Raw genomic sequence first — 243,793 nt, forward strand, 5'->3', positions numbered from 1 at the left:
TCAACTTTTTCTTTCTTTTTGTGAAACGAGCATATTCAGAGGTTACTGGTTTCTTTTTTTTTTCTGTTTATTTCTTTTTATCATGCACGCTCAAATCTGTGTGCGGAGACCGAAGCTGCACTTTCTCTTCTTGTTGCAAAATCACGAGCACTTATCGTTCCTTAATCCAGTTATACTGCACTTAACGCTTGTGCTTAGCGGTCCTTTAGTGCTATGCGAATGGACAGCTAGGATGACAGCAACCGCAGTCAAGAACGCAGCTGGGATCCAACTCTCACCTTGAAGAAGAAAAAAAACATTCTTTTTTCCGTTGTTCGTAGCTAGCATTATGTTTGGCCTCTCACGCGCTTCGTTCGTCCTCCATGAGACGCACTTGCCTTCTGTTTACTCTCTCACTCATAGCTTCCTTTGGTTTTGGTTTTCTTCGGTCTCGCATCTTCTTTTTTTTCTTCCGCCAGGGAACTAATCAATTTCCACTGAAAATAAGGTAAATCGTATTACCACTTTGCACTGCACCATCTCGTTCGGAAAGGTAGTAGCTAGGTGGTAAAATAAAACTGATATTTCTTGCTCTCTCGTTGCCATCGGGTCCGATTCAGTAAGGCGGATTCTCACCATAAGCAGACACTCGTGTCCAAACTTCAGTTTGGCACACAACTACCTTACCTACTTTCAGTTGGCCATTTCCGGATCGGCGTTTGCATCCGAAGCGGACGCCCGCAAATACGCGCTTAAAACAAGCTCACTCCTTTCCAACGACAGCATCAGTTACCCAGTACGTTCTTTGCCGCAATACACAACAGCCTAAGGAGAAGCACGCTTTACAGAACAAATCGGGAAAACACGAACTAGGCGGCATTTGGGAATGAAATACGTAACGAAGTTGCTTTTCTCACCCGCTCCAACTCAACGTTTTCCTTGCAAGAGCAAACCAGTGCCTGCAGTAAGCACCTTCGCGTAGCCACCCGTGATTTTAAAGCCTTTATTAGATTACTTTGTATTCGAAAAACTTTCAGAGCTGGATTGTGTAGCTTGTCAAATAAGACGCACAAGCAGCTCCAACACGTGCATTATTGTTAAATGACATCTGGGTGTATCCACAATTGACTATCACGACTCAAAACTAGGCACAGTAAGAAGGAGCGATAGGGTGATAAATAAACAAGTAAGAAAATAATACAACGTGCCGCGCTTCGCCCCTTGCGCTCCAGATCGAGGATTTTACTATTTATCGTCGACCGGTTGTGTTTCACAAAGGCACCAAAAGCCTACAGAAAGAGAGAGAAAGGGCAGGCTCCAAATGATACCCTACACTCCCAGATTCGCTCAGATGTTCAAGACGAGCGCCACACTAACAGCAAGTAGGCTCCAACTCAGCCTCGCCATTCGCTCTGAAAAATAAACGCGAATAACGCGTGTGCGTATCACCGCGGCACGTTCCGTTTACTTTCCGATCCCCGGCTACCGGCCCCCTTCATCCGGCCGAGAGCCGCGCGCTGCATAGTACATCACCCTGGCCACCCGAACGGCGATGGACGTCGGGCCGGCTCCAAGCGCGTGGCTTCCCAGTTATTTCCGTCGCCTTATCAGCTGCGTTCTTCCTGCTTTCCTTTTTTTTTTAACACGCCTGACCACCCCAACGGGGATATATGACCAGCAGCGTATTTTCTTCACGCAGTGGCCGAACTATTTTAACCACAGCTGCCGGCGGGGAGCCTTAAGGGAACAAACAATTTGGCAAGAAACGGCGCTGGCGCCTTTCGCTAACCAGGAACGAGCAGCGGTGGCAGGTTTCCTTTTCGTGACTGCGCTACCATGACCGATGAGCACTGCAAACAAACAACAAACGCAAAAAAGAAAACGCGCCGATTCGCTCCAACACGAGAAGCCGAACGCTGTCGGGCCAAACAGCCACGCTGTCCAGTTTAATGCGCGCTCCGTCTGCGCGCTGCTTGTTATTAGAAAACAATATTATAAACCTAAACGACGTAACGCAATAGCGAAGACAAGAGGAATGCTTCGAGAGAAACGAAAATGCTATAGGGACTGTATACACGTTGGCTATGACAGCACATCGCGAAAACGCTGACGAACGAAGAAGGGCAACAGCTCGCAGTTCGTGCGAGCGCTATAGTCACTGCCAGAAGCACCTGCAGCGTTGGGCAATCGAATGACGCGACGACTTAGGCGTGCCATAGATTACTTCTGATACCACCACCACCACCACCACCACCACCACCACCACCACCACCACCATCATCATCATCATCATCATCCTCATCATCATCCTCATCATCATCCCAAGATGAAGAACCTCCTCCCATGCCGCCCAAACCGGAAACACAAAAATAGCGCCAAATCCTGAAAGAAAAAAAACTCAACTGGGAAAACACGATTCCTTCACAATAACCATCTTGAATTTTATCTCCTGATTGGCAAATACTATTATAACAAACATAATTATTTCCTTTCAGCTGGCGCTTGTCCTATCGTACAAGGATAGAAACGAAAGACCACGCTTTACCAAAACGGCACTGCCGACAAGCGCCCAATACGCCTGAGAACACAGGTGCATCGCAGGGAAAGTATGAACACCGGCGATAAAAGAAGCGAGGCTGCCGGTGACGCCGTAATGCGAGCACATTATTCTTGGGAAGAGCAAACTTCTCGGCCAATCTTGACAACAAAAAGTGCCAACGGAGACGACGCGTGAACGAGTGCTTACCGGCCTCTGCGAGACACGAGAGATGAAGTGTCTGTCGGACCTGGCTCCAGCACGGCAGCTATACAGCGGAGGGTCGACGCTCCCACATCGGACACCTATATCGTAAATTACCGCGCCACACTGCGTCGTTTCCCGCGACCGCTGGAGACGCGTCGCTATGGCAAACGAGGCAGCCGCGTGTTTCCGATTCGGTGACGCTACACTGTGTAGCTTTCTGTATACTCGCAGCCCATGCCACCGCTGCCACTTGGCCCATTGAGGAGCGGATTCTTTCTCTTTCAATTTCTTTTTTCTTTCTGCTCTTCTAAACACTACCGTGTAAAGATATCTAAAAATACAATTTGTATAATTTAAGTCACAATCCTTTAGACACTACAAACTCGGGCACTCTGGCACACTTCTTCGAATCACAGGTATTCGTGGCCATATGATGATGATGATGATGATGATGATGATGATGATGATGATGATGATGATGATGATGATGATGATGATGATGATGCTGCTGATGATGATGATGATGATGATGATGATGATGATGATGATGATGATGATGATGATGATGATGATGATGATGATGATAGCAGGCGAAGCATTCGAAGTCACGTCCGGACATTATAGATTAAATTTGGGGTTGTCGCAACAAGCTATCTCTCCCTCTCTCTCACTTTTAACGGTTTAAATCGTTAGCACCTCCCTAAATAAATAATAAAGGTACATTCCCAACTTTCACCGCTGCCTTAATGTGATCGAAGCTGACACTTCGAGCGAACAGAGACGGTCGTTATTATTGGTGGTATATAGCACCGTTACACTCACATGCAAGTACACAGCACACCTCTCACATTTCTCGAGATTCAATTCACTTCCTTTTTTTTCTTTTCTCTTTTTTTTTGCATGCCTATACGCTTTGGCACAGCGGTGCAAGCGAGTTCAAGGAGCCGTGCGCATCTAACCCTGTTCCTCAGACAGTATAGCGAGACACCCAAGTTCGCGGGTCACGCAAGCGACATCTGGACAAGAGCTCTCATCCGAGCCGCTCGTTTACTCTTGAGCTTTATCCGAGTGCAGCGATAATCGCTCTACTGCCAACTTTCACAAGAGGGGCAGCAAAGGGAGGAGATTAGGCCGCGGATGGAGAACTAATGCAGCTGTATTAACGAAGTCGGCACACGTAGAAATGCGGGCTGCAGCCGATCGTCGTGTTTCGCGCGGCGTCAGCATGAGAGCAAAGTGGGCAGAACGAAAAAAAAAAAAAGAAATGAGGGAACTCGAGAACAGTAACCAGATGGTGCACGGCCGAACGAAGGAGGATCTCGCAGCCCGAGAGAGAAAGACCCACGGCCCCCTTTTTTTTCTGTTTCCTGGTCGAAAGCGAGGAAAAACAAAATAATCGCCTAAACGCGCGCTGGCTTTAGACAGGCGTCATCGTGGGCGACAGCTGTCTAAAACAGAACTTCGCGTCGCCGTTACCATCCGCAACACATGCGTTTTCGTAAGAGGGAAGTGCAAAGGACGCCACAAAGCCGTTTCCTTTATTCTGTGACGGCGCCGCATAGCCGCACGCTATTCGCGATGTGTACGTAGAACAGGTAGCTTTAGCTATCCCGTGCGCGACCAAAGCAGACGGAGCTTTGGTGTCGTCGCAGTTATCCGCGCAAGGCGTCGTGTCTCACAATATGCCGACATCGCACATTCATAACATCGAAAGCGGGTGAACAACAGGCTACGTGTCGACACGGCGACCTAAAGGGGCAAGGAGGGGGGATAACGCCGCGTGCACTGGTAAACAGCAGCAGGCATCAGAAGCAGCGGCAAGCGTCACAAGCAGCGGCAACAGCGCCGGCGGCGACTGGCCGGCCACGACACATCTGCGGCGACCGGAACGCGCTCCTCGCCCTCGCCGCAGCCCGGGCTGACACTCCGACCGAGAGACTCCTCGTTGCCATGGCGACGAGACGCGCCCAGAATCTAGGGAGGTGCTGGCCGCACGCGAGGACAGGGTCGAGAATAGGCGTGGACACAACGGAAAACTCTGGAGGCTTCCGTCGTCTCAGCATGTCTTAAGGTGTATTTCTCCCCACTGACCCGCGTTCGACGCCGCTGTTGTTGTTCGGACGCCTAAACAGGCTTTTCATATCTATGCAACGACGTCGCCCGCGCTTGTCATTTTATCTTTACTCTATTGCAGGTATTACAAACAGAGTACGACCAAGCATATGCGAGCGCGTCGGATCGTTGCCACATATGCCCCAATGAAAAACATAGCACTGTGACCTGGCAAATGGCAAAAGATGTTATTCAAGTCTACTGCGAATTCAGTGCAGTTCCACCCGCAGAGTTTTCTCAAACGTTTGTGCAGCACTGTTTAGCATGATGGAAAGATAAAGCAGTTACATTTTCAGTCCCATTGAAATATATATCATCGTAACCAAAACCACAAATATTGCTTGGGGGATACAAGAATGCCTCAGTACGCGTGCTTAACTTATAAACAATTGTAAGACTCGACTATCAAACAGTTATTTTTTTTATAATAAGTCATGAGTGCCTCTCCTGCCAACCATGTAAAGAAGAAAGTGCACTGAAGTATTTGAGTGCCTGCTACACATTCAAGAGCTTTCAAAGGCAGAAGTTTTCTTCTTTCTTTTTCAGGGGGAGCGATACCTCATTACCTGTTTTGCAGTGACACTTGTAACATTGAGCACGGTAACAAGCAAGCATATGCAAACTGCCAACTGCAGTGCCACCGAATTTCCTTACAGACATGTGGAATTTTCTTATGAAGTTATTCACTGTAACACGTACACATATAATGTACATGGAACAAAGCAGAGAGTTATCGTTTCCCAAGGCCTTGTCGTTCAGCGCACACTCGCATAACTGTGACGTTATGTGAGAAAAAGGTGCTCCGAGTCAAATGAGTTCGCTATACAAGATATAACTGATAGAAATGTGGACTTTTCTAAACATAACATTTGCAATTATGACTGGTCTTTCCTATAAGAAATAAGTGATGTAAATGTCGCATATTCCAAATTTATTTCTGCATTACCACAAACTTACAGCACACATTTCCCTTTATAATAGATTAGGCAAACTAAAAAGATAAGAAAGCCCTGGATCACACAGGAACTATTCAATATGATAAAACACAAAGATAAACGGCACCACAGATTTCTTACTACGTGCTCGCCTGAGGTGCTGACACTGTTTAAAAAGTATAGAAACAAACTAAATACGGAATTCAGATGCACTAAGAATGCTTATCACGACCGTCTGTTTGCAGACGCCACGAGTAAACATCCTGACACCTTGTGGAGCATTATCAATAAGGTTTTTTGGTAGCAAAAAGCATTCTACTTCACCAGACAAGACAATCTACAATAAAAATGAAATCTCAGGTTTAGCACTTGTAAACCATTTCAATAAGTACTTTGCAAGTATAACCATGCCACAGCAAGCACAGCAAACTCCACCTGATATGTCATCATTTCTTTCCATGGCAAACAGTTTATTTTAAATTCCCACTAATGAAGCTGAAGTATTTACCACTTCTATGAACCTTAAATATAATAAAACTCTTGACACTGATGATATACAGATAAAACTTATAAAGTATGTTTTAGATTACATCACTCCAGCTTTAATGCATATCTTTGATCTAGCTTTATAGTTTGGGATGTTTCTAGAAAAAATGAAAATGAGTAGGGTAACTGTACTCTTTAGAGGACGCAACAAAAACAATGTGTCAAATTACCGACATATCTCAATCCTTCCAGTATTTTCCAAAGGATTAGAAAAGCTCACTTTTTCTCGCGTGTAAAATTTTTTCAGCAGACAAAACATTCCATCTAGTGCTCAGTTTGGCATTCATAAAGGCAGCTCAATGGAAACTGCTTTGCTCACACTCGACGAACATATACTAAATAATACAGAAAGAAATCTCTTCACCTTGGCACTATTAACTGATTTTAGCAAGGCATTCGATTGTATAAACAATAAAATTTTGCTATGGAAGTTATCACAGAATAGAGGTACTCCATTAATGTTATTTGAGTCTTAACTTACTGATCAGAAACAATCAGTATGCATAAAACACGTGAAGTCATGTTTTCTTCCTTTACTAAATGGTGTGCCACAAGGGAGCATACTAGGTCTTTTGTTTTTTAACCTCTACATTAACGACATTATAAATATTGATACAACTGTAAAATTTATTGTATACACCAATGACACTACTCTTCTTATTTCTGGTCTAAATTCACAAAAATTAATGGGAAAATGTAACGATCTACTCACTAAGCTATCTGAATGTTCAATTGCCAAATGCCTAAAGATAAGCCCATTGAAAACTAATGTTATTTCTCTCAAAAATAAAGCTCCTACTAGTAATCAAACTTTAGTGTGTGCTGGTAAAGAACTGAAAATTCTTGATGAACATAAAATATTAGACATCACTTTTTCTTCGCACTTTACTTGGGATAAACATATTGAAGATATCTGAAAAAAAAAACTGTCTGCTATCACAGGTGTTTGGTCTCGATGTCGGTGTCTTCTCCCACCCAAAGCAAAACTGAAAATTTATTATGCCTTATTTTCTTCCCATTTAAATTACTGTAGCTTAGTGTGGGCGACCACAGGAAATACGAATATTATGAAAATCCTTTTTTTGCAGAAGAAGATGATTTGATACATTGACAACATGGATTTTCCGGAGACAACACGGCCAGCTTTCTTAAAGTATAAAATCATCAAAATAGAATATTTCTATACTTTTCGCCTTCTAAATTCTTTTTACTTCTCAAGTATTGCCTTCAAAAATTTCCTAGTGTCTACTGCATCTTTGACACCAAAATCCATTTCTGCCAATATGAGAAATAGTGATATATGGTATGTTCCGTGGTTTCATAATAAATACAGCCTACAGTCACTACAACATAATCTGCCATAAACTTTAAATAAATATCAAGGTATAAATACTTCCTCATCCAAGGAACTTCGAATACATTTTGTAAACATGTGATGACCGATTGTTTATTGTTTATCAGAGCCAATTGTGTTACCTTTTTGTAAAACTTACATACATACATTTCTTTCTTCTGATGTATCAAATATATTTTCTTTTAGTCCATACCTTATTTTCAGTCTTATTTTCGTTGGGATGCCCACTATGACTTAACAATGACTATATGACAACTACATGACTAAATGACAACTATTAGATTTAAAGACAGGGTATCAAGGAAAGGGAACCGCAGTCGAGGACAGCAGAAGATTAGGTGCAGTGATGAAATTAGGAAATTCAAGGCGAAAGTTGGAATCAGCTAGCACAAGACAGGGGTAATTGGAGATCGCTGGGAGAGGCTTTTGTCCTGCAGTGGGCATAAAAATAGGCTGATGAAGATGATGACATCGATGTCACGACAATTCTGAAATAATCATAATATATGACACCAGCATGACAACAACGGGATAATGGCACTGGCATGACAGCGGTGGAATGACCCAAAGTATGACAACTGTATGATGACGATGGCACGGCGACAATGGAATGACAATGCTATGACTATGACTGCATGACGACAACATGGCGTTGCTGTAATGATGACCATTGAGCAACCACAATGGCACAACAATGAAAGTATGATGAGTGCATGACACTGACATGGCAAAGCTGGAATGATGATGATCATCTAAAGCAAGTGATTCTGTGGGCAGCCATCATGTTTGATGGACAGTCAGAAATTGTGTCATTCCAGAGGAGGCGAAACTGAAGAAGAAAACTTATCTGGAAAGCATCCTGAAAAAGAAGCTTCACCCTTGGACAATGAAGCGAGCACTTTTCAAACAAAGAATTTGTCTTTCAACAAAACTCTGTGCCTTCCTACAAAGCCAAGACAGTGGAGGAGTGGTGCAGAAACATATTTCCTTATTTCATTGCTGCACAGGATCGCCCTTCAAACTCACCTGATCTCAATTCGATAGACTATGCTGCATGGAGGTATTCAGAGAGCAAGGCCTGCAGCACCCCCCATCACAATCTGACGTTCCCCAAGATTTCACTCATGAAGGAATGGTTCAAAATTCCCAATGACTAAATCAATTCTGTAGTAAACGCTTTCCCAAGCATCTAAGGGCTTGTGCTGCAGCTAAAGGGGGGAATTCTTGAAATGCGACATGCATATATTGTTGTTTTGTTTATGTCGAAGCATAGCCATAACGTCTTTGCTTTTTCATAAATGTTATGTTTTTGATGGTTCAATAAAGATGATCTAGAACGTTTGATGCACATGGTACATGATTACCTTTCTCTACTACAGTATTGACATCCTGTAGCCTCCAAAGTAGATCCCCACACATCCCCACTCTGTTTGAATGGCACACGAAACCCTACAAAAACTGCCATATGCAAATAGTGAGCAATTGCTCAGTAGTTAGCACATTGAGCTCCTAACTGCATATTACCACAAGGCCCGAGTTCAATCCCCAGTATCGGTAGTGGACAAAGACACGGACCCTTCACCATAAGGTCAAGATGAGAAGGCGGATTGATAACGATACATTAAAGGGGCCCTGAAACACTTTTCTAATTAATCATAAAATGACCTTACTATTAAATTACATCGCCTCATGAATCTCCTGCCACAACTTTTTTTATCTTTCAAGTATATGCAAGCAAGACATAGTTAATGCACCGATGAGTGGCTTTCTCGCTCATTTCATCTCCACTGGTGCACTGGAAACTACACAGATACAGAGGGGAGAAGCCAAAGGGGCAAAGCTCCACCCACTAGATCAGCATCTCTGCAGCGAGAGGGCTCGTCATGGCACACCGTGATGGCCACGGTAGACTACACTATACAGCATGCCGCTGCTACCTCAGAAGCCAAATGCAGTAGATGCAGCTACACGTAACTGTCATGTGTAGACCGGCAATGCACCGACAGTGCACTTTTCAGTCTTTTTGAGATCGTAGATGTAGTATATATTTTTCATTTGTTTAACTCAAGATTATCAATTATACTATTACTGAGAATGTTCTCGCAATAGCTCTTGCTGGGTCCAGCTGCTTGCAATGATGCTGCATGACGACAATGAGGAGGCGAGAGCAAGCAATCTTTCACCGTTCTTGTTTTTTTGGCAAGAGACTGTAAATTCCCTGATGCATGCAGTGCTATAATATTTGGCTCACATGATAACTGGTGTGAAACACCAGATGCGCAACAATCACAGAAAGAAGACGAGAAAGAAAAGGCTCACATGTTCGCAAGAACCTCTTGTACATATTGGCAATGTTCTCTTACCATGTTCAAAAGATGTTAGAATCCCTTTATTTACAACACGATGACAACGGCAGTGACGCATGATGACGATGGCAAAACGAAAAGTACAGGTGGACAGATAGGCATAGCAAACCCAGTTTAGAGTTTTAAATACTGTTGCTGTAAAACAGAGTGCACAGTTAAGGCATACGTATTTGTGTGAAGTGATGCGAGACAACTTACTTCACCACAATGTTTCAACACTGCACGTCAACTCATGCAATCCTTTCACAACTTCCTGCATCAAAATTAAAAGTGCAACTGTTTACTTAGGAATAAAAGCATAGTTGTTCCTAGCGTTCTGAGATACTAGAAAGCTTTAATATAACATAAAACACTTGGGTTAGCAGTGCGCCTGCGACGCAGCACTGACATCTAGTTTGTGCACTGCGTGACACCAACTAGTCCTTTAGAATAGTGCAACGGAGCGGAACATTAACGCTGACGGAAACATATACAGTGCCATCTAGATATATATAACAGAGCAATGGAAATTCAAAACCATGCGAAATGTCAAGCTAATCCAATGCTGAATATGCAAGTGAGTCCCTAAGTCTGTGAAACGCACATGCATCATGCCCAAAGCATCAACCACACTTTACTTTGTCTTACTGCAGAAAACACGAGATCTCTCAGCTTGATTTGTGGCTGCATCCTTTGGAACAAGCGAATGAACTAAAAACTAGATACAAGCTTTGGGGCCATGTTGACACGGCTACAGCAAACACGAGCCAACTCTCTCATTATGCCTATGAGCCATTAATCGAGCACGAATCTCGAAAACCGCATTCATTTGTCACCAGCACGCCACTGTCAAAACATCATTACAAAATTCCAAAGAAAACAGAAGCATTAATGGTGAACAAATGAGCAGAACAGTACAGGTCAACAATTCAACAAATCCAAAGCACGCAGAGCCGCCATGTTAGCCTACATAAAGCTCCCCTTGCGTGTGTTAGTGCTGAACACTAAATCCCGAAAATAGCCATTGAGCATATAGCCTCAGCACTGCTTAAATACAGCGCACGAGCAGTGTGACGCACACAACGTTAATGCTAACTCTTTGTGTTTGCTGTTATACGTTTTGCAAAAACTGCCTATTGTCCTTCCTTTGGCACCACATCCCAGGACCTCAGTGATAATCCCTAATAAGCCTTATAGACCTTAATGTACCGTATCTACTTGCATAATGATCGCACTTTTTTGTCAAAAAAATTGCCGCAAAGTCAGGGGTGCGATCATTGCGCGGGTTAAATTTCCCATGAAGACACATTTTTTTTTTTCATCCTGCATTTGCTGCGGGATGACAACAGGTCAACAAACAGGCGGCTGCTGCTGTAACAGTGCAGGACACCAAAACAAAATGACGGCCGGCGAAGCAAGCCAAACGCGCCAAACGCGATTTTTTTTTTTTTCTTTTCGTAAGTATATTACGTGCACTGAAACAGTTTCTTCCATATCATTGATGAATAATATTGACACGTGTACTTATCTTTATCGGGCGACCACGTTTCGCCACCTAACAAATGTAATCGCACAGCGCGGGACGCGCCTGCATGTATCCGAAGTTTCTGGAAAGTTATCGATGCTTCTACCCGGCTGTCTGTTGTCGCCGAACGTTGTGTTATCTGATTTCATCGCGTGACGCGAATGGTGTAGAACTTTGTGGAAGGTACGCGGGTCCGAACGATTAGTCTGGAACATTCGACGACTGCTGTATAAAAGCCGACGCGCTTGACTCGCTGATCAGATTTCCGACGATCGCCGACCGTGTTCGCCGCTATCGTTCTGCTATAAGTGTAGCCTGTTTTTGTGGGCACAGGTTCGGCAAATAAAAGCTAGTTTTGTATTCCACCGTATTGCTACTTTCTTCACCGTCACTACCACGTGACAATATCATTAATATCGGTAAGTCTGTGGCGATGCCGTAGCCATGTCCACTTTGAGGGGACAGAAACAGAGATGGGCATGCTTAGCTGCCAGTGACATAGAAACACATGGCGGGTATGCTGCGGAAACTGCGGCATTTGTCTTCACTACTATCTTAATACGGCACGTTTCCGCTAAAGGTTGGCGAATATCTTAGCTGTGTTACAAGCGTCGGCATATAAGTAGGGTACAATTCTAACGTATCAGTGTAAACGTGGCTACTATCATTGCCGCTCGCGATTTGTTGCGTGCCCACGAGTGCAGACGAGAAGAATCGAAAGACACCTCTTTTGTTATTGTTGTTGACCACAACCATTATAAAGCCTACAAATAATAAAGCCAAGGCAAGTTTGGCTGTAGCTTTTTTTGTTTTTCATGGAAGTGTGGAAAGTGATGAAAGGAATAAAATGGGGCATCTACTTTAGAATGTTTGGTGCGTGCAGACCCCTTGGTATATCTTGATGAGTCGTTCATGTAGCAGTCGACAGAATTCGACAGATGGTAAGTACAATCATCCTTAGCTAGACTTGGCACCCGACATATCGCTGCGGCAAGTTCGCGGTGTGATCATTAAGCGGGAAAAAAAAATTCGAATTTTGACGACAAAATTCAGGGGTGAGATCATTACGTGAGTGTAATCATTATGCAAGTAAATACGGTAGTACACAGAAATGGCAGTGATAGTGACGTGAAAACTTGGAAAAAAATTGACATGGAAACAAGAGCTAGATGCAAAAAGAAGTATCCTGTTATGCTTTTACTTCATTGAATGATGAAATAAGCTACAAATCATTAAGAACAGTTCATTTCACACAGATAGCAAAAGGGTGGATTTTGAGGTGGGCTAATCCCTCCAACCAGCACTGACAGCTTTCTACGCCACCTCTTCAAGGCAACAGCGAAGCCTGAACTTTCTATTTCAACAGTGAAGAGTAAAGCACCTTGATCCCTGCAATAATCTTTTGTCTGCAGAGGGACATGGAGCGCCTGTTCTGCTTTATGTCACATACATCTTCTTTTGGATTACTTTGTCTTCATAGAATTGTGACTGTTAGTTTGGAGAGTTCAAAGAAGCACCAGAAGCAGCAGAAGAAATAAAGGCAGTGCATCTAGCAATCAAGTAAAAGTGAAGCTTAAGTGAAAGAGTAAGAAGAGGCCCTAATATCATTTTGAGTCCTTTCAATATTGTAATATTGGCTTTTGTGTTTGTTTCAAGCACGGTGAAGCTGAAAAACAAAGAAAATGTTGTTTTTCTTTAGATTCTTTGGTAAAGCTGAGAAATGTGACAACTACACTTGGATGATAGCTAAAACGGCATCTCACATGCACCCTTCTGGCTTCAACCGACAAATAGCACTCTGTGCTGTTGCAGCTGGTGCAGAATATGGAATTCTGAAGCAGACTAAAGTTTCAATTTTAGCATTGCCCCAAGAGAGCGGAATAACGTCAACAGGCTTCATTGAATGCAAAAACAGAAGTTGCATGTTCAAATAGCCTTTTTGGCCCCTTTAACAGACATCCAGAATGATTGAGGCCTATCCAGATACACCAGAAACGAGAAGCATGAAGCCACAAGTCATCCTTTTATGTTAGTCAAGCTGCTGCCTACATATTCACATGCTCATTCCCCTCTCTCCCCTCTGCCCCACATTTTCAAGTGTCTACAAAGCAATGATACATCCAGTAATGCTATACAGAAGTGAAACTACTCCAATGAAAACAGGCTAATGCTCAGAAAATACAAGCAGCTAAGGAAAGAACACTGAGACAGATGTCTCAAACAATAAAGTGAGGGAGAGTTCAGAACAATTACATCCCAGGATAATTCAAAGTCACTGCCACAATGTTCAACAGGGAATTTTGTCAAATTAAGTGGGATATGCATTACCACATTTACACCATAGTGCAGATACGACCATGATATCAGCATGTTTGTGCATCTCGAATGTTGTAGCCACATGAAGGAAAACTGGCCCATCCTATATGATTGTACACCTGAGCATGTTCTCAAACTTAAGTGGATATATCAACACCACCTTGAATGTACAATGATGCCCCTATAAGTAGGGGACAGCGACATCTCCAAATCGTTTGATATGGTGATCACGAACATACTTATTGCTATCAGCACTGTTGAAGAAGTATATTTAAGTAATGCCCAGCCTTTACGGACTACATGCATCAAGACAGCTCTATGTGCACAGATCGAGCTCTGGCGCACATAACCGCAATGTTTCAACATGCTCTATTTTCATAAAGAAAAGCAGCACACCATACAAACCCAGAAGAGGAACATTAACCCATTCAGGGTCAATGACGTAAATATGCGGTGCCGCGAACAAGTCCAAAATCGTCGATGCCATATATTTATGGGGAGGGGAGGCTCGTGAAATCTATAACTGGCTCTGGTTGGCGATAACATGAATTAGCAGAAGTTTGTCACACGTTTCGCTTTCTTGACGGGCACACAACCACACAGTTTTCTTGAGTTCGCTCATCTACAGTACGCAGTTCGATTACGCTATGGACGTAAACAGTGCAAGAGCAGGAACATTTGAGACTTGCAAAATATTCTCGTGTGCGCATTTTCTAAGCCTTCAACTATGTGTATAACAATGCATCAAATGTTTCATTCTTAAAAGCTTATTTTCTTTTTTTATTGTTGTTATTCATGAATAAAGAGTACATAAATACCAACACAAAATATTTTTTTCTCACCCTAGAAAAATTACGGCAAATTTTTTTCGAAATAGGCCTCTCAGAAGAATTGAAATCTGCAATAAAAAAAATCTACCCTGGGCGGTCGCATAAGGCAAAAAGAATCGACCCTGAAAGGGTTAATAGTTTTCTAATCAAAGTCATTGAAAGCCTCACACTTCAGTACATTGGTGAAAAGGTTGGCCACTTTCTGCACAAATAGTTTCTTGTTGAAATAACTGTAACATCCCGATGCCCACTTCTGCATGCGGCAGCATGAAGCAAACATAGCATTCACTATCCTCCTGTACATTGGGTCACCACGCATCAGCTGAACAAAGGCAGCTGGCATGACGCCCACAATACAAATATTGTGGGGGTCAACCTAACAAGTGTGCGCATCAAGATAATGTATCCAACTAAAACCTATGCACACAAACTTCTACTGCGAATTTTTTTGTTGCAAGATACCTGAACATACAGACCGAATTAATGATAGCACATGAACATTGTATGCTCCTCCGGCCCCCACCTGATAAAGGTGCTCATAAAGTACTGATGAGAATGCATGAAGCAAAACAGCTCTATCTTTAAAACAAATAGGTTTCTTTGGCTCTTCTGGCCATTTTTGTGGTCATTGGTTGGCAGTCGGAGGTTGGTGTTGAAGGCTGCAGGTTGGAGGTTGGAACAAAAATGCCAACACAAAAGGCGCCCATGCGCATTTTGTAGGGCATATTTGTTGCCAAACGACAGCTGTCATAGACAGCTCATTTAGATGCTTGCACTGTCGACTTTGTAGCACGCTACTACATGCCACAATGGTCCCGTCACAAAAGACGACAACGGCACGCCTAGCATGCTGAAAGTGTGCGAGCAGTGGAACCGGAGGAATCAGGCTTTCACCTGATTGAGTGGGTTCGGCTAAAATATATTTTGTGGACACCAGGCACCATCGTCTGTATGGTTTTTCTTCACCCACAAATTGGCAACTTCAGACTTCGTGTCATCACTCTCCCCTCCAGGTGCCTTAGCCACTTCACTGGGCCTACCGCCGCAAGGAGCTCAAGCCCTGCCTTCTTTGAAGTGCGCTTTCTATCCAGTCAGCTATGGCCTCAGATTCTCCCGATAATGTACTGCCGTCAGTGCCACTACCCCGCAATCCCAAGGTCTCCACTCTTGAGCTCCCGGAGTTCTGGTCGTCGCACTTGGAACTTTGATTCATTAACACCAAATCCTTGTTCTGTTGCCACTGCCTCATTTCGCAGTTGACTATGTTTGACCACGTTGTTGGAGTGCTTCCACCTACTGCTGCAATTGTTCGCAATGTTCTACGCTCCCCGCCCATCGACCGCCCTTATGACCACCTTTAAGGGGCCCTAAACCACTTTTTATCGTAGTGGAGAAAGGCGTTTGAAGTGAAAATAGGCTCCAAGAGAAATACTTTGCAGCAAGAGGTACTTCAATGCGTTCAGCAGAAACAGTGTTATTGGCAATCAAACATGGCTTCCACTGTGCTCCCATTCCTTCTTCAATGCCTTGCACTGCGAAGGCTACGGCGCAGTGGGGCATGCCCACAAGGCTCAGCCTTCTAAATGTCACGGTGGCGCGCAGTTCAAATTTCATTTTAAAGACACCATGACTTCCGCTTTTGGTGCCTACGATGCACTAAACATAAGCCAAACGCAGTTGTACTCAGCGAGCCACAGTGCACTTAGTCAGTGGACTGGTGGCGGCACTCCGCGGCAGCCATGGTATCTACGCCATGTAGCCAACTGCAGCTTATGTCAGCTATCGGCCAATAGCAGCTATCTAAGAGAATGATGAAATAGTGCGTCTATAAGAGAGTGAGGACACGGCTTTCTGTTGAAAAGAGAGCATTTGAGAGAGAGGTGGCTTCGCAATCCGCTTGCGAGCTCCACGCACTGCGTACGACAGCAACACTTGGCTGAGATGTTCACAGCAGCATATGCTACCCGTGGACTATGCTATTTCACCAAGCCCGAGGGGTGGTTCAGGGCCCCTTTAAGGCAACACTCATGCAGCGCATCATTGAAATGGAGCAGCACTGATTACAGCAACTTCTTACATTAGAGGACCTCGGCAAAAGCAAACCTACCGACTTACTGCATGGCATGCAAGCCTTGGCTGCTGATTCAGCACCTTCAACTGACAGCACACTTCTCCGGGAACTTTTCCTGCAGCGTCTTCCACTGCAGGTGCACATGATCCTGACCGCATCTTCATTCTCAATGTTGGAATCTCTGGCCCACTTGGCCGACAAGACCGACAACCTACATTACCGCAAGATTTGTGCTGACTAATGGCTCTGTTCTCTACAGAATTAACCAATGAAACAACAAATGCTACCTGCATAGATTCACTACAACAAATATATGTCATCAAGTGCACCATTTGTTTTAATAAGGCGAATAGCTTTTTGGAGCGTTCCACTATTTGCTTACATTGACAATCTTCGTAGATGGTTCCTGCTCAAATGTTATTTATTTCAACCTTTGAACTTGTACTAGTTCCAACTCTCGACACCAAGACCAATATGAAAAACAAAATTTAGATACAGAATTACAATAACATTGATGTTAGTGAAGTGCAGTGTTCCGTCAATAGTTTTCTTACCAGAAGTGAAACCACTTTGCAAGGAGTATCGTATTTACTTGAATATAACGCGCACTTTTTTCTGATAAAACAAGTCCAAAAATTGCATGCACGTTAGAATCGAGTACAACCTTAAATCTGTGTTACCATATCACCATCAGCATTTCAATATGGCCGCATCGTAAGTGCTTTGAGCCTAGCTACCTTAGCTGTAGCTTCCTCCAAGCACTGTAGTATATCTGCTTAGGTTAGTCCACCACCTGTCTTCCCGTTTTCTGTGTTTGCTCTATCAGCATGGAAGTGCTGACTGCAAAGACACGCCGAGTTCAGCATGATACCGCAACAAATGGAAAGTTATCACGTGTGCGGAGACAGGCGAAAATCAGGCCGCATCACGGGCGTTCGGAGTTCCCGAAACTTGTGTGCAAGACTGGCGCAAACAGGAGAGGCGTTTTTCTCTGGTGGCTGCTGCGTAGGCACGGCCGCGCAGCCCCTATCATGAAAGCTATCTATGATGGAGACAGTCTACGCATCTAGGCGCACTGCGCTGTGTTCTCGTAGCTTAGTTCACGTTGAAGCGTGAGGCTGCACAAAGGACAATTCGCTTGCTCCTGCTACCACACTTTCTCACTACAGCGTTCTGATAAAATGTTTCCGCGGTCATTGAGTGAGAGGTGTTCATGTTTGCTTGTGTGTGCATGACACCATGCTTGTTAATTTAGCTAGTAAGCGAATGTTTAAAAGTTTATACAGCCAATAAACTACTATACTTCCTTTGCATAACTGTGTACTAATTTTCTATCGCAATCGATGCTTTGCTTTCGGGCAAAACTGCAAGTTTTTTTTATTTATCACAATTTATAGTGAATTGGGAGTAAATCTTTGTTTTTCCAGATGAGATAAAATTGTATTTCTCTATGAAAGAATGAGGTGTGTGGTACTGTAAAGGACATTTATTTTATTTAGGCTGTGGCAGACAGGTGCGCATTACAATCGATGGAGCATTATAATCGAGTCAATATGGTATGCCAACTCTCAGTTCCAGCTGTACAGCTCAGTGGCAGTCTGAAAGGGAGAATGACGGGGCGATCGCACCTCCCCTCCCCCCCCCCCTGAGAACGTTTTCACTTTTCATGCCACCATCACTACACGTACAAATGGACACAATGAGCGCTGCTGACATTTGGGTGCGCGAGAAAAGTAGGGGAAAGGTCTGTGGAGTGCAGACAGCCACAGTTTCAGCAAGAATAACTATTCAACAACATGCCAGTGTCAGAGACCGGCGAGGAGGGTTTGTGCAATGCAAAAGCTCCTTGCTTGTTGCCGCCGCATGGATGAAGTTGTGCAGTTTGTGTTTCTTGGCATGGATGGTTGTCTGATAAGCAGATTGACCCAAGGATGATGCATCGACCACAAAGCTAAGTGCTTCAGTCGCCCGGGACTCCAAGAAAGCAAGAATGCCCTGCCTGTAGCAGTAGAACATTGTGGTCCCACCCAAGCCACACTTCTCCCACTTTCTGGATTATGTTTAATCAGTCTCAGTACAGTGATCATGACACTGCATGCTGAAGGAACTCCATTAAAAGGAGGAGGAAGCAGGAATATAGAGGGAAAGACAGGGAGGTTAGCCAGTTCTCAGACCGGCTGCCTACCCTGTGGAACTCCGTGAAGTGCTCATTACAGAAAGCACTTAATTTGGCCGATCATTGCCGTAGGTGCTCATGCACCGCGCAGTTTCAAAGCACCCATTGCTCCGGCAGCTCCAGAGGCAGCTTAATAGAGGAAGCGTTCTGAATCAAAAAAGCTGTGATAGGTGTGAAAGCACCCCCCCTGATTCTCACCAAGAAAGAGTGTTTGTATCTCGAAATTAACCTGTCCATCAATCTGTTCCTATAGCTCTTGTGTTGGAGGGTGGAAGGGGAAAAATGAATGTTGCTTCCATGTGTAGAGATTCTGGGCATCCCATCCCATGAATCCTACGCTTCCGTGTAGTAAAAATTTCAGAGGTTCTATAATGAGCACCAACTAGCCGAACTGTCTTCTCTAGTTCGGCTAAGTGAATAATAGGAGGCACTGTTGCTCACCATAAAGCCCTTGTCAAGGAGCTGTTGGTCAAGCCATCGCACCTAACTGTGGCATGAGGAACTGTGCATTTCAGTGCTTGACTCTCATTCACAGAGTGCACTTCTCCCCCTGAGTGTGGCCCTCATCCCACAAGGAAGAAGCGTGAGCACAAAAGCTTTTCGAGAATTACTCAAAATTTTGTCATAGTTGCCCCACACATGACAACCGAGAGGGAATGTATTGTCGTCAAGTAGTCTTTTACTATACCACTGAACCCTCACATAATAGAGAGGTCTGCCGGTGATAAAGGCAAAGCTGCTGAATGGCAACAATACTTTGTTCTACTACTATGTAGATGGGAGAGTATTTTAGTCAGGAAATACCTTTCTCACGCATGTGCAGAATATTCCTGCAAGTGGTTCATTTACTTGTATGAATACAGAAAAGGAAAAAAAGAAAAGAAATTTGCTGATGGAGAGCCCATTCTAATGAAACAACTCTGAACTGTTCTGAACTCTGAAACAACTCTGAAACAACGCTTCAGAACAACCATAACATTAGGCAAGAGCAGGCGTTAACAGACAGTACACCTGCTTCAAATGGTCAGCCTCATCGATTCCCAAGTGTGAACAAACAACAATAAGTGTTGTGTGATGAGGACTTGTATGGGCCAACTACAAAGCCATGATTGCCAGTTCCATATAAACGTCTCTCTAGCGATAAAGGATGCTAAGTTGATCAGGCAGCAGATCACTGAAAGTGAGAGAAACTTGCATATGATACTACAGAAATTCTGATGCAAAGCTTCACTGCTGTATTCTAAATGCAGAAGCAACATAGCATGCACACTACTAGGACAGATGATTGAGTACAATCAAACCCACTTATAGCAATATTCGAGTGCCCAGAAAATTCCATTGTTATAACCGATAAATGTTAGAACCGGGTTGCATGTGTGGAGATGCTCGATGCTCGCGCATCCCCTGATATTTTGCGTCTTCTGTAATCTGGCTTCTCCGCATAGCTATGCACCGGTCGCGGTTGGTGTAGTTGCAGCATATTACAAGAGATGGTGCGAGTGTTGCGCTGCTAACACCGCCTAACGGCGGGGTTGCTCGGGCAAGAAAGGGAGTAGGTTTCCCTCTTTGGCTTGCAGTCAACGAGCGACGCGGACGTTTCACGAGCTCACCCACTATTCGTGGCACTATCCTGGAAAAGGCATGGAAGCAGGACAACAGAATGGATGAACACAATCGTTCAAATGCAACACCGTTTGCGTTACTGTATAGACCGTTTTTTCGTAGGCGCCGCCATATTGTGAACACAGTGGCGCCGCCTATAAGCAGCGCCATACTGGCTTGGGTGAAAGCGGTCTTTTGCATGGCAGGTATACGCTCGGCGGTAGGTTCTGGCGTTTGTTTTCGCGGTCGTGCGGTCTGTTTAGTATGACATGCGTCTTCTACGTGGTAAACGGTCCTGTGAGACATGCTGAAGTGGTTTAAGGCGTCATGGCCGGAATTTCTGCTGGCGTTGAGGTGGACGGAACACGCAGCGCGATGTGTGTGCGTATATTTGAGCCTACAATCAGCCTCGGAGATCAATTGTGTATTTCTGAATGTTTCAATCACTAATGTGACCTTATTGCAGTATTATCTTCTATTTCTAAGCTGCGGTTTAGGAGCCATGACACATACGCGACGATCGTAACAGTGTGGGTACCGTTCTACTACGATAGGAGCTGTGCTGTTATACTTTGACAAGCATTCAAACTGTTCACTGCAGGTTACACTGCGTGACTACTTGGTTCGATGGATGAGGTTTCCACCTATGAATAAAAGTTTTGGCTAGTAATAGCATCATACCTTACAGTCTGAATTAAGCTTGTCCAGCAAAGCGACCGTTTACGAACTGCACGAGCGTCCTAAGCAGTAGTAGGTGCTGAATTACAGATATCTTTGTTCTATATAGCGCATGGTCCAAGCATACGGCATCAGCGGTTATATATTTATAAAAGTTGTGCAGCGTTAGCCCGTTTTCTCTTGCTTTTTAGAGAAAGAGGATGATAACCAAATTTTTCTTGCAGTTGTGTTCGTTCAGTTCTCTACGACGCACTCACACGTATTAGGGAAATCTTGCGCTCAAAAATAGCCATCGCATTCTTTTTATGCGAACCCTCTCATATATCATATGGCTGTATACAGGCCAAAAGGGCAATGCCGAAGCACACAGCTTATATATATGTATCGTGCTGGCTCACCAACCGCAGTGATCGCTGTGTTGAGCAGCGCCATGGGCCACATGCAGCAAGGCTAGCGTAGACATATGGTAATTTCAAGTGTACTAGACTTGAAATGCGTGAGAACGATGCCAGTGTATCACAAATATTTGATAGCGCTTGCCGCTCAGATATTTCGTGGTTGCCTTAGGTTGGCCGTGCACAGCACGCGCTCTTATGTTTTACTCCCTATGCCAATCGATCAGACAGTGAGCTGATTTACCATTTAATGCTGGTAATACAGACACGCCGGTTTCCTTTGTTGATTTAAAATCGATATAAACAAAATAGTAAAAAACACATACACGCACAGCGACTGATAATGCGCGTACACCGCGGCTGATTATGTGCGTCACATTTTTGCGCCCCCCAAGACATAATTCCGCCTATAGTAGTTACCGATGCACCGAAAGGCTTCCCTGATGACCCTATATGAACGAACATGACGTAAATTTCACAAAGTAAGATCTAAAACATCTCGAAATCGTTCCGCAGCACGCGACAGCAATACTTTCAAGCAGCGCCGCACCGGATCGCCCAAGCCAGAGAGGAGGAAAGGCTCTCCACGCGCCCTATCCTCCTCGCCTGATGAAACGGTCTATATGCGAACAATTAGGTGTGGATGTCTAACCTGGGAGCCAACGTATTCGCTCGCTATCCGGTCACAGTGAGTTGGGCTCCCTCGATTTGTTGCGCGCCTGTTGGCATGTTTGATTTGGCTAGCAGGCACTAGTGTATCAAAGGTGCAATAAATGCCCTTGTGATTGTTTGCCCTACCATGTTGTCGTTCCTTTGCCCCAAGAGCACCTGTGAGACTGCACACATGAAAAAAGGCAATATAGGGGGATGGCAGAGCTGTTGTGAAAAAACCATAATGGCAGGGAGGGCAGCGCCCCTCCCCACCGCCTTCCTCCATCCAGCTGCTGATTGTGTTGACTCATTTAACTGTTTAGCTCTGCTTCCTGCACACTCCAATCGCATGTAACAAGCTGCGGCTGTTGGCATTCAAGAATGGCACTGCTATAACAACTGCAAAGAGGGGCCACAGGTGGCAAGTGACATGCAAGCTCTGCCGAGGCATCGCTTAGGTGACCCCAAAAGGGGCCTTTTAAAAAATGTGAGAAGGTTGCCACGGCAGCTTCTCAGCTTGAGAAACCTAGAAGAAATGCTGGGATGAGATTGCCACAAGCATCTCGGCACGTACTTCTTACTAGCTTGCATGAGAAAACCCTATGTCTGTCAGCCTTGCTTGCTTTAGACGAAGCTTGCCGACATCCTTCTCTAAGGCATCCACGTGCTGCACATAGTGCAGCGGAAGGTCCATCGTGAAAACAAAACAACGGAGTGAAAGAATCAATTGCAGCACCTCCTGTGAGAACAACGTTGAGGCAGCCTGCCCTACTGCATGATCACTGCCGTCATTGCCATCACTGTTGCCGTTGCTATCCGATGCATGCATGCTTGAGACGACCGCCTCATCAGTTATTTGTGATGTTTCTAATGTGTCGTCCGCATGTAGAAACTCCTCGAGTCCTGAAGCATCCTCGTCAACTGTGCACCAAAGTTCAATCATCACTTCGTCAGTGGGAGCTTCGCAGGCTTCCTATTAATCACTATTGCCTCAGACAAAGCACGCTTTGCTAAAGCAGTTCAGCATGATAAAAGCGCTTATGTCAAACCAGACACTAAAGATAAGCTGCATGGCTATCAATAAATTGATCTTCAAGTCTAGTTGCTCCCTGTTTGTCCATGTGGCCATGTCCATCAACAAGACTAACTTGTTCAGGATGTGGCGAAGATACATGGCCTTAAACTTGGTGATCACGCTGCCATCCATGGGCTGCAAGCCTGCTGTCGTGTTCAGCAGCAGGAAAAGAAACTTCCATGCTTGAGGGCTTAGGCAAGGAGCGGTGGGCCCTACAATTACCTAGGATGAGCGCCACCTTCCTTTTAGATAGCTCGAAACATTGATCAACTCCAAGAGCCACTCATGGAAAAATTCTTACGTCATCCATGCCTTGCGGTTGTGACAGCAGCATACCGGTATCCTGGCAGCAATGCGGAAGCAGCAAGGATTTTTTATTTCCTGATCACGACTTGTCGCTCCCGTCCATGTTGGCACACAAAATCACAGTGAGGCGCAGCTTGCTGTTTTTGCTGCCCTTACACGTGTCTCCTTTGAGTGCATGCATCTTGGACGTCAACATCTGGAAGAACAGTCCTGTTTCGTCGCCATTATATACGTCGGTGTTAATGTAGTTGTCAAGGATGCGGGGCAGCATTTCTTCCACCCACTTCTGCTTCGCCTTCACGTCAAGCGAAGTTCCTTTGCTGGTGGCGGCTTTGTAAACAATGCTGTGCCTCTCTTTGAAGCACTGTACCCAGCTGCCGCCTGGCTGGAAGTCCACGTTATTGATGAGTAGGACAAACTGCTTTGCCTCTGTGGCCAGAATTGGCCCGGTGATGAGCACGTTGATGGCCTGGGCACCAAGAAACCACTTGTAGAGGGCCTCTTCCACATCTTTATAGGCACCTTGTCGAATGTGTTTGCGTTTGCGTCTGCTGTCTGCCAAGCACTTTTCTTTATCAAACTCCTCTGCTGAGCAGATGATTGTCGAAACTTTCACTTGCAAAAGTCCATACTTTTTCGCCAAGTCACACACATTTTTACCGTCTTTGTAGTCCTTCATGATAGTACACTTCGTTTCCAAACCTAAAGCAGTGGGCCTTCTTTTCACAGGCAACATTGTGCATTGCCAATGATCAGCGGGCAGATCAGCCATCTTCCATTTCAGCGGCAAGTCAAACGAGGCGGAGAAACCATGTGGCCAGGAACGAATTCGACGCAACAAACAAAGATGAGCACGAGCGACTTAACCCATTGGCAGAATTGTGCAGAATAAGGGGCCAACTAGCAATCTGGGAGCAGCGCTGTCAGCACAGTTGACGTGGTCCATTCGTGTTTCAGAGGGTGGTGTGGCATAGAGCAATGGGCGGAGCCCATTCATGTTCGGAGGAGTGGAAGGGCAACAGAAGAGAGGCACGGGAGGCTGACAATGCGGAGAAGGCTGGAAAATAGATTCTATTGTATGAGCAAGCAATGGCCGTCGTGGCGGCGGGCGAGAGTGCAGTGGCTCGAATTTCTCTTTTTTTTTTTTTTTTTCAAGGATTTTGCATTCCATTACTTTTCGACGCGGACACCCAGCAGCCAGACTTCATCATTATAACCGATAATGCAGCATAGGGGCATTGTAGTAAGCAGGTTATTTCACCATAGAAAACATACAACAGCTGACGGTGCAGCAGCTCATAATTGTTATAATCACTATATCGTTAAAACCGGTATCATTATAAGTGTGTTCGACTGTAATTAGGGAATACAAACAATCAGGGCCACAATGGATTACATTGTTCACGATGAGCTCATGAATGCTTCTTCTTATATAAATACATAAATGCAGCAAGTCGTAAGCAAAATGCTGCCGTGTTTCCTCTTCAAAGAAAAAGTTTTGCTCTTGCTAGCTTTTGTCCTCTCCAAAAGCAATGTCAGGGACCGTTGCTGTGTACAAACCTCATAAGGCGAGGCTCTGTGTTGTGAATGAGTGCATGGGCTATAGCGAAAGCAGCCATGGCAAGAAAGTACACAGGCCCAAGAAGCCTTACCTCTGTGCTGTTGGAATGTGTGCCTGTGATAGGTGGACTGTTTTCCCACTTGCAAGCAATCTGTAGGGTCTCGGCTGTCTTCTGTTGAATGCTCTTCGTGTCGTCCAGCAAAGTGATCTCGTAGAATTCTTGGATGTCTGCAAGGGGTGGGAATTAGACAATATAAGTGAAACAAAATTCACAGAGAAATTACGACAGTTTATACACGACGGGGGCAAATTCAACTAATAAATTCAATACCAACATTTAGCAACATTTGCAAAATTATTACAATGCCCTAGTAATGAGATGTCCTGCAACAGATGCTGCTGACACAGAAATGAAACCACTTCAAGATGACATGCTTATTTATCGTTGTCCAACATCTATGCTTCATTGTTGGCAGTAAGTCCTTGTTGCAAAAGTGACTGAAAGATGCCTGAAGAAAAAATAATACAAAGTTGACATGCAGCTTTGGGATAATTGTTCAGTAGTTAAGGCCCTGATCATAATGATGCAATGATGACTTAAAAAAGAAAAAAGAAAGGACAACGACATGCATCCTATCAATTTAAGCTTGCACTTGGTTTGCCTGTGCAGGCTGCCTTTCTGCAATACCACACGACACAAACAGCCATGGCAGCGGCAACATTGAAACACGGTGAAACACAGTGAAATGCACATGTACCCATCACTTGAACTGGCCATGCCCAGAAGGTGGCGCTGACACTACAGTCAGCCCCGCACACTGCTGTTTATGTTTTAGTTATTCCCAATGGCACAATTCACTTCCAATTATTCAATGTCGGAATTTTTGCAGCATTGGTTATTATTATACAGCTGCAAAAACCATTCAAGATGTTTGTGAAGGTAAGCAAATAGCTTCCATGGACTGCAGAAATCAAGTGGACACACTACCAATACTTGCAAAGTACCTTGCTAGCGTCTATAGCAGTGTTTCATGATGGCAACACAAATTATGTCATGTTTTGGTAAACAGAATGAGAGCGTGATGGCAACGCTAGTGGTGGCATGAAGATGATTATGGGAAGACGACAGAGATGATGACAGCATAATGATGGCACCATGACCAAGACAGCATGACAACAATGGCATGCCAACGGCTGCACACCTGCACTTTCTTGTTCGCTCATTTACTCCACAAAGGCCAGATACTCCTCCAACCACTCACTTTAAACATGCAGATCACATGCACTGTCGGAGTCGGTCTAAGTAAAGCTGTGGTGAGCGAGCAAGACGAAACAGCGTATCTTGACAAGAGGCACAGCAGACTTCAGCGACAAACACACCCCGCAACACTGTCAGCTCAGACAGCTGAGAAATGCGACACAGCGCCGCTACCAACCACAGCATATAAACCTTCAGATGCCATATAGCTCTCGTACAACAGCAAATGCGTCTATGAGAGCTAGCTGGCAGTCGGAGATGAACATGCCTAGCAATTCAGTTGCACAAAAGCATGCGCCTTCGCATCACCTGAGGAAGTTTAGCCGCTGACCACTAGAAAATGGGTGAAATGGCCAAAGAGGGCTTTTGCTTTAAAATGGTTTAAAAGCCCCAAAAGGCTCACAAACTTTCGCATGAACAAGCTCTTTTCTTTGTTTTACTGACGTGACAAACATTGAAAAATTTTAACATAGAGTAACCGCCAACAGAAAGGCAGATTGTTAGCACATATTGTGCCAAATGTGTGAATGGGAATATTTTCTATTCAATTTGTGAGGCATATAATGCCAACACTCCAATAATGCCCCTGGCCTTATGCATAGAGAAGGAAAACAAAACCTGAATGATTAGAATACAAGAAAACAGAGGAGGACAATGGCAGGAAGGGAGAATATGAGATGCTAGCAGGCAAGAACAGCACATTAGCATGGTCTTGTTAAAAGGCTTCTTTTTAATGAAGGCAATATTTTGTATTTCTAAACCCTTCCACCTTGTCAACAGTATATGTACAATTGCGGCAGACTGAACTGAACTTAAAATTAGAAACAGGACTTGGACTATGGCAGGATAGTTCTTTGCATAAGATGTGACCAGGCTTTATAGTGTACACTGACATAATGAGGCTGTCAGTACAGCCCTTGCCTCCAAGAACAAGTGCTGATGACCATCACAAGATGCTTCAAATAAAGAAAAGCTAAGCAGAACACATTATTTAATTCAAACATGAGGTAAACTGATTTCGGCTATCCACCACAGGTCAAATTAACAGGATTCAACAGTACCATATTTTTGAATTCCTAATGACAATGTATGAGAACACTTCGGATGAAAACTACGATCTGTTGACTGGAGTTATTGTGGCATCCTAATAAATAATTACAAGTGAACATTGGTAACTGTTGGTCCTGTGGCTAGTTTCAAAATTTCTGAATAGTACTTGTTCAAGTCTTGTAGCAAACATGCCTGCCTCTGGTCTTCACACTTAATGTCTAACTGTCAACCACCATTTCTTTTCTTACTCCAAAACACAAAACTCCATGGCACATATGCCATGTTACTCTTTGCAGTAATGCTGTCCTATGATGTGCATTAGGATAGCACTGCTTTCACATGCCCATAGTCATAATAGCACTCCCAGAAGACGTAGTTAGTAGCCAACCACACTAGTACTTGCAACATCAAAGCTGCCAAAAAAACAGACTTCACAAGGGCAGATGGAGGCACGGATGTAGCAGCTGGAAGAATGCTTTGTAGAGAAGATAAAGCTGACAAGTTCTAGAGGTCAATGAGCTTGACCTTGTCAATCACCAAATTGTTTGCATATCCAATGATGAAGACCACAGGTGTATTCTTGGTTCAGTGTGACATCTTCACGAAGCCATCATAAGGTGGCATAAGGTAAGGCCAGATACCTTCATTATGCATAAGGTTGTGGGCTTGCTGTTGGAAGGGCTTTGCTAATGAAAACATCCAGCGGTAATAGAAGTGGGGCACAGGTGGTTGAAGAAAATGTGAAGGTGGTCGACATAGCCGTGAGGAGTTTGAGTGGAAAAAGGAGTTTGCACTAGAGTGCACCAAATAAATGGCAGATGACAGTGAATGTGATGGTTGCTAAAGGTTTAATGACTCAAAGCTGCACTTGGGCTATGAGAGACACTGCAGTGGAGTGCTTTGAATTTCACAACCTAGGGTTCTACAAAAGGCACCGAAAGCTAAGTACATGAGCATTTTGGTATTCTTTTCAAATGAGAATGCAGCTGCTGCAGCCGCCAATCAACACTGTCATTTCTTGCTCACTGGGAGAAAGTCATACCCACTGAGACTCCGCAGTTGTTTGTATGTTCATTCAGTGTACAACTTGACACAAATGGTCACATAAAACTAGTTCCTCTATCCCCACACTCTCAGTTGCACCAGACTTGCAGCCAGCTGGCTCGCACAACTTCGGAGCTACAAGACATCGACAGGCAAGCGGCTGAAGCACAAGAGCCTCACCACACAAGGCAGTCTGTTGTGATGCATTCACAGATGTCATATTAGGTATCAATAGCATTACCTCATCATTGAATATTTGCTCCAATACATTAGCGGCTGCTGTCACATAGTTGTTGCATTGTAGCATGTCTCAACTAGCATCACTAGCCTTCATTCTCACTGTGGAGAAGTCCCATGTCCGAACACCACCTGGCTGGTCCCAGCCTGTCCTGCACCCCACTACATTCTCTTTCATGGTAGCCATGTCTATGCTGCTGTTCGGCGCATGGGCTTGAGGTGGGCACAAGTTCCCACACTGCCCCTCCTTCTGTGATGACAGTGGTGGCTTCCGGCGAACGACTGTGCTATGACACCTTGCTGGGTTCCTGCTTACTAGGAACACTCAGTCAGATGCTGCCAGGATGAGGTCTTCCAAGTGCGCTGAGGCCCTTAACCAATCTAGCTGCCAGGACACACTCCTCGACGCATGCGACACCTTACCAGCCAACGTCGAAAGCAAGGTGCCATCCAGAAAAGGTGACCAGTCATGGTTGTACATCCTCAGTTTAAGCGGCTCCCCACCACTAACAGGAAGCATGCAGCTGCAGTTCGCCAAACTCAGTGCAAAGCTCACATGACAGCCAATGCATTCTTTCGGTCAAGAGCAGTTGTGAAGAATGGGGGTACTGCACCTCTTGTGCATAGCTTGCTGTCCTAAGTGCAGTAAGTATCTACTACAAAGCTGCCACGATGTTGCGCAAGGAACAACAGGTCATCAGCAACTCAAAGAAAGCAGCAGCTTTGTGCTGCTCATCAGACAGTCCCTACACACAGTCCCATTCAGAAACTTTTGGACTCTTCAACCATGGCTGCCACTGTTTTCAGCTAGCTGGTCCCTGCCCATCCTATGCTCCACTTCAGCCTCTTCCTTTGCAGCGATGTTGATGCTGCTGTTCGGTCCACTGGCTTGAGTGGACACAAGTTACCACAACACAAACCACACGAAAACAGTACATTTTCTTTAGTGTCTAACATCAAGCTGTGAACCTCTAAGCCAAATGTGGTCTCTCAAAACGTGCAAACAACTGATAAAGGCAACGTTGAAAATCCTTGTGCTCTGCAACCAGCAACTTGTCACCATGCTATGATGCCTTTGGCACGTTAAAACACTCATGCCTATTGTTGGTGAGATTTATGGCTAGCAAATGAATGAGCTCACCAGACAGGATTGAAAAGTTAGCAAGAAAGACTATATATGAGATGGACAGTGGATGCTGTTGACACGCAAGCATTAAATGTACAGCAGGGTAGTACATAACTGAAGTTAGCACAGTGTTCTGAATTTGGCCGGTGGTGCAACTCAAACAGAAAATGAATCAAGAAAAGGAGTGGGAGGCGGGGCACCTGGACTGCTATAAACTATGTATAATCACATTCCTAATTTATTGCTGTTAAGAAAACGTTTTGCAATCAGTGCCATGCTATTTTTAATATGCTGCTGTTTAATTAAGGAAGTGTTTCAGGGTTCCTTAAATTTTTGTCACTTGTCTGGTATGCATACTTGCCAACACCACATTTTCCTGAAAATGAAATGAAAACTGTGAGACCTTAGCGATTCCTGGAGCTTAGAATTCATTTACTCAACAGCAGCAGGCTCCCAGAGCAGTCATCACAATCTTCTCATGAAGAACTTCTCCTCTGCAATACACACCATGTCGTGCTCATCTCATTTGGTATTGCCTGCTGTGGCTTCCAAAATAGATTTTTCGCGTGCGACGCTCTACCAATTCAGCTACCGCGGCGCAGTTTCCCCATCCACTTTCTTGGGTATTTATGTGTCCTAGTAGAACCCTGAGAGTGTTAGCCAGCACCACCACTCAAAGACCTTGGCAGCGGACGTGGAACGTCCTTTTTGCCGCAGACGTCACGAGACCGTGATCTTTTTGGGTGAAGGCAACTGGTCAATAAACCCACACATGCTACCTGAAGGCATCAATGATGCCAGATTCGAGACCCAAGAAACATTGGCCAAGAAACATTGAGCAACACAATTTCCTGCTTGCACTTCAGCCAGAGCCCTGTATTTTCTGTCAAGAATTCTGGTTATGAAGTTATGGGCTTTTGAACTTATATGCAGCCATTGCAGTTTCTCACTGGCTCTTGCTACCCTCCCAGCATGATAACAGCATGTGCAGAATGCACATGTTCATTTGAAATGTGTTTGAGGTATTGGCAGTGGTTAGAAACCATCTAACCTATACTGTCTACTTGTGCTTACTATAAGTGTTTTCGGTGGAAACACAAATGATGAGTGTGCTGCCTGTCATTTCTTCTTTTACTGCTGCACAGTAGTATGTACCAGTGTTGACAATGTAGTTTGGCAGTGAGAAACATGCTGCTGAAGAATGACAACAAAAAGCTGCTTTGCATTCTTCCTTACTCCACACTTGTTCAATGAGCTCACAGGCAGTAATGGCAGTTTCATACACCACTAAGAAACCTAAACTGTGATTTACACCAAGCAATGTTTGCTTCAACAGACCCTTTAGAAATCCACAGCACAGGAACTGTAACCACATTGTCATGGGTCACCTTTGGCCTTCCAGTACAGTCTGTTATACATCATCATCACCATCATCATCATCATCATCAACAACAACAACACCTTATTTTATGTCTACTGCAGGACGAAGGCCTCTCCCAGCGATCTGCAATAATGCCTCTCTTGAACCAGCTTACTCTATCTTCTGCCTGCAGACTTCGTAATCTTCTGGTGCCCTCGACTGCATTTCCCTTCCAATAGCACCCACTCTGTAACTCTTATAGACCTCAGGGTACCTGTTCTATGAATTACATGACCTGCCCAACTCCATTTCTTTCTATTAATCTCAACAAACATATATATGTGCAACCCACGTATGCTACCTAATCTAAACCACTGCCTTACTGTCTTTTAACGTTTCACCTATAATTTTTCATTCGATCACTCGTTGCGCGGTCCTTAAAGGAACACTAAAGGAAAATATTAAGCCGAGTTATTTCAACAGCTTATCTGTCCAGAAGTCAATCATCGTTTTTTTAATCCAAATATATGACTTAGAGACCTGGATTGGGAAGAATTGGGGATAAGAGTTAATGGAGAATACCTTAGTAACTTGCGATTCGCTTATGATATTGCTTTGCTTAGTAACTAAGGGGACCAACTGCAATGCATGCTCACTGACCTGGAGAGGCAAAGCCGAAGGGTGGGTCTAAAAATTAATCTGCAGAAAAATAAAGTAATGTTTAACAGTCTCGGAAGAGAACAGCAGTTTACGATAGGTAGCGAGGCACTGGAAGTGGTAAGGGAATACATCTACTTAGGACAGGTAGTGACTGCGGATCCGGATCATGAGACTGAAATAATCAGAAGAATAAGAATGGGCTGTGGTGCGTTTGGCAGGCATTCTCAGATCATGAACAGCAGGTTGCCATTATCCCTCAAGAGAAAAGTCTTGCCAGTACTCACTTACGGGGCAGAAACCTGGAGGCTTAAGAAAAGGGTTCTACTTAAATTGAGGACGACGCAACAAGCTATGGAAAGAATGATAGGTGTAACGTTAAGGGATAAGAAAAGAGCAGATTGGGTGAGGGAACAAATGAGAGTTAATGACATCTTAGTTGAAATCAAGAAAAATAAATGGGCATGGGCAGGACATGTAATGAGGAGGGAAGATAACCGATGGTCATTAAGGGTTACGGACTGTATTCCAAGGGAAGGGAAGCGTAGCAGGGGGCGGGGCAGAAAGTTAGGTGGGCGGATGAGATTAAGAAGTTTGCAGGGACAACATGGCCACAATTAGTACATGACCGGGGTAGTTGGAGAAGTATGGGAGAGGCCTTTGCCCTGCAGTGGGCGTAACCAGGCGGATGATGATGATGATGATGATGATATCACTTAGTTGCGTAGAGAACTGCCACCAAATGTCCTACTGCCATTCCTCAATTTGAATCGCCCATGCCACAAATGAGGCCATGACTTTATCTCCACGTCACTACCTCTGCCGCTATGTGCCAATCAGTCACTCCTCTTTCAACTCGCATTGGCGGCATTTCTTGAACTGCCCGCCTCCCTCTTCAGCTCAGTGTCCTGGCTAGCGGGCAGCACCAGCCTGCCGGTGCCCTGACATCGCACCACGCATCACACAAGAGAGGTACCATACTCCATGACAGGTGGTGCCACTAGGATTTTCTATTTTCATCGTTTTCTTACTCAAAAAAGCCCTGTTCTCGCTACGAGTGATGAATTCGTTATTACAGAAGCTTAATCTTTCAATCTAGATCGACTTAATATTAATGTGTTAACATTCTTTGGGTACCTTACACATCTTCAGGGGTTATCTATTTATCTGTGTATATATGTTCGTACCTAACTGTTTTCCCACCTACCTGGGTCACTGATCGAATCGAATGATCGAATGGTTAGCTTATCAGGCTGCTGAGGTAGCAGGGTTAGAATCCAACCATCGGATCATGTTGGTTCACCAAGTTCGTGCCAATGTGTACATACATGCCTCACTTCAACTAAGTTCTCTCAAGCCGACATGGGTCACTGTAGAAATGGGACTGGGTAGGCACCGCTGTTCGGAGAAACTCCTTTATGCTTACTTGTAATACTGGGTATGTGCCACTCAGTCTGTGCTGGTCTTCAATGAACATCTTGGGACGCCAACTTCGGTAACTAGGTATGTGCCACTGGGAACGTGCTACTCTACAAAGACAAGATCCCTTAAATTTTCCTGATGCTGAACGGAATTAAAGCCCCATCACAAGGGTTCCTCAAGGACAACAACCTGAGGCATTAGCAGGCCGCGTCATGAATGCACTGGGTATGTGCCGCTCTTCAATGAACCTTTTGCCAACTTGGGTCACTGAGTATGTGCCACTGAGTATGAAGCAAGAGACGGAATGAGCCTCAGCATTTGCAGACGCCGACATGCCACATTTCTTGTTTTGCAGGCAAAGCGCAGAGTTCTCAGGAGTGCCACTAGATGGCACAGCATGTCCGGAAGTGCATGTGCTTGCTGTGGTAAAGCTAGGGAAGCTATGGAGCATGTTTTATTAGAATGTGAAGGCATCTACCCAGTGGTCGATTTAGGCACCACTGGCCTCCTTGAAGCCCTTGGGTTCAGCGGGAGCAGTGGTAAAGTAAACATGTCCGCAATAGGGATTAGTAAGAGGCGATTGGAGGATTGGTGGAAGAAAAGTAGGGAAACCACAAAAAATGGAGACGTACAAAAGCACAGTTCGCACTAGGGGATCAGAAAATGTAGTTGTGGGAGTTCATAGTGTCTTTTTTTTTTTTTAATTGTTTAACGTAGGTAGGACATTAGGCAGTATAATAGCAAGAGCTTGGTGGCGCAACCCGCCGCCCCGTACCAAAGGGGACGCTCATAACGTCCATCCATCCATCCATGCAAGAGAGAAGCCTGGTTGTCGCATGACATGTTTTTCAGCATTTGCGTGCACCAGCATGCCATGCATTTTGGAGGCATTGCAGCAGCAGCACTAAATGGTGCCGAGTGTTCTTAGGGAAACATGAAAGGGGAGTCCCGCTGTAGTAAACTCCTCATACATAACCCGTTTTGCCGGTGGCAATGCATTGTATCGATATAGCCGTCGACAGCCATCATGAGGTGGGTTCTGGCGCAATTCTTTTTCCTTTAGAGTCCCTTTAACTTCTTGTCCAGCTTTTGTTGACCTCAAAGTTTTTTTCCCATATGTTAGTAACAGTAGGATGCAATGATTGACCCTTTTCATATTGAGGATAGCAGCAAGTGGCCAGTCACAACTTGATAATTGCCTGCTGTATGTGCTCCAACCCATTTTTACTTTTCTGCACATATCGTTCTCATGATCCAGGTCCCCTGTGACTGAATGCCTAAATAAACATATTCTGGCACAGATGATGAAGAAATAGAACAGTTTTATGAATATGTTGAATCAGCGATGCGAAAAGTGCAAACTCAGTATACTGTAGTTATGGGAGACTTCAATGCAAAAGTGCGGAAAAGCAGGCTGGTGAACAAGCAATTGGCAACTACGGCTTTGATTCTATGAACGCTAGAGGAGAGATGCTGGTACAATTCGCAGAAAGGAATAAGCTGCGAATAATGAACACCTTTTTCGGGAAACATAGTAACAGGAAGTGGACCTGGAAAAGCCCTAATGGTGAAATAAGAAATTAAATTGATTTCATACTTTCTGCCGATCCCAGCATAGTGCAGGATGTAGAAGTGCTAGGTAGGGTAAAGTGCAGTGATCATAGGTTAGTGAGGGCTAGGATTCACCTCAATTTGAAGACAGAAAGAGTAAAATTGGTCAAGAAGAAACAGGCCAACCTAGATGCAGTAAGGGTAAAAGCAGACCAATTCAGGTTGGCACTTGCAAACAAATATGCAGCCTTAGAACAGAGAGATGAAGATGACATAGAGGCAATCAATGAAACAGTAACTAGGCTGGCTTCAAGAGCAGCAAGTGAAGTGGGAGGTAAGGCACCAAGGCAACCAGTAGGCATGCTCTCCCAAGTAACAAAGGACCTAATAAAGAAACGACAAAGAATGAAAGTGTCCAACTCAAGAGATAAGATAAAATTCGCGGAACTATCAAAACTAATCAACCAGGAGAAAATGAGGGATATTCGAAATTATAATGTGTTAAGAATGGCCGTATGGGGTGGCAACGTGCCACCTTCAGCCCGCTGCACGTGTTCCAAGGCCACCAGACGGGGCGCCCTTCGGAGAACTGCGAAGGGCCGGCAGCCACGTGGCGCACGATCAACTCAGGAAATTGGTACTTGGCCGAGCCACCCGGGGCAAAGCAAAGTTCTACGAAGCCCTCTGACGTCGGCACTGAAAGCTGGGCGGTACCGAGAACTGTCCGGCCTTTTCACCTGTGTGTATGTGCGGCACGTATATGTGAGCCCTCATCCTCCAAGTCGACACACCTCATCCTCCAAAAAGGCGGGTCATCTTGAATGACGTCGAACTATGACGTCGAGCAAGGGCTTATAAGCAGCGTTTGCCGGCTGCTAGGGTGTGCTCGTGTCGTGCTCGTTGTCGGGAGCTGAGTGCTCTGTCATACTAGAAATGTACTAGTGAGCTGTGTGCTCGTAAACTGTTTGCTGTATGTTAGTTTTGCGGGCTCCATATGGGAGTCGCGCTAGTCTGGCAATGTATCCTGCTTAAACTGTTAATATGTAAATAAATCCTGTTCACCGAGTTCCTGTCTACGACCTTCATCTCCTTCAAATGGTGGCAGCGGCGAGTTAGTCCGACGACTCCTACATCTGGTCGACAGCGGTAGGATCGCCTGTCAAATCCAATAAATGTGAGAAAGACTGAGGAAGCAGTAAAATATGGACACAGCCTGAAATCAGTGAGAAGGAAACTTGGCATAGGACAAACCAAGATGTATGCACTGAAAAATAAGCAAGGTAATGTCATCAGCAATCTCGAACATATAGTAAAAGCGACAGAAGAATTCTATATTGACCTGTACAGTACCTAAAGCAGCCACAATACCTCCATACGAAGTAGTAATGAACAGGGTACAGCTCCTTCTATAACTAGCGATGAAGTTAGAAGAGCTTCGCAAGACATGAAACAGGGAAAAGCAGCAGGAGTAGATTGGCTACCAGTCGATTTAATCAAAGATGGAGGAGACATAATGCTTGAAAAACTAGCAGCCCTTTATACGAACTGTCTATCGACTTCAAAGGTTCCAGAGAACTGGAAGAACGCCAACATTATACCAATCCACAAAAATGGAGACGTTAGAGAATTGAAAAATTATATGCCCATTAGTTTACATCCAGTATTACATAAAATATTCACCAAGATAATCTCCAATAGAATATGGCCAACAGTGGACTTTAGTCAACCAAGGGAACAGGCAGGTTTCAGGAAGGAATAGTCTACAATGGATCACATCCATGTCATAAATCAGGTAATCAAAAAATTCACAGAGTACAATCAGCCTCTTTAGATGGCTTTCATAGATTACGAAAAGGCATTTGATTGAGTAAAGACACCAGCAGTCATAGAGGTATTATGTAACGAAGGAGTACAGGACGCTTACGTAAATGTCTTGGAAAGTATCTACAGAGATCCCACAGCTACCTTAAATCTCCCCAAGAAAAGTAGGAAGATACCTATAAAGAAAGGGGTTAAACAAGGAGACACAATCTCTCCAATGCTATTCACTGCGTGCTTGGAAGAAGTATTCAAGCTATTAAACTGGGAAGGCTAAGGAGTAAGGATCAATGCCGAATATCTCAGCAACCTTCGATTTGCAGATGACATTTTCCTGTTCAGCAACACTGGGGACGAGTCGCAACAAATGAATGAGGACCTTAACAGCGAGAGTATAAGACTGGGGTTGAAGATTAATATTGTCACAAGCCTTCAGAAGTCGTCTTAGGGGTTTAATAAACCGCAGAGCAGCTGGCTCCTGGAAAACGCATCCGTCGGGGTTGGCTCGCGAGCAGCGTAGAGAAGCATGGTCTTCTTTGTTCTTTTCGGCTCGACCCACACTTGCCCTCTACCCACAACCTACATGTGGCATTATCCCCTCTTCCGAACAAAAGCATCGTCTCGATGCTGCAAAATAGGCGTAAGCAATAGAAACAAAACGAACAAAAAACACAACGCAGACAAAACGAAAGTACAAAAAGAGAAGAAATGTGCAGCTGGCACAGTGAATGAACAGAGAGGGAAGCTCAAGAACATAAATGAAAAGCAGAAACAAAGAAGGGTGAATGAGCAAAAAAAAAAATTATGAACGTGCAGTGTACGGCTTCATGCGCATAACATGAACTATGTCCAAGCTCGGTTGTGTGCGGGTCTGTGTCTGTGATGCTGTGTCCGGTACCACTTCGTAGTTAATGTCACTGATGCGGCGTAGTACTTTACATGGACCAAAATACCAGCTCAGCAACTTTTTACAGAGGCCACGGCAGCGAACAGGGGTCCACACCCAAACTTGGTCTCCGGGGTTGTAGGACACGTCCCTGTGGCGGATGTTGTAGTGTTGTGCGTCCGTATGCTGCCGCTAGCCGATGTGCAGCTGCCCGAGCTGCCGAGCTGCCGAGCTTCCTCGACACGCTCAGCAAATTCATGGTTACCAGTTGTCAAGTGGTCGGTGTCTTGACGTGGCAGCATAGCATCCAGCATCGTCTGGACTTCGTGACTGTAGAAAAGGTGAAATGGTGTTAATCGCGTCATCTCTTGCACGGTGGTGCTTTATGCACGAAGGTCATGTTAGGCAAGATCCGATACCATGTTTTGTGTTGAACGCCGATGTACATGGCTCTGAAGTCGTGGCTCATGGGATGGCCTGTGTCTCAGCATAATGTGTTGAATAATCAGTCGCGACGTTCACGCATTTGTTGCCGTCTGCAGAAAGAGGAAACGGTCCGAGAATGTTCATGCCGACTTGGTCGAAAGACAAGTGAGGTGCTTTGAATGGGCAAACGAAGCCAGCCGGCTTAACGGAATATGTCTTTCGGTGCTGGCATTCACGACAGCTTTTAACATACTGTTTGACGTTTGGCAAAAGCCCGGGCCAATAGTACATCTCGCTTACTCTAGCGAGTGTTCGTGAGAAGCCTAAATGTCCAGATGTGGGTTCGTCATGGCAAGCAAAGAGGACGTCATCTTGCATGTCTCTTGGAACCACCAGGAGGTAAGCATGGCTGTTCGAACGGGCATTCTTCTTATACAGCACACTGTCTCGTAGACAGAAGGATGTCAACGAGAGGGACAGATGGCATGGTATGGCTGTGCCATGGCCCTCTAAATGATCGATAATCAGTCGAACCTCAGCCCAGGAAGCTGTCATCATCCTCTGTTTCCTGACTGACAGTGTATCAGCATCTTTGTGCTTACGGCCAGACTTATAAACGATAGTGACATCAAATTCCTGTAGCCTCAAGCTCCACTGTGCCAGTCGTCCTGAAGGGTCATGCATGCTTGCCAACCAACAGAGGGCAAGGTGGTCCGTCACTACTCTGAAGGGACAACCACAGAGGTAGGCGCGAAACTTGATAATCACCCACACGACTGCGAGGCACTCTTTCTCTGTAGTTGAATAATTCACCTCGGCACGGGACAGTGAGCGGCTGGCATAGGCTATAACTCTTTCCACTCCATCTTGGCATTGGACGAGCACTGTGCCAAGGCCAATGCTACTGGCGTCGATACAGAGGTATGCACCTCTGTATCGGCATCATGAACAAAATATGCAAGAACGGGTGCCGACTGTAGGCGATGTCGTAATTCAGCAAAAGCTGCCTGTTGCTCATTATGCAAGACAAATGGCGTGTCGTCCCTTGTAAGGCGAGTCAGAGGCTTCGCTATCTTCCAAAAGCCATTCATAAACCAGTGACAGTAGGCGCACAAGCCCAGAAAGCACTGGATGGAATTTTTATCAGCAGGAGCTGGAAATGCGGCCACAGCGGCAAGCTTTGTCTGGATATAGTTGGACCACTTTGGCGCTTACTACATATCCGAGGAATTTGAGTTCTTCATAACTGAAGTGGCACTTTTCCGACCAATCGGATGGCTTCTAGCACACTCCGCAGACGGAGAAGAAGCTGCTCGAACATTTCAGAAAATACGGCCACATCATCAAGGTACACAAGACAAGTCTGCCACTTCAGTCCAGTGAGGACAGTGTCCATCATTCGCTAGAAAGTAGGCAAGGCTGAGCACTAGCCAAAAGGAAGGGCTTGAAATTCGTAGAGACTATCTGGAGTCACAAAGGCTGCTTTCTTGCAGTCTCATTCGTCTACCTCGATTTGCCAGTAGCCACTTTTTAAATAGAGAGAAGAAAAATAGTGGCCACGCCATAGCCTATCTAACGAGTTGTCAATACATGGCAGCGGGTACACACCCTTTTTAGTCAGATTGTTAAGCTACTGGTAGTCAACACAGAAGCGGGGTGTTCCGTCTTTTTTTTTGACAAGAACGACCGGACACGACCACGGCCTCTTGGAAGGCTCGATGATGCCATCGTCAAGCATCTCCCGAACCTGCGTACCTATGGCTTCACATTCTTTTGCTGACATGCAGTAAGGCTGCTGGTTTATCGGGCGTGCGTCCTCAAACGTGATGATCTTGTGTCTAGTGATGGGAGTCTGGCATACCTTTGAAGAACTCGCAAAGCAGGTCCGAAATTCAAGCAAGCGCTTGAGCAGTGCTGTCTGGCTATCAGCGCACAATCCAGAATTGATGTCGATATGGCCTAGAGCCATGTCTGCTGTCTCCACTACTTCCGACGTGAAACAGTTGTTAACGTTTGCTACTTCATCTGCAAATGCTATCGAAGCGTCGCGGAAAAGGTGTCGATGCTCGTTGCTAAAGTTATATATATCAAAAAGTTTATTTTAAAAAAAAAGTGCAGAAAGCGAGTGGGTGGCACTCCTAGTCCAGGGCCCCCGTGCCTGGTCGAGGAGTGCTAGCTGCATCTCCCGATCCTCGCTGGTGAGCCAAGTCTCCCACTGCTCCCTTCCGGAAAGTTTACTGGCTATTTTCGGTGTATTAATTTTGGATGGCCTGTTCTGGCAATCCCACGTAATGTGGGCAAGAGTTGGCCGGCCTCCGCACCACAGACAGTGAACGCTGTACAGCATTGGGTGAATGGCATGTTTCAAATAAAGATTTGGAAATGTGTACGTCTGTATTCGGTGCCAGTCATAAGAGTCACGCCTGGATAGGCAGGGTGTGGTGGACTGTACTTTCTTCACTCGCGCCGTTGGTGCTCAAGGATGTCTCGTGGTAAGAAGGGGTTTTCGTCAGAGTAGTCGGCCGCTCGGTTGACAAAAGCCCGAGCTGCACCGTCCGCTCTCTCATTGCCCTCGAGTCCTGCATGACCCGGGCACTAGATGATCATGTGTTTCTGCGTTAGGTTCGATCCTAATAGGTGAGTGGTAAGTTGGTAACAAGCAATTGGGCCATCACGAAGCTGTATAACACTTCTAGCCACTTAAACACCTTGCTTTAGGAGGTGTTCCAAATTAGTTTCGGCCACCGCTATGCCATCGCGTAAGCCACAGCATGCAACATTGATGAGGACACTGGCTCGTGGAGGAAGCGTTACACTGTCTCCAGAAACACGAAGTACGTCGGCATGCTGTTGATCATTTTGTACTTAGATTGCTCAGTCGGCTGAGAATGTGATACGACGCTCTTGAAGATTAATAATAGTGCCATACTCCTGCACGAATTCAATGCCAAGAATAATGTCACAGGGGCATTTGCGCAAGACAAGGCAACACGCAACGAATGTAGATCCCTGAATTTCAACTCTAGTCATGCAGGCGCCCAGTGGGGTAACGACGTGGCCGCCAGCCATGCGAATCTGCGAGCTATACCAGGGCGTGATTACTTTCTTCAGCCGCGTTGCTGTTTTGCAGCTTAATATAGAGTAGTCTGCGCCGGTCTCCACTAAAGCACTAATGGCGTAACGGTCAATAGTCACTGCTATATCGAGAGAAAGCAGGTCGTCCTGTTCAGCTGCAGGTGGTGTCGGATCGAGATCTGTCCATGACTTCATCGATCGGGGGTCTTCAGCACTTCAATCATCAACGACCTCGCCCTCAAAGATCCCTTTACTTAGTTTTCCAGGCAGGGACTGGGTGACCGTGCGGTAGAATACCGCTGGGGTGGAGGTGAAAATCGTCTCGGAGACGGTGACTACAACTGCTGCCTGGCAGGCGGTGGAAAGCGCTGCTGAGAGAGGTAGTCCTCAACGTCCCGAGGTCGCTGGCTGTATCGAGGCAACAGCAAGTATGCGGAAAAGCCGCGAAGTCCGAGGTGCCGGTATGGGCACTGGCGGTACAGGTGGTCAGCTTCACCGCAGTGGAAGCACAGAGGCCGGCGATCGGGTGTGCGCCAAATATCCGACTTCCAGAAGATGTGCGTCTATCATTGATGTAGTCGAACGGTTACTCCGGACGATGGGCAACTGGAGCGGCATGGGCAAAGGGCGGTGGCGTGTACCCAGCTTCGCAGTACGACATCGGCTGTGCCGACTGATGTGACACTGTAGGAGGAGCACGAACGAACAGCAACAGAGAGGAAGCAGGGTGCCTTATGGCTTCCACGTAGGTCGCTCGGCGGTATTCAATAGGTCCAGCCACAGCATTATCAGGAGGCAATGTTTCATGGAGGGCCTGGTGCAGCTCGTCTTTGATAACGCTTGTAAGAGAGCTTACCGTAGGGTGCGATGTTGGTGTGACGCTGGCCTTTTGCAACACTTCACGCACTACAGAGTGGATGAGCTCTCGCAGACAGTCACTGTTGTTTCCGAAGGTCGTGAAAATGTCAGCAGATTACATGCTGTTCACTTGCTGCTCATACAGGTTGGACCGATGCAGAAGCATCTTTTCCATGGTCATGGCCTCAAACAAGAACTCCACAACCATCTTCGGAGGGCTCCGCACGAGACCAGCAAAGAGCTGCTCCTTGACTCCGCGTATCAGCTGACGTAACTTCTCCTCCGTCGTTCCTGGGTCAGCTCGTCTGAAGAAGCATGTCACATCTTCGATGTATGTGGTCAAAGTTTTGTTTGGCAACTGGACGTGGGGCTGAATTGCTCGTTCCGCTCGTTCGTGGCGATCAGCACTGGTGTAGGTCTCCAGAAGCCGACGACAAAATTCCTGCCATGATGTCGGTTGCTCCTCACGGTTCCGAAACCATGTATGCGCGCCATCCTCTAGGTAGAAGTAGACGTGTCTCGGTTTTGCCGCATCATCGCAATGGTTCAAGGTGGCCCTGCGCTCGAAGTCGACCATCCAGTCTTCAACATCTTCGAACACTGCACCATGGAACGTCGTCGGGATCAATGGGCTCTCAAGTGTATACCGATTCAACATCGTCCTCTCCGTACTGGTTGAGGCGGGTTGAGCTGAATTACTGGTCATACTGTTTGAAGTGGTGGGAACCGTAGCAGCAGCGACTTCCGAGGCTAGTCGCCTGATCCTGCGGCTGGCCTGATGCACGGGAGTCGACTGGCACTGGATTCATAGTACGGACCCTTGGAGCAGTTTGCAACATCCGTGAGGGCTACCCCACACCTCCACCAGTTTGTCACAAGCTTTCAGAAGAACCTCTTGGGGGTTTAATAAGCCGCAGAGCAGCTGGCTCATGGAAAATGCATCCGTCGAAGTTGGCTTGCGAGCAGGGAAGACCAGCACAGTCTTCTTTGTTCTTTTGGGCTCAACCCACTATTGCCCTTGACCCACTACCTACATGTGGCAATATGCAGAAGACAAAGATAATGATCAATAGCCGGGCAAGGGAACAAGAGTTCAGGATCGCCAGTCAGTCTCTAGAGTCTGTGAAGGAGTACGTTTACCTAGGTCAATTACTCACAGGAGACCACGATCATGAGAAGGAAATTTACAGAAGAATAAAAACGGGTTGGAGCACATTTGACAGACATTGTGAGATCCTGACTGGAAGCTTACCATTACCATTAAAAAGAAAGGTGTACAATCAATGCATTCTACCGGTTCTGAAATATGGGACAGAAACTTGGAGACTGGCAAAGAAATTCGAAAACAAGTTAAGGAATGCGCAAAGAGCAATGGAACGAAGGATGTTAGGCATGACGTTAAGAGACGGGAAGAGAGCGGTGTGGACCAGAGAGCAAACAATGATAGCCGATATTCTAATTGACATTAAGAGTGTGCAGGTCATGTAATGCGTAGGTCAGATAACTGGTGGACCATTAGGGTTACAGAATGGGTGCCAAAAGAAGGGAAGCACAGTTGAGGACGACGAAAGACTAGGTGGGGTGATGAAATTTATAAATTCACAGGTGTTAGCTGGAATCGGTTGGTGCAGGCCAAGGGTAATTGGAGATCGCAGGGAGAGGCTTTCACCCTGCTGTGGACATAAAATAGGCTGCTGCTGCTGCTGCTGATGATGATGATGATGGCACAGATTCTAGAAGCTGACTGCCAATCATGAATTCCAGCTCTCTTGCCAGGCTACTGAACGTTACCTCTGTATTCGGCATATTAATCTTCAAACTTCAGGCTTTATGGGCTAATGTCCTCAGTCATTTATCGCACGCCAGTACACAACATGGAACTGAATTTGGTCAAGTGCGATTTCTAAAACACAGCAATGACTCAGTGCAGTTGTAGACACAGCAACAGAAATGTGAACAAAGAATTTCAGTGCCCAGGCATGACTGGGACTTGTGCAGGAGCCACTAGAGACACTGCGGCTCCCATATGAGTCTTGATCACACCTTGTAGACCTGCTTGCCTCTAAAAAAAATGCTGAATTAACTGTACTGCCTAAGTGAGTCCGACACTAGAGAGAGCTCTGCCATGATGCATATAAGCAGGGCTTTCACTCCACTGAGTTCTTTTGAAATTCTTGACATTCATTTCCCAAAATATGTAGGAGCCATAGGAGGCTGCACTAAGGCTTTGACACACAGTCACAAGAAGGCAAGGCACTAGGAAGAGGAGACATGAAACATCAAAAGTGAAAAAATTCTGAGGGAGGTTATGAATTGTACCACAGTTACAATGTTGTTGAGGTGTATCACATGAACAACAAGAAATAGTCAGGACGGTCAAGAACACACAGTAAAAGAACAAACGTCTATCTTACAAGAAAAACATGCAGGCCATAAGAATCCTGAAGAACTAGAAATTAAAATGTTTAGAGAAGGTTGCCTACCTAGCAAAGCCTGGAAGAGCCGACTCTTGAAGATGCGGATCACACGCTCAATGGCATTGCGTAGCTGCTTGTCCTGTGGCTTGTTCAGCCTGCTGTGGTACTCTTCCAAGAGCTCCAGTGCCCTGTGGGCTTCTGCAAATAATATGAGTGTGTTAAAATCGCTGACAAATAGAAGAAACTCAAGAAAAATATTTGCTAGAACACTTCTTACAAAAATTTCCAAGTCGTATAACTGATAGCAGACATCTGTAGGCCAGTAATAGGGAAGGCGGCAAGCACCCTCTTAACAAATTCCTCCACAAGGTTTTTCAAAATCGTTTACTTTGGTGGCCTGTAACACCACCAGCAACAGCTTTCACTGGTCAGCATGCTTTCTTTTTCTCTTTTTAACAAGACTAGCAGGAAACTGTGGTATATGTTACAAACTGGCATCTGTTTGAAGAACTACATATGCTGATCGCATAGGCAAAACGCCTCCTGAAACTTTCAATCTGCCATGTAATAGTCGTCCGTATCAGATCCCCATAGTGGGCCGATGCTGCAAAAACCTTTCCCGAAATAAAATTCTGGCTATGCTTGTGTCCATATGCTCATTAATCGTGTTATTCATAATTCAGTGGCAGAACTTGCTGTAACTAGCAGCTTGGTGCTGCAAGTGAAAGATTTATTTCATATGCAAAGGCCTCATATGCTTTCTGCAATTATGACTGCTGATGCTGCTCTGCAGAAAGGAGGCCCTCCTTATGCGGCCACACACAGCATGCTTCTGCTGTGGCACAATTTGACAGATGAAATGCTGCCAATGCACTGGTGTGAAATGCTTCTATCAAGTTTGAACCATGCTGTATGCCACAACTGCTTTGAATAGCCTGTTCTTGTTTTCACAGTGGCAGGGCCCGCTTTATATAAGCAGTAAAAATAAACAATGTAATACTGAAACGTCCAAAAATGTGCTGTTACAACTCGCCGGAAATGACACAGTACCCAGAACATTGAGAACCAGCATGGCTCCTTGGTATGACCTCTAAGATTAGGCAGCACCGCACATCACGCTGTAAATTATGGAGGCCATGGTCTTGGATTTGTGTCATAACTGCTAACCATCACATACTCGTGTTGTCTGCTTAGGTGCTATTTCAAGGCTGTTAATAAGAAGGTTAGACAATTACTAGCCCTGAAGTTTTCCCAAGACTGTTTTGAGAGGCACGAATAAAATTATACAAGAGGTGCAGGGTACCTCATTAAAGCTGTGCATCCAATATATGTATCCAATAGGCATGCAATACTGCAAAGTTGGCCAGCTCTGGAAAGCTGCTTTCCAGCCAAAATTTTTTGTTCACAGACTTAGTTCTATGATACATTCAAGAAAAACATGGGATTGACATCTGGCCCTTATAAATCGATTGCCATTTCCTTTACTGAGAACTAAGAACACTCTTTCTCTTACAAGGAGGTGTGAGATAATTTAGTAGGTGTAAGGGAAATTTACTGATTATAATGCACAAAAAACATCAGGGAAGTGCAATACATTCTAGCTAAGTTACACTTTTCTGTACCTACCCTCTCACACTTTCCCTCTGAGTGGTCCACACTTAGATATCTTACTCACAGGCAAGAGATCTCAGTTGGAAAACAGCAAGGCAGCATAGTTGACTTACACAGATAGCAAGTGAGGAACAGTATAAACGCCACCCTAACATTCAAAGCCCTCACTATCTGCAAAGTGATTCAAAAATATCGGAAATTTCAAACAATCACTGTCACCTCAACGTCAACACAACAAACAGAATACAAGAATGTGTATGATTGACTTTAAGAAATTTGCTAAAATTCCCACACCTGTAGCTTTTAAGGTGTTAAAGCATCACAACTAATAAGCCAACGAAGTTACGACGCAGCGATACAACAGGTATTATTGACGAACACAATATCATTGATGCATCATGCGCTAACACCTGCAAAGTCTATACGGATGCTGCCATTCTCCCAGACGGCGGAAGGACATCATTCCTGAGTACTATGCATAATTTCATCAGCGGCCACCAGCGCTATTTATCTACGGAAGCCAGCGCTCTAGTAATGGAACTTCAAGCCATCCACGACGCTGTGCAACATGCGACATCTAAGCTGCCTACCATCAAGCAACTAGATATCTTCACTGATTCTTTAACGGCTATTCAGGAACTCAAGAAGGTTGATAAGACGATGGAAATCTGCGAGACAATACACACTATGAATAGTAAAACAGCTACTTGCGTCAAGGTACACTGGATTCAAGGCCATTCAGCGAACCCTCACAACATTGCTGCTGACCAGCAGGCACACTGCCCTCATAATCCTGATCTTCTGCCTATTCCCCTCCCACCTCAACCCCTTAACTCGTTCCGAGCCCGTAAAAATTTTCTCCGGCAGGACACACGCGCTCTTATCCCACCGTGTGTCTGCTCCCTCCCCCTTCACATTACTAGGGCGGAGGAAGTTGTGCTTAGGAGGCTTCGAGCCGAGGTGGCCCTTACACTGGCTGTTATCTCAAGGTGGAACTGGTCGCATTTACCACTGGGTGCTACGTGTCCATACTACTCCGTTCCTGTGATGGAAGCAGATGCATACCACCTAATATGGACATGTACTGGTTTAAAATCGGAACGCTCGCGTTTCCTACTGCAAGCCGGCCTCCGCTACAGTGTGACAACCAGCTATGACCGCTGGATACATGACAACAGATTCCACAAAACACTGCTTCAATTCATACACAACACAGGCCTCACAGCACACATATAATACACATATACGCACCAAGAATTATGCCTTAAAGGCAAGTCTTTATCACAATAAAAGAAAAAGGTGTTAAAGAAATAGGGGACCCAAACTTGAGAGATGCTATCGGCTGTGCATATGAGAGAAAGCAAAAAGTGTGCAAGGGCTCTTAAGGGGAGTTTGGGTTTTTATGTATGCCAAGCTGCTTGGGTGCACTATTTCTAAAACTCGTTACTAATGGTGGCACACTTTCGCACAGCTGTGTCTGTCACAGTGACACTGCCATTTGTTCTCAAATGCATGCACCATTACTGTAAAATTCACATTAGGAACAAAGATGACATTGCAGGTATAATATATTCCACAAGAACTGATGTACAGCTCTACAGAAAGCGAAGGAGTGATGAGCACAGCTGTGGGGAGGGATGTATTTATTGTGGACAAAAATAAGTTTACATGAACAAATGAAAAGTATACAAAACTGATAACAAATATCAGAATAAAAAGACTTCAAATGGTGAAGATAAATCAAGATGAATATAGGAAACATATATGCATGCTTAACAAAAATTCATACATTCAAGCTGGAGGATGAGCACAGCTAATTTGCCCTACAGCTATGTATGGCTAAAACATGACCCACTTATTCCCAAGTGAATATGACTGACTACTTAAAGTAGTTCACTATCAAATTTGAAACTGTTGATGAGGTAGTAACTGAGACCATAAAGATAACCCAGTTATGTCAAAGCTCTACATGGAAAATCTTGGCTGGGGCATATGTACACCATAGTGCACATGAAGTGAGGTGACTTACAGCATAAGCTGAAATTCTTTATTTTTAATATATTTATAGTGTATTAACTGACAAATGAACATGCCGCCAAATTTCTGTGGACGTATTTGCCACAGAGAAAAGGAAGCGAGAAATCTTTTAGCCTTTCTGGCCACAAACGTAAACTGTAAGGAAGGAAAGTAAATATTCTTGTGTTATACTTTCACTGCGTGTTCCAGGCTGTCACAAGCTGTATTTATAATTATCCCCGATATTTAGGCTCATAAAATAATAAAATGTTGCATAATGTACTTACACTACCTCAAGACATAATTTAATGCATGGAGCTTGTGGACATGTGTGCAGGGTCACTGACTCTACTCTCTTTAGGCACTTTAACTGCCTTGCATCTGGTATATTCAAAATTATTCACTCATTCATGAGCACAGGAAATGATAGTGCTTGTAGACTGTGCAAGCATCAAGCTTTCTTGTTACAGTAAGTCTACGAGTAAAATAAAGAACTTTGCTCGAGAGAATAGTAAGCCTTGACAGTGAAGTGCCCTGGAATGAGAATTACAAGTATTGGCATTAATAAAATAGCAGTAATTACTTTATTTTTTTTTCATCTTCGTGTGCACACATGAAAGCCACTATCTTGATTTTTTTTTCTTTCCTTTTTTTTCCACCTCCCGAGCCGAGTTACAAACTAGAATAAACAAGGTGCGTCCCTCCGTGGAAGGGGAGAGAGAACAAAAAAGCGTGAATATGAAGCTGAAAAACCCTTCTATCTGCACCAAGGAATGAAAACAAACAGAAGTCGTCAAACGTAAACAAGAAAATGAGAAGAATAAAACACGAACAGCCGAAAGCGCGCACAGCTTTCCTGTCCATCAATTCTGACGAGTTAGTTGTACACAAACGTGCACTATTTATACGCAGCTGTCAGAACTCCCAACCTTCTGTGTGTCATCACTTTGGCTCGTGACGCAACGTGCGGGGCAACCCCCACTGAGCGCACCGCGGTAATGTCAATTTCCAGCACTAAGCATCAATAGAGCTAATGCAAATTGATGTTTTGTTATTTCCTTCAGCGAATCGTCTGCTATTTATCCCTTTCATCAGGTAGTGCAACCCATTGCAGCGTCCGAAGAGGCCCTGCTCCAATCCGCATGCGTCAGTAGTGTCATTCGATCGGCAGCCCGCGTCTAGCTTTACACGGCCGCCAAGCACATAACATTTCGCAGCGGTGCCTACACGAAATCAAACCTAAATGCAGCCTCAACAATTTCCAACCTTTTCTGGCACTGCAAACGAGCACATACCGCTGCACTACTGCAGGTCAGAACGGCGGCGGCGGCGCGCCCACCGCCGTACGTCAAGGGCCGTGCGCGACCGATTAGTCGCGCTTCGAGCGCACCTATCTACATCTGAGCCACCGTTATCGCTACAACCTGCGCGGCGGAGCACACAAATGATGCGACAGACTGAGCGGGAGTCGCAGCAGCGTCTGTCAGCGATAAGCCGCAGCCTCCGGGCGCGCAACCACTGCTCGAGCCGCGGATTCAGCGGCAGCGTGCGAGCGCCGCGCATTCCGCCGCTACTGACCCATGTTCGCTGGCCGTCGGCTGTTATCCGCTGGCTCTGCAGTGGTATCGCGCACACAAGGGAGCCTCACCGTCGATGTGCATCGTGGAGACACCGGTCGAAACACAGCACAAACCACGCAGCCTCCTCCAGCGAGCAGAGCACAACAAATCCTGCGGCACGGAAGCGTGTTTCCCTTTTTTTCTTTTTTTCTTTTCTCCTGGGGAGTGACAAATCGGGCACTCTAGGCGGGAGAGGGAAGCGAAAACCCGCAAAGCTCTTCGGCGAAGTCAGTCGGACGGCGCTTTGCTCTCAGACACTGCGGGCACGATTCATCGAAGAGTAAATTAAACCTACTACTGAAATGATCTTACCACCTTGTTTACGGACTGGCATGGCCGTTGTCAAAGCAGCAGCCGCGGACTAGCGTCGGTATCCAGCGAAACACCTTCGTGATTCCTCCGCAAACAACTGATGGAAGAGAGCCGACTCCAGTGCAAACAACGAAGCAGCACAAAAAGGGGTGACCGAATATTTTCGGCTAAAAAACACGGCAGCAGCAAGTGGTTATTTTCAACACCACCGACGAACGCAGAGGATACCGCACCGCGAAATGAAATCAAACGATACACACACTCTCTCAGCGGCGCGGCGGCGGCGCTACAAACCAATATGGCGGCACCCAAGTTGCCTTAGTGTCACGTGGGCAAATTTGACCAATGGGATAAAAACAATAATAATTTATTCGTTTTTCATTGGACCTCGAATATACGCGGCAGTTTGACTGCGGTACACGGAGGAAGGAAACTAAGGAGAGGCCCTGACGTCACTCTTTGTGAAGCAAAAGTGAAGCCGGAATTTGGCGTTGCTCATGGCGATGCTCCGCCTTTTGGGCCACCCTCCTCTCTTGTTTACATCTCTCGCGAAACCACGCGGCGCTGCGCGTGGTGTCGCGCGCGGAGCGCGCGCGCTCGCGCAACATCTGGCAGAACACAGCGCAGGTAACACAGCGCAACAAGACACGGTGACTAACGCAAACCCGCCCACTCAGCGCCTTTGCCACGGCCCGAAACCTACCAGAGCAACACGTGTGAGCGCTCAAAACTATAACAACGCCGCCATTGTGGCCCAAAAGGCGTGGCCATACAACAAAAAAAAATAAAAAGGCAGCAAAAAAAATGAGAACCTACTACGTCATTTCCGCCACACTTTTCTCCTAGCGCGCGGAGGGGGTAGGGCCTCTCCTTAGTTTCCTTCCTCCGTGCTGCGGTAGAACGCGCGCGAAACGAAATGTCCATCCGTCAGCCTTCGAGTTCATTGTACATTTGCGTGGGTTTCTTGCGTTGCGTCGTCCACGACGCTTTTGTAAATGAACGCGTTTTTTTTTTTTCGCTGTATGAGAAACAGTACAGGGGTATTGCGTCAAGGGACGCACTGAAACATGTTATCAAAATACACGCACGAAAACAATTATCCAATTCCTTCCACATAAATATTCTTCCATAACACGCATTTTTCAGAGAAAAATAATTTAAATATGTCAGACTGCAATTAGCGTTGCAGCTCTCGCACAATCGAATATTATCGTCGAATTCGCGTTTGGACCGAACTGGAAAATCTGAAATTCCAGGCAACATCCAAAAACTTTTGAAAACTGCAAACATACAGCCTGAAACCTGTTGAAGTCATAAAATATCCTGTCACATTCGCCTTGCGATCCTGTGAACAGTAAACAAAAACTTACAAATTCATCTCTAGCTTCGTTTGTTTCTTTTTTATTTATTTCTTTCCGCGGTTAAACCTAGCTCTGCTATAGCCGTCCGCTTTATTGAGGACAAGTTGGCGGACAATTTATTACTGCCAATCAATGGCGTCACTATTGGAGGAGGAGGGGGGGAGGGAACCAACCTGGGTGCAGGGCTGGGCGGTATCGAAGATAGCATATGTATATTAGACACTACCTTAAAGGGACACTCAAGTGAAAATTGATTTCTTCTGCATCAGTAAATTACCGTTCTACAACACCAAAAACACCACTCTTACAACGATAAGACGGTTGGTAAGCCAGAAAAAGCGCAAGAACGAAATACGGGTGGCGACGCCTACATAAGTTCCCGCACCTGGGGGCTGTGACGTCTTGGATTTTTTGATACATCTTCTACGGCCTACTAAACATATATAGCGGTACAGATTGACTACATTGTGTTCTAAAGGAACCAAATATTAAACATGGCAAGTTTCGTTAACCTTTACTCAGCCAACGCGGCCCAAATGCGAAAACATACTTTAGGATACCTGACGTCACGCTGACGTACCGGCGCTGGGGTGTCGGCGCGAAATTCAAATACTGAGACTTGGACCTTCATTATCTCATCTAATAATCAAACTATTTTTTTGAAATGACTGCCTGCAGGGTTCTCAAACAATGCTTCATTAGTCTAAACTAATTTATTGTTTCGCTTTAGTGTCCCTTTAAGATACCTTTGGGTGTCTTGTATGTGCATCATGGTACCTGACACAGATGCAAGATAAACCTGTGGCAAAAGCCACAGTAACACTCAGAGTCATTGACAGCAGTTCAAATTTATTCTGAGGCGACACTTTTATGCTAACTCATTCTTCTAACAACCAAATACGATTGAGAAAAGCAAATACTGTGCGTCACTAGTATTAATAATAAACTTCTTAATTATACTCGTTATGTAGAATGTTCTAACCGCACAATGGAAGTCAAGCCGGTGCTTACAACATACCGTTTTGTTGTAAGCTTCAACAAAATAGAACTAGTTCAAAAGAACAAAAGAACCGGCTTCAAGAAATGCAGACTGAACACGTGTCGTGAACTGCTGTTCCGACTACAGTTTTACATGCAGTGCTTTCTTTACATACAGAAACAAACATAGCATCTGCGACAGCAATGCAAATCACTGTAGATTTTTAAGTACTCTGATTGTACTTTACGGGCGCCTGATCAAGCCACTAGCTGCTAAATACCTGCACCGACGAATCAAAAGCTGCAATAGGAGGCGCTAAAGATCGCCACTTTTACCCGAAGGTGGAGCAGTTGATGCGATAGCTGCAGGTTGCCCTGAAGGCATCTCCGAACGCTGCCGTGACGAGCGCGCCAGCGGCGTTGCAGGTGTCGCGCCTCGGTGGTGAACGAGAGAGAGAAAGAGAGAGAGAGAGAGAATAAACTTTATTCAAGAACCCCGGTCCGGGTTCGCCCGCTTTGTTCTAGTTGTCTGCGAAGCCGAGCGTCGTGATGAGCTCGATCATGGCACGTACGTAGTCGGAGGAGGAGTCCGCCAGCCACTCCTCAAGTGTCTTAGGTTTACGGGTGGGTGAGCGAGGCTGAAAGGAAAACCGTCGGCGTTGATCAGCGTCCAAAGGAAGGAATACACATATTTAGCTTGACGTTCGCCACGATGTGGTGTGCGCGCGGCTGAACAGCGCGAACGCCACATGAGTGTGCGCATGCAAGCTGATGCGTGCAGTGGAAGCCAGCAGAACGCTAGCCCTAGATCCGGATAAAACCGCCTGAACTGGGCGTGAAATTTGCGTTCACTTGTGGTTTTGTCGCTTTTGCAACAAAACGCGCTGCGCTCCTCTGGTGGCCTGCTAATTCTCTACACGCAGGCCGCGCGCTGCGTCGTCAATAGCAGGACGGCTTGACGCGATGGCGCGAATGTGCCTCGAGCGTTAGTTTAACTGCTATCGCAAATAACAGAGAGCCTTATTTTACTGTATACTTATTCTGCGCGCAGTAATCGCCCTGCCGCCGCCCTCGCACGTCTCTCTCTACATCGGCCTGCTGTCTGAAGTCGCGTGATGTAAGAAACACTATATTTGCCGCGTTATTTCACGGTTGCTGCACGAAATTTGGTTAACAGTGCACCATTCGGAATGACCTGTATATAATGTGAGTCAGAACAGTTTGGCGCCTGTCACAATTAGAGAGCAGCCTGAGAAGAGAGAGTAGGACGCGGAGCCTGCTGTCGTTCTGATGTCTTTGTGCTGACTGTATAACTCCAGCCGTCTTTTGCTATTTTCCACCGCAGGCTGACTTGCTTTTCTTTCCCCTGATATTGCCTTTAAACTAAAGAGAAAACAATGTCAGCTGCATTAGTAAGTTATCCTTGTAAAAAAAAAAAAAAAACGATCCGCTCTTATATATATAATACCGTGAGAAAAGGCTTAGTTAAAGGACACAAAACCGAAAGACGAGTGGCGACGCTGCCGTGGAGTTCCCGCACCAGCTAGGCGTGACGTCGTGGATTTTCACCTCGTTTACTTGGACGTAGTCAGTTTCTTTTATAGACAAAGAAGGACTGCATTGCGTTCTAAAGCAGCCAAGGACAGGGTTTAATTTAGCAAGCTTGAAGAACTGTTACTGAGCTGTTTTGATTCATTCTGCTCTCTTTTGATTTCATTCTTTGGTCTGCGTTATAGTTCCATGGCTGGCTTTCGTGGTACTTGTTGCACCCCACCCCCCACACACGCACATACCTCTCTCTCTCTCTCTCTCTCACTCTGTCTCTCTAAGAAAAAATGCAGGGGACAATGGCAGTATATAGCTGGACAGTTTGTCCTAAAAAAGGGCGCTTTCGTCCCTCAATGGACTAACTGCAGCAGTGTACGTGCCGTGTACAAATTTTGGAGAGTAGCGTTTAGTCCCCGGTCGGAACGAGAAAAACGAGATGACAAACGACAACAGTTACTCCCCATGCACTCCTCTGTTTTCCTCCGTGTGCGGCGAAAACGGTATTGTCTATTAAATTGTCAATAGTTTGACGTTCGTGCAGTGTCTATTGAACTACGTGAAAAGCATCACTTTTCCTCTTCGTGAAAAAAGTACGTGAAATTTAAAAGGTGGAGTGTAAAGAGCCATGTGCTTCACGTGCACACCATGCGTGAATGGTGCACATTAAAGGGACTGTTAACTGGCCAGAATGTTATGTGAGACGTTGATGGAAATGATATGACCATAATTCATAGTGATAACAATCCAGCAGGCTGTTCGCGATTTAAGTAAGAATTATAATTTTAAATTGTCAAAGAAACTCTCGAAAACCAGTATGTGGCGAGACCTGGTGGTGAAATCATGGTACTTCGGATGTATTCTATGATATTACTGTACGTAAGTTGACTGTTATTAGGCACATCATAATTATTGCTTAAAACTACAGTTGCTATATTATTAGACACTCGCACATTATTCTATGCTTCGGAAATCAAAAACGCACGCGTGGCTACGGCAACACGCTGTACTCCGTATCACGTGTAAAGGCGTCATTTCATTTTCGATCCGATTGGTTTCGTTCAATTGACTGGTTAAATACCAAAGCAGTTGGACAGGAAACCACGAGAACACGTAGCTATTATCGCAGAAATCATTTAATTCGGAAAACATGAATCGCGGGAACATCGACTTGATAAACAAAATCATACTTTGTAACAGCACGGCCACACTTATCGTCTGCCTCCCACTAACGCCGGCGAATAATCACTATCGCGCTAACCTATGACCGTTTTCAGCAGGCTTTCAGTGAACGACTACATCCTCATTGCAGATCGAAAAATTCTAATAAAAATGTTCCATGGCGTTTTCCAGAGAGAGAGAGAGAGAGAGAGGGCTCTTTATTAGAAAAACAGAGAATTTTGCCGGCGCGTATATAACCGCTGGCATGCTACTCTGTATAGGGATGGGAAATGGGATCAAAAGATTCCAGAAAAGAGTGGGAGAAAAAAAGGATAAAAGTAAATATGAAATGTCCGAGTGGACCTGATACTAATATTTACAGGTGACATGGCGGGTAAATTTAGGCTTTTGTATAGGAAGGATGCAATTTTTAAAGCTTTCCTATTTGACCAATTTCTGTCAGGTATTTGAACAATAAATCCAAAACCCGTCGCTGTTTCGAAGGGCCGGGCATTGGACCTAAGATGCTCGGTAACGTTAACGGTTCGTGGCAAATCATGTCCATTTGGTGCTCTAAAAATTGTCTCTCGTCGCGGTACGCGGGGCATTCTAGTAATATGTGCTCAATTGTCTCTAAGTTGCGACAGTTATCACAGTATGGGTTAGTGGTTAATCCTATGCGGTACAGATAATTGTTCGTGTATGCCACGTTCAGTCGAAGACGATGGTATAATCTCTCTAAGTGTCGAGGAAGTGGTCGTGGAATTTTTGGTCTCATATCTGGGTCAATGTAACGTAGGAAGTTATCTTGGTGAAGCGGCAGATTCAAGATGCGGTCTTTTTCTTGATAGGCATATTTTTTTGCCATGTTTGAAGCGTCGGCTTTTGTAAAATATGTTCTTTTGAACTTGCGGTATTGGAGTCCATTTCTGGCAGCTTCGTCCGCTCTTTCATTTCCCGAAATGCCGGCATGGCCAGGTATCCACTGAAACTTTATGCAATGCCCAGCAATCTTAGCCCTGTGGTGAAGATAAGCAATGTCAAATGCTGATGGTTGATTATTGCAACGCTTGTGCCTGTTCCACATACTTTGTAGGACTGCTTTTGAGTCTGTGAAAATCACCCATGTCTTTGGCGGTTGCTGTCGAAGTACATACACAAGGGCCTCCTTAATGCCATATAGCTCCGCTGAAGTAGATGATGTCGCTCGCTCAAGACGAAACGAGAATCGTTGTCCTGTAGAGGGAACAAAAAGTCCGCATGATGAACGATGTGGAGTTGTAGAGCCATCTGTGAAAATGTGCGTTGCGGCTGCGTATTCTTTGTGCATATATGCTAAAGCTATCTGATAAGTTGCTGCTTGAGGCATTTTCTTTTTCGCACCGATTCCAGGTATATATGGCACGATTTCCAGTGGGGACAGTGTCCATGGTGAAATGTTTCACGGCATAATTTGTGACGCCTGAGCAGGAATCGAAATAGATATGCTTCCGACGGCCTGCCCAAAGCTAGATGTAGCACGGGTTCTGGAAATATCCTTTAAAAAGTGAGTCTTCGTATGAATGACGTGCCGGAGGTGTATCCGAAGTGTCTCCTGCGAACATAGCACTTCCAGAGGCAGGCATCCAGCTTCTGCTACAGTCCCTGAGCGGGACGACCCTTTCGGAAGGCCAAGACATACGCGAAGGCAGTTGTTTCGTGCTGCCTCTAGTTTTCTCTTGCTTGTGGGAGATATTTTGTGCAGGATCGGGAGGTAATATCGTAGTGTTCCGTCGACGTAGGCCTTATGGAGGAGCACCATTGATCTACAGTTGCTGCCCCACTGTGATCCGGCTAAAAATCGGAATACATGCGACGCCGAGGAAATCTTCTCACTCAGTTTTTTCACTTGGGGCGACCATGTGAGGTTCCTATCGATCGTCACTCCAAGAAACCTTTGCGTCTTGACGTATGGAAGGGCACGACCACCCAACACTAGTGGGTATTTTTCCATACACCTCCGCGTGAAAGCCATGGCAACGCTTTTGTCGGGGGACAATTTCAGACCCCTTGGATTTAGGTAGGCCGATATATTTGCTAGCGTTCTCTGGAGGCGTTGTTGGGTGGTACTGCGGGAACGTGCTGCACTCCAAATGCAGATGTCGTCCGCATACAGTGTGATTTTGACGCCAGGGGGCAGGTTTCTTTTCAGATGGATGAGGACTAAATTAAATAATACTGGGCTTAACACAGCTCCTTGTGGCACTCCCTTCTCGACGGCATAAAGCGCCGTGGGGCCATCCGGGGTACACATGAAAAGTTGGCGTCCTTGAAGATAGTCTTCAATCCATGCGTAGAGCCGTCCTCCTAGACCAAGGGTTTCCAAAGCGTCAAGTATTGCTTTATGATAGACCGAATCATATGCTGCCTTAATGTCTAAGAATAATGCAGTAGGTATGTTGCCAGAGACCAATTCCTCTTCAATTGATGAGACCAAGGCAACGACATTATCAATTGCGGATCTATTTTGCCGGAAGCCATTCATTTCCTCCGGGTAAACTTTTGCAGTTTTCAGGAACCAATTTAGTCGTTTGTAGATCATTTTTTCGAATAGCTTCCCTACGCAGCTAAGCAGAGATATGGGTCTGAAGGAGGCGTAATTTGTTGGCTGCTTCGCTGGTTTCAATATAGGAATGACTTTCGTAAGCTTCCATTCCGTAGGAACCTCCCCAGTTATCCATGAGGTGTTGTAGTACTCCAGAAGGCGTAGGCGAGATGTGTGGCATAGATTTGCGAGCGCTTCATAACTCACGCCGTCATGGCCGGGTGATGATCGCTTGTTTACGTCGCCGATTGCTGCCGTGAGCTCTTCGATGGTGAATGGTAACTCTAAGTCAGGAAGGGTAGCTCGAGGTGGACTAGGCTGACGACTTGCAATTTGCCGCAAAGGTTGTGCCCCGTTGGAAAGGAGCCTGCAGTACTGCTCTGCCACCTCTTTCAGGGATGCGCGCTCATGTAATGAGAGGGCGATAAAAGGATAAAGCTGTTGCGGCTCCTTGCGAATGCCTCTGACGACTCGCCAGATTTTGCTCAGCGGTTGTCGTATGTCCAGTGTCCCACAAAAGTCCCTCCACCTTTTTCGGTCCAGTTTGGTGAGGTAACGTCGTATATGTCTTTGTGCCCGTCGACAAGTTCTGAGGTCTTCGATATTCTTAGTACGTAGAGCGTTTTCCACGTTAGCACTTCATGATAAGACACTCTGCCCGGTAAGCTTTCCATTGCACTAAAAGAATGAGTACCATGAAAATCGTTTGTCAGTCCCTTTAAACGCGCAAGTCTTTGGTGCACTGCCAGATGTTCTTGGTCCATAAAACCTAAGTTCATTCCGTTCCAAGGACATTGAAAACTTAAGCGATGTGTAGCTCAAACGGTGGCCTTCACTTGGCCCCGTCTGCGCTCGCTAGACGTAGAGTGCTCACGGAATGAAACGCGACAGGGAGCATTTAGTAGAACCCTGCATATGCGCAAAGTACTCGAGAGTACCATGCCATGTTGCTAGGAATCTGATCACCAAAGGTGCCGCGGACTCGGATCTAAGTGTACGTGCCAAAATTACGTCGATGTGACATGAACTGCAGCCGGTGGACACGAAAGTGTGCGCATTAGTTAGCCTTAAATTGACGCGTTTCATTCCGTGAGCACTGCACGTCACGTAATGTGTATCAGTTTAAATCATGCTAAGAATGCTCGAGCAGCTATCTTTTTGCTGTCGCTTATGGTTGCAAGTACACGCAACGTTAGACTCTCCCTGCATAGCGTATACAGAAAATGCCGAGTACCTTTTGTATATCCGCACCGGCGTTCAGATGCTTAACATATGGTCTCATTATCCTCTCTCGTCAACCTAGTTGCCGTGTTGCAGTGGTTAGAGTACCTGACTTGCGAACGTGGAGACGTGAGTTTCGTATGAAAGAGCGAAAGTGGAGCGCGGATGAAAGACGGCGAAAGGAATTAAAGCGCGAGGAGGAAAGTGGAGGAGGAGGGCACAGCGGAACCACGAGGTGGAAAGCGGAGGAGGAGGGTATGGCAAAAGCGTGAGAATAAAAGCGTAGTGCCGCGAAAGACAGGCTTTGCGGCGACAATGGCTACGAGATGGCGCCAGAGTAGCGCGCGTCGTCTGTTCACCGATGACGCCACCGATACCGTATATGGAAACAAAGCGCTGCGTGATCGGAGGTCTGTCTGCGGCGGCTGCTGAGAATCGCGCCCCCGCGTCACCCACGCGTCACCTACGCGCTGCCTCTCGCGATCTCCCGATTAGCGAGGCAGTCGCCCCACACTTCGCTTCGTTTGCAACGTGCCGCACGAGACAGATTGTCCGCACCAGCCAATATATAGCAAAATTATGGGCTCAAATTTCGCAATTAGGGAGTATCGTAATCCTAAGTGAACTTTATCTTTTTTTTCAGCTCAACTATTTTTATCAGTGTATAAATGGCTGATTTCGTTAATTACTTTTTGAGGAGCATCGGAAGAGAGCAACTGCCAGACCCTGAAGGAGTAACCGCATGGAGAGTAACAATTCATCCGGTTGCAGTTGCACCCCAAAAGGACGAATGGTTGTGGCAGATCAGTGACTCCCCTAAAAGAGTGATGATGATGATCAGTGGCGTAGCTAGGTCGTCTCGCACCCGGGGCCCTTAGCTCTTCTGTCACTCCCCCCCCCCCCCCCCCCCCCGGGTGTAATCGAGGAAGGCGAGGATATCGACAATTTTCGGGTGTCTTCAGACGTATATGACACCCCCCCCCCCCCCCTACTGACCCCGTGCACCCTGGGCCCACGGCCCCCCGGCCCCCCCTGTTGCTACGCCACTGATGATGATGCCTTTGATGAGTTTGGAAACCTCGATACCCTATTTCGTCCTTTTATTTCTTTAGTGCACACACACACGCGCGCGCATGCAAGGAAATGCATTGGCGTTCCAATCACTCTTATGCTTAAATGCATCAAACAGCGTTATCCTTAAAAAATAAGTGAAACAACAGCGCATCTTTATCACAAGTTTGACGGTGCATATCTGGAAACCGGTGCCAACCTCAGAATTCGTTCTAAGTCGATTTGCCTTGCGTACTCACTAACTAAAATTCGTAGATTGAAGTATTTTCCATAAAGTAAGTTTTAAGAAAGTTAATTAGCACATTTATGTTAATTGTACAATTAATCACTTTGATTTCTTGTAGAAGTAATGGCTGCCTCATCGAGTAATTTAGAACAATATTTAGAATTGTGCTATCTGCCACAGGCAACTTTTAAGAATTTGGTGCATCTAAAAAAACACCCTTTGTGTGTGTGTATGTGTGCATATATATATATATATATATATATATATATATATATATATATAGAGAGAGAGAGAGAGAGAGAGAGAGAGAGAGACTCACTCCAGCACCTTTGTTCACTGAGCACACAGAAATGAGGGCGCTTCGTAGACAGCGGTTGTCACGCTTGACTCAAGGTGGCGCGTCTTGATTTCTGGGATTAGAGTTACTGTATATGCTACCGTAGGTATATGCTACATACAGTAACTCTATCTGGGATGACCCCGCAGTTAGCTGAAGCGGCTGTCACACGTCGGTGGCGGTTACCGGGGTCCGTGAGGGAACGCTGTAGGACACCCTTTTCCAGGAGATTCTTGCTCCCATTGGGCCGGTAGGCGACAGTGAACCAACAAACAATATTCGGTCGGCCAAACGTGTCTCGCCCGGCTGGCGCCATAAGTCTGTCCAAGGAGGTCGCATTGTTGGCTTCACGAAGCGATTCGCCGCAGCGGCGCAGGAAAGGCTAGAAGGTCACTACCCCCGCTGGCCCATCGTAACAAGGGGTAATTGGAGATCGCAGGGAGAGGCCTTCGTCCTGCAGTGGACTTAAGAATAGGCTGATGATGATGACGAGAAATGAACATCAAGATAGCCTGTGTTAGTAAATTACACTTTGGCGGTAACGCGAAGCGGATAAGAGGACTGGTAAGAAAGTGCAGGGCTGCATGAAAGGTGTAATAGCGCAACATGGGTGGCGAAGCACCCTTTATGTTACCCGCGCCAGCTCGACGAGACGACATGCATGATCAAATTTTGAAGTACGTTTGGATCTTGATAAACGTGTATTGGTAAAGACGCACATTGCATTCTGAAGAAATAATAGACTCAACCTGAGAAGTTTCCACTTCTACTGCGTCAAAAATTTTCAAATACGAGAAGATACCTTGAAATCCATGACGTCACACTGACGTATCAATCATTGAGGTTCTGGCGCAAATTTTAAATAAGTCTGACCTTCAGGTTGATTAGTATCTTAGTATAAACAATCACTTCCCGCCAAATGAATGAAAATATAGCTTTTAAAGAACACTCTACCAGACCACAATTGAGTTAGTCTTTAGTGCCTCTTAGGTGCGCCGTTGCGCACATAACGGAAACCAGCTGTCGAATTCATAACTGCTTTCTTTTCGTTCCTTCTTCTTTTTTTTTTTGCCGTACAAGAATGGCAGGATTAATTGATATCAAATTGGTTCAAAACGGTTTAAAACACTGGTTAGCACCTATACAGGGTACTTAATTGTTTGCATGTGACTGATAATTTCGCACGCCAACGTAGTGTTCTCAAACGAGCGCGAAAGCTCTGGCGTAGTATGTGTGACGATGTTGCCGAGTGTTGCTATGATGTTTCTCTTGCATGAAGGAAACCTTGCGGTGAAACTAGGATGAACTTAATTAAATAAACTGATACTCTGTAGAAATGAATGAAAATTCGGTATTCAGAAAAATAAAAGTTTATTAATTACATCTGTAATCACAGGTGTGTAGCATGAACAAGGAGGTCCCGTAGTCGAAAGTTGCACTGAGACATCCTTTCAACGTCATCACGCCCTTATATGGTGATTACTATTTAGGAAATTTCGCTCTACTATTAACACGCTTTCACAGACAAGTTAGTCGACGTTCTGAGCAAACAAGGGAAATAAATATGTCGCTTACTGACGTCACGTGAAAATCGTCAATAATAAAGGACCCTCAATAGTCCGGAGACAAGCTTCTCTGCATTACGCACAGTCTTCGGCAAAATGAAGTATCTTAAGAGTGCAATACTTTCCCTTGTATCTATTCCTAGGCTTCGAGGTCATCCCTGTTCGAGGTCATCCATGTCCGTCACGCTTCGCTATTTGCGCGAACGCGCATGTGGCTCCCGCTGGCGGAGGCAGAAGCAGTTCTGCGCATCCGCGCTGGGAGGAGCAACCGCTCCACGCCTATTGCTGCGCAGCTCCCCTCTCACCCCCCCCCCCCCCCCCCAACCTTCCTTTCCTCACGAATTCGCGTTTCAGCTTAGCTATGCGGTAATCGGAATGTATGGCGTTTAGTTCTCCTATTTTTCGTCTGTCGGCGCCGGCGTGCAGTGTTCGGGCCCCGTCAACCACGGGCACCGTGTTGCAGCTCGAAGTGCACGCGACTGCGTTTCCTTGAAGACGGTGCTGAACAGTGAAGTCGCCGAGTTGCGCCTTCGCAGACTTGCGCATCAGGCCATCGGAAGGCTGGCTTTTCGCAATCCTTAGACGTGTGGTGGCAAAGCTCGCTGCACCTTAAATTAAAATTCTGGGGTTCTGCGTGCCGACACCGCAATATGATTATGAGGCACGCCATAGTTGGCGATTCCGGGTTAATTTCGACCACCTGAGGGGTTCTTTACCGTGCCCCCAATGCACAGTACGCGGGCGTTTTTTGCATTTATCCCCCATCGAAATGGGGTCGAAATTCGGTCGGGATTTGATTCCACACCCTGGGGCTCAGCATCGTTGCATCTTGAAAAGGGGAATTGTAGCCCAAGTTTTGTAGCCCCAGGTTTCCGTATAGGTACTTCATCAGCCTATTAATTCTCTTTTTACAAAAATGACCGCTGATTCACTCCCATGAAGGTGGTTGGTCAGCGAAGCTGTAGATATGTTGCGCATATAATGTAGGGCAACTTGTCAAACACCGATCCCATGATGTGCGCCCATTACGCACATTGCTCTTCAAAGTAATATATTGCACAAACACACGTTTCAGTGCAGTTTAAAATACCTTTATTTTATCCATTACTTTGAAATGACTGGTATAACTGCTTTGTGGTCGCTATGACACACACTGATGTTTTCCGTTCTTATTTGAGGAATGTTTGCGGTCAAAGTTACATCGATGCATGACCCGTGTACGCTGGTTGGTTGACTCGGATCGTTCGAGTAAGCGAGGCCAAACTGTTCCACAAAGTGGTTCAGCCACTGCTTTGTTACCCGTTTTGAGATGCCTACGTTAAGTTCTCCGACAACGACCACCGGCGAGGGATCGGCGGCAACGTATACACCTTGATCAACACGTTAGTGCGCGCGCCTCGTCATTAATCATGTGGTTTGACGGCTTTCTTTATTTGTGCGTTTCGTGTTGAAACGAACGGCGTGCTGTATGAGCGCTTCACGCCTCTGCCTTGCGGGGGTAAGAGCCATTGCTCCTGGCCCTGCACTGCCACCGGGATCGGCCTCGGTTTTCTGTCGACGTGACGGACGCGAAAGAAACCCGGGATCCTAACCACAGACAGCTTCGCTTTAAGAGAGTTCGCGCTACATTCGCGCAGATACTGCAAATTTTCCTCCGCGTGGCAGTTATATACGTATGTCAATCCCGGATTCACCTTCGGAAGTAACACTGCAGTCTGGTGACTAAAATAAGAAACGCAGAAAGAAACGGAAGCTCGCTCCCCGTGGGTGCACGAAAGGAGCACATGTTTATTATTGCAATCGCCATTCGGCGTCATTCTGCAGTGCGCGGAAGAGGCGCACCGCACGCGTGCATGGACCAGCCGATGGTGGGTGGATCATCCGGTGGCGGTCCAGACGGAGCAGCTCCGGACCGGGTTCATGGGCGAACCCTTCTTGCAGCCGTAGACGCGAGCGAAGTGCTCCGAGTTCCTCAGCGGCACGTTCACCTGCGTTCGTTTACGTGGCAGGTAAACACAACTGATCGCGCACCAGTTTCCGCTACATGTTAAGGTCAGCGAAAATTACGATATACACCGCACGACGACTCCAAGCTCACGGTTCACGTTTAGCATCAGTTAATGTGTCGCTTGGTACAGCAGCTCCTTGAGTTCCGAAGCTCAAATATTGCTTGTGCAGCTTCAAAAAACACATCCTTTCCAGATGTATGCCAATCTGAGCCACCGACACACCAAGATATAGAAAGATTTTATTTACAGGAAAGGCAGACAGGTCGATCTGAGCTTGGCGCGCTCTAGTCTGCTACTCTGCACTGGGAAATCGGGAACGGTAGTGGAAAGTATAGGGAACAAGTAACATGTATAGTAAGGTGATGTATGACGATGAGGGGAAGAGGAGGAATGAATGCTTGAAGAACCACTCGTTTAGTCTATAGGCTGCATGCACTGCAGTACTACGAGACCATGCCGTCCGCTTTCACCCACCGCCACAGTCGCGCAGACTCCGATAACTGACCGGTAACACTCGACGTTAGAAACAAAAAATTCACCGACGATTTGACAGTGTCTTTTGACTCAAATCGCAGTTTCGTTGTTACCAGTGTATTTGTGAAGGCGCTAGGAATCACCCGATACCCAACTTTCAACGTAAGGCAATGACATTCACGACATTCACCAAGACATTCACGACATTCACCAAGACAATCACCGACCGTTTCATAGCAATTGAACAGACGTGCCAGCAATTAACTACCACAGTACAGAATTTGGCAACGCAAATGGCTAACTTTCTGCAAACATGGATAGGACATCAACCACCGCAGCCACAACAGCAGTGAAAGGCCTCCTGGTCTGGCATTCGAATTGCAACGGTTTTGCTGGGAAAAAGGCTGTACTTCAGCAACACTTAGAACAAGTATCAAGAAAGCCAGATATTATCATGTTGCAAGAGACCCTCATTGAGGAAGTAAAACTCTCAGGTTACCGGTCCCACGCCAGCCCACCAAGCCTCCGGACCGCGGCCGGCAGTAACGGCAGGGGAGTTTGCACCTTGGTGAGAAAAGGCATCACGTACGTCGAGCACGAGTTATTGAGCAAAAGCTCAATCGAGCACACCATGGTAAAGGTGGTTACCGGGAAAAAGCAGAAGGAAAGCACTTTTCTGGTAAACGTGTACAGTAGCCCGTCACACGGAAAGCAGAAATTCAAAGCACTGTTACACAAAGCGTGCAACGTCGCGGGGCCCGACAACAGGCTGGTAATCTGCGGGGACTTTAACGCGCCGAATCAAGCCTGGGGTTACCCCAAAACATTGGCAAAGGGCAGGGAATGCAAGATGCTACCGACTTGGGACTAAATCTAATCACCGACCCAGCATACCCTACAAGAATCGGCAACTCGATCACCCGAGACACAACGCCCGATCTCACTTTCGTCAGGAGTAATGGCGGTGGTATGGCGGACTTCGAATGGCGAAACACGGGCCACGAATTGGGAAGTGACCATTACATTGTGGAGGTCGCTGTCCCGCTCGGTGGTAACGACGAAGTTGGCAGAAGCTTTCGGAAACATAGATTTACTGACTGGGACGCGTTTCGAGGATTGTTGCCCGAGGAGCAACCCGAAATTACGGACATCGAGGAGTAGTCCACCGAGATTGTAAACAAGGTTGAAAAGGCCGCCAAGGAAGTCGAGACGGACGAGCGTGTCCACAGGGTCGACAGCCACCTCGCCCACCTCATCGCAGCCAAGCAGTCCATCCTGTCAAGGTGGAAGACGCAGAGGACAAAGAGAAAGCTACGCAAGAAGGTCGCCGAACTCAACCGCGAGATCGAGTCCCACAGCCGAGTGCTATGCACACAGCAATGGAATGAGGTTTGTAACGCAGCGGACGGCCAGATGCACTGCGGCAAGACGTGGAGTGTGCTGGGGCATCTTTTGGATGCGACCACGACCAAGTCTCACCAGCACCACAACTTGGCCAAGATCATCCACAGGGCGCTGACCGAGCACGGGGAAGACGAAGTGAAGAAACGCCTCGACGACAAGTGCCTCCCGGTCACTCCCACAAAGACGCACCCGGACTACCTAGGCGAAGCAAACGAGTGGCTAGATCGAGACATTGAAGTATGGGAAGTAAGGGTTGCCCTGCACGATCTCAAGAGCAACTCCGCCGCTGGTCCCGACCGCGTTACGAACAGAGCGCTAAAAAATCTTAACGAAGCGGCCATCGAGAACCTCACGGCATACTTCAACACTTGCTGGCGAGCCGAGTCATTACCCCGGCAGTGGAAAGCAGCCAAGACCATCCTGATTCCCAAGCCGGGCAAGCCACCCAACATTGAGAACCTCCGGCCGATCTCGCTTACGTCCTGTGTGGGCAAAGCGTTGGAGCATGTACTCATGAACAGGTGGCAGAGGTACCTGGAAGATTCGGGGCTCTACCCAAACACCGTCATCGGGTTCCGAAACAAGCTCGGAACTCAGGACGCCATGATACAACTGAAAAATGAAATCCTCGATGACACTACTAACACGAAAGACAAGCGAGCCATCTTGGGTTTGGACCTGCAGGGCGCTTTTGACAAAGTGAGACACTCTGCGATTCTGGCCCAGGTGTCACGGCTAAACATGGGCAAGAGAACATATGCGTACATCAAGGATTTTTTGACGGAGCGGACTACCGAAATCATCGCCGGTGACCTGCGGCTCCAAAAGAAGAAGCTCGGCAGTGTCGGGACCCCCCAGGGCTCAGTCATCTCGCCATTACTTTTCAACCTTGTAATGATAGGGGTGCCCGAGTGCCTCTCACGAGTCGCGCGGGTCCGACACACCATCTATTCCGACGACATAACGCTCTGGGTCCCAGGAGGAAGCGACGAACACATCGAGAATACATTGCAAGAGGCGGTTGACGCTATCGACGAGCAGCTGGACGGGTCTGGGCTCGTCTGCTCCCCAAGCAAGTCTGAGCTGTTGGTGATTCCTCCGAAAAGGGCAGCTAGGAAGACGAAAGGCAACGAACCTGCGAGAGAGCAAGACACAATAAAGATCAAGACGAGCGGTGGTCACATGATCCCGGTTGTCGAGAAGATCCGAGTGCTGGGGATGCTGATTGAGCGCAAAAGAGTCAACGGAGAGACGGTCAACCGTCTGGCGGCCAAAGTCACCACGGCCATCCGCCTCATTAAGAGGGTGTCGCACAGAACAGCAGGCATGAAGGAAGAAAGCCTCACCCGGCTAGTGGAATCCTTCGCTATAAGCCACATTACATACGTTGCTGCTTTCCACAACTGGAGGCAGTGCGAACGAAATAAGATCAATGCGCTCATACGCAAAGCGTACAAGGCTGCAATCGGACTTCTCGACTACACAAGCACCGACAAGTTCCTGGCCCTGGGAGTGCATAACACCCTGGAGGAAATCGCCGAGGCGCAGAGGACCGCTCAGCTCGCGCGGCTATCGGAAACAAGAACGGGCAGACAAGTGCTGCGTGACCTACGCCTGGGACCAAAGGAAAGGGGAGCCGAAAATACAGAAGTGTCTGTACCGGACGCAATTAGTAGACGGCTACGGGTATGTCCGGTGCCAAGAAATATGAACCCTGAGTTCCACAAAGAGCGGCGGGCGGCGAGGGCCAAGGCGCTCATCGATCTCCATGCCAAAGACAGGGGTGCCGTGTTTGTGGACGCGGCAGAGTATCCACGTGACAGAAAGGCATTCGCTGCTGCAGTCGTCGGGGCATCGACCGGTGCAACGAGAACAGCGGCGAGTGTGCGGACTCGAGGGGTGCATCAAGCCGAGGAGGTGGCCATTGCTCTGGCCATCGCCGACCCCGAGTGCACGACTGTGCTCTGTGATTCTAGGACGGCAGTGAAAAATTACGCCAGAGCCAGGCTGTGTGGTGAAGCCCCGCGTGTGTTGCGTGTGGTCGATCTCGCGAATGAAAGTCGGTGTGTGGTGATAAAGTGGTTTCCGGCCCACATGGGCAGTGATGTGTCGGATCGCGGCAACGCTAACCACAACGAGACGGCGAACGCGGCGGCGCGAGGACTAACCAACCGTGCCGCTGCTACTATAATAGTATACAGCCGACCCGTCGTGGTGGTGGGAAACCAAGGACAAAATGACTTCCTACAACGAAATTGTGAAATGGTACCGACTAGAGCGAAGGACTATGCCGCCACCTCATCCGGGCTCGACCCGTAAGGAGGCGGTTTTATATCGACAACTTCAAACGGGGTCGTTATTCACCCCGGTGCTGATGAGGCACGTGTGTCCAAGTGTTTATGAAAGTGATCTGTGTTGTGTGTGCCGAAAGGAAAGAGCCACTGCAGCTCACATCCTTTGGGACTGTGCTAAGAATCCGCATGAAGCTGCAACGATAACGACGATCCCGCCGCGGCTCGAGGCCGCAACGAGGTGCTATGACCAAGATGTCCAAACCCAGGCCGTCCAGCAGATCACGGCGGCCCTCGAAATGCAACGACCGAGCGAAACCGGAGGGAGGCTGCCACCCCAAAAGAGGGGCAGGCGCGGTCGACCAAAGGGAATAGTGCGGCCGCGGCCGAAGTAGAGGCGCCACACGCCGCGAGGACGTCATGGCCGCGTCACGGTAACGCCTCCCTAAAGAAGGCTAACCGTTCTACAGGCGTTCACAACAAAGTTTCTTCACTCACTCACTCACCGACGATTACGATATTCCCTAATGAGAAAATTTTAGCGCAGCACTATACGTGTTTTCATTTCGCGATATATTGGCTGGCGCGGACAATCTGTCTCGTGCGGCACGTTGCAAACGGAGTGAAGTGTGGCGCGACTACCTCGCTAATCTGGAGATCGCGAGAGCCAGCGTGTGGGTGACGCGTGGGCGCGATTCACAGCAGCCGCCGCCGACAGTGCGACTTAGCGTTAAGTACGACTTGCACACAAGCTGCAGGCACGGTATACCTTCACATTGTTATTCGAATATACGAGAACACATAAATATGTTATGCGGAAACGGAAAGATAAAGCCCTTTTCCAGCTGCCGTTTGAGGTCTGTCTGAGTGACCGCGGGCTCTAGGTACAGTAAGGGCAGCATACACCCAAATTCTTGTAGGCCCTCGAATATAGCGCAAGTGCTTTATAGAACTAGTTGAATTTCTGAAAGTGTAACGCGTCAGACAATTCGTAAAGTACGACTTGACATGATAGACATGATAGCATCGGATTGTAATTCGAATATACCAAAAAAAAACATAATTCTGTACGCTGAAACTCAAACACAACGCTTTCCAGCCGCCGTTTGTTTTTGGGTGAGCCCGCCACGACAAATCCTGACCAACTAGAGGCTAACAGTTTCGCCGTAAAGACCGCGCAAGGAAGTTGCTATATGTACGAGTGATGTATGCAGGCTGCGCTGCAGCCTGCGTTGGGGTCATACCTGCACCGTCATGTATACCGTTGGGGTCATGCCTGCACCTCCAACGCGTAGAATGTGACTTGAGAAACAAAAATAATGGATTACTGGTTAGTAAAATCGCGCATATAAGTGTCTGTATCGCGTCTACTAGACTGAGATATGACATATAAGTTACTTCTACATTCCCCTCTGCCCGTGCTGCTAGAAGCACATAGGAAGCGGAATGATCGCCGCATAGACGAGCGTATAAGTGCACGATATGACACAGGCACGTCAAGGATGACCGTGTTGTCCCGCCGACAGTGATGGGTGTTAAAAAAAGTATGTGTACTAATAAGCGAACAGTTAAATGTGCGCTGACGGCGCGTGGCTTTCAGGTGTGGCCGAGTTAACGTAAAAGAAACGTAGACTTCGCTCCACCTACAGACGCTTGCTGCGTCTGCTAAGCTCACAAAGTATACGCTAACCCTACGGTTAGCGTATACTTAAGTGTCGGCAACAAAAACCAACCCTCCAATTAAAAAAAAAAAAGAAGCCAGGCAAGAGGTGCAGTATAGGTCTCATGGAGACTTTCTCCTATAGAATCAAAGTCCCACAGCAGCCCATATGTGTGGACGCGGTGACTTGAAAATAGCGCATATATAGTTCGAACAACGTACCCCCGGCACGAAAGCCCGCGCACGGCTTGTATGAATCGAGCTTCGCTAACTGCAGGTTTGTTCGATTCAGAAAAAGGTGCACGGCACCTCAAACGAAAAAGTGCAGGGGGTGCCGGGCTGCACCCACCCGCTGCAAGGTTCAATGGTGCAGTGCACCGCGGCGGCACCTTGCATTGCACACCGTTCAATCGAGCACGGGGGTGCAGGGTGCACTGCTGCACCTTGGGGAATCGAGGGTCTAGGTGCAGTGCACCGTGAATAGGTGCAAAAGGTGCAGAGAAACTTGGCTGAATCGAATAGACCTTGCGTGTCATGTCCGCAGATAAATTACCGATTCTGCCCGCGCATATAAATACAACAGACCGCGAACCTTGAACTTGGCCGGCAGCCGCTCTCGGAAAAGGATCTGGCGGGCGGCGGTGCCGTTTCGCGCCGCGGTCGCCGGCTGGTCGCACTGCCCGAGGGCGAAATTGACGAAGAACAGCTCGTCGGTGGACAGGGCGCGCAGCGTGGGCAGGCGGAACAGCGCCGGCCGTCCCTCGCGCAGCGGGAACGAGCGGACGTAGACGCGGTACAGGGGCTCGAGCACCGCGTTGTCCTCCACGATTTCGGCCAGGAAGTCGTCGGTGACGCCGCCGGCGGGCGAGCCGGCCTCGGCCGACAGCACCTCGCCGTACTGCCGCAGGAAGCACCACGACAGGTGCGCGAACCGCAGCGACGTGGCGCGGCTCCACGACGGCCGATCGTCGTGCACGGTCTGCATGTATATGTGCATGTATACAAGGCGGGCGCGGTCAGTTGTGCTTCTTAAAAGAAATTAGGTTTCTTATAGTGCCACCGGAGCTGACGCTGTATATATAATGCCCGCGAGCAATCCGACTGAGCACCATACGTGTCACGCACTTCCGTCTTTCGCAACATAAATCGCAACAGCGAGTGCGCGAGTATATACTGCACGCATACCTGCATGTCGGCGACGGCGGCGAACAGTCCCCGCAGGGCGTAGGGCAGGAATCGGGGCACGTGCATGGGAAGCACGTCTTGCACGCGTGCCAGGAAGCCCAGCACGCCGTAGGGCAGCAGCACGCTGTTGCGCTCCGGATCGTGCCTGCATTGCGCCACCGCGTGCAGATCTCATTGTATCGCGAGCGAAATAAAGACAACGTGAAAGCTCGGTCTATTAATGAGCACCAATTAACTCGCCCGGACTTTAGTACGTCTTCGGGCATTCCGTGTTTTAAGAGCGAAGACGTGCATAACTGCGGAAACCAATCGTTTACGCCGATGGCACCTCGCAGTGCAAAACGAAGTCTGTACAATGCGCCTAACCGGTCCCAGATGGGGACAGGTGCCGTCATCACGTAATAAGTGTATACAGACCTCCAACACACGTTATGGGAACTGATTAGGACATTTAAAGATCGCGCACGCTGCATGTAGTTATACCAGGAGCATTAGAGTAAAGGGCACAAAGTGTGCAAGCGTAATTTTTTTTAGCAATATAGCAGAAACCATAAAATACGCAACGCGCGTATCAGCAATTTTCGCTAAGCCTTCCGACGAAAGGAGGCGGACACGATGGCAAAATATGGGAGGGCGTATACCTGTACGCGAGGTCGAAGCTGCTGACGTCGTGCAAGCCTGCTGCAGCGCCGTTATTCCAGGCCCCATCGCGGGCCGCTGCAGAGCTGTTCCGGCGCACTCGCTGCAGCGCGGACCAGTAGCGACGCTGCACGGCGGTCTTCATGTGGAAGTAGCTCTCGAGCAGGCTGCGCTCGTTCAGCATGGGCACGTCCACGAACAGGTGTCCCAGCTCGGACTCGCCCGGCTGCTCGCGGGGCACGCCCAGCGACAGCGACGTCTGCGACAGCCGCGACAGCGTCGCGTTCACGTCCTCCGCTGACAGCCACGGAGCCTGCGTGGTGCGAAAGGTACCGTTGCAACTCCGCAATGCCGAGAGAGAGACGCCTGGCGGGCACTCTGGCAATCGGGGATGGTGCGAGCAGTTGTTAGTGTTTTACTTGAACGCTGTAAAGGGCGATTGGAGTAATTGCCTCGAAGCGTGAAAAATTAATATATTATTGTGTTCACGTCCTGTTCACCATGCTAGCAAGTTTTCTCGCAATGCTGAAGACTCTTCGTCACATAATCAGTCATGCATTGTCAGCGCGAAGTTAAGGAGGTAGTCTTGCCAGCCACTAAACACATCGAGACAACAACGGAAATACGCGTATATTCTGCGGCGACACGGCCGAACGGAAAAAGCACGCATACTTTCTTGATGCAATGGTCGCGACGTTTAATCTTGCAACGATGTTCGTTTCCGATTTATTCGCGATGGAACGCCCAAAGTTGCGGCACCCCTTTAAACAGTGCCACACAAAGCACAACCGAAATGGCACGTCTGAGCACGTGATCATGGAATACAACCAGCGCGTGTGGGCGCAGTGAAATCCTCGCGCATATAATAGCAGCAGCGCGGAGGCGAGCAATAAGACGGCGGACCTTCTTGATGAAGTGTGCCATGGCGTCGGCGGCGCTGTGGGCGAGGCCGAGCATTTTGCGCGCCGTGTCCGATTGGCTGAGGAAGGGCGTGGCGTGGCGCAGCATGACGGTGAGTGCGGCGCCGAACACCTTCTCCACCAACTGGACGCACGCCTGCAGCCGCTCCATGCCGGGGATGCGGCGGCCCTCCACCGACAGGGAAACCTGGACAGGGCGACGACAGGCGGGTGAGCTACCCGCGGGACTGCGCCGGAGGCGCAAGAAGCAGTCGCCAGTACGTGGTACTTCGCGTGCTCAAATTCTCCTCTGTGAAAGCCGCGATAACCTCTTGCCCGAGAAAAACTCGAATAATGACAAAATCGTTGAAGTGGGCTACTGGGTTATCATGTGGTCTCAGAAGGAGATATATGAAGGATTCGATCCAGTAGCAGATGGAGTGCGCTATATATATATACCGTAATACGGTAGAATGAACAAAGAGTGCATACCACATCAGACGTGGTACTTATGCGTTCTAGTCAGCTCGGTGCCACACTGAAAACGATGGATTGCCGGCAACCACTTTATGGAGGAGTAGCTTCCCTGTCCCATATTTGGCGCAGTTTCAAGGAGTTCTACCGCTCAACGACAGTGCTTTTATTCTGCATGCTTATGCGCTCTTGAGTAAAATGCCTCACTGAAGAAAGCAAGGTGAACATACACAGTCGCCCACAAAAGGTTTGCGCCACACAGGATTTACGAAAAAAACTGAATACTCTCAAAGCTTGGGCACATTGCTTCGAATTGAATGTTTCTATAAGTAGTAGTTTTTGCAACCTACGTATAGTGCTTCATTAAATTAGAACCGCGTGCCTTAAGAGACCAGACATTCACATTTGTCGTGGAACTCGTGCCCCGCAAACTTTTGCGGTTGACCTTATACTTCATCGCGTAGGTCTAGAACAACGAATGTGCAGTTACACACGGGCAAGCAAGTTACTCCAGCAGACAAAAAGAAATATCAGAATTCAGTCTCTGCTTGGAGCACAATGAAACTCCGACGAGGTGCGTTGACCATTACTAATAATAGTGATTATAACGTTAGCACATCAAGTTCACGCAGTTCACCGGTTGAGACCGAGCGTTCCCGCGTACCAGATGTTCACCAGTGGGTCCCGGCAGGAAGGGCGCCATGGCGACCATGAGGCGGTAGCCGACGTAGTTGAGCAGCACCGCGGTCGGAGTGGCCTGCGTGAGCCTGGCCAGCCGCTGCAGGTACAGCATGGAGCGCACGGCCACGGGCTGTATGGCCGCGGCTGCCGCGCTGCCCTTCAGCACGCCGTTCATGAACAGCACCCAGTCCCAGCGGGAGCCGCCCGGCACGCTGCCTAGGGACACCTGAGCAAGGCGCAGACACGCGCTCGAGAGGGGCAGCCTAGAGCTCTCCGTTAATAGCGCGCGAATGCATAACCGTGCATAACGCACAATGCTGACTGTAGAATCTACCCCACAAGTGGTTTGCAGCGCTGCCGAAGGTATGCTACGAGGCGTACACAGGCAATATCCTTGCGCAGCGGAATGTAGTTCCGGCCGTAACTGTCTGATTAGACAGGATTAGAGTGTCTTGCATTTGTTTGGTACATGATACGTACATGAACGCGCATGTATACATCGTGCTACCGCGAATCCGGCAGCCGCTGAGCGGACGACGGGGCGCGGATGAATATGTCTCGAGCAGCATTCGGCCTTCCTATTGGCTAAGGAGTCCTCTAGCTTTCACAGTGCTGTAAACGACTTGTGAGACGGAGTATATAGAAAACCATCTCCATTGAGATATACAAAAAGACAATATGTTCGGTAAGGAGTACTGCACTGCTTTACCACAAGTACGGGGGGGGGGGGGGGTAGAAAAGGAGGGGGGCAGCGTGAGGTTAGAGTTTGGAGCGGAAGGGAAAGAATTTGGTCAGAATAGAGACAGCAGGCGAAGCAGATGGAGAGAGGGAGGAGTGTGGGTATAGTTTAACAATTTATTTAGCCTGATTCTACACCTTTACTTTAGGGGTGCGCGAATATTCGAAACTTTCCAATAACCAATCGAATAGTGTCCCATTCGATTCTATCGATTTGGTACCTTAGAATTGAATAGGCACTTTTTGTAAGTACGAATATTTTTCGAAGATCTTTCGAATACATTAAAACGTGAAATGTGCGTAATCGAATGTAAAATGGGGAAAAAAGAAAGGAGTACGATAAATGGGGCGGGGGGGGGGGGGGCGTAATCTCTGTGGGCATCAAGCTCTATTCGTGCTTTTAATAAACAGAGCTTCATACCGTGCATGCAATTTAATGAAAAAAAAATCGCTAACGTTGTGAATACTAGGATATGACCATCGTTTTGCCCCATTTCTGTAAACGGCTGTTCGTTATTCGAAAACTTCTTGATATTCGACTGGATTCGGTTCTGGCACTATTCTATTCGTATTCGAATTCAGTCTCAAATATTACTTTTCGCACGCACGCTTACTCCCGAATCCCGAAAAAAAAAGAAGATAAGTAGCTGGAACATAATCGTCACATATTACACCGGCAATAGTGATTTTACCATACGCGTCATTGATATCACAAACCCGGGAACCACCCCGGCTACGGGAATGGCCCCTTTTAGATCTTCCGCGAGGCAGTTCGCCAAGCCAATGGCGGTGCAGTCATTTTTGCAATCAGCGCGCACAAGCACATGTGGCTTGCTTGCCTTAATTATGGTATAACAAACGTGTACGTTGCTTTCGCGATGAATACATGCGCAAGAAACAAGCCTCAACGCATGCGCAGCTATAGCACTTCGTCTTCGTTTGTACCATGCCCGGTCGCCATTAGTTAGGCAGATAACGCACAGAAGCGTACATGCAAATCATAAGGCGTTATGCGGTCTGCCATGCCTGTGTCTCGCAAGTCACTGGGGAGATCATTTTAAACATGATTAATTAGTAAGCATGCTATGACGTTAAAGTTAAGGGCAATTGGAGAAAGAAAGTTGTCTTATCCTAGTTTCGGTTATCCCACTACTCATTTGGAACATCAGTGCTCTGGGACCGTCGTAACATTAGATTTAAGCGTCGTTCCACTGGTTGATTATGCGAGTATGACAAAAGAGAACTGCGACAATGTGATCTTGCGTTACATATGGTGAAAGAAAAAGAAAGTGATGCGCTTCGTTTGCAACCCGGATGAAGAAATGCTGAGCTAAGCGTGAAAATTTCATAAACAAATAGAGTGCCATGACAACCCCTTTTCGCGGTATTGACTGCTTGACCCATGCATAACTTGTTTGCCCTATGCGTAACTTCACTTTGGAGCGTACTTACACCGCTCATTTCCCAACTAAGTACGCTCACCGAGCAAACGCTGTCCATCGGCTATTACGAACTTCCTTCCGAAATATGGTGGTAAATAAAGAAGGTGACAGCACTTTTTTTTTTTTTTTTTGCGCGAGTGTAGAGCGCACAGTCGTAAACATGCTCAGGTCTTTCCGCGACAACAGGTAGCTGTAGCTGCTGCTCAGCGTGTCATCATAGCGCGGCCTAAATATCACAGCTTACGCGGTTGTCACACGGCGCAATTTCGATCGCGATCGAGCCTGACAGGGATCGAATTTCTTAGTCGCGATTGGCTCCTTTGCGCAAGCTGCGGAAGGATCGAAGCCAATGACGGGTCGAGAATGTCGACCCAGATCAGGCTCGATCGCGATCGAAAGTGGCCATGCATGTGACGCCGGTGTCATATACTGCACACACAGCGCACATCAAGAGGCAAGATAACGAAGCGAAATCTGGGCTTCGTGAAAAGCGCGATACAAAGAAGCGCCAGTAAATGAAGAAAAAAAAACTGTAGCGCTAAAATAAGCCCGCCATCCCACAGAAAGCGTGGCAGAAAAATAGAGGCATATACTGCAGTGCCATCGGAAGATGTGGACGTCCAAAACTATATCGAAAGCGTCAACCTTGTATTTTCGTAACTGCCAACGGTACACTTATATAAGCACCCCTGCCGTTCAGAGGGAGGAAGAGACTGCGTCGGCTGTCGTGTATGAGCCGATGTCGTAGTGGGACTTTATATATAAAGTGTTGTGCGGCAAAGCATTGATACTTGGTGCTGAAGTAGGAGAGAGCTAACTCGAGTGAATGCGAATGGAGCACGGGTGATGTGACAGCACGTGTAGCGATGGCATTCACTCTACTTGAGTTTTTTTTTAAATCTTTATTTATTATTATTAAATTGTGCGTTTGAAATAAAGCTGGACTGTCATTAGGTCCTCTGCTGCATGTTGAAAGAATACTTCTTGGCAGCCACTGCACCGAATTTGATGAGGTTTCTTACATTTAAAAGAAAATGTTAAAATCGAATTACTGTTGTAAGCGGATTTATTGTTTAGGTCGTCATTTTTTTATTTAAATAAATGTTATAAGAATTTCAAAACTAAAAAAAGAAAGAAAGTACGAAATATAGAGTTGCCACTGTGTAACTCAGAGATGAAACAACGATATCACAATTCTGCAAACTGCGCTTAATAATAAATATAAAGCGGACAAAATTGATGTATTACATATCGCGCTGAAATATACCACTAATTAGTGAGTAGGACTTTTGCAAGAAAGTCCTTACGGACATGCTAACAAATTCATGTCAGCTGTAAATTCATATATCAAGCCTGACCGCTTATAGTCTGACCTCTCTGACGATGCAATTTACAGTATTGCGTGTTTGATTTGGGTGTAGGGTGACAGATTTGCAAACTTCGTGTTTGTATTTCTTCTTGAGCTTAGGAAATGTCGGCAATTTGTGTTAAGAAAAGAAAATATCCAGACCCCAAATCAGAATTCTGCTGTTACAGTCACTAAATTCAACTTTCTCTCTCAAATGCAACACAAATTATTCGAATTGGACCAGGGGTTGTCCCATAAAAGCACTTCTGCATTTTACAACTATTTGCATAGGCGGCCTCGGAGCTGGCCCCGAGCTAAATAAAGCCATCCTCTTAGGGAAGATAGTCCGGTGGATTTGATAATCGCTTCAGCGGTCTGCGGTGTTCAGTAATGGGTATACCGCTAATGGACAACCAGTTTCGAACGGAATTTCAGCGGGCTCTTCGCGCAACGTGTAAAAAAATCGACGCGAACATGCCGGCAAAAGTAGCCGCACGAGTCGCATTTCCGACGTATTTCCGGCAATTACTCGCCGCGTCTACTTCGCGCCGGGCTACGACGCTTCATGTGATTGTGACTTAAATATAGCATACAGAAAGCAGTTAAAAGCTTCGTTACACACCATCAGCATCACGTAGACGAGAACCATACGCAGCAGCGATGGCATGCTGAAAATTCGTCGGAAATACTTTTATATGCTATCTTCGATTTCCACTTAAAGCAGTCTTCGCCAGTTACCCTGAAGAACAGCGGTGGCTTGCGCGACGGCTGGCTCTCGATGGAGCGAGCGAGGCCTGCCTCGAGCTCCACGATGGCGTCGATGATCTTGGTGTCCTCGCGACCTTTGTAGAAGAACTTGAGCGCGCGACCCACGACCTCCCGGTACCAGTCCATGGCGCGGCTCCCGTCCATGTGTTCGTGGGATGACAGCAGAAGCTGCGCCTGCGACCGAGTGTGTATATAGGACACCGAACTCCGTTTCAGCTCTTGCGATTGTAACTCTTGGGTCGCGCGATTTTAGATCGCCCTCCAACAAACCTGGCTAGAGCTTTATTTTGTCCGACGAGTAAATCTCAATGTAATATACAATGGCGAGAACTCTATACACAGACGTCTCCTTTAGACCATGCAGCGAGGAGAAGGAGGACACTAGATGTCTGACCTTTTTTTGAGTAAAGTACGCGCGTTTCCCCCCGGTTTTATTTGTCGGAAATTTTGAATGCGGTGCATTTGCGGCACGCAACCGATAGTACTGAGGACTATTTTTGAACGCTTTCGTTATTGTCCGACTGCTGTTTTTGAACACTGGAGTAAATTATAGAATGATCAATGACTGACAAGCGACCCGAGTAACTGCTGCGCTTGCAGCACATGCTATGTCATTTACGAACGGACGGAGGGACAGATGAACTGAGGTCACTGACAGATCAGCCCCGTCCGAGGCTATATCGCCTGTTTGAATATTTGAACGAATCAACACAGCACAACGTGTGCGAATCAGCATGTCACGATTCACGTGCGTGCAGGGCCACCTAAGCGCGCGAAGTTGTCCCGGCGCCATGCCTATATATAGGCGGACAGAAAACGTGCAGGAGGAAAGAGCACTGCGACAGCACCTGTCCGAGGACAACCAGAAGCCTCTCTCTGGGTGGTTGGCGCTGCTGGTCGTCGCGGAGAGAAGGCAGCCGCTCGAGGCCCACGGTGACGAACGGGAAGATGGCCAGCGAGCCGGCCACTTTGCCCGCGATGTGGGCCACATTCTTGCGGCCCCTGGGCGTCACGTCGAAAGGCCAGCCCTCGAGGTCCAGGTACCGCAGCACGCTCGTGAGAGAGTCCGTCTCGCGCGACGTCCGCGAGGACTCCTGCGTGAGCGCAGACACTATATACGTCGCTGTCGCGGCGTACATCGCTACGTTTCACAACGAGGTTGCGCGACAACCGAATTTCCGCCGTTGCCGAAGGGCGACGGCAGAAATTATTCGGAGCTTTTGCAGGCAACTGGAAGTGAATCCACAAAGCTTTCGCATGGTTCTATCGTAGGAACTGTAAGAGTACGGGCTATACGTATAGGTAGCGAAAATATACGGTGGGGAGCAAGTTTTAGGAGGCGTCAATTGGTGGAGTCCAACAAGTGTTTGCGCTGTTCCATCCCTTTTGTCTAGCTGTCAGCTGTAAAAGAACAACAAGCGCCCAGGCGACTGTTTGTGAATCCCGCATTGCAACACTTGTAGCAGGTGGCCTCACTTATAGACGTGTAAGCTACAGTGCTTTTATGTTGAATGTGCTAAGCACCAACGCTCAATAACAGTGCATGAGAAGCTTTCCTATAAAAAAAAAAAGAAAAACATTTTCATTTTCTTTTTCTGGCAGTGAGGGACGAGAAGCACTGCCGTCGCGTGCACTACACTAACCTTCGCGCAGGATGCGACGAACAGCAGGATCTGGTGGCCGAAGTGGTGCCTGTTCTGGTGCACCCGGTCGGCGTCCTGCGCCACGTAGGCGGCGGCCAGCTCGTGCAGCGCCTGGTACGCGTAGCCGGGGCTTTGGCTGGCGTACGGCGCGGAGCGCAGGTCGGCGCCCCCGATCAGCCGCTGCCAGTGGGACGAGCACACGTGCGCGTAGTAGTCGTCGCACGGAGACACCGCCGAGTCGAGCTTGTCGTCGAAGTAGTGCGCCTCGGCGTGGCACACCGAGTCGTTGCACAGGTACAGCGCGGTGCCGACGGAGCCCGACGAGCGCCACGCAATCGTCTGTGCGTACAAGAGACGCGCGTTCGCCATGTGCTGGCAGGGAACGGCAAGACCAGTAGCACAGGCCCGAAGTCAACGGAACGAGTCGCTGTTATGGGCCCAGCCTACATCGCGTCCTTCGCGTTTCAGCGGGCCTCAAGCCCCTTGTTGCTTAAGAAGTCGTCCCCGTTCTTATATATCTTGCATTAAGCAAGCAAGCTCGAAAGCTATCGTTTACCTCGTTGCTTCGGATTATTTCTTATTGCGCCCGGTTTAAGCACACCCACACCTTTTCGATATCCCCCACCCCCCTTGTATACGGGAACTGCGAACGAAGAGTGGCAAGGATTTTATTCACTCGTTTAGCGACTACGTCGGTTCTACCAGAGTCATTCAATGCTTTTCATTCGTGCATTGAAAGACTCTGGTTCTACCCATTCTCTGCACCCTCGCCCCCTTTTCTCTGCCAGTCTATCTAGCTTCTGCCTGCACTAGAAAGGTAAGCGCTGCAATTTTCTGCAATGCTTTTGCGGGGGGTCACGGATAATTACAGCTGTCAAGAAGCTAATGTGGCGACGTCCAAGGAGCTCCAGAGGGCACTGCGCACAGTCGACGCGGCGCAGAGATCCAAACGAGTATGTCGCGTCGCCTTTTCTCTGTGCCGCGCGCCTGTCATGTACACACACAGGCTCTGAACCCCTCTTCCCCCCCCCCCACCCACCCTGGAGTGGTGTGCCAGATAGCAGCAGCAGCAGAAGTGAGAAAGCCGAAGGAAGAGGCAGAGAAAGCTTCGCGTTAAAGGAAAAAAAGAGTTAGAGAGAGAAAAGAAAATAAAACCGCAAAGCGACGCACTTTTCCGGAGACGAGAATCGCGACCATGGGCACAGTAAGCAGGGCGGCGGCCAGCGCGGCCGACAGCACTATCGCCAGGCGTCTCGACCCCTGCAGGCGGCTGAGCAGCTGGGGAATAACCCGCCGTCCGGGCCTGGGCGGGGGCACCAGGTTGAGGTCACCGCACTCGGACGAGGCCTGGCTGCTGGGAGCCGGACTGGAGGCCGGCGCCGGTCGCGTTCCTCCCTCCGTCTCCTGAGCACCACTCGCACCGCGCGCACGCACAAGCGGAGCTGGCGGCTGCGACGCCGACGTTGTCCTGGCCGACGACGTGCCCCCAACCGACGACCGGTTGGTCGACGTTGCGGCTGGACAAGTAGCGAATTCGGACTTCTTGGCGCGCTTACAGGCGGCGAATAATGACGCGATCGGAAAACACGCGCGAACACGTATATGCGCAGCCTTTTGCGAAAGTACAGACGACATACATACGGGCCGCGCACTGACGCTTCCGTGACACTTCTGCCTATCTGTCTTGTCAACTGAAATTCAAAACCCTTTATTATTAGCTAGATACGTGGCTAATTACCTGTCAGCGATTCTTTTACGTGCGAATCACAACCATCACTCGATCTTACGGGCACTCACGTCAGGCGTACCGCGCGGCGTGGTTCTGGAGCCATTTGTTTCTGCAATCAATATTAAGTATCCATAGCATCGAACGTGTCGGCCGTTCATCCGAATTTTGCGCCATTTACCGCTCCGCTGACAACTTTACAGATACTAATACACTTCAGTCCGACCTTCATTGCCTAATAAATTGATACGCCACTTCGCTCGTGTCTTTGCACACCAAGAAAACAAGGCGTATGTTCCTGCATGCTTTACTAGCTCTATACCGACGCCGGCTGCACGTTATTGCCAATGCGCTGGTCAGACGGCCACTATACATACGAGGCTCCGACGCAGGTTGAATTGATTGATATTTGATACAGCAACATGCTGCCGCACGAGATCCGTCGTGGAACTCCCCTGTTACGGCACGAACATACTCATCGCCAAAAGATCCCAGACGTGGTACCCCTCATATAAATTACCTCCAGACGTCGAGCCGTGTAAACGCGACGTGAGAAGCGAAAATTGCGAATTTCTTGCCAATATAAACAGCACGAAAAGAAGTCGTTGTCTGTTCGCGTGAGGCATATGCGCAAAGTAACATTTATTCTATAACTACTGGCGTATAATTATGTTTCAAAGCAGATTCAGAGCTCTGATGGCGGCTGCGTTTTACTGGCTGTTCTACGATTATTCACATTTGATTGCGACCACACCGCCGCACGAAAACCGTTTCGGAAGTTTTTTAACTGCTTCACTGTAACAAACCAAATAAATATCCTTGGTACAGTCTATTGTTAGGTCTCCTGCAGATGTTCTAGGTGCAGCGCCGCAGTATGATCCTTTATGTGGAAAAGCCAACATTTGAAGCTCGTCTTTAGGTCAAATGCTTACTGCATACATGCATTGGAAGCCAAAGCGCATTCTTGCAAACCGCGTGGCATTTCCATTTACCGCATTAGTAGCGGCGACCTGGCACAACCTTGTATAGTGGCTACATCAACCACGACATGGCGCTGTGAGCACATGTTTACGTATGGCGCATAGTGTTGGTTAAATCTATACGTATAACTTATTAGCAGTGTCTTGCTCTCGATAAAATCTTGTACGACGCCTCGCGCGAGGCTTTCCGTGATCACTCATCTCGCCTTCGATTGGTCATTTCAGAGCGCTTCGGCTGCTCTACACAGCCGTAAACGACAGCATTTGAACTCTTATTACACGAGGATAATCGAGCTCTGACACCGACACATATACACGTGCGAAGCCCAGCTTACGTTTTAGAGACATTTTTAGACTCGCAGTAAAACTTATTTTTACTTTCACGAGCTTCGCAGCGCTGTTTCAGCGCTATTAAACATGTCGAAGGTAGTTGCAAGTAGAGCCTTGTCCCGTCCCCATACGCGTCACGTTTTCTTGCGTCACGTGCGTGCGCGCTGCAGAATTACCGAATAATACCACACGGATCATGTAACGCATCGAGAAATGAATAACCCTTACTGCACACGTCTCGCGCGTTTTCAAGTTAACCAAGTACAGACGACACGCCTGATATACAGGGTGTCCCAGCTAACTTTAGCCAGAGCTTAAAAATATGCGAATACCACGTAGCTGGACAGAACCAAAGTAATGTTGTTTGCCGTCGCTTGGAGATACTCAGATTATTCGTTCATTCTGCCTAATTACAAAATTAGTCTAATTAATTTGCCAACTTGTCAAATATTATAATTAGATGAAAAGTGTCAATGAGAAAATTGTAGAGCGACACGAAAAACTCCCGATACAGCATTCTGCTGCTCAATACGTGTTACATAAAAGTGTTTTTCCGTGCGTGAAAGAAGCCCGCGAATACACGCAAAGTGCCTCGGGCGGCCAGTCAACAAACAAACAAACAAACAAACAAACAAACAAACAAACAAACAAACAAACAAACAAACAAACAATTATAATAATAACCACAATAATACGTTTATTGCTTGCATGTGCGTGATATGCTGACATAAAATACCGCAGACATATTTGTGTGCATCGCATTATATAAATACCTTCTTTTCTCGTCCACAACTACCTTTCGGTGCCGGGGCTACGCGGCAACCGAATACTTTTCCGCACCTACAATGTCGTTACTCTGTTCTCCAAGGCAGTATGGCCGCCCTCGGTCACGTGTACTCGTACGTTATCGCAGGGCACGGACGTTCCCCATTTCGCCAACGCTACAGTTACTGTATATGCTACCGAAAGTCTGACACCCCCTACCTGCTCAATTCCCATGCTTAAGAAGAAGCTTTAGGTTGAGAACTCCTGTCTCTAAATACATGAGAACGGGGAAATTATTTTTCTCGGCAACCGCTGCACCTACTTTGATGATGTTCGTTGCGTCTAAAAGAAAAAGGTGAAACCTTTTGCACTCTTACTCATTTGCCTCCGGAATATGCACTCACTGCATATCCCGGAGGCAAATTTATGCATGAAGAAAGATTCTCTCTGCTCGCGTGCACGGGTGCGTTGGAAAGCAGACTGCAAGGGCAGGACGCTCACGCGTTCAAAGGTGTGATCTGCCATTCGAACGTGCCTGTTGAAGGGTAGATTCGGGAAACTTTTCACATGCACGCGGTGATTGTTGAACCGCAGGCGAAAAGGGGTCTCTGTTTGTCCAATGTATTCCTGCTTACACACCTAGCATCGGATTTTGTACACGACGCTACTGGAATCACGATCAAAAGTTTCGTTAATTTTATGTACGAAGGACGAGTTCGATGCCTCAGCTGTGTCTGTTGTGATGTGACGACATACCTCGCAACGAAGATTCCGACACGGTCGACAACCCTTGGGCGCGTTTGGCTTCTGTGTCCTCGCCCTGACTAACAAATCCCTTAAATTTTTGTTTCTTCTGTATACTACATCAGGCGGACGCTTGAGGATAGTAGCGAATGCGATGCTCTGTCTCATGATGTTAAAATGACGGTTGACAATGGCAATGACCTTGAAGCACCGGTAGTGTATATGAGGACCAAATTCGGATCTGATTGCGTATTGGTATTGCTCCCCCTTTCTCCCATTATATGTGCTCGATGTAAGCTGCTGGCGCGTTCAATGGCATTGTCGACTACTTATGGAGGATATTTTTGGCGTACAAGAGCGGATTTCAGTTCCTCCGCGTCTCTCTCAGATTGTGCAGATTCGGAACAGATTCTTCTGTATCTGTGAGCCTGGGAGTAGGGGATGCTTGTTTTGTTTCCAGTGGTGGGGGTGCCTATTATAGAAATGCAGATATTACAGACGATCTGTCGGCTTTATGTATAGGGACGTGGAAATGCGACCGCCACTGAGTGACAAAGTGACGTATTGGGAGAAGTTGTTGGAAAAGCTCATTAATGGGTGCAAAGAATTGGAATTAGAAATGAAGTGCAAGAGACTTTGTTCACTGCCGGCACACACAAAGAAGATATCAACCAAGAATCGCTTGTAAAATATTGGTTTTATGGCTGAATTTGCGAAGAAGGGGATTTCTGACGACGCCATAAAGATATTTGCCTAATTTCGCGCCACATTCGTTCCCATGGCGGTTCTGCTGATTTGCAGATAATGCTTGTTGTCGAACTCGAAATGATTATATTTAAGTACAAATTTAGAAGAGTCTCAACTGTATGTTTCTCTAATTGGCTAGGTTGGCTGGAGCCAGCGTAAGCTGAAACTGTGGAAGCTATGCCCTCGGCGTGGGGTATGCTGGGTATTATATATATATATATATATATATATATATAGATTAGCTTTCATATTTTCTGAACATTTTTAAATAAATTTAGGGGCCTAAATAGAAATTCTGCCTCACTAGAATTGAACCTTTTCTTTTAAGTGCAATAAATGTCATACAAATCTGTTATGCCGCTGTCTCATAAAACCATTTCCACGTTTTACATGCATTCGAATAGTGGAAGGAAACGCTTCAGGCAAGAAGTTTCCATAAGGTGGGATGAGTGCGATCGTTCCTTGTCGCCTCGCCGCGTTATTTTATCGCTGCAGTTGTTCTTCCAAGGCGGTGCAGTGAGGTGACCTGTTCTAGGGTCTTTATAGATAAAACAAACTTGTTTACTTGCTTTATCTACGGACCTTAACATCATCTCGCCTGCTCACGGCCACTCATAAAGCTAACTGCAGGCTGATCCCTTCCAAGTGGCCTGGCGCGAAGGGTATATTGCACACTGCACGTGCCATGCTCTTCCTCGCCGCCCTGCAGGTCCGTCCGGTAGATCGAAAGATTTGCCCGGCTCTACAGGGCTCTGCTCGACGATGCATGTTTGCGGGGCTTTACTCCGATTCATAGCGATCCTTTCTTCGAAGTTGCCACTGGCAACTTCGAACACACGACCCAGCGGACACACGACCCAGCGCAGACACACGACCCTTGTTGGATCTGGAGGACAATCCCAATTGCTGTTCCCCCAGATTTTTGGACCTTGCCGTTGGGTGCGGGAGTTGGCCGAGGTTGAGGAGGACGTCGGCATGAAAACTGGAGGTTTATTTACATTATTTACAGTGAGAGTACAAAGAAATTAACAGTCATAAAGTCATTACGGTCCAGCAGCAACTCGGACGCTGCGGCCTGTGGCAAGAAGCTCGAAAGAGAGGAATGAAGGAATGCTCCCTTGCTGCTCCCGGCCTCTGGCTTTTAACCCCTTCGGTGTCTCGAAGTCACGTCCCGTTCGGCCAATCGGCGAGCCCGCTCAGGTGGCGTCATTTTTGGCCAATCGGCGAGCCGGCTCAGGTGTCGTCATTTTCGGCCAATGGTAGGCGCCACTCCTTGGGCTCCAACTGTCCGAGGGATTATTTGTCTGCGGTATTGCCTTCCCGGTTTGCAACTACCATCACAAAGGCGGACGGGGGGGGGATTGCTCCCAAGGCTTCACGGTGCATTACGGCCGTCGTTACCTCGCGGCTTGCAAGGGGCTGTCTTCGAGCGAACTTTCAGAGCTGCAAAGCAGCTTTCCTCGGGACCCACGTTACCTGAAACAGTGCCAGGCTCCTGCTACACTTTCGGGAAGAGTCAAGCAGTGGGACAACAGCTCCACATGCGGCGCACGAGTGGTTGATGTAGCCACTATACAAGGTTGTACCAGGTCGCCGCTGCTGATGCGGTAAATGGAAATGCCACGCGGTTGGCGAGAATGCGCTTTGGCTTCCAATGCGTGTATGCAGTAAGCATTTGACCTAAAGACGAGCTTCCAATGTTGGCTCGATCCTCCACATAAAGGATCATATTGCGGCGCTGCACCTAGAACATCTGCAGGAGACCTAACAAGTTGGGGGACGCCAACTTGTTTGCACGTGCCGCGCCTCGGGAACGTGGTGGATGTGCTTCTGCGCTCCTTAATTAGCGGTGACGCGATTCGATGTGGCCTAGTGAACTCGAAGGAGCCTCAGGAAAAGGTCCCGTATCTAACACCCTCGTCGTGCGGCGGCCGATCTCGGTATCTGCCATTCTTTCTACGCACAGCGTGCTTACATTACGTGGTTCGCTGTTCTCACACGTCATACAGGGCCTTAATTATCACTTGAAGGGTCCGTGGTTAGAAACTGGTTGCAGTCTCCGATTAAAAAAAAAATATTGTTCTTTTTATCATTGATGTCACGGTGATGACTACCGTTACAAGGGAGCCCATACTGTGATGGCGAAAGCATCGACGCAAATGCCATGTCTCTGTAACATTTATCGCTATAAACTTATTTTAATTTGTCAAGGTATGAGGCGTGCTTGGTAACAGCGATCGTGGAGAACAGTAAACACGTTGATATCTTGTGGAATCTGGATGGCAATAACATTCGCAGCCACATCTCCAGTTGAGCGCTATATATACGTATTGCAAATCATTGTTGTTTGGTGGTAGAAGGGCACTCAATAACCGTGCTAATTTTCTGAGGCTAAACGTACGCTGCAGGTTGTGAAAATGAAATGTTTATATGACGTTGCATAGTAAGAGAGGATGATTACGTAGGATTTTACATTGTTAGAGTATGTTAAGGTATGTATTATGTACCTACGTATACACATCTCTTGGCACAACTACTCAATGTCCATCCGTTCATTGATTGTGGTTTCGGCCGTGCCTTGACCGGCGATATCACTAGTGGATTCACTAGCTAGGGCGGAGTAAGCGCAATGTACGTTACTGCGACATCATTGCGCACTTGCGGAAGAACCCAGATGCGCTACGCCTAGAATCCGAGAGCGGATGTGCCAAGCGATAAGCGATGGCCTGCTATTAGCACGCAGTCGAATGCAGAATGCTATCAGCAATCTATCTTATCGTTGGTGAGTAATTGTTGATATGTTTTATATAATGTTTGTTGTGAAAGGCTGCATGTGCCCAGTGGCAATGTCCTGTGAACCAAGTTGGCGTCAAGGAGGTCCACTGAAGAGCGACACAGTGGCGCATGCCTATAGTGCCAAAAGTTGGTGTGAAAGAGGTTCAAGGAAGAGCAACACATGCCCAGTGACACAAGTTAGGCCAATGGTTGGTTTTTAAAGCGGCTCCCACAGCACATCAGCCCGATGCTCTGTCCATATGATCATGGAACAGCTAGGGTAATCATAAGGTAATTGCCGCTAATGTATAAGGTATGTTCACCATATATACTGCTTGGTAGGGACGTAGGGCCGTCCGGTAATTTCGTAACAGTGTTGCCAAACGTAGGGTAATTACCCTACTATGGGTTATTTTCAGCCTTTCGGTTGCCTTGTAGGGCCACCCGGATTTTCCTACAAAGTGTAGGGTAATTTTGTAAGCCACAGTATTTTTGATGGAGTTTGGAAGCCCTGGTAAAAGTAAGAAAAATCACAAAAATCTGGCCAGCTGTGCAAGCTAAAATAACGGGTGCGACGTACTTATCACAACAGATGTTTTCCGTTTAGTCATAGAAGAATAGGATACTCCGAGACTCTCTCTCCGAGGTGCTAAACGCCTCTTCTCGCGGTGTCAGTTTTCGACTGAGCTACCGCACAGGATGCGCTTCCCTACTTTCTTTACTTTGGGCAAGGATCACACCGAGACAAGTACAGGTCGCGAAGACAATGCTTCCTTCTCAAAGCAATCCACCTTTTCCGAATAAAGTCCGCAAATCATCCGCTTTCGTGCGACTCGCGCACTAACATTTTCCTTCTCTTGTCCACAAAGGACCCGCACTAATGAAATAAAAACAACAAAAATGTTGCATAAATTACGCGCTCCAATCTACACGAAGATTGGAGCCTAAGCGATACTCAAAACGCTGCCGTCTTATGAATACCCGTGCGAGACACCTGAAAGGGACAGTACTAACATGTTCTAAATTGTGGGGTTAACAACGGCTCCTCTAAATACGCGTCAAAGAGAGAGCAAGAATATTCTTAGGACCCTGTTGCAGAAGTTCGCACAACCGATGTAGTGCAATAGAAATTAGTGACATAGACCCCATATGTACCCACAAGTCTTGCTGCCATTAAACAATGCCTACTTTTGAGACGAACACAAGCGCTGCATAGCATGCATGTACTGAAGGAGGCAAGCAAACTGAAGTACATGACATCCGCGTTAGCTGTCAGATGCCTTATCGGCCAGTTGTCCTCAAAATCAAGCCAAGATTCACGGTCTCCGGCTTGTCTTTTCACGAGGCCACGTCCACAGCGCCAGCAACTGCTCTCAGTGTAGAGGCCAGAATGGAAATGTCAGTGCTGCCCACAATTGAGAAGCGTTATGCTCGCTTGCTGCCGGATACCGGAAGAATTGAAGTGGAGTGGCGAGCTTCCTTTTCCTACATTAAAAGCAACGAGAAATACACCCTGGTAAAAAAAAAACAAAAGAAAACGCATCATTCGGACAGATATGGGAGAGAGAAACGTATGATAGCATGGAAGAATTCAAGAATATCCCGACGGTGGCACAACTGATATTATCTTTACCACACTCTAACGCAAAGAGTAAAAGGGTGTTCTCGAGTATGACTAATGCAAAAAAATATATTTAAAACAATAAAAAAGATAGATATACTTGGAGAGAACGCCGCCCTAGTAATGAAGTCAGCCTTAGCAGTGACTGGCAGGAACTGTGTAAATATGGGCGTTGAAAATTGGCATTATGAACTAGCTGCATGGTGTTAGATCTGACGGATGATCCCAATTGCTGTCACCCAGATTTTGGACCTTGCCGTTGGGTGCGGGAGTTGGCCGAGGTTGAGGAGGACTTTGAGATGAAAACTGGAGGTTTATTTACATTATTTACAGTGAGAGTACAAAGAAATTAACAGTCATAAAGTCATTATGGGCCGGCAGCAACTCGGACGCTGCGGCCCGTGGCAAGAAGCTCGAAAGAGATGAATGAAGGAATGCTCTCTTGCTGCTCCCGGTCTCTGGATTTTAAGCCCTTCGGTGTCTCGAAGTCACGGCACGTTCAGCCAATCGGCGAGCCCGCACAGGCGACGCCATTTTCGGCCAATCGGTGAGCCCGCTCAGGTGTCGTCATTTTCGGTCAATGGTAGGCGCCCGTGCGATTGTGTCACACCCGGCGCAGAGGGCCGCTCCTTGGGCTCCAATTGTCCGAGGGCTTACTTCTCTCTGCGGTATTGCCTTGCTGGCTTGCAAGCGCCGTCACAATAGGCGGAAGGGGGCGGTGTTCAGTGCTGCAAAGCAGCTTTGCTCGGGACCTGCGTTACCTGGAACCGTGCCAGGCTCCTGCTACAGTTTCGGGAAAAGTCAAGCAGTGAAAAGCTCCACCTGCGGCGCACGAGGTGGGGGACGCCAACTCGTTTGCACGTGCCGCGCCTCGGGAACGGGGTAGATGTGCTTCTGCGCTCCTTAATTAGCTGTGGCGCGATTCGATGTGGTCTGGTGAACTCGAAGGAGGCTCAGGAAAAGGTCCCGTATCTAATGGGAAATGAAATGTACTAAACAGAGACAATTGGTGATGTTTTAACAGAGTTTAAACAGATGTTTTCGCTTGCGTTGTCTGTTCGTGTTCGTTATAGTTGTGCAAGACACCACAATTTTAAGAATGAAGTGCTAATAAATAACATATTGGGCTCTGTTGATTGTTACCAGACTCCGAACTTATTTATTTTTATTCTTGTATTGCTATCCTCAAAGCAATATTGTGTAGGTGACATTGAAGCTGTTACCTCAAAGATTCAATTTTAGCTATAGAAGACTGCTTGGCAAACGTAATATGTAAAAAAACCTGCATGAAACTTCCTTAGACAAATTAAATTGCACATTTCGATTACCTTACGGTTTCGGCCCACTATATATATATATATATATATATATATATATATATATATATATATATATATATATATATATATATATATATATATATATATATATGTGTGTGTGTTTGTGTGTGTGTGTGTGTTGGCGGCACGTTATATTTACTATTAACATTCTTATTACTTAAAGGCCAACTGTGACGAAATTTTAATTAGGCTAAATTGACTTTAAATGCATAGCATATTCCATCAGCGTAATCTTGACAAAGCCACAGGGATGGTAATTGTCTAATCTTCTTATTAGCAGCCTTTAAATAGCGTCTAAGCAGAAGACGCGTGCGCCCGCGGTGATGCGATAATGGCGAAACACCCAGAACCGTATACGCGACTGCTCATCTCTCTGCAGTTGCAGCTGGATGCCCAGAAGGGATGACCGGTGACCCCTAGTGAATCACTGTACAGTTAAGCGAGAAGAAAGGGGGTTAACCGAGGGGCCCGATTTTTATTAGACATATCATAAGAAGCCAACAAACACTGTGGGTTCGGTTCCCACCTGCGGCAAGTTGTTTTTTCATGCACTTTAATTTCCATTAATTTATCGTTTCTTTATTTCATTTATTAAGCACAAGTAATTTCCCCTATGTTGTCCTTGGTGTCAGTGTTCGTTGGCTTCTTATTATATGTACAGTTAAGAAGAAATAAGAAAAAATGGCAATAGTGAAAGGTTAAGTCCAACTAAATTATGCAGGAAATTGCAATATGCAAAGGGGGAAAAGAAAATTACTAGCTTAGGTTTCTGAATCACACGCTTTTTTCTACAGAGCAAACGCTTGAGATGTATGGGTGACAACCGACGCCTTCTTCGAATGGCCACACAACTACTAGTGCATGCGAGAATAGACGCTCGGTCGCTAGAGATAAGCTGGAATCGACAAGAACTATGTCGAATACATGCTCCGAACCGGTGCGCATGTGTTTTGGTGTTTTCTTACATAACTTCAAGTTCTGTCACATGATATATCGCAATGCTCACCGCTTGAAGTGATGTTGGTTTTCCTGTCTGTCGCGGTCCTTCGCGCAGCCAGCGCGGTGTTCGGTGGAAACGAGCTACCGGTGGTTGGTGTCGCAGACGAAACACTTTGAGCCATTTTTATCCACCTAAAGCAGTTCAACGGCGTTGGAATAGCCTATGGCGGCAGCCAGGAACGTGCGACCTTTCAACGTGCCGCGCGCCTGCGCGAGCAGAAAGATTCACGAGGTCCCCAGCTTTGGGCACATTAGATCATGTCGGTGAATTCGGCTACCGTAGTTCTTGCGTTTAAGGGCGAATAAGTTGACGCAAATTTACTTTACAGACGGCCGGCATTTCAACTAATTTCGAGCACCGCCGAGCAGGAGAGACCGCACCGCACCAGTACGCACATATTTTCAACGCCAGGTTTAGCGCAGTGCTTTCTCTACATCGGCTAACACTGATCCATAAACATGGCGGCGCCCCGTGAAAACTAAACCAGTGTGTTAATGGTGTTACGAAAGTTCACAAGAACTAAAATTGCGTCTGAGTTGCCTTAGCAGTATTTTTAGAATGTCGCAATCTGTGAAGAAAACATGCGACTCACTGAGTCCCCTGACTGACCGTTCAACGGGTTTGGTAACTTTCACATCACGAAGTAATGCTCCGCCGGGCGCCGTGTTGCTGACCAAGGAAAAGGCGCTGAAGCATCAGTTGGAACTTTTCGCTCAGTGGAAACCAACACGTGATGTGTGAGCATGAGTACTTCTATTTCTCCGTGTTCACGCATCCATGAGTATTACTAATAAAAAAAAAAGCTGTGCAGAAACGTTCGGTGGTGTTATGGCATGCTCTGTAACTCGTGTCATTGCCATTTTCTGTCAGTATTTTTCTAATCTGTGTTTGTCTCATATACGCACCATGCATGTGGGATTGGCCAAGAATCGGGTAGATGAAGCAAAATGATAATAGAAATTAAATGTCGTTTGCAAGCTTCTAGCATTGCTGAAGAGTAAAAGCCGTGGGTACGGCTAAGTTGCATGCATGTATAATAGGCATAAAAGTACGCGCGCGGGGGAGGTCTCAGTAGCTTGCGTATGGCAAAATTAAGAATATAAACCAAAGTTATGAACTGAAATGTATGAAAAACGAGGGAGGAAAAGATATTGTGCACAAATCATGGACAATGAAAAAAAAAAAAAAATCGAAACGCCGAACGCTTCAAGAAGGCTCAAGAAAGGGTCGATGCTGCACTTGAAGACATATTTGTTATAGTGAGGACATTTAGCTAGCGTTTGTTGTTCATTGCGTAATTTCGGCGCTTTTGTTCCAACCTCCGATCGCCAGCCACCGACCACGAAAACGGACGAAAAAGCCCAAGAAGGCTATTAGCTTTAAAATGAACAGAATAATCGGTCCGCTTTGTTATTTTTGTTGGAAATATGAGATTCTAGAAATGAATGACTCGTTCTTTTCGAACCTATAGCCATATTAAATGCGAAGCATTTCTTGGCGAACATTTTCCACTTTGACAGCATCTACTTATCTTGCCGCCTACGTCTTGGTACTCTCATGGTCGTTTCGTTAACTCGGCATGCTACAAAATTGGCGTCGTATGACAAGAGTGTATGACGAACATAAATGATAGGTCATTATGAATGTCATGACATGCGTGTCATATAGGTCATGAAACAGCCGCCTACGTCTGGGTGCTCTCATGGTCTTTTTATCAACTTGGTAGGCTCCCCGCACACTGCTTCGCATAATATCGATTCTCACAGGGCGTGGGATCAGCCGGCTTTTTGTTTCTTTCGTTTGTTTGTAAATAAAGTCCGATTCATTTAATTTTTACGCCTTCAATGGCTTATTTCTTTATTCTCATTATAATATATGTTCGTTTTTTTTACGTCTCATTTCTAAACATATATACACTAAAATTCTAAATTATTCATTTCTGATGCCCGATTCTTGGAATATTCCGCAGAGTGATTGAGTGCCAATGACCTAAAGGCACATGCTACCACTACTACCATCACATACCAGTAATGAGTGAATTTAGAACATTTCTTCTTAACATGACATGTTTTATTTCAAAGGAAAAGGACCCCTCTCGAAAGCTTGGCCTTGACTCTTCTGGTGTCCTTTCGTTTGGTGCGATCACTCTTGGTTTTAACCACATTTTTGTGAATTCCGCTATAATGAGTGATTATTAGAAGAGACAATGAAGGTCAAAGTTTCATATTTTTTTTTTCGCACGTGAATCCCGCGCCGGTACATCACAGGTTTCAGTTTATCTTTCTTCCTTTTTTTTGTTGTATTTGGGTTGTGTCATCCCAGTAAACGTTCCAGAAACCTGCCATGTTCAGTCTTTGGCTCCATTAGAGCACAATGTAGTCCACTTTTGCCGATAAACAAATAACTAGGCCCCAGCAGACGCCGTCGAAATCCGTGACGTCACGTCGAGCTATTGCGGCAACTTCAGCGTCGCCACCTTTTCCTTTCCATGCCTTCTCCGATTTACCAAGCCTCTTCTCGTGATAAAAGTGTTTTTCACATTGTAGAAGGGTAGTTATTTAATACAGGTGAAACCTAGGTAGTTTTCTCTTCAGTGTACCTTTAAAGTCTGTGCAGTTAAAGTCCCTATAGTAATTAGATTCATTTTCTTATAGTTACAAAAATTGATAGTATATTTTGGACCCATCCTACCGCCCAATTCCTTGCTAATTGCCCATGCACCATATTACGGTGAGAAACAACTGATAAGGAAATCTTGGGTCGTGGCGCTAACATCCCCATGGCTGAACCTGAGTCGAGGCTCTAAAAGAAAGTATAAATAACAGGGATTGTCAACTCCAGGCAAAGCCTTAAATTCTCTTGTTTGATCATGAATCATGGCATGTGGCTTTTCTATTTTGTCACCATTAAAATAACTCTTATTTGCGTCGACTCGGGCTCCGCAGGGTACTGAAAGTTTTTACCTTGGGATGGTTTTGGCATAATTTTGCACTCGGAATAATGAACGTGGGTTACCTTTAGTTTGTGTGCAGAAGTGACTGGTTGCATTGCAAGAGTTAGATTTTAAACTAATTAATGTTATTAAGAATGACCAGCTGACACAGATATTTAGATAACTGTAGGTAAAGAATTGTCAGCATGCTTATATCTTTTGCTTCCTTTTTACGCACTTTTTAAAAATCATCTCGATCAAAAGGTGAAAGCGTTGGTGCTTTAAAAACACTCATTAATCCTTCATGTTTATATGCAATGAATGTCGGATCTTTTGTACACACAGGTGCTTGTGTAGCGTGCCAGCTGCAGCTTTGTGCGTGCATGCACACTTCTAGCAACTAGTATAAAAGAGCAGTGGAATTCAAGTGAATCTACAGTACTGGCACAACTCAAGATTGGTCCTTATCCGCCTTTTTTTTTTTTTACTTTGTCCATCAGGTGGCCTGTCACATACGGCGCTGCAGTATCTGGAATTGCAGCAGCATTTGGCGGCGTTGTGCTGAATGCCATATTCAGGAAGCATTATGTGTTGCGAAGTATTGGCCTGGCAGCCACAACTTTACCCAACTTCGCCTTGCCCGGTCTGCTTGCATACATTGGAAGTACTCAAGCAATGCACAACATCATTGTCATGGACACTCAGTGTGTTGTATGCACGCAGACAAAAGCTATGGCATTGCAGCTAGGTTTCGGAGCCATCTACCCATGCATCATGGCTCCACTGGCTTGCCTGACCATTGCTGCACGCTCATTTACTTATCCAGTGCCCCCCTACAGAACACACTACAAGGACATCCTTGCCGACATTTACAGAACCTTCAGGAAGCACAGGATTACGCTGGCTGGCTTAGCAGCCCTCCAGTGCATTGTTGCCTTTGGCCTGATCCACATGCAGATGGATTCCGTGATCATGGTGCAGAGGAAGCTTGCGGAACTGTGAGCTCTGCTCATGATCCCAATAATAGAATGTAGTTTTCTATTTTTCAGTGAACAGAACTGCTCATTGCCATGAAAGAATGTAGATATATGTAAGGACGTGTGTTTGTACAAATGAGTTGATGTAAGCGCAATGCCGATTGCCAACAAACGGAATGCTCGTCAGCTGCTTAACGACTCTTTATTTACTGTGTACAAGATGCTTCTCACCATCAGCAATTCTGTAATATTGTGCAGCTGTGTGTTTAATCGAAAATATTAAATAAGGTACCTAAAGATACAGCGATTTTTGCATTATGCCTTGACAGCCAGTGCTATGCAACAATGCTTAGAAGAACAAAATTATGTTGCAGCATTGTTACTCTGTAGTTCTATTAAAGGCTTCTCCGTATGTGCCCATCTTTGGAAGATATACACACAGATGTAAGTTTTGGCAATTTCTATAACATGCCCGAAAGGTTCCACTGCAGTCACTATTAGCCTGGATGAACAGAACAATGCTGCACTGATTGGCATTTAGCTCTTCCATGAAAGTATAGCAAAGGCTACAAAAAAGAGAGCTTTTGTGGACACCACTTTAGCTGTGTGTTTGACGATGACACAAAATCCCGACTTGCTGCTGGAATTTGAATACTAGCACGACAGCTTGCTCAACAGACCGATCTCGTCACACCATGTTCCAAGTGCGTGAACATAGGTTATGCAGATGCCAGGATGCCTGCAGTTTTCTCCGACCTTATGCTGTGCCAAAGCTTCAACACAATCTTGACTACCGCGCTTAGGCTAACTATATTCAGTTTTGCCAGTAGATTATACATGGATGGTGTTTATAGCAGTGTGGTGGAAGAACCAGTAAAACAAAAGTTTCATAATTGTTGCCTTTATGGTGATGGCAGTGAAAATAGCTGAGGGATGCATCTGCTTATAAGCAAACAAATGGGTGATCACTAGGGTATCTATGCCAGGGATCAGGGATCATCTGCAATGTTGCTAGCAAGCCTTTTCTTTTACACCTCTAGTGAGCTGCAGTTTTCTGCCACCTCGGTTTGCATTTAAAGGCTGCTGGGTAATTATTATATTTATTCAAACATGGATTGACCTTTTTTCTATCCCTGAACATGTTACCCAAAACAAGCAGTCAACCTATATTCACGACCAAAGAATTTTGACCTATATTTGTGAGCAAAGCTAGCAGAAGTACTGAGCTAATAAGTTCCTCTTTCGCATTTACCGTATAGCCAGTCTGGTGATTAGCCAATGCACAGAGGACAGCTGCAAGGCATCCAATCGGGGTGCAGCTTGTGGCATAGACTAGCTAGGTTTAGTAGCCGAGCTTGCAGTAAATAAATGTGCGTCATGTTCTGAAGCTTTTCAATTTTCTAGAGAGATATTGGTCAAACTGCATTAAACATTTTTTTTCTATTGCTCGGCAAGTCCAATATACAGGGTTCAGCCTATATTCGTGCTAGACCCATTTTTAAGTAAATACGGTAATCCCTTTGCAGCAGTGGTTCGTGAGAGGCCTATTCTTGCAGCAGGTGGGTTTAAACAGTCATTTTTCAAAAGAATGTTTTGTCACTGTTAAAGATGTGGCATCATGGCAACATTCTCATCTGGCATACTCCTGCCACAGTGGGTACTTCCCTTTAAAGAAGCAACTGCATAAGAGAACTCCATGCATCTCGGCCAGTTATTTGCAGATTTAGTAGCACTTGCCTCCGTATTTCTTCCCAAAAGAAATGGTACCAAATTTCAATTACATGCCTATTTTGTTTAGTTTGCTAAATAGTTTCATATATACATAAGTTCATATATACAAAAGTTTACATTTTAAACTTTTGTATATATGAACCTAGTTGTTATGCAGTGTCTCTAAAGTAAAACTTAATGGCCTAGCATGTTAGACATACTTGGACCCTTGAGGGCTATACCCCTCGCAGGTCCAAGCAAAGCTGAAAATATATTGCAAAGGGTCCACTGGGTTCAACTTAACGTCTTTTTTAAAGTAGCAGAGGCACAGGGCTTCCTACCAAGTGCCAAGTACTCGCATCATACTGGAAGCGTGCTCACATATGCACCTCCTTGGGCACTTCACCTTCCATTACATTTTTCTGTGCTTCGTGTATGCAACTGCACCAAGTTTCTTTAGCATCTATACTTAGTGCTCTGTGCAAAGCCCAACCAATATACGCTTGCTATTTTTTGCCAAGGCATGGAGACACGTCCTCTCAGAGTCAGTCTGTGCATGATGAAAGGGAACATTTTGTTTAGTGGAGAGGGGCAGTGGGTGGGCACTGCATATTTTCAGTGCAGTGTCTGCATTCTTCACTAGGCAGTGACTGCAGTGCATACGTGCATTGCAGGGCTGATGTGAAAACCATAAGATAGCTAAGTGCACTCATGTTCAAGCCCTGCTGACCTACATTGTGGAGACATATTCAAGAGTGTCCATTGCATCTTAATAAAAAAAAGGAAGACACAGGTAGAACTACATTGTGCACAAAAAAGCACTTCTTTTGCATCTAACCACCTTGTTCAAACACAGGAGAGTCCAAGACAGAGTTGCTTCTTGCCTTGTGCAGACAAGAATACACACGTCAAGAGAATCCGTCATTTTATTAATACTGGCACATCCTAATCATTCACATTACTTCAAGCTTGGCATGCTATGTCTGAACTATGAAACTGTAAGCATCTTTTTTAATTAGTTCCAGTAAAGTGTGCTGCATACAGGCTCCATGACTGTACAGAACTTCAGACCCAATTTATGAATGGAGATTGCACAATGATACAATGTTCGCACAGAGAAGCAACATAGTGGGGGCCCCTCTTCCCACGATAACATTTCCATTTCTATCAAAACAAAAGTTCAACGAGCTGAACAGTGACAAGCACAGATAACATGCGTCACATCTTCCGATTGCTACTCAAACCAGCTCAGCTCAAAGTCTGAAATGGATTTCTTTGGCCCTTGACAAGCTCTTAGTTTTCAGCGAAGGCATGAATAAGCCACCAAAACATGCACACCATTGGGGACTGCACCAGCAAAATCTATCGCATCATTACTATGCCTTAAACTTAGCAGCTTTCTCACGCACTCCCTTAGTTCTTCTCTTGACCACAAGTAAAGCCATGCAAGTGAACCCTATCAATACAAGGCCAAATGTGTTTTCACTCACAGCAGAGAACGTCAAAAGACAAATAAACTCGTGTTCAATGGCCAAAATTAAAGTACACATAGTTCCAAGCAACGTGTACTAAAGCTTGCACTAGCTATTTGCATGTTGCTGACTAAGCACTAGAGACTGCTTTCTCCCTTGAATTAGAGTAAGAAAAAGAAAATTCAACAATTGCAATACTCCCCAATGCAAATTTTGAGCGCAGCTTTTAACGCATTTTTAATTCGCAACATATTTCAGCAAAGAATTTGATTCTGAACAACAGAGTCCTCTTGGCGGTGGCGCTGTGCCTCTTGCTCCGGCAGCTCATTTAACAGCAGACAAAGCATTTCCACTGGTTGCATCGCTCATTGTTCAGAAAGAAAGCGTTAACACAGGGAACGCGGCGCTCGCACGGAGTGCATTCTCCAACGGCGGCAGCGCAGGCAAAGTAGCACATACACAGTAGGTCTAAAGCCCACAGCACCACCGTTTCCATGTATGGTATCGGTGGACACACTCGCCGTGTGCTTGGTCGCCGCCGTGAAGCACGTCTCGTGCAGCACTCCACTTTCCCCTCACCCTTTTGCCATATTTTCTTCCTCCGTGCTCGCTCATTCAGTTAAGCCAAGGGACGCCAACGCTCAATGCAGGAATGAGCGCCTATGAGCTGCGCTCTAAAAACAAAGATGACTTCCCTCAAGTTTCCATATAATGTCAATACACACAGCTAAGGAAAGTACTCATGTGCAAACAATCCCGTAGGTATTTTTTTTTTACACAGCAAGAAATGCACCTCATGGAAGAGGCCCCCATCCCCACTTTCTAGAACCTTCAGTTTCAACTAACCTTCTGCACAACAATCCCACTAACCACAAATTAAATGGAACAGACATTTGAAGTCGACGGCACGTGCACATTTCAACATATGTGTGCTATCCTCTGAATCTGCTCTTCACACCTCTTTACAATTGTTAGAGATGACCTATTATCAATGAACATTGAATAATACATGCATGTGTGTGTGTGTATATATATATATATGTATATATATGTAGCATGCCTTCCCATTGCCAGACAGCAGCAACACGAACTGGTGCATCACTCAAATTACCTACAAGTGGGGAAAAAAGAATTAAAGCACTGTTATACAGATGTGCATGCTTGGCATTATCTGGTCATTCTTATGCAGTCAAGTTTTTTTTTCATGTGGATTTTGCATTTTCCATTTTTTTTTTGTTATTTTATTTACAGTAGAAAAAAATAGGCGGAGGCAATGTCACTGCAAACAATTTCGAAGTATTGTGCGCTTGCAGAGACACCCTTTCCCAAAGTTAGGAAAGCCAGCAGTGCCCCGCAAGGTTACACGGCCTGCAACCACGTTTCTCGCCTATCCACAAGCACACGTCATAAAAACAAAAACAAAAAAACATAGAAAGCACTGATAATCAGTTGTTCACTTGCAAAGTCAGAAAGGCCATGCTGCCATCTTCAGGCAGCTGATGAAGTACCGAAGGTAATAAGCAGTTGCAAGTAAATGTACCCGAAGTCGCACAGGAAAAAATTCACAGTCGCCAGTTTTATAAAGCAGCCTTGATTGAATTATACAGGAAAAAAGACAGCAACTGCCCCAATTTGTATCATAGGATTCAGACAGATTAACTTCTCCATACATGAATGTTACTGCAGAGCACAACATATATCAGTATTTAAAGCCATCGGTTGCACCATTCATTAATCTTCCTGTAAAGACATTAAAGACAAACATTAAACCAGTCTAAACCATCAAAACTAAACCTTCCGTAGACACCTCTCAACATTGGCTTTGTGCAAAGTCGTGGCTTTATTGCAGAGAAAATCGCACCCAAAGAAGTCACCTCTCACAAGGTCAAGTTCTGCAGATTGCTACTGCCTGCTTCTAGTCCCGCGGCTGCATAGATGATGAATTTGTTGTCTTCTAGCGCAAAGGACAAGTATGGCCAAAGAGCGCCAGTGCACAGATGAGGCACCACAAAATTTTGAAACAGCAGCATTGGCAAATCCTGCAGGACAAGCTAACAAAACCAGCCGAACTCAATTTTCTTTCAAGCTGAAAGAAAATGTATGTATTTCATATCTGGGAACAATTAGTTGTCAATTTAAAAGGGGACATCGTATGTCGCCAGGAGGTGGTGTTTTCTTCCCTCCCACTTTTCGCTTGGATCACTCCCTTGCTTGCTAACACTCTGATCTTGGTAAAGGTGAAACTTCAGACATTTCAGAGCACCAATCTTATATCATACTGACTCAGCTTAATGTTTGGCTTTACCGTCCCAAGACTTCCCTCATACTTTCCGGTTCCTTGAGCCTTGCAGTGTGGGAGGTTTCAAGCGGCAGAGGGCATGAAAGGAGGCAGTTGCCCCTAATGACAGGACACAACAGTAGAGAAGTCGTGGCTGCCCCTGTCCCGTCTGCCTCCGACACTGCTAGTAGGCAAAAGGCTAACTGGCAATGGGTAGAACCACATTTGAAGTCCTCTTCCCAAAAGCAATGCAACATATAAACACTGCTACACTTGTCGTTGAACAAAATATTTTAAAATACTATCAAGACACCCAACAACCTCCACTGTTCACATTTTGTCTTTAACCAGCCTGGCAAATGCAGTTCGTAAAGTTCAGAACTGTATGTCACTGAAAGACAAAGATATGACCAAGAACTTTTTTTCATACACGAGTGATTTAGGAAGTGCTCAAAGACCCATCATCATTTTTGCATTAATATAGCAGCTTTCTTGTTATGTAGTGAAGATGCGGTGTTCAGAATCGGCCTCCGAAAATAGTGTCATAGTCCAACACAAACTAGTGTCATGCTAGCCTATTCGGCAGCAACAGCAAGCACAGTTCAGCATTAAAGGAACTCTCAAGAGAAATAGCAAGTTAGATTAAAAGATTACAGTCCCAATATGCCAAATGGGTGTCTAATTATGATCCAACAAATGGTTAACGAAGAAGGGTGCTAGCAGAAAAACTACAAACGATGGTGGTGACCCCAGCATGAAGTTCCCTTAGCAGCTCCTTGCTACCTCACCGACTGACAGCTTCTGCTCGGGGGTAATATTTTTTCTTTGCCAATGAATAAAGCTGGCATCGCATTCGAAAGGAAAGCAAGGAATACGTCTAGGCTGGGATAGTGCAGTGTCTAATTCAATGCTGTTTCGTTTCGCGATTTGTCAGTGGTCAGAGCAGTGCTCGACATATCACAGGGACTGGCCGGTCGAGAGCGGTGGACGATCAGAAAGGAATAGAATCGAGCGAAAGGAAGCCTTACACCATCCCTGCTATAATCATTCTCAAGAGCATTTCCAGTGTGTAGAACGGCTGTAATAAGCAGCAAGAGTGTGAAATCAATGTCACAATGACAAAAGTGCCATGACTTGTGCATGTAATTCAATGAGGGAAGTTTGGGCTTCCTTTTCGACATCGTTAATATACCTTTCTCCACCAACAGAAACATGATCTCAGCTCTTAAACAGCACTTTCCCAGACTCAAAATGGTTTAGTTTCCCGTTAGTCTCCCTTCAAACAGTATGGCAGCAGTCGAGATGCCTGCATAGCTACTGACGAAGACTAAAACAGGAACTAAGCAAAAGGAAAATTGCACCCGTTTCTAGTTTTTTTTTCCCACGACAGCCCGTAGGTGCTGTTATAAACATAGTCAATGTTGCTGCAGGCAGCTCACACTGCACTCCTGAAATGAACGGAGCACAGTTGGCAGTGAGTCGCAGTTATTTTTTTGTCGTTTTAAGCTGCCACAGTGTGCAGAATGAAAGCACAGCAAGCATGAAAATTCTAATTTCTAATTTTTGTATGCTAAGAAGTGTGAAAAGAAAGTGAAAAATTTACAATAAAATCCAACTGCGCTTGCAGTCTTCACACTAGCACTCTCTCAACACAGAACGTGCTGTAGTATCACTGATTAGCAACTTGCAGTTTCGAGACAACTAAGCTATCACCCCCACAGAAGTGTATTGTACAGCCACTTGATTACCTAGCAAGACGTATGACTTTGTCCATGTATTAAGGGGAAATCAACTCTATTAGTATTCAGTTCATGTAACTTCAGCAGTAGTATTTTATGGGGAAGAAAATGGCCACCAGGACCTGTTCAGCAGATATCTAATTGAAATGTTGCTCTACAGGCCTTTAGGCCAAATATCCACAGCTGTGAGCACTCTGATACCAATGAAGTGTCTCCCCCAAAAGTTGACAACCCAGTAGAACATCAAAAAAAAATACTTAATTCTAATGAAATGAGCTTTCATGGCATACTGCTGTCCAAACACTTTACGTCAAGGTTTTTAAAACCCATCTCACTTTCACAGGTGGCATGTATACTTGTTACGTGCATGTGTGAATGCTAGCGTGCAAGATCCCCCTCCAGTTAGCCCACCTCCAGTTACATGTCACACCTTGAAAACCTCATGAAAAAGCACTTGAGACACTTACAAAAAATAATTATGGCTTGTGTATGTTCACAATCTGGCAGTGTGATTTTCAACATCTCCTCACAAGTGCAACCAACATGAAGGAAGTTCATGTGATGGCATTCCCTAGTTAGAACGCTAGTTAGAACGCAACTGTTACCACAAAGGGGGCTCGAGTACAGTGGAGTGCACTGCAATGTGCTACCAAGAATACACCACAGCCTTACGCCACATTATAAAGAGGGTCCATCAAAGGCTATGCTAAGTACTGAAAGGGCTGAAAGTGCACTCAGCATTATATCTTCTTTTCTTTCTACCGCATAGTGGCAAAATGCATGCCAACCAAAAAAGAAAGGGACCCAGTGTTCCCCAAGGCATTTATCCCAAACTCGGCATAGAAAACCTGAAGTTGGAGTGCCTTTTCTTTTTGTTTCATACCACTTAAGCACGACAAAAATAGACCAGAAATTAAAGTTTACAGCAGATTCCAGGCACTGACATATTCAAACAGCTCTTTATGGAAGAGCTGCTATAAACAAAGCAAAATGCAGATTGCTCACTTTCCAGAAAAATTCCGGAACCAAGTACAACTCCAGACTCTGCTGAATGACAGTAGGCAAGAAAGAACTTGTGTCCAGAGAAAGATGCCAATGACAACACAACATGAAGTGGGAAAAGGGGGAGAGAAACAAGAAGAGAAATGGAGCAAGCATTTAAACTATAGCAGCACCAAAGCCGAAATACGTTACCACAGTTTCCAAAAACAGCATTGATCAACACCGACACCAGGCAACTCAAATTTCTCTTTAAACAGCGCCGCCCGATCACAAGCAGCTCAGGCGATTACAATGTGCATGACTGACGAGGTGCCCACATCATATATGCCCAGATTAAACTTCCACTTAACTTCATTCAACAGCCTAACTTGCCTCATGCACAACAAAAAGAAACGATGAGGACAGTGTGGCCAACAATAAGGATGAAATATCTGGAAGATGGGAGCAGGAGAAATGGAGCCTCAACAGTAACATGAAAAAGAAGTGCACACACAAAAGAAAGGACCATTCTTCCTTGTAGCACAAGATACCTCCCACATGACAACAGAGCATGGCACCTTGCCTCTCCACTGTGACATCAAACACCACTGGCTTCTTGAAATGCCCGTCTAAGCAAGTGCACGATCCAAAGATGTCAGTGGAAGGGTGAATGGAGGCTGGAAAAGCATTACAAGATTACCGCTGCATCTTAACTAAAAACAGACTGTTCAGTAAGACAGGCACAGAACAAGACGCAAGTGTACTTTTTAGGATGTGTAGCTGCTGCAGAAGAACAAAGTACAATCTGATCAACACTACAGCTGCGCGGCACCATGCAGCCAGCTTGGTCCAGGCAAATGTCATATGTCCATATTAGGACAGAGAAAAAAGAAAAAAAAAGCATTCATGCCTCTATATAAGTTGAAGCTTGATGAGAATGGCGACAGAGAAGCATAAATCACATTGACTGTTTCAACACAGTATTCACAAGAAGGAATTACTGGAACGCAAACAGCAGTCCCCTCTCTTTCAAAAGCCTGAGACCGAAAAAAGGGGCTTACTGCAATGAAATACTTAACACCTGATCCTTGAACAGGAGAAGTAACAAACAAGCAAAACAAACAGCGTATGAAGAAAAGTCGTAATTCACAATAGACAGAAGCTGGATGCACGGTTACCTCATTCTGTGCAGTGCAATACACTCCTTGAAGGCCACCTTGGCACCTTACTCACCAAATAATGGAGCTGCTACAACGCTGTAATGCAAAGCACGTCAATAATGCACTGCAAAATCCCATCTTCCACCAGCTCAAGCTTCCCAAGACATTGCACTACAGCAGCCTCTCTATACTTGCTGAACAGTTGCAAATACATGAAAACACTGTAGACAACAAGCAAACGCCAAGTACGCAATTGCTTGTCAGTCACCAGTGGCCTATCACAGCGACCCAGACAAACCTATCAAGGCATCCGAAGAAACAATGGCAAACAAAAAAGAGTGCCCCATTTCTCCATGTTAAGGAAGCTTGCAGTAACAAGGTACAGCTTGGGGCAAACAAGCCTGTCAGAATCCTCTCTTTCAGTCCTACACATAAATCTGTCTGTCCTGTGTCAAGGCCAGCCCAGCGTTGAGGCAGTGCACTACTTCCAACCAAGTCGTGACACACACACATATACTACATACAACCAGGTCAGAGACAATGAATGCCTTACAGGTAGTGTGCAAGACCATAAAAATCAGGGCCCATGCAAGTTCTAAGCAAAAGGCCTTTTCAGACACATGAAGACAAAACAGCCTCCCAGGTCTCCACAGCTGCCATCCACTGCCTCTCTGCCTGGACATGACCACTGGCGAGCAACCAACCCAATGCAAAACAACCTATATCAACCAACAAGAAAACTAGCAGATGGGACAACATTGAGGGCAAAGAACAGCAGCTGCAGCACAGTGGTGTCATGGCAGCACCACAGGGTGGGAGCAACGGGGACAGAGGGAGGGGGTAGCACTAGGCACAGTTGGCAGCAAACTTGAAAATGCAGGGGAGGGGATTCACAAGAAAGGGAGAAGGGCGCAGGAGAAGGCTGATGTGGCTTGGAGATAGGCTTCCGTGGAAGTGCAAAGTCGCCGTTAACTTGTCCAGGAGAAGAGAGGCTAAAGGCCCCACCACCGGGGCTAGCACTGGCGGTTCCTCCAAAAGTCCCGGTACTCCTGGTAGCTAATGGAGACCTTCTCACTCTGGTAGCGTGTCAGGTGGATTGACTTCCGCATGTCGTTGGAAATGGAGCCCTTGTAGCCACCCTTGCGCAGCAGAGAGTCTATTGTCTGCACATGGTCCCAGCCTGACAGGAAAGAAATCAACAAAACATGGTGCATTGCAACCTCAGCTTGGCGTGAACACTTACATGGACATCACACCTAAAAACATGTTGCACTATTTGCTGAAGGGGTGGTGCAACACTTTTTGAACATGGTAAGAAAACGTTTGCATACTGGAGACATTTCTGCCATGAACATGCAAGCCAAACATGATTCCATGCATACAGCAAAGAGCCTAGACTCTCGCATAAATGATCCCTTGCACTTTCCAGTTGCATTTGATGCTCCCTATATTAGGTATGTCCCATCAATGAAATGACAGACCTGCTGAATAGCCCATAGGCGCCAGTCATTGGGCGATTGTTCATGATCTTGAGTTACCCCACACACTTTTGCACACCCCTATGCATCTCGCACATCTTGTAACCTCTCTTTTGTCCTTCTCCAGCACCTTTCACAAAAGCCAAGCTGAAACTATTACCATAAGTGCACCATGGAAAGAAAAAGAAAGGAGCAACAAGCAGGACATTGCTATCAGTTCCACCTTAACTGACAGGGAACATTGTAAGGATCAACGAGAAAATGAAATATTGCCCACTTTATACCTTCTTTATTATGATATTTTCAAAAATTTCTGTGAGAATATGTTTACTGAAAAGTACTGGAATCAAGTGCATTCTGAGTTTTGATTAGTAGGCGCTACAAGGCCCCTTTAAAGACTTCAGATATGCAGTCCTAGCTATTAATGTCTTCTGGAGATCCAATTTCATCACAAAGCTACTGCACCTAGCATATGAATGCAAACTTGCTAAACACGATTCAGCTCCACCCAGTAGCACATGTTTGGTGTCCATTGTGCGGAGTGAAAAATTGAATAAAATCACCTCAATGTTCAGATGAGCCATGTGGGTACAACTAATCGTTGCCAATACAGTAAGCTTTCATTAATTCGACTCCAGTTAATTCAACACCAGGACCTCATGTTGGCCAGGTCCTGGCCAATACCCATCAATTTCTATGGGACCAAACCTTTTATTTCGATTCTGAAGTTCACCTTCACCAGATAATTCGAATTTCGCTAGTCATCATGCAGGCATTCCACCCCTATGCTGACCTTAGTGGCTACGTCAATAGCGGCAGTGTCCGTCTTGTCAGTGTGCTTAGGGTGCAAGGAATCCGTTGAACATGTCTCATCGCCCTTTGCAAACTCTTATTTTCGGTCGGCCAAAGAAAGATATAAAGTAAAAATGGTAGCTCACAATAGATTATTACAGTATTTACTCCATTCTAATGTACACTTTTTTCCCCAGTAAAGTCAGTCCGAATATTGCTTGGGCAGTGCTATCCGATACAAAACCAAAACCGCAGTCATAGCATTCGTATGCTTTACCATACAATGACGTATTATGGCAAAGCTGACTTTCTAAAGTGGTGTGGTGAAGTTAACTTTAGGAAACCGGATGCCTTTGTGCAACACATATTAGACCCTCGCCCATTTTTCTTACTATGAAATCAAATGCATGTTAAATTTCTAATTCGTTTAGGACCTTTAATGTCATTTCTACATTCATTTTCTACTTTGGATACAAGGAAGCTGGCATGCATTTGATTCGGGGGGGGGGGGGGGGGGGGTGTTGGAATTGGGTAAATATTGTCAAATCACTCCGCTGTGCGTTTTGGAATTTTTTGTGCATCTTGCTTAATTTGACATGCTGGATAATTCAACCAATTTTATTGGTCCCATCAGGGTCGAATTAATGGAAGTATACCGTACAAATATACAGCAGAACCTCATTGACACGACGCCATTACGTACTACGATTTCCCGTCGCGACCACTTCTGATCGAGAACACAAAAAATGACCCAATAGAGTTAAGCTTTATTTCTTACTGGTTCATTTGTTCTCAGAAAACACGATCTTTCGGCACCAAAGTTCAGTACATCGCCAAAATGCGATCGCATGTTACATTCTCTGGTACTAGATCCAATGTTAAAAAAGAAAACGTGCAAGGCGCTCACAATCGAGAACATCATATAGCTGCCCGCCATGGCAGCTTCACTGCATTACTTGCTTCGTCCATTCCACGTGAAAACGTCGGCGCGCACTCAGTTTCTTATTCTGGTACCGGCAAACCTCCTGGGTCGTCGAGCGCCTTATTCACAACTATTGCCGCCAAACCTATTGCAATAAGCATCTTCACTTATCTGTTTTTACAGCATGTAGGGCGTAGTGCTGTGGGTAGCGTAAAGGGGTTGTATTCTGCAACGATCCACTTCGGTTGTGCTACCGCATTGGACATGCGTTGGTCATCAGGTGCACGCTGATTAAATGGTTAAGCAAAATTGGATGAGCTGATTGAGCATAAGTCATCCAATTTTGCTCAGCCAGCCAATCAGCATGTGCCTGACAGCGATGCTATTGCAGAGGCACCACTGTTACCAAAAGTATTTGTCACAGAATACTTCCCCTGCATGCGTTTAGTAGGCGGTAATCCAACTGCGCCGCCATTTCCTGCTACAAGCGGCACGATGTGAGCGTCATGTTTCGCTTCAGTGGTATCTGACATCAGCCACCAGCTCGATTTTGTTTCAGTTTTCCATCGCAGCCTTAAAAGGACAGGGCAAGCCCTATTCAGCAAGATTTTAAACTGTACAAGGAAGACAGCATTTGAACAGGAACACAGACGCACACACAAAGCACATACTTCCAACTACCTTTATTTCGTGAAGGCAGAGAATTTATAAGGTTCTACACAATAGAAAAACAAGGAACAATCGCAAAGAAATCGTGCATGAGACAACACGAGAAGCCCTATACTTCCCGTTACCATTTACTTTTGGGCATATTGTGGTGCACTCTTTTCAGCAACTAATAGAGATATTGACTACATGTTTGCACCATTTTGTTCAGTACTTTATCTTCTATCTACCGAACCAAAAGTCCTTTATTATTATGCAAGAAAGTGGATTATTAACGATGTTTTTCTTCCATACATTATTTTATACGAATTTTTGTACATTTTCTTATCATCAAGCAAAAACTATTCATTGTACAGCCTTAATTTTGGTTGTGTATTTTGCCACATAACCATTCGGTATGCGCACAAAAAATCAGTGTGCTGTCCTGTCATACTGAAAATAATGGTACCAACATAATGAAAAAACTTGTTTTGAGCAAACTGAATTCAAAGTAAACAATAACTTCAATCCCATGTTTTTCACTCTGCCAAAATTTTTTGGCCCATTTTAGAATGAAGTGTGGTACTGGAAAAGATGCAGAAAACAATTTACAATCATATATATAAAAAAAAAAATTCTCCCATAATTTTCGCTTACCCTGTCCCCTGGAAACACTACACACCAGGAAACATTACAAAACCTACGTGTCTCGGGCTGGTGAAGCCCCACCAGCTTGATGCGCATCAGCGTCTCGCACACAACACCTCGCGTTATGTAAATGACAACTAAAGTTGATTGAGTCAGTCAAATTTTTTAGTGACTTCGGATTATACGTTTTCTTGGTTAGTACGTCTTTTCTCTACTTTTTTTTTCCTTCCCCAGAACGTATGAACGAGGTTATACTGTATATCGTACGAAATATTTTTGCAGCGAAGTTTACACATGGCCATCATATTAGCCACACAAATGCTAACCTGCAAAGTGAGTAGCAATCAACTATATTTTATTGCTTCCACCGTTTTGTCTAATAAAATACAAATGTATCATGCAATGGCAATCACAGTACTAGACGAAAATCAAGCCCCTATCTTCTCAAGTGCAACAGAAAAATTCGGGCACAATCCATCTCATGTGTCTGGCGCAGCATGGCCTTAGTTGCCTTTGTGCCATTAAGCCCAAACTAACCAACCAACAAATCCATCTCAGTATGACCGCCGCCATTAATGCGATTAGCATTGAAGCAATGTAGCAACACTGTATTGCTACCATCGGAATGCATCATGTATGAGGCATGTTGCAGCCGAGCTTCTTTTTAGTGCTTCCCTCTGGACATGTTGCACCATTTAGCGTGGCTGCCACAAAGCCCGCACGTGGAGTGTGAATGAATATGTATGACACAGGTTCAATCTTGCCCAGCACTTAAGATATTTAAAAGATATTGTAAAATATATATTTTTTTTCGTTCAAGCACAGCACATACCCAGGGACTCAAGTTGTCGTCAAAGAGGTTCAGTGGAGGGGGCACATATCCAGCAACATAAGAAGGCATGAAACAGGTCCACTGAAAAGTGGCACATACCCAGCGACCCAAGTTGGTCCAACAGTTGGTTTCAAACCTGGTTCCCTCAGCACAGCAGCCTGATGCTCTACCCGTTAGACCATGGACTACCCAGTGACCCAAGTTCGAGTGAAAGAGGTTAGATATGGATGGAACATACCAAGAATTGCACGAAGCTCCCATAAAATGCTAATCGCATTAAAAGCGTTTTCATTCTTTTACCTAGGAGCCACCCACAACAGTACTGCTGAAGAAAAGACATGTCTCATGCAAGATGTGACTTTTAACTGCATTTCTGTGACACTGGACATGAATATTCAGCAAAACAGCTCTAAACAGCAAACCCTACAAAGCTGACTGGTGCCTGCACATGAACCAGCTAATTCTACAAACATCACAATAACAGCAAAGCTATAAATGACACCCTAATAGTTTCAGAGCATTTCACGGGGATCAAACATGAACACGAAAACACCCTCAAAGCTAAACTTAGTATATGTAACTTTGCCTGAGTAAGTTCATTCTTTATGTGAACTGTACTTACAGATGTATGCCTCACCCCCGAGTGCATGCACTCAGCACTTGACTGGCCAGCAGATGTTCCGATCTCAAACCAGCATAGCTATTTCGACGCACAGAGAGTTGCAGCTAGCTTGAGCCCAGTGCACACAGGTTTAATAAAGCTTCAAGCCTGCTAGGTGAAGAGATTACAGCATGCCTTGGTGTAAAGGAAAGGCCACAACAAATGTTTAGTGTAATGATTCTCAATGCCGCTGCCACACTTGACGACCATTTACTTGCACTTAGCACAAGACTAACAAAGTAATGATGAAGTCATCATACAGAAAGTCCCTTCATGGAGACTAGCTTACCTTGCTCAGGGGCTACTTCGGGAAGGTAAGTGGCAGTGCGTTTTGAGCCTTTCTCAGTCAAAAACTCTATTCTGATACCGTGAATACCAATCTGCAAGAGAACCATGAGGTTTATGCAACTACACACACAATAAAATGCTGCAACACACTGAAAATCTTTGTGTCCAAAAATTAGGCAGTGCAAAGTTTTGCACTGCCATAGCAACGCCAGCCAACTGCCACTTATGGTGCGTACAGTCCAACTGGGTACTTAACAATCCCAGATAAAGCAAATCATTCTCTTTCTCAAACATGGGAAGCTTACTGACTGATACTCTTGCAAAATAACTCGCTCATAATTAACTGGACACTGGATATGTCAAACCTGGGGCCTTTACAGCCAGGCGAGGGATCTCCTTACCCAATGCTTCAAAGTGCACTTTACATGGCGGATGTGCTGCGCTGGTGCTGTGTTGACACAGGGGAAGTGGACTGGAGCTAGGGAACTGTCGAATCTCACATTGCTGTCACATTTGCAATCTTGTCGGCTATGATTGGCCGAACACATCACAAAAGTTTGTTTCAGTCCCTTATAGGAGAGTTTGGGTAATAATGAATTACCCGATATATTGAACTATTTTTGTGCACAAGCCTGTTTGTTATAGGTGGGCTCGACCGTACACCCCCACAGATGATGCATAGTGACAACAGTACATACACCTATACAGATAGGAACCAGATATTCATCTAGTTACGCTCTACGTTGAGTACAGCTACTACTAATATAGCATGGAAATACAGCAAGGATATTTGTTGTTTTGTACACTGGCACAACAAGAAAACACTAGCAGAACCTGAGCTGCCCTACCATTGCCTTGATCAATTAAAGCGAACATTTTGTCATTATGGTATGCAAGAACACAAGCCTTCCAGCAGAGTAGTGAAACAATGTTATGCATACAGGTGCTCCTTCTTAAGAGAACTTTTTTAGATCAACAACAATCAATGCCTTAATGGTTGGAATACGCATTACTGATGCAGATCTCATAATATAATGCACCTTCAATTCTTGTATGTATCCAAAATAAAATAAAGAGCTGTTAACAGAATGAATACAGGAATACACAAAGGGAACACACACATGACAACCTACCTCCCAGTCCATGTAGTCATTGCCGTCTTCAAAGTGCCGAAGAATGGAAACAGAGACGTGGAGTTTGTTGAATTCGTCCCTTGTGATTGGGCTGAAGCGGCTGTCCTTGAATGCACTGACACATCCATCACAAGCAGTAGAACCAGGAGAAAAACAAAAGTAGGCAAATAATGACGCGCAAATATCTATAATAAATCACAAAATATGTCTACCCCCCCCACACACACACACGCACATATATAAAAAAGGCAATGGTTTTCCAGAGCGGGCCTTTTGGCTTAGCTGAAGCTTTGCCTCACTGCATGCACCTAGTTTAAAGCTCTAAGCAATAACTTAATAGCTGAAGTTGAGCAGATGGAGAGCACGTTCCACTAGGCAGCATTCCCCTTAGACAGTGCAGGCATCAATACACAAACTAGTGTGCCATGATAAACTGCTATGCCAATGTAAAGATGTTTGCACACCAAAAACAACAAAATTGAAAGGAGTAAAAGGAACTCTACAACCCACCTGGTGACGGCGTACTCCCTCAGACCTGAGTGCAAGTGCATCGCATTGAAGGTACCAATGCAGCCTCTCAGCCTCTTGTCTTTACCGATGTTCCAAGTCACAAATAGCGGGCTTTGAAGGGGGAAAGAGAGTCCCAGATTGTTCAATTACACAAATAAGGGAGGGGGAGGGGAATCAGAAAGAACATCCCCTACACAAGGGCAAATAAACGAAACTAATGCCCTCGTAATTTTGGTTTGGCCTCTCAGATTTGAAAGTGACCATTCTGCCAGCAACTGGCATCAATGCCCTCCTAGTGGGAACCTCTCGCATACATGGTTCACAAGAAACCTTGTGAGCAACATATATGCACATTTAGGTTGCATGAACAGGTGTACATTCCAAGAGAATGATGTGCTCCAAATCAACAACTCTTAAAACCTGCTACAAAAGAACAAAACATGCAACCCACATATTGCTTTGTGCAAGTATTTAAGCTTAGTAACTCGTGGTCATGAGATGCATGAATACTTCTTTAGCATCAGTGATATGTCTTGCCCAGTATGAACATTTCCAAATGCTGGCATTACAAATGCAAGTGTGCATGCATCATTTGTAATTAAGTAGCCATAGACAGGTGCCGCCAGCACGATGGTGCAACATAAGCAAAAGTAAGGGAACAGACATGCAAATGTTAGCATGTACTCCCTCACAAAAGAAAATGCCGGCTGCTAGCAGAATAGGTGCATGCATTTTTTTAGGTGACACAGTGACCATGTCACAAAGCATTAACAGCTGACCTTACATGAAAAAGCTGTAAGGAAAGAAATTCATGGGCTCAGTGAGGCTTGGTTATCACTTTTGGCTGCAACAATTCAAGAAACCATAGCAACTACATTGCAGGCCAGTTACAACCATGTGTGATAACCCAAGTGAAAGAACCCACAAATGTAAATTGTTACAAAATGTTCACTTTTTACTGCACAATTTTTCGGGGATGTGGGGGGCATGAACATACTAATCTGGGACAAAAGTACAGATAGGTGTCTGTGTTCATGTTTAGATGGCCAGTCAAGCACGAAGATGACATCTGAGAAAGAAACAAAAGAAGTGGCAGCAGTGTGAATTCTGCGTCCATCTGCAACAATGCTTCGTCCTATGGGTAGGGCATGTAAGCATGAAATGCACTATGGTTCTGCTTGGTAAAAGTATTAACTGCCTTTGCGTTATCGGCTTTCCAAGGCGTTTTCACAGTACCAAGTGACAAACAGCCGAGTACTATCGTAACCTAACGTTTTGCAGTACCTCGCACTTGGACGACACCATGCGTTTACAAAGGTGCACTTCGGTGGCAGTGAATCGGATACATGAAGAAACGCTAATCTGTATTCCCACATTATGCACGATGCTTGCTCTTCGAGGTTCATAGAATTAAAAAATATATATATAATAATAATATCGACGAACCGTGGTCTAAAGCCTTGTGAAAGGCGAAACCATTTGACAAGCCAGACTATCGCATAAAAAATAAAGCGTTAATTGCTTACGGGCTTTATCACAGCGCGGTTGCGTGATTTCACCCTCACTCGGGTCAATCGATCGTGAGTGAACAATCAACTACCTCTACTGTCAGGTCTCAAAACGCTAGCATATGCGGATGTGTTTTCTTCGAAGCAGGGCCATTAGGAAACACGACAAGGTGGTATTTCGGGAGCCTAGCAACACGAAGGGCGAGGACCTTTGCTTTGCAGACAGCCAACAGAACCAATAAAACAACAAAGCATGGCAGGACGTGAGCGTACCGAGGCTATGTTGCGACATGAAGCACAACCAGGCTTCTCATCGACTTATGTTTCGGCACACTTCTGCCACCGTTATGCCCCGTTTCCCAAACAATGAAAAATGTGATGCGCTCATACTCCGCGAACCTAAATTTAAGCCTACGACCTGACAAATTGGACAAAATCGGAAAAAATAGACAAAAAACCACGAGCTACTTCAATGAAAACTCGTGGTGCGAACTGCTAGCGACCAACTTTTGCTGTGGTAATGTGATCAGAAAGTCATAAGAGGGGGGCAAAAAGATGTTAAAAGCTTTGTTTCACAAGTAATGTCGCCACGAAACAGCTGGTGGCGAGAGTAATGCCTTTGTTTGGAGGTAAAATCAGCTGACAACTGTGTTACCTGGCCCACGCAAGCTCGTGGCTTAGCGCATTGGGAACGGATTTATAACGATGAAGAGAGCCACAGACGGCATTATTACGGATAAACACACGCTCAGGACACAAAGGAAACATACTCACTAGCATTCGTTTGGGAAATTGGGCGGCTTGGGCGGCTCGTACTGATTGAGATGGCAGTAAAGCACATCGAAGCAAAAGAAACACATTTCTACACAGACTACCATGCCATTCTTGTAGTGGCTGGGGTGGAAGTGATTCGGATGCACAATTGTCCCATTACAACATGGGGATGAATTGTTATTCATTTTTTGCTTCTTGGCTCCACAACAGCCAGCCGCCATGGCTTCGCCCTAAACTTCACCGCTCGTCTGCTGAGAGGCGCTGGCTACGGAAGCGTGTGGCCTCGGCTACAACTGCTTTTTGCTTGGTCGCGATCACGTGAACCTTGGGCGGCTTTCTATTGGTCGAGAGTTTCGCTGTCAGCTGTGACGGCTGAAAAGCATCCCCACATGCATTGCCAGCTGCACGCATACGCCGACGCGCAGGCACGATTTTCGTGCAAGGAGCGCGAAGCGTTCGTTCAGCCAATTGGTTGGGTGTCCAATGTCGCGTAGACTTCAGGCGCACTTTGTCACGAAGCCCGGCCGTATTACGTGCGCGCCAGAAAGTTCGAAGAAATCGCTGGAGGCAGCATCTGCTGCGGCTGAGTCACGTGGCATGATGGATGATCACTAATTAAATCATTTTCCCCTTTACATGATTTTAAATACGGGGCGAATTATACGCAGATAGCATCGATTGCCGCGTGAAAGGGTTCGCTGTTGCGGTTTTACCAAGGTAATCTGGCCCTTTGCGTTAATTTCCCGCGACTTCGCTGGTGGGCTTCGGGCCGTATCCGAAGCCCCTCCCCCCCCCCCCCCCCTTACACACACACACGAAGTCACATTGAGTCACACGAAGTCTCGCGAAAGTGACGATAGTATCCCCGAAAATGATAGCTCCAGAATACTCCTTGAGGGTGTCGCCCTGTATCTTTCTCATTTTCATTAAGGCAGTGGCGTAGCCAGAAATTTCTTTCGGGGGGGACGGGGAGGGGGCTCACATATTGCAGCTCGGCCTCCTCCATAGGAAGCTTTAGCTCGGGTGCTCGTATTTAAATACATATAGAACGAGAATTCGTTTTTCTCGGCAACCAATGCACCAAATATGACGAAGTTTGTTGCATTTGTGCATTGCATTGGAAACTTAAATTCAAGTGACTGTTGGTTTCGAATTCTCATTTAGCTTGTCAATTCTTTATTAAAAATTGACCAAACTCGCAAATTTTCAGAAAACGAAACTATCAAGTTTAAAACTCACTAATAAAGAATGATATCACGATTCTGTGAATTGCACCTAATAGTTCATCTACAGTGGACAAAATTGCTATGTTACACATGAATATCAAGACATTTAGTATTATGGAAATACAGCTTTCACAGAATCCTTGTACACAACATAACCAATTCACGTAAGATACGAATTGACACACCAAATTTATCCGCTCTGACTGTTATAATAGATGCTGTTTAAAGAACAGCGACATATATTCTTGATGTAGAGCTATTCGTAATTTTATATTATTTTTTTGTTGTTGAAATTTTCGAGTTTTTCAAAATACTTTGAACAATGTTCAGGCCCTAAATCGAAATTCCGCTTCCAACAGACACTAGAATTTAACTTTCTATCTCAAATGCAACAAATTTCATTAAAAGCGATCCAGGGTTTATCACAGAAAAGCGTTTCTGCGTTTTACATGTATTTGAATAGGCCGCGTCGGAGTTGGGCCCGAGCTAAAGCTTCCTATTAAACAATTTGTCTGGGGATCAAATACATGAATAATAACTGCATTGCCATTGCCACAAATGCTGCAAACGAATTCTTGAATGCTATGCACTGTCAAATAAAATATGTATTTTTTTATAAGAGAACATACTTGTAGTGCCAAAAATTGTGCCCAAAATAACCGATATCAATGCTTCCATATTTTTTGTCTATTTCATAAGTAAAGAAAATATTACACGAACTTTAGAACTATATCAGTTCGAAACCAGCAAAGCAGTGCTTGCCGCTGATATGAAAAATGTGAAGGCCATGAAATTAACAAGTCGAGGACAAATATGTCAATGAAACTTTGTCATTCAAGAACCTTGTTTAGATTCTTGTACATATGCAACGGCCAGTGAAAAATCTCAATGATGTTGTCATTTGTTTAAATGTATTGCGCAGGAGCAGCTGTCATCGGTCATGTATTGTGAGTAATTGCACCGAAATTATAGCCACAACAGAGAGCACGTATAAAAAGCAAGAGTTCTGCAAAATCCACGAGGGCGAGTCAAATAAAAGTGAGCCAATGCGAATATATGACAAACAAGGTGTTTTATTTAAAAGTAGACTCCATGAGCATTTAGACATTTGTCCCATTGTCTAACGAGTCGCGTGATTCCAGTCTCATTAAACTCATTGGGTTGCTGCTTCAAAAAGTCTGCAACTGACTCTTTGACGTCATCGTCCGACACGAATCTGGTTCCCTTGAGCTGTTTTTTCAATTGCCCAAAATGTGGAAGTCACAAGGTGACAGGTCTGAGCTGTATGGCAGATGTTGCATCGTTTCCCACTTGAACATTGCCAGTTTTGTATTAACCACATCAGTGATGTGGGGACGGCATTGTTGTGGAACAAGATGACCCCATTTGTCAATTTTTCATGTAGTTTGTTCTTGATTGTGACACACAGCCGATCCAGTGTTTCACAATAACGAAAAGAATGGATAGTCTCTCTAGATTTAGCAAATTAAATCAGCAATGGCCTCTGACGATCGAAAAAAAAAAGTCAACAACAGCTTTCCGGTGCAAATCATGGCCTTTCCTTTCTTTGGGGGTGGTGAATTCGAGTGTTTCCACTGTAAGCTTTGCCGTTGTGTTTTAGGCTCGTAGTAGTGGCACCATCATTCCTCCCGGGTCGTAATTGCAGCCAAGAAGTTGTCACCCTCACTGTGATACCGGATCAGATGAGTCAAGGCAGCGCTGAACTTCTCCATCTTCTGGTGGTGGTTCAAAATCTTGGGCATCCATTGCGCACACGAGTCGATAACCGATATGTTCACGAATTATGGTGTGAACCGAACCGTGACTGATGTTCATACGCTCTGCCTGCTCATCGATGCTTATCCTCTGTTCTTGTTTAATCAGCTCATCAACCTTTGCAATTATGTTGGCGGTGACTGCACGGTGGCTTTGGCCGGGTCTTGGATCGTCTTTGCAACTATCACTTCCTTCTTTGAACAGTTTCCTCCAATGCTTCACTGTGGCCAATGGAATGTAATGTTCAACGTACACGGCAGCCATACGGCGACTGATTTCTTTTTGGGAAATACCTTCAGCTGTCAAAAACCTCAGGGCACCACACTGCACAACTTCTGGAGTGTCCATTACGTCACACAACCATGTTCAACTCAGTGTATGAGAGCATTAAAAAAACATTTATCCTAACATCTGCGTGTCACTTTTGTAAACGAGAGATGCCTGTGTGCTACGCGCATGCCTCGTAGATAACGAACAGAACAATTATTGCGCAGTGAGGTTAGGCTTACTTTCATTTCACTCGCCCTTGTACATTAGAAATGCGAAGATGCAATGGAATATACAAATGCGAAGATACAGCTTGATGAATGGCAAAAAAATGCCACTGGAAACAAAGTTCACTGCACGCATACACAAAACCTCGCAACAAGATATTTAAATATATGTATAAGTCTCCAATAAATCTACGGATATAAAAAAAAATTGTCGCTGTATATAATGCGTCAAACAGAACAAATAAACATGTTGCGCAATCACGGATTCACAGAATCCTAAGTCCCGCCCCCATTCCATCTACTCCCCCCGATGCATCGTGCGCGACGGAAGGCGGCGCGCTTGCTCCCCACTTTTCTCTTTTGGGCACTGAGCACATAAGACTGAGCCACCATCGTCGCCTCTCCCCATTCCAGCCTCCCACCCCCCTCCCTACGCTTTCACTTGCACATACAACATGCGGCATGCAGTCACGATGTTATCGCCCTTGGACTTTATACGTAACATGAGGGCGACGGCAGGAATGCGCCAGAGTGTCCATATAAGTGCTGTCGCAATGCTATATAATAAGAGTATCAGGCAACTGAAGCATCTCGTGGCCCATTACTTTCCGCAAAAGAAGTAACAAATCGAACTTTCACCATGCGACAATTCGCTGCGCCTCAACATTGTCTTTTTTTTTCTTTTGTGGGGCCGGGGCACCGAAATGAAAAAACTCAAAGTATTTTGGCCACAATCGAATGCCTACTTTGGGCACCTAATGTGCCTACCAAAGGAATATCAAAGAAAATGTGAGACGCTTGGTGCACCGAGAATCATACGCATACTGCTCAGTATCCTACACTGGCGAGACAAGGCTTTCCGGAGAGGTTGCGCTCAAGCGAACGCGGTGCAATTCGTCGAGTCCCCACAGTGATGGCGGCAAGCGACCATAGTTTCTTTTTCTCATCTGCTAGCCAGAAAGCGTTCAAAACTCTGCCAGGTGAAAATCCACTCGGCCAGAGAAAACCGAACGCGCACCAAAGTGCGCCACACGGTGGTCAGGGCCACACGAGAAAAACGCATGCACTCTGGCTGGCTTTGGCAACCCGCAGGTAGGGTAGGGAGGACAAAAAAATTTAAGAGACTCAATGTGTCCTCGAGAATAAAAGTAAAAGTAGAAAAATAAATAAGAACGTAGTTACCTTGGCTGGCTTTAGTGTATTGACATGGATGCTTTTGCGTAGGTGAAAAAAAATATTTTTTTTTATGTGTCATGACGGCACAAATGAACCACCACAACGCTTCATCCCATCGGACCTCGCTGCATGTTTTGTCAACTTGTCTGATAGCGTGTTGATTTGATTTGGCTCGTCTCGTTGTATGCTCCGATGTACGGCTTTAGAAAAGTCAATGCACCTTTGGCGTCAAATGTTTATAAGAACATTAAACCCACAAATTTCCGGAGTTGGAACTTTGAACTTTGCAACGTTGCACAACTTTGGAAATGTCAATGCACTTTTCACATCAAAAGTTTATGAGAACTTTATACCCATAAAGTTTCGGAATTGACATCCATACGCTCCGTAGATTCCGCGGCCTCCACAAGATGCCGCGGCGAGCCCATTCGCAATCAAAACGCCCTTGAAGCTTTGTGCTCGGATGGCACTGCTTGAGTGATGTGACTCCGGGTGCATGGGCGGTGCCCCAAAATCCAGCCTGAGTTTGCAATGTTCACTGTGAAATGTCTTTTCGAGCATGAAAAAGACATTGTACGCACAATTCTGAATTATTTCTGGCGCCGAGGGTCGCTTTGGTCGGCGGTGCATGGACAGCACGAAAAAATTTTGGGAGGGGGAGGGGGAGCTGAAGCCCCATAAGCACCCCCCTTCCCCCCCCCCCCCGGCTACGCCCTTGCATTAAGGTGTGGCGATACAAAAGAGGTTATTAGAGTGTGGAATATTCCTTCTACTCATAGGCGCTGACTATGGTGAACGGCTCCGAGTGCGCCATTATTTAGGTATAATTGTAATTAATAATCTAACTCGAGACATACTATCCAAATTATCAAAGTGCCAAAAAGGCATATGTAAGTACAGCCAAGGGACATCTAACTGCGGCATTTTCAGTAACGTACTAATTGCGTACTTATTTTTTCCAACTGATAAATAAACCCAGCGAAATATGAAGAACACCACGTGACTGCGCTTCCACCCGCATCATAAATCAACGCCCTCGAACAGGCCCTCTCTGAGTTAGAACGAAATAAAGAAAAACAATGTGATCGAGCCTTCTCTGCCGTACACTGGCTGAAGTAACACATCGTGTTTGGTGTTAGTTGGAAACAAGCTGTGATAGCTGTTGTCTTACTGTAGATAAAGTGCACGGGTGGTTCTTTTTTTTTTTTGCCAGAAAACCTACCATCCCAAAAACGAATTGACAACGTCAGTGCAAAGGTTTAAAGATGCGTTTTGTTTCGTCCCAGTTGCCATGTCTTTCTCTAACGAGCAGAACGTGAATAGTATGCGTTTGGTTCAATTCGCTTCTGATGCGTCTTTCATTTGTAAATTCTTGGCTCAAGTTATGTGGGACACCTGTAAATATACGGGATTCGTAAAGCTAATCGGGCCCTCCCCCCCCCCCCCCCCCCCATAGAATGAAAGCTTTCCACCTATGCTCATACTAATGTGTTTTCGTCATACAACATATGTAATAGTCGTTTCGGAGCGCTGCGACAGCCATACAAACTCTAAAGTCGATAGTAAAGCTCCATTATTGCATTTCAAGCGCTCAGCGCTGGTTGCAGTTCCTCGGCAGCATTGTCACAGCGCTCTGAATCTACCAGTCAGAGATGCTATATCTACTGTTCTGGATAGCTACAGTTACCCCCACAAAAGCCCTACTACCATTCCACATCAAGGAAAATTGACTGTTCAGTCTTACTTCTTCGACATGGACAGTCACTCATGCCATATAAGCAATGAAGTGCTAATCGACTTAGAAATTACCTACTATAACAAATTACTGCGAAATTAATTTTGTCTGCCAGGCACAAATGAATTTTTGCTGAATTACATGAAAATCACTATAATGGGCTTTTCTTAAGTTTCCCATGTTTAAGCAGCAGTCTTGAAGTACCAAATTTAATGACACAGCTTGAAGCACAAATGATACAGCAGGCTTTGTGGGGTTAAATTTTTATGTAAACGCAAGAGTTGTGGGGATGCGCGACTCTCGCGCGTCCCCTGATATCTTGTTTTCCCGCATAGCCCCCGTCTCCGTGCGGCGTCGCCGCGTGGGCTGCGGCGGTCGGAGTGGTACAAGCGCGGTGCGAGAGATGGCGCGAGTGTCGCGCCGCTGCGGGGTTACTTGGGTGCGGGGGAGACAAGGGCTTGCTCTTTCCCGGCAGGTCGGCGCACGGCGTGGACATCCCGCGCGCGCGCGGCGACGCATGCTTCTGCAAGACCGCCTCGCGTGGCTTCGAACGTGCCACCGTTGGCGTGATCGTACACGCGAACGACCAGGCGTTGGGATCCAGCATGGGGCGAACATATTCGCTCGCTATCGGTCGCGGTGAGTCGGACTTCTAGATTTGTCGCGCGCCCATCGGCATGTTTTGGGGATAGCAACTCGGCTAGCAGGCATTGATCTATGAAAGGTGCAATAAATGCCCTTGTGACTGTTTGCACTACTGTGTTGTCGTTCCTTTGTCCCAAGAGTATGGAGGAGAACCCCATATCTCCCACAGAGTCCATTTGTACTTAGTGATAGTTTTATATTTATCATCATCAGCCCCTTTTTCTGGATACTGCAGGATGAAAGTCTGTTCCACCAATCTCCGATTCTCCTCATCTTAAAGTTTAATTTCATCAGACAACCTAATTCTCTGGCATCCTTGACTTGCAATTTCCTACCCATGGCCCACTGGTTATCTGCTCTGCGCATTTCATGGCCTCACCACTTCCAGCTCTTCCTCTTAACTTGAAAACCATCGGCGACTGTCTTATCCATACCACTGTGTTCCCAAGGAATTCCTTCTGCCTATAACTTTTTGGTACGTTGTAATTTGCACGGTCCTGAGCTGCTTCTTCAGTTTTTGATATGAAAGCATCATACGGCCCATTGAGCGAAAAAGCCGGTGTATGTAGCAGTGAAACGGCATCTACATTCCCACTGGCTGCAACGCCATGTCATGTGTGCGCCTCGGCGGAGCAGAGCAGGTGAAACGAAACATCAAAAAGTGCGCCAGGTAATGTGCAAGGAGAGAAAGCATCATCATGACGCTGCATCACCTTTTGCAAGTTCTCACCTGCATTTTAACTTCGCCTTGGTATTCGCTATTCAGGAATTAATGTATAAAGAAACAGAATAAATTCAAAAGCCATGCCAATTCGAACGTCGGCAGTAGCGAGTTTTGAACCTATGACTCCATGTTCAGAAGCCGAGTGCCTTAGTCACTGGAACAAACCAGCGCCTCTTAGATAGCAGGCCTGTGCACTCTGTTTTGAAATCACGCTACTTGGACCGAAATTTAATTGCCAAGCCTGATGTGATGAAAGTGGTGATGTCAAAATTGCCGCAGCTTGCTCGGGAGCGTCTCCATTAGATTCTATGGCAGTCGGGTAAGCAAGCATGACGTCACGGATCGAAGTACACCGGCCTTGTGTTATCTAGGAGGCATTGGCCGAGTGTATCAATGCGCTCGCTTGCCCGCGAGAAGTTCATACCTTGAAGGACTGCTCAGCAGTGTACATCTGGACATTCATGCTTTCGTATTCACAACTCAAAAGAAGTGCTTAGGTGTCCTCGGATTTTTTATTGCAATAACAATTATATGGTCACTCCAGGTGCATTTCTGCCGTCGTCATCGCTGTGATGGTCCATATAAATTCCAAGCACAATAACATCGCCACCGCGCACCGTATGCTGTATGTGCGAGTGAAACTTGTGAGGGTCACCCGTCAGTTGTGGGTCAATCTCGCATTGCCAAGGGAGGAAAGCACGGAGGAAGCACGCCGTCGTTCGTTGCGTGTGAAGCACTGAGGGTACGGGGGATCTACTCCAGCAGCTGTTGCATACGGTGCGAGCAGGCAGGACTCATCTTCAAAGCGATATGCGATGTGGACAAAGTGCGCCAAGCGCTGGCAGCTTCATATGCACTGTGCTTTCGACAATTAGTTCACGTTGAAGTGAGAGGCAACACAAAGGTCAATTCACTCGATGCTGCTGCTGCGCTTCTTCTCTGGCATTTTGACGCGAGTTTCCGCGATCATCGAGTGAGATGTGTTCACGTTTAGCTGTGCGCGCGCGACACCATGCTTGTTAATTTAGTCGGTAAGCGAATGTTTACAAGTTTATACGGCTGATAAGACTACTGTCATTACTTCTTATAGCTGTTTATTAATTTACAATTGCAATCAATGCTTTGCCTTGCAGGCGAAACTGCAAGTTTTTTGTTGACCTCCATGTTTCTGCCCTGTATGTTGAAGATTAGCAAAGAAGCTGAGGAGAATATACCGTATTTTTACATTTCATGTTCCTGCCAGTGCAAACAACTGGCGCAAGCAGGCAACACGTCAGGATGCAATAGATAGAATTCAGCAGAAACGTCTAGCAATGTGAAAGCCAAACAAAAATCGCAGGTTTTTATTTTATACTTCGGTAGAAGTTGTTGCGAGAGTCGGTTAAACATTGCTGAAAAAGGGATCCAAGAAAAAAAATGCACAAGCAAAAGAAGAAATATGAGTGCTTGTCTTCACTGTATTTCTTCTTGCATATGTGTTTTTTTCACACTCAGATCCACTTCTTAACAATCAGTTCATAGTCAATGCAGTTCTAAGGCTTCCAATTCATCGAGAAGTTCTTGCTCCCTCTTTATCTTCTCAAGCTGTAGAAATAAAAAAATTGTAAAAACACACAATGAAAAAGTTCTTTTCAGGCAGACTAGAGCATAATATAGTTTGTAAGAAATTTAATTCATAACACCACCATTCATTTACTATGTGAACAACACAGAAATTAATTTCCTGGCATACTGTTTCTTGCAGCAGTAATGCAGCCTGGCTCATATAAAGATGTCTCATAATCATAGTTTACACAGTCTAACATGTGCAAGTCAGACATGCAATCACCATACCAGCCAACCAGTGAACTTTCGTAAATATCCTACAGACACAACATAGAGGTGGGGAGGGGATAGCGTGGATTTTTTTCCCCTAAACACAGCCTTTTTGTGGGATACGTACACACTTTATTAATGGTAATTTACGTTTAGACACAGTGCACAAGCAACAGCAAACTTTGATCTGCAGAGACAAATTTTGTTGTTGCAGAGTTTGCCTGCTATACAGCAACTTGTCTGAATAAACTTACTCAAAGCAAGTACCCCCCTTGTGTCCTTTCACAATTAGAGGACATGTGAGGAAGGGTATGGTCGTAGACTGCCAAGTGATACTTTTTTTGCAAACAGATCTTTTCGTAAAGCTTGATGCAGCATTCATAAAATCGTAAAACAAGCTTAAATTCGTAATCTTGATCTGAGGAGGAGAAGGGGAGAGAATAGAAGAAGCGGCTGTTGGCAGCACCATCTCACAAGCACTAGTAGCAAGCTAGGCCCCCTAGAGTGAGCGCAACAGCCTGGCTGCCTCTAGGAATTCAAGGAAAGCTATGAAGACTAGGATGCGGTGACTCCTGGGATAGAGCAAATACATAGAGAGCATACACACACACTGAACACTCTGGCCATGTGCGTATGTTTCTCGTTTGTCCTGTCTCTTAGCACTGTTCCCTCTTAATATATGATAAAGATATATGATATGTGATAAATACATGATCAAAAAAAATTTAAAGGGGCCCTGAACCACTTTTTATCAAAGTGGAGAAAGGGATTTGAAGTGAAAATACGCTACTTCAGAAATACTTTGACGTCAGTACTTCGATGCGTTAAGCAGAAGCAGAGTTATTGGCAATCAAACACGGCGTTCGCTGTGCTCCCGTTGCTTCTTCAATGCCTTGCACTGCGAAGGCTATGGCTGAATGGAGCATGCCCACAACACTCTGCCTTCTAAATCTCACTGTAGTGCGTGGTTCAAAATTCATTTTGGGTGTTAACATAGACGCCATGACTTCTGATTTTGGTGCCTACGACGCGCTAAACGTAAGCTGAGTGCGGTTGCCCTAAGCGAGCTGCAGTGTGCTTAGCCAGTGGACTTGTAGCAGCACCCCGCGGTGGCCACGGTGTCTACACTGCATGGCCGACCGCAGCTACCGATAGCAGCCACGTATGGGAATCTGCTTTATTATGAAATGTCCAGAAGACATTTCGTAATAAAGAATTCAAATTGTCCAGAATTCGAAGTGTCCAGAGGAGAGTGAGAAGCAGGCTTCTGTTTGAAAAGAGAGCATTTGAGAGAAAGGCGACTTTGCGCGCCGCCTGCGAGCTCCATGCACTGCGTACGAGAAAAAAAAACTTGGCTGAGATGTTCACAACAGCATATGCTACCTGCGGACTAAGTTACTTCACCAAGCCAGGGTGGTCCAGGGCCTCTTTAAGATACTCATTCCGCTTTAACTCTTTCGTTACTGCACCTATAGGAACACATCAATTTGACAGTTTTTCTACATGTCGTTAAACATTTCCAGTGAAATTATTTTACTTGCAACATCATGCCCTGTCTGAAATGATAACTGAACTCCAACTATTTGTCAGGTTTGAGAATTTTTGGCAGACTGGAGAGTTTGGAAAAATAAAACTTTGACTGGAGGTATCATTGGAACTAGCCTACAGTGCTCCTAGCACTCTTTCAATAGAAAGACACAAAGTTTGCGCTCTGGTCAACTAGGTATTACCGCTGAGTGCAAGACATCAGAATTCCAAGATTTTAGACCAATTACCAATACAATTTGTAAATGACAGCAGCAGTAAAGACACAGACGCTTCTCTTGGGTTGTAAATTTTCCCATCCAATGTCTACACTGTTTTAATAAAGTCTCAACAACGGTAGAAACTCATAAGTGTGCGTTATTTTGATAATTGTGTTAGACTAATATCAAGTGAAACATTATTTTCCCCAGTGTGGGTTGCGTTTACTATCAGCGTTTCGACAGCATATGTACAAATTATCATGAGCTAGCCTTCCTGTCATGTGGGGTTTTCACTCACATAAGAGTACTTACTACTCAGTCGACTTCAGACTGACCTTTGACAGAAGCTTGACTAGCTCTCTAGGCTGTTACATTCTGAGCACCTCCTGAGCAAGTGCCCTTGTTCATTACTGTACAATATTGTGCAACACTCCACATTACTTTACAGCCCCGTACACAGACTGAACAAAGCATGTGGAGGCACCAGTACTAGTTGAGCATGTACTGCTTGCGCAGAAAAGCTGATTGAACACAATAATCAAGTATAGGGAGACTTCAGCATGCTTCCTGACTTAACCATTGCTTTGAAAGCCTAAAAAATGAAGTAAAAGACAAACCAGGTGCCTGCTGCAATAAGTAGAAACAAATGCTCCCTGTACAATAGGACATGTGGAATCACATTTGCAAAGCTACTGCTTTCCTGCATAGCATGGGTATTACTAAGGCTAGTACTGACACAAAAAAACTTTCATTATATTTTTTTTCCCATGATCTTAGAAGAAAAGCTAGTAACTAGGAACCAAGCACATATTTTGTATATTTCAGATTTCTTTTACTACTCTCAGTACTTATACTAAAAATGGCACATTATTACTTTCATTTATGTTCCTTGAGGTGATTCTTCGAAGTTTTACATAAGAATTGTCAAAAATTGTCTGAGTAATAATTACTACTATACATCCATTCAAAGCACCAGTGTTCAGGCTGCAATTTTATGTATCGCAGTATAAGTTGCAACGACTGCATATGGAAATAAAATGTTAGAACATAAATGCACCAAAAATGAGCGCATTTCTAACAGTACCCTTTACCTACCTTTATCATTTTGAACAAAATGTTCCCTAATACCAAACCTTTTGAAGTGTGCAATGAAACCAGCACATCAAGGAATGTCTTCAATTGAATCGCATTCACTGGACAACACACAAAAAAAAATTTCTTTGTACTGTAAAGCTGGATTCATGATAGAGCTTGCCATCAATATTTGGAATGCCGAAGAAAAAGAGCTAAAAAAGTTTAACTTTCATGTCCTCAGTTTAGTGCAGAGCTCTACACTGTCATCCACAACAAACACATGCTGGAAGGCTAGACTTTGTGTGGCATAATTCAAAACAAGTTACTATAGCACAGAGCAACAGTTCACAGTCATGGCAAGGTGTTTGGTTTTCCTTTCTGCTTTTAATTGTCTTTCTCTGATCTTTTTGAGCCCATAAAGCAGTATCTTCTGGGTTGTCAGCATTTAGACGTGGCAGGGATGTACCTTAAGTGACAATGGATGAGTCACGCTGTAATGTGCCCCAAGGACATTGTCATTTTTGCTGTAGTAAGAAATACTTTTGTAGCACCATCTATGAACAAGAAACACAACTAGATGGCTGGATATGTTGAGCTGGTTCTTGGTTTGAGAAATTGGCACTTTTTCATGTGGAAACTAAGTTCATCTTCCATAGTAGCAATGAGAACCAATTGAGCTAGCCCAGCTCGTCTACAGCAGAAGAAGAGTTAACCAACTAGTTCAGACTCTGACATTTGTACAGTCACACAGGATCATTCACATTCTAAAGCCTGCTTCCTTGCAGCATTTAAATATGAATACTATCTCTGATGCAGGCTTCTAATGTACAGCACAGGAGGAGCAAAGTCACTGTGACCAGGCACTGGGGAACCTTCTCGCAAATGGCAAGGTGGCTTTCCTGCAATGCCTCATGCCCAGAGCATGGCAGTCAACAAATTGTCTGGTTAAAAATACAATATCTTGATAACTGACGTTTTTTAACTTTATTTTATTTACTGCTATACGACTAATGTCGAAACTACCTGCTTCCACGGAGCTGGGCAAACTGACTAAGTTTGGCAAATAAACATCATCAAGTGTCACTGTGCCTTCTCATCTGACAGCCTCCGAAATGGTGTCGATGCCAAGACATTTAAACTCACAGTAAATTTGATCATTTTACGAAAGGTGTAAGTGATAAGCATTGTTGCCCTATTCTGCTAAGCAAGCTATATAAGAAAGCCACCCGCCGTGGTTGCTCAGTGGCTATGGTGTTAGGCTGCTGAGTACGAGGTCGCGGGATCGAATCCCGGCCACGGCGGCCACATTTCGATGGGGGCGAAATGCGAAAACACCCGTGTACTTAGATTTAGGTGCACGTTAAAGAACCCCAGGTGGTCGAAATTTCCGGAGTCCTCCACTACGGCGTGCCTCATAATCAGAAAGTGGTTTTGGCACGTAAAACCCCATAATATATATATAAGAAAGCCAAGGTGACAGCTTTGAGAAGAGTCTATCGAGGTTAAAGGGTGATCCACATTTATTGGCACAAGACAGCACCTTCAAAGCTAGATTGTGCACCAGTGATGCTGAACATTCTTAGTACTATTAATAGTGAAAAAAAAAAAGCTATCAATAGCACAGAGACCAAGCCCAAAGCTCTGGAAGGTCACTCTTTGAAGGAGCTATGAAGTACTTGTGCATTCCAGCAATGTCAGCACCAGTAGAGTGCATGTTCTCAGATGCTGAGCAGATAATTTCAGACAGAACGAGCAAATAGAAGACCATCTTTTTTGATGCCCCGTGAATGAAATAAACGAAAGAAAGGGGAACTCCTGCCACAAAAGGTATAGCCAGCTAAAACCAATCCTAAATAAAAGAAGAGAGGTTGAAAAGCCAAAACACAGAAGAAAGACAGTTTTTCACCACATTCCTGGTTGACATGGGATTATGTTAAATGTCTAACTGTTCAGTTAGCGCAAAAAGAAAAAAAAATGTGTATAAATGTACTAAAGGGATTCTTATTCCAATCTGAGATTTGAATATAGTAAGAACAATCACTTTTGTTAGTCTGGTGAAAAACTAACTAGTCTTGAGTATGAACATAATGATAGCCGCATTTGGGATTTTGAGAGCGAAGACAAACTTAGTGCAGTTGCCAAAAGAAGTGTAGCAAAACTCAGCTTATTATCTTAGACATTGTTTTGTCATTTTGATTGCTCTTTTTTATACTATAACAAATGTTAAAGAACTGCTGTTTTTTCAGAATCATAATTTATTGTTAGCAGTTGGGTCACATTACAAGTATTTAGTATGCAGGAGGAGGTCCCATAGTCAAAGACTGTATCAGGACATTAAGTACCTAGACTGTATTTTTTGTGCTCTATTTGATTCTCTAGTCTGATCCCGAATGCTGGAGCAGCCGTGAATGCAGAAATGCCTTCATCATATAATATGTATTGATTTGTTAACTTTAGTTATTTTAGAAAAAGGTACATTTCATGTACAACAAACCCTCTTAATGAATATTTCCTGCACACTGTTGAAAAAAGAAGTTGAGTGGACAATCTTACAAAGCATTACCTGGTTTGCTTCTAGCTTCTTTCCTGCTTGCAGCTCTTCTTTCAGCATAACAATTTGGCCCAGTTTCTGCAATGAAAAAAGAAGTGTAATGGCTGAGATCTAAAAGAAAATAGACAAGCAGTATGACTTGCCTTTTTCAAGTTTCGAATCTTCTTTTCTCTGGACACTTCCTCTGTCTCTTGCAGAGAATTATTCTGTCCCATGACTTCAACAACTGTCTGTATAGCTGAGGCTTTCTCAGTGAGCTCACCTGGCTGAAAAAAAAAACAGCAAGAACTTTATTACACTAAATAGGTTGTTTTATGTAATACATAAAAGTATATGACTGCTTTAGGCTGCATTTGCAACTCTTAGAGAATGGTTGTCAAATGTTTTCCCCCCCTCCCATGTAGTAGTCTTCCTTGCTTTCAAGCTGCCATGTTTTTGAACCACATTGCTGCTTGTTCCAGATAATAGTAGCTCTGTAGATATGCCCCGACCGACCTTGATAAAAATATTTATTCTGAGCTTGTCAACAGCCACGCACTTGAATGTAAAGTGTATGTAAAAAGTGCTTAAGAGAAAAAGTAATCAAATCAAGAGTAGCTCAGCATGTACAAGTTACAGCGTTACCCTCTGCTTAAAAAAACAAATGTTTATAGTGGAGTTTCACGAGGAATTGAGGTAAGCATTCCAGTATTGTGGACACATGTGTTGGACACCTCAGATTTTAGTTCCCAACAAATTATCGAACATTTATTATCTAGCACATTTTCTTAATCTCTGCTATCCCAAATGCTCTGATCTGATTATTTATCATTTTTATTAATGATGTAGCGAATGTTATTAATGACACCGCAGTGAAGTTACACCTATATGCCGATGACTGCATGCTTTATCGTAATGTTGCTAACGCCCATGATCAACACGAACTAAACAAAATGTTTTCATTGTTCTGTGAATGGAGTAACGCATGGCAAATGAAAATTAATTTCACTAAAACAGTTGCAATGACCTTCGGTAACAAAAAGAATCCGCCGCATTTCTCTTACAGTAATAACGGTAACTACTTGACCCGTGTCAGCGAGTTCAGATACCTGGGTGTTATTTTTTCACATAACTTAAAATGGAATGCTCATATTAATAACATTTCCGGGAAAGCACTTCGCAATCTTGGCTATCTTAAATGAACGTTAAAAAATGCCACGAAGGAATGTAAATTAACTGCTTGAAAAGCACCAGTTCGACCGATCCTGGAGTACGCCTCAACTGTTTGATCCCCTCATCACGCGCGCGACATTGACCGTTTAGAATCAGTTAAAAAAAAGCAATACGATTCATCTTCGGCCGGTATGATCGCAACTTTTCACCTTCTTCACATATGCACACTTTATCTTTGCAAACGTTAGAACATAGGGGCACAGGTGAACGTATCATCATGCTGTACAAGATCGTTCACACGTCATCTGGCATGCAGGCACCCTTTTTATTTGTGCCCTCAAGCGCACGTGCAACCCGACGGAACCACCCATTAAACATTATTCCTTTCAAACCACATATAGACTGCATTAAATTTAATTTTTTCCCGCTATCTGTTGAAATTTGGAATCGATTGGACGGCTCACTTCGCGCATTGCCAATTGAAGAGTTCGTTGTACAGTTGCCTAACAATTTGACCTGTTGATCTGTTTTTAATACTTCTGTGTTATCTATTTCTATGCAACCCATGTTATTTGTTTTTACTAATGTATGTACCCACTCCTGTTATGTCTCCCCCACGAGACAGCAGTATTTGTAAAAAAATAAAGAAATATCATTGCTTTCAATAAAGTTTTCTTGCGTGTTCTCTCGTTCCCCACAAATTATCTCATTCTTTTCATTCAAGCACATTTTCTAAGTCTCTGCTATAATTTCTAAAGTTTTCTTGCATGTTCTCTTCATGAAAGAAAAAATATTGCAGTAGTTAAGTTCAAACTTTCAGAGCTCTTCACTATAACAAGTGGTTGAGACAAATTCTGGGGCTGTTTCCAGGCAAAGACTAAGAAAAAGGAACACTCAAGCGAATGTAAGAGCAACACAAAATGGCACAACACAAATGTGTAGTCTGCAGCTTGACCTGCGGAGGTAATATGCGAATGACTGGAGAAATGCCTGAAGAAGCATATATGCTCTCATGGCATTCAGCAGAAAATTATTTCCTTGTGAGTTCCCTGGTGCAAACACAGTCACACAGCAGGCTAGAAATGGCTCCAGAAGAGAAAGAAGAAAAAAAAAAAAAAAAACAAATAAAGAAAACTTTAATGATAAGAAGGTCCAGAAACTAATTTACGCCTAAGCCATGACAAAAAGTGCGATGAACGGGAGCCCATGCTTCTAAAGATTGAATAAGAAATTCACAATTGAACTCCCTTGCCTGAGCATTCTCCTTTTTTGCCTTCTTGGCTTCTTTCCTCTTCTGGTTCTTTATGGCTGTCTTGGATTTGGGCTCTGCAGCCTTATCAGTGGATGAGCTTTCATCTTCTTTCACCTTGAAGGAGGAAGGCTGACCCCTGGCTCCTGGTGGACGGTACACCTGCTTTGATGCTGTAAAAGAAGAGCCAGCAAGGGTTAAAGGGGTCCTCAACACAAATTAATTACGAGACTGAAATTGTCAAGCAGGGAAACTGTTGATAATGAACTCCAACGTTGCCTGCAGCAATAATTTTTTCCAATGTGACTTGACGTAGCAGCTACGACGGTGTTGCCTTTCTACACACAGGGTGTCTGTGAACCTGAATGCATGCTCATGCTGACCAATGTAGCACACATACTTTACTCTGCCTACTGAAGCATGTGAAAGGTGCACAGAAATGTACAGCAAGAAATAAAATTTTAGAGATTACAAGAAGTGATCACAATAAAGTGTGGCTTTCCATGCACAATCAGCTGCACAATGTTGAGGCTGAATGGTGATAGCAGAATGTAGTTGCATTATTCTGTAGATAACATGATAAAACACAGGTACGGACAGACTAGTTGGTGATCCATGATTTTGGTGAATCAGTGCACTTGGAAAAAAAGACCATGAAAACATGAATGATGGGCATACTCAGCACCAGTGTATGTCCTCATCATTCATGTTTGGGTGAACATATTTTTTTTACATATGCGCTGCTTAAACAAAATCATAGAACACACAGGAAACTTGTATTCAGAACATAAAGGCTCTTTCTTTTAACGAACTCTGCAACAACTCTCGCTGACATAGCACCTTTTTTGATTTCCCTGCCGCTATTCCCCTACTTACATCATTGAAAACATATTCTATCAGACTTGGTGCAGAACATGTGACACCCGTGACACCTACCATGTCAAACTAACTGTAATTCACCTTTATAAATGTTGTTTTTTGGCAATTGCAAAGTAAACTTGCTTTACTCGTTCAAATGAACATGTCAACTGTAGCTCTTACACTAAGTGATCTGCAAGAGTGAGGACAACGTTTCACAACATTAAATACAGAAAAATGTCAAAAGAGGCATTGCAGGGCTGCCTGACTTAGACACAGCAGTTCTGGCATCAGACAGAAAAAATATGCAATATTGTGCCCCACATTTTCTGCACAACGTGCAGAAAATGCGGGGCACCTTTCACCAGCAATCAATCACAGAGGATACATCTTTTTGCACCAGCCATGACATTACTATAACATCAACCAGGGAGGGAAGCGGCCAAGGAAGTTTTGGAGCCGCCCTGTGAGCAGCAAATTTAGCACTTCGGAGCATGAATTGTACATTCTGGAACAGTAAATACGCTTTTTGGAACAGCTTGGTAAATGTCTATATGAGAGAAACACAGGCACATGAAGAAAATGTGCCTCATTTGACTTTCCGGAACACTGCTAGGTTACAGCAGATCAGTTCTGCGGAAGCCCGCAAGGTGAGCAAAATTTATGACAGGGAAAGACTGTCATCCACCCGACTGTGGCATAAAGCTACAAAGGTAGACCAGACTGGTTTCTTATGAACCAACATTAAATTACGTACCAGATGTATGTGGCCAAATGTGGCCAAGAAAAAAATAACCTAGGGCTTTGTGTGAACAGCGCCCACTCTAGGCTGACAGGCTTGTTTTAATGCTTTTTCCTTTTTATTGCTCAATTTCTTTTTCATTGGGAACAAGCAACTAATATTCCATTTTAATGGTCTAACATTTATTACCTTACTTACTCAATAAGGTGCCAATGCGAAGGTTGCGGAATACACAGAGAAATGACCGATGATTCTGTATATAGCAACCTAGGTATTCTTTGGCGCGTTTTTTTTTTTTTTTTGAAGAAAGAAAAAAAAAAAAACCTGCATTTTTTTTTTATAACGTCTAGGTGACAACATGTTCCCGGTAGGTAGTCTAGGTAACCCAAGATGTAAACATCGTCATCAGTGAACACATGAACACAATCTAACACAAGTGAACATGAATAGACTTTATTACATATGTAAACAGAATTGCTACCACTTTTCAATATATTTGCAGTGAAAAACTAAGTAAAACTAAGGACTTAAATGTTGACGTTGTTTTTCTCTGTGAGGTCTTTCATGATGGTCAGTGCCCAACCTCTGTATGAATGGGCCCTGTAAACCTGTTTGTCTTGGAAGATGAGAGAGGGGTTCCGTAGCCAATGTAAACACAGCTGAGGAAGTCAGACACAAGCGATGCGTGTGTCCCGAGAGACAACAATCAACAGATTTTATTTTTGCTTCCTTTAAGCTTCGGCAGCTCTGTAGAGCACCCTCGCCCCAATTCTCTCCCTTGCACACTATGTGAACTTCATCAGACTGGCCCCCGACTTTTTGATATTTGCACTTTTCCTATACATTTGCACTTTTCCACTTTTCTTAGGCAAGGATGGCGGGAGAAGAATGACGAAACTTAAGAGCTTTTAAATGATACCAAGATGGCGGTGCTTGGCAGCAGGAAAGGCAAGAGATAGCTCTGCGAATTCAGCGTTTTTGTGCAATTTCAAGCTCCTTTCATGCCGTCTAGACTGATTTTTTGGGGCATTTAGAGGGCATTCTCAGCTAAATAGTTTTGAGACAGCGTAGATTAGGCATTTTAGATGCCAAACGAAGAATTCCCCAAAATAATGTTTTCCTTTTTATCGTCAGCATGTTATATCTAAAAAAAAAAATTATAAGTTGGGGGGCTTTATGTGCGAAAACTACAATCTGATTATGAAGCATGCTTTAATGGGGGACTCCTGATTAATTTTGACCACCTGGTTTTTTTTATTGTGTATCTAATTCACGGTACATGGGGCGCTTCTGCCTTTTGTCCCCATCCGAATGCAGCCACGGAGACCGAGATCCCCGCCTAAGTGATAATGAAAAATGGGAGGGCGCGGCTTGGCTGCATTTGTTGCCTATGGTGCAGCCTGTTAGAAAATTCTGCTCAACACCTCCCATATTAAAGGTAGTCTATTAGTATACAGATATTCTGACCCAGGCTACCTATTAACCATTTCATTGTCACTGACGTGAGATAGGGATGTGAGGACTATACCGAGAGAACTTTTGCCATTATCCATGTAATTTTTTTCCCTTCTGCATTACCAAAAATAACTGATTATGTTTGTTTTGTAACATCTGAGGTTTACAATTTGACTGTTTGAAACCAAAACATTGCCATAGCTATGACAAAATTTTTTTGCGAATATAGTCCACTGCCATGCAGACAGGTTCAGACCCTCGCGCGCTTTTATTTACTGTGACTATTCTTTTGTTTCCTCCCCCTCCCCTTAGGCAATGTCTTCAGTTTTCACTTTACACAGCGATAGCAGGAACAGCAAAAGCATGCTGACGTAGGGGTCTCAAGCATATTAAAAAAGATGTCTATGTGAGGGGGCTACACAAGGCTGCACATTTATCAATCTCAACTGAAGGCATCAATTGCGACAGTAAAACCTTGAACTTCATTAAAAAAATTCTTTATAACGAACACTTTCTGGACAGTGCTTTCAACTGTAAAAGATCTTATTGGACCAACAAAAAGGCTGTTCCTAAAAGACTCACAATGCAGTAGCATGCATACCTTGTGGCTGTGATGACTGTATGCCACCAACTTGCTTGTAAGAAATGGGCTTGGCAGGGAATGAGTCAGCAGGACAGGGCTGCCATAACACATCCCAAAGCTCTTCCCCTTCGCAGCAGATGTTCTCATGCTGCAAGCTGCCTGAGTAATGCCACACTTTGTATCTGTAAAGAAATTATTGATACAGTGTTATCTCCACACCTCAATACACACGGTATTCGACCTTCGATATTCTGCTCATAAGCAAGATAGCTCGGCCACCAAGTCGCTACAGCGGTTGAGTGGATGAATTATGACCGACTGATGCACCTATACAAGTTGGCACACTAGTCGATACAAGATAGCACAATTCTAGTCGTTGAGCTGGTCTACTCAAAGAGGCGGACATTACTTGCACAAAAAAGTGAAATTCATAATGAGCTAATGAACAAACATTCACAACTTAATCACTTAACTAATTACCTTATGGCACATATTGAAATTTACAAATTCTAGCAGGTGAGACTGCAAGGCACATCCAGTTGAAAATAGTTGTGTGGATGACACCATTTACGAGATGTGCGCCATCAAACTTGTGCAAAAATGCACTGTTGTTCCACTTACTGTAAAAACGTTATTTTATGCAATGAAGCACAAAAGTAACTGGGATGCGCATTTTTCTGCAAAGTTCAGGAATTAATATATCAAAACTGGTGTCATCCTGGGAATAAGTTCCAAGTGGATTCGCCTTGCAAACTCCCCGGCTTGAATTTGTAAATTGCCATATGTGATAAGGCAATTAGTTATATACTTAATTAGTTATTTTTGTTAATTAGTAGCTTATGCACTTATATTTTCTGCACATGTAATGTCTGCCTCTTTGAGTAGACCAGCTCCTGGACTAGAATTGTGCTATCTCCCACATACAATAAAAAAAAAAAAAATTGAGTGTTTGCTGAAACACCCAGTATTACTTGTACAACACTTGTACCGTGCCCATCATATAATGTGTAATGAATAATGTTTGGTCTGACTCTCACTGCTGTATGCTGTAAAGCTGATATGCTTGAGTGCACAACTTTATCCTTCTTTGTGAACTGCATTTGCTTGCTGCCTGACAATGCTTTTATGTTTTACTGAATCTAAACCAAAAACAACTTCAGCAGTCCATAGTAGGTTAGAAAAGTTCAACATAAAAGGACAGGCAGTTTCTTATAGTTGCACATGAGGAACACCTATTTGACATTATTATCATTTTTGTTATTTCATCAGCAATCTGTGATTTTTACCTGAAGTTAAACAGGCGCCCATGCTTCCTCATTCAACAAAAGTCTATCAGGTGAAGGATACCATATTTTTACATACTACAACCAAAGCAGGTGCTGACTGTTCCAAAAGATATGTAGCCAATAGTGAATGTGACCAGAGTTAGCACAAGACATTATAGTGAATATGCTCAGGGCTAGCCCAAGACATTGTAGTGCTGCTGTGTTTGCTAGTGCCGCATGCTTTGAGAGTACAGCTGTTTTCTGCATGCTCTAGACAATCAAGAGTACTACAGCACATCAGCACATACAACTGCGGGGCCACCATGGGGCCTTATGTCCACCTGGTTCACAGTCACAATGAACCGCACTCCCGTGGGACATCTTATGCTGCACTTACCAAAAATGTAGAAGGGTGTGAATATTGGAAATTTAGAATATGAATCAAATTGTCTTTGTTATTTGACTTGTATTCAATTTGAGGACTCATTATTCGAAGTTGTCGAATATTAATTTCTGTCTGAATATAGTGCATAACAATCCTTATTGCATGAAGTATACATGGAGAAAGACAGATGAAAGTGCCGAATGTTCCAAATCATCCTGCTGCAGGCAAGCCACGGTTGCTGCACAGAGACAACTGCTGAGAAAACCAATGGAGTTACTGTACTAACTTCGGCTCAATAATTTTCCATCATTCAAGAAGAATGTTGTGCCTTTAGGCTGCTTATTATGAATTTGCTTTCCCTATTTAGGTAAAACAATGTACTATTTGGTCCATGCTGCACTTTTGCATCCCTTGGATATGATGCATGTTGCTGTAAACACTGTTCCTGCAGCAAAGAGAACGATCTGCATGCATCCAGTTATGTGGTTGCTTCTGTGTTTCATTATGACCATTGTGATGGTGCGCCAGATACTACCACTTTTTTAGTTGTTTCTCATTTACACACTGCTCGGCTCTCCGCATGTCCAGTTCCGAATGGCAGCACATGTATGAAATGACAATGACATCAGCAAGCTTTCTTCTTCCTTACTGGAAAAAGTGCACACAACCTTCCCATTTCACTTTGTTTAGGAACGAGAAAATATTATGCATTCGATTCAATACTCGAAGGTCATTTTTCTTAAATATATGGCACTCACTTCGATGAGGAAATATTGCTATTTAGACAGCCCCCGCCCAAACGATTAAGTTTGTTCTGCTTGTTCCTGCAAGACCAAAAAACATCAGAAACGCCTTGTACATCACATACCCGTTTCCCACCCTCAAACGAGGAGCAGTTGTGGCTGTCAGGTAGTGCTCACCATCTGCACACCAGCATAGTTGCGTAGAGTCAGAAGCTTGGCTCCTGGACACCTGCTTGCGGCCCTTAACGTCCCACACTTCAACATTGCCCCTCAAGTTCCCAAAGCCGGCGAGGATGAGGAGTGCACAGTTGAGTTAAGGCGCAGCAATGCCATAAATTGGAATTTAGACAAGTGAACAATTGGTGAGGCACGAGAGATGTCTTATTATATTACATATAGCCAAAGAACCACTTGAAAGAAGAAGGACTAGAGCAGCTGTATCAACTACACGTTGCCAATAGCATGTTGCAGTTGGCCAGTTGATTCTGAGAAATGTCCTTTCCTTAGCCTCCTGTTGCAGCGCAGCGTTGTGCCTTATAGTTGGCCAGAAACTTTATGAGTTGTCCACTACAGCTGTGCAACAAACAAACAATGCAGAAGTTCCAGTGCTAATGAAAAAGGCACTGGTTTTCCTTGTTTTCCGTGTGCAAGGGTTGGTCATTCAGTAACGGTTGCTTTCTACAAGGAGCACACTCCTTATCAAGCCATTCTTTAGTGGCTTTCTGGATGTTTCTCGGCCTCCAACATTATGCGCCCTCACGTGCAAAAATGACAGATCCTGACCTCCAGTTTTGAAGTCAATTTTTCAATCAGCTAGCAAAGATGTCATTGTTTCTACTGGAAGAATTTCTTCAGATGTGTCACTACACATGTCGTAAACAAGAATGAATGGTAACTGTTTCATAAAGTTATGGCCAATTGCAGTTTGAGAATGCTAGGGAGACTTATACCCCTGTAACACGGGCAAACCTAAGCGCCCTTTGGGCGAGTGCACTTTGACACTAATTTCATTCGCAGGCTGCCACATGGGAACGCTTAGTGTCACTTACTGCAGAGTGCACTCTTCAGCGAGTGTGTCCGGCAAACATTTCATGGTGGCAAAGTGTGTAGCCTCATTAGCAAAGAGCAAAAATAAGTAATGTAGAAAGCAGAGTCAGGAATAATTCTTAATAATATGTAATGTAACGAGTAATGCCCATGCAGTTGTTTGACGGAACGCATCGTTTGGACTGGTACTGGTCAGGTCTTGTTGTCTCGTCTTGGCTCATGAAGATTGAACTTTTTACTGAGGTTGCAATAAATTACTTCGCTTGCAATTGAGCTCATTCTAAATGTTTCCAACAATAACTAACTATTTTTGTGCATGCATTCTTTAGTTAACAGATATATGCTTTGCCTTCTGGCTCCCGATTGCCATTGCCAAAAATTCGAAAGAACACTTTTCTTTCTCGTGTGGAAGCACGCCACCAAAGTAACACTCAGCGTGCTGAAGTGCACTTTAGTTTGCCCGTGTGACAGGATTATTACTTTTGCATATGTCTGTATGTGATGTAGAAATAAAAAGCTCATCAGACTGTTCAATTACCCCCCCCCCCCCCCAAAAAAAAAAAAAAAGAAGAATAAAAGAGAAAGGTTCACCACACATAGCACTGAAAAGTAGTGAACTGATCTTACTTTCTGACCCCATGAAAACTGACACCTTTATAGGTGCCAGTTTTCCGTGTCATTACCATAACTTTTTTTCTTTTCTAAGCAAAACCAGGGTAACAATGAGCAAAAGGATATGGGTTCCTTGCACATTGTAGTAGATGCTGTTCCTTGGGCCAGTACCCATGTCAAACACAGGATCACAGTTGAGGTTGAAGAGAGTGGCTTTTGCAGGCATGACTGTGTATTTTACATGTTAAGGAAAGCAGAGCCGACCCACATGCCAAAGTGTAAGAAGAGGCATGTGGGCTGTACTGTTTATAGGAAAAAAAACAGACATTATTTAGTGTTATACACATGGGCACTGTGAGCTTGACCTCACAAATCTCTATCTGCAAAACAGCATCGCAACATACTGCTGGTTTGCCATATTTGTTCAGTGTCCTTGAGGAAACTTTAACAGCTCTTGCCAATGAAAAGTGGTAAAAACATGCAGGTACAGGGTATACAAGAAATATACAACAATTAAGATGTTTACAATGCAAAGTTCTGCCCATAACATTAGTAAATTTGTCCTCAAATGGGCTCCATCTGCCCTAAATTTACCGGTTATTTTCTCACAATGTGCACAAACAATGATTGCAAAAATTCTGAGCTTACTTGTATTTTTCTCTGTTTTCACTGTCATGCTGCCTTTTACTGCATTTATCAATGCTATGACATTCAGTGTTGCTGTCTTCTAAAGCTAAAGTGGCATTACCCACCAACAGCTGTTATTGTCTTGCTATGTAGCCTCGCTATCCTTACAAAGATCATGATCAATATAGTGCCACCTCTGTTAAGGCATGTCTTGAAATTAAGAGGCATGTAATATTATGATTTGCTGGCCCAGTAACTAGTCAACCAATTAAACTTCTCGACAGCTCAGTGTGTCGAGAATCTAACAACGGCAATGAGAATACAGCAGAATATTAATTATTATATGGCTTGCTCAGGATCTTGGAAAATATCTGTATTTTGAAAAATTCGCGGTATGCATAAAAATAACAGTTCCAAAGTGAAGGAAAGACATTTTTTGCACACCCATGGCGACTACTTTCATTTGAAGAACTGTTTAATAGTTTTCTGCAACTTTCTTCCATCAATTTTGCTGAAGAAACTGTTCTAGAGTGCGTAAATCTTTACGCTCATATCTTCTACTACAATCGCAGCACTGATTGCAAGAATCATGAGCACTTATTAAGTGTACAGGTGACTTGCCAGCATCATGTAAGACCAATTTCCATACGCTCATTTATTAGCTGCACAGCACGGTAGCCATCCACTGACTGCGAGAGATCTCGATTTTAGCAGCTGTGAAATTCTTATCATGAATTAACTACAGCTAAGGACATTCACGGCATCCAGAAACAGCATGCACTAAATATTTAGCATCACTGTGGCAAAGACTCCTCTTCAATGTTCATATCACCCAAATATTCTGATCAAAAGTAACTACATCACTGATATTTAAGTGCATAACAAGAGCCCACTGAACTGCGAAATCACATAAAGCAAATCAAGAAGGCACAACTGATGAAAACAGCATGGACATTACCTCGCCACTTATTGGCAGCTTGTGCAAGTTCTGCCAAGGTGAAGTAACAAAACAGTGACCATAGAGTGACTTGAGGGATATTTTTTTAGTTAAAGGAGCCCTGAAACACTTTTCTAAATCATAGAATAACCTCAATATTAAAGGATGTTGCCTCACAAATCTCATGCCGCAAAAATTTCTCAATTTCTTCAAGTATAAGCGGAGTTAGATGTAGTTATTGCACCACTGAGCAGCCTTCTTTTTCCTTTGGTGTCTACTAGCTAGCTGGAAGCTACACAGCAGAGGCAAAGCACCACCCAGAAATTGAGTGTTTCAGCAGTGAACGAGCTCGTCGCGGCACCTCGTGGCAGCAGCGGTAGGCTACGCTACATAGCACGTCACGGTCATCTAGAAGGTCATGCGCAGCTATGCACACTTGTCGTGTGTAGACTGGCAATGCAAAGATGAAATGATGTTGCTGTCTTTTTAAGATCACAGACATATATATTGTTACGGGGATGTTGGAAGTATAGGAGATTATATTTACAATATATATACAAAATGAGTCTGAGTAGTTAGGATGGCTGACCACCAACAACCTGCAGCAGCCAGTGTCTCGCGATCTTCTTCTTCCTCTCTTCGTTCATCCTTTCGTAACAGGACCCCCGGGTGGTGAAGCGCCGTCTCGGTGCATGGTAGGCGAAGAATTGCGAGCGGAGTATGGCTTCAGCTGCGAAACGTGCACGATGTCAACAGGCGGCGGACTTGAGGATGGATCAAACTGTAATGGCGCGATCTCATAATTGATGTCGTTAACTTGACGTAGGACTTCATAAGACCCTGTGTAGCGAGAGAGAAGCTTCTGGGAGAGGCCGACTCGAGGACATGGTGACCAAAGCAGCACCCAAGCACCTAGGGCCAACAGAACATCGCGATGGCACCGGTCTTAACGCTCTTTTTGCAGATGCTGCGAGACTAACAAGCGAGATCGGGCGATTTGACGCGCCATGTAAGTGCTATCGATGACTTCACAAGAGTACTCAGTGGCAACGCGTGGAACACAAGGTAGGATGGTGTCAAAGGGCAATGTGGGGTCGGGGCCATACAAAAGATAAAAGGGTGAATATCCTGCAGTGTCATGTCGGGACGAGTTATACACGAATGTCACGTAGGCCAGCGTGGCATCCCAGTCGCGGTGATCCTTGGAAACGTACATCGACAGCATCTCTGTGAGTGTTCGGTCGAGACGTTCCATAAGACCATTCGTTTGTGGGTGGTAGGCGGTGGACAACTTGTGCTCAGTGGCACAAGAGCGGAGGAGGTCGTCCACAACTCGAGACAAGAACGAGCGACCGCGGTCTGTAAGTAACTGTCGAGGTGCACCATGCTGAAAAATGATGTCGTGAAGGAGAAAATTGGCGACATCTGTTGCGCAACTAGTCGGCAACGCCTTTGTTATCACGTAGCGTGTCGCGTAATCAGTAACGATGCCGATCCACTTAGTCCCTCTAGTTGTCGGAAAAGGGCCAAGCAGGTTAAGGCCTACACGAAAGAACGGTTCAGAGGGAACTTCAATTGGATGGAGTCGGCCGACAGGTAGCAGGGGAGGTTTCTTACGGCACTGACACAATTCGCAAGTTGCGACATAACGACACACAGAGCGGTAGAGACCCGGCCAGAAGAACCGTCGTCGTACGCGGTCATATGTACGCAAAACTCCAAGGTGTCCCGCCATCGGTGCATCATGAAGTTGTTTGAGAACGATGGATTGCAGTTGACGAGGAAGGACAAGGAGCAACTCGGGTCCGTCAGGGTTGATATTGCGGCGGTAGAGGATGCCGTCGTGCAGCACGAACATGCGGCACGTGCCGTCGGTGCTGCCAGATTGCACTCCAGCGTTGATGGACTGTAAGGATGCGTCGTGTTGTTGTTCAGCACGCATGTCGGTCATGTCAGTCAAAGCCATCGCGCAGGTCCCCGGATCATGCGGAACAGGATCACGGGGTACCACGGGGTGAAGTGGGAGGCAGTCAGCGTCCTTGTGCAAACGTCCAGACTTATAGTTGACAACAAATGAAAATTTCTGGAGCTGCAAAGCCAAGTGACCAAGCCATCCTGGGAGGTCCCGGAGGGAAGACAGCCAGCAGAGGGTATGGTGGTCTGTAACGACCGAAAACGTGCGGCCGTACAAATATGGCTGGAACTTGGCGACAGCAAACTAAAGACAAGCACTCCCACTCGGTGATGGAGTAATTTCTCTCGGCAGGTGACAGCAGGCGGCTGGCGTAAGCTATCACGCACTCGGTACCATTCTGCTGTTGAGCGAGAACAGCGCTGATGCCGTGGCCACTTGCGTCAATGTGGACTTCAGTGGGTGCAGAAGGATCAAAGTGGGCAAGTATGGGAGGGGTGGTCAGAAACCCGATGAGAGCGGCGAACGTGTGAGCCTGCTTCAGGCCCCATGAGAATGGCGTGTTCTTTAGAATATCTGTCAAAGGCTAAGCAACGTCGGCGAAGTTTTTGACGAAACGGCGAAAGTAAGAACACAGGCTGGACGAAGCAGCACACATCAGAAGCAGAACGTGGCACAGGGAAACTGCGTACAGCGCGAACTTTTTCCGGATCTGGTTGGACACTGGATGCATCAACGAGGCGTCCCAACACTGTTATCTGACGGCACCTGAATTGACACTTCGTGGAGTTCAGTTGAAGGCCGGCTTTTCAGAAGACTGCAAGAATTGCAACGAGTCGGGTAAGGTGGCTGCCGAACGTGGGAGAAAAAACAATAATGTGGTCAAGGTAAAAAAGACAGGTGGTCCACTTGTAGCCCCGCAGAAGAGAGTCCATCATACATTCAAATGTCACATGAGCATTGCATAGGCCAAAGGGCATGAGTTTGAACTTATATAAGCCATCCGGCATGATGAAGGCTGTCTTCTCGCGGTCCATTTCATCAACTGAAATCTGCCAGTAGCCGGATCGAAGATCGATGGATGAGAAGTATTTAGCTCCGTGCAAGCAGTCCAAGGCGTCATCGATGCGTGGTAGTGGGTAGACGTCTTTGTGCGTGATCTTGTTTAAGTGGCGATAATCAACGCAAAAATGCCAGGTACCATCTTTCTTTTTCACAAGAACAATAGGCGAAGCCCAAGGGCTGGCTCAGCCAATAGGTGTTGATGGCCATCGCCGTTTGGAATGACGTTGCATGATGACATTGCAGAGGTAAGAGCAAGCAATATTTCACTGCTCTTGACACAAGATTGTAAATTCCTTGCTGCAAGTAGCGCAATAACATTTGGCTCACATGTTTACAATGGCCTCTTCAAGAAATCGGCGTTTTCTTACTACCGTATTTACTCGCATAATGAACGCACTTTTTTTCGCGAGAAATATGAGCAAAGTTGCAAAGTTGGGGGGTGCGTTCATTACGCGGGGTAAAACTCTGACATGACATCACAATAACTTTATTTGAGTCCTGAGTAACTGAGATCTAGGGGAGCCGAAGGCTCCGCAAGATCAAGTTGGTGGCTCTATCCACGATGGGACCGGGAGATGAAGTCCCACCGCAATGTCGTGGACCCTCTGGACAGCCTGTAGTTGAATGTAGAGATTGCTGCTCTTGAGGGATTCCTCTCATTGTTCTTTCGTGATGGGTCGGGGGGCGTTAAGGGCTGGGCACAGCCAGAGCATGTGTACAAAAGAGCACGAGTCATGACCACATTTAGGGCACAACTGTGAGTGGTCAGGGTCTATCCTGTTAAGGGACCGAGGAGTGGGATACGAATGGGTTTGCAGAAGTCTGAGTGTGCTAAAACTCTGAGCGTTCTTTTTTTCTGTGACCAGTTCTAGAAAAGTCAGTTTCCCCCGAAATGCGAACCATCGATTGCCATAGCAAATGTGTAGAAAGCTACACAAGTAAGGATAGTAGTTTTATCGGCCGTATAAACTTGCAAACATTCACTTCAATGCAAGCTGAGTGGCGAGAAAGCAGCACGCACGAAGGTATGAGCTGCCATCGACTCAGCCCCCGACGCAGATCGCTTTGAAGATAGGGCGCACCGCGGCCGCACAATGCGCAGTTGCTGCCGGAGTAAAATGCCGCCTTCCCCCCTCCCTTCGGTGCCATGCGCGCGATGGAAGACAATGTACTTCTTTTCCGCTTTCCTCCCTTGTATGCAGGAGATTGAGCTGCGATCGTCGGCACTCCTCGGGCGCGGTTGTGCAATACGCAGTTGCTGCCAGAGTACAATGCCACCGCCCCTCCCTCCCATCCCTTCCCTCCCGGGGCCTTTTGCGCAAAGAAAGATGTCGTGCAAGATTGAGCCACGATCGTCTGCTTCCCACACACGTTTTCACTCCTACACCATGTGGCGCGCAACAACGAAGACGGCGGCAGCAGCAAAAATGTGCCTGGAGCATCCATATAAGTGCTATCACAATAAAAGTAGAAGACACGGTATGATTTGGCATCCACACAATCGCACCTGCCGAGTCGTACCGTGTCTCTCTTACTTCACAACAGCTTAGTTCAGGGTGCGATCATTAAGCGAGAAAAAGAAAAAAACACACTTGTTGATTGGAAAAGTGGGGGCTGCGTTCATTATGCGAGTGTGTTCGTTACGCAAGTAAATACGGTATGTTCAAAAAGTGTTTCAGGGCCCCTTTAAGTTGCACAATGAGCAAGATACGGAGATATTTATCACACTGCTTTGTATCAGCACCTATGTGACGTTTAGCACCTTGGCATTTCCACACAGGCCATAAAAGAAAAGTTACCAGCAAACAAAAAAGTTGTGCCTAACACAATGCATGCTTAAGTGGCTGAATATTGTGGAGCACCACAATTTCTACAGGTGCACACAAGAAAATCAAAGTCTGTGGAAAAACTTGAAGTAGAGTGAAATCCATTAGACATTTGTTATGCGTTTTTGAGTGAGGCAGTCTACAACAGGGTAGTGGCGGAATAGCAGAGCTACAACAGTCGGTGCAAACTTTTGGCCACTGAAATTGGCAGCAGCCAGACAAACAAAAGAAAGCTTGCTTTGCCTTTAGAGCAGCGGTAGATGCTCAGGAACATATCAATAAATGGCGGCAGGTCTGTCCCAGCCATGAGTCACTGAGATAGACATCATGTGGCAGCTTGAGCACAATGCTGAAGACAAGAGACTTGTGTGGACTCTATCACTCCAGTATAATGGGTGGACGACCTGTAGTTACTGGACTGTTTTCAGTGCTGGTGCCCATAGATGAGACAATCTTTGTGCACTCATATTTGTGTGCGTATCGTACTTTTTGATATTTTCTCCTGTCTCTTCCTTTTTTTATTGTTGCTTGAGTATCAAATTTGAGATTTTGGGTTAGCTGGCTCTGACATAGCCTAGCTTCCTATGTTTTCTTATCAAAAAAAAAAAAAAAAAAAAAAAAAAAAAAGAATGAAAGAAACCTGATTCAAGAATGTGCGAGAAAGACTACCAAATTGTGGCGATCTTTCAGTACTGTAGAGTCCCATTGATACATTATTCAAGGAACTGCGGGGACAAAAGTGCAACAGCCGAGAAAATGTAACTATGAGGAAGGGAGACAATCACCAAAGCAACATCAGAAACAGCTCTGAACAGCTGCCACTAGTTATTAGACATCCCGGTGCTCGTACTGTGACCAAAGAGGGTGCATGCATACAATGTTCCATAACAGTGGCCCCTTTACACTCTATGCTTCATTGCAATATTTTACATATGCTTCACCACATAACATGGCTGTACTGCATAAAAACTGACTGGAGAGAACAGGTGATTATGCAACAGAAATGAGACCCTTGAAGGCCCCAAAATAACGGTAGCCGTGTGCTCAGCGGATTTGAACCAGTATGTGTGGTTACCAGTAAGTTCTAGCTGAAGCACACTTTTTTTGGTGCTTTTGCCAACAGCTCTGTGTAGTGCCTGGCTTGTGCACCTTCAGTCACTTATTGCAAACTTCGGTCGCTTGTTGCAAAGTGTGAAAGCGAATTTCCCTCTGCACCGCTAAATTGATGTCGCTACCACATCCAAACACAACGTAAGATGCAGGAACATTACAGAATGGCGACATGTCCAATGGGAACATAATACATGGGAGTCAATGAGATTTAGGTCGGGACCGAAAAAATGCAACGCAGCAGCCAGGAAAACGCAACGGCAAGGAACGTAGTATCAACGGAGTTCCACTGTATTGTAATTATGTTTCAACAACTGGCCAAGCCTGAGTGCTCACTTGAAGTTGCAGTGCAAGTGGATCGTTGCCATCTGTGGACAGTGTAGTGGACTCAAGTGAACAAGGTCACCATCGCTCAGATAAGAATATGTTAGCCTAGTGCGTGACGTAGACGTACATGGTATTCAGTGGCTGAATGATGGACAGTGTTTGATCGACAGCGCTGCATGTGCTGTCATGGTGCGAGGTGTATTGGGCACGGCACAGTCTATACAACTGTTCACCTATCGAATGTCCTTGACAACGAAGTATGTAGTGGGGGCCTTTGTTGTGTTTGTTACTCTTCTTAGCCTACTAATGACGAACATTTGTTGTTCCTTATATGTGCTTTTTCCAACACAGAGTTCGTGACACATGATTTCCTTAATGTAATAGAGTTCTTGCGCACAAAAGGATACATCCATAAACAACACAAAAGTGGTCACACTCAGGGCTCCACTCCACACTGTACACAGGTCCATCTTTGCCTGGAACAGAACATTAGACATCTTTTTTTAGCACATTGTTTTCACAGAGTAATCAGGCCATCTGAGCTCTGCTAGCTGTTATTTTAACAACTACTTCAGGCTTGCACTTGAGCCTTACCAGCTGTTTTTGTTCACATTGAGTAACTCTTATAAAGGTAAAAAGGTGAGATTAAAAGGTTAAAATTCAAGAAGTTACTTGAAAGTCACATTTATTCAATTACCAACTCAAATCTAAAAGTTAATTTAACACGAAATGACTCATGTTTGTTACCATCAAAAGTGACATACACTGTACAGCTGCCCACATGTCCTCAAGGTCCAGAGGTGACAAAAAGGATATATTTGCTCATTGTAAGCAAGCCTTTGGGAAAGCAATGAGTTTCTGTAATCTATGCATTTTGCGGTAGCATTTCACGAATAAGAGGATCAAACAAGGGATAATTAAAACAATTATTGTTTTCTGCCCCTATAACAGACATGCAACCGCTGACACAGGCAAGGCGACATAAACTCAGCAGCCCTGAATCAATGACTACGCTAAACAGCTCCACTGCAATGTACCTCTTCACATGACTTAGCAACCCGAGTCGTACAATGGAACAATTGCTTCATGCAATTCTGAAGAAGTTGTGGATAGCTGCAATTCTTTCTGTAATCAACAAGTTGAATGCATTAGCTAACAGCTACTGCATTCAGTTCTGTGTTGTTTTGTGTGCCACTTGAGCCGCATCAATAGAGGCAAGCAAAAGATAGCTGCATGCTCACTTTATTAACCCTTTGAGGTTCAGAGATGCAAATATACAGTGCCGCCAAAAGGTCCCAAATGGTCGATACCATATATTTACAACACCATCAGTATACTTGAAAAACGAGTCGATTTTTCAGCTCTCTATTGTCCAGAAATTGCTGCCACCCAGTGTGGATACAAGAAATATTGTTTTTTCTTCTTTATTTTTTTTTTTTTTGCTCAGGAGACTCTTGGTTTTAATTCCATGATTTCTTTTCACCAACATGCCAGCTATCGGTAACGCATCCGCGTGTGCGTAGTGCTTAGTTTTGATTTTGTTTCACGGGCTGTTTTCATTTGTCGTACTTGCAAATGAAACTGATGTGTATCTGGTTTTTAATCTCTCAAAGGGCCACCACTGGATGCTCGCTCGTTTATTGCTCATAGGGGTACAATTACATCCATTCACAGGCGGGCACTAGTGTATACAAACAATGCAGCTGCATACAAACAACACTTCCATGCCTGGATATTTTTTCTTGTCACTCACGATGGGGCGATGGGTTGGCGCTGGGATGGCAATGGGCTTGGCGATGGGGTGAAGTATTACTGCAAGTTCCTGACAGGTTTGGTTTTTCTGAGGGGCACACAACCATCTCATTTTCTTGCATGCGCTCACATACACAGTTCAATTATGCTATGGACTTGCGTGCTGGTTGCTCTTCTGCAAGTAAGTCAAGTGGCAATTCCTTTGATGCGGACTCCTGCCTGAGTGCTGGATCGGAATGCATCAATTCCAGTGTATTTACATTCTTATTCTTACTGTAAGTATTTATGCAAGCCCATCTGTATTCATGAATAAACAATGCATGCTTACCTATGTAAAAAACTTTTTTGTCACTTTATGGTCACTTTTAAAAAATTGCAGTAATTTTTTAAAAATAGCTCACTCTGAAGATATTAAATCTGCAATAAAGAAATATCAACCCTGGGGAGTCACATTTGGCAAAAAAGATTGACCCTTAGAGGGTTAATGCTAAAGCCCATAAGTACCAACTACTACCTATCAATCGTGACGCCACCAAATGTGATCCTTCAACACAAAGGCAATGTTTGGTTTCTGTGCAGTCCCGTTTCTGCAGATGCACTACCATGTTTGGAGATTTCATACTGGCACATAACTTTGCAAGAAAAATCGAAGCTTAGGAGTAGGTACTGCACATGTATTAAGAAAGGAGAGAAATAAAGACAAGCCTTGCTATTTTGAACCTTAAAGTAATGTTCGACAGGGTATAACGAAGTAAATCCAAAATGTTTCTTGCAAATATCAGCATGTAATGAATATATGCTTATATTGATATTAGATATAGCGAAGGCATTTACATATCAGGTACGACGAAGGCATTTACATATCAGGTAAGACTTTGTTACAATCAGGCTTGGCTATTTAAATGGTTTGCCTCTCTGGATATAATACACTTCATTCTTCTGGATTGATAATTAGCTGTCAAATAAAGTTATCAAAACTCAAAGAGCCCAAAGGCCAAGTTATTCCTTTCACATGTTATCTTGCATAAAATATAAAGAAGTGTTTAAAGTTTTCCTGGATTTTTTTTCTCTGAAGTTTCAGTGGGAACACTAAGGGCTTTTAACACTTTGAGGGTCAATTTATTTCGCCCAATGTGACCCCACAGTGTAAAATTTTTTTACTGCACATTTAAAATCTTCAGACTGACCTATATTGAAAAAAATTGACTGCAATTTTTTTCTAGTTACCATAAAGTAACAAAAAAATCTTTTCCGTAGATAAACATGCATTACTTATTTATGAATACAGATGGGCTTCCATAAATACTTACATTAAGAATAAAAAAGTTGATACACTGAAATAGATGTATATTCTGATTTGGCACTTGGGTAGTTGTTCACATTGGAAAAATCGCCGCTTGACTCACTTGCAGCAGAGCAAGTGTAATCGTAATCGTAATAGCGTAATCGAACCGTGTATGCAAGTGTAGGCAAGAAATCTCTATGATTGTGCATCTGTCAGAAAAACAAAACGAGTCAGAAACTTGCAGTAATCCTCCGTTCTGTCACCAATTAAGGGCGATCAGTCTTCGTGAGCAGAGTCTCGAGAAAAGAAATGCAGGCATGGCAGCATTGTTTGTATATGGTCGCATTGTCTGTATATACCACCGTCTGTCTGTCAACAGATGTAACCACAACCCTGTGAACAACAGATGAGCAAGTATCTAGTGTTGACCCGTTCAGAGGTTACAAACCAGACGGACATCAGTTTTAGTGAGTGCGATGACCGGAAACAGCCCGCGAGATGAAACCAAAACTAACTGCCGCACACCCTCGCACGAGCGGATGCGTGAATGGTCGCTGAAATGCCAGTTTAATGAAGCAGTGGATCCAAGCCTGCTGAGCAAAAAAATTAATTCCTTGTGTCAACACAGGGTGGCAGCACTTGTTGGGCAGCAAAGAGTTCAAAAATTGGCATGTTTTTCAAACATACAGGCGGCACCGTAAACAGACAGCATCAACCATTTGGGACTTGTTCACGGCACCGTATATTTACAGCATCAACCCTCAAAGGCTTAAATGAGTATAAGGGTTAGACATTGTGAAGGCAACCACGTAGGCAAGGAGAGTAATGTGCGTACACATAAACACTTGCCTCGCTTCACCATGGCCGTGTCTCCATTAGTTCGTAGGAAATGCAACCCCTGGTCACCGTAGTAAGAAGCTCCTGTCTTGTCCACATCAGTGCTCGTCAGCAGCAGCAGGCCAGTGCCTGGCAAGAAACACATGTAACAACATTTTGCAGCTAGAAGAACGATTATAACAAAAACTAGCACGGACAAGTTAGGTGCACCACCAGAACTACAACATTCAGCCTAACAAATATAGCATGACATAAAACCAAAAGTGACAAAACAAAGAAAGAAAGAAGAGATACTTTTACACTGGGTCAATTTAGTCTTTAAAAAATAAAACAGTAATAATAGACTTATTACTGAACCTTTACTATATTTGGTGTTCTTATGGTGCATTTACATAGCAATCTGTCAACAAAAAAAAAACACATTTATTGATGATCCTTCAGGTGCTGAGCGATGAAGCGCAGAACCACACAGGTACAGACTTCGCCATTGCATACATACTGGATCCAATAGAAGCTATCATGTCGCACTATACATATTGTGTACAAACTCATACACAGTGGCCAATCAAGGTGCAAGTGTGAAAGCGAGAAAGACAAGTCCAAAGCCAGTGACTGTTTCATCAAGCCAGTCTGCCAGATAATGAGATGGATCACAAGATGGCTGAAGGTATCCCCTCACCCTTCCTAGGGTCTGCACAAGGACCTGAGAAAAAAGCAGTCATCATAGCAGCTAAATACCAGTGGTGTACAACAGACTGTTGAGTTGGAAGATCAGGAAACTGAACATGACAAGCGAGAAGAGTTGGAACTACGAGGAAGCAACCCTGAACGTCCAAGGCAGAAAGCCATAATCAAGAATTTGGCCACTGTGAGGGATAGCACACAGCTTGTTGTATAGACGGTTTACTGGGATCTATGCAAAATATTAGTGTCAGCCCAGCCATTACCATTGCTAGGCAGGTGACCCTGATATGGCTGTGCTTCAACTCCCTAGATGACCAACAGACCAATTGGAAGACGTAGATCCTAATGCACACCAGCCAGAATAAAAAAAAAAAAAATCCCAGCAACAGAATGAAAAAGCCCGAAGACACATGTTAAAGCAACATGCATACTCAGCAACAATGGTATGCAATTCAACAGTGACTAAAACAATTTGACCAAGTCAAGATGTGCCCACGATGCCCAACCACAACAGGACAGACAAACACTGAACATTTTATTCGGAAATGTCTAAACCTCAATGTTACTTGCCACCATGCAAGTGAAGCATTCCTGTTGAGTGGGCCCATTCTGCGGGACCTTTACAAATAAGCACAGTGCCATGATTTCATTTAGCCTGTGAGCATACCACGGACAGGCAAGACGAACTCAGCATCATGACTTCATTGTAGTTTACGAAATTCATTAACAAGTTAGCTACCAAATTTACTACACATCCAAGTGACCAAGCAGTCCCAGACAGACCAATGTATTAAGCAGCATGCACTATAAAATTTGTTTATTTTGGCACACACTTCGGTTCACATCAACCACTACAGCGTGTGATATAAACATTACACAAAGGCAGTTGTTCAACTGAAGAAAGTGCTTGAGAAAAACAAATTAGCTAAAGAAAGCAATAAAGAGTTTGATGACAGAATGACAAATGACATTTGTGCACTAACCTTTCTTGTTCCAAAAGAAGTCCACCTTATCTGACTTGTAAAAACTCTTGTTTGCAATGCCTGCATTTGGACCGTCATAGCTTGGATGCCTGAATGCCCTTACAAAGGATGGCTGGCCCTGTAAGTTCAGACTGGGTCTGAGTTAACTGAAATCCACAAGCAAGTTCATAAGCATTGCACCAATTTCCCATGCCAAATAAAAACATGACATAGCTAGCACTAGCACTTCGACCCTTTTCTAAGTGAACAAGAAGCCAGGCCAAAGAACATAGGGAACTTGTACATGAAGCAAGCATACACACAAGTTGTCAAGGTGAAAAATATTTTAGTGACCACTAAAGCAGTATTGCTTCAATGTGAAAAGAAACAGTAAGGTTTCAGAAATCAGTGAAATTTCAGACCAGACAAATATTGAACTCCCACTTAAAAAATATGTGGCTATAAATATATGTGGCTCTGAAATGCATATGCCTTATCTTTCAATCTAGAACTTTAATATATATAAGGCAACAGTTAGTTGTTTCATTTTAAGCTGTGAAGCATATTTAGGTTCATTTTATACTTAATTTTACATGAAGGCCAGAACATACTGTAGTTCTGTGAACATTGCCTGGGTGGTGCTTTACTTTTTAGCATCTTTTTTTTTTTATAATTGTAGAGTTGAATAGACTGATTGAAAAATGGGATGCTGATACCACCCCTGACTGTGCATGTATACAATAAACTGGCACAGAATCCAGTCATACCTTTGTGCCAGGAACATGGCATGCGATATGGTGGGGCTTGTCACCAGGAGCCAGGCTAAATTCTGCAAGCTTCTGAAGATGGATCTTGTGGCTGAAGGTTTCTATGGTGACATGCACCAACAAATTGATTTATTAAAATTGCTGTCGTTCCATAAGAGAAAGAGATTGCTCTATGACTATTCCATTGACTCAATAAAAGGAAGTACAGAGGCTTGAGAGCTATAAATATTCAGTCATCATCAGTATATTTGGGAAGAATATAAGAATTATTTGCAGATTACAGACATTTGCACCGTAACAGCAGCACCAACAAGAATACATGACATCAAGTTTTAAAAGGAAGGACAACTTTTCACAGACCTGGCTAGGCCCTCACTTGGCTTTAATGAGTAAGCTACATCCTCGTAAAAATCGTCAACACAAAGTTGGCCCACCTACCTCAGTGAGAATTGCAAAACGGTTAGTGTTCAATCAGACTATACTGTAATGCCAACAAAACCTTAATTTATAGCCATCAATTACAGTGCAGAAATTTGTCAGGATGACAAAAACGACCATTGAAAACAGGTACAGGGAAGATTCTCTGGAGTAATTTTACAATTTTACAATACTCTAAGCTGGAGTGATTCTGAATGCCATGCCTGGAAGCCCTGCTCCAACGAACGACTTTGTCATCGGCCGAGTCTCTACAACTTACCAAAATTGTTGCTTTCAAAGATGTGAACCTCATTGTTCATGCTCCGTGCACAAATGCTCTCATCATCAGTCCACTGGGGCTGCCTGAAAGATGTCAAAGGGACTCAAGCTAGTTAGTAATACTTTCACTTAGTTACTGGCATGAATATTAACTAATAAACACATTAAAAGTATTAGCTTTAGTGTTATCATGGCACTGGCACCATGTTTGCACAGACATGCTACTTCTTAATTTAAGGTTATCAAATCAAGGAAATGCCTCTTGTTAAATTCAGAACCATGCTATAAACTTAAAAGTTTTTTTTTTTTTACCCCTTCAACTTTCACACTGCGAACTTGAACAAACTCAAGCATGAAGCAACTAACTTTGCAAGAAAGCCACCCTGCCAAATGAGAATGTGAATATGCAAGCAGAAAAAGGGGCACAATTCTAAAAGAAAGAATCGCATAACTGTTCTATGGCTCTCTATATGGCCGAGAAATCATCATGCATCCAGAACGTGCAACGCCAACAAACCTAAGCAATTTCAGCTATACTCAGAAGGGGCTGCAAAGAGTAACATGTGTGCCGAACGGTGCATATTCAGTAAAATTTCTCGGCAGCAATTGGCTTCCTTCTACAGCTTGAGCAAAGCAACCAATAGCGATCAAAAATGCACCTCCACATGACATACATATAGATGAGAGCTGCCTCTATAGCAAACCTCAAGCTTGCTTTAGGTAAATGAAAGCACCGAAAAATGGTACAACATATTGCAAGTTTATGCTATTATAAAAACAAAAGCATTGAAAACATCTTACCATGAACTTTGTTTCTTCTGCACGAAGGATCGAAGGCACTTTTTGGTCTTGATATCGTAAACAAACATGTTAGGCTGCTCTTGAGAGTCCTTGGAGCCTAGAGGATACAACTTTTAATTCACAAAGGGCATAATAGTGGCACTGTGAAGATCTTGCATGAAGCACAGAATTGGTTATGCATGCCAAGCAAAACAATGAAATTAGATGAACATGTAAGCAAACACCCCAATTGCACATTAACACTCACACATTTTCATTGTACGCTCAAGTTCAGCACATTCTTTTTCTTTTTATTGCATTTAACACATAATGCCATTCTGTACCTTCATCACTGGAACAGATGGACATAAGAAGAATGATAAAATAACAAGGCTCACTTACTCAACTAACAAAGTTTCAATAATTACATTAAAACTCAGTTAAATTATATGTTGCAACTGCACAACTGTAGACAAAATGAAACACACAGCGGAATAGAAGGAGCAAAATGTTAAGTGAAAAGAATAAAGTAAAATTCATTCTTTAATATGTGTTCAAAACTGGCGACAGAATCTGTTTTTTCAGATATGCACATGTTATGTTGCTTTTATTGATTTAACGAGAAATAAGTACTCCTGATAACATAAAATCTTCAAATATGAGCTCTGAGAACCTATAAGTGAGTTGAACGGGGTTACATCCTGTCATGGGGGCCTCATATAGAGCTCAAAATTTATAGTTCGGCATGGCATGATAATGTTGATAAATTATGTGCCGGTGGGTTTACCCTAGCAAGCAAGGCTGCATTTGAGCTGGTCCTCCCAAACAGCCAGAACATGCATCTCGCAGCAAGGTACTGCCAACTAAGTAATGCTGTTACATAACAAGCAACATGTCATTTGGCAAGGCAACGCTACATGCTAAATATTCATCAGCCATGACTTTCAGTTCAATGCAAAGAAATATATAATACCAGTGTCAAATGTACATTTCTGATCACAATCGGGGCTAAACTGGATCGGATTTCTTGATTGTGATCAACAATGGTGGCTGCTACACTTTCCAACAATTTAGGTTTAGTTATTATTGTATGCTGATCATCTGAGACTCTCAGAATGGCATTATGCCTTGTTTACAAATGTAGATTTACAAGATACGATTAAATTTGAACAATATTTCAATTTTACAACTTACTATTGCTGATAAAAAGGTTCTTAAACATTTTTTATTGAGCTGCCATCACTTTGTTTTTAGCATTTCTAGAATACTGCGCAGAGGGCACAGTTGTCAGCCTGCAATCGTGATCATGTTTTTTTATCATGATTTACAATCATTGAATTGAGATCACGATTTGACAGTGACCGTGTAGCTGCACACGGATGCAGATCAAACTTAATCCGGATCGGCCCTGTTTGCGATCAGAAGTGTACATGTGACACCGGCATAATACCTAAGACAAAGCAACAACAGGCACATACACACTGCCATGAGCATTGTTTTTCTTTTTCTTTTTTTCTTGCACTGTGTCCTGCAGTTATACAGCTTCATGCAAGGATGCGTTTAGAAGTTGTGGCTATATTTGCTAGCATAAGTAATGAATTGACACATACCTGTGTACTGCTCCCATGTGCACAAGATACTTCCCTTTGGCGAGAACTCCAGATACAATGTCTTTGGCTTGGGAACTTCAAGCACTTTTTCGAATGATGGTAGAGCAACAACCTGTACTCTGCACAAACAAGTGTGCCATCATTGACCATGAAGAAACGATAAGGATACAAAAGCAGCTGGCCAGTACAAACATACTTCTCCTCATTACTCCAAGCAAAAAGTTTCCCATCCTTGCTGAAGGCAATAACTCTGCAGGATCGTGTGGTGTCTCTGAAATTAGAAATATTTCCCAAGCATGATTCACACATGGTGCCTTTTCACATAAAGCATTGTTCCATAGCACAACTTGTGTACAAGACCCTGACGCAATGAAAACTGCCAAAATCTTTTTTTTTTTTTTCGGGAGACAGCAACATTGTTTGATTGATAAGCAAGCTGCACTTTAGAATGCTCTTTAAAAAAGTAGAATCATAGCAAATGCTGTTAGGCTAATTCACTAGTCGAGTACACAAGTGGTCTAGTTGATTTATGAATAGCATGGTGAATAGCACAGATGACAGGACAAGAAAGAGGGATGGAATCCACGTGTTGTTTCCTTCTTTTTTCTCCTTAAAAAAAAAACAATTAAATTCTCGGATTTTACATGCCAAAACCACGATCTGATTATGAGGCACTCTGTAGTGGGGTGGTTCTAGATCAATTTCGACCACCTGGGGTTCTTTAACATGCACCTAAATGTAAGTACAATAGCTCAACGAGTTTTCGCAGAACTATTACGTCAAGTATAAAGTCATTTTTGCATTTTGCCGCCATCGAAATGCCGCTGCCGTCAGGGGATTTGACCCTGTGACCTCATGCTTAACAGCGTAATGCCAAAACCACTAAGCAACCACGTCGGTTATTCCTTCTTTCTTTCTTGTCCAGTGGCGTACCAACTATATATCGAGTAAGGGGGGGGGGGGGGCAAGTCACACCTCTCTCTCTCTCTTAATCTCTCTCTCTCTATATATATAGCCCCACGCCAACCACAACAGCTGTACTACCCTACATATAATTTCCCCTTTGACTTCTTCAATACATGTTTGTTTGTGGTATGCTTTACCACAAAGCCTGACACGGAGGACTCCTTCCAAGAGAAGCGGAGGTTAAGTTAGCGGCATCTACCTAACCTCCCTCCCACCTGGCTCCTTCCGGGTGGGAGGGAGGTTAGGTAGATGCCGCTTATGAGGCCACAGACCAATAAACGATGACACATTCTTTTATTTAATATGTTAATGACATGTTGATTTGTCGGAAAATATTCATTGACGGTTATACAGAAGTTCACGTTCACGACTGGGCAGAGTATGCATACTCAGAGCGGGCCCAAGTGGCACGTATACTGTAAAGTTTGCCTCCTTAGCGGATTACCCGATTGCCATTGCAATTAAAAAGGCTGCAAATTGCATCAGTGAAATTTAGTGAAATTTATACTTTGTCATTGACAGATCTAGTTTTCAATCGTACATGTTTAACCATTACAGTCTAGTGTTGCCAACATTTTAGGAAGCATGGCACTTAAAAAAAAATTATATTATGGGGTTTTACGTGCTAAACCCACTTTCTTTATTATGAGGCATGCCTTAGTGGGGGACTCCGGAAATTTTGACCACCTGGGGTTCTTTAACGTGCACCTAAATTTAAGTACACAGGTGTTTTCACATTTCGCCCCCATCGAAATGTGGCCGCAGTGGCCGGGATTCGATCCCGCGACCTCGTGCTTAGCAGCCCAACACCATAGCCACTAACCAACCACGGCGGGTAGGAAGCATGCCACTGAAGTGAGACAAAAAAAGTCACTAAAACTCTCGCTATAACTGCGAAGTGGATTTTAAGAATGTAGGTATTTTGAAACACCTAATATAAGCTAGCTTGTAGTAAATAATTTACCTAGACACGTAATGTTGCTCTAATGTTCGTGCAGCTGAAGGAAAACGGTGAATTTACGAACAGAGTATCGAGGGCTTTAGCTTTAGTAATGTATTTACTATAGGACAGGCAAATATTGAAGTTTTGAACATGAATAGTCGGTGTGTAATATTTTATTCGTATTCGAAAATTAACTATTTGGTATTTTCAAATATCAAATTTAACCAAATATTTCGCAACAACCAACTGTTCAAATCGGGTTACTGTTCTCCATTTGCTGAACAAAGTATCACAAATTATAATTATCAGAAGTAAAACAGCAACAAGGTTTTTGATGCAATTCAGAAACTAGATTGGCAATACAAGCTTTGTTTTCAGTTTTGCAGGACCTGCCGTGGTTGCTTGGTGGCTATGGTGTTGGGCTGCTAAGCACGAGGTCGTGGGATTGAATTCCGGCCACGGGGGCCGCATTTCAATGGGGGCAAAATGCGAGGACACCCGTGTACTTATATTCAGGTGCACGGTAAAGAACCCCAGGTGGTCCAAATTTCCGGAGTTCCTGGACACTACGGCGTGCTTCATAATGAGATCATGGTCTTGGCACACAAAACCCCATAATTTTATTTTTTTGCGGTGGAAGTTCTGCGCTGGTTAAAACTCCTTGGGTTAGATCTTGTGTACATACATAAATAATGACTGCATGGATGTGGGAACTGGCGTCGTCACTGTAGCACAATTTGTAGTGCAATGTGTGCGTAATCCAGAGGTTGTGGATTCGGCTCTCACCATCAGCCAGTAGAGTTTTCCTCCATTTCCCATTAGATTCTCATTTTTGCACTTCAATTAGAAACTGCAAATAATTTATCCTATGCTTTCTGTTTCTTCATTATCTGTTGTTTTCATACGGTTATGACTAACGAATACGTGTGAGCGTTCTTACAAAACCAGGCCCCTCGGTTCCCCTTCTTTTCATCCAATACTTGACAATCGGCTATATTGTGCTTATGGCCTACCAAATAGCCTTTCTTGTAGCCTAGTCATGTAGGAGTTTTATCTCTTACGTTACAACCAGTGATGTTTCTTCTTGTAAACGGCTCTGTATTCTTTCTAGGGCACACAAATACCTCCTTGGCGTTTTATCTTCGTTTTCAATAACTTCTGATATTCTCTCAACAACTATTTATTATGGGTTTTTGAAAAGTTGGTCAGTTTCAAATGCCTGTCATTCTTGGAAAACTTGTTTGCCATCAGGCTTAAAGATGTCAAGCGGCTATTTGTGTAGTTCTTTTCATGACTGTTGTGATCTTGTGTTCAAAACAATCTTAACTGTGTGTGATTGTTGACTGTCTATTCAGTGTAAGCATGTTCCTAATTATACTGAAAAAAAATATTCCTGCTGTAAATATGTGCGTCTACATTTATCTATTTGATATTCGATACTTACTATATAGATTCGATTCGTATTTGAAAGAGTCGATATTTGATCGCCTACCTCTAATATTTACATACTGGATTATGAGTTTTAAACCTTTAAGGGTCAATGATGTAAATATACGGCGCCGCAAACAAGTCCAAAAATGGTTGATGCCATATATTTACAGCGCCGTCTGTACGCTTAAAAAGTGCGCCATTTTCCTAACTTTTTCTTTTCTGTCATGTGCTGCCACTATGTGGAAATACAGGGAATTTTTTTTGTGTGCCTCCCTCGGTTTATGTTGCATGGTTTGTTTTAGAGGTACTTTGCTCCAGAGCGTCTATATATTACCGCTCGCACATTGGCGCGCGCGCAGGCAGGCGGCAGTTTGGGTTTTGTTCCGCAGGCCGTTTCGGCTTCTCCTGCTTGCAAAACTGATGGCTATCTCGTTACTAATTGCTCAAAGGGCGACCGCGTGTCTCTCGCTCGTTCAGTGCTCACAGGGGTGCGCATAGGAAGGATGCCGCCAAGCATGCGTTTCCGTTGCTTTTCTTTTCTTTTTTTTGGACACTCGCGAGAACCAATTGCCTCTGGTTGGCGATAAGATGACGATTAACAGAAGTTTCGCACTCGTTTTGCTTTTTTGATGGGCACACAACCAAGTTTTCTTGAGTGCGCTCATCTACGCAGTTCAATTACACTATGGACATAATTAGCGTAAGAACAGGAACATTTGACACTTGCGAAATATTCTCATGTGCATATTTTTTAAGTCTTGTATGTATAACAATGCATCAAATTTTGTCATTCTTATAAGTTTATCTCCTTTTTTATTGTTGTTATTCATGAATGAAGAGTACATATATACCAACTCAACATATTTTTTTTTCTCACTTTACAGTCACCCTAGAAAAACACTTTACGGTCACCCTAGAAAAATTACGGCAAATTTCTTTTCCAAGTAAGTCCTGAAGAAGAATTGAAATCTGTAATAAAAAAAATCGACCCTGGGCGGTCGCATATAGCGAAAAAAATCGACCCTCAAAGGGTTAAATCTTTCATTATCTTCAGATTGGAAGGTTACAAATACAGCATGATTCAAAAGTACACAAGCAAGATAGTTTTCCTAGCATGAAGATACATTTACTCTGTATATTACCCCTAAATCTTTTGTGCTTGTCTACATTCGTGGTAGCAGAACTATATTCTGTGGAACGCGCTTGGCCACATGTTGTTAACATGGCAATGACAATTACCCAAGCATTGTACAGCTTAAATACCATATTTTCGCCCTTGATCTAGCTGAAAGCCGCCGTGAAGTACTGATTGGTCCAAAAGGGGTGAGAAACAGAAGCGATTTGTTCAGTCACATGTGAACGAGCTAAGCCATTCCGATATTTACGCTTTTATGCAGTCGATATGTCTCATTTATCTGCTGTGTTCTAAATCTCAACAGAAAATTTATTCCACTTGGTTTTGGTAAATTAGTTCTCTGACATGCTTGCCAAGCATCTACCAATCAAATGGATTTAGTGACACTGCTGAACCCATAGTGTTTAAATGCTACGGGTTCACATAGGTTTGGTAATATTCAATTATATGTACACTGAATAAGTTTTGTAAATAATAATTCAAGTTCAATTTTGTGACCTATGGTGACCACTGTGCTGTGAAGCACTATCATAATGTGAAGGCTACCAATATGAAGGCAATCGTTGGTTCATCCCCGTCACGGAGTCTATGCGTCATAGAGCAAGTTTTGGCCACTTGCATGTTGCTTTTGAATATCAAAGCAAGCTCTTGAGGCCATTTTCCAAGCTCATTTTTCTCACTTATAACTTGTTAATATATCGCCAAGTTACTAAAAAAGTCACGAATACTAGCGTCAAAATCACTGAAATGGCAACACCAATAAAATAGCAGTAAACTATAAAAGCAAATTTCATTTTGTGTATTGAAAGATGGTTAGGTTAGAAGACCCCAACAAACACGGGATGAGGCAAGTGATGGTAGACTAAACTTGTTTTGGACAGCCTAGCGATAGCTTTCTCAGCAATGCAGGCCTGCAAGGCGTGTCCCGCAGGCATCTTGTACCGCAAAGCATGGAGTAACGCGTCAACGGCTACTGCACGTGGAGGCAAGGCCCCAAAGCAGGGGATACGTAATAAATAAACTGTACCTATATGAGCCCAATTCTGAGAAAAAAGTTGCCCTCAGCTGTTTTGTAGTATTTTTGCAGTGTGCAGATAGAACAACAGTCGAATTAATCAAATATGGAGGAGACATAATGCTTTGAAAACTGGCGGCTCTTTATACGAAGTGTCTATCGACTGCAAAAGTCCCAGAAAACTGGAAGAACGCAAAGATTATATTAATCCACAAAAAGGGAGACGTTAAATAATTGAAAAAATATAGGCCCATTAGCTTACTCCCAGCATTATATAAAATATTTACCAAAATAATCTCCAATAGAATAAGGGCAAGACTGGACTTTAGTTAACCAAGGGAACAGGCTGGTTTCAGGAAGGGATACTCTACAATAGATCACATGCATGTCATTAATCAGGTTATCGAGAAATCCACAGAGTATAATAAGCCTCTCTATATGGCTTTCATAGATTACTAAAAGGCATTTGATTCAGTAGAGATACCAGCAGTCATAGAGGGGCATTACGTAACCAAGTAGTAGAGACCGGTTACGTAAATACCTTGGAAAATATCTACAGAGGTTCCACAGCTACCTTAATTCTACACAAGAAAAGCAGGAAGAAACCTATAAAGGAAGGGGTCAGACAGGGAGACACAATCTCTCCAATGCTATTCACTGCATGCTTGGAAGAAGTATTCAAGCTATTAAACTGGGAAGGCTTAGGAGTAAAGATTGCCGGCGAATATCTTGACAACCTTCGGTTTGCCGATGACATTGTTCTATTCAGCAACAATGCAGATGAGTTACAACAAATAACTGAGGACCTTAACAGAGAGAGTGTAAGAGTGGGTTTGAAGATTAATGTGCAGGAGACAAAGATAATGATTAATAGCCGGGCAAAGGAACAAGAGTTCAGGATTGCCAGTTGGCCACTAGAGTCTGTGAAGGAGTATGTTTACCTAGGTCAATGAATCAGAGGGAACCCTGATCATAAGAAGGAAATTTACAGAAGAATAAAAACGGGTTGGATTGCATACAGCAGACATTGCCAGCTCCTGACTGGAAGCTTACCATTACCACTGAAAAGGAAGGTGTACAAGCATTTTATCAGTGCTGACATTGGGGCAGACTTGGAGGCCAACAAAGAAGCTTGAGAAGAAGTTAAGTACCGCGCAAAGAGCGATGGAACGAAGATTGCTAGGCATAACATTAAGAGACAGAATGAGGGCGGTTTGGACCATAGAGCAAACGGGTATAGGCGATATTCTAATTCACATCAAGAGAAAAAAAATGGAGCTGGGCAGGTCATGTAATGCACCAGTTGGATAACCGTTGGACCATTAGGGTTACAGAATGAGTACCAATGGAAATGCCATCGAGGACGACAGAAGACTAGGTAGAGCGATAAAATTAGGAAATTCGCGGGCGCTAGTTGGAAACGGTTGGTGCAGGACAGGGGTAATTGGAGATCGCAGGGAGAGGCCTTTGTCCTGCATACACATAAAAGAGGCTGATGATGATGAGGATAATAATAATGATGATGATGATGCAGCCGACGGTGCCCACAGTGTGTGTGCGTAGGGGGGCGGATAAAAGGCCTACTTTTTCTTTTCAATTCTGACTGTGGGGGGAGGAGCACACCTCCCCCCAAACCGGTAGATACACCTGTGACAAGCATGGTGTCACACGTACAGGCAAATATGAACACATCTCGCTCGATGACCACAAGCATAAGCGAGAAGCGAATGTTTCGTGCTGCCTCAGTTTCACTGTGAGAACACCTTTCATGACCAAATAAGTGAAAGCAGTATTGAAAGTTCTGGGAATCTCAAATGCACTATTGAGGTTCAATTGCACTATTGACAGACCAAGCAGCGCGAATCAATGTCTAGATCAAGACTTGAAAGACTTCTGCAGACTTGCACAGGTGAGGAAATTTAAGAACCGTTACCGAGTAGACTCCGTATGCTACATAAATACCAGTGATGAGCGTGCTGAAGAACCAATGTGGCCGAGACTCCACGAGCAGCTGCTGGAGAGGCCAGACCCCCATTATCAGTGTTTCAAGCCGCTTTCTGTAGCAAGGGGATTACTGTGCTATAAACACATGGATAATAAAAGTAGAAGTGGACAGGATGCATGCAGTTTTTTTTTTTATAATGACTTTTTTTTTTAAAGATGAACTTCCAACAACTAGCCCAAATTGCCGCTCTACTGCTTTCTGTAGACCCGTGTGATCTTGGTTGGGACTCTAGGCGGGTTGGGACTCTAGGTTGGACTTTAAAACTCTAGGCCCCTTGCCCCACTCCCCCAGTAAATATGCCTATGTTCTTGTCCTGTCATTTTTGCAGTACGCCATGCTGTTCATGGTACATGTGTTAGAAAGAGATTATTAGTGTAGATACCCAACAGTGCAACAAATGAGAAGAAATACAGGTGTACAATTTGAACCTCCTAGCTTTAAGTGCATTAATGATCACCACACATCTAATGTTTAGATTGCTGTTAAATTAGCTTAAACTAGCATGCCGCGGTGACATGTATTAGACATATATTTTTTGGGTAATTAATATGTGTTCTGCAGTTGTCATGGTCGGAACTGTAACGCCTGCTTCCCGAGGTACTGCAGCACATGCCAGTGCAAGGGTACTGCCCACCTCTGAAATCCACTGAGCTCGGAATAATCTTGCTGTCCTTCATAAAACGCCACTCCTCTTGATCCTCGAACTGAAAAAAGAAATTCAGCCCAGAACAGGAGAGGTGTCAGTAAAAGATACCAAAGTAGGAGCGCCGACTTTGACGGGCGCCGCTTCACAACCTCACATGTCAAGACGAACTCCCATCTGTCACTTTTGGAGTCTCTCAAAAACTGAACGCAGTAACAAGATAGCAAAACCAAAGCATATCCTAGACTGCAAATTTAAATGAAAGACAGAGATGGTATGTAGCCATGCGGCTCCTGAAAAGCGAGCTGCGAGCGCACATTTTTGAAATCGCGCGATGAGCTCGTGTTCGGAATATTTGCTCACAGGTGCGAAACGTGCAAGGCAGTTGCTGTAGTTAACGATGTATTGTCAATGTTTTCCTTTAAGGAAGCATGACGGGGTGTGTCTATGGGTACATTAGTTCACAGATGAATCAGTTGGTGCTTGCCAAGACATTAAAAGCACTGTAGTTACACGCTACGCTGTAAACAATCATTACCAGCAATCAGCGGCCTGGAAGCTGCCATCTTGCCTGCAGCTTAAACAACAACAAAAAAAAGCCTGAACAAAAATTTTATATGTTTAATACTTAAGCTATACTTTAAATTGTAACACGCTTTGTTGCATATAACTTTATGTTGTGCACAACTAAGAATTTACTTACGTTGATTTTACGTATTCAACATTTTCAGACCCGTGGTCGTGAAGTGGACTTTAGGAAACCCACAAAACCTGAATGGTTGTTTTCGTGAGGTCGTGTTCTGCTCCGTTTTGATTTCGCGGTGTAATGTATATAGAGTGATCCATAATGAGCGGACCGGTAAGCATGTTCGCTTGTTATTTCGAGCATAATTGCACTGCAACCCTTGCTTCTATTTGGGGAAATTATTAAGTGCAGAGTTGTCATTGGCGCTTTCTGGCTTTTAGGCTTAGGGTAACGATCGCCCGGGAGGCGACTACTGAGCACTTGTCGACGCTTCTTGCTGCGCAAGTGCTGCTAGTGTTTGTACTGTGTTTGTGTCACAGTGGATGACGAGACGTCGAAAGCGACTGTACGCCTAGTTTCAACTGTACCCCTAGAAGTAGCTTTTTATTCGCGGTTTCACCAAGTATTGGGTCTGAACAGATCTGTTGATTTCCGCGATCCGGTCTACAACGCACATCTGAAGAGCGGAGGGTGGTTTAACACGCGCGGTTAAATATGTCTTGCTCATTTGTCATTGCCTCAATCCCGCATCCAGGGAGGACCGAAGGTCAAGGCCTTCAACATAAACCCCCTGGCGAAGAAGTTGGCGGTGAAAGACAAATTCAGAAAAGAGGTATGTGTGTTGATCTGAAAACTCAGTGTGATTCCTGACTTCTTGGACGCAAAACAGCGCCTACTCTCTTATGTTTGCTTTGAGTGTGTGTGTGTGTGTGTAGGTGTAGTTTTGTTTGTTTGTTTGTTTGTTTGTTAGAAACTTAGTACTTAACGTATGAGCCTGTCCATTGATGGATTCGCAAATTCCCATCCACTGGTCTGACGCATGCACAGTTGTACATTCTTCAATGGAACGCTGTATTTTTCGCAACCGTGCTTTATGGTGCACAGCGCGACGAGACCGCCTGTATTGGGCGATAACCCGGTGCCTTCTGTTCCATAAGGTGAAAGACAAATTCAGAAAAGACGTAGGTGTTGTATTGATCTGAAAATGCAATGTGACTCCTTTTGTTGGACGCAAAACGGCGCTTTTCTGCTCATTTTAAGATTGCGTAGTATGTATCTGGGTATATTTGTTTGTTTTTTTTCGTTAGAAACTTCGTACTTAATAAAAGTACACCAAGTGTGACAAGGTATTTTGTGCCATAATGTGCAGAAAGCATTGCATACTAAGATTTGTTGCTGTGAAATAAACACAGCAAGAAGAGCTGTTTGCTCTAATAATTGCATAACATTTACATATGAAGCTGAGGTGGAGGCAGCTGCTTCAAATATTTTGTTGCAAAGTGGGCAACCGTAATGGCTGTTGCTCTTGTTCCATGAAGGAAGAAGACAAGGCTGCTGCAGAGGCATATGAAGAGTTCCTCGCATCTTTTGAAGAACCTGCTAAACATGGAAAGCTGTTTGTTCGTGGTAGTGTCATCAATGCAGGCTCCGGTGGTAAGTTTTCATGTGGTAATTTCCGCTAGTAAGTTCTGGCATGTCCTGGTGGTGAAGCCTTGGCACTTTGGATGTGGTATATGAGGTTGGTCTACATAAGTCGGCTGTTATTAAGCACAGCATAATTATTGCTTAAAATTGTGGTTCGTATATTATTAGGCACATGCATTTTATTCTGTGTGTATTACGAAGTAAAAGAAAGTGCATGCTGCAAGCAAGTTAAGCCGCTGTCATGGTAACGAGTGGAGCGGCAGAGCGGGCAGAGCTGTTCATTGCGTCACGGGACACATTAGGGCTGTTGTACGCAAGCGAGATTGCAAGTTAGTGCCCCGAGTTCTGTGGTCTCTGTGAGATACAAAATTCCATCAACGAATTGTCATGAATGGGTGCCAGCACTGCTGTCTTATTCTACCACTTAGCTTGACTTGGCTAAAAAAAGCCTGGCACATGCAGCCACCAAAAGCATGGCCTTCGAGATCAGTTTGTGTTACTCGGAGGAAGTCGTCACTGGGGTGTAGATTCAGATACCATCTATTATTGTAAAAGTAATTCAGCGCATCATAAAACATGAACCGCAGGAACATAGACAATAAACAAAATATTACTTTCTTACAACTAAAGCTGCACTTGTCCATTTCCCTCCCACCAATGTCGGCACGTAGTCGCTATTGTGCTCATCTACCACTCTTTCCAGCATGTTTCTTGAGCACAGCAACACCTTCAGTACAGATTGGAAAATTCTCATGTAAAATGTTCCATAGCGTTTTCCACGTTAGCACTGCATCATTGGACACTGAGATGATCTATTGCACTAAAAATTAAAAAAAATGGGTACCATGAAAATTGGCTTTGAGTCCCTTTAATTGAACCGTTTATGTGAGCGCACACAAGAAAACCTTATGCTTGTGCACCTGTCAGAAAAACCAAATTAGTCGGAGACTTGCAGTAATCTTTCATTCCGTTGACAACAATGGGCAATCAGTTCTCCCAAGCCGAATCTCCAAAAAAGAAACACAGGAATGGCAGCGTTGTTTGTATATACCAGCAGCCGCATGTGAACAGATGTAATCGCACCCCAAGTGGGCAACAGACGAGCAAGCATCTTGCGGGTCACCTTTTGAGAGATTACAAACCAGATAGGCATCAGTTTTTAGGAGTGTAACAAATGGAAACAGCCCGCGAGATGAAACCAAAACTAACCACTGCACACCGTCGCATGTGTGGATGCGCGAGTGGTCGCTGAAACGCCAGCTCAAAGAAGCCATGGAATAAAAAACAAGACTACAAAGCAATAAAAAATTCTTTGTATCTGCGCAGGGTGACAGCACTTGTAACGCAACAAAGAGTTTAAAGATTGGCACGTTTTTCAAACATACAGATGACGACGTGAATATACGGCATCTGCTATTTGCTACTCATTCGTGGTGCCATATGTTTACGACATTGGCCCTCAAAGGGTTAAAGGCAATAAGAACAAAACAAACTAGACCACCAGTGCTGACAAAATGACAGGCACGTTGTTTGATCGACGTACACACCCAAATGGACAATATGCGAAACTCTGTATGCAGGCTTTCTCACACATTTAATAACTTGCCCTTACCAATATAGCCGCGTCGCCACTTATAACTGTTAAAGCTGAGGCGCAATTTGAAAACATGGACGAAGGTAAGTTGAGAGGGTGGCACAATGGACGTCACCAGCCCGCATCTTGCCATGACAAAGACCAACTGCAATGAAATTTCGCTTTTGCTAAATTTGTTATATATGAGTTGCATATACCACTAAAGCAATCTTGGCAAGGCCACTGGGCAGGTAATTTCATAGTTTTCTTGCTAGCAGCCTTTCACCTAAGTAGACAAAGCATGCACCTGGTGGTTTTCTCTATGACGCAAGTCCCACTATGTAGTCTCGCAAGATGTTTAGGGTGCTGCGGGTACTGACTTGTCTTGGACGTCTTGGCTAGGAGCCGTGTGCTCTAAGTCATGCATCAAGGGTAATGGCTGCTTTTCTCTTCCTTTTTTCCTTTCTTCCTCCCCTCCCCCGGCAGTTTCGGTATCAAAAACGGCAATCTTTCCTAGCTTTTCTTGACATTTCTGCTTGCATTTGAATCATTAAATTTTGCATGGAGGCTTCCCTGTATCCAAATTATCTTAAACTAGGCTTTTTATGGGATCCAAAATTTCATTGCAGTTGGCTTTCAATTACGATTCTACCCGAGGTCCACCATATTGGTTAAGTCAAATTAAATATTTGGAGAAGCGCACTTGCACGTCTTGCATATATATTTTATTGAGGGCTGCAATATACCTGGTGTCCCAGTTAACTTGGTCCAAGATTTAAAAAAAAAACCAAGAGCTCTAGAGAAATTGTACTGACTGCATAGTAGCCGTAGTCGTGTACTTACAGCCAGTACTTCTTGAATCACAAAGTACTTTTAATTAGTGATTGAATTGCGAACATCAATTACACAGTTGCAGGGCACCTCAAACAACCTCCAAATAAAGCATTTGTTTCGTGCTCAGCTTTGCCTCATCGGTTTTTCCGAGAAAAAACAAAAGGGCGTAAAACATACAAAATACGAAATAAATACAGCTCGCACGCCGCTACTCAAGCGCTCCCAAGCGAATAGCCATGTATACATGGCTTTACAAGCAGCAATAGCTCAATACAGGGCTTCATGCTATGTGATGATCACGGCATCATGAGAACACGCTGCTGATGCATGATAAGCGTAGCGGAGCCATAGGTGCGGAGAGGGGGATTTCAAATCCGGGAAACTGCGACGGCACACTTGGGACTGTAATTTCGCGCATTCATCTTGTTCTGTAGATAGGCATGCCCGGAACTTATGTTCCTTTTGTTCCCTTTAGCAATAGAAACAAACCTTGCGCAGGCTATGTTTATCTGATGCGTTTTGGCAGATCTGTACTGCCAGCATATGCTGTTGTCTATTACGGAAATTTTTGCTTGACGTGTCAGTGCGTAGATAATAACGGGAAATAACAACGGTACCACGCCAGTGACCTGCTCTTCAAGAAGACAGTCATGCCCTTCGCGAATGATCAGCAGAGTAACGTGATCCTGGTTCTGGTGGCCGCGCATGGCGACAAGAGGAAGGCAGCCAAGCTATTCCGGATGTGGCATTGTGGATGACGCCCTAGTCCGACAACAATACTTAGAATGTACGAAGTCCTTTGTGAGACAGGCAGCTTCACAAGAAAGCGACATAGGACTGTGACAATAGTTCAAGAAGTGGAAACAAATGTTTTGGCATTCTTTGCTACTAACCCTCACATTTGTGTGTGCGACGCCAGTGCAGAGGCCGGAACCTCAAGGTCATCAGTGTAGAGGATTTAAAAAAGAAAGGTCATATGCACCCGTGCCATCAAAAACATGAAGACCGAGATTTTGAAAACAGACTTGAGTTTGCCAATTGGATTTTCATGGAATATGAAGAACGGATTTTCTCATTCACATTCTTTGGATGGATGAGGCTAATTTCTCCATAAACGCGCAAGTTAATCTTCACAACCCTCACTACTAAGGTGATAGGAATCCCCACTGGCTGGCACGAACATGACACCAATACCAGTGGCCGTTTAATGTGTGGTGCGGTATTTTTGATGGCAACATCATCAACCCATCTTTTTTGACGACGCACTAACGACGCAATGTGCTACGTCAACGACATCCTCAAGGGCCCCGCGAATGACGTCTGTTACAACGTTCCATTTGCACACCTTCGGAACGTCTAGTTTCAACACGATGGTGCTCTTGCACATAGTAGTAATCAGTCTCGAGCGTGGGTTGACAAACTTCCTGGACAGTGGATTGGCCGACACGAACCTGTACCCTGGCCAGCAAGGTCGCCGAACATGACACCACTGGACTTCTTCTTGTGGGGCTATGTGAAAGATGGCATGTATAGCAGCGAAACGACCACACCGGACGCCCTGAAGGTAAAAATAAGCAGTCTGCCGTGAAATTCCAACGTCGTTGGTCAAAGCTGCAACAGCACAAGTGTTGGAAAGAAGCAAGTACTGTATTGCTTCAGACGGTGACCTGTTTGAGCATGTGCTGTAAGTGGCAGTGGGAAATAACCGCTCAAAAATGGTGTAAAACGTAACTGCTTAACGCACTTTCATGATGTCACCCTATCCTTACATAAAAAAAGCTTGTGACAAAGATAAATATAGGTAGAAAACTGCTTTGTTTTGCCTCTTTTCCAGTGTTCAAGAGACAATGGGTAAATAGCTAAACCAGTTGCACCTTTGGATGTTTCTTTGTGGGCGGTTGAGGCGCCTTATGTGCTTTTGGTTTATTTTCTATTGAAATAAACTCCTGAGTAACTCTTTTTGGTTCTCCTGAGAGCTGCCTTTTGTCTTTTTGCGTGCTCTTTCGTGCTCAGATTTTTTTTTTTAACATTGGTTAAATTTCTTTTGTAGCTTTGTTACGTGATACACGAAGGTTAAAGCTATCCCAAGTGCCTCATGATCGAGCACAACATTATTGCATCCTCAGATGCTGATGCTTATCGAGCCATCCTACATGAAGAAGCCTTGTACAATGCGGTGATAAACGAATGCAGCCGTATATCTTTCAAAGGTTGCTGGGAGGCACCTGAGTAGCGGCACGCATCTATTTCGCATATCTTGTCGGCTTTCTTTCTTTTTCTTTTTTTCTTTTTTTGGCAGAAAAAATAACCAGGCACACTTCAGCACGGAATAAATGCTTGATTCGGAGGTTATTTAAGGTGACCTACAACTTTGCAATTGACATGTTTACAATTCAAGCAATAATCAAAAGTTCAATAATTAAGATCAATTAATTAATACTTGATGAAGAAAAATACTGGCTGTAAGTACACATGACTGCCGCTACTATGCAGTCGGTACGATTTCTCTAGAGCTCTTGCATTTTTAAAAATATTGGTCCAAGTTAACTGGAACACCCGGTATACACTGTGTGTGGGCATGCACATACATAAAAATGAGTGTAAACAATGCACATGATGTTCATAGGTGTTGGAGGTGGATTTAACTAGTGCGTTTCCTATAACCGAGCACAGAAACAAACAGTGCTGCATGAACTGTTTTAAATGGCATATGCAAATTAAATGAGGCTATTGCAGGAGTTTATCTCTTTATGTGGCATATGAACGCCTTGAAGCCTTGAACGTATGGCAAATTGGAAGGCCCACATGACAAGGACAGTACCGACACATTGCGTGAAACTCTGAATGTGTCCACAGCAAACTGGCTTTTATGCATTGTGTCATGCATTTAAAGGTTGTTTCAAATAGTGAAGTTTGTTTAGTCACCTAAAAACTTTCCGTTTACTCAAATATAGAATGTATTCTTTACTTATTAAATAGAGAAAAAACACGGAAGCATTGATATCAGTTATTTCGGGCAGAATTTTTGAGACATATGTGTATATTCTTTTGTGAAAAGAAAAAATACATATTTTACTTGTCTGGACAGTGCGTAGCGTTCAAGAATTCGTTTGCAGCGTATTTGACAATGGCAATGCAGATATTATTCATGTATTTCGTGCCTCAACAAATTTTATAAGAAGGAGGCTGAACTGGAACGTGAGCCCCCCCCCCCGAACGAAATTTCTGGCTACGCCACTGCACGTGCATACACATATTTGTCGTACACCATTAGATTGCACGAGCGTACAAAAGGAAATGCGATATGTTGAAAAGCATGTTATACTATTAAACATTTCTAAGTAAGCATATAATACACTAGTCGAGAGGATTGCAGGCAAGTTCCTGCATTATATTGAAAGTTCAAAGCATACATTATTAATCCCGACAAAATCTAAACACTAGTTGAGTGATATATTTAGCAGGTTTCAACAAGTTACTGAAAAAGTACATCATGATTGTTCACATTGAAAAGCATTATTTAGGCTAAGCAAGTATTTTTTAAGCATGGATGAATAATTAATTGCTTGTTCTATTTCTGCTGGTAGTTTGTTCGAAATTTTAGACCCTGATAACTGTAGCAAACTTTTTTTTTTCTTCAACTCTCTGCTTATATTTTAGAAGAGAAAGCGACTGCCCAGACGGGTAAGCTTTATAAGCCCCCTAAGCTCACAGAAGCCACGAGGAGGATGGAGGAGTCTCAGTCTCGTCAACAGCAGCCACAACAGCAACAGCAGCACGACTTTCACTCGCCCTCTGCTCAGAGTGCAGCTGCAAGAGAAAAGGTAAGTTTTGTTTCATGCTACATCATGAACTTTTGTAATGTCAGACAGACAAACATTCCTAAAGACGTGCACCGGTCCATTGCACTGCTTGGCCTGCATGATGATGATGAAAGCTTTTATTTGAGGGAGTAAGACGGTCTTGGAGATCCTATGGGTGGGATCCCAGGTCCTGGCCCCACTGGCCTTGGCTGCCTGCCGGACTTGGTTCAGAAACGCCATCTGCACCTCTGGGTCCGAGCTGGCGAGCTTTACCACCCATTGCCCCATACTGGGGGTTAACGGTTTACCTAGGTAATTACCTAGCCTTCTGGGTTTACTCTCACACCCCCTTGGAATGTGGTAGTGAGGGCCTACCTCCTCACCACGGACACGAGTTTGGGTATATCATCGGCTGTAGTCTATGTGGCCTGCACGATTCGTTTCTAAGCAGACAGTATAACTGCCACATCGTTTGTTTCTCACACTTTTTGTGTTCTTTGAACAGTTTGCATAGTCGGCGATAGTTCATTGCCTGTGGTGAGACATGTATGAAATGTATGTTTGTAATCAAGACTCCTAGTTTCTTTTTCTCTTTTTTTAAAGAAATATGAGAAGTTAGGGCTAAAGGGTTGTACAGGGGGTGTTTCAGCCAACTCATGCCAAGCTTTTAATAACCCACATGTGCGTTACAATGCCATCAACTTAGTTTTCTTCACTGTCCTCGTGAGTAACTAAGTTTTCATATTTGAGGGCAGTAATTTCACTGCACACAAGTGCCCAGTCATGTGGTACTTATTCAAATCTCGCACACATTTTATGCAGCTCGGAAAAATTATAACCTCGGCAGCTGTCATCAAAGAAAGAAATTATTTGGATATTTGTCAACAGGCTTTACAATTTCTCCATTGAAGATTTTGCATTAAAACAAGTAGTTCAAGATTTGGTTACTTAATCTTTGGTAATAATTACCTAAGCTCATAGTGAAAAATACTCCCAAGTTGCTCAAGAGGACAGTGGACAGTGGTAAGTTGGCATTCTCGTAATGCACAAGTGAAATTTAAAGGTTTGGTTATACATGGCTGAAACACTATGTACAGTAGACCAGAAATCCAGTGCGTCATGGACGCAGCATGTCGAGACAGGTCACAACCAGTTCATGTGCAGCAGTGCCCACCACCTATTCTTTTTATTATTGTGCACGTTAAAGAACCCCAGGTGGTCGAAATTTCCGGAGTCCTCCACTACGGCGTGCCTCATAATCAGAAAGTGGTTTTGGCACGTAAAACCCCATAATAATAATAAAAAAAAATTCTTTTTATTTATTTAATTTATATATACTGCGACCATAGCACGGCGGTACAAGATATCATGGAAGCAATAAAGGGCATACAAAAAAAAAAAAAAAACAGCAAGTCAATTTGCAGAAGGATTAATACACACTTCAAGTTAAATGCGCCTCAAGAGATAATGCATTATGGCTCACAATATGGTTAGTAAGGTTATTCGAGTCGGGGATAGATTGTGGAAAGAATGAGTATTTGAAGCTATTGATTCTTTGCGGTAAGGGCATAATTGTCTAAGAGTGTTGACTTCTCGTAGAGTAACCAGTACAAAAAGTTACCTGATGTGTCAATGTTGTAATGGCCATTGTCAAATTGATAAAAGAATTTAAGCCTGCAAACACAATTTCTCAGACCAACTGGAGAGAAACCACTCTTTTTTATTATTGTGCTTACAGAACTCTGACCATAGAGTTTTAAATGAATCTAAGAGTCTTTTTCGGTATTCTTTCTAATCTTAAATGTTAGTTTCAGTGAACAGGCCCCAAATTACTGCAGCATTCTAGCATAGGGTGGATAATAGTATTGTAGGCAAGTGTACACACATGGGGTGTAGCTATCTTCAGCATTCGCCTTAAGAAGAATAACTTGCATAAGGCTATAGCTTGAACACTGTCTGTATGTCTATTCCAAGAGAGTTTGTTAGTAATCCACAGTCCTAAATATTTACACTGCTCTACATGTACATAACAAAGAACTTGGTTAGTAGAACAACAATTAAACAGATGTCTCTTCTAATGGGTAGCTCTCATAAAAACAATGTTTTCGAAATTGATGGACGTTTGCCACTGCGCACGCCAAGAAACAATTCTCGTCAAACCAGCATTTAACCTGGTTTGGTTCTGTACGTAGTTAACAGATTCATAAAGCATATAATCATCAGCATGCAGTCTAATATTAACAGAAATTTTTTTAACAATGCCATTTATAAAAAGCAAAAAAAAAACAAGGGCCAGAGAACAGACCCCTGGGGGATGCGATAATCATCTGCAACAGAAGTGAAAAAAACCTGATTTGATGAAACAAATTGATAGCGATTTAAAAGATAGGCGTCAATCCAATTTAGTAATTTTTTGTTTTTGATCATAGCTTAATAAAAGGTAGTGCACCTATGTTGCATCGTGCACCTGGATTTGATTTCATAGCTGTTCTAACCTGTGCAAGTTTTCAGTCATGAATGAGCAGAGAGGGTTCACATTATAAAATCAAATGATTTTATAATGCCTTCAGTCATGGTGTACCCATTTGCATGCATGACTTGTTTTTGCCAGTTCTGTCCGTTGGTGTCAAGGAAAAAAAATATGCAGATATTAAACTTCAAGTAAATTGCGCGCCCTGCATACTCGCTGCAGCTGCATTTCACTTCAATGTGCTGAGTATTGCTGTACATGATCGCTTTGCTGAAAGCATTGCCATGTTCAGAGGGACCCTTGATGTGCCATATTTCGTAAGCATTGACAGAAGAATAGTTTTTTTTTTTCATAACACTTAGAGCCAATAACTCTTTATTTAATAATTAAGCCGGTGGCTCAATTCTTTCTTCGAAAAAAAAAAAAAACGCATACCTAACTGTAAATATTAAATTTATGCCGCCTTGGATTTCTTCAATACTTCCTTATACACATACGTGCACACACACGCACACATAAGGGCCATTCCGAAAGTAAGTTTCATCATATTTTTGAAAGAGAATATGATACACCAGGTGAAACAAACAATCGGCATAAGAATCTACGCCCGTCGCTTGGTTCAACGACGGAAGGAGCGTCACCGCAGGAGGAATGACGGATGCACAGAGTGCCGAAGAAGAGAGAGTAGCAGCAGACCAGCGTACCCGAGGCTATGGCCACAATGTTCTGGGCTGCGAAAAGTGTGATTCTCTCCGATTTCCTCCATGAAAGTACCATCGATGCGGCATACTACTGCGACACCCTCACCAAACTCAGGTCTGCCATTCGATGAAAGATACCGGTGCTGTTGAGTGAAGGTGTAGTGCTCTTGGATGACAACACAAAACTACATATAGCAAGGCTCACACAAAATCATCTTCGTCGATTCGTATGGGAACGGTTGGATCACCCGGCTTACAGCCCCGATCTTGCCCCATCGAACTTTCACCTGTTCCCTGTATTGAAAGCCGCACTTTCGGGTCGTCACTTCCAAAACAATGCTGAGGTAGAGTAGACTGCGCGACAATTTTTTGCATTCAGGGCACCGAGTCTTATTAGAGTGGTTTCTTCAAACTGATTGCAGGTTACGACAAATGTCTGAATGTCGGTGGCGATTATGCGGAAAAATAGTGGAAGGTGTATAGTTTTTGATGCCATGGTGTATTTTTTCTTTTTGGCAATAATGTTTCCGTGTGAAAATAAATTACGAAGCTTGCTTTTGGAACCAGTAGATTGGAGTAAACGTGGATGGCCTAATGCTTATATTACTCTGGTCATGATTTTGTTTCATGAATGAAGCACTAATTATATAGAAAGCTATTTATAAGGTATATTTACATAAGGGATTAAGACACTGACCGCTCTAGCTGATGGCTTGTGCAAGGGCCAGTTTGTTGTTGTTCTTCATGACAACTGTGTTCGGCCTTCAGTAGATGCATGTAGCAGTATTATTGCATTTATGAAGTAACAGATGTGTTTGTAGGCAGGATGCAGATGAGTATTAGTGTGGATGCATGGAAATTAAAGTATTTTAGTAGCTTTTCTGAAAGTTGAAAGACAACACAAACTTGGAAGTCTGTACCTTGTTTGATCATTGCAAGAGCTGCTCTTATCTCAAAATATCAAAGCTGGGTCAAGAAATGTTTCACTTCTGGACGTGAAGCCAGAGCAAATAAACAAGTTAGCTTGTCCGAAATTAGGAATGGGGGGGGGGGGGGTGATGCAATGCGTGTGGGCTATGTAAAATGTTCTGGTCTTATTTCCTTCTCGCTCTCCTTTTGATCTTGCCTGCTGTCACATTAATGGCTGTGCTTTTACTTTAGGCAAAAAAGAAAGAAAAGGAGAAGAAAAAAAGTAACTTGGAGCTCTTCAAAGAAGAACTCAAGATGTAAGTAAGATTTGACTGCATGGTAGTGCTGGTTTTATGTTGTTTCTGTGGAGTGCTTTGTTGTTGTGTTAAGTCATATATTACTAGGCAGACAGACTCTGCTATAAGGGTGCCTAGAGGAACAACTAGTGTGGTTTGAGTCCACAGTGCTGTGTTTTGGTTCCGATTCATATCTTGTTCATCAGATCAGCAGTTTACCAATCAGTCTACAGCATTGAATGAATCTGGTACAGGGTGGAATGTTTCTTTCTTTTTTTTTTTCTTTTTTTTTCTCTCACTCTTCTCCTGCAAGAAAGATGATTCAATGCCAACACTTGTTAGATATTAGCTGACTCGCCTACACTGATTTAAGTAAAAAGCCCTTTACACAGTTCTGTATATACCTTACATGGAGTAAATTTCAGCAACTGCAATAAAAGTTATAAAAAAATAGCACAAGTGCATATTACAGGAAACTAGGAAATGGGGAAAATGGTTTTTAAAAAAACTTACGCCCTAATGGAAATTTTGTAGCATGTTTATTAGGAGAGTGAAAGAGTCTGGTCAAGGCCCTGTGTATGTACAGAAAAAGAACAAAGCTTCTCAAGTACTGCTTTATTTTTGAAGTCCAAAAACGCTGGCCGTGATGGCTGAGTGGCTGTTGCATTCTGCTGCTCAGTAGAAAGTTGCAGGTTCGATTCCCAGCCGTTGTGACTGCGGTTCAGTGGGTACCGAACTGCAAAAACGCTTCTATGCCTACGGGCATCAGTCAAATGAAAACTGCAAATACGTCACCTAACAGTGCACCGGATGTTCACTAGGTGGCAGCATTTCCAGGTGCAGAAACACTGGCACAGGAACAGTGTAAAAATGGCCACCCCACTAGCAACTTGCACCAGGGAGGAACAAAGTTCTGTTATTTGCTTTCTGCATAACGGAAGTGTGAAGCCTATCGAAAATCATTGCAGAATGAAGGTCCAGTATAGTGATGCACGTGTGTGACAGCAGCAAGTCTACGAATGGAGTCGCAAATTTGCAAACGGTGCGACATCCATGGCCAATGCTCCTCATCCTGATCAGGCACACCGTGTTGTGACTTAAGAAAGCGTTGCGGCCATTGAAGCCTTCATGATGGAAAACCGCTGAGTGACACCATATTACATTGCAGCAGCAGGGTGGCTGCCCGGCAGCTGACTCCTGAATTGAAACAGTGATGTGTTGAACAAGACGGGGATGCCTTCCTTGCAAAAATCGTCACTGGGGACAAAACCTGGGTTCACTACCACCAACCAGAAACATGGAGAGCGAGTAAGGAATGGCGCCATTCCTCATAACCTAAGCTAAAGGAGTGCCTAATACAGCCAGCAGGAGGGAAGGTTATGCTTGACCCTCTTTTCAGGATGAGAAAGGTGTCATCTTGGAGCACTACGCGTCGTGAGGGACCGCTGTCCCTATTGAACCATGCTCTGACCTCCTAAAGAATCATCTTTGGCAAGCAGGCAAATCGAAACGCCGTGGATTGCTGTCTACAGGTGTTCTGTTGCTACATGACAACGCACGGCCTCATACAGCCCATGCAACAGTTGCAACAATAACAGACCTGAAGTTTGAATGTTTTCCGCATCCACCATACTCACCAGACCTTGCCCCGAGCGACGTCCGTATGTTCGGACCACTAAAAGAAGCCCTGGGCAGCAAGAACCTTCATTCTGATGAAGAAGTACTCCATGTGGTGCAAGAGTGGTTGAGCACACACCCAAATGAATTCTTTTCTGGGAGAATACAGGCACTTTGTAAACGCTGGGAAACTTGCATTGAGCGTGGGGGAGATAATGTTGAAAGGTTATACAGCTTTGTACCGCGTGGATACAATAAATAATTTTTTTTTTTTTAATTTGCAGTTTTCATTTGACTGACCCTTGTAAATACAGTCGAACCTCAAGATAACAAAAACCCATATAGTGAATTATCGAATATACCAAAGGAAATTTAAAATGTTTCTCGCTGATGTCTGCATGTAACAAATATATGCTTGGAACGAATATTGGATATAACGAAGATATTTTTGGTGTTGGGTGTGACTTCATTGTAATAAGGTTCGGCTGTGTAGGTGCGCTTTAAAATAATCCCAAGTGGTCAAAATTCATGAGAAGTGCTCTACTAAGGCAAAAGAAGCCCTGGGTAGCAAGAACTTTCATTCTGATAAACAAGTACTCCGTGTGGTGCAAGCCTCAGCGTCAGTGTCGCTTTTGGACATTAAACTCCAACATTCAATCTGTCGATCGTTGACAAGTTCAGAAACACAATTCGAAAGGAACAGTCGGTTAAGTGAAGTTTGCAGTTCAGATTTGGTTAGGGTGCCCCCTCTGCAATTTATTTGTTGTAGCAAGTCCTGCACATACAGCCTGGTGTAGCTGTTTCCTAATTGATCATTATGTCAAATGTGGCTGACCTAATTTATAATCTCTCCACCGTTTTGAAACGTTTGCAGAAGTAACCCATTACCACACAGTTTAATGTACTCATCCATTAGTTCTTGTCGTTATATTATTACATGAATGAATGATTAGTGTCGCAGTAGTCCATGAATTATTTTGCTACGCATGAAATGTCTCGATAAATGTGGGTCTGAACTAGTAACCTTGTATGTACTGTAAGCCTAAAGTGTAGAGTTGCGCATAGCGTAAAATGTCTCACTGCTTCATTTGCAGTATCCAAGAGGAACGTGAGGAGCGATACAAATTGAAGGGTGCCCTCAAGGACAACCTCAAAAAGGGAGATAGTGACCTGCAAATCAGGCTTGGTGAGATTTGCTTTCTCTCTCTTTCTCGAGGTTAACTTCTTATCTCGTGCACTTGTCTAGCTTGAGTGTTGCAGTTCCATAAGAAGCCTAATTTATTCATAACACAGAGTCTGCTTAGCATTAATCGAGAGGAATAGAATGTGTATGTGTTTTGTTTGTTTTTGATGTGAGTATGAATATTGATGCCAGGTGTCTTAATGCCACGAAAAAAACATGATGCATGCACAGCCATTCCTTTTTGCGAATGAATAATGCATGCGTAGGTTCTTGGAATGTTCAAATTGTCTAAAAAAGTGATTTGGTGCAGTACTAGCTGCTGCTGCAGCAGCTTCATTCACTGACTTCTGCTAGACTTCGTTTAAAATCTTCGTCATTAAGCTTGCATGCATTTTGTAATAGTTCTGCTCATTGTATTAGATTTCTTGTTAGGTACAATGCATCATCAATTCTTCAAAGCCTTTTCATTCACACTGAGCCAAAAAATTGAGACCCACACTCGGATTTTCATTCTTACTGGGCCACAAGGCAAATATCATGGTACATGATTTGAGTACCTTCCTTGCTGACTGGCTGGAAATTAAAACTGACAATTAGACTTTTATGCAAAGTTATGCTTGTTGGAGAAGTGGAGATTGTGCAGTAACTTGGAAGGAGTCTGGGTGCAGAGCAGTTTGTTGGAGCAGAATAACTCCCAAACACAGTACTTCTTGTGGGGCTGCTCAACAATGACAGCAACAATGATGCTTTGAAGGTACTGTTGGGTGCTTTTGGTCCGATTTATGATTTAAGTGCAACAAAGTCTTTTTCTCTCTCTCTCTCAAGTTCTAGATTAGTGCGATTGCACAGTATTTAGGGCATAGATTACAAATTGTTAGATGCTATACATAGCTTGATAAGGAACACAGCTTTGAGTTGCATGCGTTCTGCACCTCTTACTCCGTTTAATGGACAAATGGTAGTGCTTTTTTTTTATGTTACATTAAAGTAGTTTGCTTTGCATTTGTACTTCATTTAATTTTAGAAATCACATTGTTGCATAACACTGCCAAATTGCATTTGCTCAATGGCATAGTGTAGCCGTACACTCTGAGCACATTCTCTTGCATGGCGTTTGCTTCTTTATGAACAGCGGATGACTACCGTTACCCAAGCCTGGGAAGCTTCGACACAGGAGACCCCAACACCACCAACTTGTATCTGGGTAATTTAAACCCAAAGATGACAGAGCAGGAGCTGTGTGAGATCTTTGGCCGCTATGGACCCCTGGCCAGTGTCAAGATCATGTGGCCCCGATCACAGGAAGAACGCCAGCGCAAGCGGAACTGCGGTTTTGTTGCCTACATGAATCGCAAGGATGGCGAGCGCGCAATCAAGCATCTCAGTGGTATGGCCCTCCTTAACGGTTTCGACATGGCATTGCTAGGGCGAATGCGCAGGCGGAAATGCGTCCTAAGGAGGTCCCAGTTCACTCTTTGACAATGGGAGCTCCTTCTGTATATTCTGACCTGTAAAATCTATTGTTAAAATAAAAAATCGTGACTGAGCAATGTCACGGGTCGGGGTTACCGGTGAACCTCTATAATATAAAGAAGTACTCGATTTAACCCGTTTTGATCTTGACCACATTTTGATGGGAGAAAAATACAAAAATGGCAGTGTACTTAGATTTAAGCTAACGTTTTAGGAACCCCAGGTGGTTGAAATTAATCCAGAGCCTCCCATCATGGCATGCCTCATAAACATATCTTAATTTTGGCACACAAAAGCCCAGAATCTAATCTCTAATTTAACAAATTAACAAGTAATTCTTTATCTAAGCTCTATTGAAGGTCATGTAAATTTCTCCAATTTAGCTGAGAGAACCTGTTTTGTAGTTTTGATGCAGTAAGGTCCTTGCATGTCATGTGCCTACACTGGGACCTTCAAACTGAACGAGAAAGATAGAGACCGTTAACTAAACAGCACTTGGGCAAATAACAGAAGCTTCGGCATAGAGGCTTCAAGTTGAAGGTTCCCTTGCTTGCCGAGTGTTGATTACAGTGTGCTCATAGCCTGACATGAAGGACTCTCCTGCACCGAGAAATTGATGTGACAATGAAGTGTGGTGTACTGTACAGGTAGAAGCAGCTTCAATATAGGTATCTGACTTGTTTCTTGACTCTTGCGGCCCCTGTGCTTATTGCAGGCCAGGAAGTGATGGGTTTTGAGATGAAAATGGGCTGGGGCAAGGCAGTGCCCATCCCCCCACACCCAGTATACATCCCACCAGCCATGGTGGAGCTCACGCTGCCGCCACCTCCTTCAGGCCTTCCATTTAATGCCCAGCCCCAACGAAAACCCAGTCGGCCTATTGACCCTCAGACCATGCCGCCCGAAGAGTTCGAGAAGGTCAGTGAGAGCCTCGAATGCCACTAAGGTCATTATTAGTTCATACACTGCACAAATGTGAGCTTGAGGGTTTTAGGATCCTAGTTTCAGTGTCCTTGGATAAATATCGCTTTCGTTTTGTATAAATATTGTAAATATAATTTTTGCAAGCATATTTAACTTGAAAACTTTTATCATGTGTTGGTTACGGGCTTGGAACTGGCTTGTCATTTACTATTTGTTATTGTGCCATGACCATCACATGTTACTGCTGAAGGTGTTATTACGCTTGTGTCATGCCTAGGAACTTTTTTTTTTTTTCATCTCTGTCTGATGAAACACTTTGCCAGTTTTAGGAAGTAAATTAATGTGTCAGGTTGCAGTAAGGGATAAACTGTACGGCAGGGTATTGCAGGGGGTAAGCTAGGCAGTAAAATGTGCCCATGGTGTCATGTGATATAGTCGAGGCAAAGTGTTGGCAGGCTTCATCTTTTGTAGCTTACATGTTTCACATGGGCAGGCACGCATTGCTTTCATTTGCGTTTCTTCGCGTAGCACTGCTCATAGTCTTTGCCTTTTTTTTTTTTCTTACTGCTGTCACCGAATGTTAATATTAATGAGTATCTCATCTGTCCCATGTACGATGCGATGCTGTTTCCTGCAGATATTAGCCAACGCAGTAGTGAAAGTGGTTATCCCTACAGAAAGGTACTGGAATTCTTTTTTCTTCTTAATGCCTACATTGTCGTATTGCTCCATGCTGAATTTTATAAGTTAGTTTTTGTGTGTTGTCTTGCCAAAGCTCCTTCATCCACTCTGTCAGTAGCCTAGCTAGCTTTGAATTCCTAACAAATGATAGGCTTCAGATTGCCAAGGCATGTGTTTTGAGGTAGCTACAGAAAAAATAAAAATAAAGATGACTGCATGTCGGTATAGATGTCTGTAGATGCAATTATCTAAATGTTTACCCTTCTCAGGCCTGCACGGCTGCAGTGTTGATTTTTATAGTTGATAGCTATTGCTTTCCTGTGTCAGGTTAATTGCAAACAGGATTTAGTTGACCAAGAATCTATGCCACCATTTTGCATGCCAGTTTTCTACATTATTTCTCAGTCGTAATGTTAGCTGATTATCATCTTTATAGTCAGCAGGAACATGGCGCGAGCAAAAGAGGGGCTTAAGTGCTTTTTGTAAGCGTAACTTGGGTAGTCATTTTTGAAACAGGGAAATCTTCCTGTCCACCCTTCTAGCAAATCATAATAGCTGTGATCTCAGGTGTATTCTTATAGCCATCGTGATGTACCAAATCAGTTTAGTGAATTCATTACCATACTACAAGTAGCATTAACGGATAGAAGGTGCCGTACCTCAGTGGGACCAACAAACAGCATTTTGCACATGTGAGAATCGCATACCAGTGCTCTCTGATGCCACCTTGTGTAGCCAGGTGTGTTGCTAAATTGCTGGAGGAAAAGAAAGCCAAGATGCAAACTCTGAAAAGCATGAAACAAAACACTGCTGGAGGTGCAGATTTGTGGATGCAATGAAATTTGCTGAAAATTTGAAGATGTGTAACTCTGTTGTGCTTGTATCTGGTTTTATGGATGCTGAACATGTATGAGGTGATTTGAAACTATTCACTATTTGGCGACTACTGAAAGGGATATATGTGCTTAGGTGAACAGCCAAGCTGATGCACAGCAGCGCACAGGCCCTGGCTATGTGACGGGGCAAACTTAGCATTTACATGGGCTGTTATGTGAAGCGACCACACCTTAGAATCCTTGCCGTTTTCCACGCTCATTGGTTTTCCAGTGGATCAAATTTAGCTGTAGCGCAAAAGGACAGAGCATGTGTGTTAGGTGACACACACAATTGCTGCGCTTACAACTAAAAATCAGTTCTCCTCCTCTTCTCCTGTTTCACCAAAGTTGACCATTGGGCAAGCTGTTGCTGCATAATCAATGTTTTTCCATCACATAAGACATGGACAACAAAATAGACACACAGGACATTGTGTGTTTATTCTGTTGTCCATGTCTAATGTGCTGGAAAGACAACTCTCCCATCTCCTCGAAACTGCTGCTAGGCTTGTTCGAAGCTTGTTAGAGACTATATCTGGAAAGCAACTGCTATTTGCTTTACTCAATGTGGAACAATTTTCCTATTGAGAATACTTGTGCTAGTGAAGGTTTTGAAAACATTACTAATTACTGAATACAATATAAATAGTCCTGTGAGCGTAGGGATGCCTCTAGTAATGCTGGTGCAAGTCTCACATGTTTCTGCAGTTTGTACCCACTGAAGTGTGGCACCAAGTAATAAACAAATGTGATTTTGCAATTCAGAAGACTAGTACAGTACGCAATGCTATCATGTTGGCACTTTATAAGCCAGAAAGCAGATTAGGCAGCTGAAATATTATTTGCACTTGTTCCCGAGTTTTTTGTGACAGCATTTCATTTGTGCTTGGGACAAGCTGAGGCACCAGTTGCGCAATTTTTGCTCGACTGTTGGAAGGTTAAAAGCACATGTATTTTGGCAAGTGCCTGTTTGGTGCAGAACAAATACAACATATAAAATGGACAATGAACTTTTTTTTTTACATCAGAAAGCATAGTCTTATCTCAATGCCCGCTCTTCTCCTAGCCCCAGTTTTCTTTCATGGTGTATCCTGTTGTGGAAGATCCATGCATGAACCCAATTCTTTTTTTTCTCTCTCTCTTTCTCTCTCTCTCTCATTTTATTGGTCTCATGCATAGGACATTCACTGCCTGTCTTTTAATTGTATCACTTTTGCGTTGTAGTGTGAAGCTACTGTGCGACGTGCTAGCATATTGTCTGCATGAGAACCAGGGTAGATAACACTGAGGGTTAGGTGTTTGACAACGTCTTCTGTGGCCCTTCGTGCATAATAATTTCTCCTATTTTTTTTCGGTGGCCACATTGTCATTGCCCCTTGGGCGGGTACTACCTGTGGCTCTTTCTCTCTTGACCCATTCCCAACCCACAGGAGCCTACTCTGCCTGATCCATCGCATGATCGAGTTCGTCGTACGAGAGGGGCCAATGTTTGAAGCCATGATCATGAACCGGGAGCTCAACAACCCCATGTTCAGGTAGGATGGCATGCAGTTGCCATTATTTGTTGGTTGTCTCTCGTAAGAGCCCCTCCCCCTGGCTTTTAGTCGATCGATTTAAGTACTTTCCTTCCTAGTGGTTGATTTCAGTTTCTGGAATACTGAACCTTTGTGACTTCAGTTTTGGGGCTAATTGTACTATGTGGATGTTACTAAGCATTGCACACATTAGTTTCACATATGTATTGCTGATTTTTCTGCTTGCAGTTGTCTATGAAAAATATAATGGTGCTTGAAGATGAAGACAACTGGATTTATGGGGTGAATTACTTAGTGTTGCAATGCAGCAAGGCAGTTGAGTTTTACATATTATATAAAGAAACTGGCAAGACAATTGGTTGCAATTTCTGGTGGCCACTTACTACTTGTGACCTCATCCTACACATTTAGTTCAGTTCCTGGAATGATATTGCTGGGAAAAATTTTCCTGTTTATAGAGTTGCCACATTTCTTCTGTGCTGTGTTGTGTGCTGCAATGAAGTGCCCATGTATGAGCCCTAAGCTGGCTATTCTAGGTTCCTCTTTGAGAACCAGAGCCCTGCTCATGTCTACTACCGCTGGCGGCTCTTCTCCATTCTACAGGTGAGTTCTGAGCATGTCATTTGTAGTGTTCTATATTGTAGTTTCAGTGCTTGTGACAGAGGAGGGGAAGGGAGCTGTTTCTTTCCCGAATCTTGTTTACCAAAGTAGTGTTTCATGGAGGAGCATATCCTAGAACAACCCACCTTGTTATAGTTCTTTTAAACAGACATCTATGATGATGAGTTAAAGCCTTTACTGGTTATGGGGAGCAAGAAAACAGGAGATGTGGTGCTTTGTTTCGTTTATGAAGGCAGAATTGTTTCATTGTGGTTTTTGCCTTTTACCTAAGTGATTGCGCCAGGAACGCTCTACAGTTGAATCTCGATAATTCGAACTCGAGGAGGCCCAGAAGTTTATTTGAATTAAAAGAAGTTCGAATTAAAGGAAGCTAATTGAATGGAGGACTTACCTGCTGTTGCACATGTGCATTGACATGAGTGGGAAGTTCCATAAGATTTATTCACATGTATTTACAAATTACAGTCAGTTAGTGCTTGTACTGTGATAGGAGACAGCGGGTGCACGTGTGTACTGTAAAAGGAAACATCCCATGTCTTGTGACAATTGCCCTTCAAACTTTTGGTATGCTTCACCGCGTAAAACTGCTGTGCTGGGGCGAAGTTGACTTTCGGGAACCGGCATTATGCAACGCGCCATGCTTTCTGCGCTCCAAAGCCATTGGTGAGGATTATTATAGAGGCACAGTCGGCGCCATTGCTAACAGTGGCGAATTGTTTCAATGAAAAAACATGGCACCGAACAGCAAGAAGCTTGATAGCGAACGTGAAAGTAGCTAGGCCTAGCGTCGCTGCATTGTGGCTACGGCTGCCAGTGGATCTGAATGCAAGAGCACCGGCTCGAGGCGGCGCGATGGTCAAGATGGCGGTGGTGGTGACTTTGATTAATACCGTCTCGCACCTGCGATCATGGCAAAAAAAGTCCGGAAAGTTGGACGGTGAAGGTTTTTTGTGTCCAAAATTTAAGACGTCCTTATACATTGGCTGTAGGAAATACATAGCGGTGCTGTGACACTAACATAAGTCACTAATCCGGCACGAACAAAAGTAATCGGTGATGCACGCCTGCGCACAAATTTCCGCTACGTTTTTTTTCTCTTCTTTCTTTTTTTTTTCCCTCCGTGTATGGTGTTGAAGAGTCTTTCCTAAGCTCTTCCTCTACGGCGGGGTCTGAGGAATGCTGGCCAGAGGTGCCGCCGTGTGATTTGGCGCTGCTGAGAGCATTGTCGGAGCGCAGTATGTTCGAATTAACCGTCGCAAATCCTTGTGCGTTCGAATTACCATGCATTTTTGCCCATTGTATTACACATAACCTTGACGGGACCACAGCGTCAGTTTGAATAAACCGGAAGTTTGTATTAAGCGTGTTCAAATTAGTGAGGTTTGACTGTAATACATTTTGCATGGTACTGTAGGAATAGAGCATAGTAGTATCCGGAAAAATGTATTACATCAACATGCAGAGTATGCTTTTCGCATCACTGTGACTGGGCTTCACTTACGACCAAGAAAACGCATTACTGAGGGTACTGTACATAACTGTTGGTGCGTTGTGTGTAACTCAGTTATGAAAACAGTGCAGAAGTATACAGTAGACTCCCTTTAAGATGAATTCAAGGGGACCATGAAAATTTGCTCGTCTTATCAGAATAATGCTTGGCAACATGACCAGGTGCAGCCAAATATCGTATTTCAAATGCACCAACTTCCGTCACGCACATGGCACAGGGGAGGGGAGGGAGGGGCTGTTGTACTTCAGCCACGTGCGGTCGCGCGGGCTTTATATCTTGACCGCGATCTGCTTTGGGGGTACAGTCTAGGTGAGCTGATATCTCATCTATCCTCTAGCCTCCAGGCACTCTAGCCTCCAGCGGTGGCAGCCGCTCCGAATGTTTGCCTTAACCGAAGAGCACATCTGAGGTGGATCGTCTTAAGCGGATTTTTTTTTTACATTGAGTCTATGTAAAACAAAACAAACGTTCCAATGTTCTTCGTTATATGCGATAATTCGGCTTAACTGAGTTTGTCTTAACGAGAGTTCACTGTAGTATCCCCTTAAACAGCCACTTCAACTCTCTCGACATTTCATGTTCATTGTATGCAGAAGCAAGCCACACAAATGGTGAAATATGCTGCATAACAAATACAACTATCAAGTTCTGGCTTTTTAAAAGTTATTTTCATGTGAAACTGGCCAGTAAGTTATATAGCATGGAAAATTTTCTCAAAGTAAGCATTGCTATTAGAGAGTGACCTTTAAGCATGGTCAATGATTTACCATGCAATTTCACTTGTCATCTGGGCATTTCATAGAGTAAAAGTAATGGAACCGCGCATGTTATCCTCCCAGCAAGTTTTCTATATCTAGTAAGCCTGCTGATGTTTGACTTCTATAGGTTCCTTAAGATTAGGGCTGCATCTTCAAAATCAAAGTACAATATCTCTACAAGGTCGCTGCATATAGTCACTAGTCACAGAAACGAAAAGGGGTCCTTTCTTTTTGGACGTAGCTGTAATTGCAGCAAATAAATGTAGTGTACTAAATTCCATCGTCAAGCTCCACGTGCCGCCAAGTAACCCGTCACAGATAGTCTGCTGAAAGCTTAGCCAACTGTTTTGTTGTTGCTTACACACTAGTAAAAGATTTATTTTTCACGATGTAGCTTAACTGTTTAGTGTAAGTGTTACTGCAGTCACTAACGGGGCTGAGCAATCTCTACAGATGAACCGTTATGATGCCAGGCAGTGCCAAGCTCTAAAAAAAAAAAATCACTTTTTTATTTTATGGATTTTGTTACAAAACTAGACTGCAAGGTAATATCTGCTATAGGGACACTGTTCTTTTTCATCCTCTACCCCACTCCCCAACTGCACTGGCAGGGTGACCACCCTAACAGGTGGCGAACACAGGAGTTCCGCATGTTTGAAACGGGTTCCCTCTGGAAGCCACCCCCGATGAACCCATACCTCCAGGGCATGCCCCCAGAGCTGGTGGAGAAGGAGCAGGAGGCCTCACCTGCTAAAGAAGAGAACAAGAAGGGCTCACTCAGTGACAGGTCAGTTGCTGGGTGTAGTGAGGTTAACAGAAAGTGCTTGCCTTTGTGAGTGGGAATGTCATAGGTGCTTCAGGGTTTTGTTGTGGGCTCAGTCCACCACTACTAAGTCGCCACCATTTTTTTTTTAACTACACCTAGGCACAGTGCAAAAGCATGACACTGGCACGACACAAGCATTTTGAAACACTGTCAATAACAAAGTATTGAATAATGTCTGCCAAGGCGCCTATGAGTGAGCCCAGTGAGCGCGCACTGTTGCCCGTCTTTGTGAATGTAAAACGCCAGTCCTCACGAGGCACGGCAGGCGCAGAGTGTGGCACCGAGGAGTCAGTGCGACAAATGCAATGTGTCGTTGACGTTGTCGAACTAGCCAAGCCGCTGCGTGCATACGCTGCTAGATTCAAATGTCCCCCTCAGCGCAATCGCAGCAGTCGGGAACGCCCACCGTGCCACCGCTATCTTCGAGGGTGTTGTGGGAAAGCTCACCGCTTGTCAACGGAGCACATGTGGTCTGGGGTGGCAGAGTTCCATATGTCTATTTTACGTCCAACCCCGTTCGAAATAAAGAATTAATAATGCATGCTTTTTTCCAAGTTATATAGGAAGCGTTTGATATACGCAATAATTCGATACATCCATGTTTGATATATCGAGGTTTGACTGTACAGTAAAAGCTAGTTAATTCAGAACTTGTTAATTTGAAATTTCGGATAATTCAAAGTAACCGCCGCGGTTCGTCTAACAATGTAGTGAAAGCAATATGTAAGACATCTCGCTAATTCACACGGAAATCCGCCCCACCACCGATAACTTGAACCCCGTGCCATCGTGGATTGGGAGAGTGCTAGTGCACGAGAACACGTGGGCGACGCTGGCGATGCCACGCGGGCCGCGCTGCTTTGCTTTTTCCACCAGCGTCAAAGACGATAACACCGTCGCCGCGCACCGTGTTCTTTGTGTACAAGCGAAACCGTGCAAGGGTGAGCCGGCGCACACAACTCAATCTCGCGTGCACAAGCGAGGAAGTCGGGGCAGAGCGCACCCTCTCCTGTCGCGCGCTAAGCTTGGGGGTGAGGTGGGGGAGGGGGAGGCGCTCTTCTCCTGCGGCTGCTGCTTATGGCACGGCCAAAGTGTGTGCCCGTGTGTGCCTCATCTTCAGTGATCTGCGATGTTTGCGGAGTGTGCGTAGTGCTGGTACCTTTATAAGTGATGTCCATTCTACGTTTCGTTCGCATTGAAGCGAGAGCTGTGCGTAGATCAATTCGCGTGCTGCTACTGCTGCGTTTTCTCACTCGTGTTTTTTAGCGAGTTTCCACAGCCATCAAGCGAGATGCGTTCATGCTTACCTATGTGCGCTTGACACCATGCTCGTTAATTTAGTTAGTAAGCTAATGTTTACAAGTTTATACGGCTTATAAAACTACTATCCTTACTTCGTATAGCCATCTACTAATTTGCTATCGCAATCAATTGTTTGCTTTTTTGGGCAAAACTGTGAATTTTAAAAAAAATTTTTTTTTTTCTCTGTGCCAGTCAGCGCGACAAATGCGCTAATGGAGCAAGAGCTATCTCGACGTCAGGCACATTGGACCGCGTATTCTGCGTCCGGTTACGTTGGCTGCCCCACTGATTCGAAGTATAGACATTGTTGTTCACGCCAATGTGACATAGTGTGTGTGCGCGCATGTTCGCGCCACGTCGGACTATATCGTGCCTTAACCGAGCAATTTTTTTCTCTGACTTTCGTTAGTTAGAATTTTGATTAAGTCAAATTTTCGTAGCATCCCTGCGGAATTAGAATTAACAGGCTTTTGCTGTACAAGGGGATTGTGGTAATCGAACTTGAGGGTGCATTTAAGTCATTGCTGCTGCTCACGGTAATAGAATTTGCTGAGAAAAGCAAGAGAATATGCCCAAAATTGGCTATACACTTGCTGCTAGAAGTTGCTTGTCACATGGGACACAGAAATCAGTAGGTGGTTGGTTACCTGATGCCAAATAACATTCAATAAAGACTAACGGCAGGCTATACACACTTCCTAAGAAACTTTCTGACATTCATTTGGGAGATCTGTCATCACAAAGCTAAGAAGAAGACAAACCACGTATGGCATGAGTAACCATTTGTGTGCAGACAGGCCCATGAAAAGGCATAGCACGCTTTGACATTGGCTTGGTCTAGCCGCATGCAATAATGTATGGCAGTACAACAATGTACTCTTTCATGTAGGACTTCTCAGCAGATGCCTAAGCGGTAAAGTGTTCTAGCATAGCGAACTGCAAATTATTTTGTCTTCTTTCACCATCATCTTTCACAATTCCTGCATGCAAATTGTTATCTCAAACTTAGAAATAAAGACACAGGGATAATATATCAAAGACAAAGTATCTATAAGTTCTTCTAGAAGAGCCTCTTGTCATGAAAGAATTCCATTGAAAGAACTCAAAGCCAAGGAAAGAATCGGTGACAAACCTTAGGCATTCGGAAATGTATCTGAGGTCATCTGAAGAATGTGGATTCATTGTAGGAGGGCAACAACATGCTCATGGCATGCTCAATTTTTTTCCTTACAGCCAACGAGACAAACTTGAAGACATGCTGCGTAACCTTACCCCAGAGCGTCCTCGCATCATGGAAGCCATGGTCTACTGCATTGAACATGCTGATGCGGCTGAGGAGATTGTAGACTGCATCACCCAATCGCTGTCCATCCTGGAAACACCTTTGCACAAAAAGGTGAAATTCTGTGGGCCACACCTACGGGGGGCAGCACCGTCATTCGCTAAACACTGTCATACGGTTCAAAAACTAATCGCACGGCACAGAGAGGCCACCACTAGGGCACAGAGAAGCAAAGTTGGCACTAACTGCGCCACTTTGTCATCAGTTTCACGCTTTCTTTGATGACCAACGTCCAGACCAATGTCCAGCACCTCAGTATGCACAACAGGATATTTCTGTCCATTCAGAGGGAATAGGAACTATAACTCATACATGTTAAGATTGTAATTAAGGGGGGATGAGGGTCTTGAAAACTTTTTTTTTTATTTCTTAACATATCTTTCTGAAAATTGGCATGCAGATATATCTTTGAATGCTGATCCCAAATATATATTCAGATTTTATATATCTCATCTAGAAATGAAGATATTGCAAAATAATTTATCCCACATAGGTCTTTTCTTACGGGCCATTATGATAATTTCCTAATTAAACAAACTAGTTTTAAAGAATAGCTGTCATTTGCAAGGGCCCACTGCACATCCTAAAGCTAAAGAAATTTTCAAAAAGTCATCATATAGGTCATGAATGAATAACAAAGTAGGAAGAAAAAAACAATGCGGGAGTAATTAGCTTACATCTGACTTAATTGCTAGTCTATTGGGTTTAATGAAAAATGGAAAGCTTTAGGATGTAGCTGAGGTTTTACTGAAAAAAATGATACCTAATTCAATAAAATCAGTTGATGCAAACATTATGAAAAGTTCTGTAAGGCAAAGGCATTTGATCGAAAAAGCAAAGCTGAGAAAATTGCATTCAAAGTTTTGCTTACTCTGCCACTTTTGTTTACCCATCACATGGAAAAATTTAATGCTTTAGCATGCAGCCCAGTCATTACTGAACACAATAACACCAAACTCACAGAAATCTGTTCATGTAAAGATTGAAAACCTCTGTATTGCATTGGCACTTGACAAAAAAAAGCTCAGAAAGTCACTTGCTATTTTCTATGAATCTGCCACACATTCACAAAAGTCCTGGGCAGTAGTCCTGGGTTCTATCAGGCTTGTGCTTCTTGGCCATCCTGTTCTTCACCTTTTCAGCATTGGTGTGACTTTTATCAGACCTGCACAGCCTCTGTTTATCTTTTTCAAGGCTCCTACGAATGAGGCAGCTCCCAGGACTGTAACCAAGCTGTGCTGCAACAGCTCTGCTGGTTCTCTCACTGCTCTCTCTCACTGCACTTTGCGAGTTGGAGAGTGGCCATACCACACTTGCTGCAGCTTGAGGACGCAAACAGCTTCTTTAGCACAGAGAGATCAACGATGATGTACTCTGTGCCGCGATCGTCGTCTTCACTTCCTGTGCCGACGTTCATTAGCTCGAACTTGCGGGAAGTCGCGGACTTCTTTGCCAATGAAGTCTTAATGTTGTCTGCGTATTTTTAGCGCCCCGCGCACTTCGCCTCCGTGAAAAACACCGTGTCGAAGCGTTGAGCCCGCGAGCTCGGTTCAGCCGCGTCCGTCGGCACCGAAGCGGCGTGCGGAAACGCCGAAGTCGACGTTAGGCTTCGGTCAGCCGGCTCGGCCGCTTCCGACGACACGGAATCCGAAGCGACTTGCAGCGTCTCAAAAGTTGAAATTTTCGACGGGCTTAGTCCAGGCGCATCCACCGGCACTGAAGAGACTTGCGGTAACACCGAAGTTGACACCGATCGGCACTGTCCAGCCGCATCCACCGGCGAAGCTAGCGTCGACGGTGTTTGTTCAGTCGCGTCCTCCGGCGAAGCTGTTGTTGGCGAGCTCAGTCCAGACGCATCCACCAAAGGCACAGCATCTTGCGGAATCACCGAAGCTGTAGTTCTCGACGATGTAGCGCTCTTCTTATTTTACGCGTGTCTCTTTTTGCTGACTGCTTTTCGCGTGCTTGCTTTCAAGCGTGCGTCTCGCGCCATTGTGACACGCGGAACAAAGACACCAGGCACGCAAAAGCAAGAAATTCGTGGTTAAAAGAAGCGACTGAATAGCCAGAATATCTACAAGAACGATAAAGAAAAAGGCAGAACGAAAAATACTAGGAAACGAAGAGGAGCGCGAAAAATGACGTGCGTGCAGGCGAAAGCAGACGACGTGAAGGAGTCGAACAACGCGGCCGCGGGGCCGCGGGGCCGCGGCAGGCGTCACGGCCAATCAGAGGGCTGCGCCTCGAGGAGGCGCCCGTTTCACCCAATCAGCGGCTGTCTCGCGACGATTTCCCGCTTGAGAAAGGGTACTGATCGTTCCGCTGCACGAGGGTCTTCAGCGTGCCGGAGGGCGCCAGAATGGAGAGCGGGAAACCAGCTTTCAAACGAGACCAAGATGGCGCCGATCGGTTTGCGTCGCGCGGAGCTACGGCAGCTTGAAAATGAGGGAAACCTTCGCGCTTGGCGTTCAATTTCGGCTCACCGACGTTTCTAAATTGCCGTTATTTTTATACTTCGAGTAGGAATTGAGCCATAATATTTTGTAGAGGCATAGTTGGGACATTAAAGACTTCAAAAACGCAATTTTTGAAAATTGCCATTTTTGACCATTTTTCCCGATTTCAAGACCCGCGTCCCCCCTTAAGTAGAGGTGTGAGAATATTGGAAACTTTTTAATAAGGAACCAAATCGTGTCCTATTCAATTTGGTCTTTGAATCGAATAGTCACTCTTCATAAATGCGAATATTTTTTGAATATTTCAGAATGCCAGTTGCACTCAAATAAACACACAGTTGGAGCAAAAGTACAGTAAGTTTTCACCCCCACAGGCATAATATAGACACAGAACATGAGAACTTCTATAGTGGAGCAGGCTACGTTACGAAGGTATCCATATTTTACAGGCTGTACAGTGATCATTCAGACTCTGTGCATGTGAAGGTACTAATTGTTTGCTTTTAATGTTCCATTTGTGCTTTTAATAAACATAGCTTCATAATGTACCATGTAGGGGCAGAAACTTGGTAATTTTAAGAATACTGTGATGTGAAAATTGTTTTATATTAATTGTGATATTGGCTATTCATTATTTGAATACTATTCAATAAATATTTGATTCAGTTTGCTTCTGGCACTGTTTGATTTATAATCAGTTTGGCATCAAAAATCACTATTAGCACTCCCCTACAATTAGGGGGCCCTCGTGTGTGCCAGATAAAGCAAGTAGACCATAAAGGTAGCACAGGTCAGCCACAATCGTTGGTGTCCCGACAAACTTTACTACTGCAAACGTGACTTGTTGCTTTCCCTCACAACCCTGGCTCATTTTGTGCGGAAGGTGGCAGACCTCTGCGAAACTGTACACGTTTGGTGAACACATAGTTACATAGTTACCTTACCTTTATCTCATGAAGAACTTCATGACCCTTGTTTGTATTGCTGTTCTCGTCATCTCATGCAAATTGTTAGTGCTTGCAAGCTCTTGGCAGAACTCACAAAATGTCTGCAGAATATCAAGCCCTCATCACTTGCTTCACATAGCTGCAGTTGCATTGTCATGATGTGCACGTTTACCCAAATTGCAAATGCTTTCCATTTTCCTGACCATTTCATATCCAGTCAGCGGTTAATCATCTATCACAATGCATTCAATGAGTTTGACTCTAGCTTCTGAGCAGTAGTCAGAGCTTGTCATCCGAATAGCTAATGGCTTCCCACAAGGTTTTAAAATTGTATGCCTCACACTTAGTTAAAGGAAAACGAGTGCTTGCCACAACTACCATGCTATCATGGCTTAAAAATTTGTCCTTAAGACCAATATGGCATTACATGTGATGCAAACGTGAAAAAAAAAAAAGCGTGAAATGTTACCATGGTTCATGCGGGAGCCTAAATAAGCACAAATTATTTTGAGGTGATGAATGTGGTAATGTGTACTTACCCACTAGGTTTTCGCTGGACGCTACCATCACATTTATAGTGTATTTGCAACTCTTCGTACTTGTCGCGCTGCGGGGCTAATCTAAACTAACTAGTGCACAGCCAAACATGTCTCTGAATTAGCAAGCATTTGAGTCCATTAAATAATGCATACATTTGCTTCCTTTGACAGTCTTTTTACCAACATTTTCTTTATTTCTATCCTTTGTTTTCAGGTGGCCAGGCTATACCTTATCTCTGATGTACTGCACAACTGCAGTGTCAAAGTGGCAAATGCCTCATTCTTCAGAAAAGGGTACGTGCATAAATGGTTTGATTTCCTTCTCTGCAGCCATAGCCACCAGAGAGGTACTAGTCAAAGTTCTGCTGTTTGTGTGTATTTAAGCCGTAATACTTCCACTGGAGTGTTAGAAAAATGTATTCATTTCGTAAGAAGAAAAAATTCTGCACAATATCGGAACTGAAGGCACACGGTGTAGCGCCCATATAGCAGGGAACCTAATTGCCGAAAGTGTACACATTTTTTGTAGAATACATTGGAAATTTAAAAGCAATGTCTGAAAGAAGGGGAGAGAGAGAAAGATTGATTGATTGACAGAAGGTAGGGAAGCCTGGCGGTCTCACCTTAACTATTTTCCTATGTTTTCCCCCCTTTCGTTTCCTTATTCAGAACTGCATGGGATACTCTGCGTAGCAAAGCTTCACTAGGGTCCTGTTGATCGGTGCACATTGAAGCCGTGCTGCAGACTAGATGCTCAATCGCACACTGACTAGCAAATACAATTGAACCTTGATAAAGGCTGACATGAATATAATGAATTATTGACGGTATAATGAAATAATTTGAAATGTTTCTTGCCGATATCAACATGTAACAAATAAATGCTTATAGCGAATATTGGATATACCGTATTGCCCGGTGTATAAGTAGCGGTCTTTTCCTGAATTTATTGTCTGTGCATCTTATAGAACAGTGCGACTTATATAAAGGTTTTTTTCCCCCCCCGGAAAAAACAAACCTGCCATCTAAATCGAATTAGATGTCATGGCCGCACGAAGCGTGCTGGGTTGACCTCCTCTGGCAGTTGCTACGAGTTGTGTGCGCGCTATGGAGATGAATGAGTTGCTGAGTGCCATTTGGAAGGAAGGAGAAGCTATGCAAGAGGTGGCAGACCGACCCCGAAGTCGTCGCATCTGCAGATTGCTTTCGAGATGGCAGGTGCCGCTGCGCGAACTATGCAGTTGCTACCAGAGTACAAGCCGCTGCCCCCTCTCCCACCTGTGCTGCCCTTCCGCTTTCCTCCCTTGTGCGCAATTCGGCTCACAGGCCGCACGCGTTCACTCGCACATACAGCATACGGCGCGCGGGAATAATGTTATCGCCCTTGGACTTTATACGGAACATCGCAGCGACCATGACAGTAGGAATGCATCTGGAGTGTCCATATCATTTCTATCCCAATTCTAAAGGAATGGCACCAATACCTTGCACGTGACCCGCATTCGCGAAGTGATACATCACTGTATTATTTTTTTAATAGCTTGCTGAATGAACAGGCATGACATTTATACTCTCCACCCACCCCCATCCCCCCACCCCTTGGAGAAACTGCCATTTTGAGGGGGGTGCGGCTTATAGACCGGAGAATACGGTAATGGAGGTATCTTCTTCTTGGGTACATATTCATTTTAATGAGGTTAAACTATGTTCTTGTTCACAGCTTTAGGGTTCAATTCCTCTACATTACGACACCACATTTACTGACTTATGGTGTTCGTCTATAGCTCACCAGGAAAGTTTTGAGTGGAGCATTAAGACCTGTTTTGTGTGTGTTCCAGGTTTCAAGTTTGTCTCCCAGATATATTCAAAGAGATTCACGAAGCATTTAACAGCATTGAAGGACGATTAAAAGCTGAACAATTCAAGGTTTGTAAAGATGGGACCACTTGTATAAGTATGCGACCTCGGACTGCTTGCTTGAAGCATTTTTAACCAAATGTGTGAATTTGCCCACAGACAGAGTGCATTGTGCAAACGACGGCAAGTTGCCCAACAGTAGGCTGTCAAGTGAAAAACATAAACGTCTACAGAACTAACTTTTTTCCCCTGACAACTTGATGCGTCGCAATTTATTTTCACTTGTGCAAAGCTAAACCTTTTACTTGCAAATAAATTTACTCACCTTCAGAATGCTTCATTACAAGCGGCCCCTGGTAGTACAGCCGGGCTTCCGGTAATACAACCCTGATGGGATCGACGAAATTGGTTCAATTATTCGGCGGGTCGAATTAAACAAGAGGCAGAAGAAACATGAAAACACGCTGCTGAATCATTGGGCAGCTTTTGCCATGACTGTAACATGTCCGCGAATCCAACGCACATGCATTTCTTGTGGAAGTAGAAAACTAATGTGAAAATTACGTTAAAGCTCCTAAACAAAGTAGAAGTCGAATGTGCGCTTTATATTTTAGCAAGACAATTGTTGCATGCCTCAATCTGGCAACGAAAAGAGCACGAAACAAGTGAACTTTACCTTCATAGAATAGAAATTTAATGACTTAATCTCCATCATCATCACTCTCGGACGGCAATTTATCATTGTCTGTGAAGAACTATATCATGGTTCAAAGGACTCCATAACAATCGCAAACAGGATGGTGGCCCTCGCCTAGACTAACCATTTCGCTAGTTTGTCCAACAATGCGTGCACTTCTCCGGAACGTCAAGAACCCATGATGTGTCTTGTTGACGCTAGCTTACATGTAAAATAACTTATCGTATCAATATGCTTTCATAATCAGACTGAAAGTGACGCATCGTCGTCAGGCGACACAAATGCTTGTTCTGTCACCATACATGTTTGCCATGTTGTGATGGCAATGGCAATGATGCTATCTTGCCTGTCTCTGACAGTAGCTGTCAAGAGCGCAGTTTTAGTTTTGTGTCAGTTTGCATGGCGCAACCAATTTTCGGACGAATTTTCTTGGAGAAAAGAGGCGTGCTTTATAATTGGGTGGAATACTTAATGATTCATTTTTCAGCTGCCGTTTTTGCTTTATCGCCTTCTTGGTAGCAGGCCGGAAACGGATGTTTTCGATAGAAGATAACGTGTTCGATGCATTCACCGTACCCTAAGCGCTGCCTAGAGGGACGTTGCTACTGTTGGTGTCACCGCTGACCAAAATTAATCCTGAGCCCCCTTGCTATGGTGTTTTCACTTAGAAGTTTTGAGACATATTCTGGGCCCCAGGTGTCCTCGAGCTACTTAATTGTAAATTTTTTTGTGCGAGGTCCATTTTCTAATTGACTTGGATGAATAACGCACTCATTTAGTCATTAAACCCCACAATTTGACTTGATTTGGCCTGGTAGTGAAACGGAAGTGGGCCTAAGAAAATCGGTGTTTTTTGTCTTGCGTGAGGAGCCCCATTTATGATATGTTGCAACTTGCGTAGTTTACCGATGACTAAACAGGAAGGCTCATAGGCGATGTGACGCAAGTTCCAGCTAAGAACTGCTAGAAAGCTGACAGTGACAATAATACTGTCTTGACAGTCTCGGGCTGGGCAGTCTTTTGTTGATTTAGAATGCCTTACAAGCTCATATGCAGAGCATTGATTAAGAGGGATCATAGAACAGAGCAAAGATAAGTACATATTTGGAGACAAAATACAACAAAATGAGAAGAAAGGCAGAATTAATCCCTTCCATGCCACATTGTTATCCCTAATTCTGAGAAATAATAAATTCGCTGCTGCTTTTGCGGTCCCACGGACAGTGTGCTATCTACCCAAAGCACAACTAAGCGTTGAGTCTAAACTAGTCTCGTGCATGCCGTTGCTAGAAAAGTACCGTTGACAAGCTGATCTCGTTCTTGGCTCTTCTTAACAAATGCATGGACAAACCCAGCTTGTAAAAAGCATCATCATCATCATCATCAGCCTAGTTACGCCCACTGCAGGGCAAAGGCCTCTCCCATACTTCTCCAACTACCCCGGTCATGTACTAATTGTGGCCATGTTGTCCCTGCAAACGTCTTAATGTCATCCGCCCACCTAACTTTCTGCCACCCCCTACTACGCTTCCCTTCCCTTGGAATCCAGTCCGTAACCCTTAATGACCATCGGTTATCTTCCCTCCTCATTACATGTCCAGCCCATGCCCATTTCTTTTTCTTGATTTCAACTAAGATGTAATTTACCCGCGTTTGTTCCCTCACCCCATCTGCTCTTTTCTTATCCCTTAACGTTACACCTATCATTCTTCTTTCCATAGCTCGTTGCGTCGTCCTCAATTTCAGCAGAACCCTTTTCGTAAGCCTCCAGGTTTCTGCCCCATATGTGAGTACTGGTAACACACAGCTGTTGTACAGTTTCCTTTTGAGGGATAGTGGCAACCTGCTGTTCATTATTTGAGAATGCCTGCCAAACGCACCCCAACCCATTCTTATTCTTCTGGTTATTTCAGTCTCATGATCCGGATCCGTGGTCACTACCTGCTCTAAGTAGATGTATTCCCTTACCACTTCCAGTGCTTCGCTACCTATCGTAAACTGCTGTTCTCTTCCGAGACTGCTAAACAATACTTTAGTTTTCTGCAGATTAATTTTCAGACCCACCCTTCTGCTTTGCCTCTCCAGGTCAGTGAGCATGCATTGCAATTGGTCTCCTGAGTTACTAAGCAAGGCAATATCATCAGCGAATCGCAAGTTGCTAAGGTATTCTCCATCAACTTTTATCCCCAATTCTTCCCACTCCAGGCCTCTGAATACCTCCTTAAACATGCTGTGAATAGCATTGGAGATATCGTATCTCCCTGTCTGACGCCTTTCTTTATAGGGATTTTGTTGCTTTCTTTGTGGAGGACTACGGTGGCTGTGGAGCCGCTATCTTCCAGTATTTTTACATATGGCTCATCTACACCCTGATTCCGTAATGCCTCCATGACTGCTGAGGTTTCGACTGAATCAAACGCTTTCTCGTAATCAATGAAAGCTATATATAAGGGTTGGTTATATTCTGCACATTTCTCTATCACTTGATTGATAGTGTGAATATGGTCTATTGTTTAGTAGCCTTTACGGAATCCTGCCTGGTCCTTTGGTTGACAGAAGTCTAAGGTGTTCCTGATTCTATTTGCGATTACCTTAGTAAATACTTTGTAGGCAACGGACAGTAAGCTGATCGGTCTATAATTTTTCAAGTCTTTGGCGTCCCCTTTCTTATGGATTAGGATTATGTTAGCGTTCTTCCAAGATTCCGGTACGCTCGAGGTTATGAGGCATTGCGTATACAGGGTGGCCAGTTTCTCTAGAACAATCTGACCACCATCCTTCAACAAATCTGCTGTTACCTGATCCTCCCCAGCTGCCTTCCCCCTTTGCATAGCTCCTAAGGCTTTCTTTACTTCTTCTGGCGTTACCTGTGGGATTTCGAATTCCTCTAGGCTATTCTCTCTTCCACTATCGTCGTGGGTGCCACTGGTACTGTATAAATCTCTATAGAACTCCTCAGCCACTTGAACTATCTCATCCATATTAGTAACGATATTGCCGGCTTTGTCTCTTAACGCACACATCTGATTCTTGCCTATTCCTAGTTTCTTCTTCACTGTTTTTAGGCTTCCTCCGTTCCTGAGAGCCTGTTCAATTCTATCCATATTATAGTTCCTGATGTCCGCTGTCTTACGCTTGTTGATTAACATAGAAAGTTCTGCCAGTTCTATCCTAGCTGTAGGATTAGAGGCTTTCATACATTGGCGTTTCTTGATCAGATCTTTCGTTTCCTGCGATAGCTTACTGGTTTCCTGTCTAACGGCGTTACCACCGACTTCTGTTGCGCACTCCTTAATGATGCCCATGAGATTGTCGTTCATTGCTTCAACACTAAGGTCCTCTTCCTGAGTTAAAGCCGAATACCTGTTCTGTAGTTTGATCCGGAATTCCTCTAGTTTCCCTCTTACCGCTAACTCATTGATTGGCTTCTTGTGTACCAGTTTCTTTCGTTCCCTCCTCAAGTCTAGGCTAATTCAAGTTCTTACCATCCTGTGGTCACTGCAGCGTACCTTGCCGAGCACGTCTACATCTTGAATGATACCAGGGTTCGCGCAGAGTATGAAGTCGATTTCATTTCTAGTCTCACCATTCGGGCTCCTCCACGTCCACTTTCGACTAACCCGCTTGCGGAAAAAGGTATTCATTATCCGCATATTATTCTGTTCTGCAAACTCTACTAATAATTCTCCTCTGCTATTCCTAGAGCCTATGCCATATTCCCCCACTGACTTGTCTCCAGCCTGCTTCTTGCCTACCCTGGCATTGAAGTCGCCCATCAGTATAGTGTATTTTGTTTTGACTTTACCCATCGCCGATTCTACGTCTTCATAAAAGCTTTCGACTTCCTGTTCATCATGACTAGATGTAGGAGCGTAGACCTGTACAACCTTCATTTTGTACCTCTTATTAAGTTTCACAACAAGACATGCCACCCTCTCGTTAATGCTATAGAATTCCTGTATGTTACCAGCTATTTCCTTATTAATCAGGAATCCGACTCCTAGTTCTCGTCTCTCCGCTAAGCCCCGGTAACACAGTACATGCCCGCTTTTTAGCACTGTATATGCTTCTTTTGTCCTCCTAACCTCACTGAGCCCTATTATATCCCATTTACTACCCTCTAATTCCTCCAATAACACTGCTAGACTCGCCTCACTAGATAGCGTTCTAACGTTAAACATTGCCAGGTTCAGATTCCAATGGCGGCCTGTCCGGAGCCAGGTATTCTTAGCACCCTCTGCAGCGTCACAGATCTGACCGCCGCCGTGGTCAGTTGCTTCGCGGCTGCTGGGGACTGAGGGCCGGGGTTCGATTGTTGTATTCATAAAAAGCATGGAAGGGGTTAAACAAAAACATATTTCGATCTGTCATTTGTAACAGTGGCATTGGCATCAAGTCTGGCAAGCAATGGCATATGGTGTCACTGGAATCTTCTGTGTTTCCAGTGTCCCAAACTCGCCAAATTTCGGATGGTAAGACCTGACTTCCATGGAATGAACATGGACTGATAAACGAAATTAGGTGGCTGCAAGTGCTGCTTCCTTTCATTGTATTTTCTGTGTTTGCATTCAGTAATGTAATTAGTTTTTAATGCTCTAATGAACCAGCTAGACAGCGTTGTCTTGCAAATACCATTTGTCACCATTTAGGTAACTAAGGAAAACGATATCTGCACCATTGGTACAGCAGGCATTTGAAACCATGACCTCTCAGTACTGAGGCTGGCACTCTGTTGGCTATGTCTAGCATGTGAGCACTGGTGCTGCTGTAGTAGTACTAGTAGCAGTAGTAGAATTACCATGCTGGTCACATGATATTTGGTCTGTGCTTAAAGCTCTTTAATTATACCAGTTGCGAAACGCTTTGTATGCCCTACGTTCCAAACCTGGAAACAAATTGCGCAGAGGTCTGTTGACTGTTGCATCACCTATGAACAACAAAACGAACTATAAAACACAACTTCTTGAGCACAACAACAATGCTAAATCACAGCACATGATGTAAGAAAACCTAACTAAATAGTGTTTGCAGCAGAGTTGTGCCTGTTACTGAAAAAATTAACCTATTGCAATTGCCAAATACTGCTTCACAAAAGTAATTAAGGAATTACTCATAGGTAATCAATTGATTCTTCGTTACTTCTCTTGAAATTTTTATTAAAGGTTTTGTTAAGATAGCACAGAGACAGTAAATAGAATCAGCTGGCCTCGCACTTTCAATGTGTCCTCTTCATGCTCATCACACATTATTTTATCTTCAGTAACCATAACTTTTCAAAACATTCGTTATTATCCCTTGTTATTTTGTGAAGACAGTGACCCTGAAAACTTGCCCAATGTGCGTACTGGAAGCAATAAGGGCAGTGTTTAATGTACAAGCACCATGCACATACTATTGTCGCCACTCAATGCTGCGATGCTCGTGTTTGGAACTTCTGTGAAGTGCCGCACTTAGTTATTAGTGGGGCTCAGTGAAGGCACTCCCAGTAGGGCCAGCGACAAGCCGAAAGAATTGTCCACATGCGTTTTCCTGGCATTAACGTCTGAGTTGGCTATCACTATCGATACATACCAGCGTCAGTTTAATTCGTCGGCCAATATCTGGTGGAACATTACTAGATGAGGGGACAAATACGAAACCCCTGAGTTTGCCTGCCTGAATACAGTCGAACCCATTTATAACGATACTGGTGTTAACAATATATCGGCTATAACAATGAGAAGCTGCTACACCGTCAAATCTTGTATGTTTTCCATGGTGAAATAACCCGCTTACTACAGTGCCCTGATGCCGCATTATCGGTTATAACTCTGACGTCTGGCTGCTGGGTGCCCACGCCCAAAGGTAATAAAATGCGAAATCCACTACAAATTCAAGCCGCTGCACAATGGCTCGCTGCTCCAGCAGCCACCACGCGCTCATTTTCCAGCCTTCTCCACGTGCCTGTCTCCCGTCGCCCTTCCACCCTTCCAAACACGAATGGGCTGCACCAACTGCGCTGCTCGCATGTTGCTTGCTGGCTCCTCATTCAGCACAGTTCTGCAAACAGCTTAATTTAATCGCTTGCATTCCTCTTTGTTGGTTGTGTCGAAATTGATCCTGGTCACTTGGTTTCTCAGCCTAGTTTTACTCACCGCCGAAACGGAAAAAGGTTGATCTGCCCACTGATCCGCCCACTGATCATTGGCACTGCACGACGTTGCCGGTAAAAAGAAAGTGCATGGCTATAGATTTGGAAACTAAGTGCTTTTAACTGATGAGGTAATCATCGCGAACGTGCTTGTATCAGACAGCGATGACGGCAGCGATGACATGGTAGGGCAGACTGCCTCAAAGTTGTATTCACAGGAGGCCCGGCAGATAATTCAGTCCCTCTGGGGCTCCGTTTTCACGAGGAACCTTCCGCTGCACTACATGGAGCACCTGGATGCCTTGGAGAAGAATGTCGACAAGCTTCGCGTAAAGCATGCAAGGCTGACGGACATAGGGTTTTCTTGTGCAAGCCAGTGAGAAGTACATGGCGAGATGCTTGTGGCGATCTTCCCTCAGCTTTTCTTCAGGATTTCTCAAGCTGACAGGTTGTCGAGGCAACCTTATCACATATTTTAAAAGGCCCCTTTTCAGGCCACCAAAGTGATGCCTCAGTGGTGCTCGCTTATTGCTTGCCACCCTTGACCCCTCTTTGCAGTTGTTATAGTAGTGCCATTGCTTAACGCCGACAGCTGCAGCTTGTTACACGCGATCGAAGCGCCCAGGAAGCAGTTAAACGAGGGGACACAATCAGCAGCCGGATGGAGGAAGGTGGTGGGGAGATGCACTGGCCTCCTCATCATTATAGTTTTCTCACATCAGCTCTGCCGTCCCCCTATTATAACAATTATGAGTTTCATCAATGGAATTTTCATGGCACTTAAATAATATGAGTGGGTTCGACTGTATGTGCGTCCATAAAGGTGCTGCCTGACGTAACCACGAGCATTCTACTGTAGTTCCTGCCAAATTGAAGTTCTCAAAGCTACATTGCCTGTGACAGCTTGTCTCGTCAATAATGTAACTGGTTATGGAAAAAAAGTAATTGAATTACAATCAGCATTACTGAGTTAAAAAGAGTAATTGATCTACTACAAAACTATAAAAGAATTTAATGGATTACAAGTAATTAATTATATGGAATCTTTTAAGTACAAGTATAATTTGCAATCAGCACCTTTCCTTAGTCTGGTCAGCCATTTCAAGCACTTTTTTAGCAGTGACAAGTTTGATTTTTAACAGTGACAAGTTTGATCTTGTTGCTAAATTGTGTCATGCCAGTCAGTTAACTTTGAGCAAAAAGTACTGCACATGCCCGAAGATTTAGGCATAGCTTTGGAACAGGTATAATTGAAGTACTCTGGTCTGTTGCCACTTGCTTGTGTCTAGCATGGTGATTCAAGTGAAACTGGTTTTGATAGCTTGTTTAGAATTGTTGGCTACTTTTCTATATCCTGGTGAGAGCGCTTGGTATGTTTGCCAGTTCTTTTGCATGCCTAAGGTTTATGCAAACCAGTGCTAGCTGGAATACTTTTTTCATTTTTGTTCTTAATTTATCAGATCTTTAATTGAAGTGTCCATTGTGTGTGTGTAAGGGGGGAGTGGGGGGGGGCACTATTATTATAGACGTATTAGCTGCTCCTAATACGTCTATAGTAATACCATGCTGCTGTATCATTTGCATCGCAGTAGTACAAAAAGAAAAAAAATAGTGAATTTCATTTTTAAAGGCTGTGTGACCCCTCTGAGTTAGATTTCTCAGCTGCTTTGGCTCTTGTTTTGATCATGCTCTTTAACCTTCAGCAACGTGTGATGTCCTGCTTCCGAGCCTGGGAGGATTGGGCAATCTACCCAAATGACTTCCTCATACGTCTGCAGAACATCTTCTTGGGTCTTGTACCTTCATCAGTAAGTAAGCCGATTTATTTGGGTAGAAAAGGGAGGGTGGTTCTCCTTTGAAGACATAAAATTCCATATTAGGTGTGGATATTTTATTGGCATTGAACCTTGGGCACATGTAACCTGCATTTCTTGCACTGCAGAGAAATGAAAGTAAAGCAGATGCTAGTAAAACATTGCGTGCAGTTGCCAACCAACTGTTTGATCTCCCGGTGGGCCGTCAAAATGTCTAAATAATCTGGCGCTCCAAAAAAAACAAGTTCAATCAATAAAATTAATTTCATTGCCTTCTACAGTGGAACAATGTATGGAAAGTTTGCCTAATTTTGCCCTGTTGTGCTTCATTTAAGTAAGATCTATTTGAAATGTTGCAATAGTGAAGGCCACCATCACTGTCATTTGAGGCTGTGTTACGCGAGTACAGTTTGAAGCCTGTCTTCCTGCATAAAAGCTTTCACGGTTCCTTTCACTTAAAGGGACCCTGCTCTTCTGAGCCAGAAATTGGCTGATATATCTTTTCGCATTCCTTTGTTCCAGGTTGGTGTACAGCATTTATATTTGCTTGATTGAATCCCTGTTGGTTGATTTGGCCTTTGGCACAATGACAATGAACATGCTGTGATATATTTTTCTCATTTTCACAAAACATCATTTTTGATGGTGTCACAATTCTGGAGCGATGATATATCTGGTTCTACTTGTCCTATCGCAATATATACCGTATTCGCTCGCATAATGATCGCACTCACGGAGTGATCGCACCCCTGAATTTTATCGTCAAATTTTGATTTTTTTTTTTTTTTAATTTCCCGTGTAATGATCACACACCGAACTTGCCGCAGCGATATGTTGTGTGCCAAGTCTAGCTAATATTGATTGCGCTTACCATCTGTCGAATGCTACGCGAACGACTCTTCAAGACAAACCAAGCGGTCTGCACACACCAAACATTCTTAAGTAGATGCCTCGTTTCATTACTTTCATCACTTTCCGCACTTCCATAACTAAAAAAAAGCTGCAACCAAACTTGCCTTTATTATGTGTAGGCTTTATAATGGTTGCGGTCAACAACAACAAAAAAGGCGCCTTTTGATTCTTCTCATCTGCACTCGTGGGCACGCAACAAATCGCGAGCGGCAACGGTAGTAGCCGCGTTTACACTGATACGTTAAATGTGTACCCTATTCATACGCCGACGCTTGTAACACAGCTAAGATATCCACCCACCCTTAGCGGAAATGTACCGTATTAGGACAGTAGTGAAGACAGACGCCGCAGTTACCGCAGCATGCCAGCCATGTGTTTCTATGTCACTGGCAGCTATGCGCGCCCATTTGTTTCTGTCCCCTCAAAGTGGACATGGCTACGTTATTGCCGCAAACTTGCCGATATTAACGATATTATTCATTACTGATACAGAAAAAATTGTTTCAATGCACGTAATGTACTCACTAGAAGAAAAAAAAATGGCATTCGGCGCGTTCGACTTGCTCCGCCAGCCGCCATTCTTGTTTTGGTGTCCCGCAGCAAAAGCGGGACGGAAAAAATGTTTTTTTTTTTCTTCTCGCGGGAAGTTTAGCCCACGTAATGATCGCACCCCTGATTTTATGTCAATTTTGCTGACAAAAAAGTGTGATCATTATGCAAGTAAATACGGTATATGTATACACACACACACACTTTTTTTTTTTTTATCGGAAAGGGAGACAATTAGGGAGTGCAATCACTAAGTATTACAGAAATTTTCAAAAAGTAGTAAATTGTCCTGGCTACTACTATGGGCACCTATTTTAAATGTATGCCATGCTCTCAGTTGATATAAAACTGGCTTAGAAAGCTATTCTTGCTGTTTTGCACTCTTTGTTGGTTCCACATCATTTTTGTATGTCAATCTTTATTGCACCATGCATAGTTTAGTAAATAGCTCACCTCCAAGCAAGTTGTGAAAAAAACTGAATTTTTTTAACTTCTAGAACATTATTTACTCTGCCAGAAAACTGAATTTATATCTTAAATTATCATATTAAAATACATAAATTCAGCAAGTTGCATCCAAATCCACCCAGAAGTAACAAATAATTTTTGATGAGCAGGGTCCCTCTTAGCAAAAAAAAATCGATACAGCCGCCTTATACAGCCACCAGGTTATTCGCCCATGCATGTGATATCGTGCCTAATCACTGCAGAGGTCTAGTGGTATGAATGTGCTGATAGCAGGCTTTCTAGAACCGCTTGCAGCCTGCCTCCTCCTCCCTCTGCAGCAAATTCGCAATGCCTAATTGATGCAGCTTAGTCCGCATCCAACAGTGAAAGCTCCAGTTTGGTGCAGAGTTGGCAAATGTACAGCGTTCTGAAAGCTGAGAAGTGCAAATAATCAAGGATGTCTAAAAATTCAGGCATTTAAAAAAGTCGGCCGGCAATAAAATGAAGCGACACAGAACAGACGAAAGGAGGTGGACATGTGCTCGTCCATCTGCATGTCCTGTCCTCTTCTTTTCTTCTGTCAACATGTCTGCACACCACTCCAACCTCCTTTTTCATTCTTGATGCCTCAAATGTCCTAACACCAATTTATTAGATGATGCGGGGGTTGTACTTCCTGTATGATATATTCATTGGCTGTCTTGAAATAAGGCAGGCTGCATAATGTTGGCAAGAAGACTGTTCGAGTCTTTCTTTTTATGCCTGCACAAGAAAGAATGCAAATACATAACAATACGTGCCACAAGTGGGTTTCTAGTCCCTGCATACACCAGCTTGCCTGCTTATCAGTTTCTCCTGTCAATCTTCAATTGACCGATTTCACAACTTTCACCACATCACCTCATGTTGGTAATTGTTGTGCTTAACAAGCTGAAGGGCGAGTATGGTAAAAGTTGAGTTGTTTGTACTATGACAAACCCTTAACTGTAGAGATCAGAAGGCAGGGAAGCGAGAATAAAAAGAATCTACAATAGGGATGGGAAGCGAGAATAAAAAGAATCTACAATAGGGATGGGTTTGAGGCATTGTCTTTGTCATTCTGCCTTGTGTTGCCTTGAGCCCATCTATGGCAGGAAAGCAATGAGGACTACTGTCGTCATGGCGCCGGCAAGGCCGCTGTGTATGCCCTCTGCGTATGGTGAAATCGCTCTATCAGGGCCCAAGCAATTTGTCTCTTCTCCCTCGAGCAGAAACCTGTGAGCCTGGTGCCAAGCAGTGAGGACCAGTCAACAGAGGGCGAGGCGTCACCTCCTCCACTGGCCAAGGATGACATTATTGATGACGTTGATGGTGTGCCACTGTCAACAGACGTCGACCTGGACGGCCTGCCTCTGGTGGGGATCCCTGTGGCTGACCCAGACCTGGATGGGGTGCCACTGGGCGTGGTTGAAGACCCGGACATAGATGGACAACCGTTGGAGCCGGCCATCTTGCGCAGGTGTGGCAACCTCAGTGTGAACTTTGCCACCAGGTGTTGCATTATGAAATGATGACGTACACAATACAGCAGTCGACCAATTTTCCGGACCTGGAGTGGACCGAGAAATAGTCTGAATGAAAGAACAGTCCGAGAAATCCATGAGTCGCGAAGCCGAACTCTACTCCAGCTAAACTGGACTGAGAAAGTCACGGATGGTCCCTTGTTTTAAATTCCTCCACTTTGTAACGACATCTGCTTGCATCTGTGCAAACCTCATGTTCTCGTCATACACAGTAGACAACAATATCAGAGCAATGATATTGTCTTGCCCTGATGGTTGCGGGTGGCCAGAGGTTTCGTCGTCGAAGTCAGAGTCGCTTTGCAGCGGTGCGGTCACCTGGCGCACGATCTCGTCGTCCATAAGCTCCACGCACAACTCTATGTTGTTAACTAGGGTGGTTGCTTGGGCTAGTTGGTAATTCATGATAAAAAATAACGTACAGCGCGAAGAACAAGGACTGCGAGAGACGACATACACAGCGCTGACTTACAACATTTTATTGCGTTGCCACATCGTGTGTATATATACAAGGGGGGCACGTGCAGAAAATGAGGCAGTCACAAGGGATGTTCTAACAGCAAGTCACTGTACTAAGAACATGGTCACATGAAAAAAAAAATAACGAACATTACGATTTCTATCTGTTTAGATACACGACTTCACTAGGGGTCAGCGCGATAGAGGGGGCACTAACGCACATACATAACACATAGCGCTGTGTATGTCGTCTCTCGTAGTCATTGTCCTTTGCGCTGTACATTATTTCTTTATCTATGTTGTTGTCAATCGCGGAAAACTCGTGAAAAGTAACAGCAGCAGGAAGGTCCATCCCACTGCTGCACAAGTCGGCAATCAGCTGCTCGCCTGTGTCAATGTCTTCAGCGGTGCCGTTTGCCTTTTCGGTCACAGGCTCTTCAGAGTTGCAAGATCTAGTATGCCGAGTGCCAAGGACAGGTTAACGGAGTATGTCTTCCCGTTGTCAAAGCACATGAGTGTGAGGTCAAATAAACAGGCCCGGTAATGCACCTTGAGGTTTTTAATGACCCCTTGGTCCATCGGCTGGAGCAAACTCCCTGTATTCCGCGGCAAGAATTCAATACGAATAGCTTGTAGATTGTTTACGGCGCTGTGTGCCCCGCATTTGTCTACGACTAATACCACTTGCTTCTTCTGGCACTCAAACATCCGGTCCAGACGGCAGACGTAATGTTTGAACAAGCATTGTGTAATCCAGGCTTTTGTAAGGCTGCTGTGCCACACAGGCAGGTTCTTCGCACCCTTAAAAAGCAAGGCAGGTTTTTTGCCTTCCCTATCAGTGCCAATAGTGTTTGCCCCGACCATGACAGTTACCCTCACCTTACTATGCTTCCCACCAGCACAAGCCTCATTAGTAAAGTAAAATGAATGGTCCGGCAACATTTTGAAGAATAGGCCTGTCTCGTCACAATTAAAAATGTCTGCAGGAGCATACTCTTGTAGCAGAGCTTTCAACTTACTCGTCCGGTAATCCATGACTGTAGATTGATCCACGACACCGCTCCCTCTGCAAACTTTCTTGAAAGAGACTCCGTGCCTTTTCATAAACCAACAAATCCACCCATTGGTGAACTTGAAGTCCTGAATGCTTATTTTTAAAGCGAGCATCTCGGCTTTCTGCTTGAGCATGTTGCCCGAAACGGGGAGGTTCTTTGCTAGGACTCCATTCAAGCACAGCTGCAAGGCCTCTTCAAGCTTCGGATGTTGTCCTTTCCTGTTGTTTTTGTAGTTTTGCAGTGCGACTGGTCGATTGCAGACAAGATCTTTTCTTTGTTTTTCACGTAATCAGACAAGGTCTGTTTGGAGATATTAAACTCCTTTGCGACGTCAGCTTGGCTCTGTCCTTGCTCGATAAACCTGATGATGGCGGCCTTCTTGTCCAGCGTCATGGTCGAATATTTTCCATGCTTCTTCGACACATTCGGTGGAGGCGGGTGAAAAGCAGGGGCCATGGCGTCAAAAACATGTCAGTGTTGCGCTGAATGAACAGCCACAGTGATATGTTGTACGGTGGCTAGTGAGGGCAGGCGACGATTTCAATTGCACTGTACTGGATAAAAGCCTGCGGATCACTGCTGGACGAAAACATGTGCGACACCACCTATGACACTGCGGCAAAACTGATGACGATGGTGGTTATCGTGAGCATCACCTGGCTCTCATAGGTGGTGTCCAAAACTGGCCACGCATAACTGGTTTCCAGCTCTCAAAATCGCTTCCGCCGCAGGCTACAGCCAAAAGCATGGCCTTTAAGATCGGTGTTTGTTAAAGCAGGCGCCACAGTTGGCACATGGATTTGGACACCTCCTGTACTTGCTAATCAAGTTACTATACCGATCCAAGCCACTTCACGTGCAATCCAAAGCTAGTCAGGTGGCTCAAGATTCAAGATGGCGTACTTCCTGACTCGTAGCTCTGGTCTGTTGCAGCAAATTTTGTTCAGAAAATCGAACTTCTGCCTTTATGTTGTCTGAAAAATCGGTCGCGAGAGTGCATTAGCTCTATGGGAACCCTGATGGTGATTTATGGAGTCCGGAATATCCATCAAGTCCAAATTTTTGGACTCCGAAAAATCGGTCGGCTACTGTACAATGTAGATCGCTTATAATGTCACAGGAGTCACGAATAGCCGCATCATAAGCAATACTGCACTATAACCAAAATAACATTTTTTAAAAACCTGTAGACAAAGCCAGCTGCATGTATCCAAGAATCGAAGCATATGACTGGGATGTATGCATCTGTTTAAACTAGCCTCTCCGAGTCGAAATTATTGATTGCGGGCTGTGGCGTCATTAGGACGACATGTTTGTCTTCTTCTTCTTCTTTTTTTTCCTTTCTTTAGTTTGTTTTTTGTATGGCAATGATGGGATATTGTGGTGTGTCTTGCTGGATCTTCAATTGCACTATTGTTGTTACAGGGCGCCGCCAGCGAAATTCGTGCCCTCCAAGTGGGAGACGGTCGACCCAGAGACGGTGTCCCAGCAGGCCGTCACCACCTCCAAGTGGGACCTACTTGACCAGGGCGAAGAGGAGGAGGAGGAGAGCTGCAGCAGCAGCGTGCGGAAGGCAGGCGCCTCAGCCAGTCCAGCGGTGCACCTCACCACAAGCTGTGCCAGCAGTGCTGCAGCATCTGTTGACGACGACATTGATGGCGAGTGAGTGGCATCTTTCAGCTAAACCTGTGTTTTTGTACGTATATGTACATACAATATATATATACATACAGTAAACCCTCGTTAACACGAACTCGCATATCTCGAAATATCAGTTAAGTCGAAAGTTTTCCACGCCGCGCCTTCCCCACCCATAGGTGTTATGTATTCGCACCCGTTTATCTCGAAGCATTTTTCGGGCGTAATACGGATATCTCGAAATTTTGACCGGGACGGCTGAAGGCAAAGGCCATTACCAAAAGGTGATACAGGCTCCGAGCGAGCGCTTGGTTCCGACTGAAGTGCCGAACGCAGTCACGATCTAAGAGCGAATACAAAATTCCCGCGGATGCAGCCGTTTTCCATCAACCACGTCAAGTAACCTCGGAAGCAGTCACGTGGTGTGCGCCGCTTGCGCGCGGGGGCTCATGGGTTTTGTCGGGTAGTCGCGCCGCCGCATTTCGCACGTGCGAGCGTTATTGTGCGTATGCGATTCTGTTAGTTCTTTGTTTCATCGCGCTGTGCGCATGACACGTTGACTGCGTTTTTGTGTGTGTGTGTGTGTGTGTGTGTGTGTGTGTGTGTGTGTGTGTGTGTGTGTGTGTGTGTGTGTGTGTGTGTGTGTGGTGTTTGGTCAACGGACGACGACGATGTCCCGCCCCAAGCAGTGTAAGTCTCTGACGCTGGAGAAAAAAGTCGCGTTAATCAAGGAAGTGGAGAAAGCAGGAAGATCCAAAACAAGCATCGCCAAAGAATTCGGCATCCCCTTGTCGACGCTTTCGACAGTTTTAAAAAAATCTGCAGAAGGTCTTCGATGGCTTCGAGCAAAGTTTTTCCAGCGAGCGGAAGTGGATTCGGGCCTCGAAATTCCCGGACGTCAAAGCAGCACTCATGCTGTGGCTCCGGAATGTCAGGGCAGCCAACCTTCCCGTGACAACCCAAATGATGATGGAGAAGGCAGACGCTCTGGTGTTGCAGATGGGCCACACAGACTTCAATTGCAGCAATGGCTGGTTTGAACGATTTAAAAAAAGAAATAATGTGGCCTTGAAGCCTATCCACGGCAAAAGCGGCACTGTTGATGAAGGGGCTGCAGACACCTTGCGCAACCACCGCCTCGCTGAGCTGCAAAAGGCTTACGCGGACAAGGACATTTTCAACCTTGACGAAGCAGCACTGTTCTATAAGATGCTGCCTAGCCGCACATACACGCCGAAGGGAGAAGTGTGCTCAGGCGCTAAGCAGCGCAAAGACCGAGTGACGATACTTTTCGGAGCCAACTCCACCGGCGATGAAAAACTGCCGCTGCTTGTTATCGGTAAGTCGCTCAATCCAAGGTGCTTCCGAAATGCACGGCTCCCGAGAGATGCGACTTACCGCGCCAATAAAACGGCCTGGATGACTGCAGCGCTCTTTGAAGAGTATGTACGTGCTCTTGACCGCAAAATGGCAAGGGACGGCCGGAAAGTGTTGTTCGTTGTGGACAACTGCCCCGGCCATGGAAAAATCAACAACTTGGAGGCAGTCACGCTGGAGTTCCTGCCTGCTAATATGACGTCCGTGCTCCAGCCAATGGACCAAGGAGTCATTGAGGTTGCTCGCAAGTTCTACAGGAAGAGTCTCCTGCACCGCATTTTGTGTTCTTACGACAGTGGTAAGAAGTACGAAATAGATTTGCTGGGTGCAGTCCACCTGATCGCCGAAGCCTGGCGACAAGTACGTCCATTGACGATTGCCAATTGTTTCGCGCACGCAGGCTTTTCGCGCGCCGAGAAATCGCTCGAGCCAGACATTGACGAGTTCAGTGATTGCGATGAACTTTGCGACGAAGTCCGCAAAGCTGCCGGCTGCGCCAGCGATTCCGAAGACGGCGAAATCCCTTTTGAAGAGTACGCGCTCTACGAGTGGGACGTGCCCGTTACCGGAATGTTGTCCGACGCCGACATTGTTGAAATGGCAGTGAACGACGGTGATCACGCTGACGAAGAACCACCTAGGGAAGTGCCGACAACTGCAGAAACAAGAAACTTGCTACGTTTGCTCCGCAACAAAGTTGAATGCAGCGGCGGCGAACAACGGCTCATGCAGTGCATTCAGCAGCTCGAGGACGCTTTTCTCGCGCCGAATGCCAACGCCAAGCAGGCAAGCATCACCCAGTTCTTCTTTCCAAAATAATAAAATTCAGTTTTTCCTGGGAATTCTGCGTTTATTGCAAACGCTCCCCTCATGCTGTGGAGCGTTTGTTAGCAGTGCTGGTTGTTACTGGCTCTTTCAGTGACCCGGTCACTGAAATTTTTGGCATCTTGCTTAACTCGAAACTCTGCTTATCTCGAAATTCTTCCCGGATTTTAAAACTTCGAGTTAACAAGGGTTTACTGTATATATATATATATATATATATAGTCGCCGACCGTTTATTCGGACCTCACGGGGACTGCGGAAATCTCCGAGTAAACAGGTGTCCGAAAAAGCAGATTAAGAAAAAAAAATTATATCCTTTATTTCCACGCACTTATTCGGGCTCGGCAGTAGGCTTGAAGAAATCGTGAATTCGCCATTGCACGCTGTTCCGTTTACGCGCAATCACGTAAGCCTGAATCTCGGAGAGGGTCGTACGGCGGCTGAAAGCACAGTCACTGCTTGTGCACTCTCCACATGCGACGGCAGCGTAGCACATGGTGCGTCATCTTCCAACTCAGAGTCATCATCTGGCGGTGCAGAAGAAACCTGACGAATGAAGAGCCTGACTCGCATAGTGATCACACCCCTGAATTTTGTCGTCAAAATTCCATTTGTTTTTTATTTTTCCCGTGTAATGATCGCACCCCGAACCTGCCACAGCAATATGTTGTGTGCCAAGTCTAGCTAATGATGATCGTGCTTACCATCTGTTGAATGCTATGCGAACAACTCTTCAAGACATACCAAGCGGTCTGCACACACCAAACATTCTTAAAGGGACACTAAACAGAAAAATGATTTCTTATGCATTGGTAAATTATTTTTCTATGACACCAAAAACACTACTCTTACCACAATAAGATGCTTGGTAAACCAGAAAAAGCGCAAGAATGAGACGGGTGGCGACGCCTCCTTGAAGTTCTCACACCTGGTCGCTGTGACGTCATGGATTTTGATGGCATCTTCTACGGCCTACTTAATTATATAGTAGTACAGATTGACTACATTTTGTTCTAAAGGAACCAAATATTAAACATGGCAAGTTTCGGGAACCTTTACTCAGCCAACACGGCCCTAATGCAAAAACATACTTTGGAATCCCTGATGTCACACTGACATACCGGCATTGGGATTTCGGCGCAAAGTTCAAATACTGATACTTTCACCTTCATTTACTCATCTAATAATCAAACTATTATTTTGAAATGACTGCCTGCAGGGTTCTCAAACAATGCTTTATTATCTCAACTGATTTATTGTTTCGCTTTAGTGTCCCTTCAAGCAGGTGCCCCATTTCATTCCTTTCATCACTTTCCGTATAACCATGAAAAAAAAAGAAAGAGCTACAACCAAACTTGCCTTGGCTTTATTATTTGTAGGCTTTATAATGGTTGTGGTCAACAACAAAAAGGCTCCTTTCGATTCCTCTCGTCTGCACTTGTGGGCTTGCAACAAATCGCAAACGGCAACGATAGTAGCCACATTTACACTGATACGTTAGAAGCCTACCCTATTCATATGCCGACGCTTGTAACGCAGCTAAGATATTCTCGCACCCTTAGCAGAAACTTGCCGTATTAGGATAGTAGTGAATAGAAATGCCTCAGTTTTCGCAGCATGCCCGCCATGTGTTTCTATGTCCCTGGCAGCTAACTAAGCCAGTGACATAAAAATGTTATTTCTGTGCCCTCAAAGTGGACATAGCTGCGTTATTGTCGCAAACTTGCCAATATTAATAATAATATTAATTACTGATATGGAAGAAACTGTTTCAACGCACATAATGTACTCGCGAAAAGAAAAAATATCGCGTTTGGCGCATTCAGCTTGCTCCGCTGGCCGACATTTTTGTTTTGGTGTCTCACACTGTTACAGCGGCAGCTGCCTGTTTGTTGACCTGTTGTCATCACACAGCAAATGTGGGATGAAAAAAAAAGTTTTTTTCTTTTTGTGGAAAATTTAACTTGCATAATGATCGCACTCCTGAATCTATATAAATTTTTTTGACAAAAAAGTGCGATCATCATGTGAGTAAATACGGTAAATGCTGGCAGTTGCAGCCTTCTTGTTTCATTGTGTAATTGGTTCCAGACCACTTGAGAGTTCTCCAAGGGATGACTCTCAAGACTCCATGCCTGCACTGGAACTTTTGAAGACTGAGTCGGGAGAAGAAAGAAGAGCCAAGCTACGGGAAATTGAGGTGCGGTTTTTGTTATTACATTTTTGTTATTACTTTCTTGTTACTTTATTGATTTGCAACATTGTTTCCTTCTTTTTACGCAGCTGAAAGTTATGAAGTTTCAGGATGAGCTGGAATTGGGAAAAAGGCAACGCAAGCCTGGCCTCTCAATCAGTGCTCAAGTGGAGCACTATAGGCAGAAGCTAATCAGAAAGGTAAGGAACAATACTGTGGCTTCCGGGTCTTCGAACCTGATCTGCATTGCAGTTTGCAGCTGCAGGACGTGCATCATTGTTCAAATAAGCACACTTTTTATGATGAATGCTCTTCCAATCATTTTGTCATCTTTGTACCACCTTGCTTCATAGTTGCATGGCACATCTTAGCAAATCATGTGCAGTCAGACAAGCCCAATCGAAGCTGCTTTTATGTGCCGTCAGTTTGCTTGGTGTCCCTCGTGTTGCACTTTTTGCACTGACTAAGAAACGAAGCGAACACTTGCTACATCCGCCACCCAGATGAGTCTTGCAAATGGCACCATGTATGATGCATCACTGCTAAACAAGGAGGGGTGAATGTTCCCACCATTACTTTCTAAGCGCTGATTATAGCACTTGTCACTCCATTATAATATCTTCATTTGGATGCAAGCACCACTTTTACTTTGTGCGTTCGTAACACTGTGCTTGCCACCTTCTGAATCACAAAGAGTGAGTAAAGACTCGAACTCTTTATCAGGTAATCTTCTGCCCAGAGAGCAAGACAGTACTAAATTAACAATGATAGCAGACAGTGCGATCAGCAGTCGTCAAATGTAATTTCACAGCTCAATTTGGTCTGGTATGTATACATGCATAAGCACAGATTTGAGAGCACATGCTGGCACTCGCATAGTTTCAGGATTGTACAACATTGTTCACATCATACATGCAACCTGGTCAGACATGCCTGTCTCACTATTGAATTGACAGCAACATTCACAAAGTTTTGGATGCAGTAAGCTCGCTTTGCACGATTGCCTTATGTGACAGCAGAGTAGTATCTGCAAGAGTGGTAACCTCAGCAACAGTCCACTAAATACAGTGATAGGCAAAAAAGGTAATATAATGTACACGTAGCAGTGCAGTAATACTGTAGATTTCCTTTAAAGGGACACTAAAGGCAAATACCAAGTCAAGCTAAAGTGATAGATTAGTACTCAAGAATCTCTAAGGCGTCAATATTATTGTGAACAAAGCCTTAAATCGAGAAATTTAGGTGAATGCAGGGCATAATTAGACTCCCCCGGCACATTGAAGCACTTGCCCAATGACGAACGCACTCCTCAGTTAAATTCTGTCCCTAGTACTCAACTACTCGTTGCAAAAACATCCTTGTACTATTGTAATGTAAGACAAAATAAAATGCTACTTGCCCAGGTCTACTATTTCATTTTTAGAAAAGAACTCATTGAAATTACCGTTGACAACGACGCAGGCGGTCGAAAGGTTTAGTTTTTGCTCGACTCTGCGCTGCCCATGCTTTCCTGTTTGAGCACTTTCCTGATCGCGTAGTGCTGCGTTGCTTTTGCTGGCTCGCAAAACTCTCACAAACTACGAGTAGCAGAGAATTCAACTACCATGGGACGTCGCGGGATGCCCGAACGGTCCACACCACTTGACCAAAAAGCAGCTGCAACAGCAAATCCACTGCTCTGTCTTGACTTGGTACCGCTGCGTGTCGTGCGCCGTTTTACTCACCGACAGCAGCAAAAGATGGTGATGGTGTATGCATTGTCACCACTCTCACGGTTGGGTGACGGGAGATTTGAATTTCGGAAAAAGTATTCGGACCCTTCAGATGCAATCTTTTCGTAAAGTAAGTCTTTTCTTGGCACGTAACAAGCGTTGCGAGGTTTCTGGAATGGTATTTAGACAGTCCACGTCGACTTAGTATTGTCCCTTTAATTCAAATTTTATAGCAAAATCGCATTTACTTGAAATATCACTTTATTCAAAATTTCTTCCACTTCTGACCAAAACGCATGCATTTTTAAGCAACATTACTCCAAGCGCACAAAGAACTTGATCCGCTTAAAGCGAAGTAGCAAGTGGAGGCATCGCCGCCGCCTAGCCGCGGAGACCCTTTAGTGCTTGCAGTGTCAAATTAATACTGCCGGCGAATTAGTCTTATGATGGCACAGAACAGACCACAGAAGTACCAAACCCACGACCAATGACCGCCTAGTAACGGGTACCGAGCAAGTGCCAAGTGCTCCCAGATGTTTACTGCAGTGTGAACGGAAGCTGGCACATTTCATGGTGCAGCACGCCTGAACCATTAGTCTCGATCGCAATCACATTGCTGCAATCACATGCTGATCACATGCGATCGCAATCACATTGCTGTGATAGAATCCACACGAAAATAAAGTTTCCTGATGCTTTGCGATGCCAGAAAACCACGGTCTCTTGGATGTCGAAAAGTGGTCAAAAGACCGCGGGCAGACTGACCGTAGCAGGCTGACCGTAGCATTCCATGAGGTGAGCTCAATGAGCAAAGTTTTACTGCTCTAAAGAGCACTTCTGGTGCTAAAATGTGCCGAAAAGCACAAAAGAAGCGTCCCTCCTATTATAAGGGCCATGTTCGACGCAAGGAGCTACGTTAACAAATCGGGAAGACAACTTTGGGGAAGCTGGTCTGGAAATTTGCTTGCCGCTTGCCATAATCGGCCTGCATCGCACTAAAACACCACCCCTAGCATCGTTGCACTTCTGACGGTGCAAATCGACCGATAACGTTTCGAAAACACGAAAAATCCGGGAGTCTACAGCAGCGAGTCAGGCTGTCAACATGGCGGGTCAACGCGAACTGGTGTTTCCCCGGAAATTTTCTCGAGCCAGTCATGCTCGATTCGCACCATCCAACTTTAGACAAACGGTCTAAATGCGTGGTAGGGTCATTGAATTTTGTTCCTAGACATTTTTCAATGGTGCGGACGCGACTGTGCACGAACACCTGCACTTGGACCGTAGAATTAGCACAGTGTCGTTGACAACGGTGCACCGAAAAACTCGTTTTGCAAACTTCATGGTTGCTTACCTTGGGAAAAAATTGCCCTGTGATGATGCAAAGCCCTACTGCAAAACCGTTCAGTTTTCGCGATCACCGCTCAATGTGTGTACCAAGGGTACCCACATCGAGCGGCTCATCGGTTTTTGAGCACAACAAACAACCTCATACTCCAGCTATGGCATTTATGGCACTTTCCAGCACGATACTCTTGTAGTCTTTCATGACCTCCGCCGCCCCACCCCCCCTCCAGATAAAGGTGGCCACTGCTGTTCCCTCCCCATTCGCTCTCCAGTCTGCAAGCCATTTGGACGCCAATCACTACTCTCATTCGCCTTCATGTCAACTCCTCACTGCCAGTTTCGACATCTCTGCTCCTCCAAAGCTGCCCTCTTCCGAGCACACTCTTCCACCAACGGGTGCCCTTCCGCGGTTCCTGCTTCTTGGTCTCCACAACTCCAATCGCCGTTCTTCCGCTACACGTGAAGCCGATGCATACCCGCCATTGTGACCGTCGTCATCACCAGCATGCCCTTACGAGAAAAGAGAGATGCCCTGATGACATTTTGAAGCTTCTGGCTTCTGTGTCGCCCACCGCACTCAGTTACTTTGGCGCTGACAGCACGTGCGTTTGGATCTATGCTGCAGGCCATGTGATTGTGTGTCATTCGGAGTGCTTCATAGGCTTGCCCCGTGTGTGCTTCTGTGGTCTACAGTAATAAATGACTTTGTCAGTCTCCGGGCGAAAGTGTCTGACTTTGGAACAGGAAGTTCTGCTGATAAAAGAAGTAGAAAAAGGTGGCCGGCAGAAAACTGACATCGCGAAGGAATTCGGCATATCGCCGTCTACTTTATCAACTCTATTGAAAAACCAGGAAGCTGTGCTATATGGCTTTGAAAAGAGCTTCTTGGCGAAAAGAAAGAGGAATTGCGATTCCAAATACCTTTAAGTGGAAGGTGTACCTTTACAGTGGCTGAAAGACACCAGCAGTGCAAACTCCCCATACATGGACCTGCACTTACTGCAAAAGCCGAAGGTCTCGCCCTCCAAATGGCTGGCTTGAGCGGTTCAAGAAACAACACAGCATGACCTCAAAGTCAATCCTTGGCGAAAGCACATCCGTGAACCGTGACACTGTAGACGTAAAGGCGCCAACATCGGCTCCAAGCTCTACTTGAAAAGTATGAAGACAAAGACATCTACAACCTAGGCGAGGCTTCATTTTTCTACAAAATGCTACCGAATCGCACATTCACTACTGCTGGCGGATCCTCATCTAGAGGAAAACAGAGCAAAGAGCATGTCCTGGTGCTGCTTGGTGCCAATGCAACAGGCAAGGACAAGCTTCCCTTGTTGATACTGGGGAAGGCCAGAAATGCAACTATTCACAAGGAATGCATTTACAGAAGTAACAAGCGAGAATGGATGACTGCTACTATTTTTGAAGACTATGTGCACCTTCCAGATAGACAGTGCGACGCAATGAATTGGCAAGTGCTTTTCATACTTGACAATTGTCCGAGCCACGGGAAGATGCACAACCTCAAGGTGATCGCTGGGTAATTTTTGCCTGCAACCACAACCACGGTACTGCAAGCGATGGATCAGGGCATCATTGAGACCACCCGGAACCTGTACCACAAGGCTGCTTTGCAGTGCATGCTCACAGCGTATGATGCCAGCAAGAGGTACAACATTGATTACCTTGGTGCGATCCACTTGCTGAACTTTCCATGGAAAAAACTCGCACCTTCAAAGGTCGCCAACTGCTTTGCGCATGCCGGCTTTTCCCGCGCCGTTGTCAGCGACCCGACGATGACCAGACTTGCAGCGATCTGTACGAGGCTGTTCATAAAATTGCTGGCCAAGAGGTAGAAGGCAACTTCGAGACATTTGCATTGGCTTACGCTGCTGCTCCAGTGGTTGCCCCAGTGATGAATGCGGAGATACTAATTGACACTGTTTGGGGTCCCGAAGAGGATGAAGAGCCGGCGGAAAAAGGGCCACGGGAAGTGCCAACTATGGCGCAGATGTTGGAGTATCTACGCCTGCTGTGAAATAAGGTTGAATGCATGGGCGGCTACCATGGCCTCGTGCATTGCTTGGTCAAATTAGAGCAGGCGGTGCTTGCACCCTGTAAGTACTTGAAACAGCCTGAACTCACTGCCTTTTCTTGCACCTGAATAAAGTTTTGTATCACAGAATACATTGTATTTTGACTTCCTCGCAGTTGTGGCACAATGAAAGCTCGACTGCTTTAGCTTTTCTCGAGTGGTCGCTTATATAGAATTACCACTTATAACGAATTTTCTTGCCGTCCTGCTGACTTTGTTATAACGAGAAATTACTGTAAGTCGAAATTTCTTGCCATCGAAATGTCAGCTCCATGTATTTTTCACCCCTTTCTCGGAAAAGTTTTTGCACTGGACTGTGTGTTATGCATGTTTGAATTAATTCCTTGTGTAATGTGCCTTTGCTCATTAGCCAACTAGCATAACCAAAAAACAGGATTTTCCCGTTTTTGTCTACTAAAACTGGTAAAATAGTTATGTATTTGGCATTCTGTCTTCCTTATTTTGCTGTCAGATGTTTTTAGATTTGGTGGAATACTTGCTTGAGACAGATAGAGAATGAAATTTTTGGAAAAAGTTATTTGTGCAACGGCAAATTTTTCAGCTAGAATGATGAAGGCAAGTTTACCGATGTTCAGGTGTCTGTGCAGGTGTTTGTCTTCCCTCTTGTCCTAAGGGAAACAAGCAGTCTTCCCAGCACTGGATCAATAAAATGCTTATTCTCTCTTTCTCGTGTTTTCCCAGGATCAGGAGAAGTCCAGTGGAGGGTCGAGTGAGCGTCGTAAAGAGCGCAGTAAACGCTCTCGTTCTCAATCACGGTCACGGTCACGCTCTCGGTCGCCCATTTCAAGCCCCCTGGTGGTACGGTCGGGGGTGAGCCAGCGCAGTAGCGGCAGGCTCAGCAGCCCGGTCTCCTCCGAAGGAAAGAGTCGTCGGTCCCGGTCACCACGATCACCCCGCAGCTCCCGTTCACATCGATCACGCTCACCAAAGAAAAGGAGGTATGCTTAACCCTTTTCATACATTGTCGCAGCCATTTGAATGCACAGACCTGACTCTGCAGCAGTTATCATAGCTATAGACAACTGAGCCCTTCCCCTCTCCCCCCCCCTTTCTTATTTTATTTGCTTTCTCCTTTCCTTTAGGGGCATTGAGGGTGTATCGAGTATGTCTAGAGTGTCAGCATCTTTTTGCGGAGTAATCAACTTTCATTTGACCAAACATGTTAAGACAGACTTGTCTGCACCCACTGTGGTGGTGGCTCATTTGCTCTGGTGTTCTGTTGGCAAGCACAAGGTCACATGTTTTATTACCAGTTCTGGCACATGCATTTGTGATGTGGTGTTGGGAGGGGGCGGAGTCTATCATCTCATCGCGCTGTTCCTCAGGCTCGCATTCATTGCTCAGGGGGGAAAGGCCAGATTTATGCCAGCAGTGTCTAATGGTAGCCGGAGTTACTGACCACCAGGAGCCTGTCACCATCTCGGCCGCCTGCCTGACATTGATGGGGGCATTGCTGCCAACCCTCAGATTAATCAAAATCCGCTGAATCAGCCACCGTCGGTACTCCACCTTCAAGTTTTTGTATGATGTCCAGGTCAAGCGGTTAAAGCACAGCCGTGCAGTTAGGCGGGAGGTATTCTATACGCACACAGGGGTGCTGTAGTGCCAGCGACGTTACATTGCTGCTGGAGCGGCGGTTTGATGAGGGCGGGCATCGGTTGCACCTGCAGGGCAGGGTGCAAAACTTCGTTGAACTGATCGTAAAAATAAGCCTTGGTCCTCTGAGCAAGTTCGTTAAACTGAAATGTTCACTGTTCCGAAATTCGTTTAAGTGAAACATTTTTGCATACAATCTATAAAAAACTGCCGGGGTTCTTTAAAAAGTTCGTTATTCTGAAATATTCGATAAACCGACGTTCGTGTACAACTGAAAGTTTACTGTACTATCGACAGCATCTTAGTTTTGAAAAAGAAAAGTTTGTTATTCCTAGCTTGATTTGTGACCGTTTGATAAATTTTTATATAACGAAGTTTGCTTTCACATGTGTTTTACTTGTTCCAAGAATTTTACTATGGTGCCATTCAGTTTGTGATCTAGGTCGCCGTATAGAAAGGGTGGATCACTTCATCTCAGTTTAAATGTGTCCAAATTTACCATCGTCTAATTTTTCATCACCATGTGTCAGTTGTACTTAGAACATGCCGTCCTGAGCACCCGATATGTTCAACTGCCTTTTCAAGATGGCTTTGTGCAAGGACAACATTTCGGCAGTGTCAAGTGCAGCCCCCACCCAATATTTCCATCACTAGATGAATGTGCATGATACTAAGTGTTGCTTTATGCACTGTTTAGCTGTATAGTGATGGTTGCCTGCCGAAAATGTGCCAATTTGTGTTCTGTCACAATAGCTGAGATTTCACCGAGCTTGCTCACCAGTGCTCTTTCCCCTGTGTACTTTTTCCTAAACCAATTCATATGCCGTGCAAAACACAGCCATTTACTATTATCAACTTGCCTCAGCTTGCACCCTTGGTTGCTCACAAAATTTTTGGTGCACGCACATTGAAAAAGAAAAATGCACCAAGGTATTTAGGGCATTATCAGCTGTGTCATGCGGGGAGCTGTTTCTCATGGCTCCTGAGCAGTGTCCTTGCCTAATTACTAGCCTGCAGAGGCACATAGAGGACCTCCTCAAATATTTTTACCGTGGTACTAGCCCTGCAGTTTTCCACATCATTGTCAATGCAGGCTCAACTGTTTATGTCCACAGAAACACCATCTGCCTCTCGGGTAGCTAGCAGATTTGCGTGCTCCAAGTCTGCCAATGATCAGAGAAGCAAACTTCAGCGGCAGCTGCTCAAGATCGGCTTAACCATACTAGCGGTTCATGTTAATATGCTAATAATATTTTGATAATAGCTTTCCATTGGGTCAATCGGAAACCAGTAGCATGTTTGCATTGTTTACCTTATCCGAATATTTAGCTTAACTGCGTTCATCTTAACGGTAGTGTACTGTATATATATACATTTTTTTTTTTTCTTCACTGGAATGATAATAGCTGTATAGTAGAACTTGTTCTTTTTTTGTTTGTCTGCATCACAGTGTCGGCCAAGCTTGCCTGTTGAGGTTTGCTACGTGTGATTCATTATTGCATCAAGCTAATACAAATATTGAAGACACTCCTTACAAGCAATGCATCATTAGACCATATAGAGCAAGTATTTGCAGCCAAGCCATTCTGTAGTTTTAGCGTGTGGGTGTGTGTGCGCGCGCGTGTGCGGCACGCATTGGTGCTTCGCGACCCCCTCTCTCCTTCCCCCTTCCAATGTCCCAGTTATTGCTCAAGCGAAAATTACACACTTTGGTCACATTTATTGCAGGCTTGATGTTTTAGGTTTGTGCATGGTGTACCTAACTGCTTATGTGTTGCGGTGTATTGTTTCAGGTCGAGAAGTCGAAGCCCTCATAAATCGAGACGTTCACGATCACGGTCACCCCACAGGCGACGCTCATCCCAATCACCTCCCCGAAAGTCTCACAAGAGCAAGAAAAGTAAACACTAAGAGCAGCAATACCTGTGCTGCTATGTGTACTGTCACTTTCATTTGCCTCCATCTCTGTTCCCTTTATTTTTTTGTACCTTTTTGGTTGTATAGTTTATTTACATTCCCATTAAACCATCACTAATCATGCATTCACCTAAGGGATCACTGGGAGCAAATAAAAGTGATTTGTTAGTATAAGTTGTGTGAGTTTGCTTTTCTGCAGCCATTAGTACAGAGAGAGAGAGAGAGAAACAAACTTTAATGATATGCTGGAAGTGTTAGCCTGGCCATTTCTCTTCATGATGATCGACATTATGTGGATTGAGTGAACTGAGCCCATGTTCACAGTGATGCGATAGAATGCAAGAGGTGACGGTACATCTGTGGCTTGCTAAGCCCAAACCTGTGGTGGCCAGTAGTGTTGTCAGTATATGAGGGAGACACTACATCTGCAACACCCAAGAGCTGTTGCCAGCTAGCCTTGACTAATGTATCATACTTCTGTGACATGCCCACTCAGCCTTCTAATTGGCAACCACCTTTTTTTTTTTTTAACATTTTTTCCTCTATGTACATTCCCTGTCGGCCTTCTTCCTCTTATTTCCACAACTTATTTTACAATCATCTACTGCATCACTGTCTGATACTGCTGCTGTCCAATACTGAAAGTTTTGAACAGCTTGTTTGCATGGGTGAACACTGGTGTCACCAATGTTCCAATGTGCGTCACACACACTACAAAACCCTTGGAGGCTGTCATATGTGCAAGTGGCACTGTCACTCAATGGTTAATGTATGTGGCTCCCCGCTTGGTATGCTGCAGTAGCATAAGTAGCGTGTACAAGGTCTCGTTTCTTTTATCCTCTTTCCCATCCTGTCACTTCCATGAGACTGCTACATCAGCGGGACACATGAACTAATCCCAGCCACGTTGGTATGTGGGTGACGCCCTGCTTTCCTTGGCAAGTAAGCTACAAAGGAGTCCCAAACTTTCTAAATAATAAATGGGCCTTCCATGATGCCTTTTTACAGCTATGACTTGGTTGTTCACATTCACTGTGGCTAATTTGTTTGATGTAGTTTAGTTAGTATGTAATACAGCATACATGAGCAGACGAAAGATGAGACTTGAAAACTGATTACGCATGTGTTGTACAAACCATTCTAGGGAAAATAACTTCTCATCCTTCATCTTCTGTTGTTGTGCTGTCTAACATACGTAAGTAGTAGAACCATGCTGATATGTTCCTCATTCATACGTTTTCTTAGATAGGATGTCGCTAAAGCCCGGTCCCGACAAAAGATACATAAACACCTATCTATTGGGAACCTCTTGACACGTCAGCATTCCCCCAACTTTCCCGCGTAACATGTCGCGAACTTTCTGCATAATTTCAAAAGAAATATGAATTGTACCGTCTATAACATAAAAAATCAGTAAATCTTCAACTGGCCGTGCTAGACACCCTATATCTCTGCACTTTTGACCACCACCAACATGTGCTTTTGACGTGCCACGATCTTGGCGGAAATTTCCGAAATTTCTAGCACCTAAGGTGCGCCGCCGGATATTAGGACTCCGCCTGCATGCCCATGTACCAATCTGGCCACCGAAACAATAAAAAAAACCTATATTTTGGTTCTTAAAATGTCGCTGGCTTATTTTCAAAACCAAGACCGGTGAAGCCTAGTCAATCCATCGCCAAACACACCCATACTACAGGACAAGGCAAGCCAGGCTGCTAAGTGTTGGATAAACAGAGGAATGCTCCGCATAACGACTATGCATTGAAATCAGTAACCACAAGGGTACTGCCATGTTGCTATGTTTGCCAGGCATGCAGGTGCAGCGAAGACACGCAATCAATGTGATCCGTAGCGTCCCTCCCTATGGTGGCGTCATCTAGTTCAGGCGCCTTCAACCGTTCATGCGCCATACATTTTACATAATGCACCGTAAGTATTGTGTAGAAATTTTGTCAATGGCCATCGGACCTTTCCCAGAGATACACAGAATGAATTTTACGTAGTGTCCATATGTACATGCTACGTGTAAATGCTTATTTTTGCATCATATTTTGATTATTTTTATGATTGAAACCTGGGGTTTCACATGCCAAAACTACTATTTGATTATGAGGCACACTGTACTGGGGGACTCCTGAATAATGTTGAACACTGGGGATATTTAACGTGTCCCCAATGCTATAGAGTTTCAAAAATTAATTATTGTCGGAAACTCTATGCTCAATGCACAGGACACGACTGCCTTTGCATTTCGCCCCCACCGAAATGCAGCCTCCACGGCCGGGATGCCATCCTGCGACCTTGTGCTTAGCAGCGCAACACAAAGTCGCCAAGCCACCACGCCAGGTAGTTGTTCATTTTGAACGTTACAAAAATGAGACGAACATAGCGGCGTCATCGTGTTTTCCTCTATAGTTGTAAAGGATGCATCAACTGCATTTGCCATTAATCGTTATTTCGTTATGTTATTATCGTTATTTGTCGATTTCCGCACATCCATACTTTATTTGCGTGTTAAATAGCGACACGATCCCGGGCAACTTCAAGCAGTTTCAAGTGGCGCGAACTCCACTCTCGATGTCATCGGCGACGAGGGCGCTGATTGTGATTCATGAGGGAAGTGCCGGACAATGGGTTTTGCTTGAAAGCCGCGATTATTTGGCTATCACAGCTCAGTCTACTTCAGTTGTGTTGCCAGGGGATGAAGATTCGGTGCATGCACTAACTGTAACTTCGTCTAGATATGGTGTCCACATATGGCAGTGTTCGAAATACGCACTGGCCAGGCCACCAACAAGTGTATGTGCATGCAGCGATGCGCTGACGTACTTGGGCCGTATTCTCGGATGATTACTTTTGAAGATACTACTATCAGTTTCGTAGCACTGGATGCATCAACGCGCGACAGTGATGCAGGCACTGTGATAAGACAACGTGCTTGGCAGTGTGCCAAGAAAGCGGTCTCTCTTAGACGCCGATGCGTCTAGCACTAATGATGCAAAAGCTTGCGAAAGATAAGCTATCCCTGTAAATGACGATCCGAGAACACGACGCACCCTTTAGAGCGCAGCTGTTTTGGTGCCCTTTCCTGCGGCAAAAGGCAGCATAACCGAGTGAATGAGCACAGCAAAAGATGAAAGCGTCAACGCGGAGCGGGATATGAAAGATTCGAGCCGCGAACAGTGGAGACTAATGGGCACAGCACCTTCAGTGACGCGCCCGCGGGAAACGTGTCATGCTGACTCGACCAACTGCTCGGTGCGTACTCGTAACCGGTCTCACCCGGACCACTCGTTTCATACTGTCGTCTGCTTGTATTGGCTCTCGCCTGCGCTTGTCAGTCATGTATAAGCCGACACGCTTGACCCGCAGATTGCCGACGATCACCGACTCAGCAACTTGCCTCTTTCAAATTTTTTGCCTCAATATATCGCAGAATGAAAACACGTATAGAGCTGCACTCAATATTCACGTTAGGTATTATTGTGAACGTCGTGAATTTTTTCGTCAACTTTTTGAACAAGTCACCAATTCGCTGCTGTCAGGATTGGGGGCTCAATCCCATCGCTCGTGATCCGTTGTCAAGATTGGAGTCGGGCATGAATTAGAAGGTAGCTGGACCATGCCGTCGTCCAACTTATCCACGCTGAGGACGTTGATGTAGGGAAGGACTGCTTCTCATCGAGAACGAGGAATATGGGTTTATTTACAGTATATATATATCAGTCTAACATGACTGTTTGAGAAAGTACATCAGCCTAACATGACTGCTTGAGAGAGTGTCCTGAGCAGCCGCACAACCGCGGTTTTTAAACACTCGGTCCTCTCCCGATACAAGGTGATGCGAACGTTCGTTTAGTCATCGCAAACTAGCCGCCTCCCCGCAGGACGGTTTAACACGCACACACACACGTGTTTACGGTCCGAAACCGACACCACATAGAACTCGGAGCCGTTCCGAGTAGCGCGTTGTCTTGCGTCTTGGTCGGTGCGTGGGAAGGAGTGCAAAACGGTGTTCCCGCGGCAACTCGCGCACCCGTAGCAGATCAGGTCCGCGTTGGGGAGTTTGGTAACAATAGTTGGCCCGCCGAACTCATTCCGTCACAACGGCGACGAGGCTAGAGGTTGGCGGCGGTTTCAGTGCCTCCCGCCATGTCTGATTTCAGCTGTCTGCGAAACGATGCTCCAAAAACTTAAGCACCCGCCTCTTATCGGGGAGCTAGTTTCACGCTGTTCTGTTGCGGTAATTCCGTACCTTCATAAGGTATCGCACAACATCAAGAAAGTGGCAAGTAGGCATAACATTCAGGTTGTTTCCTCGGCGCCTTGCAAGCTGTCTAAGCTTTGTGCCATGAACGGAGGGAAACGCCCGGCTTGTTCAATCCAGCATCAGAATGCAGGACACGTGTAGTCTACCAAATCCCTCTAAGCTGTGGTCGCAGCTATATCGGACAAACAGGTCGATGTTTCAATGAGCGCGCAATGGAACATTGTCGTAATCTGCGCAACAAGGAAGGGAGTTTCCTTGCAGAGCATTGCAGAGACTGCTCTAATTGCCGCCCTCAGTTTGACAAAACTAAATTTTTGAAGTTTGGAAAAGACAGGTTTGAGCGGGAAATTGTGGAAGCCCATCTCATCAAAAAAGAGGGAAACGCATGCGTCAGCAGGCCCATTATGCTTAGTGAAAAGGAGACGACTTTTTTAGAAGGTTTCATTTAGGCCTCATGCTAGAGTGATTTTATTTGGTTTTACCGTCTGTCTTCCTTTTATTTAACTAGTTTTTATTCTGTTGACTATTTTCTAGTGGCTCTTAAGCTTTTGTTGCACTCTTTTTTTTTTTTTTTAACGCAGACGCTGTTCTTTAGACCTTTATCGCTCATCACTTCTGTCCATTTCATCGTTTGTCACGTGGTTCTTTTTCGCGCGGTCACATGTTTTATCAATTTTTTAGGTGAATGACTACTAGAGATTTTAGATTTGACGCAGACACTGTACTTAGACGCATTTTTCATGTTTTTTCCGTGTTATTCGTTGGTCATTATTCCCATAGTCGTGCGGGTTTTATCACTGACTGGGCCTTAGGCGTTTGAAGTGTGTTATGTTGTGAATAGATTGGTTGGTAGTGAATTGTAGACGGTACTTTTTATGTCTGGTTTTTTGTCCCTGTTGGCTTGGAAAAAGACTATACTAGATCAATTGCCTTCTGTGCTGATCCACGTGTGGTTCTTGTTTGCTCATTCGATAATGTGTGCCAGATAACATTACTGAATGGTTGATAGATTGCTGGTTTTTACTTCTAAAGTTTTGTGCGTGACTCGGCTTGAATAACCTACATAAGGCAGGCTTGTTGCGAAAATAAACTTAGTTGTGAGTGGCGCCGGTCCTGTCGTTTGTGTTCTTCTTCCTGAGTCCTGGTATTCTGCGCCTTGCCTTTACTACTTCAAGCATGAACCAACTAGCCCAAGCAAGAGTTTTACTTCAGCACAAAGCCTGCTTCATCGAATGCATCCTAGCTGAAGCGACGGAGAGTGGGGGATGCGCGTATTGTTCCCCGACACAAAGTCGATTTAGTCACGCCGTGGCTAGAGGTTGGCGGCGATGCTCCCGAGATGTTGCCTCCACAGTCGCAATGAGTTGGCAAAACTTTGCACTGCAGCTGGCCGTTCTTAACACTGCCGAATCCGATATTTCTGACTTTAGGCGATCTCCGTTGAGCCCGCGTTATCTGTCCACAACTGTAAATTCTTTAGAGGTTGAGCCATGTGTATTGTTTATTTTAATATATTTAGCAGCGCGTTTTGCGCAATACGTTTCCCGGGTATTACGTGTTCTTTTTTTCTCTCTCTCGAAGTCCCATTCAGAACATATTTTGATGGGTTCCACTGTACCCCATAGCGGATGCTCAACAGCTATACTTTGCACGTGTTCTGGGACAGAGTCATTTCGCGAAAGTGTACTTGAGGTGTGAAATTAAACAGTGACTTACCTGAAGACTATATATGAACCATGGATTACGTACAACACATTCTATATGTCACTGTCGCAGTATCTGCACAAAAACAGGCCTTCATGCTTATATTTAATGTCATACTGAAGTTATGCCGCGTTGCAACGCAAACGAATAAAAAGCCATAAGTACCCCACATTATGTAATGTCTTTGTGCTACAAGCTGTGAAATTCGTCATCACGCCTGTCAGTCTTGGCGGTTTTCGCATGTGGCGTGTGAATACAGCATGTTCATTGCTGCTAATGTGAGATCTACGTGAACATTAATTTCTGGGACGCAGAGGTATGAGAGCAAGCATACAGCGCAAATTCTTGGTAGGAGGACCATATTCTGCATTCTCACTTTGGCATTACCTGCAGAATATCACAACCAAGATTTTGCTACTGCGTTGCAAGCAAACAAATTGTGACAAGTAAGCGTCGTCAGATGGTAATACATGTAGCAAACATAATGATGGCCGATGTTCTTCATTGTAAGCTTTGTGCGCATTATTTCTGCGGGCCTTTGTTGTTCATATAAATTATTGGCGTTTTACCTAAACTTCTAGGACGCTGGGGTGTTTTTTGGGACTGGTGAGAAGGGAACCTTAATTTTTTCGTTTTAACCAAGTTTTCAGGCGATATTACGACTTCCATATGTCAATGTCCGACCGTATATTGCATGGGAATACTGACACACAGCGGTCTCGTGTACGTGAATCTGCCAGGTATGGGTGGAGTCTGCCAGCGTCATCCTTAATCGCCCTCTCATGGGTTTGCGGAAGGTTGATTTCAGAGAGGAGGACGTGGGCTGTGTCCCATGCTGAGGTACATAGTATATACAGTGTGTTTCACCTAATGTGTGCCAAGCCTAAAAAATTCCACTCGTGTGCTACAAGAATACAACCAACTCAGTATTTCTCACTTTCCTCTTGAGCAACTCGAAATAATTTTTTTTTTCTTTTTGCTATGAGCTTAGATAATAAACGACTACTAATTAAAGTCTTCAAGAAAAGCATGTTAAAAGCCTATTAAAGAATGTCCAAGTAATTTCTTTCCGTGACGATAGCTGATGTGATTTCAATTTTTCCGGATTGGAAAGAGTGCGCGAGATATGAAAAAAAAAAGTACCACGTGATTAGGCGCTTGGGTGCAGCAACATTAGTGCCCTCAAACATGCTACGAATGAATTGTCAATGCTGCAGCCAGACCGAACGCATGCTTCTGGCACTCCACGCGCAGGCCGCGCGTCGAGGGTTGTCTCGCCATCGATAGTGAGACAGCACGGCGGCGGCGGTGCCGACGCGCCTACACTATCCAATAATTGCCGTTTGCGATGAAACGTTCGTCAGAGCTGGCTTCTCCACAATAAGATACATTTTGCGGGGAAGCCCGCTTCACCGTTTTCTTTCGTTTCGCAGTCGATAGGCGTTATTTGGAAGTTCGCATGCTTAAATGTGTGGAGAAGGGAAGTCGCACCCTGCCTTAGAGTTCGATGTCGGGTCGTTGGGTACCAGACGATAGCAGCACAGCGCGCGGCAATGCAATTGTGTTGAAAACGCGCCGCGCCCGTTAGATGGCAGGCTAGATTGGCGGCATCGCCGGCCTTAATTAAACGGCCCGGGCGACACAGGGTGGCTCGATGTCCTCCTCGCCCGCCGCAAGCAATGGAGCGGCAGAGCTCGACTTGCCGCTCCAACAAGGAAAACGATGAATAGCCTATGATTTATGTGCTTTGATATTGTTTGCACAATGTTCACTTCTAGTCTTACTTTCTCTGTTTAAGCTCTCTCTCAAGCGCACCACCCTCTTCTTTAACCACCGGCTTATTGGACAATCGGTGCCGATTTGAAGTGCAAGCACACCGATCGAGGCAACAGCGGGCTCGCCAGACTGCTGAATGCTGCCGGTTTCTCATTTGTATGTGCGAGTCACGTATAGACCTCTACAGGGAAAAGAAAGTCGGCGCTATTCACTTGCTTCTCGTGCGACGCGTCTTGCTCGCATAGAGCTTATACCTGCGTTCGCGTAATCCCGCGAAACTAGAGAGCGCGTGTGGCCGTTGACCAGCCTTGTGATTTTATTGCCCATTCCAGTGACAGAAAAAAAAAACACAATAGTAATAGAGAGAGAAAGCGCAATGAACTAAAAGCGCGAGGACAAGCGAGCAGCTCTCGATGTGAATGCACTGATGGTTGCGCAGGGCTGGTGCCATATGCCTTCTTTGCACTCGAGATTATTACGTGCTTGCGCGATGCCGTGCGCTAGGTGTATACCCGCTTCGCATTTTAAATAAAGAAAATATGACTGCCGTCGTAGCACTGAGCATCTCCTCAAACGCACTCTGCATGAAATTAGGCTCCCGCCGGGGTGAAGGATCGAAGCCACGAGGAAAGAAAGCTGAACGAAGCGGAGCACAAATTTTTGTTGCTCGCAGCTGCTCTACCCCTTTCAGAAATTCAGCCGCCATCGTTTCTTAACACGTCACGAGTGAGATGGGAAATAGTCATCCACCTGAAGTGTAGTATACGAATCTACAAAAGAAACTTAGGGCAACTTTTTTTTTTCTTTTCAACTTAGAAGCTTTCTTTCTGAAACACCCGTATGGGATTCCTTGGTAGCTTCGTACTATGCTATACAGTCCAGCTGGATGCCAATGTTTTCTTTCGTGCAACTACTTTCACCTTGCGGGCTTCCGCAGAACTTCTTTGTCAGCGTGTTACGAGTAATTGGTCAATTATAACCGATCGAATTTCTAAAAGTTGTTTTGTTGATTGTTCATTTATATTTATCTTATTTTTAGTTCGAGCTTTCCAGTAGATACCATAGACTCGTCGTTATTAAGAAACAGGCTGTGAATATCACTGCAACTTCAATAACTTTCGTCAATAAGTGAGCTCGGGAAAATAATCTGAACTCGTTTAAACCTAGCGAACAGTCTGGCGTGGTGTCGCGGCGAAGTGCGGACTGCGAAACGCGAAGTAAGCGCGCAGACCCAGAGGAGCTTCGGAAATGTGAAAAATAAAGAGACAGTATATATATATACAGAGTATCCCGGCTAACTTTAGCCATAGTTTAAAATATGCCGATGCCCTATAAGACGACGCGACCAAATGCATGTTGCTGATTATTGTATGGAGTAAACCGCACTATTTGTGTGCGTGTTCTGCTTAATTGTACAATTAGTCAATATTAATTAACCAACTTCTGAAGCAACGAAGTTAGGATAAAAATTCCAATTAGAAAGTTGTAGAGCGATTTTCAAAACGTCCGATGAAACAAGTTCTAACTTTCTACCTATTAAGTATCAGTGTTTTTCCGCTTACTGCAGATGCCCGCGAAATAAATAAAAAATGTCACGTGACGTTCCCGCTTGCGCGCCGTGATAGCGGCGCTTCCAAATGTTCCGCGTACAAACGAACATAGCATCTAGCAGGACGTGCTTCGCTATGCAAAATATATCTTTCTTGTTCTGTGATGCATTTTCTTCCACATCATGCTCCTCCTACAAGGGCCTGTTTATTTTCAGGCCTGCAGTATTCTTGTAAATAAATAAATAAATAAGTTCTATGGAGGATGGTGGTAAATGTTGAAAATAACTTCAGTGAATTTTTGGACACTAAAAATGGGCTTTATGCTTCAGTTACTTTCTTCCAAAAGCTTGAATTGCAGTTTTTGGGAAATGGCTAGACAGGCTTCTTTAAGGCCGGCTATCCCAAACTCCTAAAGACTGCTCGGGAAAAAAAAGAAATGGGGACGAGGAAAGAAGATGAACCAGCGAATAACAAAATAATAAAACAAGCACTACACAATGTAAGATTTGGGAGCAGTGGTCTCGGGAGTATAGCGTCACTCGGATAAAGGGACTTGCATAATGCCGACAACCCTGTGCCACAGTCAGGCGATGCTGATTTTCGGCCGCCATTGTGAGGTATATACACGAGCAAGCTGGTCAGTAGCTGGCCCCGCCGCGTGCATACATAATTTGAGGTTTTACTCCAGCGTTTCTATAGGCTGAAATTTGACATGGCATGCTACAGCTGCTTGCCGCTATGCAAAGGAGCGTATGGCATATATAAGTGCACAAAAATCAGTATGGCGTGTTCAATTCACCGACTTGTAAACACGGCCGCTTAGTGGCCAACCGTTCGTCCTTATATTATACTAATCGTAATAGTTAGGTGCATCAGGCTTGATTCACCGGTAGCAGACTGTGGTACAAAAGTTACAAGCAGGGATAAAGTGCCCCAGAGAGGCGACCCTACGTTTCGATAGGTTTGCCTTTGACGTTAAATAGGCCCAGATAACGAAACGTAGGCCCGCCATTCTGAGGCACCTTATCCCTTTGTAACTTTTATAGCGCACAGTATAGTTGAAGGAATGTGTAGAGCGTTTTTCACGCTAATGAGCAACAATGCACTGTCGTAATGAGCTCTGTCATTTGCCTAAAACTGTGTAGGCAACATAAGTTACGTTTCTTGAGCCAAATATGATGCATCGGGCAACGGTGGCCGCCACAGGCGGACGCGATCACGTGGCCCAATACGCCAGCGTTTGCGAGGCCACTTCAGCTGTGCTAGATCATGATCGCGCGTGATTGCTATGCCAGTACGCACGATATCTCAAACTGCCGCGCTTCCTAATTTGCTTCTTTATTTTTCAGTTTCCTCTGACCATCCATCCTCAATACTTTCACTACCCTTCCCTCTTCTCCAGCGCAGAGCAGCAGACCAGAGCGCACAAGCTCGGACCGACGTCGATGTCCTTCCTGTCAATAATATATATATATATATATATATATATATATATATATATATATATATATATATATATATATATATATATATATATCCTCTAATGGAATCCGGAATGACGTAAGACTCGACAAAAGCTGTGTATCCTGCAGTCAAGGCCACTGCCCGTTGTCGCTTTCGCGTTGTCGTAGTCAACGATGCCTTCGTGGGGCAAACGCGGAGGTATGAAAATATATTACGCGTCTATCTCGTTGCGGGGAACCGCATTGGGACTGCCGACGAGCCAAACCAACGTGGCAACTGCCTCATTCTGTGAAAGGGGTGAGGACCTTCAGCGCCTGGCTCAGCTAATTGCTCCAAGGGAGCCGGCCTCCAACCGTAAGAACGCCGTTGACTGCTGTCTCTGGATTACCTCGTCATTGTGTCATATGCGAAAGAGAAGATGCAACGTCAGAGGCGGAGTGCGGCGGGATACTGCCTATAGTTATGCCATTCAGAATGGCCGATGATGACATGACCCGTTTCTCAAACGAGCGATCTAGGGAAGACGGAGGGTGTTTGAGAGACGTCCTCTGTGTGTGGTATGTGCGATCCCAGAATCACGTAGCACGATGTAGCGGCGTGCTACGAGTTAACAATTACTGTGCTCTGTATTTCGGCCAGTACTATAGTATGCCTTTGTATTTAAATGTTTGCCCTTCTCACGTTAGTAAACCCTGTTCTATTGCTCCAAAGTCATCAGCAAGGCAGCAACTCTCGTCGTGAAAGTTTGGACGACGACGTGTGCCCGCTCATCCTCGGTGCAACGCCACGGTAGCGCCGCATGTAGGCCCACTACCCTTTTCCCGTATATAGTTTGCATAATGCCGACAACCCTGTGCTCACGTTGAGTTCCCATCGCCATCGTGAAGGATTGACATGCGGGCGTGCGCATGACGTGCGTAGACAGTTTGTGAGCATCGCGTACCCTGCTACAGGTAAGTGTCCGCCTAATGGACATGCCCATTTCGTCTGCTGTTGTAGGTCTGATTGGCTGGGCTGGAGTACGCGTCAGAAGGAGACAGGCGCCTTCAGCCAATAAGCACTCCAGCAGCAGACAAAATGGACGTGTCCATTAGGTGGACCCTTACAGAATAGCCCCCCAGGTCCCATTTAATTTGATGTGGTGTTCTAACATGGGTACGTGGCGTGTGCGCCGCCATAACATTACCATACGAAAGTAAGTTATCTTCATAAAAAAAAATTGAAGACCGAGATCTTGAAAACAGACTTGATTTTGTTTATTGGATTTTCGCGAAATGTGAAGAACCGGACTTTCTCACTCGCGTGCTTTGGACGGATGAGGCTAATTTCTCCAGAAACGCACATGTTAATCTTCACAACGAGCACTGCTGGAGTGATAGGAACCCCCACTGGCTGGCACAAACACGACACCAATACCAGAGGTCGTTTAATCTGTGGTGCGGTATTTTTGACGGCAACATCATCGGACCCATCTTTTTTGACAACACACTAGCGACGCAACGCTACGTCAATGACATCCTTGAGAGGTCCCGTGAACGACGTCTGTTGCAACGTTCCACTTGCGCACCTTCGGAACATCCGGTTTCAACACGACGGTGTTCCTGCACATAGTATAGTAGCCAGTCTCGAGCGTGGCTCGACAAGCTTTTTCCTGGACAGTGGATTGGCCGGCACGGACCCGTACCCTGGCCTGCAAGGTCGCCGGACGTGACATCGCTCGACTTCTTGTGGGGCTACGTAAAAGATCGCGTGTATAGCAGCGAAACTACCACACCGGACGCCCTAAAGGCAATAATAAGCAGAGTCTGCCGCGAGATTCCAACGTCGTCGGTCAAAGCTGCAATAGCACAAGTGTTGGAAAGAAGCAAGTACTGTATTACTTCAGACGGCGACCTGTTTGACCACGCGCTATAAGTGGTAGTGGAAAATAACCGCTCAAAGGTGGTGTAAAACGTGACTTTTTAACGCACCTTCATGAGGTCGCCCTATCCTTACATAAAAAAAGGGCTTGTGGTAAAGATAAAAATAAGTAAAAAACTGCTTTGTTTTTCCTCTTTTCCAGTGTTCAAGATACAGAAAGGGAAAATGGCTAAACCAGTTGCATCTTTCGATGTTTCTTTGTGGGCGGCTGAGACGCCTTACGTGCTTTTGGTTTATTTTTGTTGAAATAAATTCCTGAGTAGCTCCTTTCTGTTCTTCCGAGAGCTGCCTTTTGTTTTTTTGCGTGCTCTTTTGCACACGTACTGTTCTTTTTTAAACATTGGTTGAATTTCTTTTGTAGCTTTGTTTCATGATACGCGAAGGTTAAAGCTATCTCAGGTGCCTCATGATCGAGCACAACATTCTTGCGTCGGCAGATGCTGACGCTTATCGCACCACCCTAGTTAGGTTATGAAACCTCTCGAGCCATTCCACATGACGAAGCTATGACGAAGCCTTGTACGATGCGGCGATAAACGAATGCAGCCGTATATATTTCAAAGCTTGCTTGGAGGCGCTTGAGTAGCGGCGCGCGGGCGCACATCTATTTCATATGTCGCGTATTTCGCGGGCTTTTGTTTTTTCTTCGAAAAAACAACGAGGGACACTTCAGCACGAAATAATTTCTTGAGGAAGGCAGCGAAATGCAACCAGAAACGGACGCAAAACGAGCACAAGAAGCAAACCACCTATTCGAAGCGTGGGAGGCCAAGCTCGCCCTCGGAGACCCGGAAGACCAACAACAACTCGTCGTCACGGCCCAGAGGGCAGTCGAAGCCAGAGGGTTCCTGGACTAAGGAGCCTTCCCACCTTAAGTGATACCGGGCCTCGCTCGGGACACTTTTGTATAATAAACGTCTCTCTCTCTCTCTCTCTCTCTCTCTCTCTCTCTCTATCGGAGGTTACTTAAAGTGCCCTATAACTTTGTAATTTACATGTTTCCGATTCAAGTAATAATGAAAAAGTTCACTAATTAAAAGTCAATAATTAATTAATAATGTGTGATAAAAAATATAGTGGCTGTAAGTACGCACGACTGCCGCTACTATGCAGTCGATACGATTTCTCTAGAGCTCTTGTTCTTTCTTCTTTTTTGGTCCAAGTTAACTGGGACACCCGGTATATTGTTAAATGACACTGCCGGTGGGCGCAGCAGTCACCATCGTTGTGCAGCATGCGTCGCGAGGCGTTGCAGGGTCTCCGAACTTTCTCAAGCATATCCGCTGTCCTGAAAACGCGAATAGTTGAGCACCGTGGTCTCAAAATCGAAAGTGCGCAGGTTCGTTCCTGGCTTATACGCATTTGTTCTCTTATACAGGGGGCTTTCTTTTTTAGACAACACAGATTTTTTATAAAAAATAGCTATGACGGTGAAATACCTGTCATCTTCGGATGCAAGCTCTACGGCGAGGCGGAAATACCTCGCAGCTGCTTAAGTTACTCTGAAAGGACTAATTAACAAAAATGGAAGTTTAGGGCAGTTGTCTAAATGCCGAATTTGAAGGCAGTTACATTTTAATGTAGCCTAATTTTATAAAGACCTCTAAAATCGCACCTATTTCGAAATACTTATCATCGAATTTCAACGGTCAATCCAGGCGATATCGAAACCGAGCGCAGCGGGAGTGCAGAAAAGGCTTCATATATCATATCGCACCTTATCAGGCTTCATATCAGACCGAGTCGCCACGTGACTACTAGCTCGAGGAAGTTTGAAACTGAACGTCTCAGCCAGTCGCGACTACTACAGATACGGTACACTTTGCGTGGCAAGCTTGTGCCCCTGTTGTCGGGTCAGGATTTGCCGCGTCATATCATTTCATCTTCATCCCACACTTCTTTACGGGGCGTTGCCGTCTGTTGCGCAGCGGGACGCGCTCAGTCCCGATATTGCCTGAATTTGACCTTCAATTTCCATGATCAATATCTAAAATTACGTGCGATTTTCTTTTTATTTTCTAAAGAATGGGTACGCGATAAATTGACGCGATATATGTTTTCCATATAAACAACTGCGCTGAAGTTAATAATAAGAAAATTTAATTAATATTTGTTAATTAGTCTTTTCAGATTAACTTAAGCCGTTGCACAGTATTTCCGCCTCGCCGTTGAGCTCGCATGCGACGACCACAGGTGTCTCACGGTCATAGCTTTATTGTAAAGAATACGTAATGTCTAAAAATAATAATAATAAACACCCAATGAGCACAAAAATAAATAATAATGACATTCTCAACTGCCATAGCAACTACTCTCCGCTCCACACCATTAAAGCATGCAAACTTCCAAATAAAGCATGCAAGGCGAAATTAAGTGAAGCGGGCTTCCCCGCATAAATTATCTATTTGCGGAGAAGCCAGCTCTAACGAACATTTTGTTGCGATAGCAATCGCATGATGGTCACTCGAGGCGCGTTTACACCGTCGATGCCTTGGCCGCCGTGCTGTATTAGTATCGATGGCGTATGCGCGGCCCGTATGTGTAGTGGTTAGAAGGTCTCGAGAGACGCGGCAGATGCGCCGTGCGTTTTGCTGAGAAAACGACCAAGCCAAATGGACGCGCCGTCACGCTCAGCTCAGTCGGCTCTGCAAAGGATCCACGGCAGCGTTCTGCCTTCCGCCACTTGCACGAGCGTTGTGCGCACAAGCGCTCCGGCTGAACAGCTCTGTGCTTATTCCAGACAGTGGTGCATGAAGTGTGGTCTGAGCGCAACAACGAAAAATATGTTTCAACCACGGAGTAACGTTTCGACCTACAAACGCTGGCAGCAGGCTCGTAGCCAGGATTTCTTTTCAGAGGAGGCCCAAGGCTCCAGTGGTCCGAATAAAATGTTTTTCCCTTGTAAATAAATAAATAAATAAATAAATAAATAAATAAATAAATGCTGTCCTTCGTGTCATTGTTCATTGGCTTCTTATGATTCGACTGTATATATGTATATATATATATATATATGGTATCCATTCCTTGGTATCCATTCTGTAACCCTAATGGTCCAACGGTTATCTAACCGGCGTATTACATCACTTGCCCAGCTCCATTTTTTTCTCTAGATGTTAATTGGAATATCGTCTATACCCGTTTGCTTTCTGATCTAAACCGCTCTCTTTCTGTCTCTTTCTTTTTGTCTCTTAAAGTTATTTCTAGCAATCTTCGTTCCATCGCTCTTTGCGCGGTCCTTAACTGGTTCTCAAGCTTCTTTGTCAGTCTCCAAGTCTCTGCCCCCATATGTCAGCACTGGTAAAATGCACTGATCGTACACATTCCTTTTCAATGATAATGGTAAGCTTCCAGTCAGAAGCTGACGATGTCTGCCGTCGTAGACCAAAATACCGTTGCTGCATTCCTCGCTCCTCAACCCGGTACGGAAAGCGCACACGTCAATACTACGTACCTGCCTGTTTCAATAGTATGCCACTTAGTGTATTCCGCATGAGAACGAAATACACCCTGAAAAACATTTTGCGGTATGTCTCCGCGTTGCTTCCTGCCCCATAATGATTTAATCGAGTGTTACTGTCTTAATTTCGCATTACTGTCATCCCTTTTGATGTTGTAAGAGTTATGTCTCTATATCTGTCTCTCTGAGTTGTTAAAAATTTTTCTTTTTTGTTTGTTTTGTGGGAGATATGGGGTTCTCCTCCGTACTCTTGGGACAAAGGAACGACAACACAGTAGTGCAAACAATCACAAGGGCATTTATTGCACCTTTCATAGATCACTGCCTGCTAGCCGAGTTGCTATCCACAAAACGTGCCGATGGGCGCGCGACAAATCTAGAAGTCCGACTTACCGCGTCCTGATCGCGAGCGAATATGTTCGCCCCATGCTGGATCCCAACGCCTGGTCATTCGCGTGTACGGTCACGCGGACGGTGGCGCGTTCCAAGGCGGCCGCGCGAGGCGGTCTCGCAGAAGCATGGGTCGGCGGCGCGCGGGACGTCCACGCTGTTCCCCGACCCGCCGGGAAAAAGCCGAAGCGCCTTGTCCCCCGGCGCCCAAGTAACCTCGCCGCGGCGCGA

At 44.7% G+C, this 243,793-nt stretch overlaps 6 protein-coding genes across 11 annotated transcripts in view; 2 read left to right on the forward strand and 4 right to left on the reverse strand.

Moving 5' to 3' along the window:
• dlg1 (MAGUK family member discs large 1) overlaps positions 1 to 50,221 on the reverse strand; it is a 735,259-nt gene extending 685,038 nt beyond the window's left edge. For 2 of the 4 annotated variants that reach the window (XM_055076707.2, XM_055076705.2), the window contains exons 1-3: positions 49,944 to 50,221; positions 44,452 to 44,583; positions 25,292 to 25,428 (exon numbers count right to left, since the gene is read on the reverse strand). In XM_055076707.2, coding sequence (XP_054932682.1) covers positions 25,292 to 25,428; positions 44,452 to 44,583; positions 49,944 to 49,965 — 291 coding nt within the window. In that variant the 5' untranslated portion in view covers positions 49,966 to 50,221. Of the gene's footprint in view, positions 1 to 25,291; positions 25,429 to 44,451; positions 44,584 to 49,590 lie in introns of all 4 variants that reach the window. The other 2 variants (XM_055076706.2, XM_055076708.2) reach the window with 2 other exon arrangements.
• A 13,521-nt stretch (positions 50,222 to 63,742) lies between these two features.
• Positions 63,743 to 91,978, reverse strand: LOC126541518 (neprilysin-1-like). Of its 2 annotated transcripts, XM_050188307.3 has the most exons (11): positions 91,682 to 91,978; positions 80,818 to 81,164; positions 79,648 to 79,986; positions 78,853 to 79,098; positions 77,975 to 78,178; positions 73,692 to 73,934; positions 72,558 to 72,761; positions 71,657 to 71,967; positions 71,016 to 71,160; positions 70,423 to 70,809; positions 63,743 to 63,980 (listed from the first exon to the last, which is right to left on the reverse strand). In XM_050188307.3, the coding sequence occupies exons 1-11, from the start codon at positions 91,794 to 91,796 to the stop codon at positions 63,870 to 63,872; spliced, it is 2,652 nt and encodes an 883-aa protein (XP_050044264.1). In that variant the 5' UTR covers positions 91,797 to 91,978; the 3' UTR covers positions 63,743 to 63,869. The 2 variants fall into 2 exon arrangements, with proteins under 2 accessions (XP_050044264.1, XP_050044268.1); XM_050188311.3 differs by lacking the exon at positions 70,423 to 70,809.
• Positions 91,979 to 92,124: 146 nt separating this feature from the next.
• On the forward strand, positions 92,125 to 95,887 carry LOC126541519 (transmembrane protein 126A). Its single transcript, XM_050188312.3, has 2 exons — positions 92,125 to 92,412; positions 95,108 to 95,887. The coding sequence occupies exons 1-2, from the start codon at positions 92,234 to 92,236 to the stop codon at positions 95,607 to 95,609; spliced, it is 681 nt and encodes a 226-aa protein (XP_050044269.1). The 5' UTR covers positions 92,125 to 92,233; the 3' UTR covers positions 95,610 to 95,887.
• A 2,315-nt stretch (positions 95,888 to 98,202) lies between these two features.
• LOC126541517 (nuclear protein AMMECR1) lies at positions 98,203 to 115,395 on the reverse strand. Of its 2 annotated transcripts, XM_055076703.1 has the most exons (6): positions 115,116 to 115,395; positions 112,834 to 112,944; positions 112,324 to 112,438; positions 111,192 to 111,282; positions 110,341 to 110,426; positions 106,015 to 106,104 (listed from the first exon to the last, which is right to left on the reverse strand). In XM_055076703.1, exons 1-6 carry the CDS (start codon positions 115,334 to 115,336, stop codon positions 106,081 to 106,083), a joined length of 648 nt encoding a protein of 215 aa, XP_054932678.1. In that variant the 5' UTR covers positions 115,337 to 115,395; the 3' UTR covers positions 106,015 to 106,080. The 2 variants fall into 2 exon arrangements, with proteins under 2 accessions (XP_050044262.1, XP_054932678.1); XM_050188305.3 differs by lacking the exon at positions 110,341 to 110,426 and having other exon boundaries at positions 98,203 to 106,104; positions 115,116 to 115,390.
• An 8,812-nt stretch (positions 115,396 to 124,207) lies between these two features.
• eIF2A (eukaryotic translation initiation factor 2A) lies at positions 124,208 to 166,091 on the reverse strand. The gene is made up of 17 exons (XM_072286488.1): positions 166,021 to 166,091; positions 165,474 to 165,543; positions 157,541 to 157,615; positions 157,345 to 157,463; positions 155,756 to 155,852; positions 154,956 to 155,038; positions 154,259 to 154,359; positions 153,513 to 153,630; positions 151,858 to 151,974; positions 148,379 to 148,447; positions 140,294 to 140,395; positions 138,634 to 138,808; positions 136,134 to 136,297; positions 132,481 to 132,650; positions 130,220 to 130,342; positions 130,089 to 130,154; positions 124,208 to 124,475 (listed from the first exon to the last, which is right to left on the reverse strand). Exons 1-17 carry the CDS (start codon positions 166,046 to 166,048, stop codon positions 124,413 to 124,415), a joined length of 1,740 nt encoding a protein of 579 aa, XP_072142589.1. The 5' UTR covers positions 166,049 to 166,091; the 3' UTR covers positions 124,208 to 124,412.
• Positions 166,092 to 166,232: 141 nt separating this feature from the next.
• On the forward strand, positions 166,233 to 227,199 carry LOC126541937 (U2 snRNP-associated SURP motif-containing protein). The gene is made up of 22 exons (XM_055076697.1): positions 166,233 to 166,341; positions 166,763 to 166,840; positions 167,547 to 167,661; positions 173,720 to 173,883; positions 178,195 to 178,259; positions 180,950 to 181,041; positions 182,171 to 182,425; positions 183,227 to 183,429; positions 184,073 to 184,116; positions 186,422 to 186,526; positions 187,063 to 187,129; positions 190,027 to 190,202; positions 192,777 to 192,939; positions 197,042 to 197,121; positions 198,666 to 198,753; positions 207,215 to 207,319; positions 210,484 to 210,731; positions 213,732 to 213,968; positions 218,238 to 218,346; positions 218,430 to 218,540; positions 224,194 to 224,450; positions 226,902 to 227,199. The coding sequence occupies exons 1-22, from the start codon at positions 166,330 to 166,332 to the stop codon at positions 227,017 to 227,019; spliced, it is 2,892 nt and encodes a 963-aa protein (XP_054932672.1). The 5' UTR covers positions 166,233 to 166,329; the 3' UTR covers positions 227,020 to 227,199.
• The last annotated feature ends 16,594 nt before the right edge of the window (positions 227,200 to 243,793 follow it).

Source organism: Dermacentor andersoni, chromosome 2 (assembly GCF_023375885.2).
Source record: "Dermacentor andersoni chromosome 2, qqDerAnde1_hic_scaffold, whole genome shotgun sequence".
NCBI lineage: Eukaryota > Metazoa > Arthropoda > Arachnida > Ixodida > Ixodidae > Dermacentor > Dermacentor andersoni.

Bases quoted from the DNA above. Each gene is read 5' to 3' on its own strand.
- LOC126541937 (XM_055076697.1), top strand. The intron at 166,841-167,546 runs GTATGTGTGTTG...TGTTCCATGAAG, and splicing joins AAGACAAATTCAGAAAAGAG to GAAGAAGACAAGGCTGCTGC. The intron at 181,042-182,170 runs GTGAGATTTGCT...CTTTATGAACAG, and splicing joins TGACCTGCAAATCAGGCTTG to CGGATGACTACCGTTACCCA.
- eIF2A (XM_072286488.1), bottom strand. From the start codon at position 166,048: ATGGCAGCTTCCAGGCCGCTGATTGCTG. The intron at 151,975-153,512 runs GTTAGTGCACAA...GTTTCTTGCCAG, and splicing joins CTTCTTTTGGAACAAGAAAG to GCACTGGCCTGCTGCTGCTG. The intron at 140,396-148,378 runs GTATCCTTTTGT...TAAAATACACAG, and splicing joins CTTTTGTGTTGTTTATGGAT to TCATGCCTGCAAAAGCCACT.
- LOC126541518 (XM_050188307.3), bottom strand. From the start codon at position 91,796: ATGGCTCAAAGTGTTTCGTCTGCGACACCAACCACCGGTAGCTCGTTT. The intron at 78,179-78,852 runs GTGCTGTCGCAG...ACTCGGTCGCAG, and splicing joins TTCTGGTTGTCCTCGGACAG to GCGCAGCTTCTGCTGTCATC. The intron at 72,762-73,691 runs GTACGCGGGAAC...CGCCCTGTCCAG, and splicing joins GACCCACTGGTGAACATCTG to GTTTCCCTGTCGGTGGAGGG.
- LOC126541517 (XM_050188305.3), bottom strand. From the start codon at position 115,336: ATGGCGGCTGGCTGTTGTGGAGCCAAGAAGCAAAAAATGAATAACAAT. The intron at 112,945-115,115 runs GTGAGTATGTTT...CCCCCTTCAAAG, and splicing joins AATTTCCCAAACGAATGCTA to CCCGCTATTTGTGACTTGGA. The intron at 111,283-112,323 runs GTAGGTTGTCAT...GTTCTCTTGCAG, and splicing joins ATGACTACATGGACTGGGAG to ATTGGTATTCACGGTATCAG.
- LOC126541519 (XM_050188312.3), top strand. From the start codon at position 92,234: ATGTCGCAATCTGTGAAGAAAACATGCGACTCACTGAGTCCCCTGACT. The intron at 92,413-95,107 runs GTGAGCATGAGT...TTTGTCCATCAG, and splicing joins TGGAAACCAACACGTGATGT to GTGGCCTGTCACATACGGCG.